General features: G+C 47.0%; 10 protein-coding genes and 2 pseudogenes across 23 annotated transcripts; 4 read left to right on the top strand and 8 right to left on the bottom strand.

Moving 5' to 3' along the window:
- Window positions 1-3,671: 3,671 nt before the first annotated feature.
- LOC146647388 (uncharacterized) lies at window positions 3,672-10,676 on the bottom strand. Its single transcript, XM_085388852.1, has 2 exons — window positions 9,547-10,676; window positions 3,672-7,213 (listed from the first exon to the last, which is right to left on the bottom strand). The coding sequence occupies exons 1-2, from the start codon at window positions 9,722-9,724 to the stop codon at window positions 5,220-5,222; spliced, it is 2,172 nt and encodes a 723-aa protein (XP_085244978.1). The 5' UTR covers window positions 9,725-10,676; the 3' UTR covers window positions 3,672-5,219.
- Window positions 10,677-10,800: 124 nt separating this feature from the next.
- On the bottom strand, window positions 10,801-74,980 carry rasal2 (RAS protein activator like 2). 5 transcript variants are annotated; one of them, XM_085388800.1, is made up of 18 exons: window positions 74,377-74,980; window positions 46,556-46,683; window positions 46,346-46,472; window positions 31,672-31,778; window positions 29,617-29,729; window positions 24,211-24,364; window positions 23,742-23,840; window positions 23,007-23,561; window positions 22,453-22,597; window positions 20,972-21,116; window positions 18,405-18,644; window positions 18,127-18,328; window positions 17,226-17,404; window positions 15,969-16,917; window positions 15,762-15,890; window positions 15,474-15,676; window positions 12,818-12,905; window positions 10,801-11,420 (listed from the first exon to the last, which is right to left on the bottom strand). In XM_085388800.1, the coding sequence occupies exons 1-18, from the start codon at window positions 74,501-74,503 to the stop codon at window positions 11,253-11,255; spliced, it is 3,858 nt and encodes a 1,285-aa protein (XP_085244926.1). In that variant the 5' UTR covers window positions 74,504-74,980; the 3' UTR covers window positions 10,801-11,252. The 5 variants fall into 5 exon arrangements, with proteins under 5 accessions (XP_085244926.1, XP_085244925.1, XP_085244930.1 ...); XM_085388799.1 differs by having other exon boundaries at window positions 17,226-17,425; window positions 74,377-74,978; XM_085388804.1 differs by lacking the exon at window positions 74,377-74,980 and adding an exon at window positions 62,643-63,150 and having other exon boundaries at window positions 17,226-17,425.
- Window positions 74,981-90,950: 15,970 nt separating this feature from the next.
- LOC146647386 (uncharacterized) lies at window positions 90,951-94,428 on the top strand. 4 transcript variants are annotated; one of them, XM_085388936.1, is made up of 3 exons: window positions 90,951-91,246; window positions 91,956-92,030; window positions 92,299-94,428. In XM_085388936.1, the coding sequence occupies exons 1-3, from the start codon at window positions 91,081-91,083 to the stop codon at window positions 93,231-93,233; spliced, it is 1,176 nt and encodes a 391-aa protein (XP_085245062.1). In that variant the 5' UTR covers window positions 90,951-91,080; the 3' UTR covers window positions 93,234-94,428. The 4 variants fall into 4 exon arrangements, with proteins under 4 accessions (XP_085245062.1, XP_085245061.1, XP_085245064.1 ...); XM_085388935.1 differs by having other exon boundaries at window positions 90,951-91,258; XM_085388938.1 differs by lacking the exon at window positions 91,956-92,030.
- Window positions 94,429-95,013: 585 nt separating this feature from the next.
- On the bottom strand, window positions 95,014-143,109 carry lamc1 (laminin, gamma 1). The gene is made up of 28 exons (XM_085388798.1): window positions 142,461-143,109; window positions 118,730-119,034; window positions 111,199-111,329; window positions 108,271-108,437; window positions 107,952-108,140; window positions 107,059-107,176; window positions 105,843-105,941; window positions 105,567-105,703; window positions 105,337-105,459; window positions 104,896-105,085; window positions 104,210-104,322; window positions 103,876-104,097; window positions 103,604-103,792; window positions 103,106-103,354; window positions 102,863-103,016; window positions 102,475-102,617; window positions 101,601-101,779; window positions 101,371-101,527; window positions 101,073-101,278; window positions 100,906-100,985; window positions 100,668-100,805; window positions 98,783-98,927; window positions 98,560-98,709; window positions 98,367-98,481; window positions 97,852-98,051; window positions 97,612-97,770; window positions 97,431-97,530; window positions 95,014-97,291 (listed from the first exon to the last, which is right to left on the bottom strand). Exons 1-28 carry the CDS (start codon window positions 142,834-142,836, stop codon window positions 97,035-97,037), a joined length of 4,791 nt encoding a protein of 1,596 aa, XP_085244924.1. The 5' UTR covers window positions 142,837-143,109; the 3' UTR covers window positions 95,014-97,034.
- A 10,763-nt stretch (window positions 143,110-153,872) lies between these two features.
- dhx9 (DEAH (Asp-Glu-Ala-His) box helicase 9) lies at window positions 153,873-165,856 on the bottom strand. Of its 2 annotated transcripts, XM_085388805.1 has the most exons (28): window positions 165,705-165,856; window positions 164,796-164,950; window positions 164,581-164,721; window positions 164,362-164,470; window positions 164,061-164,227; window positions 163,553-163,701; window positions 161,584-161,630; window positions 161,162-161,298; window positions 160,992-161,081; window positions 160,554-160,715; window positions 160,226-160,303; window positions 159,963-160,154; window positions 159,630-159,771; window positions 159,426-159,508; window positions 159,172-159,328; window positions 157,727-157,824; window positions 157,435-157,648; window positions 157,140-157,234; window positions 156,917-156,990; window positions 156,667-156,819; window positions 156,430-156,590; window positions 156,029-156,140; window positions 155,781-155,942; window positions 155,491-155,618; window positions 155,184-155,413; window positions 154,888-155,003; window positions 154,576-154,776; window positions 153,873-154,341 (listed from the first exon to the last, which is right to left on the bottom strand). In XM_085388805.1, the coding sequence occupies exons 2-28, from the start codon at window positions 164,904-164,906 to the stop codon at window positions 154,035-154,037; spliced, it is 3,816 nt and encodes a 1,271-aa protein (XP_085244931.1). In that variant the 5' UTR covers window positions 164,907-164,950; window positions 165,705-165,856; the 3' UTR covers window positions 153,873-154,034. The 2 variants fall into 2 exon arrangements, with proteins under 2 accessions (XP_085244931.1, XP_085244932.1); XM_085388806.1 differs by lacking the exons at window positions 163,553-163,701; window positions 164,061-164,227; window positions 164,362-164,470; ... (1 more) ...; window positions 164,796-164,950; window positions 165,705-165,856 and adding an exon at window positions 161,721-161,825.
- A 3,262-nt stretch (window positions 165,857-169,118) lies between these two features.
- On the top strand, window positions 169,119-182,660 carry lamc2 (laminin, gamma 2). The gene is made up of 21 exons (XM_085388814.1): window positions 169,119-169,296; window positions 173,133-173,309; window positions 173,750-173,867; window positions 174,288-174,409; window positions 174,518-174,649; window positions 174,748-174,937; window positions 176,136-176,248; window positions 176,371-176,763; window positions 176,883-177,116; window positions 177,804-177,940; window positions 178,188-178,344; window positions 178,749-178,954; window positions 179,162-179,241; window positions 179,342-179,479; window positions 179,647-179,791; window positions 179,880-180,029; window positions 180,196-180,310; window positions 180,390-180,586; window positions 180,783-180,941; window positions 181,040-181,139; window positions 181,413-182,660. Exons 1-21 carry the CDS (start codon window positions 169,221-169,223, stop codon window positions 181,664-181,666), a joined length of 3,393 nt encoding a protein of 1,130 aa, XP_085244940.1. The 5' UTR covers window positions 169,119-169,220; the 3' UTR covers window positions 181,667-182,660.
- Window positions 182,661-182,749: 89 nt separating this feature from the next.
- Window positions 182,750-195,613, bottom strand: nmnat2 (nicotinamide nucleotide adenylyltransferase 2). Its single transcript, XM_085388969.1, has 11 exons — window positions 195,408-195,613; window positions 192,427-192,515; window positions 189,894-189,961; window positions 189,008-189,086; window positions 188,443-188,569; window positions 188,280-188,360; window positions 187,098-187,142; window positions 186,871-186,947; window positions 184,951-185,052; window positions 184,800-184,867; window positions 182,750-184,636 (listed from the first exon to the last, which is right to left on the bottom strand). Exons 1-11 carry the CDS (start codon window positions 195,490-195,492, stop codon window positions 184,534-184,536), a joined length of 924 nt encoding a protein of 307 aa, XP_085245095.1. The 5' UTR covers window positions 195,493-195,613; the 3' UTR covers window positions 182,750-184,533.
- Window positions 195,614-199,245: 3,632 nt separating this feature from the next.
- LOC146647381 (uncharacterized) lies at window positions 199,246-211,855 on the bottom strand. The gene is made up of 5 exons (XM_085389968.1): window positions 211,580-211,855; window positions 209,287-209,887; window positions 208,599-208,804; window positions 207,626-207,841; window positions 199,246-201,405 (listed from the first exon to the last, which is right to left on the bottom strand). The coding sequence occupies exons 1-5, from the start codon at window positions 211,728-211,730 to the stop codon at window positions 199,943-199,945; spliced, it is 2,637 nt and encodes an 878-aa protein (XP_085246094.1). The 5' UTR covers window positions 211,731-211,855; the 3' UTR covers window positions 199,246-199,942.
- Window positions 211,856-212,170: 315 nt separating this feature from the next.
- On the bottom strand, window positions 212,171-215,590 carry LOC146647380 (uncharacterized; annotated as a pseudogene). The gene is made up of 3 exons (XR_014908442.1): window positions 215,374-215,590; window positions 214,369-214,590; window positions 212,171-213,938 (listed from the first exon to the last, which is right to left on the bottom strand). The product of XR_014908442.1 is annotated as an uncharacterized LOC146647380 (transcript).
- A 3,069-nt stretch (window positions 215,591-218,659) lies between these two features.
- LOC146647379 (uncharacterized) lies at window positions 218,660-230,050 on the bottom strand. Of its 3 annotated transcripts, none has more exons than XM_085388853.1 (3): window positions 229,286-230,037; window positions 222,452-223,576; window positions 218,660-220,138 (listed from the first exon to the last, which is right to left on the bottom strand). In XM_085388853.1, the coding sequence occupies exons 1-3, from the start codon at window positions 229,458-229,460 to the stop codon at window positions 219,297-219,299; spliced, it is 2,142 nt and encodes a 713-aa protein (XP_085244979.1). In that variant the 5' UTR covers window positions 229,461-230,037; the 3' UTR covers window positions 218,660-219,296. The 3 variants fall into 3 exon arrangements, 2 of the variants coding, with proteins under 2 accessions (XP_085244979.1, XP_085244980.1); XM_085388854.1 differs by having other exon boundaries at window positions 222,983-223,576; window positions 229,286-230,007; XR_014908438.1 differs by having other exon boundaries at window positions 220,012-220,138; window positions 221,951-223,576; window positions 229,286-230,050.
- A 720-nt stretch (window positions 230,051-230,770) lies between these two features.
- LOC146647378 (uncharacterized) lies at window positions 230,771-235,063 on the top strand (annotated as a pseudogene). Its single transcript, XR_014908447.1, has 2 exons — window positions 230,771-232,188; window positions 233,509-235,063. The product of XR_014908447.1 is annotated as an uncharacterized LOC146647378 (transcript).
- Window positions 235,064-235,621: 558 nt separating this feature from the next.
- On the top strand, window positions 235,622-256,992 carry smg7 (SMG7 nonsense mediated mRNA decay factor). Of its 2 annotated transcripts, XM_085388813.1 has the most exons (24): window positions 235,622-235,748; window positions 235,905-236,024; window positions 236,853-236,884; window positions 241,252-241,369; window positions 242,435-242,567; window positions 242,792-242,963; window positions 243,069-243,140; window positions 243,553-243,703; window positions 243,864-243,999; window positions 244,093-244,255; window positions 244,422-244,581; window positions 244,665-244,735; window positions 245,546-245,606; window positions 245,688-245,807; window positions 245,880-246,303; window positions 246,380-246,521; window positions 246,851-247,242; window positions 247,682-248,035; window positions 250,315-250,464; window positions 251,769-251,855; window positions 252,255-252,405; window positions 252,486-252,656; window positions 252,864-253,021; window positions 253,156-256,992. In XM_085388813.1, exons 2-24 carry the CDS (start codon window positions 235,999-236,001, stop codon window positions 253,267-253,269), a joined length of 3,558 nt encoding a protein of 1,185 aa, XP_085244939.1. In that variant the 5' UTR covers window positions 235,622-235,748; window positions 235,905-235,998; the 3' UTR covers window positions 253,270-256,992. The 2 variants fall into 2 exon arrangements, with proteins under 2 accessions (XP_085244939.1, XP_085244938.1); XM_085388812.1 differs by lacking the exon at window positions 250,315-250,464 and having other exon boundaries at window positions 235,626-235,748.
- The last annotated feature ends 3,902 nt before the right edge of the window (window positions 256,993-260,894 follow it).

Genomic DNA, 260,894 nt, shown 5'->3' with positions numbered 1-260,894 from the left:
TATATTGAACTTTACTTAAGCACTACTACTACGGGAATTATTTTCTTTGCATTGTTAATCATATATGAATAGAAAAGTATAAAGATATTTGAATATGAATATATATTTTTCTTTTTCTTTGATCACCACCTCCTCTGTCTTTTAATTTTCTTTTTTAAGCATAATAAAAACTTAACAAGAAAACCTGTGTGTTCATTTATAAAAGTCACACTTCAGTTGGCCTGCCTGAACACGTGTTGAACACTGAACGGGTGACGTCCTCCACGACGCCTGAAGATTTCTGAAGAGGAAGAAGAAACCCTCGTCTGTCCCGACGTCGCTGAAAAAACTGCATTTTTATTTGATCTTCAGAGTGACGCTGAAAAACTAGTTCATGCATTTATTACTTCCAGGCTGGACGACTGTAATTCATTATTATCAGGAAGTCCTAAAAACTCCCTGAAAAGCCTTCAGCTGATCCAAAATGCTGCAGCAAGAGTCCTGACAGGGACTAGAAAGAGAGCAGATTTCTCCTGTTTTGGCTTCCTGTTAAATCCAGAATTCAAAATCCTGCTCCTCACATACAAGGTCTTAAATAATCAGGCCCCATCTTATCTCAATGACCTTGTAGTACCATATCACCCTATTAGAGCACTTCGCTCTCGCTCTGCAGGCCTACTTGTTGTTCCTAGAGTATTTAAAAGTAGAATGGGAGGCAGAGCCTTCAGTTTTCAGGCCCCTCTTCTGTGGAACCAGCTTCCAGTTTGGATTCAGGAGACAGACACTATCTCTACTTTTAAGATTAGGCTTCAAACTTTCCTTTTTGCTAAAGCATATAGTTTACATCGGGGGTCTCAAACGAGCTGTGGGCCACTGCTGGCACTGTCATCTAATGTGAGGGACACTTTAGTGTTCACATAATGCAAAACAAACAAGAAAACACCCACAAATATTTCCCAAATTTCAAATATTGTATAAGAGGACAAAACTGCTACTGTTAACGTGAATTTTTCTTTTTCCTTCCTCTTAACTGAAGCCTTCAATGAACTACCAAATAAACACAATGGTCCTCTTTCTGGCCACACATGTGGCAGCACCCCTGCTCTCATTTTATTTCTCATTTTTCTACGTAGCGCCAAATCACAACAACAGTTGCCTCAAGGCACTTTCTATTGTAAGGCAAGGCAAGTTTATTTGTATAGCACAATTCAACAACAAGGTGATTCAAAGTGCTTTACAGAGACATTAGAAACAAAAACAAATAAAAAGCATGATTTAAAATTGATTAAAACAAGCAAACAAACTAATTAACAAACAAACAAAACAGTATATAAAATCAAAACAGATAAAATCAAAACATAAAATCAGTAGTTAAATGTAAGTTTTGAAATTTAAGCTTAAAAGTGTGGATTTGGTGCTTTATTCAAATGCAGCTGAGAACAGGTGAGTCTTCAACCTGGATTTAAATAAACTGAGTGTTTCAGCTGATCTGAGGCTTTCTGGGAGTTTGTTCCAGATTTAACAACCCTCAGAGGTCCTTAGGGACATTTATTGTCTTTTGCATTTTTAATTTTAAACCATTTTCACTGTGTTGAGTGGAATATAGCCAAATTTGTCAAAGAATTTTCTTTTTAATTATATTTTATAATTGTGGTGTAAATTCATTGAATTAGCCTAAAATGGCTAAGCTACAGAGATGCATCCACCTTAGTCTCTTCGGACAAAAATGTCCCCATTGACTTCCATTATAAACGCTATTTTTCACTGCAGAATTATTACCGTTAATGTCTTGGTGATTACTTATGTTTCCGTTTCGTTTTGTACTATGGGCCTTAGAGTTGTAATATTTTTATTTGTCCACCTGGTGGCGCCCTTGCTCCACATTTGACCCCGGGCTGGAAAACAGCGGGCTGCTTAGACAGACCTGCGGGAAATGAAGCCTCATTTCCGGCGTGCAGCAGCGGCTTTGCCCGCTGATCGGGCGGGACCATTTTCGGTCCCTAGGGCCGTGAGAGGGTGCATTTTTTTTTTTTAAATCAACAGGAAATGACGTATTTGTTGTCACGTGGTATCGGACGTACGTGCTGGAAAAAGGAGTCCCCGGTAATCGTCGCGACTTACCCCGGGAAGATGCACTTATTTCGGCCTAGAGGAGGAGCATTTGCCGCCTGGAGACCATTTTCTGGTCCTGGAAAAAAAAAAAAAAGGCGATCGAAATGAATGTTGGTGCCAATCTTTAGTCCATCTAAAGGCCTAATTATAATAACAATTGAATATTACCTCAAATGTTTTTTTTGGGGCAAAAAAAAGCAGTGCGCTCATGTGACGAAACCGGGATATAAAGGGTTAAAATCCGCGAAATGTAATTAAAACTTGACATGAATATTTCAAGGAGAAGTAGTTTTAAAAGACTGACCAATTTAAAGTGAAAAAAAAATTAATATTTAATATTTTTATTGCACATTTTGGGGAATGGACATAGGCTTAAAGGTGGATGCATTTTTTTTTAATGTGCTCCTGCAAAAAAAATAATGGCAGGTCAAAATGAATTTTGGTGCCAATCTTTGGACCATCTAAAGGCCTAATTATAATAACAATCAAATATTACTTCAAATGTTTTTTTTGGAAAATATTTAGTTTTTTTGGGGCTAAAAAAACAGGGCGCTCGTGTAATACAACTGGGATTTAAAGGGTTAAAACAACGAAAATATAATTAAAACTTTATATGAATATTTCAGGGAGAAGTAGTTTTAAAAGACTGACCAATTTAAAGTGGAAAAAAATATTAATATATAAAGTTTTTATAGCACTTTTTGGGGAATGGACATTTATGTCCATTAAAAGCAAAGGTGGATGTCTTTTTTTAAGGATCTCCAAGGGATAAAGGAGCATAAAAGCTGAATGCAGCTTCTCCGTGTCTGGTTCTGACTCTGGGAACTGATAAAAGACCGGATCCAGATGACCTGAGGGATCTGGAAGGTTCATACTGGGTCAGGAGGTCATTGATGTATTTTGGTCCTAAACCATTCAGAGCTTTATAGGCCAGCATCAGAACTTTAAAGTCTATCCTCTGACGGACAGGCAGCCAGTGTAAGGACCTCAGAGCTGGACTGATGTGGTCCACTTTTTTGGTCTTAGTGAGGACTCGAGCAGCAGAGTTCTGAATGAGCTGTAGTTGTCTGACTGATTTTTTGGGTAGACCTGTAAAGATGCTGTTACAGTAATCAAGCCTACTAAAGATGAATGCATGGACTAGTTTTTCCAGGTCCTGTTGAGACATCAGATCTTTTATCCTTGAAATATTCTTGAGGTGATAGTAAGCTGACTTTGTTATTGTCTTAATGTGTTTTTCTAAGTTTAGGTCTGCATCCATCACTACACCCAAATTTCTCGCCTGGTTTGTGGTTTTTAGATGTATAGATTGAAGTTCTCTGGTGACCTGTAATCGTTTTTCTTTGGCGCCAAAGACTATTACCTCAGTTTTGTTTTTGTTTAGCTGGAGAAAATTGTGGCACAGCCAGTCATTGATTTCCTCAATGCATTTACCAAGAGCCTGTACAGGGCCTCGGTCTCCTGGTGACATTGTGATATATATTTGTGTGTCATCTGCATAGCTGTGATAGTTTATTTTGTTGTTGTTTATAATCTGTGCCAGTGGGAGCATGTAGATGTTAAACAGAAGGGGTCCCAAGATGGAACCTTGGGGAACTCCACATGTGATACTTGTCTGCTCAGATGTGAAGTTACCTATTGATACAAAGTATTTCCTGTTTTCTACGTATGTTTTGAACCAGTTTAGTACAGTTCCTGAAAGACCTGTCCAGTTCTCCAGTCGTTTGAGTAATATGTTGTGGTCAACTGTATCAAATGCTGCACTGAGATCCAGTAAAACTAGGACTGACATTTTTCCACTGTCTGTATTCAGACATATGTCATTAAACACTTTGGTCAGAGCAGTTTCAGTGCTGTGGTTCTGTCTAAAACCTGACTGGAAGGCATCGTAGCAATTATTCTGTTTTAAGAAGTAACTGAGCTGTTGAGAAACTGCTTTTTCAATGATCTTACTTAAAAACGGGAGATTTGAGATCGGCCTGTAGTTGTTCATTTGTGTCTTGTCAAGATTGTCCTTTTTCAGTATAGGTTTGATTACAGCAGTTTTTAGTGGTTCTGGAAACACACCTGATATTAAAGAAAAGTTGACGATCTGTAACAGGTCTGACTCTAAAGTCTTTGAGACCTTTTTGAAAAAACTGTACAGTAGATTCTACAATAATACATACAGAGAAAAACCCAACAATCAAATGACCCCCTATGAGCAGCACTTTGGCGACAGTGGGAAGAAAAAACTCCCTTTTAACAGGAAGAAACCTCCAGCAGAACCAGGCTCAGGGAGGGGCGGGGCCATCTGCTGTGATTGGTTGGGGTGACAGAAGGAAGACAGATGACCACATTAAAAACGCAGACATAAGTGAACACATTAGCTTTTGACTCTCACTGAACTAACAGCCTATCCCTCTGCGTGTTTGTGTACTCTGCTCATATTGTCTTCCATTAAATCATTTTTTTTTTTAACATTGCACTCAAAAACAAACAAATCCTTCTGAACAAAAAAAGTAACGTCACCCAATATATGGGCCACGAGTTTGAGACCCCTGTTTTACACACAGTATATATTTAGCACTTTATATTTGATTTTACTTTCAAATATAAAGTGCTTTGAGTTGTTGTTGTGATTTTGCACAATATAAACAGTACAATAATAGATGAGCTGCTCCACCTCCTGAACTACAACCACCTCTGTGGCACTCGGCGCTGTAAGCATGACTAACACGATGTTCATTTTTATTAATGTCTTTATTGATAGAAAGCTTTGCATCACTGCTGCATTCTTTGTTTCATTTATAATATATAAAGCCCATGAATCACATCATTGACTCCAAACTGTACAAAACACTTATGGAAACCATGATGAAGCATTTCATCCAGTGTATTGAGAAAACATCGAACACCAGAATAAAAACAAAACTCAGTCCCATAAATCAGCCTTTACAGCCTGCGGTCAAAGAATAAGGTTCTCCAACACGGCCTCCAGCTTACTTGACCTTCAAGTTTTGTCCTTTAATCTGAAAGAACCAGTCAGTGCTGGTCACTTCAGATTGAAGTCAATCCCTCCTGGTCGAAACCGCGCCGATTCTTCCCGTTTGCTGATGACCTCAAATGTTTCCTCAGCTGCTCCTCTCCTAAGAGGATGCTGTGTGAGAGTCGTGAGCTCTCATGTGATTTTTCCACACCGTCGCATACGTAAATCTTTCCCCGCAGCTATTGCAGGTGTAAGGCTTCTCACCTGTGTGGGTTCTCATGTGAACTATTAGCGGCGGCTTACTGCTGAAACCTTTCCCACACGTTTTGCAGGAATACGGTTTCTCACCTGTGTGGCTCCGCATGTGGACTTTCAGGTAGGAGCTGCTAGTGAAGCTTTTACCGCAGAGATCACAGGCATACGGCTTCTCACCTGTGTGCACAATCATGTGTTTTTTCAGATGAGAGGTGCTACTGAACTCTTTTCCACAGGTGTCGCAGGAGTAAGGCTTCTCACCTGTGTGGGTTCTCATGTGGACTATCAGAGGAGGACAGCTAGAGAAATTTTTTCCACACGTTTCACAAGAAAAGGCGCTTTCACCTGTGTGAGTCATCATGTGGTTCTTCAGTCCCGACGAGCGGCTAAATCGTTTCCCACACACTTTACAGGTGTAAGGTTTCTCACCTGTGTGGATTCTCACGTGGGCTATCAGGTGAGTACAGCTTCTGAAACCTTTTCCGCACGTTTTGCAGGAAAACGGTTTCTCGCCTGTGTGCGTTCTCATGTGGACTTTCAGGTAAGCGCGACTACTGAAGCGCCTGGTGCAGGTTTCACAGGCGTACGGCTTCTCACCTGTGTGCGTTCTGATGTGGTCGGCCAAAGTGGAGCTGTGAGTGAAACATTTCCCGCACGTCTCGCAGAAATAAAGCTTTTTACCTGTGTGAGTTCTCATGTGATTGTCCAGCTCTAAAGGGCAGATGAACCTTTCCTCACAGGTGCTGCAGGTGTAAGACTTCTTGTCTCTGTGGGTCCGCCTGTGCAGGAGCAAGCTGACGTTCTTAGTGAAGCTTTTCCCGCACGTCTCACACGAGTACAACCTTTCACCTTTGTGAGTTCTCATGTGACTCTTCAGTCCCGAAGACTGCCTAAATCTCTTTCCACAGGTGTTGCAGGAGTAAGGTTTTTCACCTGTGTGGGTTCTGGTGTGGACGGTCAGCGAGTCACAGCTGCTGAACCCTTTACCACACGTTTGGCAGGAATACGGTTTCTCGCCCGTGTGGCTCCTTGTGTGGATTTTCAGAGACACTGCTTGCCAGAAACGTTTCCCGCAGGTGTTGCAGCAGTGAGGCTTCTCACCTGTGTGGGTTCTCATGTGGCCTATCAGTGACGAGCTGCTGCTGAAACATTTTCCACACAGCTTGCAGGAGTACGGTTTCTCCCCTGTGTGGTTTCTCAGGTGGATCTTCAGCTGACCGCTGCGATTGAAGCTTTTCCCGCAGGTTTCACAAACGTGAGGCTTCTCACCTGTGTGGATTCTCAGGTGGATTTTCAGATTAGAATTACAGCTGAAACTTTTGCGGCAAAATTCGCATGCAAAAGGCTTCTCGCCCGTGTGACTTCTCATGTGGACTGTCAGCCGATAGTTTCTTCTAAAACTCTGACCGCACAGCTCGCACGTGTACGGCTTTTCGCCCGTGTGGGTTCTTGCGTGAGCTTTCACGTCGAACTTGCGGCTGAAACGTTTTCCGCAGGTCTTACAAGCAAAGGGCTTCTCACCTGTGTGGGTGCGTATGTGAGTCACCAGGTGGAAGTTACTGCTAAAAGTCTTTCCGCACGTTTCGCAGGCGTGAGATTTTTTATTCGTGTGCTCGTCTTTCGTCTGCGACACTGTCTTAAACACTTTTGCGTAAACGCTGTGCTGCACGGACTTCGAGCTACTGTCAGTGTTACGTTGAGACTCCAGTATGAGCTGTTCTTCCTCCCGATTGATGGAAAGCTCCTCCTCTTCCTCTTTCATCTGTTCAGTCTCTGCTTCCTCCTGATTGGTGCAGAGTTCCTCGTCTTCCTCTTTGATCTGTGGCAGCTCTCGCGCTTCCTGATCCAGACTGCTGCTCCTCTCCTGGCTGCAGAGCTCTTCCTCCTCCTGTCGAATGTCTGAAGGACAAAGAGACAAACATGTTATAGATGTGATGACAGTAAAAAAAAAATTAAAACCCTTTAGACAATCATCATCATCGCCGTCCATCACAACCGTGGCCTCAGGTGGGACTACTTCACACTCTGCAAGCCATCACAGTGGCTGCTAGAGGTCATTACTCGACCCTGAGACCTCCAGAGAGGACTCCTTCACCCCCCGTCCCCACAACCCAAATTATGAGCAGAATCACTCCAACAGGCGACAAAGTCCAACAATCAGCAGCAAAAAGTCTGATTTGCTGCTGGAAATGCAGCTGAAGAGCTCACTGCTTGAGAGATAAGGTCTCACGAGGAAGACGCAGACCAGCTGGGTAAAGTCCCACCTGTAGCTCAGGAGGTAGAGCAGGTCATCCAGTCTACATGAAAATGCTAAACCCCAAGTTGCTCTTCGACGCAAAAAGTGCTCGTGTGGATCTGAACAGGCTCTCCTGTCCACCACAGATGCTTCCAGGGAGTCTGGATCCAACCCTGCAGACCCTCAGGTGCATTCAGTGGTGGACCAGCAGACTGTAGCGGTGAAGAGAGCACAGCTGGAAGCTAGAAGGTGACCCTGTTGATTCATGTCTCTAAGGAAGAGAACATCTGGAAACCTGCAGCCTGAGCCAATGCAGGACGTTTACAGTGAACAGCTGGACTGAATAGTGAGGCAGACTAAATCCAGCTGTTGTTGGCTGTACAGTGTTCGTGTGACTCTTTGGTGGAAGCAGAACTGGGAAGTATGGGAATTTAACCACCATCGCTGGCAACCAGGTGTCAAGCAGCTCCGCCCCTGGAAGGGATTCTGTTGTTTAAACAAAGGCAGCCCACGATTGGAGGACAGCATCAGCTGATCCAGCAGCAATACTGAGCTTCCAATTAAAAGTAACTATGGCAACATTTAGGCATGGCCGCAAAAGCTGACGCAGGACGTCCACATAATGACCACGACAGCAAGAGCCTTGCTGTCGTGGTCATTATGTGGACGTCCTGCGTCAGCAATCAGAGCTCGGTGTGACAGCGAGCCGCTGTCACACCGAGCTCTGATTGGCTCCTGCCTGTGCACCCTGCTGATGACACACACCTGTTTACCTGCACACGCTCCCTTTTTCTGAATTTAATGCGGAAAAAATTACTTTTATTTTACTGTAGAATTTCCACCACAGTTTACCCACAATGCACTTCTGTAATCAAACAGCCAGGTACCAACTCCTGCTCGTGGATCTGTCACACAGATGTTCACAGCTGGAGAGAGAAACATGGCTCCTGTGGATCTGTCCTGGAGGGAAATGTCCCGTTCAGTGAGCTGAAGGTTTCACGAGGAGCCGAAACACGGTCGTCAAACCGCGTAAAAGCTGAATCGGCTTTTATGACCCAGCTGCCGCCAGGTGAACCGGAAACATTAAACAGGTGAGCTCAGATTTAACAGCCCACCTGTGGAGAATCCTTTATGACGCAGATCACCCGCTTTCTTTTCTCTCTTTGGCTGTGTCCCAATTCAGGGTCTGAACGCTTGAAGTACGCGCACTACGTACGGTGCGTACTATAAGTACGAGAAGTGCGGAAGTGAGAGGCTTGTGAAATGGGACGGCATACGCTTCGTCGCGCTGTTCAGGTTGCCTAGCAACCATGATACTAACCGCGAGACACGTTACAGCTTTGTTTGACAGAAATGAAGGAGAACATGTTTTGTTGGTCATTCATTTTTGTCATGACATCACTTTAGTTGAGTATCTGAGGCTGAGACCACGGGACTGTAAAACATGATTGTTGGGCTTCATGTCTGTGCTGAACAGTCATTTAAGATTAGTTATCTTAGTAATCTTTACTAAGATTAGTTAGTAAATAACAATTAGCTGATGTTGTTCATGAGACTAAAGTCATCTCACTGTGGTAATGTAAATATAATATGGCCAATATTATAGTATTGTCAGATTATTATGATATATATATCTGACTTTCAGCTTGTGTTTGTGGATATGTGACTGACTTTAATTATTACACATTCGCACATAAATAAGTGACGTCATATTCAGTACTTTTGACAGTTCACTCTTCGGCCGCTCCCTTCTGCCGTATTTTGCGGCAAAATTATCCACACCCACCGCCGCGCTATGAATTGTGGGATATACGAAGCGTGATATTTGGGGAAATCGACGGCGCATTTGGAGTATGCATTTGAAGCACACTTCGAATTGGGACAGCCGTCGTCGCGTGGCGGTGACGTAACCGCACTTGAAATGCGTACTTCAAGCGTGCAGACCCTGAATTGGGACACAGCCAGTGTCTCTCTGATCGTTTCCGGTTTTGCTCACCTGTCCGGTGCGGCTGCCTATCAAGTTTCCAGGTGATGTCCAGCAGTCTGCGCCTGCGCTCGCGGTCCATCTCCTCCTCGGTGCGTTGTTCAAACTCTCTGCCACCTCCTGCTTCTCCTCCTCCGTCAGCAGTCACGGCCTCGGTGACAAACTCAGCCGGAAGTTGAAGGGAAGACATTTTTGATGCAGCCGAGAGAAAAACGTGAGATTAAACTTCAGTGAAGCTAAAGCTAATGCTAACTCCGCCGTCCATCCGGAAAGCCCGGTGTGCTCTGCGTATGTGCGAAAAGGGATTCTTCCAGTTCCTGCCTTTCACAATAAAAGTGTAAACAACGTAAACTCGGAGGTGCAGAGGGAACCCTTTCAGAATAAAACGTGACAGAGTCCAGAGTGAGAGATCATTTTTTACCTTTAGTGTGTTTCATATTTTGGCTCCACGCTCCTCACGCTCAGCAGTTTTAATGAGAGCAAAGTGATATGGTACTATAAAGTTATTAAGATTATTTAGGGCCTTGTATGTGAGGAGCAGGATTTTAAATTCTGGATTTAACAGGGATCCTGATAATAATGAATCGTCGTCCAGCCTGGAAGTAACAAATGCATGAACTAGTTTTTCAGCGTCACTCTGAGACAGGATGTTTCTAACTTTAGAGCTGTTGATCAGATGAAAGAAGCAGTTACAGATCATGTCCTGGTCAGAAATGACTCGCTGATGATGTCATCCAGACTGGTGTCAGTGGGAAACACAGCAGCCTCCTAAACTTCTGCCCGAGCCTGTGACACCTTAAAATGACTTCTTTCAAAGTTTCATGATAAACATAGTTAAACGCTGCCATCGCCTCGGCGGCGTGAATGTTGGGGTAGTTTTGAGCTTTTAACGATTTCACTGAACTTAATGACGGTGCGGCTTAAATCACAGCTGATGTTTGGTGAAGCGTCTGTTTGCAGCTGCTTCTACATCGTGTCCAGGTGAACCTTTGACCATTTTCGTCATTCCTACAAACAGCCGCAGTAGATCTGGGATTACTCGCAGTCTGACCACCACAAACAGCCTCACGAACGCAAACTGAGCCCGACGGCAGTTTATACCAATGGCGATGGTATAAAGGAGGCGCTGAGCCTCCTCAGGTGCGCGCTCACCTGTGGGACCGATGTTCGTTTTCACTTCAGAACAAAATTAACATGAAATAAGAGCGACGGCAGCGTGAGCATCAAAGAAACACGAGCACGCCAAACAGGAATCGGACCACAGTCAAACTTTCAGGTAGACTTTATTGTCAACATAGGGACAGCAGACAGGCGTGACCTTTGACCCTGATCCTCCAGGAGTCTGTTCAGTAGATCAGCAACAGGACGAGAACGAGGGGGAATAAATTAAAACCCAAAACAACTCGTCAGGTAAAAAACAAGAACAACGGGAACTCCACGCTACAAGAAACGAAAACAGAAGCTTCGAAAGGAATTCATAAAAAATCGATTAGAAAACGTTTCAGTTTTTGGTTTATTTCTTCCTCGCTGTGCTTCTGTGACACACACACACACACACACACACACACACACTCTCTGTACATCAGATCAAACATCAGTATTTACACTCGTGTTAATAGATTCTATATCTTTAAATTCTCTCTTTGATGTCTGCAGCTCATCTCGTGGGCGAGGGAGTTATATACTTTAAACCCCACCCCCACCCAGGGCAGGACCAATCAGCAGCTGCTGTTCTTGAACTCTCCGTTCTCAGTGATTGACAGCTTGGTGGGGTTGCTTGGCGACAGGCCGTTGCGAAGGTTGGGCGTGCTGTAACGCTCCTTCACCTGCGTCAGCGCCGCCATCAGCCGTGAGTTCGCCGCATCCAGGGACCCGATCCTTTTCTCCTGATTGGATAAAGATGAGAAAGGGGGCGGGACAGGAAGTCAGACCGACAGGTAAACAACAACAACAAAGCAGTTTGGTGTTGATCGGAGAGTCGGGTCAAAACCACACAAGGAAAAATAGAAAGTAACATCCCTTAAATCCAAGAAACTTTAATGAAACTTTTATTAAAATACTGATTAAACGAGGTGACGGATAAAAAAACAACTAAAAAAAGATTTTTAATAAAAACGACTTAACCCTGAGCTCCTGAAATCACCTGAATCCAAATCAGGCTTTAATGAAAACATTTCACAGCTTTCTGAACACTAATGGATTTATCAGTGAAACATGTTCAGTGACACAAAGTTTACTACAAAGATCTTTAATCGGACACGTTCAAATAAAACCTGTGCGACCGACGAAACGATGCAGATTTAAAAGGACGATTTGGCCTCTTAACGCAACATTAAATGATTTAAAAAGGTTGAAAAAAAGACCAGCTCACACAAAATCTAAAAACGGTTCAGCTTAATAAAAGCGGCGACGTGGTTTTGACCCGACGTGAAAACAAAAACAACCACAGGAAGTTTGAGGGCAGCAGCCGAAAATATAAACAGCAGCCCAAAAAAGCTCAAACCAGCGAAAAAACAAAAAGGTGAAAGTCCAACGCCGTCTCCTGAGCCTGCTGACGACTCGCTTTATTTTGAAAGGGTGAACTAGAAGCTGTGGTGGTTTACAGGGAGGGGGGTGGGAGGTGGTGTGGGGAGGGGGAGGTGGGGTCTGCAGCCAAACTTAAACAAAACCAGCCGAGAGCGCAACACGCCGACACACCAACGTATTACAGAGCAGCTGGAACCAGCCGTCAGCTGAACTACAGGAGCCCCCGAGGCCCAAGAACGACTTTGAAGATGAAGCTGAGTGAAAATATTTAATTATTAATAAATGTTCTTATTTACTGTGACTGAAGGAAGGACGCTGTTCGTGAACAATAACGTTCTTTTGTCAAATTGACAGTTTTTTATCCCCACGTGAACCAGAGGGGGGCGCCCACCAGGGGGCGCCGACAGCTGCACTAATCCTGAGCTCTTGATAAACTCAATGCTGAAACTCTGCGCTCTGATTGGCTGGTTCAACAGGTGTCAGGTGTGTTGGCAGTGTTTTTTCCCCCCCTAAAAATAAATTCATAAAAACAAAAAACACACAGCGTGGCGTTGGTGGTAGTGGCGGTGGAGGAAGGGGCGGGGCTACAGTTACTTGCCTGATTGGTTTATTTCACATCCGTTACTGACCTGAAATCAGTGGAGAGACTGTGAGACGTTTCAAAAGATTTAAAGTTTCGGTCACAGCTGCAGCTCGAACACGACGCATCGCTGCTTCCCTCTGAAACCCATTACCTGTGCCACAGGTGTGTCTGTACCTGAGCGTCGATGATCTTCTGTTTGGCTTCGATCACTGCCTGCATCTCTGCGTGGTCCCGCCGTAGCTCCTCCTCCACCGCCATCAGTCTGCAAATGTACAGAACATCATCATCATCATCACCTTAAATATCAACATCTGGGTCGTGTCCAAATCCATGGGCTGCGTCCTCCTGAGGCCGCATTTGTAGGCCGATTACGTCACAGCGATGCGCCGAAGGCTGTCCAAATTCCTCCGAATGCGGCCGACACACGCGTCCTCCTTTTCCCCGAATTTGAAGGATGGGTCAGGTGTGTCCTTCGTGACCCACCATATCCCAGAATTCATAGCGCAGCCCAGCCAATTCCAGTTTCCAACAATGGCGGCCGCTATTAAGTTTTAATATTACTCTTATTAATCTTTCTGGGTCACAAAATAAACTTTTAACATATTGTCAGGCGAGACTGTAGCTGTGTAAACATCAAATATCTGCTCGGTTTATCAAGACATCGCATATTTGCAGAAGTGCTCCGACGTTTTCAGAGACGTCTGTTACCCACCAGCTGGAGAGCTGACCGAGCGCTGGAGGGTCACTGGAGCCGCCGAGAATTAGGTTAAGCTTATTATTACTTAAACGTAATATATAAGTACCTGAGACAACCTAAACATGTTCTTGTTGGGCTTTTTTCAAGGTTTTATTTGTTTGTGAGTAAATCGGTTTGGCTGAGATTAAAGTTATTAGATTAGATCAAATAAAACTTTATTAATGCCCCGGGTGGTTTTCACACAGCTGAATAAACGTCAAACAGAAAACTGATTAAACAGACGTGTGAGACGGTCGAGAGTTTACTCCAGTGTCCTGTTACAGAGGGATGCAAAGGTTTGGGCAGCCTTGTTAATAGTCATTATTTTCCTGCATAAGTTGTTGGTTGTTACAATAAAAAAATGTCGGTTAAATATATCATAGAGGAGACACACAGAAGTGAAATGAAGTTTATTGGATTTACAGAAAGTGTGCAAGAATTGTTTAAACAAAATCAGGCAGGTGCACAAATCTGTTGTCATGTCATTGATTCCAAAACCTTTAGAACTAATTACTGGAACTCAAATTGGCCTGGTAACCTCAGTGACCCCTGACCTACATACACAGGTGAATCCAATTTAAGGGGGTCAATCGTAAAGTTTCCCTCCTCTTTTAATTTCCTCTGAAGAGTAGCAACACGGGGGTCTCAGAACAACTGTCATCATGGTGGGAAGGACACAGAAAGCTGCCTCAGAGAGTTACGCCGTCTGTCTCCACAGTTACGAACATATTGAGGCAATCAAAGACCACAGGCTCAGCTCAAGTTAAGGCTCGAGTGTCAGACCGAGAAACAGACAGGCGCAGTCGAAGATCGCAGCGGTCCCAGATCAGATGTCCACACTGGAACTCTTCCCCATGTTGCTGTCTGTGTTTATTGTGCTGTGGTGTGTTGATATCTGTGCATTCCTGTATTACCCTTCTGTGTTACACATTGTTTTTTCCTCGCTACCTGGCCTGACCTGTCTCCCCAATGTGATGTTTGTATTGTATGTACGGTCGGCAAGGTCTGTCATCTCGGTTGTGGCCAAAAGACCTGCAACTGACAAATAAAGGCCATCTCATCTCATCTCATCTCGACAAGCCAGCTTCATTCTGGAATAAGCTGCTGTGGACAGATGAAACTAACATTGAGTTATTTGGCATAACACGGGGCGTTATGCACGGAGGAAACAGAACACAGCAGTCCCAGAAACACACCTGCTGCCTCCAGTAAAATGTGGTGGTGGCTCCATCACGCTGTGGGGCTGTGGGGGCAGTGCAGGGACACATGGTTTCCACTCAGTATCAGCAGATTCTGGAGACCAATGTCCAGGAATCAGTGACAGAGCTGAAGCTGCGCCCGGGCTGGATCTTTCAACGAGACAACGACCTGCTCAAAATCCACTAAAGCTTTCATGCAGAGGAACAAGGACAACGTCCTGGAACGTTCATCTCAGCCCAGACCTGAGTATTATTGAAACCTGTGTCCATGCTCAGAAGCCATCAAACCTGACTGAACGAGAGATGTTCTGTAAAGAGGAACAGTCCAAAATACCTTCAACCACAATCCAGACTGTAGAGGCTGGAGTTTCTGCAAAAGGCGGATCTGCTAAATATTGATTTCATTTCTTTTTTGTGGAGCCCAAACTTATGCACCTGCCTGATTTTGTTAAAACAATTCTTGCACACTTTCTGTAAATCCAATAAACTTCATTTCACTTCTCAAATATCCCTGTGTGTGTGTCTCCTATATGATGTATTTAACTGACGATTTATACATAATGACTATGAACAAGGCTGCCCAAACGTTTGCATCTCACTGTATGTTTTAGACAGCAAGGAGCAGACGGCTGAGGTTATTAAACTCCACCGAGTCAGCGGCGACGCCGATCTGAAGGCTGGACCGTCCAATTCCACGGCCGTTTACTTCCGGCCGACCCGACCTTCTGAGGACCCGGCCCACGTAGGCCGCGAAGGCCGGGTCCTCAGGAGGATGCAGCCCATGAATTTGGACACGACCCTGGTTTGATTTACTTAAACTCCTCCTGAACACCTGAAGCCCATTTTCTGTGACATCAGCCCCGCCCCTTCCATCATGTGACCTGTGTGTGCGTACCTGCAGATGATGCTCTTCATCTGGGTGTCCTTCTCCTCCTGCTGCCTCCTCAGTCGCTCCTCGCTGTCCTCCAGCCGGTTTTTGTACTCGTGCAGCAGCTTCTGCATCTGCTGCTCCTGAGCGAGCAGCCGCCGCTCGTACTCCTCGAGGCGCCGCCCGGACACGCGCAGGCGCTCCTTCAGCCGAGAGATCTCCAGCTCGTACTGTGGAAACAGGAAGCAGTTTCACAGATATGAGCCTTCGTCACTTCCTTATGGGCTTCGCCTGCAGCCCAGGTGTGCCTGTTACCTTCTCTGTGTTCCTGCCCTCCTCCCTGCTCCTCTCCCCTCCCTCCTCCTCGTACTGGCCGTTGTTTAGGACCCATGCCGCCGTCCTCTCCACGGGAGACATCGCCACCCCCTCCACTGGAGACGCCACCTGCACACAAAGCAGTGACATCATCAGAAACACACCTGAAACGCTAAAAGTCTGAGACTCGGCGGATTTCTGTCGTACCTGTGGCATCTGCTTGGTGGTGCTCTTTGGGGGCGGAGCCACGTTCTCCACAGAGCAGGTGGACGGTTGGCGGTTGATGATGCCAGCGGCAGGGGTGGGCGTTGGCTCGGTGTTGGCGCTGCTGCTGCTGCGCAGTGAGGCGCTGTGTGCAGCGGACCGTGGCGTCCTTGCCCCGCCCCCTTTGCTCTGCTGCTCCACCTTTATGATGTGGGCGGTGCCTGCTGTTGTGCTCTGACGAGGGATGGCGACCGCTGTGGCGGTGCCGGGTGGGAGGTCTTGCAGGGCATGGCGGCGTGGCGTAGAGCAGTCCTCGCTCTGCGTGCTCCGCCTGCTGCCCACCTCGTCCAGGCTGCTGTTGGACGGCGCGCGACCTTTGCCCCCCACCTGGCTGCCGAAGTCGTCAGAGTTGCTGTGGCTGTTGTGGGAGCTCTCGGTGCTCAGGTTCTCGGAGCTGGAGTCCTGCCGCAGCGAGTGGGCGGAGCGTGTTGTCGTGCTGTGGGCGGGGTTACTTAGGTGGTAGACGGGGTTCTGGAACGAGAGCGGCTGCAGGCTGCGCTGCTGACTGACGGAGGCGTGCAGCGGCCGCCTCACCTGCGGAGCGCTCTGTGGCTGTCCATCTCTGGGCGGGACTTTGGCCTGGTGTGGTGCCGGCTGAGGTGTGAGAGGGTTGGAGTGGGAGTAGGTAACCGGGGCAACGGCATGTCCGACGGAGGCCTGTGAGCCAACCCTGCTGAGACGGGGCGGGGCCTCGTGGTGTGGCGGGGGCCCCGCGTGGCCGTGGAGGCTCTGAGCGTCCTGCAGGTCAACCAGAGAGATGCTGCGACCGTTGGGCAGCAGCGTGTCGCGCTCCTCCTGGTCGGAGAAGCTGGTGTGGTTGGAGGGATGCTGCTGAGGCAACAGGGGGCGCTGACCCCGAACTGGTGTCTGCAGACTGCGAACCTCGCTGCGGCTGCAGGAAGTGAGACGTGAACAGCAGTTAGAGAAAATGAAACTTTTCTGACTGATCGTTCCTCAGGGATCGATTCTGGGGTCTCTGGTGACTCTCCTTTATACCTCCATCTTCTGCAAATCTCATCTCTTCTGACATATTTCAGAAATGTCTTATGAAGCTAAGCTTGTTTGAAACAGCTGTGCACCTATTTAAACATTCATGCATGTCAGGAACAGGAAGTGTTGCACAGAAGCGGGTTTGATGAATCTTTGTGGTGAAGACACCAGAAACCTGTTAAACACCTGATCTGTCTGCTGATTGGTTACCTGTCACTGGGGTCCTCAAAGATTCGTTGCAATCCCGACGACAGGCTGCCGCTGATGTTGTGGGCGGAGCTGTGGTCCTGGAAGCGTCGCAGCTGCTGCTGGACGGGGGTTGGAGCGGCCAGGCAGCGAGTGATATCTCCCAGAATCCTCGGCAGCGGGCCCAGCTTCGCTATGGTGGCCTGCAGGAAGGAATTTTCACCCTGTGGTCGCCGTGTGTGCGTTTGTGTGTTTGTTCGTGGATGGTTTGAATGGAAGCACCAAGATGCGGTGGTGGTGGTGGTGGGGAAGCACATAACAGACAGGAAGTGAACAGAAAGAGGGGGGGGGGGAGGAAAAAACATGAGGGAAACTTAATGAGAACAAAAACAACTAGAACGACATGCTTCTACTGAACAGAACCAGAACCGACACAGCAGAGCCATGCTGAGACGGGTGAGGCAGGGGGGGAGTGGAGGGTGGGGGAGGAGCAGTTCAGGCCATGCTGTGATGTTCAGCCACGCAGCGTTAATGTGGTTAGATGAAGTCAAACATGTCACATCGAACACACCACTCAGCGATCAGCTGATAGACACATTCTGCACACAGTGATGTCATCCAGCGGGGTCAGGGTGTCCTGTGAGGACGCCGCCCGTGGCTGCTACCGGCCTGGTCGGGCTGTTTTCGGTCCAGCATCGTGCAGTTTGCAACATGTTGCTTTAATAACTGCTCAAAAAACTTAGAGGAACACTTCGACTCGCTCAGCATCAGGTCAACATCCTGTAAGTGTTTTAATGTTTCTGAGCGTCACAGGGACGCCTGCTGAGTCTGCAGCACCTGAGCTGTGTGTGAGTCAGTGTTCACCACACACACACACACACACACACACACACACACACTGTCTTGGTGGTTCGTGTGTCTGTACCTTGTCGAGCTGAGAGACGACCTCCCACAGGAGGGCGTGCAGGACGGACAGCTCGCGGCCGAGGTCGATGTAGCCCTCGAACCCCGGCGTGTTGGTCAGCGTCTCCGGGTTGGAAATCTCCGACAGGAAACGCATCATCCCCGCCCATTCGTGCTCCAGGAAGTCGTTCATGAAGGCCATGTACTCCTCCTTGTTTCCAAACCTTTGGAGGAAACGCAAAGTGAGATTTCGTTTTTTCAGAACAACCCCGGCGGCGCCGCTGACCTGCAGATACTCACTTGGTGAAGTTGGCGAGGTTCTGGATGACTTTGGCGATGAGCGTGAGCGTGCGGGACGTTCGGTCGTCGGGATACTCCTGCATGAGGTTGAAGAGCGAGGGCGACATGATGGCGGGGCAGAGGAAGCGCAGGAAGAGCGAGGCGCTGATGAGGCGCTTGCTGATGTCCTGCTGGTGACCGCGGGCGACGCACTGCTGCTTCCACGAGGCGAACACTTCCTTCAGCTCACGAGGAAACACGCTGCGGAGACGGGAAGGAGCCGACAGCACTCAGAGAAGGAAGGAAGGATCAGGTAGCTGCTGCTTCCCGCCACACGCTGAAGGCTTTTAATACGCCTCAGCGAGCAGGATAACGTCGTTTACGCCAACACACACGGATCCCAACTTCCTGTCTCTGAGACTCAAACCGATCCCAGCGACAGCTTCACGGTCAGACCGAACGGCCATCGAGCATCTGAAGGAGGACGACTTTAATTTACCCCAGAAAACATAAAACGTCTCCATCAAAGCCGGAGCGCCGTCGTCTGGCTGCTCATTGGACAAACAGGAAACATCTCACCTTCAAAGGCTTTTAATTCGCTCATTTTCAGTAGCAGAGCTCAAACATCAGACGCCACCTCACAACTTCCTGTAACACTTTGCTGCCGTTTCATCCAATCACCATGTTAACCTGCTGTGACCCTGATTAAACTCACAGGTCAAAGGTCAGCTCAGAGGAACAAACAGGGTCTCTGAGCTGTAGTTGCCTCCCGGTGGCAGCAGGGGGCAGAGGTTAACGGTAGACGACCTTCACTGAGCTCTGCTGGTTTTGTCTGATCCCTGATGCTGTCACGTTAGTAACACCGTTACTCCTGCTCTGCTTCTTTTGTCTTTTTAAATGTCCTCACGCACGCACGCACGCACGCACGCACACACACACACACACACACACACACACGTTGTCAGAATGTACGATTTTACTCTCAGATAAATGTTTTGGTTGTTTGTGAATTTAAAGGTCATTAGAGGTAAATAAATAATGGTTATTTGCCTTTAATGAGACAAGATGCAGCAGAGATGAAGCAGAGCTGCAGTCGTCTGGTCTTCCTCTCAGATACTCTGGAAGGCAACAGCTCAAACTCACTGTGAACAACTAACAGCAGAATGAGCCTTTCTAAGCACGTTTCTATTGTAAGTGGCCAAAGTCCATCTGCGCCCTGAAATTTTGCTAGCAGTTTTTACCAGAAGTCCCGACCGATTCTTATTCTTCACCGTCAGGTTACCAAACCAGGCAGCGATACAAAAGGACGTCACAGATTCGATAAAACTTCTATAAAACAAAGACAACAGATGAGATGAGACATTAAAAGATCTCATTTTCCTTAAAAAGAACCGTCATTGTTGAACTTTTTTAGTGGCATCAGCATGAGATTCAAAACAGTTTATGATCAAGTACCACAGACAGATATTTATAACTCTCAACGATCCCAATATCAGCGGGTTTAATGATGGAGGGTGATGAGCTATAAGAGGACTTCCTAAAATCTATAATCATGTCTTTAGTTTTTGACACATTAAGTGACAGGAAGGACTCATCACACCAATCCACAACATCATCTACAACCTGTCCACGGCCTGACTCGCCCCCACTAGAAGACTGACGATCACTGTGTCGTCAGCAAACTTCAGGATGTGTCTGTTTGTGAAACTGCTGCGACACTCACTCGTGTACAGAATGAACAGAAGGAGGCAGCACGCTGGGGTGATGCAGCAGAGCAGGAGAGCACATCAGGAAACACATGATTCACCCTCACACAGAAAGTCTGTCACCCAGCCGACCACACTAGTTTAAAATGATTTTAAAGCCTGTCAGCAAGTAAGAGGGTTGAATTGTATTAAATGCAGATGAAAAGTCAGCAAATAATCTTGCGTGGGTGTGGGGGGCCTCAAGATGCTTATACAAGATGCAGGAGTGTGACAGCAGCATCCTCCACACCTCTCCCTGCTCTACAGGCGAACTGGACGGGGTCAAGATGGTTTTCAACATGCATTAAAATCTCCTTCTTAATTATCTTCTCAAATGTCTTCATCACTAAAGAAGTCAGAGCCACAGGCCTAACATCATTCAGTGCCTTAGCAGAACTGCCCTCAGCAGCAGGAACAATGACAGCATGTTTCCAAATCTGAGGCACCGTCTGTAGCTCTGAAGAAAGTGAGAAGATATGGTGAAAATCCCACTCAGCTGATCTGTACAAGTTCTCAGCACCTGTCCACAGATGCTGTCAGGTCCAGGACTCTTACTCTTAGTGTGTCTGAAGAGATTAGCTACCCCCCCATCAATACAACATGATGGGGGAGTGATGGTGCCGGTCTGCCTAGAACAGTCAAAGTTCTCAAAACGCAGGTAAAAACTGTTGAGACTGATGCCAGACGTTTGTCAGAGGTAAACCCCTCTAACGTGATATTACTTTTAGCTTTGGTCTGTAGCCCTGCCATTGTTTTCATACCAAGCCAAGCTCTTTAGGGGGTGTTTGAGAGAAGTTTGAAGACTCCTCTCAAACACCCTCAGCTGCTGGGACCCAGTCGTACCAGTAGGAGTTGATAATCTTGCAGAAGGCCAGCTCGCAGCACATCTTCAGGTTGCTCTGATGTTCGGCCAGGTCTCCGGTGGAGCATCGGCTCGGGTCCACCTCGCAGTTCTCGTCCGACTCGTACAGAGCTTTAATGAACTCGCCTGCAGACACAGACGGACGAGGCATGAAGACAAACTGACGACCGGGCGAATCAAACCACACAGGAAACAGTTTTTTAGGAGGCGGCTGAATTTACTGGACACGTCTTCCCTTCATACTCTTAACGTTTCACGAGTCACAGCACGTCTGAGCACATTATCTTATCTGAGCACCTGTGTTGAGGAGCCACCTGTCACACATGCTGTTTCAGAGTGAAACGCAGCCAGGTCCAAACCAGTATGAATTTAAATATGAACTGGAGCGACTGGTTTCACCTTTCTGGCTCTCTCATTAAGAGTGAGGCCTTCACTGTCAGCAGAGAAACTCTGTATTTACAGCTTCCATCCCTGTTAATCTTTAATGAGTCGCCCTCTGAACCTGATGACTGTTTAACGGGCGACACAGCGCGATGACACGACTCGGCGAGCTGAAAATTTGATGAGCTGAAAATACGACAATAAAAAGTCGCTGTGACAATCAAACGCCTTTAATCGATGAAACCTGCCGAGGACGCAGGAACTTATTTCTATTTCCAGACATGAAGCTATAAATATTTTAATGAGGGTGACGCTGCTCGTGTCTTTGAAGCGTCTCTCAGTAACAGTTTGAAGAAGCTTTATTGGTTTGTAATGGCGGCGGTCTCAGCGGGCCTTCTGCTGTCACGGCCTCGACTATTTACAGCGTCTCTTCACAGCAGAGCAGAATCAGCCGGAGGAGGATGAGGATGATGCAGCAGAGCAAACACATAATTAAAAATAATTTAAAAACTCAGTCTGCTGACAAAATCTTCACCGACTTTCTTCTTCATGTGTTTTTTTCTTTTTCGTGGCGTCAGCTTTGCCGGCGAGGTGGCGTCTGCTCTGTGGAGCAGCTTTGCATGACTCACAGTTCATAATAATCCTCCTTTACCTGACACCAGGACTCTGTACAGCTCCTCAGTTTATCCTGTCTGAAACAAGCAGCTTTAGCTCCTCCTCCTTTAAACCAACTTTCAGAAACAGCGGGTGGGCGTGGCTTCTGAGATTACTATAAAAGGATACCTCATCTCTATGACATCGTACGAATCCAAGAGTACAAAAACTGTGTGAAACTGCACGGTTAGTCAGCGGCTCGGCGCTGCTCATAACTCTGATTCATTGATTAGATGCTAATTAATTATTTAACTGCCAATTATCAATACAGCTGATTATCATTTTTAAGACCTCTCTGAGACTAGATTTGGATATTTTGTTTTCTTAATTGTAAACCTCTGGATCCAATAACAGTTTAAAAATTCACAGGATAAACAAGGTGACTCCGCCCACCAGACGGCAGGTTACAGGTGTGTGCGAGGCTCACCCAGCGCGTCGTGCAGGTATTTCTGTCCCACCAGCTTCAGATACTCCTCGATGGCCTTGGTGGCCAGCGTGTTCTCCCTGAAGATCAGGACGTCGTGGTCGGCGCATCGATCCACCTCTGACATCACCAGGTCTGTCAGGAAGTCCTGAGGAAGAAGAGGCGGAGATGAAGAGGGCGCCATCATAGTTAATCGGCTCACTTACAACATTGGTGCATTTACAAACGCTGCACGCCTCCTCTGTGATCCATGACATGAGCTTCACTGACCAACTCTGGTTAATGTTAATGGAGTTATGGAGTAAACGTGCTTTATGGATCATTTTGGGCTTTTACTGAATCTGCACGGATTCACTGGAATCATCGAGGATGGGAATCCTCCGGCAGCGAGCATTTATGGAAACGCCGTCGTATTTGGGTCCGACTTTCTGCTGTTATGCTGATATTCAGGAACCCGTGTGAAGGCGGGTCCAGAGCGAGCGCTACCTGCAGTTTAAACCTCTGGGCCGACATGTTTAGCTAACAGGAAGTCAAACGTCAGCGTGGCTGATTCTGACCTTTGCCCTGCCCGTGCTCTGCAGGATGTGGACCAGCGCGCACGCCATCTCCTCCTTGTTCTTCACGCTGATGACGGGCTCGAGCACCGAGCACAGCATGGTGTAGTTATTGGTGACGAACTCGGCGAACTCCTTGTACTGCTCCATGGGCAGGATGGAGATGGTCTGGAAGCGCGACTTGATGCGGATCGACGGCCCGCCGCCTTTGCCCTTGCTGGTGGTGGGCGTGCTCACCGGGTACCACTTCTCCACGAACTGCCGGCCCGTCACGCTCGCCACCGGGATGTTGACCAGGCCCACGTAGTTGTTCTTGTCCTTTTTCTTCTTCTTGTCCACGTCGCGGTAGATGTGCACGGTGATGCTGTGCACGCCGGGCAGGCTGGAGAAGTCAAAGTACTCGCCCCAGAACAGGCTGTCGTGGCGGGTCTTGCTGGTGGTCCGGGCGTACAGGACGTCGTCCAGACACAGCTCGCAGAAATATTTCTTCTTAGGCGGCAGGTCTTTGGCTTCGATGATCCAGAGTCGCAGCAGGTTCTCGGCGCGCCGGCAGTTGTCCTGCGAACGCAAAGACACCGTTTGTTAAACTGATTTTGTGACAGCACAAACTAACGGACTGCAACTGCAGTTCCTCTGATGGCCACTAGAGGCGTTACAGCAGAAGTAAATATTTCATGGGTGCAGCAGGACAGGAAGTCGGCGTTGAACTGAACAAACTCTAGTTAGAGCTCGTCTCACCTTGTTGGGCTGAATCGTCCTCCTCAGGTTCTCCATCCACTTGTCTCTCTCTGAGGCCGACGTGCAGCTGAAACACTTGCTGCCGCCCGAGTACGTCACCTGACAGGTGAGACAGAGAGGGAGGGTCATCGAAACAACCAGGGGTGCAAAGTGACACGACTACTTACAGGTACCTGCTAAAACATCCAAAGGTAACAAGACCGGGACACAAAACATATCTGCTCTTTTCTATATCCGTCTTTATTTATTCTACAGCGCTGAAAGGACCTGATCAAACTCATCGTTTATCAGTTTTGTGACGTGAAAGTGGAGCTACATCAGTCACAACGAGCAGCGTGGATCCACTTCACGAGCGTCAGTAAAAACGAACGCTGCCCTCCAACACAAACAACAATTAATTAGAAAATCTTTCTGCTGTTAATCATCAGCTTTAACTGAAGCTCAGCTCAGACGTTTCGCCGTGCTTCACCTCGAAGCAGAACTCCTGTCCCAGGATGCTGCTGTGCAGAGGCTTGATGAACACGTCCTCCTCCATGCTCAGGTCCAGAGCCTCCACCGCGCTGCCCGGGCTCAGCAAAGACTCATGGGAGCTCGACTCCTTCAGCTTGGGAAGCACGCGAGATCTGGAAGACAGGAAGGAGATGGAAAGGTAAACGGATGTTAGGGCGAGTTTAAACCACAGGGGGCACCGCTGAGCCCGGTAAGCGGCGCCACCGGCTTCACCAAACTCCACCCGAGCCGAGAGCACCTACGAAAAACAACCACAGAGCCAGGAGAGGGGGGGGCCCCAGAGCATCCCTCCCACCTCGACCCTCCGGCAGACGCGCAGCAGCTCTGGTCACCGCCGCCGCCGCGCTTCACCCACACAGTCCAGCAGCCGGTAAACAAATCCTGAGACGGCCAATCGCATCCTGCCTGCGGGACCGTAACCGTGGCAGCGGCCCCCGCTGGGACAGCCGGCGCTTGGCAGCGAGTGTGACGCAGCGAGGAGCGTCTCAGAGGACGCAATAACGAGGAAGAGCTGCAGCGCTACGAGCAGCAGAAGAATATTGAATCATTCAATACAGCTCCAATAAATCAGAATAAACTCTGCAGCGAGGCTTCACGGTCACGTGACGGCGCCGACGGCGCTTTTGCAGTTCAGAGCTGATTTTTAAACAGAAACTGGTGAAGCTGCTTTTACCTTTAATGCTCCGACCGGCTGGACCCGCTCACATCAGCCACACCACAACTTCTGCTTTTTATTTGAGCCTCAAACAAAGTTTTCTGCAGATAAAATCTGAACCTGCGTCTCTGAGAAGCTCCTGTTTCAGGTGGTTTCACTTCCCCCGTGTTTATCCAGCGCTGGTTTCCAAATGTTTCCCCGAAGCTCATCGAAGGGTCGGCTGGTTCGTAGCCCCCTCCCACACATGTGCACGCGCGCACACACACACACACACACACACACACACACGGTTATGACACCAGAGTTTCCTCTGATTGGATCATGAGATGGAGACCCGTCCGTGGAGCATCTGCAGACCACAGCGTGTTGTGTAAGCGTTCACTGCTCTGCATGAGATCAGGGGTCATTTCGAATTCACTGAGTGTGTTTGTGCACTTTCTCTGCTGATGCAGTGACGACGCAGCTCTTTCTGCAGAGTCACACTGAGAGCAACAAAAACAACAGCGTGAAGTGAATCATCACGGTTTCCTGTGCAGACGTCCAGGTTAAACCAGAAGGAAACTAATCAATGTGATGGAAACGTGTGTGTGTGTGTGTGTGTGTGTGTGTGTGTGTGTGTGTGTGTGTGTGTAATCCTCCCGCTGTGTCAGATGAGTTACATAAACCCGGATTACCGGCCTGAGATCAGCAGTGATGCTGTGACATCATGATGCTGAATTAAACGCTCTGACCGTTAGATTCCATCATTGTCGGCCTCGTGATTAAAAAACTGCTTTTATTAAAGCTGAGACTGAAGGTTAAACACCGAGCGATGCACGAGCTTCATCATCTGCCATCCTGATCAAGGCTGGTCACAAACCAACAGCGACGCTCAGCTGGAAGCATCGCTGTGCATTTGACTAATCCGAGACATTTGGCTCTCCGTCCACAAAGCACCAACCAGAAGAAGCTCTTCACTCATTTTAAAGCATCGTCACGCTTTCACTGAATTCAGGTGTACGACAAATAACCTCAGATCTATCTGTAGGTCAGCAGTTCGCCAAGTTTCACTCAAACCTGCAGTTCCTCTGACGTCCACTAGAGGCTCCAGCAGTGAGTCAGGTCTTATACACCGGCCTGTTAAAATCCAGCTTTACAGCAGGACTGCATCAAGATGCCGACACAGTGCAGAAACCAACGTGTGAGCACACGCATCGTTTGTATACAGTCTGTGGGGTTGACTTCCTGTCCCGTCAGCTGATTTCTGATCAGGTGTGCGTCAGGATGATTAAAGGAAAAAACTCCTTATCTGGAAATCCCTGCAGCTCGAAGCTTCAGACTGTGGATGCATTAATTAACCTTGAAGGCAGCTCCTAGCCTCGAGACTAATTTCCCCTGGTGGTCGCCTGTGGTATTACAATTTTAAAACTAAACCACTACTGAGCACGTGCAGAAGCTGGCACCCATCAACACAAACCCAGCAGTGGGAAACTTTTCACGCTCACGACCTGCTTTAGATCCAAAAACCTGCAGTTTCAGCGCGAGTTCAAACACGAGCAGAGGAATCGAGCGCTCCGGTTAGAAGACGTTTGCTAAGACCTGCCTGGTCATGTGACCTGCAGCCGCAACGCTCCATCGGTGAAACACAGTAAGCCATGTTTCACCAAATAAAAGAGACAGTCATAAAACACACAACCTGACTGCTTCTTTGAGTGTCAGCAGAGTGTAAACACACACACACACACACACACACACACACACACACACACACACACACACACACACACACACACACACACACACACACACACACAGGAAGGGCTGGTCTCCTGCATTAGGACAGAAACCTGATCCACTCTGCTGCCAGAGGAAGACGAGGAGGAAGCACTTACAGGTCTAAGCGCGCACACACACACACACACACACGCACACACACACACACACACCATCTCTGTCTATGGTAATTCCTGTGATGATGATGATGATGATGAAGGGCACAGCTGGGTGAATCAGAGGAAGTTTTCAGTTCGCTGAAGTCGAGAGCTCAGAACATCTTCTGGTGTGAGACCAGGAGACACACAAATCCAGAGTTTTCTTAAAAGTTTTTCCCACAGTGCACCTCTCTGTGTACAGTATTGGCTCCTCGGGGCTCCCGTAGCAACATTATTGAAGCGCAGCAAACAGCAACGAGGCCGCGCTCGGCAGACCGGGTCACCTTCACGGTTCTGAGGCTGCTCGCAGATTTATTTTTGGCTGTCGACCCGTCGCGTGGGTTCTGCGGCACCACAGGACATTAACTCTGCTCCGTAACGAGCTCGACTTCAACCGCTGCGCTCAGATAACACCAGAGCTCGCGGTGCTGCTCCCTGCGGCTCAGCTCAACCTCAAACTTCATCTGAGACGTCTGTCAGTGCTTCTCCATCGCCCACAAACCCGGAGACTCCCGTCCAAAGACAGCAGGAGTCAGTCAACCAATCACAACGCACCGTTTTCATCTCACACGCGCGAGTGCAGTCCTACCTGAATCGGAGCGATTTGGAGAGCTGAGCTATCCGAGCTCTGCGGAGGAGAGAGGACGAACCATCCATCAGGAGTCAGAGCTCAGAGCTGACTGAGAGCGAGGCTGCGTGTGTGTGTCTGTGTGTGCGTGTGTGTGCGTGTGTGTGTGTGTGTGTGTGTGTGTGCGTGTGTGTGTGTCTGTGTGTGTGTGTGAGTGTGTGAGTGTGCAGCATTATCCTGATGTCCAGCTGGCTGTCACTCTGTCGGTTATAAAGCTGCACTCAGCATCAGCACCACGCACACAGAGGCTGGGACAGATGTTGTGCAGAGGTTCAGCAAACACTTCCTGGTGTCACACACTTCCTGTTGGCCGTTAAACCTCGCTCAGGCTTGAAGCTCCTCCCACACCTGCATGAATCCAGGAGGAGACCTGCATCTGGATTAATTCCTCACTCACAGTTTCCTGTCATGACACGCGCACGCCGACCATGTTTGTTCTCATGTTGGTGAATCAGGTTAATCGCTGCGGTCTGAAATCTGCCACGCCCCCATTTCTCCATATAAGGAAACACACTCACCTCGATGCTGACTCTAACAGTGCCGATTGTCTTAATAAGTCAGGACGCAGTAACCATGGTGATAAATGCTGTAATGCTCGGATTAAATCTGATTATTTTCCCTCAAAGGAAAAATAATCTTGGACTGGTTAAACTGTCGCTTAAAAAAAGCAGACAGGAAGTGAGAGGAAGTGCTACCACAGCGTGTGAGGGCGTGGTGGACGGCAGCCCGTCTCTGAGCCTGCTCCTGCTTAAAGGGGCTTCTTCTCCTCACTGTCACCAAGTGCTGCTTGTAGGTGATGGTTGGTGTCGAGTCTTTACAGCTGTACAAACCGTCCGACTGCTGTTGTGTCAAATATCTTTGTTTACTATCATCAAAATCGCCGAGGAAACGAAAAACATTTTTGTTAAAGGATGTTTTTGAATGACATATTTTCTTGGTGACACACATGGATCAGAGCTCAGACAGGAAACGAGTCATTCACGACTTTAAAAATGATTTAACAGGAAAACAGAGTCATACCTGGAAGTTTTCCAGGGAAAAGATCTCATAAAAACACACTCAGGAGGAAACGTTATCTTACAAACCCACCAAACCTCTGCAGAGTGCAGCAGATTCCAGTAAAACCACCTCCAGGCAGTGCTGGGAAGGCTGGGCGGGTTAATGGAAAGAGGGAAAACCCACAACCTCCACCATCGGCAGGAGGAGAGACCTGCTGCATATTCTCCGACCCGCCCTCTGTCTGCCGCACAGAGTTGTCACATGTGACAGAAGGACGCCGGGCGTCATTACTGGAGGAAACGCAGAGCGACCAGAAGCAGCAGCCAGAGCAGGAAATGAGCTGCAATATCAGAGTCTGCTGCTCAGCGTCACTGAGCATGAACGAACTGCAGATTCACTCAAACCGACGCGTCCGCGACTCTGACCCGGCCCACAGTCAGAAGCTCTCTCTAACAAACCAATCAAACCGTCACCGGCTCGCCGAGACCGAAGGAAACCGTCACATCACGATTCCCAGCAGACCTCTTATGGAGCCAGTTTCCTCCTTCATAACAAACGCTGTTAGAGACCGACTCAGTCGACCCCCCAGGCCTGAGCAAACCTGCAGTTCCTCCAAAGTCCACTAGAGGCTCAGAAGTGAGTCGCCCCCACAGACCCCCACGTGAAAGGCAGACGTGATGCTGTTTGCTCATATCAGGGATAAAAGCACTCAGCCTGGCTCGTCTGTGTTCATATGATCAGTTTACGTTTATAAATTCTGAATTTTAGGAACATTTGTCCGTAAATTCATGTAATTTGTTTACATTTATGTTCATTAACATGCACTGTCCTAAATAATGAAATTAAACTGAACAGACGTGGAAACACACTGTGCAGGACCTCAGTGCCTGTTCCAGGCCAGGCTGTCCTGTTTCTAGCAGGGGGGTCTGAACCGTCCATCTGGACCCTGCAGAACCAGCAGAGACCCCGAGGTGGACCCCGAACACGCAACAGGAGGCCTGACAGCGTCGCCTGCGGGTGGAGATCATCAGGCTGCAGGCGGAGGAAGGACTGTGCACAGACATCCCGTCTGCACCAAGGCTGGAGTGTGTTTATGTTTAGATTTAATGGAGTAAAAGACTCAAATCTGAGCGAAGAACAGCTGAAGAACAGCTCGAGCTCTGGAGGTGTTACCTGTCGGCATCGGCGGGCCGGATGGAGGGCAGTCTGAAGCTGGTGTTTCTGTCCAGTTTGGTCTGACTCCTCGTCCTTTTGATGGAGCCTTTAAGACGTTTACTGAAAAACCCCTGAAGGAGAAACAGCAAAGGTCAGAATCAGTCACAGATGGTGATTTTCACGAGAGCAGCACTGATCTTCACAAAAACACGTTAACGTGGACTTTCATGAGCGTTGGATCGGTGAGTAATCGCTTCAGATATTCGACTGTAACCTCAAACCGTCTTCCAAGAATAAAAGCGGCTCCTGTTTCTACTGATCCACCCTAAAAACTCTCAGATCTCTCAACAGCGTCTCACACGTCCTTTTTCCATCCTGTTTCTGTCACAATCGCTGTGAGCGATGCTGCTGTGGCTCACACAAAGCTCCGCTCTGAGCCAGCGAGGTCCTTCACAGAAACACTTCTCCATCCTCCACCTCACAAACTCAACTCACGGGATCCAGGTGATCCACCAGAAAGATGAAACACTGATGCAGCAGCACCATCCCTCAGTCCTCAGCACAAACCACCACCTTCAGCTGCAGTCAGGTTTAATCTCATTATTTTGGTGATTACTGTACGCGATTCAGCAGCGATGAACGGGCTCAGGTGGACGTGCCTCGACTAGAAAACGCCCTCTGGTGGTGTTTTCATGCAGGTGGAATAAATGACGTGAGCACAGCATCCGCACACACCTGTGCGTTTCAGCTCATTTTAGAGCGACTGTAACTCCGTCACGTTTGCACTGAAGACACAACTCCAAGTTCTACAGCGATATTCGCCTGCGCCAGCTGCAGTGAAAGGCGGTGGGGTCTGAGTCGTCCACAGCACAGTGTAGTGTAATGTTTCACAGGTTGCTGAGCTCAGCAGCATGTTTGACCAGCACCTGCTGCCCCCTGGTGGCGTTTTCATGCAGGAGAAACAATAAATGTCTTCAGCTCAGCCACTCTGAGACTTCTGGTAGAAGATTCATGTGTCTGTTGTTTTGCTGGTATTAAAAATCACTCTGACATCTAAACACACCGACACCACCCAGGCCTGCTTCAGGCTGAGTGCTGATTGGTTCCACACTGATGAGTCATCCCTGTATCTCCATCTATGATCAAACTCTGATCAAACCCTTCAGCTCTCAGGTCGTCTGTCACAATAAAAGCCCCGTGCAGAGCTTTGGAAGTGAGCGGCCTCATTTCCGGAGATATTAATATCCTCAAACGCATCACCTCCTCCCCCCCTCCCCTGCAGACTCCCTTCAGGCTCATTGGCTCCTTTTAATGCATCAGAATAAAGACGCATCCTGCCAGAGAGCGAGGAACACTTCAAACAGGCCGCCTGCACCCTTAAAAACCGCCTCCACCAAACAGCCAATCACACCTATTGATCACGATTATTGGTCTCTGAGGATCGCTGAACAGACGACTGAAAGCTTCGTGTCACTTCCTCACCACTGATGAACTCCCAGCATGCTCCCCGGCCGTGTTTACTTAAATCTGCGTGAAGACGTCTGAAACTAAAAATACGACCTGAGAGCTGCGACACAAACTCTCAGCACAGAGTTTCAGCTCTGCTTCAAAGTGCTAACGACGGGAAAACAGTCGCAGCAGAGCTTCAAACAGAGACGCTGGAAACTAACAGAACAACAGCTGCAGTAACAAAAACAACAGCTGCAGTAATATCCTGTGTTCAGTTGCACCGACATTTTATTTACTGAGCACTTTCCTGATAACCAAGCTAGTTAGCATTAGCATGCCACCCTCCCTTCTGGCTGTGAAAAACTGACGAGGCGTTGATGAGTGATGCCACGACCTAAACACACACGTAACTTATTAATATCAAGTATTCAGACTTTAGCGCCACCTGCTGGTAACAGGAACTCTGCCTTATGTACAGCCTGATATACAGCAAACAGGCGACACGTGTCCGTGCTCTGAGGGTGGAGGAACACCAGAGAGGACGACGGAGCAGAGACGGGCCTGAGATCTCTGTGATGGCGTGCAGTAAATAAATACATGCAGAGACGCGTTCCCGTTACTCACCGGCACTTTGAACGGAGACGTGTTTGGATTGTCGACTGCGACGCTCTTCTCCGAGCTCCCCAAACCGGAAATACTCCTCCTCCTCGGAGATCTCTCCGAAGAAACTTCTGCAAAGAGAGAGAGAGAGAAAGGGAGGGTTAACCAGCATCATCATCATCAGCCTCTGAGCTGAGCGACGGAGGACAGGTGAAGACGTTCAGACATGACGGAGGACGTGGACAGACGTCGGGTCGCAGATATCTACACCTTCTGTCAAACGTTCTTCCAGTAATCACGCCGCCAACACACTTCAAGTCATTTTCACCAACCAAAGTGCTGCAAACGGACTGAAAGGTTCAAATAGGAAGAAAACCAGAGAGCGCCAACAGCACGTAACCATGACGACTGCCGCTGACCAGTGCAATCATCTGAGCCGCCACGTCTTATGGGTCGTGTCCTGATTTAACATTTAACTGAAACTTAAACATTTACTGGACTGTAAGTCAAGGCAGATGTTCCACATGAGGTCTACGGGAGAGTCTGATTGGTTACACATCAGAAGTAAAAGCCAATCAGAACTGAGAACAGAGAAACACATTCAGTCTGAAGCAGCAAAAACAAATGAGCTGAAAGAGTCACGATAATAAGAGAGTAACTTTAATGAGACAAACTTTAAAACATGAAGACAAATCAGCTGTGACGGCGCCACAGCGGCTATGCTAATGGCAAAAAGGCTAAATTATGCTAGCAGCTACATGGACAGGAAGCCTCAGACTTCCTGAAACCAGCTCAGCTAAAACTTGAACATGTGAACAGCAAACAGAAGAGGAGCAGACAGAAGCAGTGCTGGGACCATCTCTACGTTATTTAATATGAACACTAACCAGGATTTCCACGGCTCAATGACAGAGGATTCAAAAGTACACGACTAATAATAAATAACATCAGTGATGAGAGCATGACGCCAGATTCTTTCTGCACCTGTAAATCATTCAGATATCGCTCCTCTGTCTCTCCTCCTCTTTAATAATCTGTATCGGCCCGTCTGTGAAGCTCGCCAAGCTTCCTGCTGCAGAAACCAGAGTCTAACATTTCCGCGTCCTCCTCTGCAGCTCTCTGCAAACACATCCAGTGGGCCGGGTTGGGCCCCGAGCCACATGTTTGACACCTCTGTATGAGAGTTCATAACGCAGCCGTTTGGAGCATGAAGACACACACGAGCCACAATCAGCTGTGGGAGTTCCACCCCGACCCAGCTCAGGCCGCCGCCACCTTATACGGAGCCAGCAGCGTCATGGCGACACCAGAACAACATGTGGAGAGACGCCGGCGTCCGACCGGCAGCGTATGGAGCCTACATGATGTTTACATGCTGAGGAAACAAAACGTGCTGCTCTGCAACAGGAAGTGAGCGCAGCATGCAGCAGCGGGGAGCTGTATCAGGTTCCAGCTGCAGGACGAGGCGCTCGCCGCATGCACGCCGCAGGCATGCACGCCGCAGGCATGCAGCGCTGCGAGGAAGCCGGGGACAAACTTTCATGCAACCCCCCACACCCCACCAACCGAACCACCCCTGATGATGGAGGAAGAGGAGCGCTGACGGGGACGCCATCAGCGCTGGTCTTTCACTCCCGGGACAAAGTTGAGGCAACATGCGGCAGGAAGCCCGGTATGACAGGTCGGTCACATGACACGGACAGAGACATACACAGAGGGAGAGAGAGGGAGACGGTACCTCGATCGCAGCTGTTCCCCATCATCTGAGGAGAGGACACACACAGAGTCAGACGGGATTGGCCGGAGCCGCTGCCACCTGTCAGCCAATGAGGTTAAGCTGCAAACATCCGTCTTTGTCCCGTCCTCCACTTTGGCATCCCCCAGCCCTCCCCTCTGCCACCCCTCCCTCCTCAGCACCGCATCCTCCTCCTTCACGCTGCCTCCTTTCCCATCTCCTCCTCCTCTCTCTCCACTCAGCAGTAATTCTAAGTCTCGCTCGTCCGCTCGCTGAGGTTTTACCGCATTTCTTCAATCAATCCCACAAACTGCTCCGTTCTGCTGTCTCTCCTCCTCCTCTTCGTGTCTTCCTTCCTCTCTGCAGACCCTCCTCTCCCTCTCCCTCTCTCTCTGTCTCTGCAGCACCTCCCTCTCCCTCCTCTTCCTCTCTCGCTGCGTTTATCGCTGCCCTCGGAGGATAATTACCAAATAAGTTTCCCCTCAGCCGGCTGATGTGGGACACAACTCTGGGGGCCGAATCACATCAGGCCTGCAAATTAACTCTATTTTCAGAGTCTGTTCATTGATCCGATCACTCGCTAATCACCATTAATCACTTTCAAAAGCATAATTTATGTCATCGGTGACCCGGGACTGAAGAGTCGACGCTTTTTAATAACACAAATGTTCACACTCTGGCTCTTTAACCATTCAGCACAGGATCCGACGCCTGTCTCTGAGTCTGAAGACTTTCAGAGTTTCTTAATGATCTGCTCTAAAATGAAAATTATTGAAACTTTTAGAAACTGTACCTGCAGCTGCGTGCAGACTATGAAACAGTAATCAGACGCGTCTGCAGACGCTCTGCCTGCTGTTCAGCTTAAATATTATTTCCTGTTTTTGCACCTGAGTCGTTCAGACCATCAGCATCAGTCCACACCTGCTGTTGTTGGCACACAGGTAGACTCAGTGCAGCAAAATTTAAACCCACTCATGACCAAGTGTCCTCTGTCACACTCAGTGGATCCTCTGATCATCTATAAATATCTATTGATCAGCTGTGTCTCAAATATCTGTACTCTGAGACAAGTAATCAGCAGATGAGCCACACCAGGAATCGAACCAGCAAACATGTGACATGTGATCAACAGTAATCATCAGTTTGCTCAGGTTTTCACCTTCCTCCTCCTCCTCCTGCTGCTGCTAACGAGATATTGATCAGTGGGAACTCGGCTCAATCTGTCGTTTCAGCGGATCCACCAGAGACCGCGACCTTCACAGACGGGGTCACGGTCAAACCAGAGACCAGCAGCTCGCCAGTCTGGTGCTTTGGTCTATTTTTGCTTAGGTCTGTGACCTGTGGGCGTGGCTTACACTAACACTGTAGCTAAAAGACTGAGGTAAAACCATGCACGTGCACTGCTTCTGAAACTTTGCACCTTTTCATCTAAATATGCTTTTAAAAAAAAACAAAGTTGTCAGCTGATGCAGCTAGCTGCTAATTAGTGCTAACACCCACGTTTGTTAGCAGTAACCTCACAGCAGCCATGTTATTGGCCAGATGATGTCATTAAGCTTCCAACCGCACAAACACGCGCCATTGGTCCAGTTCAGGTCAAGCTAGCAGACAGCTAGCAGCTACAGCCGCCTGTCAGTCAAACAGGCCCCGCCCCCAATAATACGAACTTTAAGCAGGCTGTAAACATGTTGCAAGCATTGACTCACTGCCAGAGCCTCTAGTGGTCATTAGAGGAACTGCAGGTATAAAAGCATGAACGTGTGAACAGATGCACACTGAGGGACTCTGGACGGCTTTCAGTTGCTGGATCTTTCCGCCGCCCTCCCTCTGACCACCACGACTTTGGGTTAAATCGGCTCACGTGTCGGCTCGTAGGTATCGAGCTTCCCGGACGGACTCGTGGGAAAACCGCTGCTAAAAATAAGCCTGAGGGCAGAGAGAGGCAGAGCCGAGGGACAGGAGGAGGCTATCGGGTGTCAGAGAAAGTCATCCATCAGCTGCTGGTGTCGGCACACGCGATGGTTTCAGCCTGTTTGAGTTTAAAATCCCGTCGGCCTCCGAGGGCTCCCTGAACATCTGTCCGCTCACAGCTGGCTGATTAGTTTAATGTCTGAGTTATCGACTCGACCGCCTGATGAATGAGCAGCTCTGTGAGGACAAACCTCCACAAACAGAAACCTGCACATAAACAACCAGGTAATACTGACCAATCACATCTCAGCAGACAGCGAGCAGGTAAACACTGAACCGTGAGCACCCTCCTCCCATCATAAGTGGTTCAACCTGTCACCTGTGTGTGTGTGTGTGTGTGTGTGTGTGTGTGTGTGTGTGTGTGTGTGTGTCAGTAGTGTGACACCGCTCAGAAAAGATGAATGGGTGGATGTGATGTCATCAGAAAGGAGCGCGAGGAATGCTGAAGCTGACCTCTGTTGAACTCTGGCTCATTCAGGAGTTGACACACCTGACACACACACACACACACACACACACACACACACACACACACACACACACACACACCCACCAGTCTGCTGCACAAAGAAACCTTTGTGTGAAGCTGTCTGCAGGGCAGAGTGGGCGGAGCTTTCACAGCAGCAGGTATAAGGTGAGATTCCCAGAAAGTCCTGGTTTTAGCGAATGTTTCCCAAAGTGGGAGCGTGTCTAAGAGCAGAGCCGTGAGGCCACAGCGCCTGCATGAAGGTGAAACAGCCTCATGTCCAAACATCATCAGGCGTCTGGGCTCACGGCCGTTACATCACAGGTCTGATGGCTCATGACATCATTTATCAGTGTTTACACATTTTTTGTATTAACGGCTGTCAGCCTGCAGCAAATCTCACATATTTTATATGATTATTAGAAAACAACAAACTAAAAGATTCCTCTTAACGGAGCCGTGTAACAAAAAACACTGAAGAGTGACAGTGGGTGAAGGGATCACTTCTTTCCACATTTAAACAATTTCAAGTGTTTGAATGTGAAAATACTGACGGTAGGAACAGCGTGGATCCTGTGGAGGGCTACGACCGCGTTCTCTGGCGTTCGCCTTTTTTTAAACTTGTTGTGCCGGCTTTGTTCCTTCTCTTCAGTTGTCATCAGAGTTTTTCTCAGTAGGAATGATAAAAACAACGAGACCCCGTCAGCCCTCCTCCTCACACTCAGCTCCGCTTTCACAACAAATATTCAAAGAATTTCTTTTCACATAATGAAACCAGTTCTGTTTGTCGAGCCTCGTTCGGCCCGTGTGCGTCGGCCGCCTCCTCTCGCGTCGCTTCGCATTCCTCTGAATAAATTAACAGTATCAGTGAAACTCTGAGCCACCAGCTCGCCCCGCTGCCGCTGCTCAAACCACGACCACGGCGCCAGGATTCAACCTGCTGTCATCTGCCCGATCGGCTCGGATGTCGTTCGCTTTGGTTTCTGTCATGAGGAATGTCGGGGCAGATTTAAGACGTTTGGAACGAGTGTCGGATAATAAACAGCTGGTCCACACACTCAGTTACACGTATTATTTCTATTACAGGTAATCAAAGCTGAAGTTTTGATCGTTTTGTCACATTTCGCAGACCTTAAACGTTCTTGCTTCATCAGACCTCCTGAAGCTGTGGCTTCATTAACAGTGTGGAGCATCAGGTCATCTTCACCTGCAGAGCTCAAACTGGGATCATTTAAAAGCAGTCCTGAGCCGCAGCTTGTATCTTTGAATTCAGGTGTTTTCAGTCTGGATGCCACAGGTGTACGAGATCCAGCTCCGTGAACTCGAGCGTGGGCTGCAACAGGACGCCACCGCGGTGCAGCGTTTGTGCTGATGTCAGAGCGGCAGCGACTCTGCTGAGTCGTGTTTAGGGACATTGATGCAGTTTAATGCATGAAAGTCGCTGCCGCTCTGCTGACGCTCTGCTGACGCTCTGCTGACGCTCTGCTGACTCAGTAGCTGCAGAATTCATCCTTTGACTTTAACATCAGCACAGACACGGTGAGCCGGGAGCTTCCTGGTACTTCCTGGCAGCTCAGCCTCTGAACGCTGCGCCGTCTTCACCTGATTTTTAACTCAAATGTTTCTGGATTTGAAAACATTTGCTGCTCTGTTATTTGGTAAGCTTCTTTAAAGTCCCGTTGCTGTTCTGAGCTCTACATTATTGTTTGCGACACTTTAATTTCAGATCAGCTCGAATGTAAAGCGTGAATTTGTGGCTGACTTCAGATTTGTTTCCACAGCTCTTAATTCCAAGTTCTGGAATAAACCTTTAGTCTGAATAAATGTTATTTTGTTTCGTCCTATTATTGCAAACTGTTACAAACAGTCGAATCTGACCTGGGGTCAGTCGTCTTCCCGTGCTGCGAGGACGCCGCCCTCATTAAACTCCAGAGTGACAGAATCACAGTTACAGCCTCGATCAGAGCGAGCGAGGCGCCTGTGGAGACGCGTGGTCTCTGCTGCCACGAAGCATCTCTGTAGGTCTTTCATAACGCCGCCTCCTGCAAGGTCAAAGGTCAAACTCTCTAAAAACAAAACTGCAGGAAACAGTGGCGTGCTCCTTTAAAGGGAGCTCCCGTCATGCTGCGTGCATCCTCAGATGGGAGTCGTCTTCGGGAAATTTGGGACACAATGATCTAATCATAGCAGGAGCGGGGACAGCTGGAGCGCCGCGATTTAGGCTAACTGTCACAGCATCCGTTAATAATGACGAGCAGCCGAGCGCACGGAGCCGGAAGAAACGTGAGAGCCGCCGAGCACCAGGCGCCCGCAGTAAGGAGACGTCAGCGTACCTCCAGATCTGAGAGGCTGAAGTCATGTTTGCACACTGAGTGTGACTCAGGCTGGCCGTTATAGTAACCATCATCAATGAGCTCGTTAATACGCTTTAACTAGCAGGTCATTACTGAGCACTAATGACAATGAAACTGAGGTCACTCAGAGGTCACTTTGATCTTTATTGTTGTCCCTGATGACGAGCGGCTCTGCATTGGAGCAACAAGTGCATCATGGGACGGACGCTGACGACTCCGAGCAGTGAATGACTGTAAGCTGTGATAATGGTTGCCATGGTGCTGCAGCCACACAGGTTTTTGTTTTTTAAACTGTCCTCACACAGGAAGTGATGACAGACCGCAGGCAGAAGAGACTGGGCGGGGCTCGCCCGGTTTCTCAAGATGACATCATGTGTTGTGAATGAACTCGGAGATAAGAGGAAGAATCCTGACCTCAGGTGTCACCAGATTTGTTGCTGAGGTGACTACAGGACTGGCTGAGGTCACACCTCTGCATTACTGAGGACTGACAACGTCCCGCTGACTGTCAGCTGATGCTTCACACTTAAATATATATCATTTATTTTAGAGAAACGAGCTGGAAAACATTTATTTGCTGATTAAGTCAGAGGACTGTGAGTCAGGAGAGCGAGGGCCACAGCCTTCTCAACCTTTGTCATGTGCACTTGGTTTCTAACGACCTGGTTAGAAATAATGGTCTGTTTGATAAAATACAGGTTTAGTCGATCTTATTTTTTCCTACAGTCGAGCTCTTGTTCTTTTCCACACACTCGCTGTAGTCTCAGTCCAGTGTAATAACCCTGGAGCAGGTTTTACTCCCAGCATGCTCCGAGAGCTGGTTTTAAAGTTCAACCACGATCTGAAAGCTAAAGTCGGTTCTGCTTCAGATCTCAGCGTGGAGGTTTTAATGCATCATCATTTCTAAATACATGTTTACCTTTAATGTCTAAATGATTCTGACTCTCACCTGTCCTCCGCCATCACGCATCCTGCCTGCAGTCTGGGCGTGACCTCTGACACGGAGCTTTGATTTGACATTCAAATCACCAACGGGCCGCAGCCATGTTTTCTCCAGGAACATGAGCCTCCATCATGTGGACTCTGACACAGCCCCACCTCAGCTACTCTGCACAGACTTCCTGTTACATACAGGGCTTTAACCCGCCCACATCACACACTCATGTACACCTGACGACCCGAGCTGCAGGACAGGGATGCAATGATCGGGACCAAAGAACCAAAAGGTGATTAAAGTGCCGCGCTGCGACAGCCCGTTACCTTGCTGGCACGCTCGCTGCGTTAGGTTAACACTTGTTAGGAAGCTTTTATTGCACCATAACAGTAACACAGCATGTCGTTAACTGCCTGCTCCACTCCGTGTGCGAGGAGCTGCATCGCTGCGAGCCGAGAGCAGGGGAAGGACAGACGACATGAACACATAACAGAGAGGTTTTGGCTTTCCATCCATCCATCCATTCGCTTCCGCTTGTCCTTTTCAGGGTCGCGGGGGGCGCTGGAGCCTATCCCAGCTGTCATAGGGCGAGAGGCGGGGTACACCCTGGACAGGGCGCCAGTCTGTCGCAGGGCCAACACACAGGGACAGACAAGCATTCACACTCACATTCACACCTAGTGGCAATTTGGATTATCCAATTAACCTATCCCCACAAGCTGCATGTCTTTGGACGGTGGGAGGAAGCCGGAGTACCCGGAGAGAACCCACGCAAACACGGGGAGAACATGCAAACTCCACACAGAAAGACCCCGGCCTGATGGTGGAATTGAACTCAGGACCTTCTTGCTGTGCGGCAACAGTGCTAACCACCGTGCCACCGTGCTGTTTTGGCTTTCCTCCAGAGCAAAACCCACAGAGCTGACATAAAAACTGTTTAGTGCTTATATGCACAGTCATCCCTTCAAAGACGTCTGAGGCAGAAACACCCAGCAGTTCTCATCACCTCAGTCCTGCTGACTGTCAGGATCTTACTAAAAGACACTCGAGCTTAAATTCAAATTCTGGGGCCTGAGAAATCAGAAATGTGTTCTCCTGAATAATCATCACAACGTTGTCATCATTGTTCACATCTTCGTCGTCACTTCTTTGTGCCGTTTGTGTTTGAAAGCGCTGTATAAAGAAAGTTTATGACTGCACCTGTTAAAGCTCAGAGCTGAACTTCTCTTTTCTTTCATGTCTGAATAAAATTCAGACCAGCAGCAGCTCGACTGATCCATCAGCTGAACACGTTCACCTCTGATGGTGATCGATAACTTATCGATAACTGATGCCAGGCTGCTGATCGGAGAAACTAACTTCTCCTCTCGGTCCGACTCCTCGCGGAGCCTGAAGCTGCAGCTCTGCAGGCAAACTTCAACCGAACACGCGCCCGAAAGCAGCCGGCGGAGAGCGCTCCGGAGGCGGGCAGCAGACCGAGCTTCTCCCGGTGTCTGCCCGACCTCCGGAGGTCCGACCGGAGGGTTAGAGAGAGACACTCACCCGGAAAGTCCATCACAACCGCGACAACTCTAAAGTCATGTCCTCACTCAGTCCGGACGGTCTCACTCCGTCAGCAAACAGCAGCTCAGCGCACACTTCCCCCGCACCTTCACAATAAAGGTCCGAACCAGGAAACTGCGCTGTTAGCGAAGCGCTCGGCCTTCAGTATAAAACTGTGATAACATCATTTACAACCCACGGCTCTCTAACACAACGAGCCAGCATTTAAAGCAGCTTGTTGGCAGTTTTATTTTCGTGGCTCTCTCTTGCTATTTGTGTCCCGTTACACAACGAGCTCAACAAGTTAAATTCAAACCTCACAAAACAACAACAAAAGCTTCTCGGAGGCTTTTATGATGGAGACATAAATAAAAAAAGGTGATGTTTAGATGTTAAACCTGCTTAGAGAGCAGTTGGAGAGTGTTTGCAGACACTCGCCAACCCTCATGACCAGCAGTTACATCACATCCAGTGTGGTGGACAGCCCCTTTATAATCTGCCACGTCCGGCGGGAGGAAAAATTAACCGTTAGAGTGAAAAAAACAAACAAGTATCAGTGCATTCAGTTTAAATATCAGTGGCCGAGGACACGTCAAAGAACAGATAAATCTGAATGATGCAAATATAAATGGTGTTTTTCAGATTTGTAGTTTTGCTGCTGATGGACCGAACTGATCTGACTTGAATGATTTAAGTCTGTGTGAACACGACAGAGTCACATGTAGCCTGAGGGAGCACTTTTAATATCAGCAGCATTTGTTTTCTTGAGGAATTTATGGACTGAATCCAGACTTGTGTCACAGACTTTTACTTTGAAGGTGAGTTTGGAGCAGGAGGTGGTGGTTTTATTGTGGTGGAGCAGACAGGTGGAGAGCAGACAGGAATGCAGCAGATCCAGAGATGAAGCGAGACGAGAGATCAGCCTGAAACAACAACGAGGAGCGAAGACAAAAACCCGTTTTGGAGACTTTTGCAGCAGCTGAACAGAGAGCGCGGCAAAGAGTGGCGAGAGCTTTAAAAACAGCCCCAAACAAAAGAGCCTGTGTGGGACCCACGCGGAGAGACAGGCACACTGAAAAGCACTCCGAGAGCTCAGGTTAAAGGTCTGGCTTCAAACACATGAAGGAGAACCGTGCCGTTAACTCAGTACGAAGACGTTTCACAATCATGTCTTTGTGCGTGTGTAATAAGACACGTGTAATAATGTATCTATAATATACAAGTACACGGGGAACAGGAAGTGCAATGGTTCCCGTATGGCCACTCTGAAAAAATTCCCGTGCATTTGTACTGAGACGGGACGGAGCAGAGGAGAAGGTGTCGCCGGACTTCCTGGGATTTCTGAAAATGTGTTGTGTGACTTCCAGCTCGTACTCCGGTTGGCTGAGAGAAGTGAAAATCTCAGAGCTGTGAAACGATTCAAAAGCAGCCCGACAGCGATCACGTGACCAGAGAGACGACCCTTCAGCAGTCATGTCTTTACTAACACTGATTGGTCGAATGGATCCAACCAATGTTGAGTGAGTCTGCCACACACAGTATGAAACTCATCATTCAGCCTCAGTCAGACGGTTAAACCATAAATCTGTACTACAGTAGTCCAGCTTACCTAAACCCAGTATTACTCCAGTTAAACCAGTGCTGCTTTTATTTGACAGCCTGGATTCCAGTCCCGTGACCCTCAAAACTGACCGACTGCTCCTTTAACTACAGACTCTCCTGCTGTGACCACCTGCAGCCTGACAGGAAGTCACCTGCACAGGTGAGCGAAGGCGTGACCTGAGGCCTGGGGCTACGTTCACAAACAGATCATCTGCTGCGATCAGGCCGCGGCCCAGGAAGAACCTCAGCTGGACGCTCCTGTGTCACAGCGAGGAAGAGGAGGAGGAGGAGGCTGCAGAGCTGAGACACTTAATGAGCACGCAGTCAGCACTGTAATTAGACTGTACCGAAGACAGAGGACTACAATTATATCTCAGCTCTGTCACTGCTGCTCGGCCTTCAGTTTGCAAACAACAAGCAAAAAGAAGCATAGGAGGAAGAGGAGGAGGAGAATAAAACAGGGTTTAATTTCCTGATTTAGTATTTTGCTTCACGCCCTGGTTTTAAGTCTCAGAGAGCGTCGGGTGTTTCAAAACATCCAGTGAACTCAGAGAAAGGGTCAGAAATGTTTGATTCAAAAACGCTCTGGACACAGTCTGAACAGTAAAGACGAATCAGTTTGACTCCAGACTGAATTCAGCTAAAAACACAGAACAAATAAATCTAACAGCACTGGAACAGGATACAGACAAAGATCGCTCATCGTATTAATCCTGAACAGTCTACACCTGCGAATAAATCCACTTTAAATCCAGCATGAAATACAGGAAAATTCTAGTGTGAAACCAGTGACTCATCAAGCACAATTTCCAGTATTTCCAGTATAACTTATTAAACTGCCTCAGACCTTTAAAATCAAACATTCAACCCAGTATTAAACCGCAGATTCAGTATTAACAGCCCACAGACACTGGTTTCATCCCCAGTAACAAACACATCATCCAGCCATAATCCAGCTTTAATCCAGATCTGCCAGTAACTACAACAAAATGGTTTTTGCAGATAAAACCAGTTGTAACCCAGAATTATAAACCCAGTTAAACCAGTATAAACTCAGGGTGAGTCTGCGCTGGACCATCAATAAAAACCAGGAAACTCCAGTGTTAAACCAACGATTGCCCAGTATAAATGTTGCCCAGTATAAATGTTGCCCAGTATTAGGGCTGCCACGATTTGTCGACTAGTCACGATTACGTCGACTATCAAAACCGTCGACGACTGATTTAATAGTCGACGCGTCGTTTGAAGCTTTGTATGATCCCAAAAGACGCAGGAATAATAGCAGGATTTAAGAGTGTAATAACGGACTGAAACAGAAGATGGCAGCACTGCATGTACAAGGATTCCAGCTGCCGTTAAACCCCGAAGAAGAAGAAGTAGCTGTGTCCCAGAATTCATAGCGCGGCCCAGCTTAGTTTCCAACAATGGTGGCAGCTAGTTAGTTTTAATATTACTCTTATTATTCTTTCTGGGTCACAAAATAAACGTTTAACATATTTTCAGGCGAGAATGTAGCTGTGTAAACCTCAAATATCTGCTCAGTTTATCAGGACACCGCATATTTTCAAAAGCGCTCCGACGTTTTCGGAGACGTCTGTTACCCACTAGCTCGATAGCTAGCCGGGGGCTAGGTCACTAGCGCCGTGAGAACACCGGACTCCCGACAAATCGTTTTCAAACCCACCGCCGTCTTTCGCTACTCAGGTTAAATATATATGAGTCACTTAGATAAATTAAAATGTTATTGTTTGGCTTTTTTTTTTTTTTTTTTTTAGTATTTTATTTGTTCCTGAGTAAATCGGTTTGGCTGAGATTAAAGTTATAGTTTTTACACAGCTGAATAAACGTCAAGCAGACAGCTGATCATCAGAAGTGTGAGATGCTGGAGAATTTACTCCGGTGTCCTGTTATATTTTAGATAGCAAGGAGTTTATTAAACTTTACCGAAACAATCTGCAAATTTCATTAAAATTGAATAAACTATCATCTTTTCTTTATTTTTAGTTAGCACCTTAAAAGCTTAAAGCTGTAAGCTAATGATAGTTATATAAGAGCAGATGCTGCTGGTGCAATAAGCTGTAGTTTTACATCCAATGGATGATGATCTGATTAGTCGACTAATCGCAAAAATAATCGGTGACTAGTCGACTATCAAAATAATCGTTTGTGGCAGCCCTACCCAGTATAAATGTTGCCCAGTATAAATGCTGTATTGACTGTAAACACAGGAACATTTTCAATGACATCAGTTTGAATGAAGCATTAAACCCAGAAAATTCCATCATTAGATCCTGTAAATTTCCAGTATGAAACCAGTATAAATCTGATATTGTACCCAAGCTAAAAACCAGTGTTACATTCCCACCAGTAGCCCGGTATTAAACCAGTTAAGCTTTTTTTCAAACAAGTATTTACACCAGTATCCACACACTCACTTGCCTGATTTAATACCAGAATAATCCCAGTAGAGATCCAGTTCATACTGGTTGTTAGGGGCCTGTTTTGTGGGGGCAGACCGGCCACATTAACATATAAATAACCTCCCCCCTGTGAGGGGCCGGTGGGTGGTGGGGGATTAAGGAGGTCATTGAATGAATGGGCTCCTGTGTGGCTGAATGACGGGTGAGGGTCAGCGTGGGGGTGAGCTTGGGGGGGGGGGGGGGGGCTTCTATCAGTCCTCTAGCTGATCAATAAACTCATCAATGCGGGTAACTCCGAGTCAAAGCTTTTTAAACTGTCGGCGTGTTGTTTCCCGACAGCCTCGCGGACCCCTGCAGCTCTGGGTGGGAATCCCCTCAGCCCGGGCGTCGGGGGCAGCGGGGGTCACCCGCGTTCCTTCAGACGGACGGACACTGGACGCTTTGTCCTCAGGCATTCCTCGGTCAGAGGCGACGTTCCCACACAGAGCCGCAAAATTACAGGCTGCACCCGAACGCCTCATTACAGCAGACAAACATCCACCTGAGAGACGCAGCGCGCCGACACGTCACAGGAGCCAGAGCTGCAATCACAGGTTACACACAAACCTCCCAAACTGCACACAAAAACTCTCACGCCTCAGACAGCTGTGAACATCTGGCAGCTGAAACATCCACCAGCAGAAATTCACCAGAAATGCTCCACGACTGGTTTCTAACTTCAAACTTGTGTAGGAGACATCATGAAAATATTCGCTTTTTCTTTTAGATGCAAACAAAGTGAATAAAATCAAGACTTTTTTATATTTTACACTTTTAAATCTTATATTTAAAATATATATGAATCCTTAATTTAGTAGAAAAATCTTTAATACAATGATTGTTATGATGCCGACAAACGTCATGAAAACAGGATCACTAAAAATCAAATAACCAGTATGAAACCAAGGATAGAACCGAGTTTATGGGTAAAACCAGTTTCAAACCCACATAAATCCCAGACTGACACCATCAGGGCCCAGCTTCATACAAACCACCACAACAACCAGTATGAATCCAGCTTCTAAGCAAATATCGTCCCAGTAGTCTCCAGTATAAATATATTTCTCCAGTCTAGTTAACCCAGTATAACGTCACAGTTAAACCAATATAGGATTAGTGTTTAACCCAGTATTAAAGTCAAACCACAGGTCGCCGTGACGCCGAAAACGCCAACAAGCACAAAAGCTCGACGCTAAAATAATTTTTATCTGTTTTATAGTTTTTAATCACACACACACACACACACACACACACACGTGCGCACACACACACACACACACACACACACACACACACACGTGCGCACACGCGCGCACACATACACACACACACACACGTGCGCACACACGTGCACGCGCACACACACACACACACACACACAGAGCTCTGAAGAGTCCAGGATGAAGCTTCCTCTTCATGTGACGTCACATGACGCAGGTTTCTGTCTGTGATCACATGACCGTGAACATCGTCACAGAGATACTCAAACCCTCCTCATCACAGCCGTTCTTTTGTTTTCACTCTAATCCTCCTGATGACAGCAGGGTTTGGCCTCACACACACACGCACACACACACGCACACACACACACACACAGTGATGCACCTGGTATTACATAACCAGCTCTGATCTTACCGAGCATGGCGGTGGCGCCCTCTGCCTGGAACTCCGGGAACTGTCCCTCTGAGGGGACGCTGACCGTCCTGCGGAGGCTGCGAGCCTTCGCAGAGTCTGTGGGGCTCTCCTGAGCGTCACCTGCAACCTGAGGGGGAGGAAGAGGAGGAGAGGGAAGTCAGAGAGTGTGTCGTGGAGAGGTCACGACCTGTGGGAGCTGCTCAGTTTTACCTCATCATCCTTGTTGAGCAGGATGAGCTGGGTGTCGGTCAGGATGCAGAACTTCCTGTCCCAGGAGCCGCTGTTGGTGTACGGGCTCTGACCGCAGGAGAATCGGTGAGCCGGAGGACCTTTAACATCTGGAAACAGAAGTAGCTCAAATCAGAGGAAGATTTCTGCCAGTCAGGCGCGACAGACGCAGGACAGACGACTTTATTACGATTAGTGGCGTCAAACACATCAGAAAGATGGCGAGATAACATGAGAATAATTTGAGCAAAGAATTGTTCCCGTTCTACTTTCCTCAAAGAAAGGCCTCCAGTCGTTTCATAGAATTTAAATAACAAGTTAAAAAAAAACCATTAAGATAACTGTTTTTATTGGCAAAAATAATTATTTTAAATATCTATATAGATCTCTCTCTCTCCATATATATCTCTGTTTCAGTTTAATATTTTTTATATTAAAATTCCAGAGTTGAAACACTAAATTCTTTATTAATCCAGAAATAATCCAGCATTCAAATCTATATTAATCTCAGTCAAATCCACTGAAAGTCTAATATCAGCACAGAAGGTCTGAAGCTGTCCCCACAACCCGGATAAGAGGTAGAAAACGATGGATGGGTGGATAAATGTGCAGGTTGCAGTCAGACTGAAGCCTGCAGAGCTCTGGCTGCTCCTGCAGGGGGCGCTGTGGATCTAAACTTCCCAGCCTGCTCTCAGCTCCAGCAGAGGAGAGGAGGAAGAAGGGCAAATAAAAACGAAAGTGATGTGAGGCATCAGCTGACTCAGCAGAGGTCAGAGGTCACGTCACTGTGTATTAAAGGGGAAGTCTTCACACTCCAGCTGCTCAGCTCTGATTTCTCACTTTTACTTTCAGCCAATCAGCTGTTGGTTTGTTGTTAAATTATTAATAAGAAGAAAAAAAGTTCCCACGATGATGTAAGCATCACGAACACAGCTCTGCGCTGCAGGCTGACGGGCTCGTTCACTGAAGCAGTCGTTATTATGTTACTGTTGTTACATGAAGATTGTGCTCATGTGCTGACGCAGGTTCATCACAGCCTGAGAAACTTTCTTCTAGGGAAACAGATTTCACAACCTGACACAATCAACCTCATCAACCTTCAGACGGGACTGAAAGATGCATTTTTCTGTGGAGGGTAAAAGCAGAGCAGAGGGGTGTGTGTGTGTGTGTGTGTGTGTGTGTGTGTGTGTGTGTGTGTGTGTGTGTGTGTGTGTGTGTGTGTGTGTGTGTGTGAGAGAGAAGAGGTGGACAACGCTGTGTGTGCCGGCGTCTGTTCGAGTAAACAGACAGTGCTGTCACTGCGCCTAATTGTGCTGGGATCATTCAGTGTTTGTGTGGCTCTGCAAGCACACACACACACACACACACACACACACACACACACACACACACACACACACACACACAGTATCTAGGCTGTGGCTTTGTTCTGTTTAATTCACTTGTTCGTGTTTATTGTTTTTGTAAATATTTAATATTTTTAACAGCTCGAGATGTTCCACATTTTTTATAGTTTCTTCCCTTTCAGGTTAAATTTACAGCTGCAGAGAAAAGGGAAGACAAGCAGACGTTATCAACTTCCACATTCTTCAAAACTCAGCATGGTGGAAATAAAAAGCAGAAATCTACAGTCTGGCTCTTAGCGTCACCTCTTTAAGTCCTTCACCGTCTAAAGATTAGGATCAAGTTTCCTAGAATCTGCTTTCAGCTCTGCTCCTCCTCATATTCCATCAGGTATACCACAAGGTTCAAGTTTAGGCCCCCTGCTGTTTTTAATTAATGACTTTACTTGAAGATACATCATTAAATAAACGTCCTCTTGTAACTAAACAACCTAAATTAGCTTAAAACTAATTAAAAAAAGAACTAAACCCAAAGTTTGTCTGTTATTTACACTCACACACTGCAAATACACAAAAAGTTCATTAAGGATTTTATTTCGTAGGATAATTATCAACATAATTAAGAATAAACCAAACGAATGTGTTATTTGGGTCGATTTATCTGGAACTGTGAAACCAGACCGGTCTTCATCTGTGAATCTGTAACTTTATTAACACAAAAGCTCCATCACAATCTTGCAAACACACTCGGGTCACTCTGAGGTGGAGGTCTGTGGAGGTACCCTGCACCACCTTTGTGTCTGGGCTCCGAGCAGAAGGTGGAGAACACCGAGGATGCCGTGCTGCTGCAGAAAGCAGCTGAGCAGCTACATTTTCAGCAGACTATTTCTGGCTGCATACTAAATCACCCACGTCACGCTCGGGCCTCCAAAGCCCCCGAGACGGCGAGGGGACGCACACCTGCTTCTGCTCAGAGCCGCCGAGCGAGAGAGCGGCGAGCACGAACAGAAGGATAATTGGATGTTTCTGTCTCGTCCTGTCCACAAGGGACTCCAGCTCGGATAATTAGCTGATCTCAGGTCTGCTGCCACTGATGAGACATGTGGATGCCTCAGAGGGCCGAACAAAGACAGGAAGCAGAGATGGGACGCCGCCGCACGCCGGCCTTACATAACAACACGAACCTGCCTGAACCGCCACGGAGATGCTCGGCCAGGAGAGGAGGAGGAGGAGGAGAGAGACAAAGCTCGTCTGCTTTAAACCCCACACAGCTCCACACAGCTCCACCCATCAGAGACCAGCGGAGCTTCAGATGTTTGTTTTCGTGCTTCTTGCAGGGAAATCACTCCTCCCCAGTTTCTATCTGACATGCTCCACATATATTCACAATTCTCTCACAACTGATTATTATTATTAACTTTTAATCATGAGGCTCGTTAAATTTGAAGAAGTAACTTCAACTTCAAGGGCTAAAAAAGTGAAACTCCAAAAGCTGCACCTGCTCTGAGGTGTACAAGCGAGTCATGCCTCAGAGGCTCCGACGTTAAAACATCCAACTTTACAGCTTTGAACATGTTCGGTGTTCGGCTACAAAAAGCTTTTTGTGTCATCAGCTGTGCGTGGGGCAGAGTCATCACTGTACACGTTTTCATATCGCCATATCTGCTGAGATTAGCAGCTAACCGCCGCCATAACTCATCTGGCAGGATTCCAGGAAACGAGAACCTGAAGCTGCTCGTGTGACGAAGACTGAAAGCAGCCGGAGACATCGGACTTCTGCACTCCGTCACGAGTGGAGACGACTTATTCGGTCTCCGTCTGTGAAACTGCGCTGCGGTCTTTGTGAGGTGGCGGTCCACAGGAAGTCCCCCCCCCCTCTGTTGCCGCCTGCCTCCCTGCCTGCGTGATGGATTAAGCTTCTATATTTGCCGAGCGGCTGGATGATCCAGGCCCGGTGAAAAGGTCAGAACCGGCCGGCGGGATGACGAGCTCACCAGAGAGTGAAAACGATTTGTCTGCTGCTACCGGACACGCCGCAATCTGCAGAGCGTTAATCAGCTGATGAGCCAAACAGGCCGCGTGATGGTCTGATGAACTCTTCTTATAAAGCGATTCGATGTCGGCGGCGAGGCGCGTCCGACTGCGAAGTGAGATGTTGGATCTCCGTCATCCATGCGCTCCACTCACACACAAAGCGGACGCGTGTCGGGCTGAACTGCTCTGTGCACTTTGGGTCATGGATTCCAGCTTTTTATGGCCAACGTCTGAGCCGAACATGAGCTTCTTCACCTCTGAGTCACAGCTGAGGCCAGGATACACCTGTCCCACTCCAGCTGCAGACACACTGACACGACGACTCATTTATTTGCAGATAAAAGTCTTCTGATGCTCATCACAGAAATATCAGAAACTGAAACATAAAAAACTCGACCTGGGTTCACACAGCAGGTGGACACGCTCCAAAACTCACGGTCTAAAACACCGAACAGGTCTCCCCTCACCGCTCACAGACGTTCATTCCCACTGTGTTCAAATCACTCGTATCAACTGCTCACGTGCCCATGAGCACAGCACCTGCAGTGGTCACAACGAGGCAAGAGCAAAATAAACTTTGTGTTTGTGTGTGAGAGTGTGTATTCGTATCTTTGTGGGGACCAAAATCCACGTCCCCACAAATTTAGAGACATTTTTGAGACACAAAATGTGGTTTGAGTAACAGGTTACAGTTGTTATGGTCAGAGAAAGTATGTCAATCAGATGTCCCCACAAGATAGGACATCCCAACGTGTGTGTGTGTGTGTGTGTGTGTGTGTGTGTGTGTGTGTGTGTGTGTGTGTGTGTGTGTGTGTGTGTGTGTGTGTGTGGGGACAGGTGGTGGACTCTCAGACATTCCCAGTGGAGGTTTGGCCGGAGTCAGGTTTCTCCACACACACACACCCTGGGCGTGCCCGTGACGCTCTCAGTGTGTTTGTGTTTACATGAGTATATCTGGACTCGCTCTAATTGTTTTTTCACACGGTTATTTTCGTGCTGCCGACTGACGGAGGCTGAAACTCCACCTGCCAGAAACCCGACCCCGCAAACCGAACACCTGCACGCCGCCCAAAAATGCGGACCAATGAAAAGTTAGACAGGTGAAGTTAGCGCGTCACAAAAACATACATGTGTGACTAAAACCAGTTTCTCCCCAAATCGTTCAAAAACAGATCAACGAAAGTCTCAAAGTCAAACTCAGGGAATAAGAATCCTGCTGTGTTGTTCCCAAAGTCGTGTCTAACACCTGCTGGGACACCACAGCTCCCACACACACACACACACACACACACACACGCACACACACGCACACACGCACACACACGCACACACACACACACACACACACACACACACACACACACACACAGGCCGCTTTGTCTGTCAACCTGTAGCAGCAGGCAGGCCCAGTTGCTATAGCAGCCGGTAAACACGGACGCTTTCCTCCAATCATACTGCGGTGACATCACACTGCTGCTTTATCAAGATGGGACGGTCCAACAGGAAGTCGGGAGGTGAAACCAAAAAGAGAACAGAGAGGGGTGTGTCACCGAGACTGACCCAGGCTGCAGATAACGCACACAGATCAATACCAGCACACACTTCCTGTTCTGATCAGACGTGGAGGTCAGAGGTGAAAGGCTGCACTTTGACACCTAAAGGTTCAACTCCTCCTCAGATGTTGCACAAACTTAATTCAACTGTTTCCTGACTTAAATAAAGGTAATCGAATATATCACTTAACGAAGACACGGAACTCTTCAGATTACAAATGTTCTGAGAGACCTGTGCTTGCCCCGATGTTGATGTGACACACATATAATCAACTCTGTGCAGCTTTGCCGCAGTTCTGGAAAACGTGATTATGGAGGGAGAACATGCGTCCTCCTTACATCAGGGAAGCAGCACAAACCAGTGATGGAGAAGTAAACAAGAGAATATTTGTTATATTTGCATGATGATAAAATATTTGCTGCTCCAGCAGCTGTTCAGGCTTGATGGGAAGATTTGTTGGACATGCAGTCAGAGGGGTTTACCCTGTGCAGACCTGAGCTCCCCCCGTGTGGCGCCTCCTTCAGCAGCAGCACTCTGTGTGGCGTTATCAACCTCTTGCATCACTGTGGAGGGAGTTGGCCCACTCTTCGTTACAGCGCTGATTCAGTTCATTGAGGTTTGCAGGTATTTGTTTATGCACAGCTCTCTGAAGCTTCACAGCATTAAAGTCAGGCCGAGGTCTGATTGCAGCAGCTTGGATCAGATCATTGTTCATGGTCCACTCAGAAAAACAAACCATCATCCCTCCACCACTGTGCTTAGAGTTGGTCTGAGGTCTTTGACATGCTGGTTTTGTGTGTTATGGACGAACGTCTGCACTTTGGTCTCATCTGTCACGTTTGCTGAAGCCGTGTGGTTCGATCAGCTTTGCAAAGCTAAGCTGTGAAGATTGTATCCCACCAGAAGGCTCCAGGGCTGCACACTGACAAATGCTCTGCTCTTATAGCAGAGATCAGTCAATGTGTTTGATCACGAGCACCTGGCTGACCCTCCTAAGTCCTAACAGTGAGGGTGGAGTTTTTCACGGGAGTGCAGAGATCCTGGTGAAAACTGATCACGTGATCGGATAAGACGAGGAAAGCAAAGCAGAAAATTCACAGGAATAAGAGCAGAATTTATTTTTGGCGTGCTGATGGGAGAGAGGAGATTAAACGTGTCGCTGGAAGTCGATAAAATAAAAATGAAGATAATTCATTTAATAAGGTACGGCCAGCTCCTCCCCTTCCTGAGGAATCGCTCCAGCAGATGGAGCCGTGCGTTTGATTCGGCACACATTTTACTCCAGAAGCTCCCATTTATCCGAGCTTGGGATCGGCACATGGAGGACACCGACCTGTGACCAGTGAGGTTGAACCATGCGGTCAACTAGCTGTGCACACCCCAACATGACCAACACATCAAGCATAACCACCGCAGTCGTCTTCTGACAGAAGACCATAACGACTCTGAGCCGAGCGACAGCCGATCCAAACACGGCATCGCAGTATCTCTCATTAGCCAACCTGCAGATAGCAGCGTTTGTCTGCTTGTGGCGCACAGTTGGAAACCGTGCTTTGGTATTTCTCTGCAGGCAGCTGTTCAGCCGTTAAACCCAGAGGAGCCATCGGCAGCTCTGAGGTGTTAAACAGGCTGCAGGGGAGCTTTTGTCCGAGGGAGGAAATTACAGCAATTAGCAGCCTGGACAGAGAAACAGTGTTTTTATAAAGCTGCCCTCCGTCCAGGCGGGAGGAGGAAAAAACCGTCGAGGTTGTGGACGTCTGCGGGGAGACGTTAAAGCTGCAAGTGTGAGAAATAAACGTGTTTTCATGATCGATGAGGGGACAAACTGAAGTATCTTTGAAAAGTTTCCAAAACTCGGATTTATGTAAATATATCATGAGACCTCCTGGACACTAGGTGGCGATGGTGTTTCCACACCTAACCAATCACAGACAGAGCTGGAGCTAATAAATGTCAATATAAACAAGGTGACAAATTTAAACTCTGGCCTGATGGTGGCGCTATGAGTTGAGGATCAGTACTTTCACGTGTCTAAACCTTCCTGATTTAACAACTTCCCTTCGTGTACATGGACGTTGTGTAAAATTAAAGGTTCACTTTATAGTTTATGGCTGTAAGAGCTGCCGTGAGACTGACGTAATAAAACAAAGGGCTGTTAGAAATTAGGGCTGCCACGATTAGTCGACTAGTCACGATTATGTCGACTATTAAAATCGTCGACGACTAATTTAATAGTCGACGCATCGTTTGAAGCTTTGTAAGATCACAAAGGACGCAGGAATGAGTAGCAGGATTTAAGAGTGTAATAACGGACTGAAACAGAAGATGGCAGCACTGCATGTACAAGGATGCCAGCTGCCGTTAAACCCCGAAGAAGAAGAAGCTGTGTCCCAGAATTCATAGCGCAGCTGTCAACAATGGCGGCAGCTAGTTAGTTTTAACTTTACTCTTATTATTCTTTCTGGGTCACAAAATAAACCTTTAACATATTTTCAGGCGAGAATGTAGCTGTGTAAACCTCAAATATCTGCTCAGTTTATCAAGACACCGCATATTTTCAAAAGCGCTCCGACGTTTTCGGAGACGTCTGTTACCCACTAGCTCGTTAGCTAGGCGGGGGCAAGGCTAACTAGAGCCGTGAGAACACCGGACTCCCGGCACATCGTTTTCAAACCCACCGCCGTCTTTCGCTAGTCAGGTTAAACATGATATATGAGTCACTTAGATAACTTAAAAATGTTATGGTTTGGCTTTCTTTAGTATTTTATTTGTTCCTGAGTAAATCGGTTTGGCTGAGATTAAAGTTATAGTTTTTGCACAGCTAAAACTGTCAAGCAGACAGCTGATTATCAGAAGCTGGAGAATATACTCCGGTGTCCTGTTATATTTTAGAAAGCAAGGAGTTTATTAAACTTCACCGAAACAATCTGCAAATTTCATTAAAAATTAATAAACTACCATCTTGTCTTTATTTTTAGTTAGCACAAACACTTCAAGCTGTAAGCTAATGATAGTTATATAAGACCAGATGCTGCTGGTGCAATAAGCTGTACGCTGTACCTCCAATGGATGATGATCTGATTAGTCGACTAATCGCAAAAATAATCGGTGACTAGTCGACTATCAAAATAATCGTTTGTGGCAGCCCTAGTAGAAATATCAGTGCGCTCATTTTGGGGAATTTACTGCAGGATCTGTACACTAACACTTCCAGGGACGGGACATGAAGCCGCTGCGCTGTGTTGTGAGTTCAAGCTGTAAAAATGTGCCGGATGAGCCGAAGCTCGCTCTGCTGCAGGTCCTCCTGATGTCAGCGCTGCTCTCTGGAGAGGACGCAGACAGCACTCAGCTCAGCAGCACAGAAACGTCAACACGAGTCTGCTAACAGCTCCTCACGCCGCGTACAGGGACGGTCTGGAGGTCATTTTTATGACATTTTACTTCAGCAGAAACTGAACTGTGCTGCAGCTCCTCGCTGCATTTAAACCTGCAAAAACAGCCGCGCGAGAGCAGCGAGCACAGCCCAAACAGGCCGCCCGAGGCCCACCAACCAGCCACATCGCTGGCTGAAAACACTGATCGCCTGGTTAAAGTGAAGCTTTCTGCTGGGAAACTTTGGGTCCAGTTATTCGTGTGGATGCCACCTAAACACACGTACCAACCCCCAACCTCCCCCACCCACTCCGAGGGACACGGTGAAGTTCCGCTCTGCTGATCGGGGAAAGCTGCAGTTTTCCTGCTCAATCATGTCGAGTTCATTTTATTTTATTGGTTTGTGGAAAATGAATCAGCTAAATCTGATTCTCTCACATCTCATTATGTGTGAAGCTCCAGCCTGCTGGCCCCTCACACTGTTCCTGCTGCTGCTCTGATAATGAATAAATAGTCTGAGTCTCCAATCAATCATTAATCGATGGTTTTTTGTTATCGCTTGTACTCGACGCGTCCTGGCAGCAGCGACGGCGGCTCTTTGATGCTCAGCCTGAAGTGAAGGCGGCTGGTTTAATATTTAAACGTGCTGACTTCAGCTGTACTCTGCTGCATTTGCATCTGCAAAGCAGATTCTCTCTCTCTGCTGTCAATCATGGCGGCAGCCTGCACAGAGGGGGGCGGTCTGAAGGGGTCAAAGGTGAGCGGCAATGTCGCTTCCCATCACCCGAGGGAGCAGCAGAGGAGCTCCCGAAGGACTGAAGGAGGTTTGCTGTGTTCACACAGGCGCCGCAGCACACGTGGAAACGTCCGGTACGACGGCTTTGTTTAACCCACCGGTTCTTGTGATGTCACGAGATGCCGATGAGCGCAGCTGTCACATGTCCTGTGGGAGGGGTGGAAAGTATCCTGACCTCATTCAACTGTGCGGTGTCCACGTAAGAGCCGCAAGATTAGCTGGATTTTGATTTCAGTCGCAATTTTAGTTTCCAGCAGAAAACAAATTATTAAAAATAAAAAAATCACTTTTCACCGCAAAGCTTTTGTTAATTTCCCGTGTTATAAATCAAGCGCACCCTCTGACACCTCCGTAAACACTCAAACTCAGTCGCTGGTCAGTTCAGCTCACAGCTAACGTTTCAGTAAAGTGTCAAATACTCGATCTGATGAAGAAAAGCCCGGGCACGAGTCCATCACGGGTATCGGCCTCGCAAACGAGTGAACAGCAGATCAGAGATCGATAACCCTCAAAGGAGGTCCTGCAGACCTCGACAGGAAGAGGACTGCTCACAGTACGAGACACAGATGTGAGAACAGAAAAGAATAATCCATCAATATTTTCCAGTCTCTGATCCTAAAAATCACATTTGCTTTGATATTGGATGGCCGCTAACTTTCTGCTTCTTAATTCAGATCAAACTGAGGTTATTGTACTCGGCCCTGAAAATCTTAGAAATATGGTATCTAAGCAGATTCTTACTCTGGATGGCATTACCTTGGCCTCCAGTAACGCTGTGAGGAACCTTGGAGTCATTTTTGACCAGGACATGTCCTTCAACGCACATATTGAACAAATATGTAAGACTGCTTTCTTCCATTTGTGCAACATCTCTAAAGTTAGAAATATCCTGTCTCAGAGTGACGCTGAAAAACTAGTTCCTGCATTTATTACTTCCAGGCTGGACGACTGTAACTCATTATTATCAGGAAGTCCTAAAAACTCCCTGAAAAGCCTTCAGCTGATCCAAAATGCTGCAGCAAGAGTCCTGACAGGGACTAGAAAGAGAGAGCAGATTTCTCCTGTTTTGGCTTCCTGTTAAATCCAGAATTGAATTCAAAATCCTGCTCCTCACATACAAGGTCTTAAATAATCAGGCCCCATCTTATCTTAATGACCTTGTAGTACCATATCACCCTATTAGAGCACTTCGCTCTCGCTCTGCAGGCCTACTTGTTGTTCCTAGAGTATTTAAAAGTAGAACGGGAGGCAGAGCCTTCAGTTTTCAGGCCCCTCTTCTGTGGAACCAGCTTCCAGTTTGGATTCAGGAGACAGACACTATCTCTACTTTCAAGATTAGGCTTCAAACTTTCCTTTTTGCTAAAGCATATAGTTAGGGCTGGACCAGGTGACCCTGAATCCTCCCTTAGTTATGCTGCAATAGATGTAGGCTGCCGGGGATTCCCATGATGCATTGAGTTTTTCCTTTCCAGTCACCTTTCTCACTCACTATGTATTAACAGACCTCTCTGCATTGAATCATATCTGTTATTAACCTCTGTCTCTCTTCCACAGCATGTTTTTATCCTGTCTTCCTTCTCTCACCCCAACCAATCGCAGCAGATGGCCCCGCCCCTCCCTGAGCCTGGTTCTGCTGGAGGTTTCTTCCTGTTAAAAGGGAGTTTTTCCTTCCCACTGTCGCCAAAGTACTTGCTCATAGGGGGTCATATGATTGTTGGGCTTTTCTCTGTATCTACTGTACAATATAAAGCGCCTTGAGGTGACTGTTGTTGTGATTTGGCGCTGTATAAATAAAATTGAATTGAATATTCAGCAGTCTGGTTAAAAAAAAAAAATCTTTCCCCTTAAAAAGGGTTTATCCTGCCAAACGCCTGTGGACCCGGAGCAGGACGGCGCCGTCACACAGTCCAGTCTGGAGGGTTCTGGCTGCAACACAAAACAACCTGTTTTCAGACGCATTCATGTGGGAGCCTCCACGTTCCCACCGCCGCTATTCGGAGCACCGAAAGGTTAATGAGCTCAGGGCTGCTTTTGTTACCCAGAAGCTTTTATTGTGGAGGGCCAATTTACATACAAAAGGAAGACACACACACACACACACACACACACACACACACACACACACACACACACACACACACGTGTTGTTCTGTCAGTGTGAGGACCTTCGCTTACATAACGCATCAGTTGGACCTTCAGTTTAGCTTTAAGGATGGAAGTGCTGTCTGAACTTCCTGTCCACACAGGGTCACATGATCACAAACCTCCTCCCTGAACCTGACCAGCGTTGACTCTGCCTCATCACACTTTTCTGTATCTGTGCCTTGATGTACTGGTTATGTTAGATAACGTCTGGTAAGAGACTGAGCTGAGAGACTGATAAAGAGTCTGTGGCGCTACAGTCTGTGCTCACGTGCACGAGGTCCAAACACCAAACATTGTTAGGCATAAAAACACTGGGTTAGGGTTGAAAAACGGAGAGTTAGGTGAGGCAGACCCAATAAGACTGCTTCATTTAATCTCTGGGAATGAGGACGAGCTGAGCTGGCTCTGAAGCCAGCCACACACACACACACACCTCATTGAGTATGCAGGAGCTGTCCTGGCCTCTGGCCTCAAACACACACACAGCTGATTAACAGGGTTTCTGTAGGATGCCGTGAGCCAGAACACCGCCACACATATCCTGCCTCACACACACACACACACACACAGAGAAAAGAGCCTGATTCACCCTCCCAGTTCTCACACTCAGTTTCCATGTGAAAATGAACAGCTACTGCTAAGTGGGGTCTAATTAACCCAACTCTGTGTGTGTGTGTGTGTGTGTGTGTGTGTGTGTGTGTGTGTGTGTGTGTGTGTGTGTGTGTGTGTGTGTGTGTGTGTGTGTGTGTTTACAGAAGTGAGAGCTCTGTGGTTTTGATTACCCAGCATGCTCTGGGCATGCTGGAAACTTTCACACTGTGTCTGTTTACAGCCACTTCTGTTCACGCAGACACATTTACTGCAGTCCTGAAACTGTGTACAAATACTTCACTGTGCTCCACGCTGTACGGCTCTGTGTGCTCTTCATTACTGCTGAGTCACAGCAGAATCAAACACAGTGACTTGAGGCTTTCTGCAGATTAAAGTTAAGCAACAGAAAGCAGAGGAAAGCCGATCTTTATTTATTTTTGTTAAAATGCTGAATTTTCTCACAGACTCTGGTCTGTTTGGGTTTCACTACTTCAAAGTCTCAGGCAGAACAAACTGACAGATCATAAAGTAGAGGGAAAAAGTTTTCACAATAAAGACCTGGGTTAGTTTCTTGTTTGCAGTCATGTCGTGTTGACTAACCCTGCTGGCACGGCTGGTGGGGCATCGCCGCTCTGAGCGACCACACGACGGTGTAGAAACCAGAAGCTCTGCGTGCTGAACCTGCCCGAGCGTTCACATGTTTTTAAGAAATACATTGAGCTGGCTGTACATCTGTGGGTGAACCACAGCAGGAACTAATACGCACACTTTTCTACAGCCTCCAGAGCATTGTAGGAGCTGTAGTTTATAGTTTGACACAAGACTGAAAGTAAAAGGAAGAACAGCCTGCAGCAGGCTGCTGACCTGTGCAGGTGTGCCCCGCCTCTCGCCCTGTGACGGGCTCTAGGGCACGGCGACCCTGAAGAGTATATCTGGTGAACTGAAGTTTTGAGCCAGGGTCAGATTACCACTCATCACAACCGCATGTGGGACCGGCTCAGACCGGATTTTAAAACTGATTTTAGGCCAAGTTTTAAAACTTGTTCATGACTGATTTTACACTGGTTCCCAGTTTGAATCAAGACTGGTTTAAAACCTGCTCTGGAACTGAATTTGGACTGTAGCCTGGGCTTGTTTTAGGTCTAATTTAGCACTGCTTTGAAACTGGATTCAAACTTGATTTTGGGATTGAGTTCAGACTGGTTTTAAACCACTTACGGGCTTAAATGTTTTGGACTTTGGACTTTTTAGAAACGTTTCACGGTAGATTTGAGACTGGGATGGAGCAGGTGATGAGTAAAGAAACCTAAGCCCAAACCCAGGCTGTGGGGTCTGCTTTAAAACTAGTTCCACACTTGATTTCAGTTTAGTTTAGAACTGGTTTTAAACTTATTGCAGACCAGTTTCTGGGCATAGTATTGGACTGATTTTAGGAGCACTCTAAGGTTGCTTTGAGCATCATGTCAGTAACCAGGTCAGGACCTGATTAGAAAGAGTTCAGAGAGAATTGTTAAGTTTTCGTCAGTACTGAGGTAAAAATCTGACAGTTTTCTGTACATCTGTGGGTAAAACCACAAGCAGGAACTTCTGATACCCAGTTCATGCTACAGTTCTACATTCCCCAAAGCATTATGGGAACTTGAGTTAATAATTTGAAGCAGGTTTAGAAGTAAAGCAAATGAGGCCTCTGCAGGCTGAGATGTGTTCTGCTTCTGAGCTCCCACCAGTGCTCCCAGCACATCAGCAGCTTCTGTTTCTGACTCTGCTCTCACACCAGTTTCCCATAAACCACCAGCTCAGACAGATTAAATTAAATCTTTTTCTACATCCCTGATCAGCTCTCCTCCTCCTCCTCCTCGATGCTGTGTTCAAATTTCCAGCGAGGCTGAACGCTCCAATGAACGTGGCATGCCGGGGACGCTGGGAGCTCACAGATAACACGCATCATCTCCGTTTCAGGATGATGGATGACGACAGAAATATATGCGTCTATCAAACAGGTCGGACTCTGGCGAAGCAGAGACACGATGCCCAAAGGCACACATTAATCTGACACGGTCACCAGAACGGTGTACCACAACATATCCCATTTCCCTCATAACACAAGCTTTCAGTGAGAGAGAGGTCAGAGGTCACAGACAGGAGGTGGAATAAAATCTGTGATAAGGAACCTCTGGAGTCAGAAAATATTCGAGTTCACACATCGATACTATGAGAAGGTCCCAACCCTGAATCCTTTTATCAGTAAGCTCACAGGAACATGTATGTGCATGTCTTTAAGCTCACGGTGAACTCAGATCAGCTGCTTTGTGTTTTTTACATCACGTGTTTTGAGCAGCGTTTCAGTCCCTCATGCGCCTGAGCATGAAATATTTACTCTGCATGTGCAGTCTGTGAAACGTGCAGCATCTGATTTAAAAGGACAGCCTGAGCTCTGATGGTAAACAAGAGCCGGCGAGGTGAGGAGATCCGGCACGCTGCCAAAGATCCAAACCTGCACAGCAGTAAGGAGACCAAGGATAAAGCAGACCCGGTTCTGCTCGGTGCACCTGTGCACAGGTTAGCGCGACTTTCATTACTTCCTGGTTTCATTCGCCCTGAAATTATTTATAATTCAGGCCCGAACAAACTGGACTCCAGGACTGCTTCACACTTGGCTGGTTTAAATCTTGAATTTGGACTGAGATGGATTTTTGCAATGACTCGTTTCTGATTGCATAAAACTGATTTCAGAATCGGGTCTGTTTTTTCCCTGATGTTCAAAAGCTGCTTCTGCGTACATACATGGGTATTTTATTGTGTTTTCTGAATTTCTATAGACTTCGTCATTCAAAGATCTCTGTGGCTCTGATATCAGCCAAAGAAAATTAATTCAGACAATTATTCATATTCAGAGGAGCTGTGTTGGAGAACTAATGGGACTTGATGCAGCAGCGAGTTCTGCATGAAAACACACATTTATTATCTGCAGGCTCTAAATGTTTCCTCATGTGAGGTTGTAGTGGAAACTGCAATTAGCATGACTTAACCTTCAGACTGGCTGCCTGTCTGAGCTTTACACACTCTGCATGAATGTAAATGTTTGGTGAAGCAGCTGCAGACAGATTTCCAGCCTTCAATCAGGAGCAGGAGCAGGAGCAGGAGGAGGAGGAGGAGGAAACCTCTCTGAGAGCACAAAGGACAGCCGAGGTTTTCCTCCCTTAGAGTAGAATGAAGCTGCAGGGGCCACAGGAGAGAAACATCACTCTGCTTTAACTTCACCATGTGGGAATTTTTGTATCATCGTCATAATAATAGTTCAGGTCAGTTTCTGAGGCAGTGATCTAGTGGAGGTAAATGAGGAGGTAATTATACCGTATTGATAAGACAGACTGGTTGAACTGCGTTTTAATGTTTCGCTCTACCTTATTCACACAAATGATGCTAATGCTTTTTATAGACCTGCGCGATCCAGCTAAATCGGACTGCTCTTAATTTAATTTGACCGCTGAGATTTTCACGGCCAGAGCGACATTACAACGTTCAAGAAAAAGAAAACAGACAAACAAACAAATTATGCTGAATGTGTTGCATGTGGTGCATCACAGATACCTGCTAATTAATGCCCAAATAAAATCGTAGAACCCTGCAGACCTTAGTGACGGTCTAAGTGCAGTAACCTCACAGCAGCCACATAACTGGTCAGATGATGTCATTAAAAAAGCTCTGAAAGGCTCCAAAAGCACAAGCATGGCCCAGAGGTCCAGCTCAGGGCCTCCAACTAGCTGTGGTGAAGCCTAGTGGACAGCTAGCAGCTACACCCGCCTGCGTCTCCATCCACCTGCCAGGGAGAGAGGCCATCCCCCTACGAATGCAAAACTTTGATCCCAAAAAACAAACCAACTCTGAGCACATTGAAGCGAACACACCAACGGACTGCTCTTTAACATTCAGGTAAGGATTTAAAACTCTGTTTTAACAGCTCGGTTTCCCCCCGAACGAGGTTCCTGTTTATTCTGAAAGTTCTGCTGTTTGAGAGAAAACCACCCGGGAAGAATTCTGGGGGATTCCCTTTAGAGAATAATTCAGGCTAGTTCCTGGTGTCTATTTGTGTTGGCGTCAAAGCTTCTGAGCCGGAGGCAACACAACTGTCTTCTCTTCATCTCATCGTGCTTTTAATATGTTAAGTGAAAATGAAGCTGTTAAAAAGAAAACTTTTTAAAAGAGGACACAAGCATGACGTAGACACCCCTACCGTCCTCTCCTCCTTCATCTTCGCTGCCTCCGCCTTCTTCCCTCAGGACTTTGCCGATCCTTCGAGACAGCGAGCTGAAGAAGCTGCTGACGGATGGCGTGCTCCTCTCGGCGACCGATTCTACCTTCCTGAGCGGTTCCCTATTGTTGTCGTTGTTGGCGCCGGGCTCGGACATCGACCGGAGAAAGATCCTCTGCAGGGCGCCGGGCTCCCCGCTACGTTTTTTCGGGTTTGGGAGGGTGCCGAACCTCGGCAGGCTGAGCAATCGCCGGTGAGAAGGCTCCATGGTTTGTGCTTTGCCCTCGGGAGTGGACGTACCGGCCGACCTCGGCGCCTGGCGAGCAGATGTCTCCCATTTGTATTTGTCCAATAACTGCTCAGAAGCCGGTGGGGTGTTGGTTCTCCGCCAGGGCCTCCTGTAAAAGTGCCAGTGGTACAAGGTCCCCTGGATTAGACCCTCACCGATCAAAGGGTGGGCGCCACTTCCACTCATAGTCTAGCACACGCAAGCTTCCTCCAGGCAGCAACGAGCAGATGGAGGCCCCCAAAATGGGCGTCACTGCTGGTTCGCCGACAGCTGTGCTGTGACACGGACAAACGACCCCGGCGGGTCAGACGGATGAGGATTCGTCAGGTTGTCCTCATGTGCACGCCGAGCTGGAGCTGCCGTTCGCTCGCTTTCTGTGGGCTGACGTTCGTCTTCCTGGGAGGAAGTCAAGAGCCAGAGAAAGACCGAGGCCAGCCAATCAGGGCTGAGCAAAGGCAAAGCAGCAGACTGTGGTTTCCCCTATGAAGACTACAGCGTCGAGCATCAGCTTCTCCTTTTTCTGATCAGTTTCCTGGTTTGGTTCTTATTCAGCAGCAACGATGATGACGCAGAGCTCTCATAATGAATCATATGGATGGATTTAGATCTGTAGACTTGCTGCAGTTTGCAAACAGCCTGAATTCTGCTCCAAAATAGGCGGGAAATCCCCCTTTCATACTTCCCACATTGGCGATTTATGCACTTTGCGAGGGACCAGGATGGGTTGTAGTCTGTGGTGTAGGGTGGGCAGCTGGAAATAGTAGGTGGATGGAAAGAAAAAGGGTTTCGGTAGCTTAAAAGTAACCCACAGAGTGCCAAATTCAGTCAGTGATATCCTCTAATATTTATAATACCCATTTCCATTCATTCTACACGTAGCAGCAGAGAAGGATCTGAAGAATAGGAGGCAAGATCTGTACGTTTACTATCTATGAAAGTAACACAGGCCAGAACACAATCTGGACGCGCTGATACAAAAACATTTAACTGGTATAGTTGAGTGTAATTTAGTCAAGCTCTTACCCACATTCAGGCCAGTCATTCTCTGTTTATTGGGTTAAATTTCTGAGCTCTCAGGCCTCCATACATGTTGTGATCCCTAAATATTCATGAGGACTGAAGAATGTCCCCCCGCCCCCCGAGGCCTCTGTGACCAGAGAGGAAACAGGAGCAGAGTCCCAGAGAGCAGGGAGGAGCTCTGAGGACACTTTATTCAAGCCCCGCTGATAGAGAAGCTTTGAAGCAGCAGAAGCGAGATAGAAAAATCCCCGCAGCTCACTCCGCGAGTTTCATAATATGGAAATGAGGAGGTTTGTTGTCGTTGTTGTTCAGGCTGCAGGTTACATGTGAGAGCGTTCAGTCCTCCACGTGGAGCTGGAGGTTCACCTGCAGCAGGCCAAACGTGGCCAAGATACAAGCTGAGGGCGATCTCAGGCTGCAAACAACCCCCGAATACATATCATCACACACTTTGTGACAGTAAAAAAAACAAATATCAACCAGCTCTCCAACAAGCTCCTCCCCCCAGTGGCCGGACTGGAAGTGGACTCCATCTCCGCTGTTGTGGAACGAAGCTTGTGATGATAGTTTTCACCTCATGAACCAGTTCTCCACCTATGGCAGGTTCTGGTCAGAGTGACCGTTCAGGTCACAGGAACAGGAGGACCATCCCTGTCTGCGACACGTAGATCTACTGCAGCCCAACGCGGAGGAGGAGGAGTCTGTGGGACCCGCAACAATGACCTCACCAGCTTGGTCGGCTTGGTCTCATAAAAGTCGTTTGTCCCTGATCGTGGACACAAATTGACCTGTTTTTATGAGATGGTCAGTGCGGCTTTGTAACAGGAAGTACATTTCCTGTGCAGAGTTTTTGGCGAGCACGCAGTACCAAGAAAACGGCGCTTTGGGAGAAGTTTTAACTTTTTAGAATTTAAACCCAAAAAGTCGCTCTAAATAGTTTTAATGATTATTACTAACATATTTTAATAATGCCAACATTTTCAAAATAATACAAAATAAATAGAAACTTCTGACACATTTAAGAATCAACATGTGGTCTGTGAGCAGCAAATCCCCAACATCTCCAACCTCTGAGAATATTCATTTTGTGTAAATGGGTACAAACAGAGAGCGGACGGATGAACGATCATGTTCAGAGTCCCTGACTAGTTACAAACTGCCGTGAGACTGCGTTACAGAAAACAGAGCTGAGCTCCTGGAGGATTCAAACATGTGCTCCTCGTGGCCCTGATGCAGTTAGGAAAAAGATCAAACTCTCTCCAACTCTCAGATCAACCTTCTTCTTCTTGGGACTTTAAAGGCACGCCGCCCTGGCTGACCCACATATCAGCCCTGATTGGATAATGAAGCGACGCTGCATGTAGGTCAGAGTTAAGACTCGGGGAGGTTAAGCGGAATCAGAGGGAGGCAAGTCCTCCTCGAGCCAGCGGCGACTGACCGAGTCTGAGGCCAGAGGTCAACATCAGGACGAGCGGTTCCTCTTCCACGTCAGTTTAAACACATGTTCACGCCAAGTCTAAGCAGCTAAACGCACAACTGTAAACACTTCCTTTAGAAATTAAAAAATGAGAGCACGGGCGCTGCTACAGCTCACCTGACTGATCAGGCAAACGAAAGCTATCGTGTCCACCCGAGGTTGTTTCCTGCGTTTCATTCCTTCGTACTTGTCCCTGCTTTCCGATCTACACCGTGCTGTCCAAAAAAGGCCAAATGCAAAAAACAAATCTTACAAATAATGAAAGCTCCTCTTAAGAGGCTGTGGACAGATTTCTATGGATGGATTCAGGATAAACTTCCAATAAGATCGAAGGAATGGGACGTTTTAGACCGAAACCGGCTCGCTAACGTCAAACATAAATACCTCAGACAACATTACAAATCTAAATTACAATTTCCAGGAGTGGACCGCCAGTTCAGAAGCCACACATGCTTTGAGTCCTTTGTTTCGTCTGAAAAGTCGCCCAAAAGCCATCAAGCAGCAAAGAGAACATCAAGGCTCAGGCAGGTCTCATTTCACCTGCATTCAGATACCAGCCCCGATTCTAACAGCTCACTCTGACTGAACCGGACTGATGCTTCTCCCCAATTTCCTGAGTTTAAAGGCCAAACAGGAAGTCCTACAAACATTTATGCTCCTCCAGAGAAAGGAAACAAAACAGGAAGAGAGGAGACAAACAGGAAGTCAGGTGGAAGCCAGCAGTGACACGGAAGACGTGGATTAAAACTTCTCTGGTGAGTGTTGTGGTATAATTTAGTCTTATTGCATTAAAATGAATCAGTGTTATGAAAACTTCTGCACAAAATCAGAGTGGATCAGAAGCACAAACTGATCCGTGATCGATTGTCAGATTCAGCGACAGAAACCTCTCACTGACTGCAGACTCAGCTCAGCCTTAGTTCGGTTGTTTTTCCTCATTGACAGACTCGACTGCTCACTTTCTCTCATTCTTCATTAATGTGTCTGCATTCGTTCAAAACGTGATGCAGAAATCTTCCAGGCCCACATGTTTACACATAAAACTGCTGCAAAGTGAGCAGAACAGGCTGCAGGACTGACCCGGGGCAACAGCTTAAAGTTGCTGGTGCCTTCATCAGGCACCACTTTGTTCACTTTTCATCTCCGTCCTGCAGGAAGCCAGGAGAAGAGCGGGCAGCAGCAGCAGCCTCCAGCTAAAAATAACTCGCAGCCATAAAGAGAGCTGTAAATCAGCAGCTGATAGCACCAAAGCCACTCGGAGCTCAGGAATCCAGGCTGGAGTCTCAGCTGGAGGCCGGCGGGCTGGCCCTCGACGGTCTGAGGACGGAGCACACTTCCAGAAAACAGGAAGTTCAAGATCAGCGGCTGGATGTGAGGAGGCCGCATGAAACACTCCAAAAACATCATCTGAAAGGAGCCGAAGCAGCTCCAGATTTTAGCCTGTGACAGCAGTGGCACGGTAGATCAACGCAGCGGTCTGTGACACCACCACACGCCGCCTTCCCATTAGGGCTGAACGATTATGGAAAATAATCTAATTGCGATTTTTTGCCCCAATATTGCGATTGCGATGCGATATGCGATTATTTTTTAAGGTCTTTGTCTTCTGTATTATTAAACAAAGACAAGCAATACATCATATAGTATGGCCAATACTATATTACATTAATTTTAAACTGTTCTTTCCTGGAAGACAGACCTCTGTTATGATGACATGAGGTGATGCATGAATTGATGACTGACATTTTTATTTAACTTCTTCAATCACAACAGTATATTTGAACATACACAATAGTTTATTTTTAGCTTACAAACATCTGAGCATAAAGTGCTGACAAGGAACCCTGGTGTAAACATTAAAATGAAAGTCAGTACAATGTGCAGATTGCAGAAATATACATAAACAAAATCAGTGGCTTTACCACACTCAGTTTTTCGACATCTGTGAACTACTAGACAGTCATTCAATTAAAAAATAATATTAAATAAATAAAACTAATAAATAAAAAATACACACATCTTACTGATCTCTGCAGTCAGTAACATTACACATAAAGTGCAAACATAATAGCAATTGTATAAACACACACACAAACACGCCTTTAAAGTTTAAAGGCGTGAAATTGGACGGTCTAGTTCTGATTAGTGTCACCGCTGTCTCGGTGGAGTTTAATAAACTCGGCCGTCTGCTTCTTGCTATCTAAAATATAACCAGACACTGGTGTAAATTCTCGACTGTCTCATACTTCTGTTTAATAAGTTTTCTGTTTGACGTTTAGTCAGCTGTGTGAAAACCAAGGAGGAACCCACCCGGGGGATTAATAAAGTTTTATTTTATCTAATCTAATAACTTTAATCTCAGCCAAACCGATTTACTCACGAACAAACAAAACACTGAAAAAAGCCCAACAATAACATTTTTAGGTTGTCTAAGTGACTTATATATTACGTTTAACCCGAGCAGCGAAACTCCGCGGTGATCTGAAAATGATGTGCCGGGAGTTGTGCCGTTCTCGGCCGCATCAGTAACCCTCGAGCTCCCGGCTAGCTGTCGAGCTGGTGGGTAGCAGACGCCTCTGAAAACGTCGAAGCACTTTTGCAAATATGCGATATCTTGATAAACCGAGCAGATATTTGATGTTTACACAACTACTTTCTCGCCTGAAAATATGTTAAAAGTTTATTTTGTGACCCTGAAAGATTAGTATGAGTAATTTTAAAACTTAGTAGCGGCCGCCATTGCTGGAAACTGGAGTTTGGCTGGGCCGCGCTATGAATTCTGGGATATGGTAGTAATTTGGACAGCCTTCGGCGCGTCGCTGTGACGTAATCGGTCTACAAATGCGGCCTCAGGAGGATGCAGCCCATGAATTTGGACATGTCCAGAGTATAATCGCAGCCTTTGCGGTTAGAAAATTGCACTTGATCATGTCGCGATATTATCGCAAATGCGATATATCGTTCAGCCCTACTTCCCATCATTCACACATACTTCAGATTAGCTAAAACCCAGAGGGGCCCGTCCAACGTTTTACAAAGTCACAAGTTCATTTGGAGAAATCAATCAATGATTCTTCCAGGAGCATATTAAAATAAAAGCCTCTGATGGATAAACTACTTATTTCCAAATTAATTGGCAGGTGACTGAAAGCCACAGCAGCTAACACACCGACCCCGAGGCAATAAAGTCAACTTCTAATCCGAGTTTGAAGCTAAACAGAGCTGAAAATATCTACGTTAGAGCCTCGTGAAGCGACAAACAGGAAGCGAGTCGGCTGATGTTCTCGAGGTCAAGTTAACTTTGAGCGGCTTAATCGCCCAAACACTCAGGTGTTGATTTAAACTACAAACAAGGTGTCTGATTGGTTGTTTGGCGGCGTGAGCGTCCTCCTCAGACAGCAGCAGCGTTTGGTGCTCAGACGATTGACTAATCCAATTTTCATCCACAACTCAGGCTTTAATCTGCAGCCGCTCTGACACAGTGATCCACTTCTGCTCTCCGCTCACAGCTTTCAGGGCAGCAGACGTCCTCTGAAGTAATCTGATTACTTCCTGCTGAATGCAGGAGCCTGCTATCATGTGACACATAAACAGGAAAGCTGGTTTCCCTTCATTAACGTCTGAAAAGGGAAGAAAAATACGAAGCATCTGGAAAATTCACCTGTCAGTCAAAGAGGCCACACCCCTATTTTTGTAAACTTTAAGCCCTAATACAATTGAATCAGGTGTGTTATAAAAACCTGACCCCACAGTTATAATGAGGTAGATAAATTAGCTATAGAGACCAAAACTGCTGCGACTGACCCACTAAAACCCTTTAACTCACTGCAGTCCACAGTCCACTGACAACAGCATCTTTTACCTCGAGGTAAAAAAAAAAATTGCTGGTTTACTTTGTGTGACTTTTGCATTTTTATTGGTCAGTTTAGATCCCAAACAAACAGTGAAAACATTCAGGTCCAAGACTACTAACCATAATCATTCAAGGAGGCAGACAAACAGCTTGTGTGTTATGAGATGTAAAATCATAGATTTTGTGAATGGAGTCTGGTAGAGTGTAAGAGCAAAATGCAAAGTATATAAAACACGCAGACATAAGAGAGGGTTTCTTTGTAAAGGTATAGGATGAACGATCATTTTATTTCATTTGACATCTATAAATAACAGACACAAATCTTTTTATTCATGGTTTCTTTCTCCTGAATCTAAAACAAACCCTGATTACCACAGCACTGATTTCCCTTCGCATCAGACAAATAAAAACACACATCCAGCGCTGTGTGATTACGCCGAGTGCGTGTCGTCCCCGAGGATCCTCCGGTGCTTTTCCCACCCTGCCCTGAAATAGACAGCAGCTTTTTTTGGTCCAGAGAAGCAGGACTGCTCCTGTTTTGTTTCAGAGAGGAAATCCTGCCTCACCGCCCCCATCCTGAAAACAGCCAGGCCTGTGAGGAACTTTCCATTTCCTGCTCCCATCGGCCTCCATTGTCCTGCAGACCACCGCTCAGACCTGAACCCATTCCCCGACACTGATGAACCACACCGCCACTCAGACACGCAGACTCTGGGCGGAGATTCCCTGAAGATCCGCGAAGATCAATCCGACTCTTAGAAAATATGTTTACATGCGTCTCAGTTTGAAGAGCAAACGACCGCGTCTTCCATTCCTGCCCCGGAGCCTCCACGTCAAACACGAAGCACTTCAAACACACGCCAGTGGATCACATCCATCGTTCAGTCCTCACCAACTCATCATCAAAAGGTCAGGCACGGACACGCCCACGCCAAGCGCTGAGGCGAGCCCCGCGGTTGGATCCTGTGTTTGGGATCCGGCTCTAAATCTTGTCCCGTCTGTTTACGCACACACACAAAAGATCCAGGATTTTCTCAGCCGTCACAGACGACACACACTCATACAGAAGATCGAGCTGTTCAGAAAATTGAAGTATTTCAATACGAGTTTGAAACGCTGACAGAAACCATCATATTGTTAAATAATCAGCTCGTGTGGCTCTGTATCCATGTTCAGGCAGATGGATTTTATTCCACTTCACATCTGAAGGAATCTGATCAAAGCTGGAAGAAAAAAACAACCCATCACCTTGTTTTTCTCAAACTTTGATTGCATTTCAGTAAAACAACCACAGCTGATGTACCGGCTCGTCTTTCCTGCACATCTGTCCCATCAGTAAACCTTTTTTCTGGACCTAAACATCCTGTTTTCCAAGATAAGATCTACTATATTTATCCCAAAAGTTGGGAAAGCACCCACTCACGACAGCTTTACACTTTTTACAGAACAGACTCGGCCAAAGAAAACATCCGTTTTTGCTCGTTTCTCACGTGCAGCCTCAGAGGAACGTGACGTCCCGTCAGTCCCGCAGGAAGCTCAGGTGTGAATGGGCTCACCGGCAGCAAACTCCCAGAATCCCCGTCCAATATGGAGGCTGAGAACCTCAGTGGGGCTTCAACATGACAGCAGGAGGAAGGAAACCTTCGGAGTGCGAGTGTTAACTCCTGACACTCTCAGCCGGTGGGCTGGAGGAGGAGGAGGCTCTGCGATGTGTTTAAGCGTCTGTCTGCGGTCAGCTTTAATAGGCTTACGTACAGCAGCCTTTCTCTGGATAATGCACTCTGTCGATGCTTTCAGAGAGACGCTGGATCCAAACAGCGGCAGGAGGAAGCTTCACCTGCAGTTTGATCAACGTCTCGCATCGATCGCTCTTTCATCGCTTCTTAGTGTCGTACGTCCATCGGGGCAGAACGCCCACCACAAATAAAGTTATTGCAACACAACGTAACACACACACAGACACACAAACACGGACACACTCTCTGCTTTCAGGATCGGGCAGGCTGGACTCTTGGGCCCAGAGGAGACTGTACACAGACCAGAGGGTGGATCACTGAGGTATCACCTCACACCTGGTTAGCTCAGAAAGGAAGGAACGTTATAGGTCACATGATGTCATTAAAATGCTCCAACAGCACCAACATGGTACAGGGGTGACAGCTAGGAGAGCGCTAGCAGCTACAGCCGCCTGAGTCGCCATCCACCTGTCGGTCAAAGAGGCCACACCCCCTAATCATGCTAACTTTAAACAGGCTTTAAAAAGATGTTTGTTTCTGCTGTAAAGGTGCACATTTTAACACAGGCATCTGTGGGACAGACTCACAGCTGGAGCCTCCAGTGGACGTTAAGAGGAAGTGCAGGTTTTGGTATTCTTTGATTAGAAATTCCAGCGCTAACCTCCTCCCGTCTGAGCGGGAAGCTGCTACAGCGTCTCAGCAGCACAAACTCAACACAGTCTGACACGAGGCCCCAGCCTGCTCTGTAAATACACCGGCAGGGTGGAGGAGACCCCACCCTCTGATGTAACGTGAATGCAGCAGAAAAACACAAACGACCCGCCGCTGCATTTTTCTGCAGTGAGGTGGACCTGAAGGCAGCACGGCGGCAGCCATTGTTGAATCTATTTGAGGAATGCGAGCCGCGGAGGGCAGCGAGGACCCGATGCCAGAGCCGGAGTCCTGCCCGGTGAGATCACCGGCACAAACTGGCTGCTGACATCACACCCTGCCAACAGCGGGAGGGTGGAGGAGGTGCAGGAGGAAGAGCAAACATCCTGATGCAGCCTCGCAGCTACAGATAGCAGCGCTGCATTCAGGCCTCTGTGAGCGTGCACATCTACGTTCAAAATAAACCGAGTTATAATCACGCTCAGGTTCATGAACACATCAGTGATGGGTCATAGCAGCCTTCAATGCTCCACCCTGTTGGTTCACAGGACGTCACCACCACTTCAGCCTCACTCATCCACTTTATTCCCAGTTTCGGATGAGTTCATGGGCCGCCGGAGCCTTTAGGTCTAAAGTGACAAACACGACTTCATTCTTACATTAACATCGAGAAACTCTGGGTTCAGTTTGAGACTGAATGAATTTAGAAGTTTTAAACTTTATAACTGGGATCATTAAGGTGATTAAAGGCAGTCAGACTATTCTTCAGTGTTTTCACTCTGTGCTGGTTTTGTCTTTCAACACTTTGGTTTTTTAGTTTTGCACCTTATTATTATTATTATTAATTTGTGCATCTGTCTGGTAGTTCTTGACTTGGTTTTTTGTGGCTTTCTTTGCTTACATCCCTTTGTGATCATTTTGTTCCATTTTTAGCGTCATGTTGTGTTTTAGAGTCGTGTTTCATTGTTTGGTGGCCAGTTTGAGCCTCTTTGTGGTTGTTTGTGTTTCTTTTGTCATTGTGTCTCTTTTTTTGTTCATTTTGAGTGTTTAAGAAATGACTTTCCACGTGTTCGTGGTCATTTGGAGACTCTTTCCAGTTACTTTACGTCTCATTCTGAACACTTTGCTGCTCTGAATGTCTTTTGGTTATTTTGAGTGTTTTGGATGACTCTGACTTTCCATTCTGAATCTAAAAGGAGATTTGAAAGGAGAAAAACACTAAAATTCGCCCTCTGATGTCACATTAAGCAACACGATCCAGTCTCTTCTGCTCATCCTTATCAGGGTCGGGTCCAAACAGAGCAGCGACTCAGACGCCCATTTCTCCCATGTTTTCAGGATCCTTTGAAAGTATCAACATCACCTGCAGGCTGTGTCCCTCAGGTGAATTTAAATAAACACAGAAGAGTTTCTGTAATTCACTGCAGCCATCAGTGATTACTCAGTGCATTCTCAGTCCTCGCCAATGCCGCCATGTGACCGCCTGTCCTGGAAAACTGTTCGGTCTCACAGAGCTCTGAAGCTTTTATTTTAGGAAGTGAAGCAGCAGCAGTCCTGCAGGGAAACATGAGACAGCAGCTGCAGCACCGGCCTCTCGTGTGAAGTCCGCGCAGAAAAACTGAGTCATGTTACCGTTTTCTGCCTCACAGGACGCCGCTGTGAGTCACAGCCCCACACGGCCCCATGTGACTGCGAATAAGACGTCTCTTTACAGTTTCAGCGACCTCTGACCTTTCTGTCAGCTTCTCGTTCGCTACACACTGGAAGCTGGAAACTTGTGGCTGTATTCATGTGGCTTTATTGTGGGTGTCTGAGGTTTGTTCGCTTTAAAACAGTAACATCAGCGACTCCACCTGTGAATAAAACTCAACACGCCGGATAAACTCAGCGCTCAGGACTAACGCCACTGTTTGCACTTTCCCATCACTTTACGTCTCATTCTAAAGATCTGGACACTTTAGACTTTAGTCATGTTTTGATTATTATGAGATTTAAGCGTTTCTGAAGTTATCTCGCATCCTTATTGGTTCATCTTGCGTCTCTTTTTGGTCACTTGGGACTTGTTTTTGTTTTTTGTGGGCTTTTGTGGTGTTTTTGCATCGCGTTGTGAACACTCTTGTTTTGTGGCATTTGTATGGTTACTTTGAATGTTTTGGGACGTTTCTGTGGTTTTGAGCCGCTTCCTGAATACACGCAGGACTGTGTGACCCTAATCTAATCTGAGAGGTTCCCCGACGATTCAGATTACTGAGGTCAGCTGGTTTGAGTGCAGATTAAGAGCAGTGTTGTTGCTTTATTTTGACAAACTAAACTCAGGGAGACCTTTTCTGCTTCAGCTGCGATTAAACGCTGCAGTGCTTCCTGTAAGGACAGTCTGTCTCAGGAGGTCTAAGCTTTAAACCCTGAACCTTCAGAGAACAAGAAAGTTTTAAGGGATTATTAAGAGGGTAAGGGAACCAGAGCAGTTTAAGAGTCTGGCCCCAGGAACCCTTCTCAAGGAGGCTGAGTCGAAACCTCACGGAGCTGCAGCTCCCGGTCCCCCCGGTGGCCTCCATGACCTCGGCCTGGGCTCTAGGCGGATACCTGGCTATCCGAAAGGTGGCCGGTGCCCTCTCTACCTGCTGACCCCGGTCCCGAGACCCGCCCGGCCGCCGGGTCTCGGTCCTGCCCCCCCAGTGTGTTCTTCTTACCGTAGACCCGGAGCCAGCCCTGCTGCTGTGACACAGCGTCCCCCAGGATCCGGTCCACCAGCGGATCCAGGAGGCTCAGCCCGCCGCGCAGAGAATCCACGTCGCCTGGAAGCGAGTCCGTCTCCATGTCCGAAAGCAGAGAAAAAAAACTTGCTGTGGCTTCAAGTGTCCCTCCACAAGTGTGAGACAGTCCCGGAGCGGCGAGTCCAAGTGTCCACGCGCGGAGAGGAAACGGAAAAAGTGTCGGGAGGATCCGTTACGGGACAGTTTGGTCGCTTTCACCGCCCAGCTGCTCCCTGTTAGCCGTTAGCTCGGGTCCGGCTGCCCGGCTGGCTCTCCCTCATTGTTCCGCTTCTCGGCGTAGCTGAAGGGGCAAACTTCCTCCAAACCAGCGTCCAGGTGAGACCGGGAGCGCCCTACCTCTGTCCCCGAGAAAAGTCCACACAGAGGCAGCCGTTAGGTCCGCGAAAGCCGCTGGAAGACACCGAGAGTCACGCGGTGGTCTCTGTGCCTCCGGCGGGCTGCCCCTCTCTGCCGCTGCCGCTGCTCTGCTCACAGTCCACCGCACGGGGACGGGCACGAGCCTGACCGGGCGCGCTCCTGCCAGGAGAGTCAGGAGCGCGCAGGGACGTCTGGCTGACGGGATGTTTCCCTGAACCTGACCACGTGACACGAGTCAGTATTACCAGGTTCTAATGAGCCCGGAGGATCTTCTGCATCCGCACTGAGGTCCGGCTGTATAAGAGCTCGGCCTCAGCCCACAGACACGCAACGTGACGACACAAAAGACCGCGTAGGTGGTGCAAAGTAACCCCACAGACACGCAAACGACCGAAAACACCCGAAAAGAAACCCAACCCGACTGCAAGCTGTAATAAACATCCACAAAAACACTCACATTACAAACATGCACACAACAAGTGACAAGATGACCTGCAAAACAAGTCCAGTGACCCACTGAGACAAAGACTCAGAACAAAAGGACATTTATTCAATAACTTTAAAAATGCCACCAAACTAACAAACAAGCCCGAAACGAGTCCAGAGAGCCCGGGTGATCAAAAAAGGGCCTCAAAACAGCCAAAACAGATCCACGAGATCAGAAAGACACGTCAATACGAGGAAAACAGGTGCAACAATACTTTATATAAACACAAACAAGAACAACAAGAACAAACAATAATGAAAACGATCAAAAAGATGAAAAAAACTGTTAGCAGAGCTGCTCTGTGCAGCGTTATGGCACGATAATCTTAAGGGAGAATAAAAAGTCGACACACATATCTCATTCCTGACGGAGGACTCTACCACTACACTTCTCCAGTCCATTCACAGAGTCGTTGCATGGCAAGACATGGATAGGAAGTGGGCGGAGCCTTTTACCGTCATTTTATTACGACGCAAAGTACAAACACCTGTGGACACACAATCCAACAAAAACATTAAATGAATTCTAACAAAACAACAAGCTCACAAACATGCTAAATAACAAATTGACACAAAACAGGCCCGATGATGAAACAAGAACAAAGCGGCCCTCGAACAACTCGAACAACGATAAAAACACAAAACGAGCTCAGAAAAACGTCACACAAGAAAATTAAAAAGTTTCCAAATGATCACAAGAGGACAGAAAACACATTCATCACAACCGCGTGTTCAGAAAGCAGCAACAGGATGCAAATAAATAAATAAAAATGGAAAATGAAGAAGATGAATACTTCCACAAAATCAGATCAAAAGAGACAAATAAACACTTTGACTTAGTTTTATTATATCGTTTTAACACGAACATACATTTAATGCAACACAAACACTCATCAGTCACTGAATAATCCATTCCTAAACTTTTTAAAGAGTCTCATCAGAAACTTCCAGATTAAAATCCTTCATGACGTCACACGTTGGACGTTTAAATTACGGTGGAATCACGTGATCCTAAAAACCCACTAAAAACGTGTCCCAGCAGTAGTAAAACATGTCCTCCCGTGTCCGTGCGCGCTCTGTGTGTGTTTGCATCCATGAATCTCCCTCACGCTGTCATACAGGCACCGAAGCAGCGCTCTGATGCCCCCTGCTGGACGCTGCGGGACTTCACGTCATCAGCACTTCAACTATGAACGTATTAGCTAGGCTTTAGCTTCAGCCAAGTGGAAGCTAAATTGTCTAGTCATTCATATGTACATTAGGTTGTTACCTGGGAATTCTGGAGGGGAGTGGGGGTGTGTGAATGAGGGGGTGGGGGGGCTGCTAAAAGCTGTGAACTTCCTTTTGTGTTCGTCTTGATGCATTCTCAATCATCCAGGGAAATAAATCTCCAAAAGTCACCAACTTGGAGTGTTTCAGTTTGCCATCTTAGGGAGAAATCAACAAACATGGGTGTATGTCCTTTGTTGCTGAGATTTATTGATAAAAACAGTACAAAAAACCAACCATTTGTACACATATTTACAAATAATAATAAAAAGTGAGTGAGTACATTTCAACATTTTCAGCAATCACTCACAATCCTGGCACTGCCATGGTATCTGTAGTCTGCATTTACCACATGTGTATCTGTAGCAGCGAACACATCGCTCAGTGGCATGATTGTTCTTGCATTTGTGTTTGACCTGACACATGGCTCTTTTTCCAGGGCTCGGTGTGGAGGGTTGTGTCCAAAGCAACTGTTCTTTTCTTGCCTTCTTCCCAGCTTCCCAACACTACCAAAAGGAAGCCAAACACTGTCACCCTTTACAACAAAACAAAGTGTGGCGTGGATGTGATGGACCAGATGGTTCGGGAGTACACTGTCCGCAGAGGAACACGGCGCTGGCCAGTTGCCGTGTTTTATAACATGATTGACATGGCAGCACTGAATGCACATGTGCTGTATCAAGCATGCACCGGGACGAAGGAAAGACGGGTGGACTTCCTGGTGGAGCTTGCAAGAGAGTTGGCTCACTCTCATGTAGCTGCGAAGAACGCAAGAAAAGAACAGTTGCTTTGGACACAACCCTCCACACCTAGCCCTGGAAAAAGAGCCATGTGTCAGGTCAAACACAAATGCAAGAACAATCATGCCACTGAGCGATGTGTTCGCTGCTACAGGTACACATGTGGTAAATGCAGACTACAGATACCATGGCAGTGCCAGGATTGTGAGTGATTGCTGAAAATGTTGAAATGTACTTGTGTGATTCTTACTCTGAATCTGAATAAGTACGCGGGACCACTGTGTGCGGTAAGACCATCTCTTTTACCTCCTGTATGACCATCTACCGGCATGCATTGCCAGTGCGTAGCACGTAATTACACAATCAAACAGTGAACACATACTGCCCATACAACAAATGTACCAGAGACAATTATGAATACACCACATCCCCTTTTAAACAAAAACAGAATATTACTTTTCTCAGGACAGAACTTCCAACCAGACTACCTCTTGTTTCTTTTTTTTTCTCTTTTTCAAAGCCATACAAGAACATCTGGCAAACAATCTGCATTACATTTTTAACCTTTTGTTTTTGTTTTCTTGTTCTTTTTAGCTTTATTTTACTGTGCTCTACAAAACCATTATAACACAGTTACATAACAACAACCTTTTTTTTCTCTTACAGATCTAACTTTTTAGGTTTAACTATTGGCCTCCCTGACTTGGTTCTGACCACATCAGTGTTAACAGGTGTAGCAGGGGTCACACTGGGTGTTTGAGGCTTCTGCAACACAGGCACATTAGCAGGTTCATGCACAGGTGAACTTAAAGGAATCAAATGCACACGATTACGCCTCACAGTCCCTTGTGGTAACTCCACTGTGTATGATCGGGGTGTAGAGTGATTTTGGATAACAGTGCCTGTAGTTTTGACATCAGTCACCCAAACTTGCTCTCCTGGGGACAGGCTGCATAAAGGTTTTGCGCGGTGGCGCCTGTTGAAGTTTGCCACGTCCATCATCCTCTTCTCCCTTTCCTTTTGAGCGAGCAGTGCGTTGTCCGGCAGTGTGGGCTCCAGCTGCGATGGAAGCATCGGCAGTGTGGTTCGCAGACGTCTGCCCATTAAAAGCTCTGCAGGGCTGTATCCGGACTGCAGTGGTGTAGCTCTATAGGCAAGAAGAGCTAGATAAGGATCAGCTGCTTTTTTCAGAAGATTTTTTACAGTCTGCACAGCACGTTCTGCTTCTCCATTACTTTGCGGAAACTTGGGACTGCTTGTGATGTGTTTGAAGCCGTATGCTGCTGCAAAGTCTGTAAAGATTTGACCTGAATACTGTGGCCCATTATCAGACATGAGGACCTCTGGGATGCCGTGACGGGCAAAGAAAGATTTCAGGTGAGTAATGACGTCGTTTGATTTTGTCCTGTTTAACAAAGCAATCTCAGCAAATCTAGAGTGATAGTCAACAGCGAGAAGGTAAGTTTTCCCTCCCAGCTCGAAAAGATCTGTGCCCACTGTCAGCCATGGGCGGGCAGGGTATTCTGTTGGCATGAGTGGCTCACTGTTATTGTGTCTTTCTTGAATACACGTTTTGCACTTGAGCACCATCTCAGAGATTTGTTGACTCAGCCCGGGCCACCACACTGTTTGGCGTGCACGAGCTTTACATTTTACCACACCTTGATGTCCTTCGTGTAGTTTTTCCAGCACCTCGTTTCTCATTGCTGAAGGAATGACAAGCCGTGTGTCTTTTAACAAAAGGCCGTCTTCAACAGTGAGCGTGGCTCGGTCAGGCCAGTAATTTCGCAGTAAAGGCTCTTGTTTTGCATGTTCTGGCCAGCCTTCGGTGCACATGTCCATGACACGAGCACACACACTGTCGCTTTTCAGTTGTTCCTTCAGTGTTTGCATATATGATGAACTGACAGGCATGTTTGCTACAATACTGTCCACATATATGTCTGTGCTTTCCATTAGCTCTTTGTCTGACAGGTTCATTGGTTTTTTCAGAGGTGAGCGGGACAAAGTATCTGCTGTCCAGAGCGATTTCCCTGGGGCGTACTGCACAGTGTACGAGTAACGCATGAGTCTCATTCTGAATCGCTGGATCCTGGGTGGCAAGAGATCCAGAGCTTGTCCTCCCAGTAAGGAAACGAGAGGTTTGTGGTCCGTTTCAAGACAAAAATGTTTACCAATCAGGAAATCACGAAAACGCTCAAACGCCCATGTAGATGCCAGTGCCTCTTTTTCCACTTGTGCGTACCGTTGTTCTGTAGGAGAAAGGGACCTCGATGCATACGCCACTGGTCGCCATCCTTCTTCCCACAGCTGCAAAAGAACACCTCCGAGACCATAGGATGAAGCATCTGCTGATACTTTAATGTCTCTGTTGGGGTCATACATTGCGAGCACTGGGGGTGAGGTCAGGGCATCTCGTAATGTTTTGAAAGCTCTCACTTGGTCAGTTCCCCAATACCATGCGTTCTTTTGCGAAAGAAGATCTCGCAGGGCTTTGTCTTTTTCAGCTAAATGGGGGATGAACTTGCCCACTTGATTCACCATGCCCAGAAAACTGCGCAACTCTGACACATTAGTTGGCTCTGTCATTTCTGTAATTGCCTCCGTTTTCTTCGGGTCGGGACTGATTCCTGTATCCGCTATGATGTGACCCAAGAAAGCAACCTTGCTCTGGGAGAGCTCGCATTTTTCAACATTCAGCGTTATGCCTGCTTTTTCCAGTCTTTGCAGTGTAGCATGGAGACGGGAATCGTGCTCCTGATGGTTACGTCCCCACACCAACACATCGTCAATGTGACACACCACTCCTTCGAGACCCTCGATGACCTCCGCCATCATGCGCTGAAAGTGTTCGGGCGCTGAGTTGATCCCAAACGGTAGGCGGTTAAAGTGGAACCGCCCAAAGGGTGTGATGAAAGTGGTGAGTTTGGCAGACTCATCGGACAGGGGAATCTGCCAGAAGCCCATGTTGGCATCCAGTTTGCTAAACACTTTGGCTCCTGCGAGCATTCCGAGACTTTGTTCAACCGATGGCAGCACATATTTTTCCCTGCACACATACTCATTTAGTCCGGTAAAGTCTACGCAAAGTCTTAGCCTAGGGCTGTTTTTCTTTGGAACAACAACCATGCCGGCACACCAATCCGTTGGTTCCTCAACTCGGGTAATGACACCAAGCTCTTCCATTCATTGGAGTTCCTCTTTTACCCTTCCCATCAGAGGCAGAGGAAGCCTTCGCGGAGTTGTGAGTGAGTACGGCACAGCATTCAGTTTGAGTTTAATGTGATAGGCCCGCTGCACTTTCCCTAGACCATTGCAAAGTTTAGGGTAAGTAGTCTTCAGAGTGTCCATTGAAACCGCGTCAACTCGCACCAGCAGGCCAAGAGCTGTAATGGCAGGCAGGCCTAGCAGTGGAGTGCTCAGGTTTCTTACAACATAGACCTTCTGTCATGGTCTACGGTGGGTGGCTGGAGTTTGCATTAGGCTCCTGAACTGACCTGGGATCCGCCCCTGGGCAGGGCCAACTCCAGCTCCTGCACACCTGGAGCCTATTGCAGGCAATCAAGCCAGAGGGATTTAAACCACACATCGATGTTCACTCACTGCCAGTTCGTCATCAACCCATTTGCTGTACCCACCCTGGCTCACACTCCACCTCCGGACTCCTACCTAGTGATCATTCTGGAAATCCCTCTGTGCCTCACCTGCCTGCCCTCCTGCCATCACACTCCATCTGGAGCCCCGGATCTCAGGTCAGCCTTTCCACGCCACTCAGCCTCCCCTGGATCTTCATCACCCCCCTCTCAAACACTCCAGGTCCCTAACTGCAATGTGACTGTTCCCCACTCAGCTCCGTTCCGCTTCTCAGGCCTCGTTCCCTCGCCCTAGCCACGTTCCCCTGGGCACGCCACTCCAAGGCTCCACGTCTCGTCATTTTCTGTCTTTGCCACGTTTCTTTTTTTCCCCCTTTGTACTTAACCGTAATAAACTGTTAAATCATCTACTGTCTCCGCTCTGGGTTTCTGCACCTGAGTCCTATTCAGTACCGGCCATCCGTCGCCGTGACACCTTTAATGTCTCTGTTGGGGTCATACATTGCGAGCACTGGGGGTGAGGTCAGGGCATCTCGTAATGTTTTGAAAGCTCTCTCTCACCTTCTCTGTTGTCTGTTTCGCTCCGTAGTTGAGCTGTAGCTTTGTAAAACCTGCAACGTCCAGTGGTGTTTTTCCAGGGCCTAACAAAGGTTTTTCTGGCTGCTGGAGAACTGGTCTGTGTTCGTTAGCAAAAATCTTTGATAAGTCCGAGTCAGCTATTACAGTCACATCTGCTCCAGTATCCAGTTTGAAAGTGATTTTTGCATCTTTCACTTGTATGATGGCTGTCCACGCCTGGCCGTCACTGGAAACTGAGCCGAGGAAGAAACCTTGCTCCTCTTCCTCCTCAATACTTTGCACTGTCTTGCTTTGTCTGCAGACTCGCTGGTAGTGACCTTTTTTTCCACATAAATGACATTTTGCATCATTTGCTGGGCACTCAGGTTTCGGATGTGGAGAGCCTCCGCACTTGTAGCATTTATTACTTTGTCTCTTGCTATATTGCTGTTGTGTTTTGACAGTTTTATTTTTGAACATGTTGAACTTTGTTTTGTCGTGCTTTTGTATCACTCTGTCAACTGTTTTCGCATTTACATGCATTACATTTGTTTCACTTCTCAAAGCTGACTGTTGCTTTTTGATTTCTTCTGACTGCCTGGCCATATTTATAGCTTTATCCAAGTCCAAGTCTTTTTCCATCTGCATGCGCTCAGACAGCCTCGTGTCGGCCAAGCCCACTACTATTCTGTCTCTTATCAGCTCATCGTGGAGCGGTCCATAGTTACAGTGCTCTGCTAATGCATGCAAGGCAGTCACGAATGCATCAACAGTCTCATTCGGCTCTTGTTTGCGCATATTAAAACGTGCGCGCTCATAAACAACATTTTTCCTGACAATGAAAAAGTTGTGGAAGCTATCTCTCACTTTAGCATAGTCCCGTTGGTCTACATCACTTAACTTTAGTCCTCTCAGGATGTCATCCGCTTCGTCTCCCATACAATATATGAGAGTGTTCACTTGATTTTCCTCCGAGATTACTTGCCTGACGGAATCTCTCGAAGCGACGGACCCATCTTGTCCATTCGTGTGGTTTGGAAAAATCAAAGGGCTCCGGTGGTTGGATGCTAAACGTAGCGCTGGGAGTGCTAGCCGCGGTGCTAACTCCTGCCCTCGGACGATCGTCTACGTTGTCATTCGGCATTGTGTTTCCACCTTCCCCTTCTCCTCACACTCGGCAGATGTATGGAGTCTTACAAGTCACACAGCACTTCTGACACCATGTGTGATTCTTACTCTGAATCTGAATAAGTACGCGGGACCACTGTGTGCGGTAAGACCATCTCTTTTACCTCCTGTATGACCATCTACCGGCATGCATTGCCAGTGGGTAACACGTAATTACACAATCAAACAGTGAACACATACTGCCCATACAACAAATGTACCAGAGACAATTATGAATACACCACAGTACTCACTCACTTTTTATTATTATTTGTAAATATGTGTACAAATGGTTGGTTTTTTGTACTGTTTTTATCAATAAATCTCAGCAACAAAGGACCTACACCCATGTGTGTTGATTTCTCCCTAAGATGGCAAACTGAAACACTCCAAGTTGGTGACTTTTGGAGATTTGTTTCCCTGGATGATTGAGAATGCATCAGACGAACACAAAAGGAAGTTCACAGCTTTTAGCAGCTCCCCCACCCCCTCATTCACACACCCCCACTCCCCTCCAGAATTCCCAGATAACAACCTAATTTACATATGAATGACTAGACAATTTAGCTTCCACTTGGCTGAAGCTAAAGCCTAGCTAAAAGCCTACCAGCCATTTGGAAGGCGGGTTTTAAAGGTAGAAAGGTGGAAGGCTGGGCACTGCTGCTCTCGGGGGACTCTAAGTGTTAAAGTGTTGCTTATGTGTGATTGTTCTCTAAATAGCATCATGTCTGCTTTTATGAGCTGCTTTTAGATTTGTGAGCCATCAGTCCTCTGATATATCAACCAATGAAGGCGCTGATGTACTTTTTCATTGTATTTTAGTAAAGTTAAAGTTGGGGCTTCATTGTTTGTCTGCAGTATCTCTCACCTGGATGACTGAGCATGCATCAAGACGTTTGTCTGCAGTACTTTTATTGACGGTGAACTGAGGTGCTGACAGCAACCATGACTCATAGACATCGGTTTTAAATATGGATCATTTCATAGTTTTTATTGGGTTGTAAACTCAGTTTCACTGTGAGGTCAAAGGAGCTTGCAAAGAAAAGTGTCTGGACTTCTTTAAGTTACTTGAAGACGTTTCACCTCTCATCCGAGAAGCTTCTTCAGTTCTAAGGTCAAATGGTGGAGAGTTTCACTGTGAGAGCTGACTGACGACGGCAGACAGAAGCAGGTGAGTGTGCTGGTGTCAGTGTTGAGTCTTTATAATAAAGAGTTTTATGTAAAACAGCTCTCTGTCTCTCTGTTTGCTTCTTGTCTCGGTGTGTGGAGCAGCAGCCTGGTTTTCCTGTCCGTGCTGAATGATGCCGCTTCAGTTGGTGGACTGTCTCTCTGTGTGGTTAGGAGGCTGAAACAACACCGTGCACATCCCTCTTCACATCTGCTCTGATTTAAACAGCTGGGGCCTGTTCTTCGTACCGCGCTAAGTAAGTTAGCTGGATGAGATTGTTGACGATTTCGCGTGATCCTGGATCGTTCGGTTCCCCGAAGCCCATCCGGGACTTGCTGTCATAGCAACAGAGCCGTAAGCGTAAACCTGCTGGGGAGCAGGTTTACTTTATGTAAACAGGATTAGATCGCGGCCACGCAGGTATGCCCGCGTCATTCATACGAAAGCAACAGCGATATTCCACCACTGTTTCACCATAAATAAATAACATCAATGTAACTAAAGATAATGCAGCACCTGATCCATTTATTGATGTCACACAGATACATACAGGTCATTTCCTAAAAAAGGGAAATGTACTATTAACATTCTATTACATGTATGTGATTATTACAGATGTAATTCATATTTCAGAGTAGCAATTGCAAATTACTTCGTGTATTCAAGATGAGAGACCACGGCTATAAAAGCCAAGGTGGATTTGGGAAGTCTGTCGCAGCCATGTCCTGTCCGTATACGCGAGCCACCCATTGCGGAAGGTGCAAGATTGATAAGGAGAGTCCTCAGAATCCAGCGTATATTGCGGGATAGACAGGATCCTTTAGCTCAGCGCGACAGTGTGCTCATAGAGAGATATCGATTTTCCCGTGAGGGTATTATTTACTTAACCAACTTGTTGACGAGGGTGCAGGACCACCACCTGTCTTTTGTTGCTCTGCCCTTTTCTTGGTTGCTGTTATAAACAAACAGATTATTCCAGGGTCTCTTTCCAAGAGACTAAAAGCAATATAAGTGATAAATATTACCATTCTGTAGAATATTCTTATATTTCACTTTTACCTGTTCCCATGTTCTAGTGGGTCCTGTCGTGGCTCTAATGTGAAAGAGGATAAAATATAACATATTATAATATAATGTAATATAATATTGGATAATATGGTGTGATATGATAAATCTACCCTACCGCCTACTGGTGTTGGTCAGAGGGGCCGATGGCGCGATATGGCAGCCTGGCTTCTGTCAGTCTGCCCCAGGGCAGCTGTGGCTACAACTGTAGCTGCCTCCACCAGTGTGTGAATGTGAGAGTGACTGAATAGTGGCATTGTAAAGCGCTTTGGGTGCCTTGAAAAGCGCTATATAAATCCAATATATTATTATTATTATTATTAAATTACTTACGAGTTTAATTTGTCAGCAACTTTCTGCCAGCCCTCTCTCCTTGCTTTTGCAGCCTTTGCAGTGTTCCCTTGCGTTCTGATTAAACTCTGAAACTCCTGAAATCCCTCACTCAAGAGTTCTTGCTCTGCTGCCGAAAAATACCGAGCCGAGCGCGCTCCTTCGACATTTTCGCCGACCAATCAGAGGGTTGCCGATCAATGTTTCCACTATCGATGCGTAGCCCCTTTTACGACACCCAGTGATGTCACATTACTGCGTCCAGCTGTACTAATCGTCAACAGCAGGTGTGTTCGGGGAACCGGATTAGCGCGCTCACGGTTAGCGCGATGGTTTGGTCTTGGATGTTTCATTTGATCTTGGATGTAGTAAGCGACGTACGAAGCACAGGGCCCTGCTCTAGTTTCTGTGGATAAATCTGATAAACATGGTTGAGCCTTAGCCCCATGTTTAATTTCTGAAAACTGGCAGGTTTACCTGAAACAGGGTAAACAGCCCTGTGATGATTCTCTCTGAATTATTCTTTGACACGTCGTCCCCTGAGCTGCTTTGGAAGCTCACACTGTAACGTGATGTGTAATCACATGAGTGATTGAAGCTGTGCAGAGTTATGAAGGCCTGAATATATTTGCCAGCAGCATGTCCCAGCATTCATTTACTTAAAAATATTTGTAGCATAAAGCTGCTGAAAGTCATTAAGTCTTCTTGTTTTATTAATGTGTCCTGCTGAGTCAGCGCGCAGACACCAGTCTCTGTTTGCTGACACATCAGTGTCGTATCAGGTTACTTTGCTCTTTCCTCCTGTTCCTCTTTTTTACGCCACCATGTCCAGCATGGAGGTGTGGTGCTGCTTTCTGATTGGCTGGACTGTGGCTGGTCTGACGTGTGAAAGCCTCCTGCGGTAAAACACCCTTGTTTAACAGCTTTTTCAGAGACTCTGGAGCTCCCTGATTGTTTACCAGGAGATGAAAGCATGACCAGCTTTTAAATCAAACTTTATTCAGTCTTAAAACCTGCTCTGAAACAAACAGGAGGCCGTAACCTGCAGCCAGGTTTAACACTTAGAGTCCCCTGAGAGCAGCAGTGCCCAGGCTTACACCTTTCTACCTTTAAAACCCGCCTTCCAAATGGCTGGTAGGCTTTTAGCTAGGCTTTAGCTTCAGCCAAGTGGAAGCTAAATTGTCTAGTCATTCATATGTAAATTAGGTTGTTACCTGGGAATTCTGGAGGGGAGTGGGGGTGTGTGAATGAGGGGGTGGGGGAGCTGCTAAAAGCTGTGAACTTTCCTTTTGTGTTCGTCTGATGCATTCTCAATCATCCAGGGAAACAAATCTCCAAAAGTCACCAACTTGGAGTGTTTCAGTTTGCCATCTTAGGGAGAAATCAACACACATGGGTGTATGTCCTTTGTTGCTGAGATTTATTGATGAAAACAGTACAAAAAACCAACCATTTGTACACATATTTACAAATAATAATAAAAAGTGAGTGAGTACATTTCAACATTTTCAGCAATCACTCACAATCCTGGCACTGCCATGGTATCTGTAGTCTGCATTTACCACATGTGTATCTGTAGCAGCGAACACATCGCTCAGTGGCATGATTGTTCTTGCATTTGTGTTTGACCTGACACATGGCTCTTTTTCCAGGGCTCGGTGTGGAGGGTTGTGTCCAAAGCAACTGTTCTTTTCTTGCGTTCTTCGCAGCTACATGAGAGTGAGCCAACTCTCTTGCAAGCTCCACCAGGAAGTCCACCCGTCTTTCCTTCGTCCCGGTGCATGCTTGATACAGCACATGTGCATTCAGTGCTGCCATGTCAATCATGTTATAAAACACGGCGACTGGCCAGCGCCGTGTTCCTCTGCGGACAGTGTACTCCCGAACCATCTGGTCCATCACATCCACGCCACACGTTGTTTTGTTGTAAAGGGTGACAGTGTTTGGCTTCCTTTTGGTGGTGTTATCAGTCTGAACCACGCTGTGCATGCTGCTAAGAATATAGACTGTCTTCTTCCGTTTGGCCGCATACGCCGTCAGCGTGGCATCAGAGGTTGAAAACACCTAAGAAATAAGATAAATTGTTATTTCCATAGCACTTTTACACACAATGAAACACATAAACATAGAACCACAAAAGACCTGTAACATACCTTAGTGGTGAATTCATTGCGATCTGTCTGTCTAGTGGATTGAGGAATTTCCCTGCGAATCCTGTTGACTGTGCCGAGGATGGTGGTTTTCCGTCCAAGAAGTTTTTGCGCAAGTGAAAGCGATGTGAAGAAATTGTCCGTGGTAACATTTCTGCCCTTGTCTAGGAATGGTTCCATCAGCCTCATCACTACATCTTCAGAAAGTCTCTCCTCACTGGGACGATTGGGGTCCTTGCCAAGATATGGGAGGACATTGCAAATGTACTTGGATTTTAGGTCGCAAGCCACCCAAAACTTGATCCCAAACTTGTCAGGTTTACTTGCAATATACTGCAGGAAACAGCACCGAGTCTTTGATGGGAAAAGCTGTTCATCAACGGTGATATGTAGACCAGGGTTGTAGCACGTGATGCAGTTGGTGACAAATGATCCCCACACACTGGAAATTGCAGCGAACTTATCAGTCTTTGCTCGATCACTGCGGGTGGACTTGTCATCAAAGCGTAGGTGTTGCATGATGTCTTGGAAGCGGTTTCGTGCCATAGTTCCAATTATCTGTGGGTTTCCCAGGTTTGCTGACCAGCAGTCACGTAGAGATGGAACCCTGTTAACTCCCCGCAAGATGACAATTGCAATAAATGCCATTAGTTCAGGGAGGTCCATGAACCAATGAACATGCTCCGTTTCCTGTGCATGTTGAATAGTCCATTCTTGAATGCTATGAAGCATGTCAAGAGTGATGAAACACAGGAAGCTCTGAAGGCGACTTGAGATACTTTTCCTGGCCTCAGCCGTTGGCTCTCCATCTGCAGCGTACGCTTCTATTGGGGTGAAAGGGAGACGGGTCCCCACATGTTCTTCACGCCACACTGTGCCATCTTTCGCTGTCTCAGTCCCCAAACAAGCTCTCTTTTTAGGTGCAGAAGCAGTCTCCTCATCTGCAGTGTGAACAAATTCAAATTGTGAGCAATGGGAAACGAAATCACAAATGCATGCATAGATACTAATTATAATTCCAGTATCTCCTCCTCTGTATCAGAATAATGTCTGAAATATCTTACTTACTACATCCACTTACTTGTTTGAAATGAAATAGGAAATGATATGAAATGAAATGTCTTCCTAAATAAAAAGAAACAACTAGAGTTAGGGTTACTAGCTAACCCTAATCCTGCTCTGCTTTTTTAGTATTTCTCACTTACTTGTTTGAAATGAAATAGGAAATAATATGAAATGAAACCTAACCTGAAGACTGATCAGACAGCTCCGAGTCCGAATCCGGCTGAAGTTCTAGGTCTTCTCCATCCGAGTCACAAGGGTTGACTTCGCTCAGGATCATTTCCAAGGCCTGCTGCATTTTCTTTCCTTGGAGAGGAGGTTCGTACACCACAGAATTCTTCAGGGCAATGAAGGATTAGGCTAAATGCAGTGAGATTGTATCCACCTCAACACAAAAGGAAGTCCCCCCCCCCACACACACGCACACACAAAGAGGCAGTTGGCAGTTACACATCAGCAATCATTCACACACACCCACTCCCCTCCAGAATTCTCAGGTAACGACCTAATTTACATATGAATTGATGCTAAAGACTAGTGATGGTCCGCTTGAAGCTGACGCTCCGGTGCGTGTGTCAAAAAAATCAACACACTGCTTCAGAAGCACTGTGTCGAAGCTTGATTCGTTTGGCCAGAGTCACGTGATCAGTGACGTCCGAAGCTTCATTTAGAGCCTAACTGCTTCGGTGTCTGATTCAATGGTTTAAAAGGAAATAAATCATTCGCGGGATTTGTGGAGTGTTTTGATGGTGACAGCGAACCACTGAGAGATTTGGAGCCAGCGAGGAATAAAGGAGGTTCTGTTGTGTGGGAGAATTTTGAGTTGATTTTGGTCGATCGGGTGGGTTTTCCAGCTTTGTGTTCTGGCCGTTTGCTTTTGTTTTGTGCGTGTTTATTATATCTGAAAACGGGAAAAAGGTAAAATGTCAAAAATCTGCTTCCATAATATAAATATCATTAAATAACTTTAGAAAAACTTCCACTTGACTCTTTACATGTAATGTTGTAAAACTATATATTTTATTGTTTAATTAATCTGAAAATGTTAGTCTGCCAAATGTGCAGCAATTGAATTTATCTATTCTCTTTAGCTGATAGTTTGTGGGGCCCAGGTAGACTGTATACCTGCATCTCTACCAGTTTCTCTGCACTCCAGCCTCCTCTGTGCCATGTGAAGGGATTTTCCTTAAGGCAGGAGAAATTATCGCCACGAAAAGGAACAGGTTCGGCCATCGCACAGTGGAACAAATTTTCTTCTTAAATACAAATGAAAAAGGGTTACCTTAAATGCATCATGTTTTTCATTTGCAAGTTCATAAGCATTTTCCTTTTCCAGTTCACAATCAGTTCTACCCCCAGGTCAAAAATATGTCTTGGAAAATTTCCCTAATATAATATTATTTATAAATACACCTGTCTAGCGATTAACTGCATAAGTGCATGGAGGCAGGACCTCACAGCAGAAGCATACTCCATAATGTGTTGTACATTATCATATGTATATTATATGTAATGTGGTATTTTTCAATTATTGTATTTACCAACATCAAGAAGTCACAAGCAAAGAAAGACCACACCATGATGCATGTTTAAACAAGGAAAGCTTACTGGTCAAAATTATTTATTAACCAAATAAACCACATTTTTAACCACCAAAGAATACACGTTCAACGCAACACAACGGCGGCCCAATATCAGACAGAACTCCGCTCTGTAGTGGGCAATCTTAATGAAGCAGTTGGTTTTATTTTGTGGATTCAAGCGGCTCTTCATATTTTTGGCCACCAGATGTCACCAGAGAGGACGGTGTTGAAAAGCTTCGAGTAATGAACCGTTTTTCAATACAAGCTTCAGAAAGCTTCATTTGGCCATCACTACTAAAGACGAGCCAAGTTCGCTTCCATTTGGCTGACAGAGGGTTAGAAAAGTCTGGGGCTCTACTTAGAGCCCCCGAGAGCAGCCAGTTGGCTTTTCTACCTTTAAAACCTACCTTTAAATCGCCCTGCATCGTCACAAGAGTTTGGACTTTTGCTCGTCAACATTTCAGCTAGTCTGTTTGATTTCATGAAATGAAGTCTTCGTCCTCTTCCTGCTGCAGGACGAGTTGGATTTATTAAAGCACACAGCGCCTCTGTGTGAGCGCGCACATCACTGACACCGACGTTTAAACCTGCTCCCATTCAACGGCACCGCCTGCAGAATATTCAGGTGAAATGTCAGAATAATAAAATGCTTTATTTCCAATATTACTGTAGTTATTTTTGGGAGCGCTCAGGTTTAGAGTCCTGTAAAGGATCTGAACTCACCGATGACGGAAAGTCGCAGTCACACTTCATGTGCAGCTCTTATCTGGTTTTACTTTACCTTCATTAACCTTTGAACCAAAAACTCAGGACCGAAAAGAACGAGAAAACAAAAAACAGATCTCTCTCACACACATACACAGAGAGACTTGAGACTGCTAGAAAAACATTTCAAATCCACAAAACATATAAAATAACTTAAAAAAATATTCAAGGCTGCAGGATAACAGAAATATACAAATATAAGCTCTTATTGTGAAGTGTAAGTGGAACTTCCGTCTCCTGCTGTTGACGCAGCCGCAGTGCGCTGCAGGGACTAAAATCCGGCGGCTGCTGCCTGTTTTCGGCTGTTTTCGGGCTCTTCCGGTCAGCATGGCGCACCTGCGGCTCCTCCGCGCGGCGGTAACGGAGCGGCTCGCGGCGGCGGCGGAGGAGATCCTCGTGCTGGTGGAGAGAGTGATGGTGGAGCGCGAGGACGAGCTCATCCGCCTGTACGCACCTACGAAGCCCGCGACTGTCGGCGGGGACGCGCACACAGGTCCGGTCCAACGTGAGCGAGCTTCTGGTTCTGTTGTTTATTTTTCACAATAAAAGCTTCAGCGGAACGAAAACTGACAGACCCGCTAACGTCAAACTTCCTCACCTGGTTCCGCCCCCTGACGTCACAGGTTTGAGCTCCTCTGAGGGTGAAGGAAACACGCTGAATAAACTCTTTCATTAATCGGGTGATGTTTGACTCGAGCCGGCTCCAAGCTCTTTGAACAAATAAACAAACGTTCTGTTATTTCTGCTTTGGTTCGTTATCAGGGCTAGTTTTAGCCCCTCCCCCCCAGCATCAGTGAGCAGATCAACACAGGCTGACCTGATGGATTATAATAAATGAGTGTTTAATGTGCGAGGCTTTCACACTCTGAGTATAAAAACGAATAAAAACAAACGCAGGTGTTCTGATTTAATCATCGTAAAAGGATTGTAAAGTTGCTTTCAGACAACAGTCAAAGTTTCTCACTGAGGCTCTTCAGGTAGACTTCAGACCCTCCCACCTGCACTGAGGGGTCCTCCAGAGATCTGATTGGTCAGCAGGCAGGGAGACCTGTCCTGGGCTCGTCTATGGGGAGATGAATGGGTTAGCTAGCGTGGTTAAGTCGCCATGGCAACCTACACTGATCACACCCGGTGGCGAGCAGGTTATCTTCAGTGTCAGCTTAAAACTGTCACGTTCTTCCTGATTCTTTTATTCACGGCAGGGGTCTCGACCTCCAGTCCTCGAGGGCCTGAGACGTTTCCATGTGTCCCTGCTGCAGCACACCTGAATGCAACTAGTAGGTCATTAACAAGAGTACAGAACTTGACTGCATGCTGAAGTGGCGACCCCTAACCCCACTCAAGTAAATGCAAGAAAATTCAAGTGTTTGGAAAAATGTCCTTCTGACAATACATTTATTGCACCATGTTCATTCACTAATGAGCTGCTCGTCGATTTGTTTTCTGCAGTTTGTGGTTCTGTTTGTTTTCTTTAAGCTCAAGAATCTTTTTAATGTTTCAAATATTCTCCAGAAATAAAAAAAAACACGCTCTCGTCCTCTGCAGACACTCAGCACCTCCAGGAGTCTGAGCCGCCGACCATCAAGCAGGAGCAGCAGGAGCAGCAGGAGGAGGTGTGGGTCGCTCCTCAGGCAGCAGAGGAGGATGTTAAACCATTCAAGCATGAGCTGCCTGAGGAGGAGGAGGCTCAGATGGTGGAGATAATGAAAGACGAAGCCCAGCCGAGCACTTCCTGTGAGGAGCCCGTTGCTCCTCCTCCGCATGGTGCTCCTGCTGTTGGTGAAGGCGGTGGAGGAGGTGGGACTTCCTGCAGCTGTAAAGTTTGCGGGATGAAGTTCAGCTACCGGGGCTCTCTGCTGAACCACGCCGAGACTCACGCCGCCACCGAGTGCTGCCTCTGCAGCGTGTGCGGCGAGCCGCAGGCTGACCGGCAACGCCTGCTGGAGCACCTACGGACACACCTGAAGAGCCACGTCTGCAAGTTATGTGGGAAAAGCTTCCAGCGGCGGGTGGAGCTGAAGGTGCACACACGCAGCCACACGGGCGAGAAGCCTTTCAGCTGCCGGCTGTGCGGGAAGCGATTCACCCGCAAGAACAACATGGAGATTCACATGAGGACGCACACTGGCGAGAAGCCGTACCACTGCACCATCTGTGGGAAGGGCTTCAACATCACCTCCTCCATGATCCGCCACGCCCGCACGCACACCGGGGAGAAACCCTACAGCTGCCGCATGTGTGGGAGGGGCTTCACGGCCAGCTCGGACATGAAGATCCACATGAGGACGCACACGGGCGAGAAGCCCTACACCTGCCCCGTGTGCGGGAGGGGCTTCGCTCTCAGCACGCCACTTAAACACCATATGAAGCACCACACGGAGGAGCGGCCGTACTGCTGCAGCCACTGCAACCGCTGCTTCAGCGACGTGTACACGCTGCGGCGCCACATGAAAAACCACGGTGAGAGTGCAGCGTCCTGACGGGTGGCGAGGACTGTGGGCGGAAATCACACTTCCTGTTTTAACCACAGATTGGGTGGTGCCACTCCGTGAATCAGGACTTTTTTTTTCCTTTTATAATCTGGATTATTTATCAGGCGCTGCGGGGTCGACCGCCATTCGCTGTCAGTTACGGACCAATGAGAGCCCAAAAGTGGAACGAGGTCACATGGGCTCGAGGACGCCGCAGACGCCACGGCCGTGACTTATTTCCTGTTAAAGTTCTGGAGGCCGCATTCACACCTGGTGCACTTTTAAACCTCCACGCAGTCTCACGATGATAAAAACCTGCGTGGTGTCTGCAGACCGCGGCTCACGGTTCACCTGCAGAAACACTTCTTCACGCCCTCTGGATCAGTGAGGCCCAGACTGTGTGTCATGGCCCTCTGGTGGGCCCTGAAGGTACTGCAGGCCGGACTGAGAGCTCATGCGCAATAAAAATCTCAGCTCAAAAGAGTTTAAAATCTTTAACATTCACACTTTCTAAACCTTTAGACAAGAAGAAGATTCAGTTTTGTACTCCTGTTAATTCTGACAGGATTTGGTTGATGACATCAGATTTTTCCATGAAAGTTTTCTTTTGAATGCCAGAAGAACTTTTTGACTCAGGTTTTACATTTTAGCTTAAAAATTCCTTTAAAATTTACACTGAAAGAATGAAACATCCACGGGACGTAAACAAGTTCCTCGCTGCTGTTCCTAAGTGATCGTTTTAAACATTTCTCAAAAGACAAGATTCAAAAACAGCACAGACACACAGGTCACGTGTCAGTTTCCTCTCATTTTAGTTTTTATTAAAGGCGATGCAGAAGTTTGAGACCCAATAAAATTTTCTTTTCATGTGATTTGCTTTGATCTGTGTTCAAAGGGAACCAGAGTAAATATGGTGTCAGTCTGATCAGAACTGATATTAATATTTTGTTTTATTTAAATGTTGGGATTTTGTGTGAAATATAAAAAAATGAATGCAGTGACCTCTGACCTTTTCAACAAATAAGACATCACTTTGTATATTTTATATTCAGGAATCTTTTGATGCACAAAAAAGGTTTAAATAAAGTTGATACAGGAGCTTTCACACAGCAGCAGCCCAGATGTTTTCAGGTGTCGCTTGATGAGTTCACCTGCTCGGCCCTCCGTGTTCGGTTTCATGACCTCAGGACGTCGGCGGTTAACTTTTGCGTGGTTGGTCTGGATGACGAGAGTTGGCAACAGAAAACACGTCAAACATTCGGTGTGCGCAAGGACTCAAACACTCTGTTTAGGAGGAAAAGCCCACGCATGGAAACATGCATGTAGTTATTCCCTCTTTAGTTCCCGGAGTTTTCCAGAGTTTTCCAATTTTCAGTCTTATAAAAACAAAAGTAAAAGCTAACCCTGCAGTTCCTCTAACGTCCACTGGAGGCTCCATGTTAAAATGTTTACAGTTAACACCTGTACAGGGGGAGGATGTTCTTACAGCTCACCTGTTTACATTTATTAAGGCTTAAGGTTTGCATTATTAGAGGCGTGGCCTCTTTGACCAGCAGGTGGATGGTGACAGAGGTGGGTGGAGCCGCTAGCTGTCTGCTGGGCTTCACTTAAGCTAACCCGACCCCTGGACCGTCTTTGTGGTGTTGGGACCCGATCCTCCAAATGTGTCTCCGTCATGCCTCCAGGAAACCAGCATGGCAGCCGTTGTAACACTAGCGCTAAGGCTCTGTGGCGTTTACGTCCATCTTTGTGTTACAGTCTGCTGAGAAAACAGGAGCACACGCGAACAAACTGTAGGAATTTATTTATTATTCAAATGTTACGTTTGGATTTACAGGCACGTGGGCACAAACAAGAACAAACACTCGGGTGGTTCAGGTCCTCACAGGGCTGCAGACGTGCGGCCCTGCACGCCGCGCAGCTCGCACATCACTGTCTGAGGCGACGTGGGGGGCGGTGCAAAACGAATAAGCGGTTCATTATAACTTAAAATACTGTTTATACATCACGTGAGCTGCACCACCTGCAGAGCGGCCGAATGGATGGAGGAGGGAAATAAAAACAGACAAAAGCCTCCCCAGCACTGGTCAGGGGAGGGGGTTTCAAAATAAAAGCACAATAGTCTAGTGGCATTTTAAATTCTGTTTGGGACCTGATTTTTAAACAACAAAAAGAAAAACCTGCTTCAGTACCGACACGAGGACAAAATGAAAGCATGGACGCCCTCGCAGGAACTTTAATATTAAGGCACAAAAACACTAATCAAAAGCTACTTTAGCCACATGTGACTTGTTAACTCCATTCAGTGAAATGACTGGTGAGGCAGGCCACGCCCACTCAAAAAACAACCTGATTGGTGAGAGGGTGAAAACAAACACGAGAATCAAAACACAAACGTAATGGTGTCGCTATGAGGCAGCAACACTGAGCCTTGTATACAAGCAAGCATAATAATAATAATAACTAGGCACATGTGATGAGATATTCATATTTATAGATATTTATAGATATTTATGCTGGAGGTTCCCGTTGATTGATTGTGATGGAGGCTGTTTGCAGGGTGGAGAAAATCAGCCCGTCCTGAATCATCAGATATTTACACACGACAAAAGTTCCTCACTCTGTGTCAGAATAATAAAAAAAACATTCACACAAAAATAGAACATTTGAAATAATTATTATTAGCACCAGTGTATCAGATAAAACTCTCGCTACGCAAAATGTACAAAGTTGCATAGTGTTGGATCGAGCCTGGAGCGAAGCGTTAACAGCGCGCCGAAGACGAAGCAGGAAAAGCCCCGAAAACACAAAACTGAAAAGACTTCCTGCCAAACACCTGCGACAGCTTATCGACACCGAGGAGCAGCAATGCTCGCGTCGCTCTCCCAGATCGTCTTGCGACAGGAAATCGTCAAGAACATCGAAATAACATCGAGATTTCATCTCATTGCAAGAAAGAAATCAGCGTTTTAGAGCCATTCTGGGTAAAAACGCTCACTCGGCATTTTATCTTTTTAACAACATCCTGAATCTCACATCTCTCACAGTCATGACGGCGCTTTCATTTTACCTTCGTAACTCGAGAGAATCTCCCAGGTTTACATCTTCAGGCTCAATATTCCAAGTTTTACATTTTTAATTTTTTGCAAGCTTGACGAGAAATCTTGATATCATCGCGATGCGTCGTCTAGAAACGAGTTTAGTTTTGAAATGTTTTTGGATTTCTGCGGTTCGTCGCGGAGCGGCCGAGTTTGCATCTTTAACCTGTTTGGAGGAGAAAACACTGTCGGAGGAGGTGCAGGATGAGGAGGTCTCCTGCTGTTTGCATGGGCACGTAGCTTCAGAGGAAAAGCGAGGGTTCCTTCACTGTGTTTGCCGGTTAGAGGAGGCAGTGGCGTTCAGTGAGCGGACGCTGCGAAAGCGCCCCTGGGCACGATGGGAAATGGCTGGTGGGACACAGAAAACAGAAATGTGGGCAGAGCTTCCTGCGTCGCTCAAACTTCCTGCTGTGGAGCAGACGGCTGCAGTCACGTCGGGTTTGTGGTTCTGGTTCCTCCACACGGCTTCTCGACGCCGTTTAGTTCGTTCGAGCGTAACCACGCCCCTGCGTCTCGGGAAAAAAAAAAAATCAGCTGCTTCTCGGCGGCTGAAAACGTGATCATGGTTTCACACGTCGGCTTCTGTCTCGTCAAAGAAAAAAAAATCTGAAACAAAAAGTGTTTTTGGTAAAAGGCGGCGTGCTCGCCGGAGTGTTAGATGTGAGTGTGGGGCAAGGGGCGGGGCTAGAGGAAGAGAAGGGCGGGGTTAGGGTTAAGGATTCTCCAGGGACTGCGTGTTGAAGCAGCCTTCGGGTAATGTGTTCTTGATGTCGTTGAGGTTGGCGATGTCGGCGCGGATCTCGCGGATCTGCCGGTCGTAGTCGTTGATCATCGCCTCCTGAGTCTGCGCCACGTTGTTCAGCTCCTTAAGCTTGTTCTCCAGGTCGCTTTTGTCCATCTCGCCCTTGGCCTTCTTCAACGACTCGTCGATCTCATTCAGTTTGCTCAGGTCGATCTTATCGATGTTTCCTGCACACGAAACAAAACCACAGTTAGTTTCCCCGTCAATCGCTCAGTTCTTTAATTAAAAAGGCAGCGTTATGGTTTCTCCCGAAGAAACGAGTCATTCTCAGAAGTTCAGGTGCTGCAGCTCGACTGGTGTTCTTACCGAGCTGGTTCATCAGGTCCGTGATGACCTTCAGGACCGTCTTCACTGTACTCTTCGCTTTGCGGGCGTTATCCTCGGCGTCCTTTGCACTGTTTGAAGCCTGAGGACAGGAACACGGATGTTAAACTTTTTATAATGTCCGGAGAAAGAGTCTGAGAGTTCAGTGACGAGCGAGTCGTACCATCCCCGCCATCATCATGTCCTGGTCGGCCTGGGCCTTCTTCTCCTCGAGCTCCTTCTCGGCGTCGGTCAGCTGTGCCATCAAGTCGTTGACCTCGTTGTCGAGATTGGTGGTGTCCTGGAAGGCTTTTTCCGCCTCCTCTTTGGTCTTGGCGGAGCCCTGCGAGGACACGAGTTTAATCACAGTGAGAGGAGAGAAACCGGCGAGCTGACACAGGCCAATGACGAGCCGCCGCTTTACCTTCTGCACATTACTGGCTATCCTCTCGGCGTCCTCCGCCTTGCTCTTTGCCTCTCGAGCATCGACGGCAGCGTTGCCCAGCGCCTCCTCCGCCTGCCTGGTCTTCTCGTTGGCGGCCATGATAGTGGCGTTGATGATGGGGATCTTCTTCAAGGCTTCCTCTGCGGCGGTCTTGTTGTCGTTGACCCTCTTATCAAAATCTGCAGGAAGTCAGAGAGAAAAACCCCGCAGGTGGACGAGGATCAGAGTTACGTGACGAAAACGGCTTTATTTTAAATCTCCGTGCAGATTTTTACCATCTCACCCGGAGCCTGAAGCAGAAATGGTGCATTTCAGGAAAATGGAAAAGGGGACGCATTACAAACTATTAGCACCTTCAAGAGGTTTTTTTGTTGTTAAAGTCAACTCAAAGCCTCGATGGACAGTTTTACAGGATTTTTTATTAATTATCTTGTTTTGAACGGACCAATAACGCAGCACGGACAGAAACCGGTGAACGGCGGACACTCGGGTACCTCTGAGGTTGTCCAGGATGTCCTGAGCCTCCTTAAACGTCGCCTGGCCCTTCTTCGCCGCCTCCTCGGCCAGAGCTTTGGCGGCGTCGGCTCGAGCGAGCAGCTGATCGGCCGTCTGTTGCACAGGAAGAGGAAACAGTTTTGTGTGTTGCGTTTTTTTCTCCTGAGAAGCTCCCAGAGGCCCTGAACTCACCTGCTGTTCACTTTTGCCTTTATCCAGCAGTTTGCGCACTTCCTGCTCTTTGGGCTTCAGGTCTTCTCGGAGGTCGTTGTACTCCTTCTCCGTCTTATCGATCAGCTTGTCGACGTCTGCCGCCTCCTTCTTGATCTTATTGGCATCCTCCTGAAAACAGAAACGTGAGTTACGACACTTTTCCTCCGCTGTTTCACATTAAACTGCGGCGTCCATCTCTCACCTCCAGGGCCTTGGTGTCGATCTGCGGGAGGCTGGTCAGGTTAGCGAAGAGCTTCAAAGCTTTGTTTCCGGCCTCCTCGGCCTCGGTCTGAACCTTGGTGGCCTGTTTCTCCAGGCTCTTGGCCAGTTCCTTCGCCTCGTTGTACCTGGACAGGACACAAAACACAGACGATCAGGAAGTCTGCTCAACGACTCTTCCTCTTCCATCTTTGAAGGAAATGTCTGACAACAAAAATCACTCTGGATCTGAAGCCAGCTGTGAGACCAAAGAACGAGCTGTACGTTTCTGTCCTTTCCAAAACGATCTGATGAACAGCTTGCTGGATGCACGAGAGCCCGTGTGGACGAGCTGCAGAGCATCAAATAACATTAAAAGAATCCCAAAAACTTCAGTATTAATTCCAGCGATTGGCATTATTATGGTATTATAAAGGGATGAAAAATGACTTTAAGAAGCAAAGTAACGACAAAAGGAAAATGACTGAAGGGGCGGAGCTCTAGACTAACGGGTCGCCACGGTTGCACTGGTGCCGCACCAGCAGAAAAGTTAGGCGCACCCAAGTTTTTCAACCGCATTGCTGAACACCGCAGTGTTATAATAAGAGAATGAATAATACAGAAAACAGATTTGAGATGAGAAACTGTTCTTGGAGTACACACACACACACACACACACACACACACACACACAGCGTGTGTGAGTTTTATTGTGGTGGAAGCAAAACAGCGACGCTCAGAGGGAATTCATGACGATGTTTATCAAATGTGGAGCGTAGTTTGATCTTCTTTTGCTGCTGGTTCAGTGAATTTTGGTTGGCGAGAGACAAAACCTGCAGCTCAGAATCAACACAAAAAAGACGTAAACACAGCGCGGACCCGACGCATCAGCGAGCTGTCGGCTTCCAGCCCCGACGGCGTGTCCGTGTACGGGCCGTCGGGTCAGAAAGCCGAAACAGAAAACTGATTCTGATGCTTCGGGTCTGTGTTTCCGTCTTTGTGTGGAGTCCGTGTGCCTGCTCTCATTTACTGTTTGTGGAAATATTTAACCTGAGATTCTGGCGTTTCTGGCCAAACACGGTTATACTTAAAAGTCGATTCAGGATTAAATGAATCGATATCGCTTTATTCAAGCTACTCACCTCCCTCTCTGCCTGCACTTTCAACTGGACCACGGCCAATCAGAGAGGTCCCGCCCCTGACTATCTCTGATTGGTTTAGACAACGATAACGTGCGTCTGTTGTTGACCACACGGAGACTTTCAGAGTTGCAGACACTTTTTCTTTTTTTACTCAAACAGTTGGTCGATGCGGTGCGACCTAAGATTTTTTTAGTTGCACCATTGAAAAATTTGGTCACATTTGCACTCCAGAGCCCTGGGGGGAGACAAACTGGCCAACAAAATGGGATGCAAAGAAACCACCAAGGAGTTCAGAAAGTTACTATAAAAATAGTTAAAAATGAAAAAAAAACCATCCTCACAGCTATAATGACCAGGAGACACAATATGACCACAAAGAGATGCAAAATGACCATAGAGCCGCGTATAATCACTACAAAGGTCCCAAGAATGAGTCGAAATAAAGCAAATTAACCACAAGAACAAGAAAAAAATAGAGACTCAAAAAAAGGGATGGAATAACTGAACAGATGTGACCGAAGATTCAAAAAACCACAACGTGGACAAAACCGAAGCAGGAAGGATGAAAAACAAATGAAGGGGAGACGAAACCTCCAAAAAACCTCCACAGGGCCAAACCGAGGAGGATTTCTCACACAAAGCAACAAAAAACTCACAAATCAAAAACAAAAAGGCAAAAACCACCTGTAACCATGACGGCAGGGAAAAACTAACTAAAGTGAGGTTTCGTCAGGCGGTGGGACGTACTTCGTGTTGAGCTCCTCGATCTCCTCGCTCGTTTTCCTCTCTTTCTCCAGAGTCTTCTGCAGCAGGTTGTATGCTTTGTTGGACGTATCGTTGGCGTCTTTGGCGATCCTCTCAATCTGGTCAGCGTCCATCTTGTGTCTGCAGGGAGAAAAGTCCAAACGGTTTGTGTCTTTGACGAGTATTCAGGTTAAGGTCAGGCCGTCAGCGCGTGTTGATGACACGTGTCGTGGGGTCTTACTTGTCGGCGAGCTTCCGCGCCTCCTCGGCCAGCAGCGTCAGGTTGTTGGGCGCTCCGGTGCCGCCGGGCGGTTTGATGTCCTGTCGATGACATCAGTCGTGTTTTATAAAAAACCCAAAATGCCTTAGAGCTCGGTTAGTCGCCATGGAAACAGCACCCTCACTCACCACTTTGCTGATGGCGTCCTTGGCTTTGTCCAGCTCCTGGCGGGCGCGGTCGATCAGGTTCTCGGCGTCGCGTACTCGGCCCCGGGCGAGGTCGGCCTGAGTGCCGGTGTCGTCCACTGTGTTTCGGATGCTCTTCAGACGGTTCCACTGAGTGGTCAGAGTGTTGTTGATGCCGTTTAGGCGGTCCAGCAGGCCTTGGTCCGCTTCTGCGGGGTCAAAGGTCACAGACATTCAGTCTGGCTTTCTGCTCAGCAACAGGAAATAAACTGTAAACGTCAGATCTCAGTTCAGGTCTCACCTTTGCTGGCCTTGGCCTCCTCCAGCAGGTCCATGATGGCCCTCTCTGCCTCCTTCAGACGATCCTCGAAGGCCTGATCGCTGACGGTGTCCTGACCCGAGCCGAGGTTATCGATCAGCGTCTGCAGTTCGTGAAGCTTCTGCCTCTGCTGGTTCACCTGGACGCGCAGACAGAAACGTTAGCTCCTCTGTGCGAGGAGAGCGAAGGCGTTGCCTCGGAGTCGGGCTCACCTTGTCTCTGACCAGACTGTAGCAGGAAGGACACTGCTGGCAGCCCGGCACCGAGCGGTTGTAGAAGTAATTCTCCTCACACATGTCGCACCGAGCTCCGACGAAGCCGGGCCGACACTCGCAGCGACCGTCCTCCTTACACTGACCCGACACGGAGCCCTCGGGGTCGCAATCGCAGGCTGCAGGAACAAAGACGAGGACGTCGGTCCATTAATAACAGCTCTCATACACACAGCACAGCTCGTCACCCTGAACGCTCAAAGGATTCTTAAAGTTACAGGACTCGGTTTTGTCTAACACACAGACTCGAACTCTGCCTGATGTGATGGAAGACGACGCGGCTCAGACCTGCAAACTGCAGGCTGAATAAAGTTGAACTTTACAGTTTGTTAGAGCAGAGAAGGTCTGAGTCTTCACTGAAGCAGGTGCTGCAGCGTCCAAGTGTGCAGGAATGCAAACTGGGATCCTGCCTTTCAGTCCCAGTTTACTCCACACTAACAGACGGCGCGCTGTGACATTACAAACTGCTGTGTTTACCTTAAACAGGTATCAGGGTTAAGGAAGTTCTCAGAGGATCTATTCTGGAGCCGTACAATATGATATCAAAAACAGCGTGTTGGCAGGTTGGATCTGTGCAGGTGCAGAAACTAGATTTAAACACTTCCTGGTGCACGGTGCACCTCGTGCACGCAGTTGATGCAAAGCCCTGAAAAGCTGATCATGGCTTCATGTTTCTGGTTCTAACAGACCTGAGCCGGTGCCTGCTGACCTCCGACCGGAGGAGATCCACCATCTATTCTGGGTCCTGTTCTGTTCACGTAACGCTAAAACGTCACAGCGATGGACTCGCTGTGACATTATCGAGTTTCCTCACGTTTGCATCCAGACACGCTGAAGCCGAAGAAGTTGGTCTCGCAGCGCTCGCACCGAAGGCCGGTGATGCCCGGCTGACACTCGCACTGTCCCGTAACGATGTCACACTGGCCGTTGGTGGAGCCAATGGGATTGCAGTTGCACCTGTGGGGGGAAGTAGAAGAACATCATCTATGAGTAAACAACACAATGAAACACGTGCATGTTTGCGTTTTCCTGGAAGAATTGCTCAGAATCGACTAATCACAGGTTTCCAGTCAGCTGGAAATGAAAGAGAATTTAAAGTTTATCGCTGTAAGCGTGACTAAGACTGAGGTTTCGTGCCGTGAGCCCGTGAAGGCGCTCAGAACCGAAGCACAGCTACAGATGTGTGGGCGTGATGGACGCACCGCTCGCAGCCATTCCCGCTCCGCAGGTTGAAGAAGCCGGGCATGCAGGCGCTGCAGTCGCGTTCGGCCACGTTGGGGAGGCACTCGCACTGACCCGTGCCCTGAGAGCAGCTGGTCTGCTGGTTCCTGGTGCCGAGCGGCGAGCAGGCGCAGGCTGGGGACAAATCAGAGATCACACTGTTTCCTCGCTGCGCTCGCAATTCAAACATCACGGGAAGGATTTCGGTTTTGGACTCCTCTTACGTTTGCACTTGTCGGCAGGCTCGGGGGCCAGCGCGTTGCCATAGAAACCCTCTTTGCAGCGGTCGCAGAAGAAGCCGTCGGTGTTGTAGATGCATTTGAGGCACTCTCCGTTCTCGCGGTTGCAGTTTCCGACGGCGTTGGGGTCGATGTTGCCGCTGCACTTGCAGCTCCGACACGTTCGGACTACGCCGCCGTTCTGACCCAGAGGGTCGCCGAAGAATCCATCATCGCACAGCTCGCAGCGCTTACCTGCACACAGGTGAGGTCACGTGATTGGCACACGTAACAGTTAATCAAGGAAACCTATTTTTAATCACTTCATGAAACCTACAGGGCACCGGGGACACGCCCGACACCGGCACAGCATGGAAGAACAACACACCTCACACTGGACTAATGGCTACTCTGAAAGCTGAGGTACGAGGTACTGCTATGCAGTTTGGAAATAAAGAACAGTACAGTCTGGGAACCATTAGCTGACAGTTTAGCATCTGGTACCTGTAGTCCCAGTGGGGCAGTTGGTGCACACCACCTCTCTGGTTCTGGGAACAACAGCGCAGGTGGCTCCGGGCGGGCAGGGACATGGCTGACAGTCACCTGGCGTTCCCTGGGTGGCGTCGCCATAAAAACTGTCCTGGCAGCGCTCGCAGCTCAGACCGGCCGTGTTGTCCTGACAGTCGCACGCTCCTGGGTGGAGGACAGAAAAAGCAGCCCTGAGTATTAACGAACCCATCACTCAGCCCTCTGTGACGCGCTGACACCACCCTCACCTGTGTTGGTGTTGCAGGTCTCGCTGTGGCCGTTACAGTTGCACGGCTCGCAGGAGCTGAAGGGTCCGAGCTCCGGCTGGGCGCGGCGGTATCCAACCGTGCACTGCTCACAGTGCTGACCCTGGTAACCTTGAGGACACGTGCACTGCTCCACCCAGCGGGCCGGGACACCTGGTCCCCGCCTTGCTGTCACCAAGGAGACATCATCCAGGTAACCAGCACCTGGAGGGTGTGAGTGATTAGTGAACAATAGTAGACGATAAGAGTGTGTGTGTGTGTGTGTGTGTGTGTGTGTGTGTGTGTGTGTGTGTGTGTGTGCGTGCACGCTGCATACTCCTGTCGCTGTAGGTGCCGCGGATCTTGATGGCCGTCAGGTTGTGGAGAAGTTTGTAGAATTCGGCGTGGCTGATGGTCGGCCTCCAGGGGTAATCTGTGCTGTCGTGGAGCCTGAACCAAATTTAATCCAGACCAAAGACAAAAGCATTGAAAAGGAAAATCAGATTATCAAATAATCTACAGGGTTTAAATCAGCTGACATCATCAGCAGATTCTGAAACAAATCCTGAGAATCATACAAATATCACAGCTTCATCCAGATTATTTGCAAAACAAGGAGGACAAAACAGATTACCACCAAACCTCTAACTTAATCCAGATTAAGAGAGTATTAGTGGAGTTTAATAGTAATCACCCCGCGTTCACAATTCAACTAATCATTTTAAATCTTATGACCAAAATATTTTCAATTTAATCCAGATTAAATGACTATGAAGAAATTAACAGCAAATAATCTGTGTCAGCAAAACATGTCAGGGACTGCAACCAGACAGTCCAGATTAAATCAATCTATGTGAACAGGTTGTAAATAAAAACTGCATGATTATGTTCAGATTATGAGTTTAATTTACACCCAAAACTCCAGATTAACGCTGAGAGCAAACGTACTGGTGCAGATTATCTGCTCCAGTTTGCTGGATTAAATACTGGTTTTCACTGGGAAAACAACACACGGCGCCTCACCTGAACACATATGTCTGCGTGTTCTCATTGGGGTAGGAGTTGCCCTGGGCGATGAGGGGGACGGCCACCCGCAGGTTCGCCCCCTCTAGCACCAGATCCTCGGCCGACAGACGGCTGTCCCGCCGGTCCACTCGGAAGTTCAGGGTCAGGTTCTGCCCATAACTCAAAACCTGGTTCCCCAAAAACTTCTCTGTGACACAGAAACGAGTCAGAGTCACCGACCAATCAGCAGCAGCGTCACACAGGGACAAAAACAAATCCATGTTTTGTTTCTTGCCTCTGAGGTGGGGCCTCCACCTGTGTGTGGACTCCTGGGTCTGCACCCAGAACGCCCACCGGATAATCCACAGACGACTTCTACAGAGTCAGAAACGACCAAACCGCCAAAATAGGCCACCCCCCTCCTCCTCTGCTGGTGTGTGTGTGTGTGTGTGTGTGTACCTGGTGCCACAAAGTAAATGGGGAAGTAGTCCTCTGAGATGAGGAAGATTTCCTGTCCGCTGGATGACCACTGCACCTGGCCCCTGGCTCCATCACGCTCCTGACCAGTCCACTGCTCATCATCTAACACACACACACACACACACACACACACACACACATTAGCGCATGTACAGTGGAGTTAGAGTGGGGTCATCTCTGTCCTGAGTGGGGCTTGCAGGCAGTGTTACCTCTGCTAAAGTCAGATTTGATGGCGTGGACGCTGAAGCCGTCGGCGCTGTCGCACACGGACGAGTGCTGGAAGCAGAAGCATGGCGTGCAGCCCTGAGGGTTGTTCTCATCCAGGTTAAAGTAACCCAGCTTACACCTGAGGGGCACAAGCAGCAAGAACACACCTGTGACGTGCTGCTGCACGAACTGCACTTTCACTTGCTGCATGTTAACGGAACGTGTGTGGGCGGGGCTGTGGGCGGGCCCCGCCCTGTGTGGGCGGGACTGTGCGTCACCTGTCGCAGCTGAAGCCCTCCACGTTGTCTTTGCAGCGACACTGACCCGTGTTCACGTCACACTCCTGCGTGCTGCCTGAGGGCGAGCAAGAGCACTGCCTGATGGGGGAGAGAGAGAGTCAGACTCATCAGGTTTTTTGTTTGTTTGTTTTCTCTTTCTTTTGTTGTTGTTTATTTGTCTGTTTTGTTAGCTTGGAGAAAAAAGGGGCATAAGTTCTATCAATCTGTAACAACCATGATACTTCCTAATAAAAGATGTTTGAAACAGTTCAGTCAGCAGGGGGCGCTCACAGCTCAGTGGTCATTCTCCAGCAGCCAACAACACTTCAGCTCATGTAATCGTGACCCTTGACCTGACCCTGTTTCCTCCTGGGTCAAAGTTCAAGTTCTTCTTCACTGAAACGGGGTTTAACACTCCTGACGTGGGAGAACGTCTCCTCTTTGGACGGTTCAGTTTGTCTCTGAGACGTCCGGCTTCTCTCTAACAAGCTGGCGCCGTGCAGCTGACAGCTCCGCTCAGCAGAGTCGTATCTGACCCACACAGGAACGCCACGGCTCCGTCACCTCCGGCTGGACTGCCGGAGCTCTGTGGACGCCCGGCTGCTGGACTTCAGAGAAAAAGCGTGTCAGCTCAGAGGACGGATCAGCTCGGCCTCTCACCTGAAACCCAAAGGTGGCCGGGCTCTCTGTTACTGCCCCCCACATAAAACCAAACACAGGACAATTTAAATCTGTCTTCAGTCCTGATTTATGTCCAGTTTTCTTCTGCTCCGACTTTATTGTTCCAATTTTTTATACATGATTTCATTTTTTAAATGTTTCTCACGTGGGGCAGCTCGGTGTCGCGACCCTGAAGAGGATGAGTGGAAGAGCATGGACGGATTTTTCACATCATTGTGATTTCTGCTGTTTTTCAGTCGAGTCGTGCTGCTGATGTGTTTTCTGCTGTTTCTGGAGACCTGGAATGTAAATGCGCCTGAACTGGGAAACCTCCTGCTCTTTCAAACCTGCTGCAGAAGGAAACGTGACTTCCTGACCGGCTGACGGCTGACGTCAGTCACCAAACAAGCTGGAAAACCAGCGAGTGACAGAGATACTCAAAGTGTTTGCTGTGAGAGAGCCGTGCACCCAGCAGGAGGTCAACCTGAGCTGATGACCTCTGCCGGGCCACGCTCGCGTCTCTGAGCTCAGCTGATGTTTGGGGTTAGCGGCGTACCTGCAGCCGGCCTCCGTCAGGCTGTGGTGTCCCGGCTGGCAGCGGTCGCACTTCTCTCCGGTCACTCCGGGTTTACACGCACACATGCCGCGGTCATCACACTGAGGGGACACAGAGCCTGCGCGCGCGCACACACACACACACACACACACACACACACACACACACACACACACACACACACACACACACACACACACACACACACGTTAACCTCCAACCACATGCAAACAATCAGCTGCATTAATGAGCCGTCGCAGTGCAGAGCGGGTGGAGCAGCTGGCTCACATTAGGCGGTGGTTTCCTGCTGCGCTCCGTTAAAAACTGCTGAAAACCACAAAGTCCATGCCTGCGGTTTCACATGTTTTCACTCAAACATTTACAAAATCACCAAAACTGATCTTTAAACCTTTTCTGCAATTTGTGTTTCGATTCTCTGCAAACGACTCGACAGATTTCCTGAAAAATCACAACAGAGACGTCCGACAAACTGACACCAGAGAGAAAAACTGCTGCAAGGAGTCGACAGAATGTCAAGACGGGTGACAAAGAGCAAACAAGTGATTTCAACGTGCTGCAAAAACATCCAGAAGCATCACGAACACAAACATTTACCACATAAACACAAACAAAGGCCAAAAAAAGATCAAATAGAGAAAATAATCAGCAAACACTCGAAACAACGCGAGAACAAACGATCACACTCACACACACACACGTCTGACTGTTGTGTTCAAGTGGAAATGTAAACGTGAGCACATCACTGTTCATTCATGGTGTGTTCAAATGTCCGTGGGAAAGGCCACTCTCTCTCTCACAAACACACACACACACACACACACACACACACACACACACACACACACACACACTCTCCAGTGTGCACCACTCACCGACGGGGTTGCAGAGGCAGGGCAGGCAGCGGCTGGCGCCCGGGTCTCTGTAGTAGTTGTCGAGGCAACGCTCGCAGTTGGGGCCGTCCGTGTTGTCGGCGCAGTTCCTGCAGTGGCCGCCGTGACCGGTGGCCCGGTACAGCTCGGCGTCGAAGAAACACTCGGCACTCTTCCCGCTACACTCGCAGGCTGAGAGATGGAGAGTTTCACAATAAAAGACCCGAAACAGGTAACAGTGAAAAAGTTGAAGATGCACCAAAATCTCTCGTGACGCAGTGAAATCATCGGTGACGGGGCAAACGTGCGGCGGCAGACTTACGCAGACACTCGTTGGGGCTGTCGGCCGTCGCTCTCCTCCAGGGCCGGTCGTTGAAGAACGGTTGGCACTCTTGGCAGTCGTCGCCGGCGGTGTTGTGTTTACAGTTACACACCAGCCGTCCTCCATCGTTCCTCGCGCACTCGCTGGCGTGGCCGTTACACTTACACCTGGAAGTAGAGAAGCACACCTGTCACACCTGGACCAGGTTGCTGCTAACGCTCACACACCGTCATTAAAGCTCAACTCTTTGTTCAGTTTACTGTCGTCATTGTTTTCGCTCCCGATGAGGTTTTTCCGCTCTGCAGCTCTGAGCAAAGGTTTTCTCAAACCTCCCGAGGGAGCGCAGCCACCCGCCTCAGCAGGACGGGACTTGCTCAGCAGCCACCTTTGGCTATGGTCTCAGGTGTCTCTTGGCAGCGAGCTGTTGGAAAAACTGACAGTGGGAAGGAAGAGAGGCCTGGGTTCGTGCTCCGAGCTGTTAAAGCTGCACCGCCTCGGGCTTACAGCACTGAGTCAGTGTGCAGCGGGTTTAATACTGTAAACGTGCAGACTTCAGCATGCAGCCTGAGCCCTTCTGGAGCTCACGGCACAGAACGAAGGAGCGATAAAGCAGCGCACAGATAAACAGTCAGCGCGACTCACGAGCAGCGCTGAGGAATGTGTCGGAGATACGCCGCCATCTAGTGACGCACAGAACCTCCGTGGGACAACACGTCCTTTATTCTCCTGCGGTGAGTGCGAAGGCTTCAGTGAGATGTCCCCACAATCACTCCTCAAGAGCAGAAGGAGGCAGTCTGTGGCCGTTAGCGGGACAGAGCCACACACTTTTGTGCAAAAGTCTCGAGTCCTTTCTTTATGAGCTGCTTCAAAGGAGCCAGACTTTACTGAGGTGCTCTCGAGTTCGGGATTTCTGAAGCTCTATCAAAGTTTTTCGTTGGACCACCGAGCAAAGAACCAGTTTTAAGCTCTTTGTTTCCATCGGCCCGTCGCAAAAACATCGTCTGCTCCCATTTCTTTAGTTCAAATGAAAAATGTTAGAAATAACAGTTTGACAACCAAGTATTTTTACACCAACGAGGTGATTCTCAGAGCTGAAAGCCTGGCTCACCTCGGCGCAGAGAAAGGACACCTGTACGCATCACTCCGCGAGGCTCCTGCCTACGATAGCCGTAATGCTCCGATTGATTGTAAGTGCGCCGTATTTTCCAAGAAACACGGTAATAACGACGGCCCGCTCGCATGCGCTACCAAAAATAGTGCTTTGTTGTGTATCTGAGGGACGAAAGCCAAACCAGTTCCACACCACTGAAGCTGCAGCATTTTAACAAACCAGTTCTGGATCAATCGTGGCTCAAGAGTTGGGAGTTCGCCTTGTAATCAGAAGGTTGCCGGTTCGAGCCCCGGCTCCGACAGTCTCGGTCGTTGTGTCCTTGGGCAAGACGCTTCACCCGTAGCCTGCAGGTGGTGGTCAGAGGGCCCGGTGGCGCCAGTGTCCGGCAGCCTCGCCTCTGTCAGTGCGCCCCAGGGTGGCTGTGGCTACAATGTAGCTGCCGTTTCATTTCATTCATCCGTTTCATTCAACGATCTGCTTTCGCCCTTCTCATTCTCCGTCACCGCCATGTGCGTATGAAAACACTGCACATGCGTGTTTTACCCATATTCTATCGCCATATTTCATTTTCTTATCGTTGCCCAACATTATACCAGTATCACCGTGAACGGTTTGATATGGCCCAGCCCCAGCATGCACACTATAGAAGACCTGGACTGATCAGTGGAACCGTTCTGATGGGAAATCTGATAAATCTAGATTTGGTTCAGGGAGGAGGTCGGGACAGAGGTCCTTCTGTGCAACAAGGTGGAGGCTCCATCGTGGTTGGAGCAGATTTCAGCTGGTGGGATCAGCCTGACGGAGAAGAGCTCCGAACGATACGTAAAGAAAGCAGAGCTCACGCTGTGCTGAAGGAGGTCACACCAAAGATTCACTCACGAGCCCGTTAAACTCCGTTTTTGGATTAAAAGCTGTATTTTCACGTTTGCACACAATTCAATAAATCGCTGCGCCCGCTTCACAGCAAACTATAAAGATCATCGTCTCCGTGGCTGTGTCCTGGGTTTACACAGGATCAGAAACCTTCCTGGTTACACATAATTCACAAGACCTCAAAAACAGAAAGATTGTTGGAGGTTCAGTCGAACCCGAGCAGGCACGGAGGGAGAAGCATGAAAGAAATCCTGAACATCACACATGTTAAGCTGGATTTAAACCCTTTGCTCCCTCCCGGCCAAAACGTGAGCAAACGGGAAAAACTCCAGGTGATCTTCTGTCCAATGAGCAGCGAGCTGCTGCTTTCAGAAAGTCTCTACCTGCTTCAAGCTGCTGCACGAGTTCAAGGAGTTCAAAGGAGCGTTCATGAGTTGTGTGTTTGCATGAATGAGTCACTGGCAGAATTGCACAATGAAAAGTGTTGATATAATAAAGTGCAGATAAATCTGCCCACAGAGCTGCCAGCTGAGCACGCTCAGGTAGATCCAGGTGAAGGTGCAGAAGGAAAATCTCCTCCTGGGACAAGTAAAGGTTAAATCCTCCAGGTGCTCGGCTCGGGAATCGCCCCTTTTCTTCCATCCGTCACGGCTGTCGGACCGCCTCATTCCGGTTTCCCTATAATCTGGCCCTGCCGGCTAGGAATTTCAGGAATGCTGGCGGTGTAAGGGAAATGTGCTCCACATTCAAACAGATTATGGCTGCAGAGTCGTGCTCCGTGCAACACTCGAGTAATGCCTGTCGAAAACGAATTCTAGTGTGGATCCTGCGCCGGTCACAAGGAAGCGGACCACACAGTGACACGGCGGGACCTGACCGCAGAGCAGAGCTCCGCCGGAGGACTCGACTGAAAAACAGGACCTGCAGTGAATCTGAGGCTTTACCTTCCTCCCACCGCGAAGTCAGAGATGGCGTAGTAGTAGGACTTGAGGACCTTGGGGTCATTGAAGACCTCGTCTCCGAATGTGTTGAGCCGGTTCAGGGTCACTCTGATGTCGGTGGCCGTCACCCAGTCCTGCAACAGACACAACATGGATGCTGCGTTAGACACACGAGGGCAAACAGAGGAGCATCACCTGCCAACGGAGCATGCTCATACACCTGACAATGCTCTGATATCCTGATTGGCTGGAAATAATTTATGTCTTTATGATCCAACTACTAAAGAAATATTTAAAACTATTTGGTTTTTCTCCCGTTTATCCAAACAGCTGGAACGATGTCACTGCTGGATGAGCCTCAGCATGTTTGTGCCGATTCTGCCCCAAGAGTGATTTAAGATCGCACTGAAGAGAGCATGACTACCTCACCCAGTAATCTGATTACTTTAATTAAACTCAAAGCAAACGCAGGCGTGTGAAACATCCTGGTTTTTGTACTCTGCAAACAGAGAAGTGGTTTCAGTTCCAGCTGTGGGAAAAACAGTGACGCAGACACCAGCAGGCCCTCACACTGTGACATTTCCACAGAAATGAATTTATTTTCTTGGCCTTACGATACAAGATCCAGATGGAGGGAATTACTCAGGACACCTGTTGTGTTTCAGAGGATAAAGAAAGTTACTCAACATCCCGCCTCGTGGGAAAGCCAGCGATAGCTCCGTTCAGCAGGAAGCTCGTCAGGCCCGAAGCTGAAGACGAAGCTGAAGACGAAGCGGCGGCTCGAGGGGAAAGTGGAGCTGAATATAAGCGAGCTGGCCCGCTGTCAGACCTGCTCCATGTTTGTCCGCCCACTCAGAAAAACTGTGACTTCGCGCATGCCTGTTAAATCCTCGGACAAGTGCTGGGAATGTGGAACAGCCTGCGACTCACAGGCTCGGAAACAGGAAGTTTACCTGTCCTGAGGTAATCCTGTGAAGACCCTCACAGGAAACAAGCAGAGCATAAAACCTTGAAAGCACCGAGCACGACGGTTAAATGTTGATGTAACCGTGTCACACATGTAGCCTGGTAACACAGCCGACCGGCACTGAAACAACTTCCTGGGTTCATTCCCAACATGAGCAACACAAATAATCTGCTCTGAACACGACAGCCGGTTCCTGAAACATGAAGCTGTGCTTTCTTGTTATAGAGGCTACTCCATGACCAGGAGCTCCACAGACTCAGCGTGCCGGCCTCCACCACTCTTGGTTTTTAGAGCCAGATTTCTCCTTCACTGGCTGCCTGTTAAATCCAGAAATCCTGCTCCTCATCTACAAGGTCTTAAATAATCAGGCCACTCTTCTGTGGACCAGGTGACCCTGAATCCTCCCTTAGTTATGCTGCAATAGACGTAGGCTGCTGGAGGATTCCCATGATGCACTGGGTGTTTCTTCTTCACTCACTATGTATTAACAGACCTCTCTGCATTGAATCATATCTGTTATTAACCTCTGTCTCTCTTCCACAGCATGTCTTTATCCTGTCTTCCTTCTCTCACCCCAACCAATCACAGCAGATGGCCCCGCCCCTCCCTGAGCCTGGTTCTGTTGGAGGTTTCTTCCTGTTAAAAGGGAGTTTTTCCTTCCCACTGTCACCAAAATCCTGCTCACAGGGGGTCATATGATTCATATCATATCATTTTCTCTGTATGTATTATTGTAGGGTCGACCTTATAATATAAAGCACATTGAGGACGGTTGTTGTGATTTTGCGCTGTATAAATAAAACTGAATCTAAATAAATTGAATAGAGGCCACGCCCCTAATGCAAACTAATCTAGGCGAGTTATAAAGGAATGCTGGAGCCTCCAGTGGACGCTACAGGAACTGCAGGTTTCTCACTTCCATGATGGCGTCCTGAGACCAAAGGCTGCTCTTTGAGGAAATGCTGGCCAATGAAGTCACAGCTATACTGTGTTTCCTCCTTTCAAACCCTCCACATGTGCATTACTAAGTTGGTCCCACAGTCCACCTTTATCCAGACACAAAACTTCTAAGATGCTCAGAGAAAGACGGCATTTATGCAGAATTAGCTGCCACGTAACTCTGTTACACTGATGTGATCGGTGGAGCGATATCAGCCGATTAGGAAGCTGTAAACTCATTTAAACGCTGATAAAACAACCAGTTCATTTTTTTATTGGTAATATTTTCAGTGTAACCTTTGACTATGTTTCAGTTCAGGCAGTCTGCCCCATCACATGACCCATCCCAGTTTGGAAAAGCGATCAGCCGAAGCCTTCTGGAAAAGCATTTTCACGGCTCGTCATTTCCTCCCTTGCTTCCTTCGAGCCTCGTACTTCCTCTCTGTGTAAATGAACAGATTTAGCTCTGCAGCTCAGCTCTAAACTTCCTTATTTGTCTCGCTGGCATCGAGCTATTTATACCAAAGCCAGGATCTTTTTGGAGGCGGCGGCCTGCCGGAGGCGTCAGACGGCTGTTTGTCGCTCTGTGACATTCCTGCTGTCTGTCATCTCTGAGCGGGAAATAACCAGCAGCTGAGAGCGTCCACCTCAACGGGCAGACGATCAACCATCACGCCGTTAAATACAGCCGAGAGCTGCTGGCACAAGTGTTTACAGGCCCGACTTTTCACCTCTAACTGTTTCTGAGTGAGCCGCAGAGAAATGCAACATCCCTGATTCACCCCTGCTGGACCATCCTCACCGAGGACTGTGGCCTTAGACATCCACAGGATCTTTATTACATTTAGATCGATCATTTTATTCTTTCCTGTCAGACTCACGTCTGCAGCTGCTGAACTATAACCCATCTGCTGACCAACGACACCACATTTACTCCACTTTGTGCTTCCACGACAAAAATCAGCCTTAAATGTCACGACCGTTACATGAAAGTTAGCTAACATGTTAAAGTGGCTGATGGAGATGTCACGCTCCGGGTTTCTTTTCCTACGGTGGCCCCGAGGCGGGAAACTCCTTCAAAAAACAGAAAACACAACGTTTTGGAAAAGATAACAAAGAAAAGAAAAACGCTCCAACATTCCGGGAACACGGCAGACACTCCAGAAACGAGACATGGCAGATGCAGGAAAAGGACAGGAACAGTTTTTTATTTTTGAAATGAAGTGAACCAGACTTCCTGTTAGCTTGCTGATGTCATTTCCTGTCTGAGCTGTGTCCTTCGTTTCAAACAGACTGAGCTCAAAGGGTCTGAGCGCTCTGCTCGTTTACGGCATCGTGTTGGAATCGACGTCTTTGGGTTTTTAACCGATGTTTGGCTGAAACGAGCCAGCAGAGGGCGCCACCTCCAGTTACAGGCGCAGTGACAGTCTGTTCCCACGCTTTTAGGTGTGCGCTACAACCGGAGCTACAACCGTTAATGTTGCGTAACGTGGCCCCAGCAGGCTCACTGTTCCTGAGTTACACATTCTGGAAACACCCGGGAAGACACAGGTACGTCTGCAGCTAGGGCTGCTCGATTATGGCAAAAATGATAATCACGATTATTTTCACTGAAATTGAGATCTCGATTATTTGACGATATTTATTTAACCCTTTAAGACCTACCATAGAACCAAGTCTGCCAGAGCTTATATTATATTTTTTACATGTTGTAGTGCCATTTGTGGGAGCATTTCAAGTTGCTATACAACTGTTATAGCCCATATTTTAATAATATGTCTGCATTAAGTCCATAGTAACTACATTAATTGCAAAAAAGTGCAATAAACTACAAAAAAATTGAAAGTCGTTTTTGTTTTGTTTTTACATATATTTCTATTTGGAGAAATTTAAGAGGTTTATCCCTCAAAACTTTAAATACAAAAAAGTTGCAAAAAATAGTTTACAACAACAGGAAATTTATTTTGAGTATCTTCATAGTTTTATTTTGGAGATACACCAATTTTTATATACTGCAGGAAAAACAAAAAACAATCCTATGATGCAAATTTGCAAAGAAAACAGCAGGTGCATCAAAATAAACTATTTCCAGCAGTGCAATTCGAGTTCTAAGCATCCCAGAAACTATTCAGAAAAGTCAAACATGACTTATAAAAACACCAGTATAGGCTTTTAAGGCCTACAAGTAAAAAACTACATTTCCCGCGAAAATGACGTCGCTTCCGGTTTCGAGCAGGAAATGGCGGACATCCGATAGTTCGCGCTGACGTCTGTTTCAATGTGGGAAATGTTAGGAACAGCTGATCGGATCGGCAAAGCGTGTTTCTGGAATATTATGTTTTTGTTCCTGCAAGCGCTTTTTATGCAGTTTTTGCAAAGCTTTATGTGGAAGGAAACCGTGACCAAGGACAAGCTGATGGCATCAGATGTAAGTACAACTCCTCCGGTTTCATATGCAAAACAAATTATTGCGCTAGCTTACACGGTTCAGGTTCTACAGGGATTTAAAAATAGTTACACAAAACGTAGCGTGCTGCTCTGACCGGCTTTAAAGGGTTAACAATGACTTTAAAAAATAATATAACATAGTGTGCAACACCACTGAAGTTTTTTTTTTTACCTCTCTTTTCAACCAACAGCAGTCACTCTCCAAATAACTTCTGCTTAGCTTTCCGAGCTTCCTCTTAATCATCCGGTCTCCAACCTTTTTTGCGCCACGGACGGTTTATGCCCGACAATATTTTCACGGACCGGCCTTTAAGGTGTCGCGGATAAATTAGGGAGGGGCTAATAATCGGCTCCGTCATTTTTAATGATCGTTGAAAGCCCAGATCGTAATCGTGATTAAAATTCGATTAATTGAGCAGCCCTATCTGCAGCTGACGTCGGTCGGCTAACGGAGACGAGTCGGATCTTTCGTCCCGGACGCTCACAGCGCATCTGGACAAAATCCCAGCAGCACTTTCAGGACATCTCTGGGAATTTCCCCCTCTTGGACTCGAGGAAGAACGGATTAAGATTTCAATCCGTGGAGCAGTTTTAATGTGGAAGACTTGACACGCTGCAGACTAAACAGCTGAAGCTGGACGTTTATTCCACCTCTAAAATAATCACTGGCTGCGTCTCTGCTCGCTCTCGTTCGCCTCCTGACAGGCTGTTTGTTTCCAGGCTGAATGTTTGTGATTCCCGGAGGACTTCCTAAAACCAAGCAGCATTCTTCCTTCAAGAAAACACATCCCGGGCGAGGCCTCCACACTGGCACGGAGCTGCAGTTGATTGATGGCAAACAAATGTTCGCTACAGTTTAGACAGCGGCGATTTGGAGACGAGGCTGCTCCGGCTTCCTGGATGGGACAGCGTGAGGATCTGCAGCTGCTGGACGGGCCGGATGCGTTTATGCCGCATGAATGTCGGAGATGGGAGAAGAACCGGCCTTTAAAACGGTCAGCAGATAACCGGACCAGCTGCACTTTTTAACAAGCCTTCATCTGAGCCAATCGACACCTGAACCTCCGTCGGGGTTTAGTTATCTGAGGTTAAGGCGGAGAGCGCAACAGCAGATTTGTATTTTGAGTTCCTCGGATCATATACTTCCTGAGTTAATCACCAGCACACAGGTCACGTCAGGTCATGGCTGGTGGTTTATCATCAGCTGACTCTTCTCAACGTTTAGTCTTTGTTTTAATATCGTCTTTAAAATCAAGCCAAACTTAAATAAATCAAATGTTCTAAAATAGGAAAAGACTGAAAAATAACACGAAAGCGTTTCAGAGTTTGTGGGCTTCGGCTTTTTAAGGACCGACCTTACTGAAAACTGACGACGGTTCAGAAACAACGAGCTGCGTCAGATCCTGACTGAAACTATGATCCGTCCTTAAAAAGGATCTCCATGCATGAAGATCTGATCTCCAGCATGTCCCGGAGACCTGCAGCAGCTATGAGGAACACCGTCTGCAGACAGTGCACGAATAAATTCATCTGATAAAAACCGAACCAGCAAAGTAGACGAAACGCTGATGGACGGGCAGCTCCGTCCATCCATCAGGACCTTCTGTCACTCGCTGTTTTCAGAATAAATACTTACACACAGCCTCCTTTCAGGACCGTCCTGATTAAAACACATCAGCTCTAAATGAATAATGTGAGTCACTGATGCCACAAACTCTCCCGCAGAGTCTGACAGAGGAACATTCATCATGAGAGTCTCTCCCACTGCATCATTCGTGTTTCTTCACCTCCAGTGTGATGACTGTGGGAAACTCAGTGTTCCTCTTGTTACTGATAAAACCTATAAACTGTATTTAGTGCACTGTGTGTGCATGTGTGTGTCTCTGTGTGTGTGTGTGTGTGTGTGTGTGTGTGTGTGTCTGTGTGTGTCTCTGTCTCTGTGTGTGTGTGTGTGTGTCTCTGTCTCTGTGTGTGTGTGTGTGTGTGTGTCTGTGTGTGTCTGTGTGTGTGTGTGTCTGTGTGTGTCTGTGTGTGTGTGTGTGTGCATGTGTCTGTGTGCATGTGTGTGTGTGTCTCTGTGTCTCTGTGTGTGTGTGTGTGTCTCTGTGTGTGTGTGTGTGTGTCTGTGTGTGTCTGTGTGTGTGTGTGTGTGTGTCTCTGTGTCTCTGTGTGTGTGTCTCTGTGTCTCTGTGTGTGTGTGTCTGTGTGCATGTGTGTGTGTGTCTCTGTGTCTCTGTGTGTGTGTGTGTGTGTGTCTGTGTGCGTGTGCGTGTGTCTCTGTGTCTCTGTGTGTGTGTCTCTGTGTGTGTGTCTGTGTGTCTGTCTGTGTGTGTGTGTGTGTGTGTGTGTGTCAGAGTGACCTTACAAAACAAAAACTGAGGCGAGAGGAATGAACACAGACTCTGCTTCCTGCTCATGAAGCAATCACAAACACGCTGACGGGCGACAGGAAGAGGAGGGGACAACGAGGAGCGCGCTCCAGCTGCCGGGCGCTCGGGCCAAACCGAGCTGGGAAATCCGGGGGCGTCGCCAGGAAGCGGGTCGCAGCGCAGGCGGTGCTGCTCAAGAACTTCTGTCTGCAGAACGAGGGAACACTCGCTTACAAAAGCATTGCAGATGCTGATGTCTGAAACTTTCCCTTCATTCTGGGAATATTTCATCAGTTTCAGGCTCCAAGGGAACAAATCGAATATTCAAAAGACAAAGAATCTTTGATGGTTACGGAGAGTTTGTTTAGGGGAAAGCAGCGATCTGGTTCATGTGAGCTTTTCCGACTGTGTGAACGACTCCCACCGAACTCCGATTTCACGGAGCTGCTGCTCTTTATCAAACGAAACCTCCCTGTGCCCAGATGTGCGGCGTAACCTCCGGCTTCTCGTTCTGTGAGGGGAAGAGTCACGATGTCTCAGGTGGCGTCACACGCATGCCTTCATCCGTAGTTACTGAGGCTCAAACAGTGTCCTTATTTTATTTCTAAATAAGAACTTTATGAAGAACAGAAGACACGTTTAAAAGGATTAAAGGTCAAATTTGTGCCTCAACATGATTCCTGTAAATTCTCGTCACATTTCTGTTTTCAGATTTTCTAACATCACTTTTCTGTGGAGCTGATGTTGTTTCTGCTCTCAGAGCCTTTAAAAGTGATTCATGAGGTAAAATCAGAAGTAAAAACGCGCTCACCTGGAGGACGGGGCTGTTGTCGAAGTTGTAGGCGCTGGGCCGTCCCTCCAGCGTGGAGAAGGCCACGTTTCCTCCCGTGAGCGGCGAGATGTCGCTGAACTCGTCGGTGCAGAGCGCCTGCTGCTCGTCCTGGCCGGTGCGGATGAAGCCGCGGTTCGCTTTCTGGTAGGTCTTCTCGCAGGAGCTGCTGTAGTACTGGTACGGCACCCAGGGGCTGCCCTCGCTGGTCCGCTTGTAGATGGCGAAGCTCTCCGGCCGGCTGGTGTGGAACTTGAGGCGGACGTAGGTGATGTCGAAGGCCTTACCTGCAGAGAGAGGGAGGAGCGTTAGGTTAGGTTTAGTTTGTGTAACAGATGGAAGGAGACTAAAAACCTGCAGACCGAAAGAAGCTGAGAATCGGACGAGCTGCAGGATCAAAAATACTGATGCTCCAGGGCGGAGGTTAACCCTTTACAGCCGATCGGAGCGGGCACGCTCTGTTTTGCATAACTATTTTTAAATCCCGGTAGCTCTGCAACCAAGTAAGCTAGCGCAATAATTTTTTTTGCATATGAAACTGGAGGAGTTGTACTTACATCTGATGCCATCAGCTTGTCCTTGGTCACGGTTTCCTTCCACATATAGCTTTGCAAAAACTGCATAAAAATCACTTGCAGCAACAAAAACATAATATTCCAGAAACACGCTTCGCCGATCCATCAGCTGTTTGTAACACTTCCTACGTCCATCAGCGCGAACTATCACATGACCGCATGACCTGCCCGAAACCGGAAGTGACGTCATTTTGCGGAAATGTAGTTTTTTACGATCGGGGCCTTATGAGCTTGTGTTTTACTTGTTATGTGTTTTAAAAAGTTATGTTTGACTTCATGACTTTCTGTGTCGTTTCTGGGATGCTTAGGACTCATATTGCACTGCTGGAAATAGTTTATTTTGATGCATATGCTGTTTTTTTGCAAATTTGCACTATAATATTTATTTTCGTTTTTCCTGCAGTATATAAAAATTGGTGTATTTCAAAAATAAAACTATGAAGACACTCAAAATAAATTTCCTGTGGTGGGAAACTAGTTTGTGTAACTTTTTTGTATTTACAGTTTTGAGGGATAAGCCTCTTAAATTTCTCTAACTAGAAATATATGTTAAAAAAACAAAAACGATTTTCAATTTTTTTGTAGTTTATTGCACTTTTTTGCAATTTATGTAATTACTATGCACCTAATGCAGACATATTATTAAAGTTTGGGCTATAATGGTTGTATTGATGTATAGCAACTTGAAATGCTCCCAAAAATGGCTCCACAGCATGTAAAAATATAATATAAGCTCTGGCGAACTTGGTTCTATGGTAGGTCTTAAAGGGTTAAACCATGCACAGCACAGCTGGATGCAGCTGTACCTCCGCCCTGACTGTAACCTGAGGATCTCTGCGGAGCATCGTGTCTCTGCAGGACTGTTTCCTGACGCCCGCTCGGGCGCTGTCGGGGGGATGATCTCGGGCGATTTGGGAAATGCTGAGCAGGAATGTGAAGTGCAGTTCTTCCTCTGACTGCGACACTCGGGGCTGCGGACGGTCTCCGCATATTTGGCGAGTCTGAGCAGGTCGGCCTGAGCGCTCCAGCAGCCGTCAGTCAGCGAGCAAAGGGAGGCCGCCGCGTTTGAGCCGGGCGGCGGGGGGTACGGCTGTTTGCTCAGCCAAAGAATCTGCTCTGTAAACAGTGCGCTGACAGGGCCCCGGTCTGGAGGGGCCCCTCTGTGTCAACGGCAAATAAAGGTGAAGCTGCTGATAGGACTGAAGCGCACAAAGAGCTGCAGTTTATTACAGGAAACAATGAAGCAACAGCAAACACGCCGCCGGCGTCCTCCCCGTGTGTGCGTGACGCTCTGAGGACCACACCGAGTTTATGAGCCCATTTACTGCTCACAATCAAAGCCTCGGTGGATGCGACGTCACCGCTGAGGTTTCATTTTCTGAATTACCGGCCGCTCCGTTCACACAGCGCTGCAAACACAGGCGGCCAATCAGAGGTCAGGCTGAAGGTTTTAAATTTCACGCAGCGGTTTAACAAACAGCACCGACCCTGGAGCGCTGGATCAGGGACGCATCAGCACATCTCATGAAGACCAAACTGCTACTGTGCTGCTTTCATCTTCACAAACACGCTCGCTTCGTCTTTTCACCGCAAACCAAACTCGGTGTGAAACAAACAGAAGCAGATGTTTTTATTTCCTGATGTGACAGACGATTGAAACCAGCCGCCTCTGCACCAACCCAGGGTCGGCGTGGACGGCCGTGAACCTGCTCTCCACAGCAGATCCAGGACCAACCGTCACGCAGAGCCGCCGAGTTATAATCAGGGGCCACAACACTGTAGACTGTCAAAATAAAAGCATGGACACTGGCCATTGGTAAGTCAAACATGGGTGGAGGTGTTTTCTTAGAAGAATGAAAACCAGACATGAAGAAAATGTTCAGAACGGATTAAATGTGTGTCACTGCGTTCCCAAAGTGTCGGCCTTGTGAGGCTGTTTACAGTAATCGAGTTTGAAATATCCTTCAAACATTCATGATTACATATTTACAGAGTCATAAAACAAAAGCTGTTCCCATCACAGGTGGGAAACGGCTCAAACGCAGAGATGGAGCAACAAGATCAAACAAAAGGAAGACGCTGAGGTGACGTTTGTGAGGGGAGCAGAACGGGCCCCGGGTGGACGGAGGTCTGAACACCAACCGTGCTGCTTTTATGTAGCCTCCCCAGAACGTCCCCTCACAGGTCTGTGTGCTCGCAGAGATCACAGCATGAAAAGGAAGCGCTCCGTCATGGTTTCCCACACATTCCTCCACAGCCGGTTCAGTTCCTGGAACAAACTGGGCTGAGTGAAGTTCACCAGTTTCAGAATAAAAGGCCGTTTCATTCAGATCTGACGGCGAACACGTGGGACCTGCAAACGTCCCGTGGAGCCTCGCCGGCCTCGGATCAAAGGTTTATGAAGAGGCGTCAGAGGAGACGAACGCCACTGACAGGAACACAAACCCGTCGGTGACGTCTCTTCAGAAACCGCACAGAAACACGCCTCCGCATCCTCACGGACGGGACAAAAGCGTCTGTTGTCGCAGCAATCGGGAGGCAAACAAAGTCCAGGTGGCTGCTGGGACAGGAGGCCGGAGGGCCCCGCAGGAAGTGACACTGCAGACAGACGACAAAGCGCCGTCCTGAGAACACAAAGAGGAAGCCACACAGACTGGAAAAACAAACCGAGGATGAACCGAGCTCCTGCTGACGAGGAGCCATCTTCATGCTGCCACCATCTTTCATCCGTTTCCCAGCATGCACAGAGGAAAGTTGATGAAACTTAAAACTCTGGAAGACGTGGCTCTATGAGAGCAGGTGGAGCCTTCCAGCAGAATAAACCCTCATAAATCTGAGATGATTCAGGTTTTATGGAGATGAATTACAGGGAGTTAACAAGAGCTATAGAGGTGAAGGGTTAACAGCCTCGCCTGCAGCTGGACGACGTGTCCGTTTCACATATTTGACATTTGTTTCATTCTCGTCTTTTTACCTAAATCACAGAACAGGTCAGCCATCCTTAAAATGACTACGAGCGCTTAGCTACAGCGACTGAGCACGCTGGTGGAGCAAAGCAAACATACCCCTCACCCAGGAGAGCCGGGTGCACCAAAGCTCCTTCACCCCAGGGATCGCTTTATTGTCAGAGTTTAAAAAAGTATTTTAATTAAAAGAAAAATAAACATACATCAAGTAAATCAGATTATTGTCCTCTGCACAGTCACAGGCCTCCAGACGCTGGATGTAAGCTGCAGGCTGTGACGTCACACACTGGTTTAAGTCTTCTCGGTCTGTTACCACAGTAACCTCACAGCAGGTCACATGGTGTCATTAAAAAGGCCCCAAAAACCTCCAACAGCTCCAGTTAGCTGCAGTGAAGCTAGCAGACAGCTAGCCGCCTGTGTCGCCATCCACCTGTCGGTCAAAGAGGCCACGCCCCTAACGATGTATCCGGTCGTTCAGTCTGACGTCACTAGCCGTGTCTGGGCCTAAACTCCGCTGCAGGTCCATATATCAAACGATCACTGTGGCATTACTGAGAGTTGAAAAACTGTCTAAAGTCTTTCATCTTTAATAAAATGATCAGCGTTCTGCTCTACCAGGTGTAACAATTGAGTTTAACATCCAGGCATCCATGAAAACGGAATTTATGACATTTAACGGAGTTAGAAGTTAGCAGGGAGTTAGCTCGCTAGCTTCTATCTAAATACAATATAGCATGTCCTGACTGCGGGGTTTTGGAAACAAATTAAAACGTACAGCTCTGCTATCACTTCCAACATAAATGAAGACAGAAAACTAAACAGCAGTGACGTTTGTAGGGTTACTGAAGTTGGGCTAGCTGGTATATAATGATGTGCTACGTGACCGCTAGCGACACAGCTATGTTAGCATAATATAAACAAGATAACTTTTTTTCCACTCGATAAAAGTTAACGTGAGTGTTCTCGGTGGTCAGGAACAAATGTAATCGCATGGCAGGATGCTGTAAAAGGACCTAACTTCAGCCAGGAGAACAACTGAGATAATCCATCCATAATACGAGGTTAGTCATTCATATACTGCTGCATGGGCTGGGCTGTAGTTACATCCTAAGGTTTTAAAAACTGAGCTTAAATAAATGATTAGCGGTAATAAAAGCCGAGGGAGGTCAACAGTGATCACTGACTGTTTTAGGAGCTTTTTGAGATTAAATAAAAGAAAATACAAAACATTAAACATGTTAACAACACAAAAGCCATATTAAACGCAGACTACTTTAGACCCGGAAGTAGGATTCGTCGTGTCATCACTGAACAACCGGATAGCAACTACAACCAGAGCTGCAAACACGTTAACATGGGAGTTCATGGGGACTGACTCACCGGAGCCCCGGTGGACATTAGTGGAACTGCAGTTTCTGACTCGCACAGATTAAAGTGAACGTTTTTCCTCGATTTGAAAATGTGAGATTTGGTTTTTGTACAGCTTTATTTTTCTGATTTATTTCTCATCAGCAAAGCCAAGTATTCTATTATCTAACACGGTGACCTGGAATAAACCAGTTGAGATCATTTTTTACACGTTAAGCCTCCTAAAAGTGTAAGAAGTGAGTAAAAGAGGAGCTTTTGTCCTCTCATATTGTAAACAGGAAACGGCGCTTTAATAAAGGCCGGATTAAAAAACAGTGAACTCAACCTTTAAGCCAAATTCACTATAGAAGCTTTTTGTCTGCCCCTCCTTGGAGCCTCTGAGGATTTAAGCTGCCGTTAAGACGCTCCTGCAGCAAAGCCGCCGCTGAGAAACAAACGCAGACATCGTCAATTAGCTGGTTTTGCTTTAAGCGGCGCTAACCCGCCTTTTGTGGCACGCTGACCCTGCCAGAGTCTCCTCGGGGGGCCTCGGAGTCACGCCCGAACATGAAAAGAGCCTCCAGTCGTTCTGGAGAAGCAGCTTTTCTTTCCGAGGGACCGGTGGGGGTGACGGGGGTGACACGGCAGGAATGTGTTTCCGCTGGGCATAGTGACGCCGGACGGAGGGACGGACGGAGGAAGAAAGAGACCACAGAAACTCAAAGACGGAGAGGGGGCAGAGGGGGCTGCTGGGAGTTTTTCCTGCCCTGATATGGAAGACACGACGACTCAGTGAGCAGAAATGCAAACGAGCACGAGGGAGGACGAGCTCTGCTTAAGTGCCAGCGAGCAACGTAACGAGACCGACAGCTTCCGTAGCTGCACGTGACCTCTGACCTCTGGCCTGAATCTCCCAGTCTAAGCCTGGAGTCCAAGTTTGGATCAGAAGCAACAAACTTATCAGAACTTTAGCTGGAAAAACTCAAATGTACGGAGGCCCAGAGAGGCCACGATTACAGCAAACAGTCTCAAAGGAGTCGATATGAAGGCCGCTGCTGTGACTCACTGATCTGGTACTCTGTCTTACTTTGAGCTGCGTGATGATTCTTATTGCAGCCTCGCTCTCTGCAGCTCTGATCAACTGAGCATGTGCGCGTGTTCGGCTCCCCGCGGCACGTCTGCGTCACGCCACTCTGCAAGCGGAGGATCAGGTCGGCAACGGGATGGCAAAGAGGAATTTGTTTGGGAAATGCTTCCAAAAATATGAGAAGGGTGACGCAAACTGCCCGTAACCAGCGTCTGAATAAACCGGAGAGATGAATCAGCGCCGTCGCCATCTGAGCTTTTATTTTGGCAACTGTGGACACAGTCAGGTGCGTTTGGTCACAAACCTCAGATAGTCTCTTATAAAGGAGGCTTTATTTCAGAGGCAGATGTTCTTCATCCACAGAGGACGGCGTTTAACGAGGAAGACGTCCTTCTGGAGGACAGATGAGGCAGGGGGAGGAAGCCGATGCAGTCGGCTCGCTCAGGCCAGACCTGAAAATCACGAGCTGTCCTTCAACGTGTTCGAGATGCAGCTGTTTCCTCTGACACACTCAAACCTGATGAACCCACATGGAAACAAGCAAAGACTGTAAAGAATCACGGACAAATAACCGGACGCAGGCCTCACTGCGAGCAGCCGTCACACGTCAGCCCGGCTGAAGAACAAAACCAGGATCAGGAGACGTTTTTTTCTCTCGTGGATTCCTGACATCGCTGCTCCGAACGTATCCGAGCCTCGGGGTCGGCCTGAGGGGTGGGAGGGGCACGCCCCAGCACGCTGTGCGGCCCGGTGACATCATCGCATTTTTCTCAGAGCTGTGACATTTTCCTCACAGTAAAAAAATACATTCTTGAAATGAATTCTGCTGTCACATTTCATAGCTGCTCTTCACTTTGAGAACATTCATTTCTGGCAGTTTGGCATTAAATCACGTTTTGAGAGAAACCAGCACACTGCACTTGGGTTGTTCAAGTACTCCGAGGTAACGAAATGACAGAAAAGGAAAAGGTGACAAATCTCAGAGCATCCGTGACTCTGATGAAGGCTAACAGCTTCACTGTGTCGCTCGCTTCCTGCCATTATAAACACATATTTCCTTAGAAGAAATGAAAATAAACGTGCAAACATGGCCGTTCGTAGCTTCTGTCAGGTCTTCAAACTCCGTGTTTTATAGTGTAAACTCCACGAAACTGGGGGCTGAGCTCCTTTAACACATTTCTTGGATGTTTGGGAGCTCTGGAAACTTCCCGGGCTCGTCCTGAGGGCTGGGTTACAGGGGGTTACAGTTGTTGTGAAGGTGTGTGTGTGTGTGTGTGTGTGTGTGTGGGGGGGGGGGGGGGGGGGGGGGGGGGCACGCCTCAGCTCACAGCACGGTCCAATTAAATTTCCTCCCATGACATCACCGCATTCTTCTCCAGGGAAACGAACAATGGCCGCTTTGACTTTTGGACGTGTGGGCACCGCCGAGCTTCGAACTCGCGCTGACGAGTCCGGGCAGCAGGTACCGCGCAGGAGAAAGGTCAAAGGTCGCACTGAGCGCGCTCTCTCTATTTACATCCACTCCAGTAATCCGATTATTGTCAGCTCAGGCGTGAACGCAGCGGGCTGAGGACCACTGCAGACTTTCAGTGTTTGGAAACAAACACGTGAAAATGTTTTGAATGCCGAATTCAGCCGAAGAGCCTAAAACATGAAGTCAGATCATCATGAGTGGGTTTAAACGCAGCTGCTCTCGCTGCGGGGGAAGCATCACCAAATCAGCTGATTTTAAAAGGGAGTTTGGATAAAGCTGCTATTCCAGGGCTGCAGGGTTGTAAAAAAGGATTTAAAGTGATGACAAACAAGATGAGGCAACAGGAAACAAAGAGGACCAAACTTTGTTACGAACCAGACGATTAATCAATGACCAAAATCAGCTGATCGATCGGCGATCGCTGCCGGAAACGTGCGAGTGTTTCAAGTGAAGCGTGTTTCACATTTACGTACAAAGATGAACTTTGACCCAGTCTCTGACTGAACAATGGAACTAAACGAACTTTCATTAAAGACTAAACCCTGTCGAGAGCTACGAGGATCCTCCACCAAGCGTGCTCGTCTCCCAGCAGGTGCCGGGGTCAGAGGTCAGCGGGCTGAAGCCGCTCACAGATAAAAAGCACCATCAAATTGGATTGGGCTTCTGTGAAAGGCTGCTGGGGATGACGCAGGAGGAGCAACGCGAGGAATGCAGCGGCGTTTAACCCTTTACGCCCCGCGGCGTTCCACGCTGCGTCCTCGTCTCCAAGGATACGTGACAGATACGAGAATCGGGTCACTGACTGCGGCCGCGACATGTGCAGTGCAGTTACACATTAATGTCCCGGTTAATCTCCAACCTGCTGCTACCTTAAAGGAACAAACCTCACACAGTTCCAGACTTCATTCACTAGTTGCTGAATTTATCTTTATTCGTAGATTCGTTTGCTTTGTGTGAGAAGCTGTGACCTCCTCCTGCCTCCGTGCACACGCTCATACGTCCAAGTAGAAACAGCCGACGCTTTAAAAGTTTCCTGAAAATGAAGAAGACTGAAGAATGCAGAACGCTGTACAGATGTGTGATAACGACCAGGTGTTATCTCTAAACATGCAGAGAGTCAGAGTGGAGCCGAAGACGAGTCCAAGCCGCTATCAGCTCCATCTGTTTGATAAACAACCGCTGGCTGAGCGAGTGCTCCGATTGGCTGTGAGGAGATTAAAGAGGCAGGCTGGATGTCGAGGTGAGAATGAGGTGTGTGTGTGTGTGTGTGTGTGTGTGTGTGTGTGTGTGTGTGTGTGTGTGTGTGTGAGAGAGATAACGAGGCTGCAGGCGGAGCTGAACGCTCGTCAGCAGCTCCAACATAAACTGAGCCGAGCGTCTCCGCCGCCGTGACATCAGCACAGGTCACGATGGTCACGAGCCGGCAGAGAAACTGTGACCTGCCTGTGGGAGTTTCACAGCTCGCTGATCATGTGACCGAGCAGTGAAATTAAAGCCGTTCTTTAAAATAAAAATGAAAGTCTCTGAGCACGAGCAGCACGGCGACGCTCACACGCTACCCCGACATTCCATAGCGTGTGTTGGGGAAAGAGATGTTTCACTCTTCTTAACACGAGTAAGAGAATGACTGGAACATTTGTCTGTAACAGTGAGGCGCTGTGAAGCGCGGGGGCCTCTGATCCAATAATCAAACCCAGGAAAAGTTCCTCCTGCCCTCCTCTGAATCAGCCCATTGTGAAGAGAAACAGATTTTTATGAGCCTGCGAAGTAAATCAGGGTCATCCTGGACCTTTTATATTTTCAGGGCTGAAAAACACTGAAGCTGGAAACTGCAGTCACATCAGTTTTACACCCACACTCTCCTCATCGCTCAGCTTTGAGCTTCAGCCTGACACAGAGGAGCAGAGGCCTGGACGTTTCTGACTCTAATGGAGAACACATCAAGTGCATTGTGGGTAAACTGTGAAAGCTCATGTCGGCGTAGACTTAGAGCAGATGAAAAGTGTCCTTTGAGCCTACATTTGGAAAGCAGGCTGACCTTCTAGCTGTGCGTCCTTCTGTGAGACGCAGCTGCAGAACGACACGAACAAAGTCTGCAAAGGTCAGGATGGAAGGACTGACTCCTGTGTGTGTGTGCACCTGTTTATACATCTTTGTGGGGACCAAACGTCACTTGTGAGGACAAAAGAGACAGACTGTGGTTTAGTGTTACAGTTACCCTAAACACAACCACCTCCTAAGGGTTAGGCTGGGCGGCTGGGAGAAGCATGGATGGATGTCCTCACTAAGGTATCAAAACGAGAGAGAGTGTGTGAGTGTGTGTGTCTCAGAGGGGGGATTTCCAATTAAGTGTTTGAGGGGGAGGGCAGCAGGAAGGGAGTGAAGGTGGGAGGCAATGATTGTTTTTAATGGCTGAGAAGAAGCCCTGTCATCATTCAGTGAGCGCTGCAACGCGCTCTTAATGTGAAAAGACCCGAAATGACTGATGAAGAGTTTGATCCAGTTTCCTTTATGAGTTTGAAGCTGCGAGTTCAGCTTGTCTGAAGAGCAGATCAGTTTCCACCTTCAGATATCTTAAAGTAAAAAGTGAGTTTTTTCCCCAAAAGCTGGAAGAAAAAATCTGAATTTAATCCTTAAAAGTTAAAAGTTCAGCAGCAAACAGACGAGCTGGAACTCGTTTCTTTTCTCACTCGTTTGTCTCGTATTTCTTCTTTAAATGCGTAAAAACCAAAACGATTCCGCTCACGATGTTTGCAGAACAGGAACAATCGGCTCCTCCTCAGGACGTCATGAGAAAATTCAGCCTTTTCTTCTTCACGAGCTCGGCAGCCCCCCCTCCTCGAGAGCCAGAAATAACCAGCAGATTCCCATCAGTGAAGAAGCTGCGATCTAATCAGAGGGCGCCCCTCCCCCTCCTCCACCACCTCCTCCACCACCTCCACCTCCTAACAGGAGGGTGTTTGGTGAGGATTTAGCAGCAGGACCACCAAAGAAGCGGGCGCCCCGCCCGGAGGTGTCACCACACCGGGACGTCAGGAACAAACAGCAGCGGCCCTCGTTACCACAGACTAAGAGTCCCAGCAGGGCGTCCCACCCCCAACACCACCCCCACCTACAGCACCACCAACAACCCCGACAAAGAGTTCACAGCTGCAGGGAGCCGAACCTGACGTCACAGAGTTTGGTGCCAAACACGGGGAGAGGATTAAAACCTGTGCACAGGTTGTGAAGACCTGACGGGGTCCCGGGTATTTAACCTTCGTGAGGTCATCGCCTTGCAGGTGATCCTGACACATCAGGACATGTTTGCGAGTCGTCCAATCCCACCGTCACGAGTGGTCAAGGTGGAAAGGGCTGACTCTGAGGAAGCCTTTCAGATGAGAAGAACCAAAACTCAACCGTGACCTGAGAACAGAGAGCCTGCAGAAACAAGCCACACCCACACAACCACTGCTTCCCAGGGGCGGAGAGAGACTGTGCTGATGTCCGGATTAAGATAAAGAAGGATTATTTTGAACTTTGCTCATGCAAAGCGGCTTCAGGAGAGCTCGGGAGCAAAAACCACAGAGCTGGAAATGAGCAGATCAGATCGGCTGTGACTGGAAAGGAAAACGAAGCATCGAAGATTCTTCTGTTAATTCAGGTGTAATAAACAGAAAGAGCGAGACGCCAACATGAAGGCCATCGAGTGATTAATCTCGCTTTAATAATCCTCTGAAGACGAGAGGACCCGGAGACATGATGTCACCGAGTGAGCTTCACTTTGAACCAAAGAAAATAAAACTGGATGTGAGGGAGATTTCAGTCTCCACACAGCTGCCGCCGCTTCACCGAAGCCTTTTCATTTTGTTTTTATTGATGCGCCAGTCTCGCTTCGCCAAACGCCGCCTGGCTCCTGTCAGGTTTACTGGTGTCAGAGGAGAGCAGCTGGACACGAAGCTCAAACACTCCAACGCACGTCGGCGGGATTAATCGAGAACATCGTGTTCTGTCAGGAGAGTACAGGGGAGAGAAAACATCTGGAAATCTGCTGCAGCTCGCCTTCAAATAAAAACCACATCAGTCGAGACGTAAACAAGCAGAACAATGAGCGAATGAGCTCAGAGCGCCCGAGGACGCTCAGCTACTATCTGCTCATCTGAACAAAGGAGGGGATTATTAAAAAAAACTCATATCCTGCTGAGATCGTCTCTGAGAGCTGATCAAAGATTAAATTAAGCTTCAGCTCTGCCTGCGCAAACACGGAGCCTGGAAACAAAAGCCGGGCCGCTGTTTACAGAAGACGACGGCCCAGGCCTCAGCGGGGACGCGTCAGGACAACAACACCACCCGCGGGTCCTCAAACGCCCAGCAGCTGCACGGCGAGCCAGAGCGCCGGCCGAGCGGCAGCGTCACAACCAGGGCGTGAACGCGCCACGTCTGAACCGTCCGCCTCGTTACTCACAAATACACGTGCTGCTGTGACGACACCGCCATCAGTAAACTGTGCAAAATGGTCACATGGAGCAAACGCAGAACTTAAACAGCTTACATTAGTTTTAATGTTTGACTTTGTGATGTTAGGAATGTTATCTTCAGCTGTGAGTGAAGACGAGACGCTGTAATCTAATCCCAGGAGATTACGGGTCCGCGTGGTCACACCGAGGACGCTGAGGAGAAGATGACCGACTGCGTGCACAGCTCAACATCCTGCCATATTAAATTACACTGATTGTTTTTTGTGTTGGAATAATTTCCATCCACTTTTCACTTTTGGCCACGCCCACTGGCGACAGAGGTTTCCCATCAGCTGCAGCTCTTTCCCTGTGACCCGGAGTTCCACAGACCTGACGTTTCCACAGCCGGGGTTCGAGCTGGAGGGGCGAGGGACCGCCTCTCCATCAGCCGTGTAATTACGCCACTCGAGTGGAAGAAACACGAACAAACAGCCGACGATCGCGTTTCCCGGGACACAGTCAGCTCGCGTGTTTACCCTCAACCTGCTTTGATAACGTTTTACTCTCCCTCGCTATCTGCCCCCTCCTCCCAGGCAGCAGGGCTAAAATTACCCTGCATGCATCTGCTTGTCCCTGTAATGCATCTCTACTTGTTCACAGACTCCACGCCGTCTATAATAAGAGAAACCCCCCCTCCCCCGGGCTCCCTGCTCTCCCTGGGGCGCTGAATCACTTCCTGCAAAGCAAATCTCAGGCTAAGTCCACACTAATGTGGTTTCATTAGAAAACGCATCGTTCTGGCCTCCCGTCCACGCTGAGACGGCGTTTTCCTCAAGGACAAACGCTCACAAGAACGCATACATTTCAAAACGGAGCTGTCCTGTCGCAGTGTGGACGCTCGAAAGCGCAGACTTTCTAAAACGATTAAAACCAGTTAAACAAAGACAGCAGAGGCATTACAGTCGTTTTGATTACTCTCAATTTTGACAGCCCTAAAAAAGATGAATCAGTCTGCACATGCTCCAGAGAGCTTTCCTGCAGATTCTTCAACTCTCACTTGCTTTTGCAGGACTGGAACGTAAGCGTTTGGGCCGTTGCAATGTGCACGCACGACTCTGAAAACGCTAGTGTGGACGCAGCCTCCGAGTCTGAGCAGGACCGGGCCCACCGGGCCCCCTGCCCAGCCTCCCCCCGCTGCTTTAACAAACTCCGGCTCAGTTTCCTCCGAGGTCACAAGCCGCTTCCCTCAGAGCCTTTTCCCATCCTGCTGAATTCCCACAGCAGCTCCTCTTCCCACAGGAGGAAGCACTTTAAGTCAGCTTACAGTCAGGTCAAAGGTCAAAGTTTTCTGACAGGACTGGAAGTTATAACTGTAACCAGACCAGAGTCCATGCAAGAAAAACACGATTTAAAGAGGTCGGCTACGCAAAGTTTCACATCAGCATCAAAACGACGACTGAAATAATCGAATAACGTCTGAAGGCTTTTCAGAGGTTTGGTGCACCTGCGTGTTCACTCAGGTAAATGGCCTGTATTTATATAGCGCTCTACACATCCAGTCATCCACACACTGGACACTGGTGCCACCGGGCCCTCTGACCAACCAGGTACATGAGAGAGAGAGAGAGAGAGAGAGAGAGAGTTATGATGCGGCTGAGGGGAACCAGAAAGTTAAGGGCCACCGACGATGAACGGTTTGATGAACCTGCCAGAATCAGTGAAAACGAGGAAAACATGCACTCTGAGAAAATCTGCACATTTTTATTTCTTCTACAGGAACGAGGGATTACGGAGCAGCTCGGTGCTGCTAAGCTAATGCATTGATTCACTGATGTGCATAAAGTTTAAGCAGCTCTGTGCAAGCAGAGGTTTTGAAGCATTCGGGTTCGTGTTAATGACCCCATCTTTGGGGAGTGGACTCCCAGGGAATTCAGCCCAAGGTCAGAGCAGAAAACCCAACAGCTCTCAGACTCTGCAGGCCTCAGTGAACAGGTTAAAGGTCAAAGACTTCAGGAACAGTGTGCTTCAGGCAGACGAAGCCAAAGGAGAGATGCTTATCCATCAGGCACAAGAAGCAAACTCAGCACGAACAGCTGAGACCATCTGTCAGCGCGGTGCAGGAGCCATCTCCATCTGAGAGGACCTCCTCTGTCCACAGACTCAGAGCTGAAGCTCAACACAAACCGGGTCATCAGCAGCAAAGCTTTCTATCACCGAGACACAAACGTCTTTTCACATTTCTCACCTTTTTTGATGACAAGAGATTTCAGCACAAAATATCTGAAACTCACCAGCTTCTGGCATACTTTGCATTTTAGGACCAGCAGATTTTCCCCCAGATTGGAGGCATTCAAGCTCAGGTCAAAGCATGATGACAAAGATAAAAGAAGAAGATGGAAGAAAAGAGGAGAGAAGATGCGTCTGTCCCGATTCCCCTCGTGTGTCTGCGCTTCCTGTCTAATCCTTTAAAGAAACACGATAAGAGAACAGACATCTTCCCTTCTTTCAGCCTCCACTCTGAACCCGCTCGCTTTATCTGATCTCGGTTTGTTTAGTCTGAGCCAACATGAGCGCATTTATTCCCATTTCTAATCTGACGGCGGGAAGAAAGGCGGAAACTTCACGTGATGGGAGATAACGGAAGTTAAAGGACCAAAGAGGTGATCTGTGACGTTGAGTTTTAAGGACATCCTGAGGTTTCAGGTGAGCAGATGAAACTAAACGCAACAAAAATCCAAGTTTCACAAAGTCACGGTGCATTCAATGACACGTCTGGAATCACCAGCTGCTAAAATCAAGTCATGCAGCGGAAAACCTGCCGGGAAAACGACGACTCCATGAAATAACAAACGCGCTTCATTCCTGGATCTAGGACGAGAGAAACAATCGGAGATTAAAGCTGCTTCAGACGCAGGAACGACCACCGAGCTGCAGCAATAAATCAGCTGCTGCTCGTTGTTATGTTCACGTGCAGTGAAACAGGTAAATCTGCAGCTCCTATAAACTCTCATCAGCTCGTCTCCGGTGGAAAGTATCCGACGTGAAGCTGTAATTACAGCTCTAACTTCCTGTGCGCGCCTGGCGTCACGGCGGAGGTTTGATCCAGATGTGAGTTTAATAACAGCCTGTCGCAGCTTCCACAGTTTAGGAGGTGACAGGAAAAATAAATGCACCGACGAGCTCGTACACGCCGCAGACGACGTCGCACACCGACCATTGTTCAGGTCACAGACTGCCTCCTGAACAGATCCCTTTCAATTCATGCAGAGGGTCAAAACAATCGACATCAAGGGAGAACTTCCTGCAGCCAGCTCAAACCTGATTGGTCGGCAGAATTGTGGGCTGAACAGAGAAATGTTCCCTTTGCTTCAGCTTCTCATACACTTATTTAACTATAGAGAGACATGTGATGAATCAAAACAAACCCCCACAGTCTGCAACTCAAAGCACATCAATCGAACAAACTAAGAATAAAAAGGAAAAAGAATTCGTTTGCGACGCACGGCCGCCTCAGTGTTTGGGACAGGACTGGACTCGCGCTGGTACAGAAGTCCCGCAGTGACCCTGAACGCACCGCAGGCCTTTTAATTAGCGCACAGCAACAAGAATGTGGAGTTTGTACTCTAAAGTGAAGCGCGATGAGTGAACAAACAGCAGGAGAAGAAAAGGACGGCGTTTGTTGTGGGGGGAGGATGGAGGGAGTGAAGGGGGGGGGGGGGGGGGTAAATAAAGACGCTTCAGCAGCTGGAAACAAGCCTGGAAATTTCCAATTTTCAGGATTAAGACATCCAGACTCACTGTGGTGAAGTAATGAGTGAATTCTCAAAGTCCACGAGCACGTCAAAGCAAACGCGGCTGATTCTCAGAGATCAGGGAGACCTGTGGACGTTTATACGCAAATAAAATGAATGAAACAGATCCAGAGAGCGAGCGCAGCTTCTGGTGTAAGACGCCGTTCACCCACACATCGCACTCAATTTAACAGTTTGCACGCTGAAGTTGCTGCTCACAGTCACGGCCTGCAGGACTGCAGGATACTGATCAGCAGTGCCGGTGAGCGAGAATCCTCAGGATCCTCTGACGGCCAACGACAACCTGAGGTGACGGCAGGAGCAGATCGACCGCGGAGACGAGAGAAAACGCAGACAGAGCAGAAATCACAGCAAAACACCCCGAGGGAGGAAGAGGGTGATGGAAACCTGCAGGCTGGATCATATACAAACTCCCTCTGTGGGAAGCAATAAGGGGAATTCCCCCAACTTTGGAATATCTGAATTTCAGGCCCTGGAGCTGAAAGCTGGATGAACAAATAGTTCAGTCTGTTTGTTTGTGTCGGCTGCTTCACCTTCATTAGACCAACACCCCCCCCCCGCCCCACACCCACCCACAGGGCCCAGTTTCTTGTTCTGCACCAACATTTCCTTTTAACCATTTACACGACAGTTTCACAGCTCGCTGGGCTCAGCGGCCAAGTCGCCCTCTGCGGCCAGGTCGCCCTCTGCGGCCAGGTCGCCCTCTGCGGCCAGGTCGCCCTCTGCGGCCAGGTCGCCCTCTGCGGCGTGTTACATGCAAGCAGATGGATTTTAGGTATTCACAGAAACTGTTTCAGAGAAAAGTTACAGACGAATGAGCCAATCAGGAGAGCCCACGGGCTCAGAGTCCGTCCCACCGTCTCTGAGAAAAGAGCGGGAATCACAGAGGGCTAAACATCCAAACATCTAAACATCATCATCATCATCATCATATCTGACACCAAAACGTCCTCAGGACGCCCGACCTCAGCTGAGGCGAGTCCGATCGAGCGGCCGCAGGTTTCTATTAAAATATTGATATTTGGGCATAAACGCAGCATAAACCAAGTTTCTGTCACAGGCGGCTGAGACGCCGGCCCCTCCCCCAACACCGCCGCCTCCTCCACGTTAGAAAGCAGAGCGGAGGTTTGTGGGTTTGGAGGAGCCGAGGCCTCCTGCCTCTGATCTCCTGATAGGATTCATCCTGTCTTTGATGGAGGGGGATGGGAGCTCATCCCAGACTGTTTAGGTCTGAGGAAAAGTCTGAATTCCTGAGATGACTGACGGTTCAGAGCTGAGGGTGACGCTGCCGAGGAAGAGGAGGAAGTGCGGTTTCTTAATGCGATCTGAGGCAGCAGCCGGCTCGAGGTGACTCATATCAGGCAGCGCGAGACGGCGCCTCGGGCTCCAGACTTTGATTAATCCGTCCGGAGTCGTCAGAGCAGCTGCTCGGCAGGCGATTTAAGAGCAGCTAAAAGACTTTCTGTTAATGAATGCAGAAGAAAACACACGGCGAAGGACGGCGTCACGGACCCGAATGTCAGCCAGTGCTTCCTGTCACACAGCCAGCCCACTTTGACCTTTAAACTGTGGAGACGTAGAAACGGTGTGAATGAGGCTTTCAGACACACGGTGGGTAAAGCTTCCTCAGCGCGCAGCTGCTCCTCCATGTTTGTCCCGACCAATGAAACGCTGCAGGTGAATGTGCGGGGGTCACGCACGTGGATATGACATCACACCACGTCCGAACATCACGGAGCAGAAACTCGTGTTGTTCTGTTATAGAAGGACGGCAGCAGAATTCAAATATTCAGGTATTTGTTTCAAACTATGGACAGACAAAGCTGACCCACCTCTGAGAGGTCAGAGGTCAGAGGTGGCCAGATTCGATAATCCTGTGGATGCTCACATTGATTTTTCTTCCTGCTTCTCACACTGAAGCTTTTCTTTTGTCTCGTACGAGCAACGTGAATCTGGACAAACGCCAGTCGAGCAGGCGGCCCGGCCAATGGGAAGAGAAGCCGTTTGACTGAGAGCACCAACTGTGTCGCTACACCGCCCGGCTGGAAATCACATCCAGAATAATAAACACAGCTGACAACTGTTGCTTTCCAGAATAATAAAAGTCAATCACTCCCCCAAACAGAAACGGTGCGAGGAGGCGATCACGTGATTACAGCCCCGAGGTTTGAAACCACGTCCCATAAAAACCTGATTAAAGACACTTTCAGTGTGGAAGCCTCTCAGCTGCCGCTTCCCTCTGAGGGGAAATGTTTTCCCGTCTTATCTGCAGCAGACGAGTCACCTTGACTTTCAGCCCGAGACGTCGGCGCTTCGGCTTTAAGCTCCAAGGTTACGAGATATCAGATGGGCCCTAAACGCCTCGCCTTTCAACCTCGCAGACTCGCTTCCTTTTTGACCGCCGTCTCTGCCGATTATTTATCCTCTAAAGTTTCAAACTCACCTGGATTACAGCCAGCGTTGGCTTTAATCCAGCTGACAGAAACTGCAGTTCCTGTGCCGTCCACCAGAGGCTCCAGCAGCGCGTCGGTGGCCACAGACTCAGCTGTAGATGTGACAACTCTATGAAACCCATCTGTTTAAACAGGATCAGGGCTTAAAGTTTGGATTCTTAGGGGCGTGGCCTGTTTGACTGACAGGTAAATGGCGACACAGGCGGCTGTAGCTGCTAGCTGTCTGCTAGCTTCACCAGAACTGGACCTCTGCAGCGTGTTTGTGCTGTTGGAGCATTTTTAATGAGTTTTTTTATTGTCTGAGCTCTGCAACTTCACCACCCAAAGCTCACAAATGATTCAACATCTCATTTAACTGTGAAAACTAAACTTCAAGAACATGTTTAACACAAAGGATGGTAAAGTTCTGCTGTTGGAGGTCATAAGGTCTTCAGATGACCATCTCTGCAGTCCAATCAGACTCCAGGGAGAAAAACACTCATTTTAGCTGAAACAGTTGAGCCTGAGAGGCTCGCAGCACAAACATCAACCCAATAGAGGCACCTGCAGCTTCCACGCAGAGCGACGCGAAGGCTTCAGTGTGTAAAGGCTGTTATTCAAACAGGAAGAGGTAAAAACACCAGACGGCTGAACTGCGCTTCACCGCTGACCTCGTCCACAGCAGCAGATCAAGCTTCGCTTCAAAGATCCAAACTCTTTGGGATTAAGTTAAAGAAAGCGAGTTTCCTTTAAGACCAGCGGCCTGAGCGTCACATGCAAACAGCTGGCCTCGCTCCGACCTTCTGGGGAGGGGTCCGTTACTCGCTTCAGTACCCGAGCGTCTCTTTGAAGTCTGAACATGGACGCCGAACATCAGTGAATTCATCAAAAGATGAAAAACTCAGGAATCTTCAGAAGCAGGAGGAAGATTTAAACTTAACCTGTGACTCTGAAGAAACACCTGACGGGGGTTTAAACGCCTCAGGCCGACGTCTGCCACGAGGCCGTCAGACCAGAGGGACCAGAGGGGAAATTTAAAGGTAGTGGAGGGTTAAGGGTGGCTTTGGGCTGGAGGTCTCTCTCATCAGCTGCAATGAGCCAGCAGCCATCGTCCAGCTGTGCAGCTCTCGTAATTGCTCCACATCCCAGTTTCCCACGCTGCGCTCATTCCTGAGACGCCAAACAATGCCCCCCTCCCCCTCACTCAGCCCCAGCCTGGTATGATTTGCAACAGCTGGACACTCCAGAGGAAGAAAAACGTCTTTTGATGGCACTGTGGGTTTTCCCACAGTGCACTGCTCTCTGACTCACAGCGAACAGACGCCTCACACATCAGCTGCTGTGGAGCGATCATCATCATCGTCATGTTCAGCCGAGGATCATCAGATCCAAAACGCAGCCAACTCCCAACATCTGGATGTTTGGTCTGCAGTGTGAAAGAGCTGGGGTGGTTCGGCATCCTGGGTGAGGCGTCTCACGTCCAGGAATCGGACCCGGGAGACAGATTTTATTTCTCGGCTGGTTAGGACCGCCTCAGCGTCCCCTCAGAGCAGCTGGAGGAGGTGGCCGGGGAGGTCTGCATATCTGCTGCTCCCACAACCCCGAAAACGTCAGAACAGATGAGTCATTATGAATGGGGGGGGGGGGGGGATCAATGGTGGGAAGAAGTGGAGGTGGGACACCAGAGCTGGTGTCTCAGATTCTCTGATGCACCCATCACCTGGCTCCAAATCACAGCCACAGAATTTAGTCGCACACGTGCTTTTATTTTGACAGGATTCTTTACACCCTTCCTGTGTCTGACTTCCTGGCCCCCTCACCTGCTCTGGGCACCGCGACGCACCTTCCACACTTATGCCGGGTACACACAGGGAGCGCCCAGGAGGAAACAGCGGTACTGAACAGGCCAATCACAGCCATCGTGGACCGCGTCGCCCATTTTTCTCCTGAAGCGCCCGACAGGTGACGGCACGCGGTTTCAGAGGGTCTGCGATAAATGAGACCTACACTGAAACTTTCACTCCAGGCTCAGAAAAGCTTTTCTAAAACAGCGCTGCTCATCTCGCCATGGTAACCACCAATCTCTGCCACCACAATAACCACAGAAGAAGAAGCGACAGCGAGTGACACCAAAAGCCAACCGACACTTGAAACCTCAGACATTCAGTAAATGTTGTTTCAATAATAGCTGGAAGCCGGTTTGGTTTCAGCTAGAAGGAAGTTTCCGATGTGGCGGGGGAGGGGGGGGGGGGGGGGTCACATTAATATTCAGCTCTTCACAGCAGAGGAATGTGGAGGGTTTGGAGGAGGAGCCTTCGTGTACGTTAGGTCATCGTGTACTGAACAAACTCAGACAGACGTGATAAAGTTCGTTTAATCAAAACGTGAAGAACCGAAACGTTTCTCCCTCAGTCTGTTACAGAAACCCACAAAGCTCTTCTTTGACCAGACTTCATTCAATTTTTGGTTAATTCTACATCAAACATTTGCCGTCAGCCTGTCCTGTGAAGTCCTCGTGCTGGTGAATCCAGATAAATGAGGGGCCCCTCTGCATCCATCTGCACGGGGTGTTCCTCTTTGTGGGTCTTTCATGTCACCCTCATCGAGTCGGGACATGTCGCTTTCCCGCTGCAGACGCACTGCAGCACATCAAAGAGTCCCCACACACACTCACGCACACACACACACACACACACGGGTTTCCTGAGATTAAGCTGCAGCTTTATCATCCGCACACTTTAAACTCATTCGCAGGTTTAGAGATGAAACACGAGCGCGCTGCGAGCACTCGCCTGCGTCTTCACCGCCTGCGTTACAGCACGAGCTGATTTCTAATCCTCTGCTCAGATTTCACTTTTGCACAAATTGAAGCTCATTCACTTAAATTTGCTCCACCTGTGAAACAGCTCAACGAAGCAGCACCTGACGTCGTTCACGCGCTCTTTACAGGCTTCGGTAAGAAGATTAGGAGTGATGTTACTGCAGACATTCAGCTGACTCTTCCTGAACCTTTAATATCACGCTCCATAAAGTGAAGCATCAAACCTGCTCTCAGCATGAACATGAAGGACCTGATTCTGTGTTACAGCCAAAGCTGAAGTGAAGACTCGCACTCGTAACGTTGAGCAGAGATGACTCGGACAGTTCCTCTGCTCCGTCTGAGCTTCCTGTGAGAAACGATTGTATTTAGGAGATCGGATCAGCAGGAAATGACCTCTTCACTCTGCGTTCAGGAAACTCAACGAGCTGTTCAACCATCAACAAACAGCCACGCGATGACTTCCTGAGAGATTAAAACCTGAGAACCGTCAGCGCGTCCTGAGGTTCGGGCGGGACCGCGGCAGAGCGCGAGCACTGACTGACTGACTGGTCCTCGATGCAGCGCCACGTGAACCGGATCTCCGACTGCTGAGGGCGTCTCGAGCAGAGGAGTGACCAGCACCACCAGCTGCTGATGGTGTAGGTGGAGACGGGACTCTCTGTGGAAGGTGCTGGAAGCAGATGTGTGTCGAACTCCAGGCCTCGAGGGCCGGATGTGATTCAGGTGTGTTGACCCAGGGTGAGATCTAAAACCTGCAGGACACCGGCCCCCGAGGCCTGGAGTTGGACACCCCTGGTTAACAGACGTGCACGCCGGTGCGCTCGTGGACTCATGTGTCCGTCAACCAGCAGCACGCCGACCTTCACAACTTCTTCGAGACTCCTCAGTAACACCCTGGAGGCTCAGCTGGGGGCGCTCAGGTGCTCACTGCCTGCTTTCTTTACATGGATCCCTGGACTGCACCGATCTGTGCCACAATGACTTCACACACCTGAAAGCAGCAGAGCTCCGATCACGCAGCGCCGCGGGCCGAGAGAAGGCGGCGTGTAATTAAGGCAGCAGCACCTGAGGCCACAAAGAGCCCAGCTCAGCTCCAAGCAACGGCATGACCGAAGGCCTCAGGAATGTGGAGCACTGTTAAAAACAGAGGAGGCCTCAGGCGGCAGAAATAGACAGGTATTTTTAAAAGGCCGAGTCAGGAAGACTGAGACGACTTCCAGCAGACACAGATCATCCTGACAGATCTTACAACAGCTCAACCCAAACCTTTCACTTCACATTCAGACGCACAGCAGCGACAGGAGGCAGCTGGGAGCGTTCTCCTGCACCTCACAGTTGGTGCATACTTCCTGTCAAATCAGAAAAAAATGCTCTTCAGGGTTAAACTTTTTCATCTAGCTTGAAAATATGCCAACATGAAGCGCACGCAGACTGAAGGAGGGCTGATGCAGAAGAAACGCAGCGATGCATAAATGACTGAGCTCATGAGCTGCAAGAGCTCAGCTGCAGTTTATTTACGTCATCCTGTTTAAACAGGGAGGATGAATATTCCCGGGGGAAGCAGGAGATGCGGCTGAAAGAGGTCAAAATAGACCCTGAGCATGTCTGAGAATCATAAACACCAACAACTGAAGCCAGTGCTGGTGGTGCGTTCAGAGGCGGCTGGGACACCGAGCTGCCAACTCAAACCATGAGCGAGCAAATGGCACAGACGTGATGGAGACCCAGCACGAGCTCCACCTGCTTTCAGTCAGGTCAGAAAATAGCTGCGACCCCCCCAGACACACACACACACACACACACACACACACACACACACACACACACACACACACACACACACACACACCTCTGATTCCAGCGCCATCTTAAAAAATAGAACTCAAGTAAATACAAGTAGAATGTCATCTCTGACCCTGTTTGACGTCATACTGCCAGAAAACAGTCTTCTCTCCTGTTGAAGAAAGTCTCACCAGACTCCGTAGAAAATTCCACAGATTTAAATGTTCCCGGAGCCTTTCCACCTCTCACAGCTGTTCAGCGCGCTGCACTTAGAGCAGAAGCGCCAAGTTTATAGTGTAATTCTATTAAACAGAGAGTGCTTTGATGTGCTGACTGAGGCCGAATAAAAGAGAGGGACCCGCAGATGTGTGTTTGTGTCGTTTCGTGTGGCAGTTTTAACAGAAAAGAAAGAAACACGAAATTTACATTTTTAGGGGGGTTCGGCTCAGCGGAGAGGAGCGTGCAGGGGGTCAGACTGAGTAGAAAGTTTGAGTACACGGTGGTCACGTATGCCTCTCTTGTTTCTGACTGTTTGAAGCCATATCAGGTAATCAATCTCCTCCAGAGTTTCGCAACTTCTTTATTTCCCAGCCAGACTCCATAGAAAATTACACTACTTTAACTTTTCCATCCAGTTTGCTTCCACCGCAGATTTTCCATCTGCTTTGGAATGTGAGGACGTGCATTCAATTCGTGAAACAAACACTTCTCCAAACACACACACAGAGCTCACTGAGCTGCCCTCGGACCTAAAGCGCAGAAACTCGCAACACTAAATATGGGATTCCGTGTAAGACTGTGTGGTTTGAGTGTTTTGACTGTAAGCCGAATGAAAGACTGACTTATCCAGATGCGTAAACATTTGTGTCTGTGTTGGTTTGTGCAGCTGTTTTCAGCGGGGAGGAAAGAAAAGCTTAAATGTGGAGTTTCTTAAAGGAGGTTCGGAGCGGAGGTGAGCGCGAGAGGTGTTCGGGGTCTTACCGAGGTGCAGGGTGAGGTTGATGGAGTTCGGGTACTGAATCCCCGCCAGCATGGTCTGGCTCTGCCACCAGGTAGTGTCCTGCTGGTTGTTGTAGTCGGTCAGGTACGCGGCGCCGTGGTGGTTCCGCGGGTCCCGGGCGTCGCAGATGTGGCACGACTTGGTGACCCCAGTGGCGCCGGTCTGCACGCAGTACTCCTCGGGCGGAGAGCCGCAGGTATTGGTGGCCACCACCGTCACGTTGAAGGCAGCGTTGACGAACTCGGGCATGCAGCGCTGCGGCCGGTCCCGCTCGTCCGAGCACTCGTCCATGGCAGCGCGCACGCACAGCGCCGCCGCCCAGCTCAGAGCCACCAGAGCCCGGATCACACTCGGCATTTTTCCTGCCCCCTCCGTCCTCCCTCACGATCAGAAGACTGCGCGCGGCTCCCTCGCGAACTCTCCTTCAACTTTTCAGAGTTTGCAGAAACTCCCCGGTTACCGACATGAACCGTCTCCGGGCAGCGACTGAAGCGTAGGGCGGGTGTCTCCGTCCCGGCCGCCTCCGCAGCTCGTGTCCGGCTGTGCTGTGTACTGTGTGGGGGTGTGCGGGTCTGCGCTCGGCCTCAGCTCTTTGTGTCCGCCGCCGCCATGCAACAAACTCCAGCAGGAAAAGACGAGAGTCCAGACTACACCCAGTGCGCTACTGCGCAGCTCCGAGGCGCAGAGGACCCTCCGCCACTTCCGTCACAAATCTGCAGAAAAATCCTCGGAAATCACAGCGCGAGCCACTTTTTCACCTGCACACGTCCCGCAGGTGAAAAAGACCCAGAAAAGGCGGTGGACATGAAATCATTTCAGCATTTACAATAAAAACGCGCTTATCTGACCCAAAGAGCAACTTTGAAGCGCTAAGAACAGAGTAAAGAGTTAAATAAGATAAGATAACCTTTATTAGTCCCACACGTGGGAAATTTGTTTTGTCACAGCAGGAAGTGGACAGTGCAAAAGTTATGAGGCAAAAATTAGAATACAATAAGAATAAATACAGTACACAGCTGTACAGAATAGAATAAAATACTATATACAGTAGAATAAAATAAATATACAATAAGATAAAAATAGAATACAAATACTATATACAACTGAGTAAAAATACAACGATGACAGAAAGGATTATTGCACTTAGTATTATTGCATATGTATGGATGTGTGTGTTTGATCAGTTAAAGTCTTTATTATGGAGTCTGACAGCAGTGGGGAGGAAAGACCTGCGAAATCTCTCCGTCCCACACCGTGGGTGCCGCAGTCTCCCACTGAAGGAGCTGCTCAGTGCTGTCACAGTCTGCTGCATGGGGTGGGAGACGTTGTCCAACAGGGATGACAGCTTAGCCGCCGTTCTCCTGTCACTCACCACCTCCACTGGGTCCAGAGGACATCCTAGAACAGAGCTGGCCCTTCGGATCACCCTGTTCAGTCTCTTCCTGTCCCCAGCAGAGATGCTGCCGCCCCAGCAGACCACACCATAAAAGATAGCAGAAGCCACAACAGAGTCATAGAAGGTCTTCAGGAGTGGGCCCTCCACTCCAAACGACCTGAGTCTCCGCAGCAGGTACAGCCTGCTCTGCCCTTTCCTGTAGAGGGCGTCTGAGTTATGAGTCCAGTCCAGTCTATTGTTCAGATGAACACCAAGGTACCTGTAGCTGTCCACAGCCTCAATGTCCATACCCTGGATGTTCAGTGGTTGCAGTGGAGAATGCTTGTGCCTGCGGAAGTCTACCACCAGCTCCTTGGTTTTACTGGCGTTGATCTGGAGGTAGTTCAGCTGGCACCAGTCCACAAAGTCTTGGGTCAGACCTCTGTACTCCTTGTCGTCCCCATCAGTGATGAGGCCGACTATTGCAGAGTCATCAGAGAACTTCTGCAGGAAGCACTGGGTGGAATTGTGGGAGAAGTCTGCAGTGTAGATGGTGAAGAGGAACGGAGCCAGAACCGTTCCCTGTGGGGCCCCCGTACTGCAGACGACCCTGTCCGACACACAGCCCTGAGTCCTCACATACTGTGGTCGGTCGGTGAGGTAGTCCAGGATCCAGGTAGTGAGGTGATGGTCCACTCCAGAGTTCACCAGCTTGTCCTTTAGAACCGAGGGAAGAATAGTGTTGAAGGCACTGGAGAAATCAAAGAACATGATTCTCACAGTGCTTCCAGCGGTCTCCAGGTGAGCGAGGGAACGATGTAGGAGGTGAATGATGGCATCATCCGCTCCAATGCCAGGCTGGTAGGCAAACTGAAGTGGGTCCAGTGATGAGCTTGTTAGGCGCCGAAGCTGAGCCAGGACCAACCGCTCCAGGGTCTTCATCAGGTGGGATGTCAGAGCCACCGGCCTGTAGCTGTTGAGGTCCTTGGGGCGTGAAGTCTTATATTCAGGTCAAACACGAGTCTGACGAACAGCAGATCACCTGACCTCTCTTCTTCATCTTAACAATTTCACTTATTCATCAACACGGGCGGACATTAAGTCTGTGTGTCCTGGGGTGGGTGGGTGAGGGGGAGTGGGCCTTCTCTAAACATTCCCAGGTGTTTTCCGGTGAAGGTGAGATTTTATTATTTTTAATAGAAGGAACATCTTCACTTATTTAAAGACAAGAACACAGACGTCAGACACCAGAGGTTTGTGTTAACAATCCAGATCCAGACTTTGTGTAAGCTGAGCTCAACAAAGCCTAAACCCCACTCAGAGAAGTTAATCCAGACTTCCTGCTTCAGGCTCTGAGCGAGCTCCAATAAAAGGTCGTTTTTGACTCTTCTGCATGTTTCTGGATGTTTGAGGTGATGTCTAACGCAGTCACAGTCATCACCACAGAAACAGAAACACAGAGAGCTTCTCCCAGCTGCTGTGGCACATTTCCACAGCAGACCCTCTCAGGGACCTGCGCCCCGTCCTTGTCTCAGACAGGACCTTTTGCACATTTAGTTCACGTGTTCAGCACAGAGCCACGTCTAAAGGAAAACCACCGAACCTTAAACTGCGACTTGTATCAGTGGAGTTGGTGCAGCACGACTGGCACTCTGAGATTAGAGGAACTTTGAGATTTGCGTTAAATCCTCAGAAAAATACAGAGTCTGGTTTGTGGGGTTTTCTCTGAGGCGCCTTCAGACTCTCTTGACTTGAAAATGTAAATTTTTTTCTTGAGCTTCTCCTGCAGAGAATCCACGACAGCAGCTCTGCAGGACTCGGCTGTTTTCACTCACAGCACATTCAAAATGATCGTTAACTGAGTAAAACACAGAGGACACAGATAAACACCAGCCCAGAAAATAAGATAAAGAAAAACATGTTAAATTAATATATTTTAAAAAAAATGAATAAGTAAGAAAGTAAGTAAAGTTCATTTAGCGCTTTTCACAGACAGTCACAAAGATTAAAATAAACAGTACAATCAATGGACATTATACACAATGTAAAAGGTTTAAATGTAAATTAAAAATGTGAAGAATATAAAACACGTAGATCAGCAAAAGGCTTGTTTAAACAGAAAAGTTTTAACTGCTTTTTCAAAGAATCCACGGAGTCAACCAAACGTAGAGTGATGGTAAACTGTTCCACAGCCGTGGTGCACAGACTGAAAGGCTCTGCCCGCTTCGGTCGTGTTCGAGGAACAACCAACAGACTCTGCGTCTGTGCGCGTGGACGACGAGCAGCGTATTTTGTAAGAAGCTCGGATGAATAATCTGGGGCCGTTTAGTGCTCTGTATGTTAAAACAAGAATTTTAAAACGAATTCTAGAATCTATTGGGAGCCAAAGTAAAGAATATAAGACGGGAGCTAGAACGAGTTCGTGGGCTGGCTGCTGCGTTTTGTATCACCTGGAGGCGAGACAGAGATGACTGATCCAAGCTGGTGAACAGGGAATTACAGGAATCTAAATGCATGAATGAGTTTTTCCAGTTCAGCTGCAGAGACCATAAGTCGTACAACACACAACACTTGTGTGTTGTTCAAACAGCGCTGTGTTTACTGCAGTCTGTGGTGTCATAATCATTTGTGGATTATTCTACATAAAAAATGTGGAATTTTCTGAAAGTTTAATCCTGGATTTTTTAAACTATCCTGGGATGAATATTTTCTAATGAACATTTTTATTGGTGGTCCTGATATGACGTCATAGTGCCAGTAAATTCATAAATAAAGCAGAAAAAATGAAAATATATATACAGGTGAAATAAACTGACTAAAGACAAATATATAAATTATTTGCCAAAAATAAAGTCGCTGGCCACTTTATTAGGCACACCTGCAGATATCTAATCAGCCAATCACGTGGCAGCTCAGTGCATTTAGGCACGTAGAGACCTTCTGAAGCACAAACCGAGCATCTGGATGGGAAGACAAAGCTGCAGCAGCTGCGTGATGATGTCATGATTACGTCATATCAGACCAGAATCAGAGGAATGTTTGCAGCTCCACGTTGAGTCAGAGCCGTGAAGACTCTGAAGGTAAACGAGGTCCAATCAGGCAACAGCAGGGTGGCGTTAGTAAACCGCCCGTGAGTGAACGAATTTATTTATACATTTAATTTTAATCAGCATTTATTTTACCTCAACATCTGTCCCCATGCCTCTCGCTCTTTTTTAAAACTCTCTTTTTTTGGTCCAAGTATATAAAAACCCAGACGATGTAAGTGAGACAGCGCCCTCTGCTGGTGATTCATGCGACTCAACAGATTAAAAAACACTCCGTTCAAACATTTCCAACATTTTTCTCACTTGTCCAAATCTGCTGAACCTGTCAGTTTTCTGTATTAAGCTGTGAAGTTACCTTTTCAAACTATTCATTTGTGCTTAGCTTTCAAGGCACCAACACGCTGCGTGATTTCCAGTATTGGTCAAGTTACTTGAAAAAAGTAATCAGTAACTAATTACTGATTACTTCCCCAACAAAGTAATCCCGTTACTTTACTGATTACTTATTTTCAAAAGTAATTAATTACTTAGTTACTTTTTAAAAACACGATTTACAACCTGAACAGGTGATAAAGTGATAGATCTTTCAGCCCAATTCTACTTTTTCTACATAATCATCATACAAAATGTAATCAAATGGAAAAGTCTCTTTTTAAAACTTGTTTATTAGTTTTAATCTTTTAACTTTATGCATCAAGTAAACATTTAATTATATGCAACATTCTCTGACTGGAAGAAATTAGTTTAACATTGAAACCTATTTTCTGCACATTCCAGCACATAAAATAAAATATTTTGTGTTTACACTCAGTCTTTCAAATACATGCAAGTAAAACACAGCAGAAAATAAATAAAGTCAAACACTAGCGGTCCTGTTGCTCTATTTTCACCTGTAAAAGCATGAGTGGGGTAGGCGGAGGGTTACCCTGGTGCAGGTGTGCCGCGGTCAGTGGAAGAATCCGCGAGTTTCTCTGTGAGTTTCCCATTACGTCATAGCTACTCGGTGCTTGTTGGAAGTTTAGGGTTTTTTTCGCAGTAAAAAGAAGTTTTCTTCCCACGCACAGCGGACACTAATGTTTTTGTCACTTTTTATGGAATCAAACTCAAAGTAAGGTCAGTACAGTGGGGCAAAAAAGTATTTAGTCAGCCACCGATTGTGCAAGTTCCCCCACTTAAAATGATGACAGAGGTCAGTAATTTGCACCAGAGGTACACTTCAACTGTGAGAGACAGAATGTGAAAAAAAAATCCATGAATCCACATGGTAGGATTTGTAAAGAATTTATTCGTAAATCAGGGTGGAAAATAAGTATTTGGTCACCTCAAACAAGGAAAATCTCTGGCTCTCACAGACCTGTAACGTCTCCTGTAAGAAGCTTTTATGTCCCCCACTCGTTTCCTGTATGAATGGCACCTGTTTGAACTCATCATCTGTATAAAAGACACCTGTCCACAGCCTCAAACAGTCAGACTCCAAACTCCGCCATGGCCAAGACCAAAGAGCTTTCGAAGGACACCAGGAAAAGTATTGTAGACCTGCACCAGACTGGGAAGAGTGAATCTACAATAGGCAAGCAGCTTGGTGTGAAAAAATCAACTGTGGGAGCAATCATCAGAAAATGGAAGACATACAAGACCACTGATAATCTCCCTCGATCTGGGGCTCCACGCAAGATCTCATCCCGTGGGGTCAAAATGATCATGAGAACGGTGAGCAAAGATCCCAGAACCACACGGGGGGACCTGGTGAATGACCTGCAGAGAGCTGGGACCAAAGTAACAAAGGTCACCATCAGTAACACACTACAACGGCAGGGAATCAAATCCCGCAGTGCCAGACGTGTTCCGCTGCTGAAGCCAGTGCATGTCCAGGCCCGTCTGAAGTTTGCCAGAGAGCACATGGATGATACAGCAGAGGATTGGGAGAATGTCATGTGGTCAGATGAAACCAAAGTAGAACTTTTTGGTATAAACTCAACTCGTCGTGTTTGGAGGAAGAAGAATACTGAGTTGCATCCCAAGAACACCATACCTACTGTGAAGCATGGGGGTGGAAACATCATGCTATGGGGCTGTTTTTCTGCCAAGGGGACAGGACGACTGATCCGTGTTAAGGACAGAATGAATGGGGCCATGTATCGTGAGATTTTGAGCCAAAACCTCCTTCCATCAGTGAGAACTTTGAAGATGAAACGAGGCTGGGTCTTCCAACATGACAATGATCCAAAACACACCGCCCGGGCAACAAAGGAGTGGCTCCGTAAGAAGCATTTGAAAGTCCTGGAGTGGCCTAGCCAGTCTCCAGACCTCAACCCCATAGAAAATCTGTGGCGGGAGTTGAAAGTCCGTGTTGCTCGGCGACAGCCCCAAAACATCACTGCTCTCGAGAAGATCTGCATGGAGGAATGGGCCAAAATACCAGCTACTGTGTGTGCAAACCTGGTAAAGACCTATAGTAAACGTTTGACCTCTGTTATTGCCAACAAAGGTTATGTTACAAGGTATTGAGTTGTATTTTTGTTATTGACCAAATACTTATTTTCCACCCTGATTTACGAATAAATTCTTTACAAATCCTACCATGTGGATTCATGGATTTTTTTTTCACATTCTGTCTCTCACAGTTGAAGTGTACCTCTGGTGCAAATTACTGACCTCTGTCATCATTTTAGGTGGGGGAACTTGCACAATCGGTGGCTGGCTAAATACTTTTTTGCCCCACTGTAGGTTCCTCTTCGCTGCCACAACAGTGCCTCTTCACGACCGCCATTCCTCCCCAGGTGAGTGAGCTACTCAAACATGTAGAGAAGTTATGGCAGGTAGATGTTGTCCCGGTGCCAGAAGGCAAGGTGGTTACCCTTTCAAGAGAAGACAACTATGCAGTTAGCCTGCTAGAGCAGAAGACAGTTCGTGTAGAAGTCGAGGGCATCCAACGTTATGCCACCCCCCTCCTTCGCCGCCAGAACATGCCACACCTTAAAGCTAGCCCTAACACTGTCGTTCCCAGTTTGACAAGTGTGGAGAGAAGGCTCCAGAAAGATCCAGAACGAGTTAAGATCTACCGGGCGGAGATAGAGAAGTTGGTCGACTTCAAGGTCTTCGTCGGTACCCACGTGGCTGAGATCCACGAAGTAACTCACTCGCACACCTGGTGTTATGTGGATTCAGCCCAGAACCCTGCGGATGATATAACCCGTGGGAAGTCCCTTCCCGAGCTGACCAGACCCAACAGATGGAGTCAAGGGCCTCCTTTCCTGCTCCTAGGTCCAGAACAGTGGCCTCCAGAGCCAAGTGGCACCCTGGCTGAGCCTCCAGGCCCATCTGAGCTCCGTAAAGAGACCTTTCGTGGAGTTTCTACCACCTTTGACCCCACCACCTCGAACTTCAGCAAATATGACACCTGGACACAGCTGCTGGAAGCTGCTATTACGCAGTTGCATGGGGCGGCCAAAGGCGGTGGAACTTCATCGGCTTATGACTATATTCGAGCAGAGATGCACGTCCTGAGAGAAGCTCAACAGGAGAGCTTCCCTGAGAATTATCGACTCCTTAAGCAGGGGAAATCTATCAGTCGCAGCAGTCGTTTCCTTGCACTATCCCCTGAGTTCGACCACGAGAATGAGGTCATCCGTGTAGGTGGACGTCTTCGCCGCTCTGAAGATCTCGCCTTTACCAGCTCCCATCCTTTAGTTTGGGATCCAACACATCCAGTCACCCGCCTGTTCATCCAGGACGTCGACAGTCGCCTGCGTCATCCAGGGCCAGAGAACTCCAAGCAGCTTTTGCAGCCATGACCTCTGACCTGCAGAAGCTCCTGGCTCCCCATAAGATTGTCTTCCACTTCAATCCACCAGCGGCTCCTCATTTCGGGGGAGTGTGGGAGCGGGAGATTAGGTCTGTCAAGACGGCACTCTACACTACAGTAGGATCCCAACCCCTTCTGGAAGATGTCCTCCGCACGGTCCTTGTGGAGGTGGAGGGCATCTTGAACTCCAAACCACTAGGTTATGTCCCGTCTGACATCAGTGATCCTGATCCAGTGACCCCCAACTGCTTTCTGATGGGGCGGCCTGATGGAGCACTTCCTCAAGTGGCTTGCCCCAAAGAAGAGCTCCTGAGTCGCCGGAGGTGGAAGCACTCCGAGGTGCTGGCTGACCACTTCTGGTCTCGATTCATCCGGCTGTACCTTCGAAACCTGCAGCTTCAGCAGAAATGGCGGTCATCCCCCGCAGATGTCACAGAAGGTTTGGTGGTGATGATCGTAGATCCTCAGCTGCCTCGCGCTTCCTGGCTCGTGGGTCGCATCTCCAAAGTCCACCCCAGTCCCGAAGGGCACATCACGTCTGCTGACATCAAGGTGAAGGACTGGACCTTCACCCGACCTGTGGCGAGGCTGGTGGTACTGCCTGCCCTCCCGGACGAAGACAAAGGACAATCACCGCAGGGGCGGATCTAGAGAAATTTTCTGGTGGCATCAGGGTGGCAAAGAAATCAAATGGGGTGGCAAAATCGAAGCCCTTTTTTTCTTACACATATGCAGGTGGTTATATATGGTTAAAATAATCCAAATACAGTAAGCATACACGTCATATAACTTAATTATTGTCTGTAGCCCACATAATTAAACACTTTAGTTACATAAAACATGTGAGTTTTGATGCTACGTACTGTACAGCCTGTATAATAAATAAATATGTAGCCCAATAAGTATAAAATCCAGAAAGCTACACAACATGGGGCGCTTCATTTACAAATGCAAGTCTGTTTTTTGTCAGAAAACAGTCACATTGTTACAGCTTAAATTACACAAAATGTCAGAAATCTGCACTGTCATGAACAAAAATTTAAACCTAATTTTTTCTTGATTTGTTGGATCAACCCACTGAGGTCTGAAATACAACCGGCCATTTTTGACTCCTTTTGAGTTTACGTTTGTATTTCACCCTCAAATTGTTAAATTTTCCCCCCCCGTTGCCTTGTTTGGTATCTTTTCAGCTCAACTGAATTTAGTTGTTTTGACTGACATACTGCATTAGTATTACTGATCTGAAATCACACAAAGAACTTAAAATCCTAGTAGTATTTTTTTTTACTCTAAACAAAAACCCACAGACATGTTGAGCAAATGTTTATAACTTGAAATGCAAATATAAATTGTACATTTTGTAAACATATACAGCTATTTATCTAAAAATGCAGCCAATACACCTGTCGTTTTTTTTTCATTTTGTATAAGAATTTAAAAATATTACTAAAACTAAAGTGAGAGAACAATCAGGTTTCGCAATAAGATGCCCCACAAATGATGTGTGCCAGTAAAAAAAGCTTGTCCACCAAAAGACAGAACAGCTCAGGGATAAACCTGCAGGCCTGACAACAGCAGGTGTATCACTCCGCTGGTTTTCTACTCAGTGACAGTGTTTATATTGCAAATGTGCCTTTGTGACACAAAACAAAACAACGACTACACAACACAACACAACACACTAAGTATACACTCCACACTAAACGTCACAAATCTGCCACATCTAAACTCTCTCTCTCTCGCTCGCTCTGTCTCGCTGCCGTTACCGTCACCCCCAAAAGTTTTCCCTCTTCCTAAACAACCAAATCCCACATGTTGACTTTTGTTTTTTAAATTGGGCGACATGGTGCATTTTTCCACCGATAGGAAAGAGGGTTTTCGCGCTGTCCTTAGAAAACGCTTAAAACACAAACACACACACAAACGTGACGACAGTATTTAGAAAAAAGCGTGGCTTCTATATATGATCATAACTCTGGATTTACTGGCCTGTAATTAAAATGTAAAAACTTTGAAGTCCGAACTTTCAATGTGGCTGAAACAGAGACTCAGCGTGGCTGCAGCTTGTTGCTGTGTCAGCTTACATCAGTCATGTGATCTGGAGGTGCAGCGTGTCCGTGGACCACAGAGGGTTAATAACACTCACCTTCCTTCCATTTCCAGAGTGTAACATCCACCCACCTGTGTAAAAAGCGAAATTCCCATGGTGTTGTTCAGAATGTGCTCTGGCACGATCATAAGCATCGCTTGCTACTGAAAACAAGAAAAAAGCCGGTCCTGCTATGGGCTGAACCATTTGTTACTGGTGCAGGGGGGACACTATGCAATATATTCAGTTTTAGCATTTATATTCACTGCTGACTGTAACTACGCTCAAAATGTTAATGCTATGTTATTTTAATAAACAACACTGTCATATGCAAAACTGGGGTGGCAAGGGAACATTTTAGGGTGGCACTTGCCACCCCATGCCACCCTTCTAGATCCGCCCCTGTGCAGCTCTACTTCAATATATCAAATATTTGTGTCATTCTCAAAACTTTTGGCCATGACTGTACTGAGAAGCTACGAGAGGTGGCCAAAGAAAAGGACGGGTCTTATCCATCAGAGAAAAACCCAACATACACCCACCCCTGCCCAGCTCCTCTCAGGAGACTGAGATGAGTATGAAGATGTCTAGCACATATCAACAGCCGAGGGTCCCTGCCCACGGGGAGCTGAGGGTCCCTGAGGGTCCCTGCCCATGGGGAGGTGATGCCACCCCATCCAGGTCAGTCCTCCTGCAGGTGGATGGGTCTGTGGTGGGGTGATTTAATTGTGGTCAATTTTAATCTATCCTCATGTTTATTTAACAAAAAAGTATTTTTAAAATCTGTATTTTACTTTTGTACCTTCATGTATTTAAAAAAACAGAAGTATTTAGAAAAAAGAAAGCGTGAGACAGCACCTCCTGCTGGGCCCTCACAGCCAGAACCTTTTTAAGTTAACCTGCATTATTTAAAATAGTTTCTGCTTTTATTTTGTGGACACTCTTTAAGCAATAACTTCTGTTTGACACGAGTCCAAACTTGTGGGATTTTTAATTTTAAGTTTAAACTCAAACTAATCCTGATGAGTTGGATCTTCAGACTTTCAATGTGTGAAGAGGAAGAATGAGCCAACGCGATGAAGGAACAGGACAGATTTATTGAGACTTTTTCATTCACAGACCATAAAAACCAACATCAGCAGGTTCCAGTCAAACATCATTTTAACTGCGGCGCTCGATTTCACATTAATCTTTTACAAAATAAACGAAAGAAGACGACGAGGCGACTGATTTTTAAGGTTAGTATCCTCCTCTGTACCCGCCGCCGCCTCTGTATCCTCCACCTCCTCCTCTGTAACCACCTCCTCCTCCACCTCCGCCTCCCCTATAACCACCTCCTCCTCCACCATAACCACCGCCTCCTCTGTATCCTCCATATCCTCCACCACCCCTGTATCCTCCTCCTCCTCCATATCCTCCACCTCCTCTGTATCCCCCTCCTCCTCCTCCATATCCTCCCCTGTAGCCTCCTCCTCCTTGGTAACCTCTGCCGCCGCCTCCTCCATCAAAACGCGGCATCTTCGGAGGTCGTGGACCGTCTCCCATCCTGCACAGACACACAAACAGAGGAGATGAGATGTTTGAAGGTCTAAAGTTTGTTTTCAGAGGCGATGTGAGTAATAACAGGATGAAGCAGAGACCCAAAGAAGATCAAAACATCAAAGTTTCATCATAGAGGGAGAAAAATCTGCGATTTGAAAGGATGAACTAAAACGTTCCTTCATTCATGTGGAAAAAGGAAACAGGCAGGCTGCGTTTCCTGTCTGAGGACGTCCGTTACCTCTGGTTGGTGGCCATCATGTTGAGCCCGGCCGCCGACGGTTTGGAGACGTGTCTGATGACGTTCAGGAGCCGCTCGTTGGTTTGGTCCATCTGTCTGATGTACTCCGGGTCTTTGGTCACCTCCACCACCACCGCCTCCAGGGCGGCCCGCAGAGCCAGGATGTTCCCCGCCACCTCGTGAGCAATCGTCAGTTTGATCCTGCCATCATTAAAGTGAAAGGTCACTGAGAGGAGAGCGAATCGCAGTGCCTCAGAGGAAACAGGAAGTGAGTGAGAGTGCTGACGAGCTGCAGGTCGGTCGGTCACTCACCAGTCGTCGAGCTCCACGATCTCTCCGTTAGAGGTCACCTTCTTGCAGGCGAACAGCAGCAGCTGCAGAGGACTGACCAGAGTCATCCCTTTAGCCGAGATCGCTCTGGTTCGGATCTGAAAACAGAAACGTCCCCACCCGAGAGAAATGTTGGCTGTGATGCTGCGAGGGCCGTAAATTCATCTAAAAATTTATTTAGTGAGAAAACCTACAGAAAAAACCACCTGCTGTTGTTAATTTACACAAAAGCAATAATATTCATGTTAAAAGGTGAACGTGGCAGTTTTGGGTTTCACCTTCTCGCCGAAGACGAAGAACGGCGACGGGTAGATCATGTCGTGGCTGCTGAAGGGACAGTTGACAGAGGATTTGTGGATGAGGGCGTTGCGCCCCTCGGTGGTCAGGATCTTCCTCTTCTCTTTGTGGTAGCAGACGTTGGGGTACGAGCCGAAGGTCAGCAGAGAGACCACCACGTCCAGGTTGTTGTCCGGCCCCACCGTGTTGAACATCTGCGTCATGAGACACTCTGAGGGAAACGAAAGTGCAGGTGAGCTCCCGGCCGGTTCAATCAGCTTTGTGTGTCAGGATGGTGCGTTCGGGTACCTTCAGGAAATCCAGAGTTCACCAGGATCTCCTTCAGCTGGACTTTGGCCTCCCAGGTCATCCTCAGAGTCGACATGTTGAGACGTTTGTGGTCACAGAAGCGACTCTCCGCCTCCTCTCCGTTAATCCTGAGCAGAACAACAAGTGTTCACAAACGAGACGTTTCAGGGAGAAAACGACACCTCCTGTCACTCATGTTGCAGAGGTCTTTTGTAACTTTACCGCTCTACATGTGAAGTTTACCATTTTTCTGATTTAGCTATTCATTTGTAAGAGCACGCGGCACAGACCTGACGTCGTCCCAGGCCTGGAACACGGACAGCAGCGCCACGTGATCCGAGAAACGACTGCCAGCAAAGTTTCTGTGCACGAAGCCGAGACGCTTCCCCTCGTTGATGAAAGGCTCTGGGAAACAGGAGGCGGCCGAGATGGTGCACATCGCATCGCCGACGCTGGAGGGAAACACGAAAATGAGAATTTCATTTAAAGACGGGACGCTGAGAGAATCAGAAAATCAGCAGAGAGACGAAAAACTGACTGGAAGATGCAGCCCATGATCATCATCTTCCCCAGCCGAGGTTCGATCGGCAGCCGAGCCAGAATCCGCCCCAGAGGGGTCAGCTCGTCGTTGGAGTCCAGAGCGTCCAGCTCTGCAACAAACACGGAGATTACAGTGAAAATAATTCATGTGGAAACTGACGGCAAAAAAAGGATCTTCAAAAACAAAACATAACATGTCAACTTTATGAAGTACAGACAAGAATCAGACCAAAGGGCATAGAACCCCAACACAGGCATAAAAACAGGCCACAGCAGGGCTGATCATTTAAAATCTATAAATCAGAGCGTCAGATCTGTGAGAGGACAAACCAAGACACACAGAACTAAGTTCCCAGCAGCCCCGATAGTCCGTTTCCCTTCAGACCAGGCCTTTCGTACCTTTCAAGGTGTGTTCGGCCTCAATGACGGCGTCCAGTGGCGGTGGCTCGATAGCCTTAGACAGGAAGTGGCCGATGCCTCCGAGTCTCAGCAGTTTGATGCTCAGGGCGATTTCATGCAGCGGAGTTCTGAAGATCTCTGGAGTCATGTGAGTCTCCAACCTGCACAGCCACACAGAGACATGTTAACACCCAAACGCTGCAGCCCGCGGCGTGCCGGAGGATCAACGCGCCTCACTTGTCGAATCGAGCGCGGCTGCAGAGGTGGAAGCAGAACCCCGGTCGGACTCTGCCGGCTCGACCTTTCCTCTGCTCCAGGTTGGTCTTGGAGGCCCAGACGGTGGCGTAGTTGGTCATATTGTTGTGGGAGGTGAACAGCTTCACTTTCTGCCTGTTAGCACAGCAAACAGTGCGACCTTTAACCCCTAACCCGCTCAGACGCTGACCTCAGGAAGAGAAACTACACCTGTGAGCGCAGCGACACTTACTTGCAGGAGTCGATGACGTAGACGACATCGTTGATGGTGATGCTCGTCTCGGCGATGTTGGTGGACAGGATGACCTGAAACGTCAGCGTGTGGTTCAGACATGCTCAGTGCATGTAGCACATATCAGACACACTTCATCTCATCCACGTCGGTCATCGTTGAAACGGTTTGAATTCCACAAGTTAAATTTAGGATGAAGCTTTTATGTATTCCTGTCACTGACCTTTCTGATGTCATCAGGAACCGGTTCAAACACCCTCCTCTGCTCCTCTCGAGGTATCTGAGAGTGCAGCGGCAGGATTCGGTACCGGTTGCTTCCTGAAAAGCACAGCATACCAGATTTTTCACAGTGCTCTCGCACGATGAGCAACAACGCTACACAACACCAGCTAAAAACCAAGATCCAAGAAGTCTCTTGCTTTCCACTGCAGTGTCAGGGGGAGTGTTTCGGTCAACAGTCCCCACAGCAGTGACTCTACACTTAAGGCGTTATTGGTGTTGTGTGGTGTGACGCGTACCGAAGTGTGGGTTGCTCTCCAGGTGTCTCTGCATGGAGTAGATGAGGTTCCAGCCGGGCAGGAAGACGAGCACGGCGCCGGCCACCTGCAGCGTCTCGATGTACTTCAGAAGCGCCTCCACCAGCTCGAAGGACGTTTCCTTCTCATTGATCTGAGACATCGAATGCTTCGTCTCCGGCGTATACTCCGGCCCGCAGATCACATTACAGTTAGTCTGGGGAGAAACGTTTTGCAATCACATGTAATTCTGACGTTCGTCACAGTGCAGAAGAATTTTAAAAACGTTTCTCACGTCGTCGTCTCCTCCCTCCTCGTCTTTGTCTTTCTTCTTTCGGTCCATCGGTGGAGGCACAAACTTTGTCATCTGGATGGAGTCCTCCAGGAAATACTCTGAAAACAAGGAAGAGGTTTTTTCAAACCCGCTGATATAACAATAACTGTTTACCACACTGATTATTGGCTTAACCCTTTAAGACCTACCATAGAACCAAGTCCGCCAGAGCTTATATTATATTTTTACATGCTGTGGAGCCATTTTTGGGAGCATTTCAAGTTGCTATACATCAATACAACCGTTATAGCCCAGATTTTAATAATATGTATTCATTAGGTGCATAGTAATTACATAAATTGCATAAAAGTGCAATAAACTACAAAAAAATTGAAAATCGTTTTTGATTTTTTAACATATATTTGTAGTTAGAGAAATTTAAGAGGCTCATCCCTCAAAACTGCAAATACAAAAAAGTTGCACAAAATAGTTTCCCACCACAGGAAATTTATTTTGAGTGTCTTCATAGTTTTATTTTTGAAATACACCAATTTTTATACACTGCAGGAAAAATGAAAATAAATATTATACTGCAAATTTGCAAAAAAGCAGCATATGCATCAAAATAAACTATTTCCAGCAGTGCAATATGAGTCCTAAGAATCCCAGAAACGACACAGAAAGTCATAAAGTCAAAGATAACTTTTAAAAAGAGCAGTATAGGCCCTGAGGCCCTGATCGCAAAAAAGACTACATTTCCGCGAAAATGACGTCACTTCCGGTTTCGGGCAGGTAATGGCGGAAATGCAAAAGTTCGCGCTGACGTCTATTCCAACGTAGGAAGTGTTATGAACAGCTGATCGGATCGGCAAAGCGTGTTTCTGGAATATTATGTTTTTGTTCCTGCAAGCGCTTTTTATGCAGTTTTTGCAAAGCTTTATGTGGAAGGAAACCGTGACCAAGGACAAGCTGATGGCATAAGATGTAAGTACAACTCCTCCGGTTTCATATGCAAAAAAAATTTTTGCGCTAGCTTACGTGGTTGCAGTGCTACTGGGATTTAAAAATAGTTACGCATAACAGAGCGTGCTGCTCCGATCGGCTCTAAAGGGTTAAACAGTTTAGGGCAGGGGACCTCCAGGCCTCGAGGGCCGGTGTTCTGCAGGTTTAAGATGTCCTTCATCCAACACAGCTGATTTAAATGGCTAAATGACCTCCTCAACATGTCCTGAAGTTCTCTAGAGGCCTGGTCATCAACTCATCATTTGATTCAGGTGTGTTGACCCAGGGTGAGATCTAAAACCTGCAGGACGCACCACGCTCACCATTACACCCAAACCTCCCGGCTAACGGGTCACCAAACACTTGTATGAGTGCTTATCCTCAGTTTATATTACAGGAAAGTCCACAGACAATCATCATTTTAATGTTTCCACACACAGGTGAGGCCGGTGAGTCGGAGGTACCTTGGACAGGGAAGGTGCGTCCAAACACCTCAATGACGGGGCAGCTGAAGAAGTACTCTCTGAACATGGTGGTGTCGATGGTGGCCGACATGAGGATGATGCGCACGTCCGGGTATGCCTGGACCACGTCTCTGAGGACCACCATGAGGAAGTCCGTCTGCACGGACACACAGAGGGTCAGACACATGGACAGAAGCCCCCGGGGTGTTTTTGGCTCACTGAGTCCCTAAAAATCAGCGAACAAACAAACTCACGTTGATGTCTCTCTCGTGGATCTCATCGACGATGACGTGACTGATGCCTCTGATTCCTGCTTCCAGCTTCCGCAGAAGAACACCTAAAACACAGAAAACACTCAGATCTACACGGCCGGACCGCCAAATCGCTTCCCCCGCCCAGCGAAGTAACCACGGCTTCGCTGCTTAGTTGCTGAGGCAGCAGCACAGTGGTTTCCATACCGACGGTGCAGAAGAGGATGCTGGCGTGGGGTCGAGGCAGGACGGACTCAAATCGGACACTGTAGCCACAGCTTTTCCCAAGATCCTCTGCTCTCTCAAAGGCGACCCTCTCAGCCACGGACACGGCGCTGATCCTTCTGGGCTGCAGAGAAGAAGAAGGTCAGGGCTGCTGTGCGGAGGTTTACGGAGCACACGGAGCTCAAACACGGATCAGACCTCAAACTGCAATGAAGTGAGCTTAAAGCCGCTTAATGTTTGCTTGATCAACAATACAGAAGACAGGCTGTAAGCTCTCAGGTAAACGAGGCGGGTGAAAGGACGCCTCGGCGTTACCTGCGTGACCACGATGTTGCAGTCCGATGCTCGGCCCCCCTTGATGAAGCGGTCCAGGATGTACTGAGGGACCTGAGTGGTTTTACCGCAGCCCGTCGCTCCTCTGATGATCACCACAGGGCTTTTGTCGATGGCCGCCATGATCTCTTCCTCAAACTGTTTGACGGGCAGCTGCTCGCGCTCCATCAGGATCTGAACGACAGCATCGTTAAGTCTCACGGCACGCTTTCATCAACGCAGACGTAAAGGTAAAGGAGACTGACCTTCTGCAGGTTTTCATCATGCTCCAGCTGGTACTGCAGCTCGTCGTGCAGGTCGCCGCTGATCTGCTCCGGAGGGCACTGAAGGGGTTAGAACGGGGTCTTTACGGAAGGCTTTCACCACGACTCGCTCCGATTTAGAAATCAGAGTTTTGTCAGGAAAACAAAGCACAGAGGGAAGAGCTGCACGACTCTGATGACTGTAAGACACCGAGTGTCTGCACAGCCTGTGGGACTCGAATTAATAACATGATTTCTGAATACCTGCTAATAAAGATCAACGAGCCACAAACTGATCCTACTTTAGGGTTTCAGGGTTCGTGAGACTCACGTAGGCCAGCGGCCCCTCGTCGATGTTGCTGCTGGTCCAGGGGTTCCAGTTGACCTGAGGCGGCGACCAGGGGACGACTCCGGCTCCAGTCTGCCTCTGTGACGGCTCGAAGTACGCCAGCTTCCCCTGAACCAGAGACACCGGGCTGCTGGGGTCTGCAGGCTGGAACATAAAAACCTTCATGTTACTGAATCGAATGTAAACGCTCCGTTTATTCTGACGATGACAGTTTGCTTTGAAGAGCATCACCACATCACATCTGCAGTCCGGTGCACTGAAGAGTGTTTCACTGGTTTCATGCGTACGTCCACGAACATCAGCGCGACAGACTTCAGATTCGTCACAGCACACTGCTTTATTTGCTACGTGCTGCCTTTGAAGGGTGGGTTCGATTGACAGACACTGAACAGCAAGTGCGAACGCTTTCATGCGACTCACCGGTGGGGGGACGCTGACTCCGAGCTCCTGGACCACACAGGCCAGCTGCTGCTGTAGGTCTGGGGACACGTTGACCTCAAACGCCTCCAACTGTGCCAAAATAACAAAATCCTGTTTTAAAAACGAGCTGCGTGATGTGTCGTTCAGTCTCTGCCTGTTTTTAAACGTACAGTTTCTCCCTCCTTCTTCTTGGTGACCCCGGAGTACGCCTCGATGACTCCCAGGTGATACAGCTGTCGCACCAGAGACAGAGCGCACGATTGAGCCGCCAGCTTCTTGTTGGAGCCGTGCTCTCGAGCCGTGATCCCTGCAGAGCAAACCCGGCAACGTTTGACTCACACGAACAACAGAAAGCAACTGGTGTTTCATGGTTTCTGATCACATTTATCACAATTTCTGTAACTTTTCCATCCAGTGTTAATCCGAGAACAGACTAATAAAAATCGAATTCTTCTCGGGCACGCTCGCACAGAGTCCGGTGTGGTTGCCATTTTGGTTTGTAGCGCTCTCTCTGCGTCCTGTTCTGACCTCTTTCACTGCTGATCATCTAAAACAACTTCAGCATTTAATAGGAAATGTTCTGGAGTCTTACTTCTGCCGAGCTGCTTCACAAAAAGCTGCATCTCTGCTATGAAGCTCCTGCAGACACAAAGACAAACGTCACGGCTTCACTCCTTGTTTCTAGAACAAAAGCATCAAACTGCACGTAGACTTAGGAGCTGAACTCACCTGCTGCACTCTCAGGAGGAAGCCTGCATGTTTTTCTGCCAGACTTTGGGATTTTTAAAGACCAATCAACAGCTTTGATTCTCCTGGCTGCGCTCTGCCCTGCGGTGAACAGCGACACCAGAAATCACAACCAGACTCCACCAAGCCCTGAGCTGCACCCATGGGACAGCTTTAGTGCACCTAAACACTGTCCCATGTCTTCCTTTGGTGTGGTTGTGAGTTCTGGCATCACCTCGGTGTTCTTTGATGGAGCAGGAAACTCACTCCAGCCTCTGAAAGTAACCTCCTGCCCAATTCACCAGCTGACATTTATCACAGCTCATTTCTCACATTACAACAATTCATCAACTCAAACCAGTCTGGGTTTGTCGGGCTCAGGTTCTAGTTATTCTAGTTGTTCTTGTTTCAGTGCGAGTTAGCTGGTGTCTGCGCTCAGTTCGAACAGTGAGAGCTCTCTGGTGTAGCCGACACACTCTGGAGGTCTCTGGGTTTACAGCAAGTCCAGCAGAAAAACACACAGGAACGTCCTGAACATCAACCACCAACCAACACACGTCAGCTCTGCAGCGCGACACACACCAGCTGGGTCGTATTCAGGCTACTGTCACACATTTATGTGCACGAGGACAAAGAAGACGTGTTTACAGGTGTCTGGGAATACGATGACGGCTGAGCTGAGACCCAGCTGGTGCGTGCTGAAAGAGAATATAACCTTTAAGAATTTCATTCAACGAGGAAAATAACAGGAGAACTGAGCAGGAATAAAGAGAAAGATGTAAAAAGATCAAAAGGAAGCAGGAGATGAAAACAAGAGGAAACAGAAAGAAACAGCAGGAGAAGAAGGGGAGGACATAAAATCAACACGTCCTGTAAAACCCTCGCGCTGCTCTTTGGAGGAAATTATTTTAGAATAATCAGAAATTCCAAGTCTTGTTTTACATAAACTGGCAATTTTTTTATTTTTTTACAAAGAAGATTCAATTCAATTTTATTTATAAAGCGCCAAATGACAACAACAGTCGGCTCAAGGCGCTTCTGAGCGTTACCACCCGTCACTTCAAGGACAGCGCTCGCTCTCCGGGCGGAGCTTCGATTATTTGTGCCGAAGCCCCGCCCCCACCCTGTTGATCAACACTTTCAGCTTACACCCTTACACGTCTCCTGCACATGCACAAAGTTCCACAACAGCTCAGTCTAGAGATGCCACCATCTCTGACTCCTCCCACAACACTGAAGAAACGCCATGTTAAGTTCATTCGTCGCCATCTTTACTGAGAAAACAACTAAAGCTGTTGTAAAGCTTTGCTGTGGCTCAGGCCAAAAATATGATTAGTTCGCGTTTCCCAGTCTGGTTGCCGAGCGGCTCTTTGGGGGCGGGGCCAATCTTTGCCATTATTGTATTTTCCAATGGATTTGATACATTTATGTAGAATCTGTGAGCTGAATGACTAAAATAAGCAGCGTTTATCAGAATGTATCAGTACAATCAGAAACTGAATGTCTGAACATGCAAGATAAAACAGGTGTGTGGCTGAAGGTCGGCTGTGAACTCCAAACCAAATCCAAACTGAAGGGAAACAAAAGACAAACACTTCCAGCAGAGATTCAATCAATTCTCTTCAAATGGAGAAATCAAGTCCTTTGGTCAAAATCACAGTTGCTTTTAGGAAATACTTCTGATTTTTCTTCAGCTAAAGAGAATTATTAAGCAGCTGAAGCTCATTAAAATCACAGTCACACCATCAGCGTTTGTTTCGGCTCCAGCTGTGACCCCTCAGACTGGATCTGGTTTAGAATTTCCAGCCGGTCTAAAAAGCTCTGAGATTCCAGACCTGTTGTGGTCCGGCCCCACTTGGCTGTATTTATACTCAGCACTGGTTTTCTCCTTCTGGAAGAACTGGTTCAGACGGGCCTTGGCGTTCTCCAGAGTCCAGTTTCCGTGAAGGTTAGCGTTCAGATCCACTTCCTCCGACTCCAGAGTCTGCAAACAAAAACACAGGCGGGAGTTCGTTTAGCGAGGGAGAGAAATCAAACCTGAAGAACAAAAAAGGGAACTCATTCTGGTTCTAATGATGCATCTGCATATTATTAATGGCCAAAGTTTAAAAATAAAAGTAGAAACGTATTCCCCGAGTGCCAGTTTTCTTCATGAAAGCAGAGTCCTCGGAGTGTAAACTTGGCTGGTTGTTCCAAGTTTAGTAAATCTGTCCAAGGTTCTGGTTCAGATTTGAGCTTTAGGGGGACGACTGTAACTTAGGAGCAGCTTACTTCCTGTTAAGGAGCTTAATGTTAACATCACCAATGCTTTTCACTGCACTGTAATTTGGAATTATCTTGTACCGCCTGCGCTTCCTGTTCGTCTCTCTTGGCGTAATACTCCTTCAGGTTGGCTCCTCGGTCCCACTGAGCTCCTCCGTCACTTCCTCCTCTGCCCCAACCCGAGTTTCCTGCTCCTGCATAACCCAGTCCGGTCACTCCTGGAACCGGCCCACTGACGCTGCTGTCCCCTGAGAACAATAAAGAAGGAGAAGCAGAAAGAAGCCGGCTGAATATCTGAACCCGTTTAATCCGACCCGCCTCACCACATTAAAGTAAGAACTTGTGATGTTTGGAGTCGTTAAAGCCACCATGCTGCCGGTACCTTGCTCAGCTTTCACTACCAGGTGAGGTGGTAGAGGACCGCTAGAAGGGAGGTTTCCAAAGCCAGCATCTGCAGCTGCATCAGGTTGATCTGCGATGGGAGCGCTCGCCTGATGGCAGAAAATGTACTTACTCATTTAAAAAAGACAAAGTGAGAGAAACAATCAGTTTTTATCTCTACAGAAAAAAACAGAAGGAAAAACAGGAACGGCTTCCTGACCCCGAGGGCCGGGACCTCTGCTGCGTTCATCTCTCCGATTCGGACCAGATAGTTGACAAAATCGCGGGCGGCGTTGGTCTGCGCGTCCTTCTTATTGGTGGAGTTTCCCATCCCAATGTAGTTGAAGCTATCGACTCGGACCTGCAGGGAGTACGGTGTAAGGTTAACAAAAACCTCACCGAGTGAAACCCCCTGATGTCAGAATGAACGCTCACCTCACACATAAACTTCTGCCTGTTTTTGTTGCCCGCTGCTCGGATGTCGTAGTTTGGAGTCAGCTTCTTTTTCCCACACCAGGCGTACAGGAAGTTCTTGATGTCTGCCATGGTGGACTGACAGGAGGGTCCTTCTCTTCCGTGGACCAGTTAATCTGAGAAACAAACTGCTGTCAAACTCCTTGATATTTAGCTTAGATCTGGCACTTACTGTGAATCATTTGGTTTGGAGTCACAGAGGGATGAAAGTCAGTAAATGTTGCTGAACTGAGGACGGATAATATTACATCTAAGAAATTACTGCAATAACTAACTGGCCAAACTCTGGTAGAAGCCTTGCTGCTGTCTGCTTACCACCTTTTAAGACGAACTTTGGTCTTGCCTGAACACAAACGGATCTTTGATAGTGACTCACTTATGTAAACATGGCTGTACGGATCACTTTACTCAACATAAATATGCAAATTAAATGAAGTAACTCAAACCCAGTCTTGATGGATGCATTTACTGCCCACCGCTAGGATAAATCCCGCTGTCTGCGGTGATTCTGGATACAAACGATAACAGCGTCATTAGCACAGCGGGTTGTTTTTACTGTGGGCTGGATTTCATAAAACACTGTTAGCATTCATTAGATTCAACTCTGTAATGTTTGGCTAGCATTTAACATTAGCCTCAAAGTGTAAAATTAAATTGATGACTTATAATCACAAATTTAAGTCACTTATCTTTAAACTTTCAGTACAATTTATATAAAAAATTGTTTCTGATAAATGCGTGACTGCAGGCTAACGTTAGGCCCCTGCTAGCTACTTATCACCGGAAGTTCAACTCACATCGCGTCGCAAAAAAATATGATTAAATTAAGAAGAAATGCGGGGGAAAATAATCCGAAGTATTTGTACTTACAGCCAGGGCAGAAAATTGCAAAAGCTGCTCCACACTTCAGCAGCTAAGCGCCGGCAGACTATCAGCGTTGGCTTCCTCCGGTTACGCTTCACTTTCGGTTAAAAATAAACGTAACTCCCGGTGCTTCAGCGCCCCCTCAGGCCGGAGGGAGAATCGGCCTCCATCAAGTTCTGTTTCTTCTTCTTTTTTTACTATCTTTTTTTGCCTTTATTGTTCTAACACAGTGGAGAGAATACATGAAAGCTGTGCTCCATGTTCCTCTTTTCATGAACACTTTGGTCAGTCATCTTTACACCAGCAAAACAGATTTGAGCTCCATAGTTATAAATGCCTGTTAAGTATAAATGATCAAAACAGTGAAAGTTTTAAAGCCAGGCCATTATAAACCTTTAGTTTATATTTAGTATAAGTATTAGAAAAGTATAAAAGAACAGAATAGAATAAAAAATAGAACAGAATAGATAAAATATACCGAATTGATATTTTTTTGTATTCAGGCATTAACTCCCGTGAAACCAGCTGATCTGGAGTGTTTTAAAGATGATGTTTCTTGTACATGACAGACTTTAAATAAAACTTCTGTCATCCATCAGTCTGTGTTAACCTGAGCTCCTCTCCTGAAGGCACCAGATATTTAACCTGAAGCACCTGAAGGACTGAGCTCAATAAGATTTATAGATCACCTGAAAACAATAGTAGAAAATGATCTAACAGCCCTACCTGCATCTCTTAGAGTGTTTTATGTTCTTTTTTTGAGGAAACAAATGGATTTTCAGTGGGAACTTGATTTAATTTAGGGCATCTGAGGCAGAAAAAGAGGAAACTAAAATAGTATTTTCACATCGTAAAGACAAAACTGAGTCATTTGGTTCAGGACATTGAAACTTTCTGCATTTAACTACAGAAATTGTAGCTGTTCAAACATTAACAGCAAAGCAACAAACTGCGTGATCACATCTGATGATTAATTTGTTCCAACAGAAGAGACTTCACAGTTTATAATAATAATATTTAGAGTATTTGCTTTAAACCAGGAGATTCTTTAACTGAGTTCAGCTTCTTGTTTAGATTTTTTAACCAGCACTGAAATCAAACCAGAAAGTTTTGCAATTTCTTCACAAACTTGGCGATAAAATCTGCACTGAAGATTTATTATGACTCAATAAACTAAATGTGTGTGTGTGTTAAGGTGTGTTGGTACGGCAACACAGTCAAACTGGGTGCGACTCTGTGTGTAAGCAGGCAGGGTGTGTGTGATGGATCATAATGTGTGTGTGTGAGTAAGTGTGTGTCTGAGGCTCAGGGTGTGTCTGCTGGCTCACCTGCAGCCTCAGGACACATCTTACACATGGAAACTACCTGAGCAGCAGGAGGAGGAGAAAACGTGCCTGCAGGCGAGAGTCAGGGCTCCACAACACAAAACACAAACACTGTGTTTGCTCCAAACTCAGCAGGAGGTGAAATGTGCTTTAATCTGTGGCGACTGCAAATAAACGTCTGTGGCTGTCTTTGGTTTTTGAATAAAACTCTAACCCCGAGCACATCCTGAACCTTTTATATCTCCCTGAACGCACCACGGTGATAATAACTACAGTAAACAGTTTAATTAAAAGGAAAGAACAAAAAATATTTTTCCTCTTGGAAAAATCTCGATTCCTCATCAGAACTATTCCACAACTTTGATAGATGACCTCATATTTACTGTTTCAAACATACTTTAAACAGTAAATATTTAATATTAGTACTCAGATTTTCTTTAATGTGATATCTTTCATATATTATATAGAATTAATTTTATACATATTTGTATGTGCTTTATGTAAGCTTCCCACATGGTTTAACATGAATTATCACATTTAAGTTATGCTAAGCTTTAACATAAACTTTGTTAAGTTGTATTAAAAATATTCAAATTCCTTATATAATCCCAACTAGTCTTTTAACTAACTGATCACAATGATTATAGTAATAAAGAGATGTTACAAACTGGATCTGCTGGATCCACTCGACTGCACCTAGTGCTCCGATTACCACGGGGACCACCGTTACCTTCACCCTCCACATCCTCTCGAGCTCTTCTCTGAGCCCTTGGTATTTCTCCAGCTTCTCGTGTTCCTTCTTCCTGATATTGCTGTCATTGGGAACCGCTACATCGATCACTACGGCCGTCTTCTTCTGTTTGTCTACCACCACTATGACCGGTTGGTCAGCCACCACCATTTTGTCCGTCTGTATCTGGAAGTCCCACAGGATCTTAGCTCGGTCATTCTCCACCACCCTTGGGGGCATCTCCCATTTTGACCTCGGGACTTCCAGGTTATACTCGGCACAGATGTTCCTGTACACTATGCCGGCCACTTGGTTATGGCGTTCCATGTATGCCTTGCCTGCTAGCATCTTGCACCCTGCTGTTATGTGCTGGATTGTCTCTGGGGCATCTTTACACAGCCTGCACCTGGGGTCTTGCCTGGTGTGATAGACCCCAGCCTCTATGGATCTTGTGCTCAGAGCTTGTTCTTGTGCTGCCATGATTAGTGCCTCTGTGCTGTCTTTCAGTCCAGCTTTGTCCAGCCACTGGTAGGATTTCTGGATATCAGCCACCTCCGCTACATACCGTAAAACGCGCATTAATCCAAGCACAATGGAACGATTTATTTTAAGTTCAGAAACTAAAGGTCAAAATTCAATAAATGATCCTTGAAATAAATAAAAGAAAGTCCAGAGAGGAATCAACCAAAATAAGAAACACTGGTTAAAGCTGGTGTCTGCGTTTCACTTCCTGGTTATTTAAAAGTTAATAATAATAATTATAGGATCGATGTAATAATGCAGTGTTAAATGTAATGATAACAGGAATATTGCTGACTGGTGAAATCAAAAACATAAACCGGGCCTAAAACTGAGCCGTGGGGGACGCCACCTGTCTATTTTCTTCTGCTTCTGCCAGTCAGGGTCCATCCCAGCCGCAGTAGGCCGAGGTGGGGCACACCTGGACAGGTCAGTCACAGGGCTTTGTGTTTTCTCTAAGGTCCACACATTAGATTGTAAAACCCTCTGACATGACTGCTGCTGTGAATAGTCAGCTTCTGCACTGTTGCTGGTTTAATCTAAACTCTCAGCAGCTGCATGCAGAGTTCATGTTCAGGAAACATCTGTCATGTTTTCCACATCTGGAACAGAGCGCAGATTCACTTCATTCACAGAAATCTGATTTTTAATTCTCCGTCCTGTGAGACGTCTTTGTGTTGTACAAATGCAAATGTGAAGCTCCAGGACAACGGCTCACACTGTTACAACACACACACACACACACACACACACACACACACTGGAGCCGTCATATCCTCTGACTGACGGTGTGTGTTTTGTGAATCACACGTGAATAAGTGTGGCCTGTACGTGCAGCGTGTACGGACCTGCAGCAGGAGAGGAGTTAAAAAGCGTCACTCTGAGGAGCTGTGCAGGAGTTTTTCCATCAGCTGCAGCTTTCGGATCTGATTTCAGGATTCACACAACATGAGGAACGGATGGATTTCACTCTGCGGGCTTCTGTTTGCTGTCTGCGCCGTCCGGGCGACCTACAGATACTACTGTAAGTGGCTCGGCTTCTTCTGTTACTGCTATCAGCAAGATGCTGAAAGACATTAAGATCCTTTAACTCTCTTCTTTAAACTCTAACCAACATACCTGAGCTCAGCCTGCTAATAGCTGTGGTAATGTTTAGGAGAGGCAACAACAACGTCATGAAATCAAGACGACAAACATAGGTCGGTAAGATGGGACGTTAAAAAACGACGTATTGATCCTCATTTTATAATAACAATAATCATTAAATACTGATTTCAGAGGTAGTACAGTATTTATTGCTGTGGATTTAATATGTTTGTTTTAAAGGCTCAGTCTGGTGATTTTGTTAATTATTGAAAAATGTGTTCAGCGCACAAACAAAGGAATCAAAGAAAATCACAGAGGGGAGGCAGCTGTGATATTAATGAAGTGTGTGAAGATAATATGAGATAAGACTGTGAGTTATTCATATTCATGTCACTCGTGTCTGAAAGTCTGCCGGTGCAGACACGAAGCTGCTGGGACAGCTGCAGATCAGATAAAGCTTCAGCGATGAGTCAGAGGAAACACAGCAGAGCCCAGAAGTACGATTCCTGAATCATTTTAAGTAAACTGCTCCTCAGATTTGATTAACAATAAGACACAAACAGCTGAATTAAGAAATCTCACTAAAGAAGTTTAAATAGACACGAAGGCTGATCCTTAAATTACGAGAAAGCTGTGACTATAAAGCTGTGACTATAAAGCTGTGACTTCAGGACAAAATAAAACGTTTAAAGAAAGTAAAAGAACAACAACATGCAGCTTAACAAACCCGTTCACACAGACGAGTCAGAACAGGAAGGCTTTCTATAACTTTTCATTAGGATCATTTCATTTTTCAAATTTGTCTTAAAAGATAACAAAGACTAGCTGGTGGAAAAAGGGAGACACCCATGGGTGAGGCTCACGAGAACCTGAGCTGTCAGAGGAGAACCGCCTGCCCCTCAGGGAGAGAAATTATTATCTGCTGAACTTTTACTGATGTGCTGAAGAAAAGAATCCAGCCTCATACGCTGAGACGATAGATAGATAGATAGATAGATAGATAGATAGATAGATAGATAGATAGATAGATAGATAGATAGATAGATAGATAGATAGTAAGTAGCCGGGTTAAGGAAACATGGAAATATCTCAGTTTTACCGGCTTTGCTGTAAAAATACTGCGTTTTGTGGCGTTTTATTTACCCAAAATGAGAGAAATGTAAAACCTGCATTGTTCATCAAGATACATGCAGCTCTTTATTTTCTGATTTATTGATAAGCAGTGATTATTTTTATTATATTGGGCTGTTTGGCCTTTACTGCTGCTGAGTCAGTGCTCAATACAGGACAGACTGCGAGTGACTGTCAAATCATGAAGGTGATGAAAACCACGTCATCACCCGCAGGAGCAAAAACGCAGTTAAATTATTCCCCAAAAAACAACTTAAAGGTGGGAGGCAGTGCACTTTTCTACAAACTGGTTCAAAGCTTAAAAAAGCATCACCAAGTGCAGACGTTTGACATGTGCAGTGTTTTATCAGCTGAATCATGACATGAGTCAGTGCTCACAGCACAGACGGTGCTTTAGTCTTTTATTTGTTAAAGCATTAACCTCAGATTAAAGATGAAACCAGATTCGGAGTTGACACTGTGATGTAAGAAGAACCGTCTCTAGGTGTGTCTTTGTTGTTTTTCATTCCTCCGGGGAAAAGAAAGCAGAGTTATGAAACAGTGAACACGTTCCCTTTGGAGAGAAAATGTTTCTTTAGGCTGAATATTTAGAGGCGCACAAGTTGGAAACTGTCCGATGAGAGACACAACACCTAAGCTCACCGCTGCCGGAGGCAATCAGGTGAACAATAAGTGTTATAAGAGAGTGAGTCAGTGTGATGCACTCTGAACTGTAGAGAACGAGCAGTTCACGTCGGCTGAATCTGACAGTCAGACAAACACACCTCAGCCTCCCTCTGAGCGCTTACATCAAAGAAGAAATTGATTACAGTCACTGTCGAGGTATTCAGATTCATACGGGGAGAAAAAACATCACAGTGAGGTTAAAATGTTCCTGCCAGGACAGGACGTGTTCAAGAAAACCCCCAAAGTCAGACACACCCTATGAGCAGCACTTGGTGACGCTGGGAAGGAACAAGAGGAGACGTCCAACAGAACCTGGGAGGGGGCAGCCCTCTGCCACCGATCACTGGGGGATATTTTCTCAACACACTTTCAAAAAACCCCAAAACCCTGTTTAAAATGAGTTTTTCCTCATCAGCTGTGTGAGGTTCACGTTGAGCTCAGGACAGTAACACAGGGACATGAAACATTTCCTCTGCCTCCAAACTTCATGCTGATTAAGTCCAGCGGCTCGAGATGTTTGTGACTGAGGTCACCTCACCTGAGTAAACAGCTGGTGCCACAGTTGCATCAGCTCGGATTCTCCTGGCAGAACAACAGAGAGAAGCGTGGCTTATTGACGCTGACACACGGGAGATAGTCTGCGAGTCCGAGTTGAAGTTTGAGGGAAATCTCTGGCCTTCATGGTCACTTGGTAAACCTGGTTTCTGTAACTTGATCCCAGCTGTCGGTCAGACTCCCGATCGCCCTGATGTCGGTCAGGGGCGAACGTTCGCACGTGTGTTGTGCAAATATTGATGCAATAATGCTTCAGTGGCACAGCTTAACACACAAACACCAAACAGACCCAAAACACACAGAAAAAGATCTGCGGCAGCTTATTAGCTGCAGTGACATCATATCCTGTGGCTGCAGTGACATCATATCCTCCTGGATGAGAACAGTTTGGTGGTCGTCCCCTTTCTGCTGCATTGCCAGGATGGTCACTGCAAAGGGTGCAATAATAAAATCATGAAATGTTTCTCTGTACCAGGCTGCCCCTGCAGGCTGCAGGCTGCCTTGTGATTCACTTTTTTCATCATTGCTCTGGTTTACCACAAACTGCTGTTGCTGCATTCACTGCGGGGGAGATCGGCCCTCTCTGCCAACAGCAGGAACAAGCAGCAGCCTGTTGAAATAATAATAATAATAGATACTTTATTGATCCCCATGGGGAAATTACTTGTTTTTCTCTGCATTTGACCCATTCACTCAGTGAAGCAGTGGGCAGCCCACTAAGCAGGTGCCCGGGGAGCAGTGTGTAGGGACGGTACCTTGCTCAGGGGTACCTCAGGGTAGCCGTTAAGTGGATTCGAACCGCCGACCTTCCGATCATGGGGCGACCACTTTACCTACTGAGCTATCCCTGCCCCTAACTCTCCTTCAGTTTCAATCAAAGCTTTAAAGGAGCGGGTGCAAGTCTTTTCAGGGCTGCTTTTCTGAGCCGTGATCCCGGTGAGCTCGCTGCACACAGAAGGGGCTGAGGTGCTGGCTTTTTGGGCGGGGCTGGTCAGATTGTGATGATTTGTGTGCAGGCTCTTGCTGGGATTTCAGAACAAACCACAAACCATATGAAACGCTTCACACTCTGTAAACATCTCTAATGCTGCTGTTTGTTAGATTAAAGCTCAGGAAGCTTGTGGATGTGCCTTCTTTTCTTTCACCATCACAATACGAACAAAACAAGTAATTCACATGCAAGCTGGAGGGAAAGTGGAGAACAGAAGAAAGTGCACAACTGAAATGTAAACAGCCAGCTTCCTCCCACAGTCCTCACAATAATGCAAGCACTTCCTGTGGTCAGACTGGAAAAGCACCAGTCCAACACCTGTGAAGCCACAAAAATACATGGAAGTGCATCTACAAACAGTTATTGTACAAAAAATCATTTAAAAGAAATCAAAATAAACTTGACCTTTGACCTCTTACTTTCTCATGCAGCGATAATGCGTTGTGAGTGCAATGGGAGATCTCAGTACTGCCTGCACGACGCGTTGGGTTTGCACTGCGTCGACTGTCAGGGAAACACGGAAGGCCGCAACTGCGAGCGCTGCAAGGATGGCTTCTACCTGCAGGGGGCGGGACAGAGCTGCTCGCCCTGCCGCTGCAACCCTACAGGTGAGTGCAAGTCTCACAAAACCCTTATGTGTGGAAAATGTTAGACGTACAAACCAGAGAGCAGAGGTGGGAGGATCAATTCAAGTATCCATAGTATCAGTACCAACGCTGGCACCAGATCAGATCGATACAATCCTCCACATATCCTGTAAGTTCATTATGTTTTTATTGGAAACGAAAACTACACCTCAAACATGCCTCATCAAAACTGTCTGAACCTTTCTGTGTTCCTGGCACGTCTTTAGAGGCGACACATTTACTTTCCCGGTCTCATAAAACACAGTTTCCAAACATGAGAGGCTGAACGTTTTTGCTTCAATGTGTTAACTCATTGCTGTGGAAAAATGAAGCTGCAGTTCCTTTAATAGCCACTTGGGGCTGACGACGAACCGATGTCATCGTTTACTTAAGTTGTTCTGCCCGGGCTTGTTTTTCCTCAGGTTCTGTCAGCAAGTCATGTGACAGCACGGGGCGCTGCAGCTGTAAAGAAGGCGTCACAGGAGACAAATGTGACCGCTGCCCCAACGGACCAATCGGAGCTGACGGCTGCCCCCAAAGGTGAGAGACAAATGTTACCTCATATGCTTCAATTCTCAACACCTTCAGTGCACTTTAATGCATGTCATTGCTTACATTTGGTGTCTTTTATTTGATGAATGGTTTTGTAACTGCAGTTAAAAAATGTTTACATTGAATTCTGTCTTCAGTCACTTTACAGTTTTCAGTCCTTAACTTCAGCCCACAGCTCTTTTCTATTGATTTCAGTGCTTGGCTTCCATCTTTCCATTACAGGTTTTTAAGTAGCTTTAAGTACTTTATGTGCTTCAGATGAATACAAACACATCTGAGCAGTTTTAAACAGCCCACTTCTTCCACAGCCTTCTTTGCATTATTTTTCAGTTTTTAGTTCACAGAAATATTCTCCTGTCTTATTTTGATAGTACATGGCTCACTTCCTGTTGTTTCTTGCGTTTTCAGCCGTCAGCCCAGGCAGGAATCTGAGAGTCTGACTCTGCCGTGTTTCTGTTACGGCCACAGCAGCCGATGTTCAGCACGATCCGGTTACTCGGTCCACAAAATCACCTCCACCTTCACCACCGGTAAACCTTTCTCCTTCGTTACCTTCATAATAAAAGAACCCTAACATTTCCTACATTTCAAAGTAAAAGTGCACAATAAGTGAGGTGACAGACTCTGGTGTGCTTCAGGTGTGGAGGACTGGAAGGTGGGGACGATGCAAGGTGAGACTCCAGCCGATACTCACTTCCGCTGGTCACCGAAACACCAGGACGTGGAGGTGATCTCCAAAAACAGCCTGCCGGTTTACCTGTATGCCCCAGGTGAGTCAAGCCCCACCTCTTCTAACAGCATAGCCCCACCCACACTTCTTTGTCTTTCTTTTCATTCCTGTCATGACTGATGTTCTCCTTTCTCACAGACTCTTACCTCGGGAACCAGCTGCTGAGTTACGGCCAGAACCTCTCCTTCTCGCTGCGTTTGGACCGCGGCGTCCGATACCCGTCCGTCAACGACGTGATCCTGGAAGGTGGCGGCTTAAGAGTCGCTGCCTCTCTGGGTGACCTGCGATCTGTGGTCCCCTGTGGTCAGAAGATCACCTACAGCTTCAGGTCAGAAAATCCACGGTGTGAAGTCGCTGAAAGTTTGATGGTTTTGTCTGAAGCGCTAAACATGACGTGGAGAACAGATTTGATTGGTCGGGTGTTATTATTGGTCAGATAATTGGAGTAAAAAGGCTCAGAGGTCCAGCTAGCAGCTACAGCCACCTGTGTCACCATCCACCTGTCAGTCAAAGAGGCCACGCCCACAATAATGCAAACTTTAAAACTTAAGTCTTAACTCCCACGGGAGTCTGTGGGAGCCCTGCGACCTGTCCAGGGTGTACCCCGCCTCTCGCCCTATGACAGCTGGGATAGGCTCCAGCGCCCCCAGCGACCCTGAAAAGGATAAGCGGAAGCGAATGGATGGATGGGAGTCTGTGGGGACTCACTGCTGGAGCCCCTGGTGGGCATTAGTGGGACTGTCACTGCTGCTTTCTCCTCAGTTTCTGCTATAAATGAATGTTAGTGAAAGTCATTGAACTTTAATGCATTGTTCCAGCCGCCTGCAGCAGCTCTGCAGTTTGAGAACACTGGCCTGAAATATCAGGTGTCGTGTTTTGATGAGGCAGAATAGCTCCCACTTACACTGTGACTGGCATCTCTGTGTGACATCATTTGTCCAGCAGGAATGTGAAAACGTTTCCAGCCCAGCTATCAAAGGTTCAGACAGCCAGGCTTCTCTGAGGCGTGAACATTCCTGAGGCGAGGCTGTTAATCACAACAAGTAGAGACGCAGCAAGAATCTCAGGCACTCCGTTAGTACCTGGCTGTGTTTACGAGGGATTTACTGCATGAGCGATGTGGAGAAAGTGGGTGGAACAACACTGCTCCAATAAACGTGGAGTCTGACCTGCAGATGTTCTTCATGCCTCTCTTCTCATGCACACGTGGGTGAAACTATGATGGACCTTCGGAGCTGAATGCAATGAGCCGAATCAGAATTTCTCTCAGACTCTGATACATTTAATGAGATTTAATGTCATCGTGATACCAAATTCTTTCTTGTTTGCACATCTGGCTACACATCTGGATTGATTTAGTCAAGAAGTCACTTGCAGTCCAAATATTAGCAAAGCAATAAGAAGAAACACATCAAAATGATTCCTGTTTTCTCGGAGGTTCATGAGCTTCCATGTTGAAGGACAGTGCAGGGAGAAGACGTCGTCTTCCTGAAACATTGTTTGAACTTCTGTCTTTTTCTGAACAGACTGGACGAGCGGCCCGGCAGCAAGTGGAGGCCTCAGCTCTCCGCCCTGCAGTTCCAGACGCTCCTGCAGAACCTCACAGCCATCAAGATCCGAGCCACGTTTGGAGACACCGGTGAGCCCTTTTCCTTCTCTTCCACAGAGAAGAAAGAGATAAAATCCAAGAAAAGAACAACAAAGAGTGAAGGATGAGCGGCTCTCGCACACAGTTTCATGAGCTGTTGTTTCTTTTTTCAGGACGTGGCTACCTCGATAGCGTGCAGCTGGTGACTGCGCAGCGTGGAGACGGCGTCCCGGCCCGCTGGGTGCACACCTGCAGCTGCCCGCCGGGTCATGAGGGCGAGTTCTGTCAGCGGTGTGCGCCCGGTTTCAAACGCAGAGACCCCGCAGATGGAGCCTTCAGCCCCTGTGAGCCCTGCAGCTGCAGAGGAGGCAGCTGTGACCCGCAAACTGGAGACTGTTACTCTGCCGATGAGACGCCCGCGGATCAGAGCTGTTCCCAGGGCTTCTACAGAGACCCGAGGCGGCCGGAGACCTGCGTGAGGTGTCCCTGCGCGGATGGCGTGTCCTGCTCACTGGGTCCTGGTTCTCTGGAGCCTCGCTGTGAGAGGTGCCCATCAGGAACCTCTGGTGAGACGACATCAACAACATGATGTTTAGTTGATGTTTTGTTTCAGCTCTTAAACGTCTTTAGTTGAATTTGAATAATTCTAGAATATTCTAACCTGACTGTGTGTCTCTGTCCTCAGGTCCTCGCTGTGACGTTTGTCAGGAAGGTTATTATGGCGACCCCCTGGGTACCGGAGGTGTGCAGCGTCCCTGCATACCCTGCCACTGTAATGGTCACATCGACGTCAGAGTGCTGGGAAGCTGCGACCGCAACAGCGGCGAATGCCTGAAGTGCGTGAACAACACGAAGGGACGGCACTGTGAGGACTGTGTGAGAGGTTTCTACCACAGGCAGCCCACCGACGCCTGCAAACGTAAGAACGACGCACAGTCAGAGGAGTTTCTGATGTAGACCTCTGGGTTTCATCTGCAGGGAAATCTTTGTGTTCTTTACTGTAAAATTGAATCTTAGATGTCAGAAAGCAGTAAAACAGTTTTTTACAAACAGAACTGACATGTTTCAGTTTCATGAGCTGCTCAGAGAGAAGCTGTTTAATAATCTTTTAAGCTCACAGCAAAGAAAATCATCAGAATTGTGGTTTTTGATGGTGGTGTTGGGTTGCAAAGCAGCATGCAGCTGCCCAGCAACTGTGTGCAGCTAAAACAGCTTAAACATGGCTGCGGTTATCTCGATGTGTTAAAGTGTATCAGCTGATCAACGCTAAGCTCAATCTTGTTTTTCTTTGGTGCTGTATTGATCATTTACTTAATGAATATGCAGAATAAGCATCAGTTACAGAAAACAGTGAAGTGAAAATTGAATTTAAATTTGAACCAAGTTTAAAAAACAACATGATCATTAATTTGAGCAAAGCTAGTTTATATTAAAGTTTCAAAGACCTTTAAAGCACAAAACATTGGCCCACATCTGGAAACTTCTCAACACCCCCACAGGTGGAATGCTGCCCCCTGCTGGTGCACCTTTTAATTACACTTTTTGTGCTGTGACGGTTTTCCCAGATGTGATCCAGCAGTAACATCTTTTCCTGTTTTCCCGTCAGCGTGTAACTGTGACGTCCAGCGCTCGGAGTTTGATCAATGCGATGCTTCCGGGCAGTGTCGGTGCAGACCGGGCTTCGAGGGTCTGAGGTGCCAACGATCCAGCTGCCCCGCCTGTTTCACCCCCATCAAAGCAAAGGTGGGGTACCTGTAACAGGCGCCTGCTGTCATACACAGAAAGTGTTACGTTTATTTTACAGAGCGCCCCCTGCTGTGTGGATGCTATATTTTCCATATCATACCACCTGAGGCTTTGAGATATTACATTTGCAGTTTATGATCATCATAATAAAACAATATTATCACAATATCACCCTATAGAAACTCTGAAGTTTCATCTGCTTATTAAGACACTGTGGCATCTAAACGTATTCCTTTTGGCTCAGATGGCTGCTTATGCTGCCAAACTGAGGGACCTGGAGTCTTTGTTCTCTGACACGGACGGAGGATTGAAACCAGCTAATAACAAGGAGATAGAGGCCGCTCTGACAGATGCTATGGAGCAGGTGGACGACATGATGGAAGACGGCAAGCAACTCACAAGTAAGACAGCATGTTATCTGTGCCATCACCGGAAGGCTTTTAGGACCCAGTACCAATTTGCCAAACACTAAACTAAACCTGTGACTGCTGAACATGTTGTGACTTCTTGTATGTTAAAAGTAAAATATGTGAGTATAATGGGAAAATGTACTAATTCCTATGTTTATAAGTGATCAGTCAGCTGCTGTTTGTTACAGTTACAGTTGGTAAAAATAAAAATCCACATTGTAAAAGCTTTAATAAGAAATTTTTACTCAATAACTTGGTTAAGTGAACTTGCAGTTTTTAGAAGAACTTAGTAGACCTGCAGCCGAATGGTTTCGCTCAGGTTTCCATAGCAGATGTACTGGAGAAGGTTTCATTGGTTAAAATAAAGTCGATTTCTTATTGTTTGTCTGTAACAGAAGTGGAGAAGAGGCTGCAGGACCGCCTGTCGTTCATCAGCAAGCAGCAGCTGGACGAGGAGGAGGATCTCCTAAACATCAAGGACGCAGCCGCTGACATCAAACTGCAGCAACAGACGTACAAGACGAAGGTGGGGGAGGTCCAGAAGCTGATCGAGGAGATGAAAGTCCAGCTGGAGAAGGCCAAATCTGACCTCGAGTTCGCTGTAAGGCTCCACGCTGACAGACGCAGAGATGAACACGTCGTGTTTGACAGAATCATTATTTTATTTTAGAGGGGTTGTGTTGTATTTGGGTGTGCGTGTATTTAGAGGCAACAGGCAAAGGTTTAGAGAAGACAAGAAATTTTGGGAAAACAGAAGCTGACAAATTGGCAACGATGTTTTCTTGTCTAACCTCTGTTTATTTTTCAGGATGTACCTCAGAGCGACTCTCCGCTGGGTTCAAACGACCTGTCTTCGCTGGTGACGACGGCTACCAACCTGGCTAACAAGTAAGTGCTGATTTCACAAATTAGTAAGATGTTTTTTGGCTACCACGCAGACCGGTCCATGTTACCCACCGTCTCTAACGCCGACGCCTTTGCCTTCCAGTCATCAGACGTTCGCAGACGCTGTGGAAAGAAACGCTAACAAGGCTCTGAGTGACTCGCAGCAGAGTCTGACTCTGGTCAGAAACCTCATGAACAGAGAGAACAAAGTGAAAGAGCTGATTGGAGACCTGAAAACCATGTAAGTATCTCCTCTGAGCTTCAGAGACAAAGACTCTTTTAGACTCTGAATCAACCACTTTGTTGATTTACGTGCACTTTGCATGTAAACGCTTCAGATTTGTTAATGACAGCAGAATCTAAACCCGGTGCCTAAAGACTAAACTAGAGCCACCTGTGTGTGTCCAGGTATGAACAGACTTCAGCTCAGGTGAAGGGTTTTGAGAACCAAGCCAAACGTCTAAGCAGCGATGCCATAGAGGAGAGCAAAATGGCGGACGGCATGTTGAAAGACATCGCCAACATGGAGCAAAACCTCCCCCCATCTCTGCAGGTAATGGCTGGAGAGGACAGATTCTTCTTTTTATTATCATCTACTTGTTCAGTGTCTCTAACCTCCTTTGTTCTCCCATGATGCACAGGGGGCGACTGATGCGATGCGTTCCAGGGTGGATGGAGTGACAGAGGCGATGGATGAGAACCTCGCAGGCATTGATGCGCTGCAGCAAGACATACTGAGAGACAAGGCTGTCGCTGAGGACCTGCTGGCCAACGGCAAAGCTGCCCAGCAGGTACGAAAGTGTCACAGATTCACCTCTGGTGAGCAGGAGATGTCCAGTTAAAGGAGGAAATGGCTAAATGACCAAAATCGTTTGAGTATCAGTAAACATGTTTATTTCTGCTGTAACGTTGGACGTTTTAACAATCAACACCTCTGTTCTCAATCCCTCGCTGCAGGAGTACAACGGCCTCGTGGACAGAGTCAATGTTGCCAAAGCTGACACCGAAGGAGCCATCAAACTCATCAACAGCAAAAGTGATGAGCTAGAAGATGCCCTGAAAACCCTGAAAGGTAGGCTCACCGAGCGATGGGGCGGCACTCACCACCATAACTCTAGCGGCAGGCTGATGCCACTCTTCTTTCTTCTCAGGCTTCGACCAGCAGATCGCAGGCAGCAAAACAAAGGCAGACGCTGCCATCAAGCGTCTGCCTGACATCAAGACCACCATCCAGCAGGCTGCTGGCAATAATAATGCAACGCTGTCCATCCTGGGAGATGTTCAGGACAGTTATGATAACGCCCTGGAAAACATCAACAAGCTCGGGGACGTGGTCACTGGTCTGGAGGTAGCATGAATACTGTGGCGTTACTTTATGACGCATTCTTTATGTTGGAAATGATAAAACAGGCGAGACGTCAGGGACAAGTTTACGTTTGTTGAAGAAAGCAGCTGTAGAATTGACTCTGTGAAATTTCTTTAAACAAATGTGTTTGATTGGTTATTTTTTAAGTTGAACGGAGACTTTTGTCTTTACCCTTCAGGGAGAATTTGCATCTTTGCCGGCTCATGACAATATACTGGAAGAAGCTACCAAACTGAACAGAGAGGCGACTAACCTGAAAACAACGGTGGGAGGCGTTGTTGGAGATCTGGCCTCCGAGCTGGAGAAAGCTGAAAACCTGCATGCTGACGCCCAGGAGGTAAACTGACCACACTGAAGTAACCTGTCACAGACGCACAGACGCACTCGTATAAAACGATGGACACGGGGTTAAAGATGTAAATGTTTCCCCTGCAGGCGTCTTTGGGAGCGGGTGGAGCTTACAACAACGCCAGGCTGGTCAGCGAGGAAGTGCAGAAAACTCTGCGAGAGGTCCAGGGTCTGCTGGCTAAAACCAGTACGTACACTTTTTATCTGACTCACACTTTGGGAGTTTAACCTGAAGTCCTGTTTTATTTATGAAGTTGCAACGCGTTGCTTTTTATCTCCAAAAGTTGATTCTGTTCATCTGGACGTAGCGTTTGTGGGAAACAGAATCAACTGTTGGAGATTTCTTTTCCTGGAGACGTTGCTTTTTAACGGGGTCAGCTTCACAATCTCCAGAAAGGCCTGAGTGCCCTTCTGAGGCAGCACGAGCTGCTTCCTCACCGCGTCTACTCTCTTTTCTCAGACCAGTCCAGTGCTGTGGATTTAAAGAAGGTGAAGCAGCTGGAGGACTCGTTGGCTGGTGCTAAGAAAGCTGTGGAGGGCAATCTGAGCCCCCGACTCAGAAACATGGAGGAGCAGGAGGCCGCGCACATGCGCCAGCTCAACTCGATCAACCGCGACATCGACACCATCCTGGCAGACATCGCTAACCTCAGGGAGATCCTGGCATCCATCCCCAACGGCTGCTACAACAGCCCACCCATCGAGGAGGCCTAAAGCGTGACCTGACTTACTGCCATCACTTTGTGTTTTTGCACTTTTCAACTACTGACAACCTTCTTTTTGTCTGTAATACATAAAAATATTGAATTATTTAGAATCCGTATCTAACGTGCTAACTCGTTTCTAAACCTCTGAGTTTGAATCTTGCTTTTTAAAATTTAAAGACAAATCACCTCCGATGTTTTCATTCATTTGTCCCTAAATCTAAACTGTACGACACCTTAAACTCATCACGTAGGCATAAGACATGTGCTCCTTACACATTATTTTTCTCTATTGAATGATTTTGTCTAAATCATTCAGTTTTTAGTAAAAGGATCTTTTGGAGCAGATTAATGCACTGCTGTTTCCTTCTACGCTCAGCGGGGAGTATCTGCTGTTTTTATAAAAATATATTCTGTGTGTTTGCATTCTGTGAATATATGTTAGAGTATTTATAACTGTACATACACCATCGTTTTTAAACCTTCATGCATTCAGTGTTTTTGTTCTACCGAGTCTGACCACCAAGAATATTTATATGAAAATAAAAGATAAAAGTTCTGACATTTAAACCATGTTTCACTTCATTATTCATCACTTCTTAGATTCATGTAACTGGTATTTCTGTGTGTGGGTCAAACATCCGACGCAACAGACCGGACGCTGAAGACGAGCAGGATGAAATGAGCCCATCTGAGTCAGAGAGGCTGAGGTGCTTTAGTCAAAGAAATATTTTATTTTGGCAGCAGCGAGGTGTGAATGTAACCACAGCTTCAAATCAGTTCAGAAGCAGAGCGGTGACGTGGACACGAACACAGCGAAACAAACAAACAGCTGAAAACGGTCAAACTCACGTTTCCTTACATCCTCTTTGGAGAGTGACACTGATGACTGTAATTAAACCTCTGTCCTGATCTGTAAACACACATTTGTGCTCATAAATCACACACACACACACACACACACACACACACACACACACACACACACACACACACACACACACCTAAAATGCCATCACAGATTACATGTAGAAGAAGTGAGTGCAACAGAAAAGGCAGATTAATTAAAAATGACTGAAAGCAACGAATCCTTTAAACACACACACACACACACACACACACACACACACACACACACACACACACACACACACACACACACACACACACACCTGACCGCGTGTAGAAATCGTACGTGTCCCGGGGATGCCTTCTGTACAGAGCGTATAGAAATGGCCGGACGTGGGAGACGATGATCCCCGCTGCAGCGATGTTTTATTTTTTTCATATAGATATTTGATCTTTTTTTAACTTCTTTCTTTTGTTTTTCTTTTTTTGCAAACACGTTCACAACAGATTATAATCTACCAAGTGATAAACACTCATGCCAGAACCAAACTGTCTAAGCATGCAGTCTAAGAACGGGAGCAAACGAGGAGGAAGGATGCTGAACACTGCTGCCGCCGAGGACATCATCTTCATCACTGCAGAGCTTAAGCTTGGCTACAGCCTGATGGTTACCTGCAGTATGTGCCGAGCTCTGGTTCCTGGCGCATCTACGTGTGGAAGAGAGAGCCGGATTATGTGGCAGCAGCGTCGCGGTGTTACATTTTTGCAGAAGAGCTGCAGGAAACGACGGGCCTCATGCAAGAACGCCACAGACTGTAAATAAAGATGGACACAATGAAGCATAACGCCACCTGCTGGTGCTGCTGAGTCATCACGCTCGGACACTTGGTGTGAGCTCTTTCTAACTTTAGTTTTGAATGACGACTGAAGCTTCTAGACCCTTTCGCCCTGCGCTGCTCCGACCCTGGAGCTCCTTCCTCGGACACCGTGCGAGTGTGACGCCTGGGAAAAGCCTGGGAAGGATTTAGGGTTGGTGTTTCACAGCTTACTGGAAACACGGGTCAGTGTTAGCTACTGTAGCTGCACCGTGCACAGACTGAGCCTGGTGCTCTGGGTCCTTAAAGTATTTCTGGTGTGTGTGGAGAAAAGCAGTTTAGAGCCGGAGGTGGTGGCGAGACTTCCTGCACGCCATCATTACACATTTAGGTCATCCAACAAGAAGGTTTTGAACTGGAGTCAGCAACTAGTGGCCGTTACATGGTACTGCAACCTGAGTGACCCACGCACTGATCCAGCCTAGAGGTTTTGACTGGTCCACGTGGTCTAAGGAAATAAGGAGTGTCGATTCAGGGAGGCTCTGATCTTACCGCTGCAGCTCTCCGTCATCTTCAGTCAGCCGGAGGCGCTTCTTGGTTGAAGTGTGGTTAAAGGTGGAACCTGGTGGAACATCAGGTGTTTGGTGACGGGGTTAATTGTGCCGAAATCTTTAACGGCTTAAACAAATTCATGGGGATCATCCTGCTCTGCTGCAGCTGTCTGTCTCTTTCAGTGGACCGTATTTCAGATTGGGACTAAGTATCTGTGGATGTGTAAGCCGGGCCGGCATCCTGAGCTCATGAATGGTTCTTGCATGAAGCCCCGCCCAGCACGATCCTGCGCACACTGAGCATGCCCGACTGTGTCATGCATTCGCAGACCTTAATAAAGAACGAGAAAGAGAAAACACCGCCGTCGCCGCCACAGCCCTGAGGAGTTACCTCTGTGCATCGTCCCCAAGACCTCCCAAAATACCCCCCTCCCCCTCCCCTGATGTAAAGTCACATGACACAGACAGAAGGAGGAGCACTAACGCTCCTGTTGGAAAGCAACAGCTCAAAGAAGAGTATATGTTTGACACAGAAGACAGACAAGTTTTCGATTGAGGAGGAGGAGGGCTCGTGTTTTAAATAGATGATGGTAGTAGGTAGGACCCCCCTCCCCCTCCTCCTCCAGTCTCCCTGTTTTCATGCGGGCAGGTTGTTGTCGTCTCTATCCCGAGGCGTTGATGTACAGCTGACTCTGCAGGATGTAGTCGATGACGGGCTGACTCAGGTAGTCCACAACATGGCCGTCGCCATGCTGCAGCGCCAGTCTGTGGGCGGAGAAACAGACAGCGTAAAGGTCACGCTTTCAACAGTTTGGATCCAGAGTGAATTCATTTTAATGAACCTCTTTGAATGTTAAAACTCTGAAAACCATGAAACTGAAACGTGGACGCTGGTGCGAAAGCGTTTTCTAAATATCTGAGTTCCCACCTGCTCTTGGTGGAGCTGATGATGGCCATCGGGTGGCTTATCGCGTCCTTCACCACGATGATGTTGTCCTGAAACAGAACAGAAATGAGCTGAGACGCTGGAGGATGTTTCTCTGGGTCAAAGGTCATGTGATCTGGAGGTGAGCTCTGACCTTGAACTTGCGCAGAACGGAGGAGTGATTAATGATCCTCTCTGTGTCGGCGCCATCACGAGGAACCACCACGATCCCAAAATCTCCCACAATCACCTCCATCTGAAAGCAGAGGAAGACGAGCTTCAGGCTGAGATCGGTTTGAACGACGGGACGACGACTTCAGCTTCATCAGAGCAAAAGAAAAGCTGACTGAGCTGCTCTCTTTATGTCCTGTTCTGATGGCTGATGCTCATCTCCAGTTAACATGAATCTAAATCCTGTGAGCTGCTCTAAACTCTCCGTTTTGTTCCACTGTTGGCTACGTATGATGTCACAGAGAGGGTTTGTCCTTACATGGTCACCTCAGGCACACAGACTTGAAACCTTCTGTTTGTGAGGGATTAGCCAACCAGAAGAAGGATGGCTCAAAGGGGGAGGAACTTAAAAAGCACATTTCAGACAGAGCATGAACTGAGGGGCTGCGTTGAGGCCCAGTATAAGACACAGTAGGATTATTTTAAACTGTAAATCATGCAAAGCTGCTCTAGAAGAATCCAAGAATAACACGTTAATGTGATGGAATCACCTGAATGATCTGATAAAATAAGACATTTCTGTCAGTTTAAGCGTTCACATGAGGAAGGTTACCGTTTCCTCGCCGCTTCAATCACAGCTGATGACTTCGTTTCAGCAGTTCTGGTCTCTCCGGTGGACGATCAAGTCACATTACTTCAGATTTATTTGATTTTTGGCGTTTCCATCGCGTTTTTATCTCAGACTGAAAATGTGAGTAAAAACAGGTGGATGGAAACACACCTGCAGTCAAATAAATTCCTCCTAGCTCTGACACACACACCAGGTGAGTGAACCACTGACGCTTTCTTTGACAAGCGGTCGATCGCCTCCTGTTCACTTCACCTCGGTTGTTGACGCAGGAAAGTTTGCTGCAACTTTTCAGTCCTCGCGAGTTTATAACGAACGTTAAAACTGGATCACAGCGTTTATGAGTCTTCATTTAGTGAGACTCATTTCTCCATGAAAACACAGAAAGTGACGTTTCTGCAAAACCTGAAGCTTCCTTTAGTGATGTCAGCAGCAGCACTCTCACCCCACCGGCATCATAAATCAGCCGTCTGTGCAGCTCAGGCCCGTCACGCCTTGAAACGCTGCTATCAGGAAAACTGCAGCCAATCAGAACGGGATCATTCTGTGTCCTCCAGTTCGAAAGACTTCAAAATAAAAGTAACTAGCCTCATGTGTGAAGTGTTACGGTTTCACTGAAGTCGTACAAACAGACCGACACGAGGTGTCCCCGTTTATCTTCCATAGAAACGTTTCTTAAAGTCTTTCTGTTTCTCCAAATAAACATTCGACAGGAAGTGAGAAATCTGGATTTCTTGTTATTGCTCAGGCTGTTTAGTAACTTTACATCTTCTAATGCAGCCGAAGGCTGAAGAGACAGCGCGGACACTTCCAGCCGGCCTCTAAAAACACCTCGCTGCGTTTCTGGTGAATTTCACTGCATAAATCTCATTTATGGATCGTCTGCTCTGCGTGCAGCGCCGCTTTGGAGAGAATAATGCTGGAAAATTTTCCCTTGTCAACAACATTCATCGTTACAGCCGAGTCCTGGGATTAAACTGTATATTGAAAATGGACATAGCCCCTGAAGTCCACTTTTGAAGCCTTGAGTTAAGCTTCTGAGAGCTTTAGCTGTGAAAGCTGCTCTCCGGGTTACTGCCTGCGTTACTTTGATGGAGACATTATTTCCAAAATGAACATCAAATAGTTTTCGAGGCACCGGCTTCACTTCGCACACCCAAAAGCTACGTCCATCTTTTATATCCAGCCTACAGTTTGGGAAAAGAGCTGAGGAGCTGGGCTACATGTGAGTGGGGCGGGGCTACATGTAAGTGGGAGGGGCTATGGTATGCTTACATCACTGTCCTTCCACAGGCCAGGGATGCAGAAGGACTCCAGGAGATCACTGCCACACAGGAGCAAGATGCGCAACTCTACAGACGGCAAACAGGCAGGAGGAAAGAGACACGCCCTCAGTAAACATCATGTTTACCGGATCCAAACAAACAAACACAGCAGGAAGGAAAACCGGAGGACACGACACACGAGTCCGCTCAGGTCCACACACTGAAGACCCCACTCACCGATCTCCTCGTATCTCATCGCAGTCCCCAGGTTGGCGTTTTCATCTGACACAGAGAGACAAACACATGTGATTACACGGCGGTGAAGCAAAACACGGGCACACGCAGGCTCCTCGTGATAGTGCCGCCTTGTCTTCAGACAGCTCTTACTGACACACTGAGCTGTGAAGTGGAACCAAATGTTTTGTGACGCCGCTCATACAAAAACCCCAATTTGAATTTAGCTGATTGAAACTTTAAGGGCCTCTCGTTCTGCACCTCTGGACTTCTGCCACACCTGCTAGTTCTGACCAATCAGGCATCACCTTCTGTTCCACTGATCATCACAGGTGAGAAGAGCTGAGTCTGCAGATCTGACCATGCAGCACGCTCATCAGGTATCAGGTCAGGAGCATCACGAGGAGCATGTTTCATCCTTTACTTCTTCTTCTTCTTTCAGGCGCTCCCTCCAGGGCTCACTACAGTGGATCTCCTCACATCCTCCTCGGTCACACAGACCTTCTCTACCTTCATCAATCTTATTTGAGGTCTTCCTCTTTTTCCTCCAGCCTGGCAGCTCCATCTATGTCCCCGCTCTGCACATGTCAATGTTTGGTTTCTCCCCCCACTAGAAAACGTGCAGGCTTAATGCAGTCACATGAGCAGACTGCGCCGCGGCACGCTTGAAGAGGTGAGGGTGGCACCTGTGCTGTGAGCTTATCTACACCCGAGCACAAACTCCGAGGCTTCCTCAATTTGAAAATCGCTTTGTTAAGTAATTAGCACAAAGTTCACATCACCATTTCCAAAAAAATCCCCCAACTGAGGTTCAAACACTAAAAACAGCAGCTGTGCTGGAGGAAGTCCAGAGCAGCACGAGGAGGGAAGGGCGGATCGTCCAGATCAGCTGTGTTTTTGTTGCTTTTATAGAGAAATAGCAAAACTTTATGTTAGACAGTAATGAGAAAGAAAGAAAGAATGAACAGCACAGAAGAACATATTCATGTATCCACATAAAAACACTTGTTTATTGGTTATTTTCATTATGTGTGAATGTTGTGGTCGTGTGTGTAAAGTCAAGACATCAAATTCTGATTGCTTCTCCATCTCGTCCTCGATCCGAACTGGCATTTATAAGGGATCGAGCTTTTATTTTGTAACTTCAGCTTTTATTTTGTAATGTTCTTATTTGTAAATTCTTACCAACGAAGGTGAAGCGTTCGATGTGCGGGCGCGCGCAGCAGATTTTGCCCAAACTCTCGCTGATCTTCCCCCACAGCTTGACTGAGAGGCAGAGAGGACGTTTAGAGCCCAGCACCACACATCAGCTCATTAACACTCATTAAGAACCTGAAATATGACTCACTGGCTGTGGGCGTGTGGTTCATGTTGTTGTTGTTCTGGTAGATGGGCGTGGTCTGGTTCTGTGGCTGACCAATCACAGGAGTGGTTGACGGCGTGTTGACGTTGGATAGAATGCAGCCGGTGACTCTCTGAGGACGCAAACATCGTTAGAAACTCTTCTGTAACTTCATCTCGGAGTTGTTACAGGTGCTTTCTGTAACTCTTTCCCCAGCAGGGGGCAGCATTTCACTAGTGGGAATGTTTGTTGCTGTTGAGCCTCATTTCAGTGACGGGTGTAGAGCAGTTTAGAGCAGTTTTTTTGTCACCTTCTGATGATGCTTTTTCATTTTGGAAGGTTTGAAATAATATTGAATACAGAAATTTAAAATACGCGTCTTTAAACTTTGAATTGATCCTGAGACCTTTAGCAGCTCAACCAGTTAAAGTGAGACCAAAGAAGAGTCATGGAAATGACTCAACAAAGGGCTCGACGATGTCTTTCCAGCCGCTGTTACTACAATGACCGATTCTAATGGAAATGAAAAGACTGAGGGGCGTTGCAGATACACAGAGTCAGAAACGCCCACCTTCATCAGGTCGCGGTGATGCTCCAGCACGCTGCAGGTGGTCTGCCAGGTGTCCTGGTAACACTCCCAGGGGTCCACCCTTCACCATACAAACAGGTAAAGAATGATGAGGACACAAATGCTAGTTTCAGTCTCAGCTGCCAATAAAACGTCCTGCAGATGTTTCACATTAAGAGCCTGCGGGGAACGACGGGGTTCTTTACAATCGTCTGGTTTTGACCAGTGTTTCACGGCTTCTCTCTGGACACGAATCACCTGTGGCTTCACTCAAATTCAGCAACCTGATTTTAGTGTCCTGTTCTCAGTTTCAGCCACCCAAACCCCAAACCTCGTGGGCGTTACTTGTTGTTACTAGACTGTTGGTACAGTGACCTCACAGCAGCCATATTATCGTTCAGATAAATGCATTAAAAAGGCTCCAACAGCACAAACACGGTTATGTGGACATTACAGGAGCACTTCATGTTCCGGCTCTGGCCACTGAGCACCAGCACAGCTGCTTTGTCTCTCTGAGGGGACATTTGTTCACTTCTTCTGTGGTTTTATTTGACGTTGGCTGTTTTTTCAACAAAAACGTGAAAACCACCGAGCTGATGACAGCATATAATAAACAATAAACACAAAGTGTTGATATCAGGGTTATTTCTATTAAATAATAATAATAACTCTCATGTTTCTACCTGCATGACGTCCACAACTCTGCAACTTATCTACCAAAAGTTTTGCTGCTTTTATGATTTACGGCCCCAAAATAAATAAACAACGAGCCACATACTGGCATTTCAGAGCTTTTAATGTGAAACTCCTTGCAGGAAGTCCTGTCTCTAACATGGCTCAAACGTGTTTATTTCCAGAGTAAAAGCCTCTAAAGGGGGTAGAGTCTCACCTGATCCAGTCAGAGCTCTGCACGGCCAGCTGACACATGGTGAGGCGATGTCTGCTGGACACGAGACCCTGCAGACACAGAGCAGCGCCGTCAGCCACGTTTAAAAAACATGAAAAACAAGCATGAAAGGAAACTCATCCTAAACTCACTGAGAAGATGTTAAAAGTGAGCTTTTCCTTCCTGTTGCCAAAGCTCCTGCTCACAGTGGCCCATCTGCTTGTTGGGCTTTTCTGAGATTCCTCTGTGTTACTGTGGGATCTTTACCTGACAGTGTAAACTGTTGTGATTTGGCGCTGTATAAATCAAACTAAATTGAATTAAACAGAGTCCTGTAGTTCATGTGCACTATTCACATCTTTAACCAGCAAATTAGGTTGAATTTAAGTCCTTCTCTTCTTCTTCATGTCCTCCTTCACTACATCCATGAAGCTCCTCTGCGGTCTTCCTCTTTTCCTGCTGCCTGGCAGCTTTGTCTGATATATCCACCCTCCCTCCTGCACGTGTGCAAACCAGGCTCTGTGACTCTGATCCCGCCCATGCTGCTGACTCCCAGTGAACATCTGAACCATTCAGCTCGGCCTCCACAGTCTCCAAACCATCACAGCAGGTCTCACTGCCATCTTGTAAACATTCCCTTTCACCCCTGACACTCGTCCTCCACCCACTCCACCCTGCCTCGGACGGTTCAGCTCAGGTGTTTAATTAAACTCAGAACTAATATCCAGGTAACAGAAAGATGAGTTTTCCAACCAAAATAAGATCTAGATCAAAACAAATCTTCAGCTCTGACTGATTATCCTCGTTAGATTTGAGATTCATCCATCGATCAGGCTCTTATCTTTTCTTAAGCCACAGTTTTCTGTGTCGTCTCATGTGTTTCACCCCTGCGAGGTCCTCCTCCCACCAAAAGGATTAAAAAACTTCAAAGTAATTAAGAGTCTTTCTGGTAGCTCATTAAAGAAAATGTGTGCCGTTCAGAGGGGATGGTGGGAAATCCAGATCAATGAAATATGAAAGCAGGAGTCGTTTGGATAAAACAGACGGAGAGCAGGTGGGAAATGTTCTGCTTTCACGGTGGCTCTAAAGCCGGCCACGTCGCGTTTTCCACCTGTGAATAAAGCCTGACGCACTGCTTTCTGAGGACAGAGAGGTTTGTGAGTCATCGGGCCTGACACACTAATAAGATGAGCGATGTGAATAATCTCCATCGTTAACAATCCATCATTGGGATCGTTCAGCTGCAGGTGACGATGCTGGAAAACAAACATAACTGGAACGAACAGCAAAGTGGATGAAACTGGATTTCTGTAGCATCTATTATTCATGTTGTGTGTTTCTGTAGAGGCAGAGCAAAAGTAGGACGAGACCTTCATTAATTCCTGCAGGAAGCAGAGTGGAAAGCTGCAGCTGCAGACAGCGTGATCTGTGCTCGACTCTAACATACGAAACACAGTCTGCACTCTGCAGGAGGATGAAGCCGCATGTTAAAGGCATCTGTCCGCAATACTAACAACAACCAAGATGTAACATCTGTTTTTCAACCTTATTACCATTCGTGCGGAGCAGAAATTGTTTGGTTCTAACTGGATGATTTATATTTCTGCGCATGCCTGGCTGGCCTCATTCCAATCTGGTCCTCCTGGCGTTCTGTTTCACAGCACTGCGTACGTGTTACCGTCATTTTCAACGTGCAGTTTTATTTACTGAGGTTGGTTGCACTTCTGGGAAAAACTGTACCTAGATTTCAAGATTTAAATTATTTATTGCAGAAAAGTCCAATGATCACAAACTGTATATAAATGATGGAAGTAGCCACGTCACAAGGACATTTTCTTGTTTGTTGGTTTTTAAGCTTCACGTCAACATTTTGGCCATTTATGTTGTTTTTATGGTGCCAGCAGTGACGGGTTATTAGCTAATGCTAGTTAGCAAGCTACATCCAAGCACAGGATTTCACTGTGCACCCAAACTGCAGCTTAGCCGTCTTGATAGGTCTGTGAGTACAACAACCTCACAGCAGCCAACGGCACAAACGCCGTCCAGAGCGCCATTTCAGAGGCTACAGTTGGCTCAGATGAAGCCTAGCAGCAGCTACAGCCGCCCGTGTCACCATCCACCTGTTAGTCAAAGAGGCCACGCCCCTAACAATGCAAACATGTGTTTTTGGTTAATTCTAGCTGAAGGAGCTATACGGGTTTTATCCTGAACAGGGCTGAACTCTCACGATGTTGACTTGAATCATTTTTGTCACTTTTCAGAAAAACTCCTCCTCATCATCAGCGACCTTCATCAACTAATAACGCCAGCCTATAAGGAAAACACAGCTCTGCACTGAAGCTACCACACAACACTGCAACAACAACGTGAACAGACAAGCTCCTGCATCATTGTATCTGGTTTATGCATAGAAACAATGAGGCATGAGGTCAAACTGAGAATTACAAAATGATCCTTTATCATCTTCATGAAGGAAAGTTTAGAAAAACAGAACGAACTGCCACCGACCCCATGAAACGATTCAAGGCTCACTCACAGCTTTCCCGTAGGAGTCGTGCACCGGTGAGATGATCCCTCCGATCACAATGAAGCGTCCCGTTTTGTGCAGATATTCTCTGGCTTTTTCTGCAAACAAAGGAACAAACATAAAAAGATTTTTTTTAATGTTTTATTGTCCAAGATTTTGTCAGCCATGGTTCAATGTTTGCAGCAGGTTGGTTTACTTACAAACAAATACCAAATCTATGGCAAAGTTACGCTGAGCTAAGCCTAAAAACAGGGATGGAGAAACATTCAAGTTAAATAAAAACTACAAAAAATGAAGTGAATTGAAGTTGGTGGTTTGATGAGATCTTTACATGACGTGAGTTCAGTGTCCGTGCTGTAATACCAGCGCTGAATCCCTTCATCATAATTAGCTCCAAAGTTATAAAACACTAAACCTAGCTTAATCTAATTGAACCTAGCCTAGCCTAGCGCCCTCTGTGCTTCCTGCTTCTACCTGGGTGAAGCAGTGAGTGGCTGCACCTGAAGGGTGGATGTGGTGAAGAGTATAAAGCCGGCTCTCTCAGGCCGTTCAGCCTCTCTGGGCAGCTTCCACTGGTCTGTTGGGTTATTTAGGTTTTTGCACACTTTTTAACACACTGCATACATTAAACAGCATCCATCACTGACACTTTCACACTGCTACACGCTTCGCTACATAAACAGAGGGACTGGATTCAGTTTGTCTGTTGCCAGTTTGAGTCACAGTCAAAGCAATAAAAATGAAAGTGAAACAAAAGAAGTCACTCTGGAAAACACCTGAGACTAAACTGAAATGAAAACAAGAAAACAAAAATGAATCGAATAAACAAACAAACTAAAATAAAACACAAAAACTAGAAAAACTCTTTAACGACGGTCAGCGGGGGCACAGCTGGGTTTAGTTCCTTTGCTTGTTACATTCAAGCCCCAAGTCCAAATCATTTTTTCCTGTTTTTCTGTCCCACTTTAGGTTCTTGAAATATTTTGGCTGTGGTCTCTGCAGCGACTCACGGCCGTATCAAACTAAACACGCAGGCGTCTCCACTGGAGCTCCAAGCTAACAAAAGAAAAAGGTGGATAATATAATGAGAGATGGAGGACAGAAGAGCCTACATCTTCACCGAGTGTAGAAGGAGCCTCGTTTATCCTCGCAGACTGTTTCTGTTATCTAAGAACATCATTTATTCACAGAGAGCTGCTTCCATGTTTGAACCCACACATCAAGAAAGATGTGCAGTCGCAGGCCGAGAGCAGAGACGATGGCACGACGTTTCTCAGCCCAGTCGTGAAGCCTTTAACTTTTATTTACTTGAAGCGTCTTCAGGATCAAAGATCATTAACTTCCTTTTGTTTAATCAATGAGGATAAAACCTTTAGAAAGCTCAACAGTAAAGACTCATCGCTTTCTATCCGGCTGTATTTGCTCCACACTGTCAAAAGCTTACATTTGTATTTGTATCTGATTAAAACAAAGGCGTGGGAACCACGTTAGAGTTTATGTGACCCTCTGATCCAGAACTCGTCGCCTGTCCCATCAGGGGGTGACAGCTGTTAATGAAGAATCAGCCTCAACAAGCAAACTGTGAGCGGATGAAAAAGAAGCTCTGACCACATGAAGGCAGAAAACTTCAGATTAAAGAGTTTCAGAGTTCAGACATTCAGCGGGAGGAAGAACAACAAGCAGGACGTGGAGAAGAGTTCAGCAAGAAAACAGGAAGTCCACGAAACAAGGAGAGAGAAGCAAAGCCAGGCGCTGAAGAACAGGAAACAGGAAACAGAAGCAACAGGAACAGAAGAAAATCTTTTCTCATTTTAATGTTTTATTGTTTAAAGTTTGAACATTTTAACAGTGTGATCGTGAATATGCCTCAAACTCAGTGTGCAGTAACACAAACTAACAGCCTTCTTATAGATTTATATTTTAAATGTCATTTTGTGGGACGTAGTTGTGTGTAAATGGTGGGTGTCATATTTAAAGATCTCTTCGGTTCACAGTGATACAGAAACGTTCGCATCACATTTGCAGGACATCGTTTCAGGTTTTTTCCACATTTAGTTTTAATTCGGTGCCACAAACCTGGTTTTAGGTGACCTACATACACAGGGACATACACAAGTTAACCAGCAGGGAACTGCGTTTGGAGAAGAGCTGAGTTCACAATGACTTGATGTTTGTTTTAATGGATAAATTGCAGTTCAGAAGGATTTAAAGGACAAACAGCGATGACTCTTATCGATCTTTGCACTTCAAAGAGATCGTTGCTCGTTGAAAGGTCACGTGACACAGCCCAGTGAATGACATCAGCTGAACGTTAAACTCTGTTACGTTTTTCCATCTCTGTGAATTATTCATCTTCCAGAAATGAATCACGAGAATGTCTCCAGCTGAGAACAGACCGTTTCTGTTTGTGCCTCCTGATATTACAGTAAACCTGTTTATTAATTTGACTGTATTCGTGACGCGGTTCTTCGTGGGAGACTGATCGCTGACCGTCGTGTTTTCCGCTGTGACGCGATGAAAGGCCTCTGAACGTCCAGCAGAACAGTCACACTAACAGTCGCATCATTGATCCTGCAGTCGTTTTGATTCTATGATGAAAACATGTTCTGACCACACTCCGACCTGTAACCTCCGCTAACGCGCAGGGAAAGGCGGCCGAGCAAGGCACTAACACCCCCGGTCTGCTCCCCGCACGCTGACGGCCTCCTTACACCAGTGTGCGTGTTTTTGTCACGGTTTGGCTCGGAGGGTTGAGGGGCAGCTCCGTGTTTTTCCTGAACGTGGGCCCGGGCTGCTCCGTACTGCGTTTGTTTGAGTCGTCGGGATTTTACCGGAGCCGTCGCCCGTTTCAGCACCACCCTCCCGGACAGCGGCCGGAGTCCGGCTCGGAGCTTTAGCGCGGATATTCAGCACCGGGTTCCGGTGATCTTTATCCCCAAACACACCAAACACACCCAGACCTGCCACCACCCCATCCCCCACCTCCTTACCGAACATATGGATGTGTCCTTTGGTGATGGGGTTGAAGCTGCCGCAGGACAGCAGGATGACGTGGGTCTTCGTGCTCTCCGTCATGGTTCTCCTCGCTCTTCTTTAGTCCCGGTCCCGGTCTTGGTCCCGGTCCTGTCGGTTCTGTGGAGCTCGCCTATAGAGGAGCAGCCGCAGCAGAGAGAGAGGGAGGGGGAGAGGAGGAGAGAGGGGGAGGGAGGGATGGGGAGATAGAGAGAGGGAGGGAGGGGGAGAGGAGGAGAGGGGGGGAGGGAGGGATGGGGAGATAGAGAGAGGGAGGGAGGGGGAGAGGAGGAGAGGGGGGGGGAGGGAGGGATGGGGAGATAGAGAGAGGGAGGGAGGGAGGGAGGGAGAGAGAGAGAGGGAGGGAGATAGAGAGAGGGAGGGAGGGAGGGAGGGAGAGAGAGAGAGACGGGGCGGGGGGGGGGGGGGGGGGCTGCGGCAGCGTCAGTGCGTTACAGACACCGCACCGCGTTCAGGGCACGCGCGCGGCGCGCGGGCTCAGTCGTTCCCTTAACGACCAGCAGCGCATCAGTCTGACCGGAGCCCTGACCGTCTACTGCGCATGCTCAGGAAGGGTCAAATTCCTTTGTCCTTGTTATCGTCCCACGTTCAGGATCTTTGGTCCAAACCAGCGACGGACAAACGAAGCTTTGAATCGTAATTAAAAACAGTTCATTGCTATTTTAAACACAGGCCTCTGGTGACACCTGGTGGACAAACATATGAAGAGCAGCTTGAATCTGCCTCAGTGTGACTCTGTTCTCTCTGCCCACTGTTATGTCTATTTTTGTAATAAATCATTTTGATGATTAAACCTTCCTTCGTTAAACGTGTGTCATGGTTCTCCTTTCGCTGGTGACTTCTTGTTACTACTAACACCAGGCTGGGAGTATGTCTGTGCTGTGAGGTCCCTGCTTCCACGTCATTATGCAATTAACCAGCGGACACATATGTTTATATAAAATACACTAAAACTTCTATAACTGTGCATTTCTTTTGTGCATTTTACACCTGGGAGCAGAATTGCTGATGAACTGGTTTTTATTTAGGAACAGGCAGAGCGTCTGGCTCCATGTCTCTGATCACTGATTCACTATCTCTCGCACAGAATCACCAAAACACAGCAAAACCCCACCAATGACTCACTTCCTTACAAACCATTAAATCAGGCACTGAAGCAGCCACGTGCTGAATGTCACTGATCACGTGACTCTGTTCAGATGAACCACGCCTCGGCCATGTTTCTGAAGCAGCGCTTTGATGTTTTTAAACTTCAGCTTCAAACATTTATTTATCAACACGTTCAGTTCCAAATATTAAAAACATTGTTTTTAACACTCAGATTTGTCAGAGTTCAGACCTGAATGGGCTGAAACAAAAGTTTTTCCACAGCAGTCCAGAAAATTCTGAATACCTCAGCTGGAAATCCCAGAAATGATGGATAGTCAGTTTAAATGCTTCCCATCAGGAGAGGACCAGAACATCTGTGCTGGGAGGAAGTGTCTGTGAGGCAGCTCTTTATTTTAAGCCCCTCAGGTGACATGTTCTCTGGATGAGAAGCCTGTGTGTGTGTGTGTGTGTGTGTGTGTGTGTGTGTGTGTGTGTGTGTGGGCTGAGGCCAAACCTGTTTGTGGAACTGTGTCCACATCTGAGAGAAAATCCACCCACGGACTCATCAGGTGTTTGCTCCTCCTTCCACTCCTGGTTTTTCTTGGACTGTCATAACATAGTGCATTATGGGACATAAAGTGGTCGCCATGGTGGCCTGCTGCATTATAAACTGTCACAACCGCACACTTGACCAGAAGGGGACCCCCAGGGAAACGGCGTCAGGTTTTTCCAGTTTCCCATGTGGAAGCAGCAACAGGGACCCGAGATCTCTGAGCTCACGAGGAGGTGGCGTACGGCCTGGGTGGAGCTGTGAGGTGGAGAAGCCTCACCTTCAGAGACATCTTCATAAACACGTTGGTGCGCTCGCAGCACTTTCACGCCGGTGAGGCAGATTAAAATTAGTCTAGAATCTAGTAATCATCCGGGCCGCAGCCCGCCTATTGGTGACCTCAGCTAAAATGCATTTACGACTCCCTGATAGGTCAGCAGGCGATATCCTTCACTTCCATTGGTAGTTATTTGCTTTACTCACCTGAGACTTGAGAGCGGTTTAACTCTGCACTCGTACACCTGCTGCTGCTTCAGTCATGAATTTGACCAACGGTCTGTAGTCGTTGCGTGGCTTCAGATCGCAGCTCTGGGATGACTGATGGATGCCTCATGGTCCTCGCACTTCTCACCTGATGCGCTCCCTTTGGAAACTCTTCATCTGAAAACTGGGTGGTAGCCCGAGACCCGACCATCATCAGCTCTCATCGCTGGATGAGCCACTGCAGGAAGTTTAGCTGGTCTGATGACACCCATATTACCCCCCCCCCCCCCACCACCACCACCACCACACACACACACACACACACACACACACACACACACTCTAAGGAGCAGTGAAAGAAATGTTATCAGGTTTCTTTGACAAAAGAAATTTTATTTCTACAGGTTCATTTACAGCAGTGAGTGAAACAGTGAAAAGACTGTAATCATAAAATAGACGAAAATATAAACTAAGCAAAAGAAAATTCTACTAAAACTGACCAAACTCAGGAAGTGTTTTCATGGAGAAACACTGATGTAAAAAAAAAAAAAGACTCTTTGGAAACATATACTTAAAATAATGAGAAAACTATTGTAATATTAGACACTACACTAATGGTGCGGGAGCTGGAACACTTCCTGTAAATCCAGCCGCATAAAGAAAGAGAAAAGTGACGCATAAACATGCAAACAAAGACAAAGTAAGATGGAACCTCTGCTCAGCTCAAGCCAGTTTTATCAATAGAGCAAGTTCCAGTGTTGGGGAGTAATGGAAGACATTTAAAATACAAAAATGTGAGTAACTGTATTCTGTTACAGTTACCGTTTAAAAAGGTGATAATTACATACGATACATACATATGTTTCATATGTTCGGCTGTCCCCTCTCTAATTTTTAAACGCATTGTCAGAAACCCAAACAAACACACAATAAAGGCTCTGAAGCAAGCGTCCTGTTAATGTTGGTGGCATCAGTTACACAATGGACCTGGAGCCAGCACAACAGAACCAACAGTGCACAGGTAGGAATACATTTATTACTTGGAATTTCCAACAATACTTCATATTTAAAGAAGAAAGGGATGAAATCTGACCGTGCAATGAAAACTGTTTGTCAGCAACCAAGCTGCTCTCAGCGTCAAAAGACTCCAACATAAAGAAACATCTGGAAGTAAGCTCTTTTTTAAAACTAACATTAGCCGACTGCAGCTACCTTGTTTTAGTTGTGGTAGCTACCTGGGTTATGTGCCACTTCAGTATCTTCGATTTTACTACTGCTGTGTGATTTATTACTATTAGAGTGCAGACTGCTAAACTTGGTGGAAAGCATTAACAGCCTGCTAGGTGCAAATAATCATGTGCAGTTCCTAAAGCAGTCTATGAACTAACCTCAGCTAACGCCAGCTAACAATATTAGCTCAGTGGCAAGTAGCCTTCAGTAATAGTAACAAATCACACAGTACATCCATGTAGTTGTAAAAACCATGACAATATATCAAGTAATCTAAAGTATTCAGAACATGTTACTGACATTAAGTAATTTAATGAAATATGTTACAAACTACATTTTGGGGCATGTATTATGTAATCTGTAGTGGAATACATTCTAAAAGTAACCTTCCAACACTGCCAAGTTCACAATAACAGTCATCTCAAAGAGCTTTATGGGTAAGGTTCACATCCCAGAATGAGGTCTGCAGATTTTTGCTTTCAATGATGAAAAAAATTATTAGGATTAAACCACTTTTTATTTTAACTATAAGGGGTGTGTGTGTGTGTGTGTGTGTGTGTGTGTGTATACAGTCAGTAAAAAGACATTTTAAGTTCAATAACTGGCCAATAATGATCTAAGTAATTGTGACTATGATTATCTCTATAACAGTAGCCTTAACTACACTCTTGAAGAGAACCAATCAGACACATGGAGCACTGTGGGGAGGAAGAACTCCCTTCTAACAGGAAGAAACCTCCAACAGGACCAGGCCCAGCGAGGGGTAGCCTGCACAACTGCCATGGGGGGGTGACGAGAAAAAGAAGAGAGATAAGAAAAAGTAAAAGCCTTAACATGTTGTAACATTAACTTCTTTTTCTCATGTTTACATCATGAGAACAGCACAAAAGTGAACAAAACAGGAGACGAAAGGCAGCATTTTTCAAAATATGCAACGTGTTTCTGTAAAAATCAAAACTTACAGACCGGACAAATCTGACAGCCTCACTGTCGGCTCTGAAAGATCAAATCATGATTCATTTGATCCATCGAGTACTTTGTCACATGCAATAAACTACAGAGCTCTGAGATCTGAAAGTTCCTCTGTTAACCTCTTTTATTTTCCTAAGCGTCACTTGAAGATAATCCCACAGAGATGTTTCAGGACGACGATGTCTCGCCTGTGTGAGTTCGCATGTGGCGCCACAAATGACTGCTTTGAACAAAGCTTTTCTCACACATTTGGCAAGAATACCGCTTCTCACCTGTGTGAGATCTCATGTGGGAAGTCAAATGATGCCTTTGACTGAAAGTTTTGTCACATGTTTTACACGAATATGGCTTCTCACCCGTGTGAGTTCTTACGTGTACAGTCAAGTGACCACTGCGACTGAATGTTTTCCCACATATTTCACAGGAATACGGTTTCTCACCTGTATGAACCGAGGTGTGACTTTTAAAGGTCGATAAGACAGAAAATGCTTTCCCACAGATGTTACAAACATACGGTTTTTCACCTGTGTGAGTTCTCATGTGACACTTCAACGTTGACGCGTCAATAAATCTTTTCTCACATACCTCGCAGGGATAAGGTTTCTCACCTGTGTGAATTCTCACGTGGGTGGTTAAGTGCACTTTTCGAATGAAACGCTTCCCACATGTTTCACAAGAATAGGGTTTCTTACCGGTGTGAATTATCATGTGAAATTTGAGCCTTGATGCATTTATAAATGTTTTCCCACACGTGTAACAGGGATAAGGTTTCTCACCTGTGTGCGTTTTCAGGTGGGCATTAAAGTGGCCCCTTCTATTGAAACCTTTCCCGCAGGTTTCACAAGAAAACATCTTCTTACTTGCATGAGTTCTCATGTGGGCATTAAAATTACCAACTCGATTGAAACTTTTCCCACATGTTTCACATGTGTATGGTTTCTCTCCTGTGTGAATTCTCACGTGGTCCACCAAATTGCATCGATGATTAAAACCTTTCCCACACGTTTCACAAGCATAGGGCTTCTTACCCGTGTGGTTTCTCATGTGGGCATTAAAATTACCAACTCTGTTGAAACTTTTCCCGCATGTTTCACATGTGTATGGCTTTTCACCAGTGTGAATTCTCATGTGGTCCACCAAATTACACCTGTGAGCGAAACCTTTCCCACATATTTTGCAACAGTATCTTTTGTCAACTGTCTGAATTCTTTCAAGATATTTCATTGTGTAAATACGATAGTACTTCTTCCCATTCTCAGCGTCAGGAGGGCTCAGAGGAGAGAGCAGAACATTGTTTGGTCCTGCGTCACTGCAGCCATCTTCCTCGTGAACAGGAGTCACCGTAAAGGTATCAGTCTCCTCCTTCAGCACAACCTGCTCTCCGTCCTGACTGGTGCAGGGTTCCTTCCCTTCTTCTTTAATCTGTGAAGATTCTGGGTCCTCTGGACTGGTGCTAACTTCTTCCTCCTCCTCTTTTATCTGTGGAGGTTGGGGGTTCTCCTGACTGGTGCAGAGTTCCTCCTGTTCCTCTTTAATCCGTGGTTGCTGTGGTTCATCCTGGTCCACACCTGAGGGTCTCTCCTGGTCAGTAAGAATCTCCTCCTCTCCATTTTCACGTTGCTGTGGGAGGTCTGGAGGAACAAAGGCAATACGTTACTACACAAATGAAATCTGAAGTGTGCCAAATAATTTGGGCGACACATTTTCAGTCAGAGCAGACCTCAAAGCAGCTAATGGCAGATCAAACGTTAGCTCACTTCCTAACTTCATTACAGAGCATAAACCATCAGAGAGGAGTGTTTTATCTCGCTGATCTTTTGGAGAGAAAAAGGCTGAAGCAGCATGAGTGTTACACTGCCATAAATTCAACGTGCAGTTAGTCATCACTATTGCTTACAGGCAAACACTCTGTCACTTTACTCATAGATACCCGTTTGTTTCCTGTCATTTTTGTCCATAGGACAAACAACAATGTATTTTAAGCATCAGTAAGCGAAACCTTTGTGGTGGTGAGAATAAGGAACGGCGGGACCACGGAATATCATTTTGAGCCATTTTTATTCACACTCACCACAACAACAACCACACACACCTGAGTCCCCGTGTTTTAACCCGGCGGGCGTGATTACGGGTGCCGTGCAGGTGCGTCTGCCCTCCCTGCACGGCACCGCAGACCACGTCCCACCACACCTTATTTTACCAAACTGTGCAACAATGTTTTTATCAGAAATCTGGTGAGTTTTCTTCGGTGGAAGGCCAAAACCAGCATTTCTGAAGTTCTCCCTTACAGTGAGACGTCCTCTCTAATAAAACCATCATCTCACAGTGACATATCAATTCCAGATCCGAATCTCCAAGTTAATTAATTGTGCTGATGCAACAGCTCACTTCTAAATTTTGAAGCAAAACGCCTCGCAGCCTGTTATATTATTGTGTGAGGCTTGATGGGGAATAGTGTGCTATGACTTTCGGTGGTGATTCGTCACATGATTTTCACAAAATCCAAAAAACAGAATTTTTCCCGATTCATTTGAATTTGAGAGTGTCTGAAAAAAACGGGCACCAATTTTTATCTAGAATTTGACTTTTCAAGGAATTTTGTTGCCACTGGATGATGTCATCACCTGCTCTAAAAACTGAGTCTGGAGAACAAAGTGGAAGAAATGTCTTTCTCTTTATTTCACGCCCAAAACTTTTGCCCTACACGGACCATATGTGCAGGTCCTTCTCAAAAAATTAGCATATTGTGATAAAGTTCATTATTTTTTGTAATGTACTGATAAACATTAGACTTTCATATATTTTAGATTCATTACACACAACTGAAGTAGTTCAAGCCTTTCATCATTTTAATATTGATGATTCTGGTATACAGCTCATGAAAACCCAAAATTCCTATCTCAAAAAATGAGCATATCATGAAAAGGTTCTCTAAACGAGCTATTAACCTAATCACCTGAATCAACAAACAAACTCTAAACACCTGCAAAAGATCCCTGAGGCTTTTAAAAACTCCCAGCCTGGTTCATTACTCAAAACCGCAATCATGGGTAAGACTGCCGACCTGACTGCTGTCCAGAAGGCCATCATTGACACCCTCAAGCAAGAGGGTAAGACACAGAAAGAAATTGCTGTTCCTAGAGTGCTGTATCAAGGCACCTCAGTGGGAAGTCTGTGGGAAGGAAAAAGTGTGGCAGAAAAGGCTGCACAACGAGAAGAGGTGACCCTGAGGAAGATTGTGGAGAAGGACCGATTCCAGACCTTGGGGGACCTGCGGAAGCAGTGGACTGAGTCTGGAGTAGAAACATCCAGAGCCACCGTGTACAGGCGTGTGCAGGAAATGGGCTACAGGTGCCGCATTTGAACCAGAAACAGCGGCAGAAGCGCCTGACCTGGGCTACAGAGAAGCAGCGCTGGACTGTTGCTCAGTGGTCCAAAGTACTGTTTCGAATGGAAGCAACTTTTGCATGTCATTCGGAAATCAAGGTGCCAGAGTCTGGAGGAAGACTGGAGAGAGGGAAATGCCAAAATGCCTGAAGTCCAGTGTCAAGTACCCACAGTCAGTGATGGTCTGGGTGCCATGTCAGCTGCTGGTGTTGGTCCACTGTGTTTTATCAAGGGCAGGGTCAATGCAGCTATCAGGAGATTTTGGAGCACTTCATGCTTCCATCTGCTGAAAAGCTTTATAGAGATGAAGATTTCATTTTTCAGCACGACCTGGCACCTGCTCACAGTGCCAAAACCACTGGTAACTGGTTTACTGACCATGGTATTACTGTGCTCAATTGGCCTGCCAGCTCTCCTGACCTGAACCCCATAGAGAATCTGTGGGATATTGTGAAGAGAAAGTTGAGAGACGCAAGTCCCAACACTCTGGATGAGCTTAAGGCCGCTATCGAAGCATCCTGGGCCTCCATAACACCTCAGCAGTGCCACAGGCTGATTGCCTCCATGCCACGCCGCATTGAAGCAGTCATCTCTGCAAAAGGATTCCCGACCAAGTATTGAGTGTATAACTGAACATAATTATTTGAAGGTTGACTCTTTTTGTATTAAAAACACTTTTCTTTTATTGGTCGGGTGAAATATGCTAATTTTTTGAGATAGGACTTTTGGGTTTTCATGAGCTGCATGCCAAAACCATCAATATTAAAACAATGAAAGGCTTGAACTACTTCAGTTGTGTGTAATGAATCTAAAATATATGAAAGTCTAATGTTTATCAGTACATTACAGAAAATAAGGAACTTTATCACAATATGCTAATTTTTTGAGAAGGACCTGTACATCACAGGATAGCCACTGTATTCCTCTTTCAAGTCATTCTCATTGAGATGGGAAGTTGCTGCTGCTCACAGTGAAAATATTTTTCCAATAAAATTTGTTGCAGAGCCACATTTCTGTTTGCCAGGCTCATTCTAGGTCTGACGCTGAGGTACAGCTGTGTGTGTCTTATGTTCTAGGTTTAGTCATATAACTCATATCAATATCAGCACCTTTGATGTTTTTAAGTAGCTTCATATAAAGAGACTTTGTGTTAATTACAGATGTTCAGAGGATCCGTTTGCCATCAACCAAGACAGGAAACTTCTTAGGAAAATTAAAATTGAACTTGCTTATTATTTAAATGATTATTTATGTTTTGTTTGTTTTTATAAATAATGAATAAATACGAATTTTTGCCTGGGGGCCCAACAGACTCTACAATCACCACTGGAGGTTTTTGGTTTTAAATAACTACTCTCGCCACAAGGGGGCAGTAATGCAAAATTCCTTTTACTTTTAAAGCCCTTCAGGCCCTCAGAATAACAAATATTAACCTGGAAATTAGCATTTTAATACCTGGGGGAATTTTTCCTGTCACTGCTTACAGATCTCTACTGAAACTCAAACACCTATTACTGGTTCCACCTATTTCCTGACCAGGCTCCGGATCACGGGGGCCTCCCTCTTCCCAGCCAGCTTCTCCAACTCATTCCAAGCCATCTGAGACGTAATCTCTCCAGTGTGCCCCAAGTCTGCCCTGGAGGCTTCTCCTGGTAGGACATGCCTGGAACACCTCACCCAGGAGCCATCCTGGCCAGATGCCCGAATATCTCAACTTGCTCCTTGAGGAGCTCGGAGACGCTCCTGAATAACCAAGCTCCTCACCCTCCCTCTGACGCAGAGTCCAGACACCGTTTGGACGACGCTCGTTTTCTCCGCCTTCATCTGTGATCTCACTCACTCAGTTTCTGCCCACAGCTCATGAATATCAAACAATAAGAGATGTACCAAGCTGTGGTCTACACTCACTCATTAACACTAATCTCTAATCAGCCAATGACATGGCAGCAGCTCAGTGTATTTATGCATGTAGAGATGGTGACGACAATCAGCCGGGGGTCAAACTGAGCATCAGAAAATTGAGGAAGAAAAGTGATTTAAGAAACTTTTAGTGTCCTATTTCAGAAACTGCTGATTGGCTGGTTTTCCCACACAGACATCTCAGAGTTTACAAAGAAGTAGGGCAGGGCGATATGACCAAAAATACTTACAACGATGTACATTTGAAAATTTGCGATAACGATATAACGGACGATATAATTGATGCGAGACAAAATACTGTACAACTCCACAACTTTACTAGTGCAAAAAAACCCCATGAATGTATTTTCACGTAAACAAGCAGCTGTTTTTATGTGTATATATAACATTTTAACAGCGCAAATGCAAATTCCTTGCTGACAGTTTAACCAAAAGGCAAATGGGCTGACATATGCTGAGCATAACCATGTATAATAACCACCAAAGGTAAAAAGAGGAGCTTTGAAACATGGAACTGCAGTAAAAAACAGTCAGATACGTCTAACTTGACTCAACTCATTCTTCACTTTTGTACCATTGACTCATAATGCTGAATTCTCTCACAGCTGCTCTGTTCCCATGTTCTACTGCATGACCGATAGCCTTGAGTTTAAAATCCGCTTCATGCGCACGTCTCTTAACAGCTGCCATTTTGGGTCCTTATACACAAACAATACGGTAACGTCATGTTGAAGCACGGTACGCATCACTCCGCGAGGCTCAGCCTACGATAGCCGTAATGCTCCGACAGTCCATCAAGCGGTGCAGCTTCGCAGCTTAGCAAAGTCGTACTGAAACATTTTTTGACAGACTTTTGAGTGCCGGACGAAAGCTAAACCAGCTCCACCACTGAAGTTGCAGCATTTTTACAAACCAGTTCTGGTTCATCCGTTTCATTCAGCGATCTGCTTTCACTCTTCTCATTCTCCGTCACCGCCATGCTTTTTCTGCCATGTGTTTATGAAAACACTGCACATGCGCCTTTTCCTCATATTCTATCACAATATTTCATTTTCTTATCATTGCCTAACATTATACCGGTGTTACCGTGAATGGTATGATACGGCCCAGCCCTACAAAGGAGGTCTGAAAAAGAGAAACTATCCGGAGAGCAGCAGTTCTCTGAGAGGAAGTACCTTCTTTGTGTCAGAGGAGAACGGCAGAACTCTGAGACAGGACGACAGCAGTAACTAAAATCGCTGCTCGTCACATCCAAAGTGATCAGAAGAGCATCTCTGAATGGGCGGCATGCTAAAGCCTGAAGCAGAAGACCACAGCGGGTACCACCGCTGTCAGAACGGACAAGACACCGAGGCTACAGTTTTCAGTCTCACTAAAACTAAAACACAAGAAGGAAAAACGTTTCCGGGTATGATCAGTCTCGAGGTCAGAGCAACCATGGAAACATGGATCCATCCTGCCGGCATCGGCAGCTCAGCCTGCCGCTGGTGTAACGCTGCTGGGAAATCGTCTCAGGTGACTATTACTGTTCTGCATCTCTGTGTCAGTGAGAGGACGAATAGAAACATTCGCTGACACGAATCAGGAGCAAACATGTGACCTCAAATCGCTTTCTGACTTTAAAGCCACAATTTTAGACAAGTGGAGGCTCCACCAGCTGTTCAGATACCACATCACCGTCATCTTCCATTAGTACCATTCTCACACTGCTTTAATACAAACATGTGATGGCACAGACATGATGCAGCACCGATATCGATCCATGAAACGCAGATAAGGAAACAGAATGATTCCTTTGACTTTTGATTGGCCAACAGTAAATACTTTAACTGGTAGTTTATTAGTTTTATATTTTAAGTAACACATTTCAGGTTCAGGCAGGGAGGAGTGCAGCGTGCTGTCAGCATACTTATCAGAATAAAACAGCAGCATGTTCTAATCTGGTTTATCTTGTTCGACGTGGAAGATGGTTTTCTCCTCTGTAACAGTCACTGCATTACACTGATATGATATCAGAGCGACAATGAGCGAGAACAGCGTCACACAGTTTGGATATAATAGTAACAGGAACAAGTACAACAAAATGTTGTTTTTGCTCAACTTTAATGTGTGACATCATCCAGCTTTTAGATTCTTAAAGAGCCGGATGTGCCTCGTGTCTGAGACGCTGTTACACCAGGACAGGTCTGGTTTCTACTGACCTCCCAACCTGCTGTCAGACTCGCGACATCCTTCACGAGCTCCGTGTTCAGAGATTTACCCTCAAACTGAAGAATCGAGCTCAGTGAAGCCGTTTACATTTCACAGCTTCGTGGACCCTTAAAGTAAACCACTGACAGCAGGCAAACTTACATCAGTACAGCCAACGCATAGCCCAGAGGCGCAGGTTTGACACCAAAGGGGGGCGAAAGCTGAGGATGACGCCGGAAGTGACCCCGTGACTCTCGGCCATGTTGGCTCAGGCTGTCCGCGCGGACACCCGCGTGCAAGACCGCTGTGGCACAACTCCTCGCTAGCTTTTCGGCACGTGCAGGTTTTACACACCTGTGAGGAGCAGCTTCCGCTGCAGCCGCCGGTGACGGTCGAGCTCCTCCTCGTACTGCACGAAGGTTTTCTCCACCTCGCTGAAGATTTCCTCCGCGGCTGCCGTCAGCCTCCGCTGGATAAAGTCCTTCAGATACTCAAGAGTACACATGACTACTGCAGTAACCCGAGTACTGAGCGGGGGAATACTACACCGTGCTCCGGCTCGGTCCGCGCCTCAGGAGAGCCGCTGCTGCAAACCTGCTTCTTCTACGCATGCGCCGAAAGGGTTCTTCCTCTCCCGGAGTTTCACAATAAAAGCCCTGTACAGACGAAAAGCAACTTAGTGAAATGTCACAGAGACACAGAAGAAAATCGAAAAAAGGAAAAATGAGGATTTCTGCACAAAATAATAATAAATAAAGAACCATATTTTCATGTTTGTTCTTGTGTATTTCTTTTATTTGTAGGTCACCACAAGAAAGAGGAAGGATGTACCCGACTGGAGTCTCAACACACATTAAATACATAAAAGTTTAATATAAGTGTAGTGTCCATTTGAACTCCTTACAGTTCTCATGTTATTTATATTTAAAAGGAGCGCACCCAGGACACAAGAGTCAAACCACTTTGTTCACTCCTTTATTTTCCACACAAACCTTCACAATAAATTTCATGAAATAATCACAAATAAATTATTCTCAAATATCAAAATTCAGAATATGTATTAAAGTATGTCACCTCAGTAAAAATGTGACTGTAAAGGACACTTACAGGAGTATAAAGTTACAGATGTGTAAAGTTGTCTGGAGCTCGCTCTTCTTCACAGCGTCGTGTCACTCGTTCCACTTCCACCACAGCTCTTCTGCTGGGTTCAGCTGTGGACTCGGCCTGTGCCGTCGCAGACCTGAGTTGTGCTGCGTGCTCTTTCTATAGAGAGGAGGCTTTCTCCTGCAATTGTGATGTCATGAACTTTAACCTTTGACATGCTAACTGAAGCCTGTAGAGACTGAGATGGAGCTTTTGTTCCAGTTTCTCTGAGAGCTGGATGGATTGAATCTGCTGGGATTCTCCAGCAGAGAAGGACTGGGTGAGAGAGGGAGGTCGGGGTGAGAGAGGGAGGTCGACGTGAGAGAGGGAGGTCGGGGTGAGAGAGGGAGGTCTGGGTGAGAGAGGGAGGTCTGGGGGAGAGGTGGGCTCCTTTAGGTTAAGGGAAGAGAAACTTGAGCTTTTTAAAAACACCTCAGTGTTTCTGCTGGATTCTAATGTTGTTATTTACACACAGACCAAGAAAACGTCCAAACACATGAGCCGCTCGCACTGCTCAGTCTTTACACTCATTTATTTCCCAGAACACTAACTCTAACTCAGTGACAGATGTCGGTGATCCCGCTCGGAGAACTAAAGAGAAACAAACAGGCTAAAAGACGGGGCTCACACCGAGCCACCGAGACTTCATGAAAACATGAAAGATTCACGTTTTTCTGCCTTGAACTGTTGGTGCTGTTTCCCTCAGACTGAAAACAGATAGTAACAGACTCGTTTCACACGAGGCTGCTGCTGCAGCGCGGTCCAGTCGATGTGTCCACACGTTTTCTGCCCATCGGTGCTTCAGGACGACCACGTCTCAGCTGCGTGGTGTAGCTGCCACAGTCACGGCCTCTCAGCTGCGTGGTTCTCACGTGGATTTTAAGGACATGCTGTAACTTTTCTTCCACATATTGCAGCTCTGTGCAAAATGTGCTTTGTGCCTTTTAAGTGATGAGAACTCAGAGAACCTGGTCCCACAGCTCTTGCAAACATAAGGCTTCTCCCCTGTGTGAGACCTCATGTGGCGTAACAGATTACTGCCTCGATTGAAAGACTTCCCGCACGTTTCGCAGGAATAGGGCTTCTCACTCGTGTGGATTTTTGTGTGGGATAATAAATTACTGCGCCGATTGAAAGACTTGCCGCACGTTGGGCAACAAAACTGCTTCCTTCCTTCCTCACTTTCCTCATATGTGGCAGTCACCATGAAGGCATCAGGCCCCCGAGAGAAGAGCTGCTCCATGTCTGGTTCACTGTGCTCTCCTTCCTCAGCAACAGTCACCATGAAGGTATCCGTCTCCTCCTTCAGTCCCAGCTGCTCTCCCTCCTGACTGCTGCACAGTTCCTCCTCTTCCTCTTTAATCTGTGGAGCTTCTGGTTCCTCCTGCTCCACACTGGAGCTCCTCTCCTGGTTCCAGAGCTGCTGCTCAGGGAGAACCTCCTCCTCCTTACCTACAGGCTGCTGTGGGACATCTAAACAAAGTTGCACAAGAAATAAGTTAACAGTATGATGATAGTAAAACCCACAGAGATCCTGGTGAGGGTTAGTGAACTCTGTGGTTCACTCACACACACAAAGGTCAGGAGCATCAGATTTAACATCCAGTTTTTAAATATGAGACATAAAAAAAGAAAGAATGGCTTCAAGAGGTTCATAACTAAAAACAAAGATTTCCTGTTGGGGAGAAGTTTCAGCTTTATAGGTGTATAACAAATCCAGCCATCCATTAAGTTCCTCTGACTCATCCAAGCCTGGGTCAGAGGGGTCTCAGCAGACGTGCCCTCCCTGCAGAAGGTGAGGAGGAAACAAAGGCTGATGATCTGACAGCTCTGTCTCCCAGCAGGCCGTGGACAGAGTTTCATTCCTGCTTATTGGATTCTACAACTAACTTCTCATAACTGGAGGAGTCGGTTTTGTTGTGTGGAGGCAAAAACAAAGTGATGTTATGTGGTGTGTATATTATGTTAGAAATATGTTCGTTATCATTATGACTGCAGATTATATCAACAAGGACGCTGATTGAATATTGACCGATAACTGTGGCGAAGGGGCGGGACATGCGCACTTCTTCCCACTCCTTTCCTTGTATGTTATTTTGTAAAGCTGTTTGTTTGTCTTTGCTAAATGAACTTCGGTATATTGTTTACATGTTTGGAATAAAGCGGATCCAGCCAACCACCGATCGGCTCCAGAGCTCGTGCATCAGCCAGGTGTGTTCAGGTGAGCTGATGCGCAGCCTCCCTGTTGTTGCTGAGCTCAGCTCATCAGACAGTTTCTGGCACCCGTGCAGCACATTCATGGGTGGAGCAGGTCAGTGGCTGTATCCCAATCCAGGGTCTGCAGCCTTAAAGGCCGCATTTTAAGGCCGATTACGTCACAGCGGCGCGCCGAAGGCTGTCCCAATTCAAAGGCTGCTCGAAATGCGGCCCTCAAATGCGTCCTTCATTTCCCTGAATTTTAAGGATGTGGCGGTGTAGACTTCGTGGCCCAACATATCCCAGAATGCATAGCGCGGCGGTGGGGGTGGATAATTTTGCCGAAAAAAAAGAAGAGTAAACTTTAAGTAGTGAATATTATGTCACTTATTTATGTGCAAATATTTAATAACGAAGAACATTAAACATTGCTGTTGGCCACATGTCGGCAAAGTCATGTGACATCAGTGACGTTTGTACTAACTTGGTTTTAAAGCCTTTACTTTGAAATATACGCCGTCCAATAGCTGAGCTTCATCTCACAGAGAATGATCAAAGATCATGTAGAAACAAACAAATGAACAAAAGATTTTCTCCTTCATTTCTGTCAAACACAGCTGTATGAAACGTTTCCAGCTGTTAGTATCATGGTTGCTAGGCAACCTGGGCAGCGCAACGGAGGCTAGACCGTCCCACTTCACAAGCCTCGCACTTCCGGCCTTAGCGGCCTTTGAGCACGCGGCCCTTGAGGATCGTTGAGGCTGCAGACCCTGAATTGGGACACAGCCAGTGAGTCACGGGTACACAGCTGTGCTGCACACATTCCAAGTTTTACCACAGTTTACGTTCACTGCCGCCATCTTGGATGTGGGCTCGTGGGCTACGTTTCATAATAAAATTCCGACTCCCAGTTTGACCTCGAACGCAGCACCGCTGGCTGGATTTCCGGCACGTGCAGGTTTTACACACCTGTGAGGAGCAGCTTCCGCTGCAGCCGCCGGTGACGGTCGAGCTCCTCCTCGTACTGCACGAAGGTTTTCTCCACCTCGCTGAAGATTTCCTCCGCGGCTGCCGTCAGCCTCCGCTGGATAAAGTCCTTCAGATACTCAAGAGTACACATGACTACTGCAGTAACCCGAGTACTGAGCGGGGGAATACTACACCGTGCTCCGGCTCGGTCCGCGCCTCAGGAGAGCCGCTGCTGCAAACCTGCTTCTTCTACGCATGCGCCCAAAGGGCTTATTCGTGTTCCAGAGTTTCATAATAAAAGCCCTGTACAGACGAAAAGCAAATGTAAAATGTCTAAAATGGAGAGATTTGTGGCAGGTTGCAGGATTAAGATGAAAAACTTGCTTCATGAGTCAGAATCATCCAAAGTTTTAAAGCTAAACCAAATAAACCCGCAGAAGAAATCATTTTTGTTTTTTTAAAAGCTTTACACTTCACACTTTACTCATCAGATAAGCTTTGTTTTTATAAAGTACATCCATCCACGAAGCAAAGAAATTATTTGAAAAATGCATTATTGCACAAAGTAGCAGTAAAAACAACAAAGACACATTTTCATATTTGTTCTTTATTCTCTTCATCTGTAGGGTACCATGCTGAAAAACACCTGATATTTATACACCTGATGAAAATGCGTTTAATCTTTCTGCCGTCTGGTTTAAACCCTGTGTGGTCTGGAGCTGTCGAGTCCAATAACACAGCATCCGCCCCATGATTCAGCTGAGAACACTTGCATATCCGCTCCACGGACGAGCAGGTGGATAGAGAGAGAGAGGTCTGTAAGTGGGAGAAAACTGATGGGCTACAAATGAGCTCGTGGCACAGCCACACTAAAGTTCAGGAGCACGTGAGCCACAGCGACGAATGTAAGGGTGAAAAGGTTCGTCGGACTCTGGAAGGAAAGAGAACTTATAGAAGCTGCTTGTTGAAAACTTCAGACTCCCAGTGGCTTCCCCTCCACTTCCCCACTGTTGTGACAAAATTCCACAGAGGCTGTTGTGGAAATTGACATTACCACAGGAAGCACATACAGGTACACAGACTGAATAACCAAGATTTTCTCAAAACATATCTTTAGACTCAAAAACACACGCCCACTCCCACTGCTAGTGCCACTCGATTAATTCAGTGGCGGATGTCATGGTGCACAGCAAGAGGACGTCTCCGCTGCGTGGTGCAGTAACGCTGATACAGTCACGGCCTCTCAGCTGTGTGGTTTCTCAGGAGGATTTTAAAGAAGCTTTTCTTCCACATTCAGCAGCTCCTCCTCTGTGCCTTTTAAGTGACGATGAGTCAGCGAACCTGGTCCCACAGCTCTTACAAACATAAGGCTTCTCCCCTGTGTGAGACCTCATGTGGCGTAACAGATTACTGCCTCGATTGAAAGACTTCCCGCACGTTTCGCAGGAATAGGGCTTCTCACTCGTGTGGATTTTTGTGTGGGATAATAAATTACTGCGCCGATTGAAAGACTTGCCACACGTTGGGCAACAAAACGGTTTCTCACCTCTGTGAATTCTGCTGTGGACGTACAAATCAGTTCTTCGATTAAAACCTTTCCCACATGTTTGGCAAGAATACGGCTTTTCATCTGCGTGGATAAACATGTGCATGTTAAACGTTGACAATTTAAAAAATCTCTTCCCACAGATGTTGCACAGATAGGGCTTCTCGCCGGTGTGCACTCTCGTGTGGACCAGCAAAATGGACTTTTGAGCAAAACCTTTCCCACACGTTTTGCAGGAATAGGGCTTCTGGCACGTGTGGACCGCGGCGTGCCGGGTAAGGGTCGATGAGGTCAAGCATCTTTTCCCACAGGTGTTACAAACATAGGGCTTATCACCTGTGTGTGTTCTCATGTGCACAGTCAGAGCATCCTTCTGAGAAAAACCTTTCCCACACATCTCACAGGGATACGGCTTCTCGCCTGTGTGGATTCTCTGATGTCTTTGCATCCGGGATCTGTACTTGAAGCCTTTTCCACAAACGTCACATGTTACAGATTTGCTGGCCGTGTCAGAGCGACGCTGGCTCGGAGCGTCGTCTGCACCGAGACGTCTGCGATTTCTCATTTTTGGCTTTAAACCGAAACTCACAGTTAATCCTGAGTCAGCATTCTTGCTTCCTTTCTCACTTTCTTCCACCATGAAGGTCTCAGTCTCCTGGCTCACCTCCTGACAGAACTCCTCCTGTTCCTCTTTAATCTGTGGAGCTTCTGGTTCCTCCTGGTCCACACTGGAGCTCCTCTCCTGGTTCCAGAGCTGCTGCTCAGTGAGAACCTCCTCCTCCTCCTCCTCACAGACATGCTGCTGTGGGACGTCTAAACAAAAGTGCACAAGAAATAAGTTATTATTTCCACTTTTGCATAGAAGAAATAAAAATGACCGATTAGTGAAGCTGAGAAGGAGATGAAGGTAAACTAATATTCTGTTGGTATGTTTGCATTTAGTCCTATTAAGTCTGGTACAAACACCGGGGGATAAATTAGGCTCAGAACATTAATGGGATGACTTGTGCCCGGTGGCTCCACTGACAGAGATCACAGGTTTGAGACCAGGAGGAGACACAGGCCTGTCTGTGCTTCCCAATGATCCCAAGCCTGGATAAATGTGCGGGCAGCATCAGGAGGAACAGCTGGTAACATGTCACTGAATGAAAACGTGGACTCTTCTGCTGAAACTAGATCCTGACTCAGATCCACAGGAGTCACACTCGGCTGTGGTTCACTGAAATGGTTTCATGCTACACACCTGTCCTTTGTGTCTTCATCTGTGGGCTGCAGGTGACGTCCTCGTGTTCCTGCTGAGGACTGCTCTCGTTCCAGATGATGACGTCTACACTCTCCTCCTTCACTACCAGCTGCTCTCCCTCCTGTTCCTCTTTAATCTGTGGAGGTTCTGGATCCTCTTGGCCACAGAGCTGCTGCTCGGGGAGAACCTCCTCCTCCCTGCTGACATGTTGCTGTGGGTCGTCTGCACATGTTTAAAGCACAAGGCAAGCAAAGGTCGAGTGCTTTATTGAAAACACCACATTAAAACATACGACTACTGCTGATTATTTTTATGTGGCCAAAGCTTCAGAGATCCATGAAGAAACCGTGGATCCGACTTGACTCTTTAAACGTGAACATTTAAAATGTGAACATTTAAAATAAGCTGACAAAGAAATGCTCATTTTTTCTCACTTTAAACGATTTGTTTTCTGTTCTTTTGTGAATACAGTCCAGATTTATGAGATCAGCGCATCACTGGATTCATTTTCATGTGTCTGTATTTCACACAGCATCCAGTCTCTACTGCAACTACCAGGACGGACACGTGACAGAAACACCGGAAGTACTGAATGAACATTAAAAGTAAAAAACGTTCTCATGAAATCAGAGAAAAAATGTGCGCGTGCCCTGTCCACCGTGACCTCCCCACAGGCTGATTCTGTTCACCGGGACAAACTTCTCATCATCATCAGGTGACTTCCTCAGTCTCAGCTGACTGCAGGTTTCCAAACAAACAGCACGTGTGCACGATGACTGAAACCGTGACGTCACTTTATGATCACTAATATGCAAATTATCACGACCATCGATCAACAACCACTGATCAAAAACGTGACGTCAGTAATCTGTTAACGCCGTTTGCGTTCGCTGCTGTGTAGCGTGACGCGTTTCTTCTGCTGGTTCTTTTACCCTCAGTGTTTCTGTCACGAAGCCCGTGGAAATGATTCTAGCTTTCCCACAGAGCTCCACGTCACAGACTCACCTGTCCTGTGCAGCTTGATTTGGGGTTTCCAGGTGATATCCAGCAGTCTGCGCTGACGGTCGATCTCTTCCTCGTACTGGACGATCGTTTTTTCAAACTCCAAGAATATTTGTTCAGCAGCAGCAGTTAGTCGCTCGTTGATGAACTCTCTCAGATACTGAACTGAAGGCATCGTTGCTGCCGCGGCTCACACACTCAGCTCACACAACAACAACAGTTTTCATTGATTACTTCCGCCGAATTTCTTCTTCGTCTGATGAATTTCCAGCAGCTTGCGGACTGTGAAATGTTGTGCTGCCCTCTACAGACAGGAGTCTGTTGGACAGCCGGACTCGATCACACCCGATCTGCGATCTGCTTAGACGTTTGAGACTGAAGATTAAAATAAATAATAAGTAAAAATGAAGAAATTCAAAGAAAACTTTCACCAGTTTACAACAAAACAAACTAAGAAGCAAGAAAAATTAACAAAAAAGGGCAAGAAGCACAACAACAAACTGCAAAAACAAACAAAATAACAACAATAACAATAATAATAATACATTTTAATTTAAAAATGACCACTAATGGTACATTTCTGGTAGTTTAACAGTATAAAGGTTTTGGAGAAAATTGCAAAATAACAAGAAGGCAAATTTTAAATATTTGGAAAAATTATGAGAAAATGTTTGTACATGTACAAGAAAAATGGCGTCGAGTGGGCATATTTAGGAAAAACCCCCAAAAAACAAAACGTTTTCCAAATTTGTTTCTAATTTTAATGTTGAGTTTGTTGATTTTTACACTGTTCTGTTTCCATGATTATCTCAGTGTTTTTGGTTCTGTGTGTGTGTAAATGGTAAATGGACTGATTCTTATATAGAGCTTTTCTACTCTCCCGGCGTGCTCAGAGTGCTGTTACAACATGGCACATTCACCCAATCACACCCATTCTCACAAGCACTGACTCTAAACTGAGTGTTTTTCTAACGACGTTCGCACACATTCACACTCTGATGGATGCACCAGAGAGCAACTTGGGGTTAGTATCTTGCCCAAGGATACTTGGCATGCAGACACACACACACTTTCTTGTGCAGCCTGCATTATCTGAATGTAACCGTGCTTCTTCTTTTAGTGGTTGTGAGCTTCAGCTGCTTCAGGTCTGCCTGGTTGTTGGTTCAGGTCTTTGTCTTTGTGCTGCTGATCGTCCTCCTTCTGTCTCGGGCTGTTTTTATGTCTCGGTCGCTCTGCGTTCATGTTAGGTTTAGTCTCCTCTGATTATTTCCTGTTTGACTTTGAAGTTTGATTTTCTTTCATGCAGTGTGCTGGTTTGACTTCCTGCCCTGTGATTTTCCTGATTGTTTCCACCTGTAGTTTAATAAGCTGTGTTTGAACAGCTCAGTCTTCAGTTGGCCTCTGTGCTGCCAGTTAAGCTCCACGTGTGGTGCTCATGTTTTAGATGATCATGTCTGCAGTTATAAAATGTCTGCAATATAAACACACATTTCAATTATAAAGGGCAGTTTGTTTGAACAGGAGATTTATGTGACTGCAGCTGAAGAATAAGGAAAACCTTGTGAAGCTTTAACAGGTATTTTTACTGGACTCAGGCAGCTGAGGCCCTTTTGAGGTCAACTTTAAGCCCTTTGAATAAGCAGATGTGCTCTGGAATGAACTTAATGTGAATTAATTTGCTTTCATGTCATGTTGTTCACAAACAAATCATTTGAGGTCATGTGATACATGCGATCTGTAACTGGACAGTAAGTAAAATGTTGCAGATTAGACTCTGAAGTCTGCACCGTGGGGATGTTTTACCTTTACTGTAACTGACTTTACTTCTGTATCTGTGCTCGTTTCTTCCCCCTGCAGTGAAATAATCAAAGACATCGAAAACTGTGGGAAGAAATGATCCTGTGATCATCTCCCTTTGTTCTGCTTCCTGCTGATTAGTAAACAAAAGCTTCTTGGAAACACACAGATGAAACTCCTCCTCATGGTTACTGCAGTGTTGCTGTTAAACTCTGATGGTTCTGGGTTTGTTGTGCTTCTCGTTGCCGTCCTGGGTCCCTCTTCCTGTTTTATTTGAGCGATTGCTTCTCCTCACATGCCTGCCCTGTCTTCCCTTCCCCTCTTTGTCTTCCCTCCTGTGTGATTGCCGCCCCGCCTTGATTGTCTGCAGCTGTGCTCGGTTCCCAGCTGCGTCTCGTTGTGTAATCGGTCCCGTGTGGTCTCGTCTTTCCCTTTGTGGAGAGATGTTTTTGCTCCGTGTGCTTGTTTGTGCATTCCTCTCTGCTCCATCTTTCTCTGGGTTTCAGTCTCCTGCTCCCTTAACAAATGTATTAACTACTCAAAGTTAGCATTTAGTTTGGATCTTGATTGTTTTATTTTAATGGATTTGTTTGAAAATCTGATCACTGTCCAGACTTTATTACAAGGCTGAAACTGTTTTGTGACTCGTGATGGTTTTAGCGCAGCATATTCTGTCTTTGACAGTGTTAGAGGAATCTGGATGAATGGTTCCCAAAAAACAAATTCCCTCCTGTTTCTTGTCCTCGATGGAAAACATTAAGGTGAAGGAAAGATGCGACTGTTCTGATGCAGTGTGCCTAATGCTGTGTCGGTGGATGTTGTTGATGTGGGTCCATTGTAATGAAACTACAACATCCTGAGGACCAGATGAGATCCTCCGAGCTCACCTGTGTGCTGTTACAGGCTTTATCAGTTTACTGCTGGCAGCTCAGCCATGCAGGGCGTGTTTCTGGGCGTGTCTTCATGCAGGCTGTATTAACACATCAAGATTATTCAGATTTACTTGATGTCAAAAACAGCCCATAAAGGGAAATCAGATGTTTCTCACATTCTGGTTAATTGCACTTCCTGTCCGCTCATCTCCTGCTGCAGAGACCCAGCACAACCTCAGGAAGGACTTCAGCCATGATGAGCCTGAATGCCGGTGAACCCTAAACCCACAGATACTTTTATACAGCTCAATCTTAACAAATTAAGATTAAATTAAATCGCACAACACAACTTTACAAGAAGCAGATTTTATTTGTATCACAATATGATGATCATACTTCAGCTGAGGGTTCATCACAGCCTGTAAGGGTCAAATGAATCAGAATAAAATGGAAAACACAGGATTAACATTTTCATGATCTGAGCCGCGTCGCTTGGTTCGATCGCTCGTTTCCCGAAACGGGACGGCATCGTCTCGTTTTCCTAAAGCAGGGGTGTCGACCTCCAGGCCTCGCGGGCCGGTGTCCTGCAGGTTTTAGATCTCACCCTGGGTCAGGGTTAGTTAGGGCTAGGTTGATTAGTTAATTACCAGCCCTCATGTTAATGAGATAATTCAGCCATTTAAATCAGCTGTGTTGGATCAAGGACACGTCTAAAACCTGCAGGACAGCGGCTCTCGAGGCCTGGAGTTCGACACCTGTGCCCTGAAGGATCCTCTGCTGAAGGACGTAGTGAAGGAAGCACTGTATGACCTTTCCTTAGTATCCGGAGAATTCAGCCACCTCCGCTGATGCTGCAGAAACTTCAATGGCACTTAATGCGCAACAGGTCTGTATCACCACGCCATTTCTGGGGCCGTCCTTCCACTGCGAGCACTTTCATACTTCAGATATTCTGACCACACCTTCACGCAGACTCTGACCTTTTGCTTACAGCTCAGATATCCTCATGCGGCTGCAGACGAAAGCAAACATAATCCGGACAGAGGAAGATAAAGTTTGTACCTACGGTCAGCAACGCCTCGTAATTCTAAAACGATTCAAAGTTGACGCAGTCACAGAACACCCAGGAAGACAAAATGTGTCCAAACAGCCCACATGTAGCAGAGGTAGAGAGCTATGACGTGACACACGTGATGTGTTTTACTTGTACAAAGATGAAACCGTTTTCCCTTTCAGTCCTGAACACTTCGGGACTTCTCACTTGTGCCTCTTTTTGTGAAAATTCATCGTCGAGGCGTCCCGAAATCTTTTCCCGCATATGTCGCAGGGAACGGGCTTCTCGGCGGCGTGAGTCCTCGTGTGGCGCAACAAGTCGTTACTTTGGCAGAAACTTTTGCCGCAAATTTTACAGGAATGAGGTCTCTCGCCGGTGTGGATCCTCATGTGGGACGCCAAATTATCCTTCCGACCGAACCGCCTCCCGCAGAAGCCGCAGATAAACGGCCTCTCGCCCGTGTGGGTCCTCATGTGCAGGATCACGCTGTCCTTCCGAGTGAAACCTTTCCCGCACACGTTACACGAGAACGGCTTCTCGCCCGTGTGAGCCCTCATGTGGATCTCCAGATTAAAGCGTTTACGAAAGTGTTTCCCGCATATTTTGCAGGGATACGGCTTCTCGTCCGGGTCGCTTATGTCTTGTTGCATCATCAGAGGTTCATTCCTAAAGCCTTGCATGTAAACAGGGCCGCTAAATATCAGGCCGTTGTCCACGTTGTTGTACATCGCTTGCACAGCCGATCCCGAGTCCACGTGGTTGCCTCTGTCCTGACGTCGGCTCTCGGCCACGGGAGAGCTGTGAGAGGGGAGCTGCTCCCGCTCCGGTTCTGGGTCGCTGTCGTCACTTTCCCCGTACGTAACGGTCACCATGATGGTGTCGCCGTCCTCGTCCAGAACGAGCAGCTCTCCCTCCTGACTGATGCTGAGCTCCTCCTCCTCCTCTTTGATCCGTCGAGCAGCTGGTTCCTCCTGGTTCAGGCTGGAGTCCCTCTCCTGGTTCACGAGAACCTCCTCATCCTCGGAGAGGTGTCGCGGTCGGAGGTCTGGAGGGACAGAATGACACGAATGTGATGACAGAAAAACACCGGAGAAATATTTCACTTATAATTATTAGAGCTCTGCGGGGTAACGTATGTGCAAATGATCAAATAAGATAATAGCTCAGGACTCAGAGAGCAGCTTCTGTCTCCATAATTCGGTGGAGAAACGAGCTTTAGGGCGACGCCGCCGTCTGCACTCAGCTTTGTGTTTGCACAACAAGACTGACATCACGTCTCTGCCAGCTTGTTCAGCCTGATGACCAGAAGCTGCTTCAGAAATCCGCCTTCAGCTTCCACCAGGAAACAAAGTGACTGTAAAACCAGTGACGTGTAACATCCAGGCATCCGCGAGGAGGCTTTTCAAAGTTTATTTAGCCAGCTGACGTCTAAAGATCTGTTAGGATTAACTTTGCTATGACTGCAGACATAACAAGCACACAAGGTGGGAGTGGAGCTGGGAGATCAGCCTGGGGAAAATCTTCCACTGCGGCTGCTGGAGCAGGACTACCAGCCGACTTTGAGGCCACTCAGGCGGGGGAAGCGGTTCTCAGCCCACACTCCTGACGTCAGCTGGAGAGGAAGGAATGCTTGGATGATCTCCTGAATCCCACTTTCTAGTTTTTCTTCCACTCCTCAGGAGCAGCTGCAGGGACTCTGAAATGAACCTGTTTGCATGATCGCCGACAGAAATCAAACCTCAAAGACAGCGTCTGCTCCAAACTGGCTGCTCGTGGGTTAAAAAACACCAGTGACCGCAGGGATTGGATCTGCATGTTTATTCTGTGGAAGAGTGGCACACACAGTAACAGAACACTGGCAGAGCATGTGGGACTCAGCGCCCTTACACAATCCTCCACAAAAGTACAGAGAAGACGACAACGCAACACGACAACCGTGAGAGCAGCAGAAGAGAGAACAGACACACAGCCCGGCTCGCTCTGATTTCACAACCACGTTAGACCCAGACACGCGTCAGTAACGAGCCCGCGCTCTGTTTTTACGCAGTTTAAAATACAGATGTGAATATTAAAGTTTCAGATGAGCCAAAGGAGAGAGAGCGACAGCTAATCTGACGCTACGAACAGAACCAGCTCGTCTGTGCGACGATCTTAACGAGCTGCTTATTAAAAAAGATCCTAAATATCCTCAGTTTGTTTGGTAAAAACATATCGGCGCGTGTCTGATGAGGCGCCGATGAAAGTCTGGAGATCTGCAGCACTGAGGCTACGTCCACACGTAGTTTTGAAGATGCAGCTCTTTCTCTGCGTTTGGCCTTTCATCCACCCTCCAAACGCCGTTTGGAGCACTGAAGACTGAGACTTAAACTCCTCCCAGGGTGGAGATTTTCAAAAACTCAGTTTTTGTGTTTACGTGTGGACGAGAGATTCAGTCTTGCAGCGCCTTTTGTTTACATGATGGATTTCTACAGTGGTGCAGACAAACTGTTGGTGTTAGTCGTGCTGCCTGCAGTATTTACACGCTTACACACTTTCTTGTTTTTTGCTGTTTCCAGTGTGATGTTGAGGAATAATGTCTGTCCACACGTACGACTCGTTTCTTTGTTTACTCTTTCCCTCCCGGCCTGCAAGACTTCTGATTGGCCAACATTTCTGCATGGTTAGGATTTGGCATGTTCTCGACAGCGTTTGACTTCATTTTTTCCGTTTACATGTGGACGGAGATCTCAAACATGCACGTGTGGATTTTATACTTTTTTGTTATTGAAAATGGAAAATCTCCATTTAGAAAAATACTTGTGTACGTGTGGATGTAGCCTGAGAATCGCCGCTTTTAAAAGGTTATTCTTTCTAATACCTGTACTGATGTTCAGTCTTGCCTCTGACACCCTCCGTACAACAATAACGGGCAGCCAATCAAAAAAAAGTCAGCTTAAAGGGAGGCAGGACGATCTCGGACGCTGCATCACAGCTCGCTGTCAGGTGAAGATCGCTTTGAGCAGAGAATCATGCAAAGCCACTGTAACAGCGTCACACAGGGAACGCACTCGGCCGTCGGTGCACCGTCGCTGAATGTTTAAGATTTCAGAGGCGGCGACCCGGGTCAGCGTCGGACACTTTACCAAATACTAGAACAAAAGCGATACTGTGAAAGCTACAAATGCAGTGCTGTTCGGGCCAGAGCCAGCTTTTATGACTCCGCCCTGCACGGTGCCGGAGCTCGTCCGAACGCTCTGCTTATTGCCCGGGAGGGGGCGTTTTCACCCCGGCCCCCTGCTGAGATTTCAGGACGACTTCTCGTCTGTGTGAGTCCTCGTGTGGCGCAACAAGTGACTGCTCTGAGTAAAGTTCTTCTCACAAATTTTACAAGAGTAGCGCTTCTCGCCCGTGTGCGTCCTCATGTGGATCAGCAGCGTCCCGCTCTGACAGAAACGCTTCCCGCACGCTTTGCAGGAGTACAGCTTCTCGCCCGTGTGCGTCCTCATGTGGACGGTCAGGCTGCCCCTCTGAGTGAAGCTCTTCCCGCAGGTTTTGCAGGAATGCGGCCTCTCGCCCGTGTGGATCCTCGTGTGGCTCTTCAGGTTTGACGTGCAGATGAATCTCTTCCCGCACGTTTTACACCCGTACGGCTTCTCGCCCGTGTGGATTCTCATGTGGACCAACAGACTGTCGCTACACCTGAACTTTTTCGCACATATTTTGCAGGAGTACGGCTTCTCGCCCGTGTGAGTCCTTTCGTGATATTTCAGTAAGTATATCTGATAGAACTTCTTCCCGCAGGTGCTGCACGCGAACGGCTTCTCGCCCGTGTGGATCCTGACGTGTCTTTTTATTTGGGACTTATCCTTAAAAACTTTCTCACAAACGTAACATTTCAAAGGCTTTTTACCTGCGTCCGTATTACCCTGACTCTCTGACATGGGAGCGCGCTCTGCACTGTCACTTCTGCTTTTAGCGAGTCTCTTCGTTGGCTTTGGCTCTGCGTCTGCGCCCGATCCCGAGGCTGCGTTCGTGCTCCCTTCCTGATCTCGGCTCTCGGCTGCAGGCGGGCTGTGAGACAGGAGCTGCTCGCTGATTGGCTCTGTTTCACTGTCACTTTCCCCGTAAGTAAGAGTCACCATTAAGGTATCGTCCTCCTCCTTCACTATAAGGTGCTCTGCCTGGTAGGCGGTGCAGAGCTCCTCCTGCTCCTCTTTAATCTGCAGAGGCGCTGCTTCCACCCGGCTGGTGTGGAGTTCTTCCAGTTCCTCTTTAACCTGCAGAGGTTCCTGCTCCAGCCTGGAGTTCCCCTCCTGCTCAGGAAGAACCCGTTCCTTATTACAGTCATGTTGCTGAGGAGGATCCAGCTTCAGGCTGGAGGTCTCCTGTTCAGAAGGAGCCTCGTCCTTATTACGATCATGTTGTGACTCCTGCTCCAGGCTGGAGAGCTTCTCCTGCTCTGTAGGAAGTTTCTCCCTGTTGGAGTCATGGTGCTGTGGGAGGCCTGGAGGGACAGAGAGAGAAAAGGAAGGTCACCGGTGCGATGACAGAGAAACATCTGCTCATACACACAACTGGAATTTAACGATAATCAACAGATAATCGGCTTCATGTGTGTCATTTGCAAAGCTCAGAGTACAAAATACTTTTAGCTGCACGTCCCCGTTTTTGACCCACAAACTTTACCTCCTGTCAGGTGTGTTTTATCCTTTTAAACTTTATTGATCAATAATTCTGTTTGAGATCAGTCTTTTCTGAGAGAGTCCCAGGAGCACAACGACCACACAGCAGCAGAGTGTGTGCACATCGATGGCTGAATGTAGTTCATGACTGGAAAGAGTCAGACAGCATTAACGTTTCATGCACCAACTTCAGCTCTGAATGCAAGTCTGTGATCAAGTCAAAATCCCAGGCATTAGTAACTGCAGGCTGCTGTATGCAGCACATGTAGTTTTCTGCATTTAAACGAGTCCTTGAACGCATCACCAGCAGACCGTAGAGGAGTGCAGATCTAGGGTTGCAAAATTCCCGGAATTTTCAAAGATGGAATCTTTCCATGGGAATTAACGGGAATTAACGGGAATTTATGGGAATAAACGGGAATTAACGGGAATTTATGGGAATAAAGTGGGAATTTTCAAAATTGAAGGTTGGCTCTTCTTAGGGAACTTAAATATAGTTGAGGAAAGTATATTTTAGCATAATATTGACAAAAACAAACAAATGCAATTCAAATACACTTGAATATCCATGCCATTCCTTAATCACATGTACAGAGCACAAGCTTGCTGCATGGCTATTGAGACCACCTACTGGCACTGTGCATGCCTCCATCACATGTACACATGGACCACACTTTTGAGCCTGAAGGACAAAGAGTATTAAAGGCACACATTTGAGCCTGTGGACTTAACAAGTGAGGTAAGTTTTGATGATATTATGGGAAAATATATTCATTAAATGTTTAAATTGTGAATATCACATAAAATGTATTAATCTGGTAGATAGCAATCTGATAAGATGCTAAATAAAATGCTAGCATCTGTTAGATGCTAAATAAGCCATAGCTAGTATAACATAAAGAAGATGCTAGCTTCCTCATTTGGTTGTTTTGTTTTGAAGATCATTCCAGTTGTTTAGCTAGCCTTACTATTTATATCTGTTTATTATCATATTGCAATTGTATTATTACGATCTCTTGCATTGCATTAGCATTTTTACAAGCTCTTGTTTTATTTTACAGAAAAATGCCACGTGCGCTATCTGATGTGTGGAGACATTTTACACCAGCTAATGTACAAGGGAAATCTGTATATATGTGTAAGTATTGTGATAAGACGTACGTGAAGAATGCCACAAAAATGCAGCAGCACATTGCAAAGTCCAAAAAATTCCTCAAGGCCCAACACATGCAGCAGCCAGGAATTCCACTCAAGGGGAAAATGAATCTGTTTCAGCTGTATCAGAGTCAGATACCCACTCATCAGCTCCTGGTCCCTCTGGCATCAGAGGATTCTTTGATTTTATGGATGACACTAGCCAGAAAAACGCAGATGAGTGTTTCGCTCGTGCAATCTATGCAACTGGCTCACCCCTGATGCTGACATCCAATGTGTACTGGAAGAGATTTTTGAATGTTCTCCGACCAGCATACATTCCCCCAACCAGACATGCATTGTCTACTCATCTACTGGATGAAGAGTTCAGTCGAGTTCAAGCAAAGGTGAAACAGACCATTGACCAAGCTGACTGTATTTCAGTCATCTCTGATGGATGGTCCAATATCAGGGGACAAGGAATTATTAACTACATAATCACCACTCCTCAGCCTGTGTTCTACAAGAGTGTAGACACAAAGGAAAACAGACACACAGGCCAATACATTGCAGATGAGCTAAAAGTGATCATCAATGACCTTGGACCAGATAAGGTTTTTGCACTGGTCACTGACAATGCAGCCAACATGAAGGTTGCCTGGGCACATGTGGAGGAGACCTACCCTCATATAACTACTATTGGCTGTGCAGCCCATACACTAAACCTTCTCCTAAAAGACATAATGGCACTAAAAACAATGGACACTCTGAATAAGAGAGTGAAGCAAGTTCTGAAATATGTTAAAGGCAAACAAGTAACTTCCGCTACATTTCTGTCAAAGCAAAAGGAAAAGAACAAGAGTACTACACTGAAGCTTCCCAGCATAACGCAATGGGGTGGTGTTGTTATCATGTTTGACAGCCTTCTGGAGGGAAAGGAGTCTCTGCAAGAGATGGCCATATCCCAGTCTGTAGGCATCGACAGTGACATCAAGAAGGTCATCTTGGATGATGTGTTCTGGGAAAGAGTATCTAGCAGTCAGAAAATCCTCAAACCTATTGCAGCAGCAATAGCGAAGATAGAGGGGGATGGTGCCATCTTGTCAGATGTCCAGTGCCTTTTTGCAGAACTCAAAGAAGAAATCCAGACAATTCTGCCCACTTCCCTACTACTGAAAGCAGAGGAAACGGCTGTGGTCAAGTCATTGGAACAGCGGAGGGAGTTCTGCATGAAGCCAGTGCATGCAGCAGCATACATGCTGGACCCCAAATATGACAAGGGCATACTTTCCGGGGAAGAGATCAACGGTGCCTATGCGGTCATTACAGCCATGTCTGACCACCTGGGTCTCGATAAAGGCAAACTTCTAGGCAGTTTGGCAAAGTATCGAACAAAGCAAGGCCTTTGGAAAGGGGATGGAATATGGCAGTCATGCCAGCACATATCTGCAGCCACCTGGTGGAAGGGACTATGTGAATCTGAGGCCCTTGCACCTGTAGCCTCCATCCTCCTCCAAATCCCACCATCATCAGCCGCCTCCGAGCGCAACTGGTCACTGTTTGGGAACACCCACACAAAGGTTCGCAACAGGCTCACAAATGTGAGAGTGGAAAAGCTGGTCGGCATTCGGGCAAACCTACGGCTCTTTGAGCCTGACACAGAGCCATCCTCAACAAAGCTGGAAAGTGACACTGAAGAGGAAGACTCAGAGTTGGATGCTGAGGAAGTGGACATGTTGTTGGATGATGATGAGGTCCAGGAAGAGTCTATTGACTGAGCAAAAATGAGAAAAGAGGATTGCTTGAAGGAAGATTTGAATGTTTAATGGGACGTTTTGGAGGATAAGTGGCATTTTTCATTTAACCTTTTGAATGGGACTTTGTGGAGATTTTTGGACAGGGGGCATTTTTGAATGAGCGGGGTTAGGGGATGGTAATATTGAACTCAACATTTCTGTTTTTATTCATCCATGAAACAAGTTATTGAAACGTGTTCTATTCTACTGTACTTACAAATAAATCTGTTTAAATATCTGTTGAAAACATTTTGCATGGAGGTTTTCTTATGATTTCTGTTTATATTTATGCTTGGAAATAATATATTCCCAGTTAGTTCTCCTAAATTCCCATTAATTTCCATAATTCCCATTATTTCCATGGACAGTTTCCAATATGGAATATTTCCAAAATTCCCAAGCTTAACTTACCATGGAAATTTACCGGAAACTTTTCGGAAATTTACCGGAAATTTTCCGCCCCTTTGCAACCCTATGCAGATCTGAGCCGGAAAGGCTCAAAGATATTTCAAATTACTGGGTCAGCAAAAAGGCAGCGATTACAGTTCTGATAAGGAGTAATTATAGGATTCATGTACCAATAAAGATGGACGTGTGTCTCTGTGAGATCCAACCGTGACTGAGCTGAGGGCGAAACCATCAGCAGGGTTCAAATTTCAGGGATCTCAGGCTTTTCAACCACAGACTGCTTGTTTGGTTGACGTGGCTCAGCGTCTGCTGTCAGTAAAAGGAAAGTAAATACTGGAACAGAAAAACCAGGTATGAGTGTGGTCTGCATGTCACGGATGTTCTTCCTCAGCTGAATCACACGTGTCAGTCGGATGTACTGACTGACTGGTGTTTTTAAAGAAACTGGTACCGCTTTGATTCTTCATTTAGCTTTACTTCCTCTTATCTGGGCTCACAGAGCTGCTCAATAATAAAAACAGGAAGGTGACCACGAGCAGAGCTGCTGCTGCTAACAGTGTCAAGCCCGTTTCCTCATTCGGCTTCTCATTAATCTCCAGACACTGATTCTCCGGCCTCTCCATTCAACGCTTTCATTCACGACACATTAACGACGACGTGTTTGTCACAGGTCGCAGAGTAATGCCTTCAAATGTGATTCTTTCCTCTCTTGCTGCTATTTATAGGCGCTGCTCTGTCTTCAAGCAGGAAGTGGAAAATAAACAAACTCCCTGGTGTCTCTTTTTGTCTCCTTCCTCTTTCCTGAGCTGCAGCTGCACTCTCCTCTCTGAGCCACCAAACAATCAGCGCTACAGCGGGTGGCTCGCACTATTAATCATGCACGACATCAAATGACATCAAACCCCCGTCGCAGCTGCAGGAACCAACAACACGAGCGACTCTTCAAACAGAGGGATTCTTGGACTAACGCTTTGATCATGTGTTTGTTTGCATTTTCATGGACATCTGTACAAAACCATCCGTTCCATCTGTTACAGATGCGCCTCCTACGTGCTTAGTGTTTCCTTCCATTACTGACAGCACGTTGGTCACATGAGACCTCCCACAGTCCCCTGTGACAATCCCACAGGTGAGGCTCTATTGAGAAAGACATAGGAGTGTTTCATAGATGTATATTTGAAAAATGAGAGCAAAGACCGTCACAGATTTTGGATACGTTATGAACAGAAACGTGGTCTTTCTAAAACAGCTGGTTTTGGTACACGGTGTCATAACTGGGGAATATCACACAGGCTGGATGAAAGTGTTTCCATATTCAGGCTTTAATAAAGAAGACATGCGGCCGACTGTTTAAAAGAATATTTTGCGCCTTGTGTATAAAAGTTACTTTTTTTTGCTTCTCTCTTATTGCTTTGCACAGCAGGAAGCTCCACAGGTCTGATTTACAGACTTTACACTGATTCTTGGTGCAACCCTGAAGGGATTCGGGTGTCATGCCTGGGAGGACGTGTACATGTCTGTGCCATCCGGGTCATTGTGAAGCACATTTTCACACACGACTCATGTAACGTCCCTCAGGACTGTCTCACAGGGGACAACCCCCACTAAGGGTTACATGCCTCCACCGTTTGCTGTAGAACAAAAACTGGAGGGGTTCATTCATAGAAGCAGCTATGTACCCTGAACCCTGTGAAGGACCGAGCTCAGGGCCGTTATAGATGCTGGAATCTTACACAGCCTCCCTCCAACCCTTCAAGGATGTTTGAGAGCACCAATGGCAGCAGGGCCCTGACACTTTGCAGACAGTCAGAGGTCGAACTTTCACCGGGAATTGTTTTCAGGTGAGAGGTATTTAATGACGTGACCCTCTGCCCACTCTGGCCCCAGCACTCCTGCTTCATCAATCACCCCGCGCGTAAAAGCAGAGCTGAACGCGGATCGCCACCTCGCTGTCCGCTGACAGCGGCTCTAGCCCGGCCCAGCTCTGCGTGCTGCTGGGCCCACGGACTGTGTGCCGATCACAGCCATGTTAGTTCGGCCTCACTCGTTTCTTCCCGCAACAATCCAAACCCCGCAGGAAATACACGGCCTACTGTCCCGCAGCTCGTGTTCAGCTCCTGGCTGAGTAAATGTGCCGTGGAGCTCCGGTTAGGATCCTCCGTGAAGTGTTTTTCTCGCTGAGCGTGGACTCACCTATTCTGTGCAGCTTTATCTGAGGCTTCCAGGTGATCTCCAGCAGTCTGCGCTGACGGTCGATCACTTCCTCGTACTGGACGATCGTTTTTTCAAACTCCAGGAATATTTCTTCGGCGGCAGCAGTTAGTCGGCCGTTAATAAACCGTCTCAGGTCCCGATGTAAGGTCATCATTACTGCACCTGCGGAAACACGGGCCTGAAACAGGGTAAGAAAGAAAACCCCACCGCCTTCCACTCCAGCCCTCAGAGGAGTTAAGCTAACAATAAACCTTGAGTGGGTTTTCTTCTTCTCCTGGCAGACTAAACTCAGCGCAGGCGCACCGCTGCCCCCTGCAGGTCATTTGTAGACATACACTGCGTGTGTCACCCCGCATCACAGACGCATTTGGGCGACTTGTTGCACTTCTGGCTCAGTTACGTTTGGCCTGAGTGAAAACTGCATTAGGCCAGTTTCTCCTGTCACCCAGTCTTAGTCTAGTTTCCACTGAACCGGCCCACTGAGAACCTGCTTTCACTTCCCTCCCTCCACTCTTGAAGCACCAAAAGCTGCAGTTAACTAGTAATAACAGAGCATCCAGGTAGTCCTGCTGAATGACATTCTAGGATTTTATGTGGATGTTAGTGAGCACTGATTATCAAGTATTTGCGTGATGTTGTGTGATCACATGGTGTGTGATCCCATGCAGGCCAGGGATGCAGCTTAGTGCATTATTTATTAATGATCTGGGTGAACAGAGCGATAATACTCAGATGGTGCACTGTTAAAAAATGTGAGCCAGCTTAAACTCTGAGTTGAGTCCCTGATCTGTTCTCTGGCCCCTTTTCTCCGTGACTAAACTAATGGTGTGCAAATCTGCTGGAGGCCAGGATGTAACCTCCAGCTGCGGAAGACGCTGCTTGTGATGAACGAGCAGTGTTGGGGAGTAACGGAATACATGTACCGCCGTTACGTATTTAAAATACAAAATATGAGTAACTGTATTCCGTTACAGTTACCGTTTAAAAGGTGGTATTCAGAATACAGTTACTTTGTTGAAATAAATGGATTACACTGCGGTACTTTCCCGTTTCATGTTGTCGCGGGTCAGGACTGTTTGGGTTTGTTTGACAGCTACGTTCTTTCGTTCCAGGCGGCAGCGTTACGGTTGCCATGGTTACAGGGCGACGCTCTCTCTCTCTCTCTGCGACTGCGTGTTTCCTGGGTGAGAGAGCGCCTTTTCGTTGTTGTTGTTGTGCTAAGCTAACAGGCTGAATGCTACAAGCATAGCTCTAAAGAATGTAGCATCATGGCCAGTGTAGTCCGTGCTGCAGGGAGAATGGACTGCCATACACGTTATGTGTCTGTGAGCGCGAGGAGGGAGAAAAAGGGGAGTGGAAAGGTACGAGTTGTCGTCGAGGAAAAACGGGAGCTGGAAGCATGTAAATATAATAATAACCACTGCAGCCAAGAAGAGAGCCTGACGAGCCCAGTTGTAAGTAAGCTATTAAGACTCGACTGTACACCACGTTCGTGTTTCCCTCCGAAAACAATAAGTTCCGTTGGAGCAGCCTTTCAACGCCTCTCTCTGTCTCTGCTAGCAAAGTTGACCCACACAACAAAGTAAAGCTATTTTTCGGCTACGAGCCGACAGGGACCCCGCCTATTAGTCAGAGGTCCCTTTACTACAGTTCGGAGTCGCGGACCTTCAGTAACAGTAATAAATCACAGCAATAGTACATTCACGTTGTTGTAAAAAGCACGATAATATATTAAGTAATCCAAAGTATTCAGAATACGTTACTCTCATTGAGTAACGTAACGGAATACGTTACAGAATACATTTTGGGGCATGTATTCTGTAACGGAATACATTTTAAAAGTAACCTTCCCAACACTGTGAACGAGTCAGTGTCTGTGTCCTGAAAAGGTGGATAATGAGGGAACAATGTATGGACTCATGAATGTTTTCCTGAAAATCTGCCTGATATCGTACGCTTTCCAATCCCAGCCGATGTCACGCAGCCCTGTCTGTCTGAAAGATGACTCATTCTAGACATGCTTAGTTGATCAAAATCCTTTGAATTTAATCCAGATGTAATTTAATATATCCTCACATCATGAGCCATTTAACAACAAACAGTCTTTAACATTGTTATTGCACATACTTCCTGTTCCTCCAGGATCTGTTGTACAGATGTGGCTCCAGGGTAGCAGATAGTGTGGGGGTTTACATTTAACAAGTGAAAAATCCCTGGTTTGACCCCAAGAGCAGACACAAATCCTTCAGGGACACATCAGGAAGGACATCTGGAGTAAAAAGTACCAAAGCTAACATGTGGAGCTACCCGGTGTGAATAAAGGAGCAGCTGAAAGCAGTTTCATCTACACTGCATCCAGGCTTTGTGGTGACTCAAGAGACAACGATCGGGAAGTAACAGACTCCCATTATTAGATCTGAAAAACGGACAACAGGAATGTTCTAGAGTTTGTAACTTTTAAGCATCAAAAATGTTCTGATGGGTTAAAAATAAAATTCAAATCTCCACGAAGATGATTTTATATTTGACTTTCCTTCTTCACACCCGTTAGTTTTCAGTGTTTACCTTTTATCACGTGGACGCTTCGTTTGTGTAGGCGGAACGAAAGTTAGACGCCGATGCGCTGTCGGAACCTCTCACTGTGACACACAGAGGAAGTAAACAGATAGTAGTTTTATTTCTGTTGAGCGGAGACTGTGCTGCAGCAACGATGCCTTCAGTTCAGTATCTGAGAGAGTTCATCAACGAGCGACTAACTGCTGCTGCTGAACAAATATTCTTGGAGTTTGAAAAAACGATCGTCCAGTACGAGGAAGAGATCGACCGTCAGCGCAGACTGCTGGATATCACCTGGAAACCCCAAATCAAGCTGCACAGGACAGGTGAGTGTCCCTCTGAGGGAGGATCCTGATCACAGCTCTGCGGGACGTTTATTCAGCTGCGAGCGAACAGGCCGTGGGTTTCCTGCACAGCCTGAGTGTGAGCTAGTGTGGATCACAGGGTCTCAGGTTTGACGCACTGATGGACGCAGAAGGTGTTTTTGAGGTCAGCCACGAAATTAGCGCTCACGTTTACAACTGCAAACACAGAAAACATGTCAAAAGTCAACATCTTAGTGCAGTAAAAAAAAGAGGGAGACAGGGGAAGCTGAAGGGGGCAGCAGTAGATGAGTTTAAATAACTCGGGTCAATCATCGAAACAGGCAGGCAGGGTGATCTGTGACAAAAGGACAGCAGCGTAAGTGAAAGGAGTGAAAGGGAAAGTTTAAAGCTGGCAGTGAGACCTGCTGGGATGGATGTTTGGAGACGGTGGCTCTGACACGAAGACATGAGGCCGAGCTGAAGATGATCACATGTTCAGCGAGCAGCATGGATCAGAGATGAGTCCATCAGAGAGGAGAGGCTGAGAGGGTTTGGACACGTGCAGAGGAGGGAGGGTGGATATATCAGACAAAGGAGGATGAAGATGGAGCTGCCAGGCAGGAGGGAAAGAGGAAGACCTCAGAGGAGGTTCATGGGTGTAATGAAGGAGGACAGAGGAGGATGCTGGGGTAGGAGGAGATGGAGGGTTATCAGCTGCGACGCACTGCCAAAGAGAGCAGAGGTGCATGTGTGAAAACAGGAGAACTCAAGACAACCGGTGTACATTTTAGACCTTTTAGTTTTTCCCAGTTTTCCTGAAATCGTTTGGAACTGTGGATTCACTCTGTGCTGGCCTCAAACCTTCACCAGTTTAACCTGATGGAAAAACAAAAGCCTGCTCCGACACTCCTGCCGGGCGGCCCCGTTTCTCAGTTCCTCTAACCTGTTTAGGTCGAGGAGCTCCCGTCTGCAGCTCGTCATAACGCAAACATGGGCTGAAAGCAGGAAGCTGCTTCCTGAGTGGTGACCAAATGTTCCCTACATGAGTGAAACCTCTCGTGGAAGCAGCCACAAAGAGCCGCAGATGCAGACTTTAAGTTTCACTTCCCTGTGCTGGCTTGGTTCATTCCAGGATAGATCAGACGTTACTTCCAGCTTTGAAGTTTTATGAACTGTTAAAGTTGCAGAGCCGCTACATTTTAAAAGATCAGTTCCTTCTTGTCCATTATGTTTTCCATGATAATCATCTTAATATTGACTCAGCAGCCCTGATTTCAAGCATGTAGATCAGCTGTGATCTTTTTTTCTTTTTGTGACATTATCAACCCTTTATCCCTCCAGACGTCCCACAGCAGCAGGTCTGTGAGGAGGAGGAGGTTCTCCCTGAGCAGCAGCTCTGTGACCAGGAGAGGAGCTCCAGTGTGGACCAGGAGGAACCAGAAGCTCCACAGATCGAAGGGAAGCAGGAGGAGCAGCTGGTAGTCGGGCAGCAGAGCGATCCCTTCATGGTCACTATACTTACACAGCACGCATAAACTGTGTGAACGACTCTCACATGTTAGAGCGCCACTGTGTGACAGACGCGGGAAGAAGACGGTGAAATGTGATGTTTGTGGAAAAGCCTTTCAGCACAGGTCCCGGATGATACATCGCAGGATCCACACGGGCGTGAAGCTGTACGCCTGCGACACCTGCGGAAAAGGCTTCGTGAGGAGCGATAAGCTGGCGCTCCACATGAGGACGCACACGGGAGAGAGCGCGTACACCTGTGACACCTGCGGGGAACGGTTCATTCAGTCCGCGATGTTAAAAACTCACATGAGAAGTCACACAGGTGAGACGCTGGACTGCAAAACCTGCGGCAGATGTTTCAGTCAGAAGAGCCACTTGTTGCGCCGCATGAAGATCCACACGCGAAAGACCAAGCCGGCCTGAAACGCCTGAGGGAGGGGGAGGGGCTTCAGGTATCAAGGTGATTTTCAAATCTGAGGTTTGACTATTTTTAAACTGAGATTATTTTTATTCGATTTAACCTTTGGGCCGTTGGTGAGGTCGTCCACCTCGATGGACGGGTGCTGGTCTTCGATGAGTCCTAAAAAAAATGTATGTTTCACTGATACAACACATTTCTAACATCAAAGTCACAGATTTGCTTCTTTGCTTTTCTAAATGATGTGTAAAGATTATTTATGTATCTGCATGTTTTATATGTAATTCAGTTCATCACAACAACCGTCACCTCGAGGCACTTTGTGTTGCAGGTAAACAGCTTCAGTATTCGATACATGTGTGCTGTTTGTCATCAGGTGACTTTATCACTGCTGTGATTTTACTGACTGACTGAGTTGAGTTTCCATGGTAACGCCAGCTGTTTCAGGCATACCTGAGAAAGTTACCGAGGTTAACGTTTTCTGTTTTGGGTTGTTGTGCAATCAAGTCTCCATTTTCAAGACGTTTTCATGCTGAAAGCAGAGATGGAACATATCTGGGTCCCACTCATGAAGCTGGGTCGGTATCGGGGCACAGTGGGGCGATCTCAGCTTTCTTCCACGTGCTCTGCAGGCCACAGCTGCAGTTAGATGATGTGTACTGTTTGGGGGATCATTCTCAGCTGTGTGCTGGGCCAGATTTGGTCCTCAGGCTGTGAGGTTGACACATGAATCCTAAACCTAACAGGTCAAAGTAAATAAATATATGTGCTGCTGAGAGGTCGAGGCACAAGGCAATGTGATGAACATTTACTGCAGCAGGTTTCAGCAAATAAAAACATGCCTTTATCGTGTCGTCATCATCTGCTATCATTTTCCTGTCGTTTCACGTTGGAGCTGAATGTCAAACGGGTTTAAAGTGTCTGATATGCCAGTAAAAAGAAATCTGTATGTGTACGCTGAATAAAAAGACTTTAAAAAAGACGTTTCCAGTGTTTGGTCACTCACATTTATTTAACTTCAAAGAGTCGAGCTGTGGCATAAAAATAAAAGGGTGGCGTCTTTGTTTAGGTTCAAGCATGAAGCTCACATTCAAGGACAAACTGATGAATGTCACCATTTTTCATCAGGATCAAAGTGAAAATGTTGCATCTACATGTCGACTCTGAGTTTTCCAGATAACTTACAAACTACATAATTATGAAACATCAAAAGTGATGGAATCGTGCAAAAAACCAAAGCTTTCTGTTGACATAATGTTCGGTTGTGATGCAGGTTTGAGTCTGAACCCTGAAAAATAGTTTTCAGAGTTAAAATTAGAGGTAAAGATTGAACATCTATTTAGCTCTTTAGGCAGAGGTTAAACAGCAGCTGCGAGGAATGAGGGTAATATTCTTATATTATCCATAGATGTCATTCACACCCAGAGTGTCTCTCCTTCATGTTGCTCTGTCTGCTGATGATCACTTCCTGTCCTCATCTTCTGCCCCCGGTGTTTTCATCTGCAGGAAACTTCTTTCAGTTTGAAATCATAACCGGCTGCGGGGCTTTTCCACTTCTGGTGTCGCAGAAAAATGAAGAACTTCAGTTTGTGTACAGTATTGTTTACCCAGACTCTAACCTGACAACGACAACATCTGCAGCTGACTTCAGGTTTTTATTTATGATTTTTTTATTAAATATATTTTGTTATGCGTATTACTAAAATGCTTCGCCTGGTTTGATATAACATTATCACACATTTATATATATTTTTAATTATTGGCTAATTATTAACAGCAGCCCCCCCCTCCCCCTCCTCCACCTCAGCGGCCCTGTGTGGGTCAGACAGGAACAATATGGCGCCGGGAGGAACGTTAGCATCGGGACCAGTCGTTGTCTGAGAGACTGGTGATCCGGCAGGATGAACCTCTGCGCCCAGTACCTCCGGTAAGTTCACCGCGGAGCGCTCTGTCCGTCGCTCGGTGGCCCAGGAGCGGTCAGAACCGGACGTTTTGACCCGACAGGAGGCTTGTTTGGCTCAGCTTTTAGTATGTCAGGAGCTAGCTGCTCCAGGGACCACCCCCTTAGCTAATGTTAGCTGTTAGCTTCATACATCAACAAACAATCGGCGCCTCTGCATGTCGCCGCCTCACGCTCCTTTAGTCTGAGATGTGGATTATTTATTTAAATCACATTCAGCTGCGCACAGGTGTGATGTTTGGTGTGCTAATTTAAGGCCAGATGAGCGTTTACCCGCCATACGTTTCCCACTGTGTTGTTGCTAGCTTTAGCCCGCTAGCTAGCTTCCACCTGCGTATGTCATGTTAGCATTTCCTTTCTGAGGTTGTCACATATGAACTCTGGGCATCTATTCACACACCCGCCTCCTTCAGCTTTACTTCATCAGCATGTTTAAGTGTTTGTGCCGATGGTTTACGTGCACAGGTGTTAATAAACAGCGCGTGGTCGTTAATCAGCGGGCGGGTTTGTAACGAAAATCTATTTGTATTGCTAAGTTTTTGTATCCAGGAAGTAGGCTGAGCCCGATATCTGTTCCGTGCCGTGCTGACGACGTTTAATCTGAGCTGTTAGTGCTTTAATGAAGCGATAACGGGCGGAGCAGCCTCCGTAGTATCTGTGGATCGTCAGTAATAAGGAAGTGCTGTATGAGGCTTTGTTATGACTGGAGACAGGTGCTGTCAGGTTGTCATGCTCTGTGTGTGTTTGTGTGTGTTCGCGCCTCTAACCTCCTGTTCTCTGTTTACATCCGAGCAGACAGGCAGAGGCCCTGAAAGCTGACATGACAGGTAAGTCCCCACCGCTGCTTACTCACACACCTGTTCATCCTTCACCTGCTCATCTCTGGAGGCCTGCAGTTCAGGCAGGTTCAGCAGTCTGAGGATAACTTTTCTTAATGTGGCTTCATTGAACCTGAGATCATCAGTTAGGTTGAGAGGTGGTTAAAAGCTTGATAAGTCAGCCTGGGTCAGTCCTTCATCGTTCAGACAAACGAGTCAGAGCATCTGACCAATCAGAAACATGGAGAGATCTGCTGGGAGCAGAGCGATGGAAAGGGAAAACGAAACTATGAGATGCACATACGATATTAAACACATTTCACTCTGAAGGCATCAGAATGAGCATATGTGTGAAAGGAAACCTCTGTAGGATTGTAAGTTTTGTGGACTTGGCTTTTAAGATGTTAATAAAGTTTAGTTTATTTGAAGCCAGGAAAGAGAACCTGCAAAAGTGTCGACTGTGCAAGTTAACAGACATGAAGACACGGGAGGATCGGATTACAGCTGCTCCACAAAGTGAATGTTTAGATGTGTGTGAGACAGGTTTATTGTTTCCTTTGCAGTGCTGGTTGTGTTTAATGCTCTGAGAGGAAAATGAAACAGAATTCAAACATAGACTCAGTCTGCTTACAAATCTGATACGAGGTAATAAAGTGTAAATGGTTCCCCGTTTATAGCCAGTTTTTTTTTTTTTAATAATAAATGTCAACAAGCTTCTTCTGAGAATTTGAACTTTAGACTTCCTTAAAGTTTCCGCTCCTCCTCCTGTTTGCACACTGAGCTCTGAGGAATGGTAAAGTTGTTTTCATGGATCTGAATGGTCAGTATGCAAGGATTTTAAACCACTTGGTTTCTTATCTCAGACATGATCTACTCCAGAGCAGGTCAGGTCTGCAGCATAAGTTGCCATGGTGATGTATCCTGGTAAGATGTGAACCTCCTTCATAACAAAACTCAGGGTTAAACCTGCAGGTACCTCAGTAAGCTCCAAACCCGCCTCGCAATACAGGCATCAGGTCAGACACCCACTGGGTAACTCGTGTGTTTAAAAGGCATTAAGTGTAGTAAGAATAATAATGTTGATGATACATTTTATTTATAGATGCTTTTTAAGACACTCAGTGTGCATAAACAGCTGGAAGGCAACACAATTAAAAGGTCATTTATGCAGAAGTCTTGATGTGAATCTTTGTTTTAGAAGGTGAGTTATGAAGGTATTTAGACCGTACGCTGTGAAAAGAGAAGATGTAACAAGCTGAAACTTCAGCCTTCAGCTTTTCTCTCAGTAATTTGTGCTCTCTCCAGTTATGTCAAGTCGTTGTTATTTGTTTTTCTTGGCATTTGTGTGGGCTAATAAATAAATAAATAGAAGTTTTCTTAAATCATCTTTGAAAAATACTAAAAGTTGGAAAGCAGAATTAAAAAAGTTGGTAAATTCCTGTTACAGCAGAAACCTCCAGAAACTACAAAAATTGTTGCTTATTCAGGTTTTTTTTATTGAACTATATATATATATTTTTATATCTGACATTAACTTTGAAAGCGTCCCGCTGTGGTGTGTAGCTTGCTGAGACGAGCGGCTCTGCACTTTCTTTTTGTCATCAATGAAATGGAAAAATGCAAATTGGATGAAAATTGTTGGTTAAAGTGCTGCTGATGTGTGTGAGGCACCTGCTTTAAAACCAAGGTGAAGGGAAGCAGACGGACTTCCAGCAGTTTTGACTCACCGGCCTGTATCGAGCGGGTCGACGTGGACGCTGACAGATAGCCCTTCGTCACTTCTTTCCTTTCACTTCTCTGTAAACGACGACGCCAGGGTTTATTTAATTCACACTTATTTAGTTTACTTTAGATGAACGATAGTTAAAACTCAAAGATTGATTCAAAGTGATGATTTCTGTTTAAGAGACTTATGTGCATCACAAAGCTGTGAGGTATGTAAGCTGAAACAGAGACGCGAGCTTTAAATGAAAGCGTGAGCGCAGGTGAACGTTTCTTTGAAGCGCCTCAGGGAGAACAAACCCTGCTGGTTCCTTATTTTGCTGATGTGATGAAATGTTTCAGTTCTTTGGACCAGCTCAGCTGATGGTGTGACTGAGCTCCTGTCGCTCTGCAGTTATTATTACGCGGAGCCTGCACACACATTGGGAATCTGCTGTTATTGGGGGGACTTGGAGGTCTGGGGCTCACTTGCAGGCTTCATGCTAAAAAGAACTAAATCAGTGTTTTAGCAACGTAAAGCTGTAGCTCAGCTAAATATTACGAGTTAGAGAAAACAGACAAATACAGATGCAGCTCCTGGTTAATAAGCATTTGATCCACAAGTAAAACAGAAAAATGTCTAGAATGTGCTGTTTTTTGGCACCAGGTGATTTCTAGTTTGTGGTTCAGTCAGGGTTGAGCAGGCTTTGGTTGCCGGCAGGTACACAGTCCGTGTGGTCAGGACATTATCCGACAAAACCAGTCAACCAATTAGTATTCTCCCTTCATAGCACAGGTCATCACAGCCGGGCTTGAAGCTGGCTTTTTGAATGATTGCACATAACTACGCCTCTGTAGCTTCAGTTCCCTCTGTGAGTGTGTAACCACAGAGCTACACAAACACAAATCCGACATTAGCTTTCAGAGAGTCATCTGTAATTGTAAAAAACGATCATCAGAAGGAAGGAGGAGAAGGTCTTGGCTCAGACACCAGGAAAATCATCTGTTACCAGACCACAGCTGTAATCAACACAGACGACGTGTTACTTCCAGTTTGGTTGAAGCTGAAGTCGTTGTTTGGTCTTACAGCAGACCAGTGAATCCATTAGACCTGCTGCCTCAGCCTGATTTTAAAGCAGAGCAGCGGCTTCTCACGATGACTGGAAACCTTCCAGTTTGTCTAGCTGAGCTGCCTCCAGTGAGCCCGAGCTCGGTTATGATGGTTCATTTGCATGTTTTTATCTGGAGGCATGTCGGTATCTCTTTGTTGTCAGTCGGCGCAGGAACACGGAGATGCTGGACGCCATCACGGTTGGAGTTTATTAACATTTCAGACTCTTGGATTGATGCTGTTTTTGTCATAAAGGCTTCAAACTGTGTGTCTGCTGTCATCAAGGTGACTTTTGCCAGAATTTAGTATAAACAATTAGCTCTTGGGTGCAGATAATGTAAATAGTCATTAATACTCATCTCTGTTACACTTTAGATCAGATTGGTTGTGTTGTGTTTTCTACTCCACCAATCATATACATCCATGTACACGTCCTCCACCGGGCAGCTACAGGGAGGGGCGTGTCCAACAGAGATGCATATGTCATGCATGACAAAAATTAAACAGAAGAATTCAAATAAATAAAAATGTGAAGAAGAAAAACAATGAAGAATCAGGCAGACGTTCACTGTGTGTAAATCAGGTGACATATGATGCTTTGCTCTCCTGCAGGTGCATAAAATCCCAAAAACGTGACGCTGTCAAATTCTAAAGTGAGAAAACTTTAAATGAGCTCATTTTGAATTTGAGGGCAGCAGCAGGTGTAATTAAAGTTGGGACAGGGCCTTGTTTCCACTGCGTAGCATCCCTCTGCTTTTAACTACAGTCTATAAACGGCTGGAAACCGAGGAGAGCAGCTGCTGGATGTTTGGGAAAGGAATGTTGTCCCATTGTTGCCTCATAGAGGATCTGAACTGCTCCACACATCTTCTTTGTTGTATTTTTGGATTCTTGGCTTCCAGTTGGTCACAGTCTTTCCAAAGTGGTTTGTCCCGATTGGACCGTTTGGTGGGATGGTTCTGGTCCCAAGGCCATATGTTTGACAGCTCGCCCTCTAGTGCTTGTAGCATCTCCTTTGTGTGGTCACGTACAAAAGCACGTGCTGCTAGTTGTTGTTTCTGAGATGTTATCGACTAACCGGGCTGCGGCCCCAACCGCAGCACGGCTCCCCCGTCTGCCCGTGACAGGAAGTTTAAAGTTGCACAAATGTCATCAGCACTCGCAAGAAGGTTCTGCTCGGTTTCGAAAATAAGCTCCTGTGTCTCAGAGACAGTGTATCAAGTATTTATAGGGACTTTCAGCTGCTCCCTTGTCACAGGGGCTCTCCCAGGGGGTAGCTTGTGTTTGATTTGGCAGTGTGAGGTCGCATGCCCTTCCTGACCCAACGTAAAGTGGATTCGTGTCTCTGACTGGAATCAAACCAGCACCCCTTTCTCCCCAAGCAAACGTATAAACCACCACATTTGAACTGAAGCAGTTTCCTGTGTTTTCACTGTTAAAGTCTCAGATTAGTCTTTTACATTTCCATCAGAACCACTTTGCTTTGGTGCTGTCCTTAAACCGTGTGTGTGTGTGTGTGTGTGTGTGTGTGTGTGTGTGTGTGTGTGTGTGTGTGTGTGTGTAGATTCAAAGCTGGGGGCAGCAGAGGTGTGGACGTCCCGGCAGGCCCTGCAGGACCTTTACCAGAAGATGCTGGTGACAGACCTGGAGTATGCTCTGGACAAGAAGGTGGAGCAGGACCTGTAAGCCGCCCCTCCTCCGCTCTGCATCACACAACATAATTTTCTCCAACAATTTCAGTTCAATTAATTTAGACCAGTTTGGATTTTTTCTGTGTTGCTGTAACTGCAGAGAAAAAGGACACGAGTGAAGGGAAATAACGAGCAATAATCTACAGGTATCAGTAAAAAAACTACAAGAAAGTCTTTCTAGAATAACCTGGTTCAAAAAGTGTGAACGGGAGTCGCTCACTATTAGTGTTTCGTAGCAGGCAGGTTCAGAGTCGCTGGTGGAGCTGATGGAGACCAAATCAGCTGCAGTGCTCAGTTTCTAACATCCTTTAACATTAATGCAACATTTGGTGGCTAAATGGTGATAATAAATGTGTGACTGAAGACAAACTGAGCTCAGCTTTTGGACCGCATGGTGTCACCATGGTTACAGCATGATGACAGAGGAGGTCCGACATCCATGAATCTGCAGAGTCCACTTTGTTCCCTCTGTGTTGATGTATTCAGCGCGCAGTCAGTGTGTGAAGCTTTGACTCATGTATCGCAGCTACAGGTCACGTCTCCGCCTGCAGCTGTGGGTGGATCATCAGTCGTAATAATGGACAGATGTGTCGATTGTGTTTCGTGCTAAACTGTCATTTCCTGCCCCCAGTTCAGCTCCACCAATAAAACACATCGCCACAGCTTCCAGACACACACAGATGTCTGATATATGAGAACCTGGAGACTGTTTTTAATATTTGGGGTCTGTGAAGTAAGTTGTTGAAAGCCTGTCGCTCCTTGTTGGTTACTGCAGAAATTCTCACGAAGCCAAAAGTTTGTCGGAATATTTAGAATTTTTGATGTGTTGACACCAAAGATCAGTTTCACATAAAAAGGCAGTAATATAGCCCTCGACTCAGTTTGTGGGCTTTTCCATCAGGCAGAAGGAGCTGGTACTTTTTAGGATGTATTTGTTCGAAGCGCTGTGAGCTGATCCGAAAATGTGACGTCAACCGACTACGTGCTGCTGATTGGCCAGTCAGGATCCCTTTACCAATCATCTGGGTCCTGATGTGGGTTTCTCTCTGCCTGCAGGTGGAATCATGCTTTCAAGAACCAGATCACCACGCTTCAGAGCCAGGCCAAGAACCGAGCCAACCCCAACCGCAGCGAGGTCCAGGCCAACCTGTCGCTGTTTCTGGAAGCTGCCAGTGGCTTCTACACACAGGTAGGCTCACCTTGTGTTTGTGAAGTTATGAAAAAATGTCCAGTTTTGCTCTAAAGAAATAATCCCTGCAGTCATTTCTAAGCTGGTCTAGGCTCCGCCTCTGGGAGGATTTTTGTTTGGAGTAATCCTGCTAACACACAGACAAAGTGAATGGAGTTAAAGCCCCACATCACCACCGATAGAAACCATTCAAACGACGTCTCACTGTGTCTGCCGTGTTCCAGTTACTGCAGGAGCTGTGCACCGTGTTCAACGTGGACCTGCCCTGCCGCGTGAAGTCGTCTCAGCTCGGCATCATCAGCAATAAGCAGAGCAACACCAGCGCCATCGTCACCCCTCAGCCCAGCTCCTGCTCCTACATCTGCCAGCACTGCCTCGTCCATCTCGGAGACATCGGTGAGAAAAGCTTCCCGTTCGTGAGCGGCGAACGGGAAGCTCATTTGAAAAACCAGCCCTGATGTTGGTTTTTCAGAGCTTATTTTCTTTGTCTTTGTCTTTCAGCTCGATATCGTAACCAGACCAGCCAGGCCGAGTCCTACTACCGGCACGCAGCTCAGCTGGTTCCATCTAACGGTGAGTCCCCGCACGTTTTCTTTAACTGGCTTTTAGATTTTGCTGTTTTTGGAAATCTGTCCCTTTATCAGCTGAGCTCTAAACACATTCAAACACTGAGTCGTTTCATCTAAATGTCATACGCGCGTAATTCTTGCAGCTTTCAAGTACTGAGAAAGAAATGTGGTTGAATTATGCTGGGGTTGCTATAGTTACCACTCTGCCTCTTGTAAATAGTGTCACATGTGAGGGACAGCTGATGTTAAAGATGAATTACTGACATTTAAAAGCTCTGCTGTAAAACACTGATACTGAATAATATAATCTAAAGAAATGATATGTGTGTTCTGGTGTTTGGTATTCATAATGACGAGAAGCAGCCATGTTTGTAGTTCTTCCCTGCTCATGTGCTGCCTCTCCGTGTCTCCTGCAGGTCAGCCCTACAACCAGCTGGCCATCCTGGCCTCCTCTAAAGGAGACCACCTCACCACCATCTTCTATTACTGCCGCAGCATTGCAGTCAAGTTCCCCTTCCCAGCAGCCTCCACCAACCTGCAGAAGGCGCTGTCCAAGGCTCTGGAGAGGTACTAGCTCACAGCACAAACACTATTTCACCCGCTGTAGAGTCAAAGGAAATGATCTAAGATTTCATCTGAAAAGGGAAAACCAAACTCTTTAAACTGTCTCGAAGTGTGACGATGTCTCATTTCCGCTCTGTTAAATCCTCCTTCTGTGGTCCTGCAGTCGCGATGAAGTGAAAACCAAGTGGAGCGTGTCCGATTTCATCAAGGCCTTCATCAAGTTTCACGGTCACGTCTACCTGAGTAAGAGTCTGGACAAGCTGGACGGCCTGAGAGAGAAACTGGAGGAGCAGTTTCAGGTACAACTAAACGCTGTTTGATGCACCGCGACGTGCAAATCTGTGCGAGTCCGTTTGTATGACACGGGTGTTGCTGTGTGTTTGCGTGTGCAGAGGCTGATCCTGCAGAAAGCCTTCAGCTCTCAGCAGCTCGTCCACATCACCGTCATTAACCTGTTTGAGCTGCACCACCTCAGAGACCTGACGGCTGACGGCAGCGAGCAGAGCTACAGCAGCGAGCAGCAGATCAGCTGGTTCCAGCTCCTCGGCCTTTTCAGTAAGAACTGAAAACTGTTAATGGCCGATTACATGGATGGAGTCGTGGACGGCTCCTGCTTTGTTTGAATGATACTCATGTCAGATTTATATGGTGGCTTTTACGTTTATTAGAAGTACAGCGACTCATACGTGTAACCTGCAACAACTCAAAACTGTCTCCTCAGTGTCCTTCCTGGGCGTCATGTGCAGCCGCGTGCTGCTCAACAAGAACCGCGGGGAGGAGATCATGGGCGAGTGCCCGCTGCCGGCCATCAAGGTGTCGCTGGACTGGCTCAAACTGAGGCCCAGCGTCTTCCACGAGGCCGCTCTTGTTAAACGGCAGTAGTAAGTCCTGCCCACTTTCTCTCTCTTAATCAGCAGAGTTTTGTACTGAAGCTGTAACTCTGCATCCTCTTCCTCTCTCTCAGCGTTTGGCCCTGGCTCGTGTCCATTCTCAACAGTTTCCAGCCCAAAGAGGACGACCTGTCCTGCTCCTCAGGTGGGACATTGCTCCTAATTTCCTGGAAACTACTTTGTAACTTTAGGTTACGTTTTGATTCTTACACACAGCAGACGAGCTCAGACTGTTCTGTTATTCCTGTTCACACCGACCGCTGTAAAATACGCAAACGTCGCCTTAGTAAGTGACAGATCACTGAGAAAGCAGGAAAACTGCTGCTAGCGTGCTTTCATCTCACTACAGTTTCATTCTCCAGGTTAAAGTTGACAATAAAACAAAAGGCTGTGTTCACAGAATAAATCCTCTTATAATGACTCCATGACTGCTACTCTGTACGTTTCTTGGAGTAATTATTTTGAATCTGGAATCTTTCCTCAAATTTTAGGGAAGTATTAGGAAACATCAAAGATCCACAAGCCGCTTTACAGCATCCTCCAGATGTGCTGCTTCCAGACGGCATCACCTTCAGCCATCAAAACCAGCAAACGGGCGCCATCATGGGACGGCGTCCTGTTCTAAATCTTTAGTCGGCGTGCATTAGCAGAATGCTGGCGTTTTATGGGCGAATGGGGGGGGGAAGTCCTTTGCTTGTTAACAGTGAGCTAGTTCACAGGCGCCCCCTGTTGTGCATCTGCTGCATTTTCAGCCAGTTTTGATACAAAGAGGTTCACAGGAAGTGAAGTCCCTTCGGTCACTGTTAGCACTGCAGCAGTTTAACCTGCGACCCTCACAGTTTAAATCCTGTCTGAATAAACCAAAACATTTGTTTTTTAACTTTTAATCGAACTCGTTGGTTAATTTTTTTTACAAAGTTCATTCTTGATTCTAGGATGTTTGTTTTCTCCACAGTCACACCCCTGCCTGAGGAGTTTGAGCTGCAGGGTTTCTTGGCTCTCCGTCCTGCTCTGAGGTGACGACTCGCCTCCCTCTCTTGGTGATTGTTTAAAGTGTTTGGTCAGCGCAGATGTTCTGATGTGTGTTTGTGTTTCAGGTGTCTGGACTTCACCAAAGGACATCAGGGCATCCTGGTGGACCGGGACGGCCTGCCGGTGCATGCCCGACACCAGCGACTCATCAGCCTGGGCAAATGGGTGGCTGACAGCCAGCCGGGGTGAGTGTTACTCCGCTCTGTGACGTCGTGCTGTGTACGGACTGGTGTGTCATGGCTGTTTCCCCTTTGCAGACTGATCCAGTGCAGAGTGAGCGAGGATGGCCTCCTCATCTTCATGACTGACATTCCAGAAGAGGCCATTGAGGAGCCGCAGGAAAAGGAGGTACCCGTGCTGCAGGAGTCGTTGAATGGCGAGCAGACGGCCAACGACGGCGGGAATTCCGGCCTGAAGTCCGTGCTTTCGGTGGGGAAGACTCAGAGCTCGTGGCCCGACAGCAGCGACCGTCCAGTGGTCACCTTCAAAGAGAACATCAAACCCAGAGAGCAGAGCCGTGACCCCACAAGGAACCACCATCAGAAAGATGGTGGCAAGGAGCGCCGAGACTTCTCCAAAGGCAACGGGGCCGCTGGGAAAACAGAGCTGAAGAGGGACGGTAAGAGGAAGAGCGAGCTGAAGAAGAGCGTCCATGAGAAAACGGCCGATGCTGGAAAACAGGTAGAGACGCTGAAATATTTTCACTGACGAAGCTGCAGGTTTGAGCCGGCGTGATGATGCGTTTCCTTTCGCTCAGGTGAAGGCACAGACAGAGCTGAGGAAGACTCCGGTGTCTGAGGCTAAGAAGACTCCTGTCACTCAGACTCAAACCACCTGCTCATCCCAGTTCATCCCAATCCATCATCCAGGAGCCTTCCCGCCTCTGCCCAGCAGACCCGGTACGTTTGGACCTTTTTCTTTAAATTTAAACTTTAAATTTGAACTGGTCCCAGAGGCACCATTAGGGCGATTTTTGCATGTTCAATGGTGGGAAAGACCAGAGCTTCTGTCTAAAACGTGCACAGCCACATGCAGAATCTGCAGACTTCACACAGAGGGGCTCAGCCTGGATTTGAACCACTGAGCTCGTCCAAACTTTTTTTGTTGTTGAACTTCAGACCAAACTGTGGGTCTGCTGACCTCATCTTAAACGAATACGCCTCTCCGTGAGCTTCATCTCTGTTGTCTCTGTGGCTCCAAACTCTGATCCCGATCGCTTCCTCTGCAGGTTTCCCTCCCTCAGCCTATGTGATCCCTTCTCCCGTGGCCTTCCCTGGACTCCAGGTGAATCCGGGCTTCACCTTCTCCACCGGTGTGTCCGTCCCAGGGCCTTTCCTCCAGCAGCCTGTCCACACCCAGGCGGGCACCCAGGTCCAAGCTGGGAAGCAGTCTCACATTCCCTACAGTCAGCAGAGGCCCTCGGGCCCGGGGCCCGGTCAGGGGCCGGGATCCTCGGGACACGGCCCGTCCCAGGCTCAGCAGGGCCAGACTCAGACTCCCTCCCAGCAGGCCTTGCAGCAGTCAGTCCAGCTGACGATGAGTCAGCAGCAGTCACCCACCAAACCAGTCCAGCAGGTTGGGATGGGAAAGAGTCCACCTCACCACCCAGGACTGCAGCAGGTCAGGTCACATGACTGTCACTACCTTCATACAGTCATCAGCTGAAAGAGCGATTAACTCGGCTCCTAAACTGATTCCTGTTTGAAAGACTCGCGGCTGAAACACTTCTTTTTCCATTTTTTTAGTGAAATGTGATGTTTATGCTCAGAGTGCCTCTTTCCTGCTCACAGCTTTTATAGTGAGCATCGCTAATGAACTTGAGCACAACCAGCGTGCCTCGTTTCTCCTCTGTCTCTGTGCTGACCCCTCCCAGGCTCTCACACTGAGGCAGCTCATTGTTTACCTCAGCGTGTTTTACTCTCTTTACATCCATTAAATGTAACTTGGTTTCAGGTCTCAAAATATCAAAAACATGGAAATCTGAGTGTGAGCGCCTCAGATTTGAACTGTCCACGCAGTGACTGATGTTTCCTTCTCGTTGTGTTCCCGCCCTGAGCAGTACATGCAGGTCCAGGAGCAGTCGAGTCACATGTGGAACCAGGCCCAGGCGGCCCTGCAGAAGGTGTCTCCCATGCAGATGCCCATCAAGCAGCAGCAGAAGCAGCAGCAGCAGGCCTTCTACATGGCAGCTCAGGATCCTCTGAAGATGTACGAGCACCAGCTGCAGTCGTCGGCTCAGGTCTCCAGCATGGACAAGAAGATGAAGTACCCCGACGTGAAGTTACAGGACTTCTACTGGGACTCGTCTTACAGGATCGGGGACAGCCTGGCTGTGCTGGCCGACAGAATGAAGAGGCCATCGCCGGGGGGTATCTGCTCAGAGCAGGATGGGCCCCGGGGACCCCCGTTTGAGGTGAGCTGCTGTCAGCAGACGCAGAGGGAGGAGTTTGTTTTGCTGCTTTTTGCTTTTTCTGCTTCTTTTTCTTTATTTTCCTGCTTTTTTTTTTTTCTTTCTTTTAACTTTGGTTTTTTATTTATTTATTTTTTAGATGAACTAAAATCTAAATCTAAACTTGGGTGTAACTGTTGTTGCAGTAATCGTTTCTCCTGATTCAGGCTGTTAAAATTTGCCAAAAGTCACGTTTGTACTATTTAAATATTATTTATATATCGCACATAATATTTAAGTATCGCATTAATTCCTCAAGAAGGAAAAGAGAGGCGTGATTACTTGTGTCGGTGTGTTTCAATAAAACATGCCTTCTCCATAGCTACACATTACAAAGTAAATGGAGAAATTTGATTGGCTTATATGTACATCTAGGGCTGGGCCATATTATACCATTCACGGTAATACTGGTACAACGCTAGGCAACGATAAGAAAATGACATATCGAGATAGAATATGGGTAAAACGCGCATGCGCAGTGCCGAAAAAGCACGGAGAACGCACGGTAACGGAGAATGTGAACGGGGAAAGTAGATTGTTGAGTGAAACGGATGAGCCAGGATTGTTTTGTAAAAATGGTGCAACTTAACTGGTTTGGTGTTTGTCCGTCAGATACACAACAAAGCACTTTTTTTCTTTGTACAACATGCAAGCGGCCATCGTTATTGCCGTATTTGTTGGACCAAGGTGCTTGTAAATCTGGGAGTAATCTGGGTCCTAAACTCCATCCTTTAAAGTCCCGAAGTCAAACGAACATCACTGAGAGTTTAAAATTGTCTAAATTCTTTCATCTTTAATAAAACGATCAGCATTGCTGCTTTACCAGGTGTAACTATGACGTTTAACTTCCAGGCATCCATGAAAACAAAATTTATTACATTTAACGGAGTTAGAAGTTAGCAGGAAGCTAGCGGAAGTTAGCTCGCTAGTTTCGCTAGTTACCTAAGCATGATATAGCATGTTCTGACTGAGAGATTTCTGAAAAAATTCAAACGTACACCTCTGCTATCACTTCCAACATAAATGAAGACAGGAAACTAAACAGCAGTGACGTTTGTAGGGTTACTGAAGTTGGGCTAGCTGGTATATAATGATGTGCTACGTGGTGGCTAGCGACACAGCTATGTTAGCATAACATAAACAGTGAAGCTGGAGGACGAACACTAACACTTTCCCACTCGATAAAAGTTAACGTGATGGTTCCTGATAGTTAGAGACAAATGCAATCGCATGGCAGGATGCTGTAAACGGACCAAACTTCAGTCAGGAGAACAACTGAGCTAATCCATCCACAATACGAGGTTAGTCATTAATATACTGCAGCAACATGGGAATAGAGCAGCTGCCAGAGAATTCAACATTAATGAATCAATGGTACAGAAGTGGAGGAAGCAAGAAGAATGAGTTTAATAAAGTTTGATTTATCTGACTGCTTTGTTTCGCTTAATGTGCCTTATAATCCCGTGCACCTTATGGTCCGAAAAATGCGTACTGCACACTGCAGTTTAATGCTGCAAAGCACCTCTTTTTAACTTCAGTGGATATTATACATGGTTATGCTCAGGATATGTCAGCCCATTTCTACTGGAAATGCCTTTTGGTTAAACTTTCAGCAAGGAATTTGCATTTGCTCTGTTAAATGTTTATAAAGCCTTAATGCACATAAAAACAGCTGCTTGTTTAAGTAAAAGGAATGGATGGTTTTTTTTGCACTAGTAAAGTTGTGGAGTTGCATTTTGTCTCGCAGACATTATATCGTTATCACAAATTTTCAAATATATATCGTGATATATATTTTTGGCCATATCGCCCTGCCCTATGTACATCAGTCATTTTCCAGGTAATCTGGGTTTAAATGAGATTAAATTAGATTTTTAAAGAATTTCCTGCCAGTATAAAAATGTTTTTAGAAAAGTTTAATGGACCCACACTTCTTCTTTTCCTCTGCCTCTCACAGAAGGTTGATGAATTTGAAGCTCACTCTATACTGATATCAGAAACTCTGTGGTAGTTTTCCGCATGTGTAAAGAAACCTGGTCATGAGCAGACGCTCGGACTTGTTTAGTGATGATTTTTCTTTTTTCTCTGTCAGCTTGCAAGCTTTGGTAGCCTTCAGCGTAACTTCCCTTTTCTCCACCTCGGTCTTACTGGCTTGCCTTCTTTCGTTTTCTGTTCTTTACATTTCCCCCTCTCATTTTCTTTCTTCTTTCTGTTCTTCCTCTTCTTGCTTCATCTCTCACTAGGACAACAAGAGCTCGCCTCTTCTACCTCCTGACCTGTTAAAAACTCTAGCAGATTTTGAGGAGGAGGAGGAGCTCGTCTTTACTAAGCCTCCTGATTTCTTCCAGGCCTTGGCTGGCCCTCTTAGCACTGCTCCTGGACCAAATATATTTGTATGTAGCCCTGTCTTCCTCACCCAGCACTCTTCCCCATCCTTAAACCCTGACTTCCCTGCATCTAGTCTGAAGCCACCCTCTGCTCACCAGAGCTGCTCACATTTCCAGATGTTAGAGTTATTGTCACAATCTGCAGAATCCTCACATTTAGAGGGACAAAGGAGTTCATCCCAGCATGCAAGCATCATCCTTTGATAGACCTTACCTGATATGAATTTGGCTGATCTCCCAGCAGAGGTCACCCTCTCAGGTGTATCTAGACACCTTCCAGCTCAGCTGCTATGTTTAGATCGCTCCCAGGAAGTCGTGTTTTAATCACAGACTCACCCTCTTCTTGCTTATAAAAGCTTCAACTAAAAAAAACTACAGCCGAACTGTTTTTAGCCGCAAAGTCCAGCCGTGTTCATCCTTTGACTTTTATGGGGTTGTGCACCTTGAAGTCGTCTTCCACGGTGCCAGTTTTTACTTGTAGTTTAATGTCAGAGCTATCTGAGGGAACCAAGGGTCAAACTGACGCCTGCGGCTCAGAGTGCAGGGTTAACTCCGCCCTTCTCAAAATGAAAATCAAGTTTAAGGATGGTGTTGTCGGAGCTGTAGCGCTCCTCACTGAAGCTCAGATACACCAGGACAGAACTTCCTCCCAAAGCCGTAAAACTCATCCAAGCTGAAAACTGCTCTGAGGTGCACGACGGTGATCTACAACGAGAGATCAGCCAAGTTTATGTTGGGATTGGACTTTAGAGGTCAAACTGAAACATACCTCATAGTCTCATTGATTTACTTCTAAGATGTTCAATGTTTTGAAGCACAGCTTGAATTTATTAATTAAAAGTATTCTCAGTCTTTGTTACGCTGACCTGGCCTTGTTTGTGACAGAATTAGAGAGCTAACAGTGGAGGGGATTTTTCTGGGATGAGGCGGCTTCAGTAATCGCATGCTGTATGTTTTCAAACTTTAAGAGAAACACGGGGAAACAGCTGGAGACTGAAATATTATGGATCCTTTTTTCGGAAACAAATCAATTGAAACTGATTTGGGTTTCCAAATGTGAGGCTTGAGTTAGGAGAGCTGTGTTTAAGATTTGAGTGATTGATTACCGACGCATTTAAATTCCTGCAATGACTTTCAAGGATCCAGTTTGGAAACCTCAGAAACCACCAGCTGCACATCACAAAGATTTACTTGATGTGTGATGCAGCTGCTTCACAATAAAACTCCTCCCCGGGGCTTTTACTGTGGAACAGCTTCATGACTCACTCCTGCACTGATCTGAGGTCAGTCATCATCTTCTCTCTCTCCAGCTGCCAAACCAGACCCGAGTGGACAGCGGCCCCGAGGTCATCAGCCAGTCGTCCTCTCTGCTGCCCATACCCGGCTTCCCCATGCAGGTCAGAGCCTTGGCCTCGGTCCTGCTGACCTCTCCAGCTCTATTTAATGCAAACACACACCATCACACATTCTTGTGAGACTCGATATTTGCGCAGAGTTTAGTTTTTAAGACCATCAGCCTGAGAAGAATGATGATGTTGACTGCGTGACTTTGCTTTAGTGAATAGGATGGATTAATAGTCAAATGAAATAAGTGAGAGTGGCAGGTACGACCACAGTGAGGAACAAACACAAAGAGTTTGCAGGCAATAAATGACAGCATCGGTTCACGGATGGTAAATGTGAACATTTGAATACTCGTGGTTTGCTCAGCTTGTTAGCAATAGATGATGTCACTGAAGTCTTCCTTCATAATAATGATAAATACGAGGCTGACGGCAGCTTGTGTTTGTGTGCAGGAGTACAACCAGAACAGCATCTTCAGTCAGGCCTACGGTAAAAACCTGCCGCCCAGCTCCAAGCCCGACGCTCCCATGGTGCACCAGGAGACGTCCCTCTACACGCTGTTTGAGGGCACCCCGTGGTCCCCTTCTCTCCCCGCCAGCTCAGGTACGTCACAGAGATGTGATTAATATTCATTCGTGCTGGGCGGAACGTGCGGCTAATGGAAACTGTGCTCTGATTGGCAGATCACTCTACGCCAGCCAGCCAGTCTCCTCACTCGTCCAATCCCAGCAGCCTGCCGTCTTCCCCTCCAACCCACAACCACGGAGCCATGCCTTTCTCCAACTTTGGGCCCATCGGGACTCCGGACAACCGGGACCGCAGGGGAATGGACTGCTGGAAGGCCAGCAAGAGTGGTGAGCCTGGAAAATGCTCTTGCTAACGGAGCCGTTTGATGTCTGTGATCCTTTAGATTTTGACCATGTTTGGTTCAGTTTAACTTTTTCAAAACAAAAGTCTTTTATCAGAGGAGCAGCTGATCAAGAAGCGAACACTGTGGGCCAATAAACAGCCAGTAAAGGTCACGTGACAGAAGGGCCTCACGTGTGCTCGTTGTGTTTCAGGAGCAGTCGGCGGATTCGGTCTGGACTACCTGCCAACCACGGCCTCCTCTGCATCAGACAGCAGCTGGCACCAGGCTGGATCGACGGGCAGCTCCTGGACCAATCAGGACTCTCCAATGGAGGAGTCGTCCTCCACCGTGCTGCTTGACAGCCTCAAGGTAACACCAGGCCCACAAGTTCAGACGCCTGAGAAGAAATGAGTCGTGTTTATCGTCTGACTCGCTGATGTTTTCTCCCTTGTGCGACCTCTGCTGGATTTAGCCTCACGCTAACCCTCTGCCTTCCCCCACAGTCCATCTGGTCGAGCTCCATGATGCAGCCGGGCCCTTCGGCGCTGGAGCAGCTCCTCCTGCAGCAGAAGCAGAAGCAGCAGCGAGGTCACGGCGCCATGAACCCGCCTCACTGAACGGCAGCGCGAGGCGGCGCTTTGTGTCCGGACGTCAACAAACCACCACCAGGAGAAACGGAGGGGAAAAAAACCACAGATGTTTGACGAAAACAAGCTCCAACTCAAATTAAACCGGCGAGAAACGGTGGAGGCTGGGGAGGCAACACGACCCCCCGACGAGGCTGAATCACCACCCCCACCCCCCTCGGCTGTCAAGGAGCGGTGACGCCCCTCCTGGATCGGAGGGCGCGGGATCTCTTCGACCGCGGTGCCACGCACCACGCCACCGCCGGGTTTCATTCAACCGGTGGAAATCTGAACATTGAGGAACCACCCCCCCTTCACATCACTGCCCCCCCGTTATGGACAGACGCCACATCTCCACGAACTCGTCATCTGGAAGAACTTCTTCTTCTTTCTTTGGAAAAAGATAAAAAAAAAATTAAAACGGAAAAAAGAACGACCTCCTGGACGTCTGCTCGGTCCCGATGGAGAGCCGGTTTTTAGCATCTCCGCCGCCGCTGTAGACTGAAGCGGGGCCGTTCGAGAGCCAGAATGATGTGGTTGTCGGGTTTGGGGGGAGGCCAGGTGATGCACGGGGGGGTCAAAACAAGACTGGACTTTCTGATCTCCATTCATTTTCATTACTGAGGAGGGAGGAAGGAAGAAAGGAAGGAAGGAAAGTTTTCAGCTATATAAATATATACGTGAATATATATTGCCATAGTTGGACTTGTGTCTTAGCCGTGAGAATCAGGACTGGACGTTGTGAAGCCGGGTGTAACGCCTCCCGGGCTGAGCGCCCGCTTGTGTCGGTGCCCGACGACGGGGTGGCTTCACGATGAACATCGCAGGAAAGACTGAGGAAAGATCATAAACACCCTGTCGACCGTAGGGATAGTGTCACTGTTAGCTTCAAGAGATTGCAGTTATTAACAAAAAAACACAAAAAATAGAAAATGTACTTTGTGATTTGTTCGTAGCCGTTTTAGCTTTGCGCCCTCTGGGTGATACAGGTATGTCTATTAGCTTCCTGCTTGGATATTTTCGGGGTTCTCTTCCTCTCTGACCTCTTCTTCCTGTTATTTCTTTACGTAATGAAGAAAAAATGGAAATATGTAACCCTGCTTGCTTACCTGCATTTACTGTTTGTTTTTGTTGCCGTTCTTCTTCACTGGTTTTATGCAGCTCGCCCAGAACGTTTTCTATTATCCTTTCTTGGAGAAGCACGACTGCAGCTCGAGGCTGTGCAGCAAATTTGTTTTTTTATTATTATTATGGAACGGAGCGTCTGGAGACCCTGTAGCTCTGCTTTTATTGAACCTGTGAGTGAAGCCCCGCCCCCTTCAGTGTAAAGCCACCCTAACCAGACTCAAAAGCTACCAAGAAATAACAGCTAAAAAAGTGTATTTGATTACTGGTTAATCTGCAGGTTCCAGTAGGCCAAAAATATTTCCCGGTTTGCTGTAAAATACAGAAATATTTAGTTTAATGACATAAAAGTAAAAACATGCAGAAGGTGGTGAGGAGGTGAGGACACGCTGAGTAACTCGCTCAGCACAGGCAGAGTGAAATATGAAGCAATTAAGAAATTATTTTAATGAAGAATCTATTTTCTTTATTTAATCAGTGAATCATTTGTGACGACTAAAAATTCCTTCAGTGTTTCGTTTCCTGCTGCTTCTAACCAATCCTGTAAGAGCGGCTCAGCTTCCTGTGACTGACAGAAAAAGGGCGGCGCTCTCATGGTCCTTCGCCGTTGCTGCTCTCCTTTCGTTCTTTAAGGGTTTAAAGATTCATTTGATTTTTTTCTAACAAACCTGCAACGTCGTTCAGAAAAAATGTAAAACGTCTAACTCGCTGATGAACGGACTTCTTGTTGCTTTCGCTTCATTTGAAAGAAGAAGGTTCACCTGCAGCCCAGTTTGATCTCACGCCAGTAAAACCAGAGCAGATATCTTTTTAAAATAGTTTTCGCTTCAGTGGAAAGAAGTACTGAAACCTTGCGAAAGCAAATCTTTGAATAATTGAGAGCAGATCACGAGCAGCTCTGCAGGGAAACAAAGTCTGCTTTAAACACTTTAGCTCCAAACACCAACGTCAGTATTTCACTTGTCTATTAATCAGCAGTGCAGTTTATTGAAAACATGTAATTATTAAGGTCTTTACTGCAGGTTTCACTTTTCAGAGGAGTGCGGGGGGGCGGGTCGGACCTGTGGAAAAGAAAAACCATCACAGAGTCCGCGTGAAACTTTGGATCTGCAGTCTGTGTGCTTTGTTTCATAACCTAAGGATTTAGCCCCAAATAGGTTTCACCGTTTTGTTTAGTTTATCCAAAAAGTCACGAGGTTCCAAACTGACGGAAAAACAGGATAGCTCATTAACTGTCCTCTGAAACATCGTTCAGGCCGCCAGTGACCAGGTTTCAGGGCTGCGCGTAAACGTGAAAATGTTCTTTCAAATGAAGTCTCGTACGCCACCTTTGACGTCACGGTTTTCTGTGCTCGGACGACGGGAATGTTTATGTGTGAGCAGCAGGATCCTAAACAGATTTAACGTTGCCATGACACCAAACAGTTTCTCCTCATGAATACTGAAACGTTTTTCTGTCCTGTGACCTCTGAGCTACAGTGAAGTTGAACCATTGAGCTCAAGCTGCCCTCAAGAATCGGCTGGCCTGTGTTTGCTTCGACTTTGTGATCACGTTGTGGGAAAACTCAGGATCTGATGTAAACGCATCACGTTAGGAGCTGAACAAAGTTCACGGCTCAGTTTTTATCAGCCACTAACAATAAAGTGTTCAGTGTGGTATCATCAGCACACTTGTGTTTCTATATTTGCCGTTTAAAAAGATAAATACTAATTTCCAAACTGAGGCACTGAACTCAAACCCTTCCCCCAGCCCGGGTAATGATGACCTGCTGGATGTTATTCGCTTCGTTACTGTGGCTCGCCCTTCATTAAATGACGCAGGCAGAGGTTAGACTGCAGGTGTCTTGTTTTTATATTTTTGCCGTCGTATTTAACCGCTTTAAAACAACAAGCCAAACTCGATCCTCGTCCATCTTTAAGTAGATTTTTAGGTCTAAACGAGTTCCCGGGAAGGTTCATGCGGTGGGAACGGCTGATGCTGGATCTGGGGGCATCTGTGGCGTCACGCTGTCATTATTTTAGAGCGACAGCTGGCTAATCAGGATGCCAGGCTTGAGCAGGATTTGACAGTTTGAACCGACAGGAAACAGTTTTCCATGTTTAGAAAATAAAGTTCTGAGGAGGAAGAAATGAAAGCCTGTTTTTATTTTCCTGGTGGGGCATTTTACGAAAGCGGACTTCAGAGAGACGTGTCTGTTCTCTGTGTGATTGTGCTTTTCATGTTGCATTTACAAAGTGTATTTGAACAATAATAAAGATAAAATATTCCTGAACGTGAGGGCGAATTCGACCAGAAGTGTCAAGGAGAAGATCCTCTTTGTTTTCGTGTCAGAAGCTCACCACGTAGATCTCTGCTGACTCTCATATGAGTTACTTGATGTACTTGGATCGTCGATGACATTCCACTCGGAGATGTTTGGGAGGCTTCAGGGCGGCGGGTCCTCGTCGGTTTGTGCTCTGACAGCAGATTTGTAGTCACGTTTGAGATCTGAGCTTTACTTTAAGGCTTTTTGTGTTTCTGTCTCTCTGTAGACTTTCAGAAAAGATTGAATCAGACTTTAAATAAAAACCAACTATGTTCTCCTTTAATGCTGGGTCCAGTTTTCTGTGTGTTGACCACCAACCTTTAAATCAGGCCGTTAGCGTCGTTTCAGTCCAGAATCGGTTCAGGAGCTGGGTGTGGAGACGGGGTCAACCCTCGTGTTCAAATTTGACAGATTTAAACATTTTATCTCTAAAAGAAATGTCGCATGAGCATCAAGACGTCTAAAGAATGTCTGTTTAAATTGATCTGAGCTTCCATGTCTTTGTCCACAAAGAGGACTTCAACACACAAAATGTTTTAGTCTACATACAATTTTGTGTGTTTTTATCCAACATTCGTACAATCTTGGTGTTCCTAGTCAAAGATGACCGGTCATTACAAATGAATGGAGCAGACACCAGTTAGTGTAAATGAGTTCAGGTACATCCCCGTTTCTCAGATGGACATAGCAACACACATCGTTTGGGTTTCCTGGCAACCACCATAGGAACATTTGGCAATAGAGCCTCTTTTGCTTGGGAACAACTGTGTTGGTCGTTCTCACAGACAGCTGTGACAGATGTTTTTGAGGCCTTGCTCACAGATCACTGTGTGGCAGCACCGTGGCTGGTCGAGTGAGTGGTGAGGAGGCGAGAGGCCAGGAAATACAAAGTGAGGAAGTGTTAGAAGCTGAAAATGGCACGAAATATCATCCAGACCAAGAAATGATGAGGAGAAATTCAGTGAGAAGAGAATGACCACGGTGATGGTGCTGTCACAGAGTGGGAACTTCTCCCCACTTAAAAGTTAAGCTTTCAGCTGAAAGTCTCATCAGAATGACCACAGACAAAAGTATCAAGGATGTGGGACACGTAAAAACCAGCTTGAAGGGAAAGCAGATTTACAGAGACAACTGCAACGAGATAAGCCTGAAAGAAACCAAAGCACATGTGAGTCTTTTGATTTTTGGTGTTGTGCACAGAAAGTCATTCACCAACAGTTTACGGGATACAGAGTAAAGTCGGAGGTAAAGACCAGGCTGTCGACAACAAGGTAAGCTGGCAGTGATCAGAGAGGTTTGGAGCCTATATCAAAAACGTCGCAGTGGACGAGAATCGGGTGGCTTTAGGAGATGCTGCCCCTTCAAACAGTGTAATTATTCATACTCCTGGCAAATTTTGATTTAGTTACTTTTATTCAACCAGCAAGTTTTGTTTTGTTTTTCGTGACACAGGCATCTCCCAAAAGATAAGATGACGTACAAGAGGCATCACTGTGGGAAAAAATATTTCTCAGCTTTTATTTACATTTGAGCAAAAAGTGTCATGTCCAGAATTATTCATACCCTTCTCACTATTCTATAGAAAAGCCTTTATTGGCTATTACAGCAATCAAACGCTTCCTATAATTGCCGACCAGCTTGTCTCCACAGGTGTTTTTGCCCGTTCATCTTTAGCAATGAGCTCCAAATCTTTCAGGCTGGAGCGTCTTGTTGCCATCACCCTGATCTTTAGCTCCCTCCACAGATTCTCAGCTGGATTCAAGTCAGGACTCTGGCTGGGCCACTCCAAAGCATTAATGTTTTTGTCTGCTAACCATTTCTTCACCACGTTTGCTGTGTGTTTTGGGTCAGTGTTGTGCTGTTTCTCTGCAGACTGCCTGATGTTGTTGAGAATCTTCATGTATTGCTCTTTTTTTTTCATGGTGCCGTTTACTGTGATTAGGTTCCCTGGTCCATTTTCTGAATAACACCTCCATAGCATCAGGTTCCCACCACCATGTTTGACAGTGGGGATGGTGTTCTTTGGGATGAAAGCTTCTCCTTTCTTTGTCCAGACGCCTTATCTGAATCGTGTGTCGTATCTGAAGAAGTGGCGTCCTCCTTGATCTGCATCCTTGGAACCCAGCAGTGTGCAGTGTCTGTTGGACTGTCTGCTTCGAGACATTGGCTGTGTCCCAATTCAGCGACCGCACGCTTTGTAGTACGCATTTGTAGACCGATTACGTCACAGCGACGCGACGAAGGGTGTCCCAATTCGAAGTGTACTCCAAATGCGGTCGACAAATGTGCAGTTCATTTCCCCAAATTTGAAGTGTGGGCTGTATCCCAATTCAGGGCCTGCAGCCTTAAAAGACACCATGCTGAGAACTGGCTTTGGACTTTCAAGTACAACATTATACCAACAACTTCAGATGAGACATCCTTACTGGTGTAACATTTTCTCAGCGAATGTTTGCTTTTCCCGTTACATGGTGGTGGTAATACACAGCACTTTTATGTTTTTATTCTGAGTGGTGGGTGTGAAGATATCTTGCCAGTTGCCCGGCAGCTCCCTTCGAAGTGAAGAGGGGATGTTATGCGTCAGGTTCTGGGGGACGCGTTTTGGGGGGAAGGGCTGGGGTATGTTTTCATTTCCTCCTTGGGATGATGAATCCTGCTATGTTTGGAAGGAGAAGGGCTGAATCAAATTCAAAGATCTTTATATAGATGGAAAATTTGCATCATTTAATCAGCTTAAGCAAAAGTTCAATTTACCGCCTTCACATTTTTACCGTTACCTACAAATCAGGCATTTTATGCAATCCAATATGAAGAATTACCAAGATGTTCCACATGAACATTTTTTAATGTGCTCCTGAGCCCTCCTTACTCCAATCGTTTGATTTACACTATTGTACATTTGTTTGATGACAGCATTGAAGTGCAGACTACGAGGATAAGAGACGCTTGGAGGGAGGAATTGGTTATAGAAATATCAGAATCAATGTGGGACAAATGCTTATCAAAGATTCATTCCTGCTCTGTTAACAGCAGACATCAGTTAATACAATTTAAAATTGTCCATCGGCTACATTACTCCAAGGTTCTACACAAAATTTATCCTTCAACTTCCCCATATGTGACAGATGTAAAGTATCAGAGAGCACATTGGCTCACGCTTCCAGGCATTGACCAACTTCTGGTCCTAAATATTTGATTGGTACTCTAAAGCTTACGGGATCTCCATCTCACCCAATCCAGAAATTGCAGTTTTTGACTGTGCACGTTCCAGATTATGGATACTTGTAGTTTCTAATCTCTCTTTTTTTTTGTCCTTCTCTATTGATTATTATTGTGCTATTTCTTGTCCTATTATCTCAGCACTTGAGCTGTATTTGTTTGTTGATGGGTTTCTATGCTGGAAAAATTAAAATAAAATATTGAAAAAAATTGGCAAAAACATTCAAATGTACCTGTTTTAAGATTTCAGTGTTTTTAAAAAAGATAAAGTGAGCTATCAACAGAACGCAAAACAATTTCATGCTGTCACTTAAAAAGAGATTAACTGACATCAGGCAACACTTTACTATGCAATACCACTTTTCTACCACAAGATGGTGCAGTGACTATTTAACCAGGTAATTCATTAAGAGAAAATCTTGTTCACAGTGTCGGAGAAAAGACAAACCCTCCTGAGTAATGCAGATGAAGCTTTCTGTTCACCTGAAGAGACTGGTATCTTTATTTACTCTTTAGAGGTTTTCACAACACAGCATACACGAAATACAAATGACTGTTGTGGAAGCTGCTAATGTCAGTACGGCTTGAAATATCCATGAAAACTATGTGAGTTCCTCATCTTACGCCCGGGAACATGAAGTAGAACAAAAGAACAGCCAGAAGATGCTGACGACCAAAGATGAATGGCTCTTCAGATCTGATCTGCTGCAGTGAGAGTCTGCTGCGACGCCCACAGTGACAGGAAACACCAAAACTGTGTACAAAAACACACTTCTGCACACTGCTCAGCTCCACTGGGGGCGACATCATCCAGTAGGCGGGGCTCTCCTTCTGCACTGTGTTCAACCATTGTGTCAATAATAAGTGCTGCTGTGAAGAGAACAATTCTCAGACTGAATGTTGAACATCAGCTAGTTTCTCCTGTTGATTTAAACCTTGTTGTACAGATGGAACATTGGCTGTGGA

The sequence above is a fragment of the Rhamphochromis longiceps genome, linkage group LG18 (genome assembly GCF_057381845.1).
Source record: "Rhamphochromis longiceps isolate RC_006_pf linkage group LG18, R_longiceps_female_GT1.1, whole genome shotgun sequence".
NCBI lineage: Eukaryota > Metazoa > Chordata > Actinopteri > Cichliformes > Cichlidae > Rhamphochromis > Rhamphochromis longiceps.
Note: the sequence above shows the minus strand (reverse complement) of the source record. Positions and strands in the feature narration are given on the sequence as shown.

Coding starts and splice junctions, on each gene's coding strand:
- smg7 (XM_085388813.1), top strand. CDS start 235,999: ATGAACCTCTGCGCCCAGTACCTCCG. Junction 242,568..242,791: donor CCAGTGGCTTCTACACACAG/GTAGGCTCACCT, acceptor GCCGTGTTCCAG/TTACTGCAGGAGCTGTGCAC. Junction 244,256..244,421: donor CCAGCTCCTCGGCCTTTTCA/GTAAGAACTGAA, acceptor CTGTCTCCTCAG/TGTCCTTCCTGGGCGTCATG.
- LOC146647386 (XM_085388935.1), top strand. CDS start 91,081: ATGGCGCACCTGCGGCTCCTCCGCGCGGCGGTAACGGAGCGGCTCGCG. Junction 91,259..91,955: donor GCACACAGGTCCGGTCCAAC/GTGAGCGAGCTT, acceptor TATTCACGGCAG/GGGTCTCGACCTCCAGTCCT. Junction 92,031..92,298: donor AGCACACCTGAATGCAACTA/GTAGGTCATTAA, acceptor CGTCCTCTGCAG/ACACTCAGCACCTCCAGGAG.
- dhx9 (XM_085388805.1), bottom strand. CDS start 164,906: ATGGCAGACATCAAGAACTTCCTGTACGCCTGGTGTGGGAAAAAGAAG. Junction 161,631..163,552: donor GTGGGGCCGGACCACAACAG/GTCTGGAATCTC, acceptor TTGTGTCTGCAG/GAGCTTCATAGCAGAGATGC. Junction 157,235..157,434: donor GGAGAGCAACCCACACTTCG/GTACGCGTCACA, acceptor TGTGCTTTTCAG/GAAGCAACCGGTACCGAATC.
- lamc2 (XM_085388814.1), top strand. CDS start 169,221: ATGAGGAACGGATGGATTTCACTCTGCGGGCTTCTGTTTGCTGTCTGC. Junction 173,868..174,287: donor GCTGACGGCTGCCCCCAAAG/GTGAGAGACAAA, acceptor TTGCGTTTTCAG/CCGTCAGCCCAGGCAGGAAT. Junction 180,311..180,389: donor TGCCCTGAAAACCCTGAAAG/GTAGGCTCACCG, acceptor CTTTCTTCTCAG/GCTTCGACCAGCAGATCGCA.
- LOC146647388 (XM_085388852.1), bottom strand. CDS start 9,724: ATGTCTTCCCTTCAACTTCCGGCTGAGTTTGTCACCGAGGCCGTGACT. Junction 7,214..9,546: donor TAGGCAGCCGCACCGGACAG/GTGAGCAAAACC, acceptor TTTGTCCTTCAG/ACATTCGACAGGAGGAGGAA.
- rasal2 (XM_085388804.1), bottom strand. CDS start 63,135: ATGAGTGGAAGTGGCGCCCACCCTTTGATCGGTGAGGGTCTAATCCAG. Junction 17,426..18,126: donor TCGTCTCTCAGCTCGACAAG/GTACAGACACAC, acceptor CGGCGACCACAG/GGTGAAAATTCCTTCCTGCA. Junction 12,906..15,473: donor ATGAAGAGCATCATCTGCAG/GTACGCACACAC, acceptor GTACATTTGCAG/ACTGATGGCGGTGGAGGAGG.
- nmnat2 (XM_085388969.1), bottom strand. CDS start 195,492: ATGACGGAGAGCACGAAGACCCACGTCATCCTGCTGTCCTGCGGCAGC. Junction 188,570..189,007: donor ATCACCGCGACCTGATGAAG/GTGGGCGTTTCT, acceptor TTGCGTCCTCAG/AGAGTCACCGGCTGCATTCT. Junction 187,143..188,279: donor CGAACGCTTCACCTTCGTTG/GTAAGAATTTAC, acceptor TCTCTGTGTCAG/ATGAAAACGCCAACCTGGGG.
- LOC146647379 (XM_085388853.1), bottom strand. CDS start 229,460: ATGATGACCTTACATCGGGACCTGAGACGGTTTATTAACGGCCGACTA. Junction 223,577..229,285: donor GATAAAGCTGCACAGAATAG/GTGAGTCCACGC, acceptor CTGTCCCTCCAG/GCCTCCCACAGCACCATGAC. Junction 220,139..222,451: donor GCGCTACTCTTGTAAAATTT/GTGAGAAGAACT, acceptor CTGTCCCTCCAG/ACCTCCGACCGCGACACCTC.
- LOC146647381 (XM_085389968.1), bottom strand. CDS start 211,730: ATGTGTACTCTTGAGTATCTGAAGGACTTTATCCAGCGGAGGCTGACG. Junction 209,888..211,579: donor GCGGAAGCTGCTCCTCACAG/GTGTGTAAAACC, acceptor AACTTTGTTTAG/ATGTCCCACAGCAGCCTGTA. Junction 208,805..209,286: donor AGCATGTCCTTAAAATCCAC/GTGAGAACCACG, acceptor CTTAACCTAAAG/GAGCCCACCTCTCCCCCAGA.
- lamc1 (XM_085388798.1), bottom strand. CDS start 142,836: ATGCCGAGTGTGATCCGGGCTCTGGTGGCTCTGAGCTGGGCGGCGGCG. Junction 104,323..104,895: donor ACGCAGACATATGTGTTCAG/GTGAGGCGCCGT, acceptor AATTTGGTTCAG/GCTCCACGACAGCACAGATT. Junction 100,986..101,072: donor AGGACGCCATCAGCAAAGTG/GTGAGTGAGGGT, acceptor TGTCATCGACAG/GACATCAAACCGCCCGGCGG.